The 288,358-nt window shown below is 46.9% G+C and overlaps 2 long non-coding RNA genes and 1 pseudogene across 3 annotated transcripts; 1 reads left to right on the top strand and 2 right to left on the bottom strand.

The window, feature by feature from the left end:
• Window positions 1-94,459: 94,459 nt before the first annotated feature.
• On the bottom strand, window positions 94,460-237,383 carry LOC140218927 (uncharacterized). 2 transcript variants are annotated; one of them, XR_011895070.1, is made up of 6 exons: window positions 233,352-237,383; window positions 232,398-232,509; window positions 232,001-232,215; window positions 193,785-194,043; window positions 105,615-105,759; window positions 94,460-95,489 (listed from the first exon to the last, which is right to left on the bottom strand). It is a non-coding gene; the product is annotated as an uncharacterized lncRNA (long non-coding RNA). The 2 variants fall into 2 exon arrangements; XR_011895071.1 differs by lacking the exon at window positions 105,615-105,759 and having other exon boundaries at window positions 233,352-237,382.
• Window positions 107,380-108,286, bottom strand: LOC126521509 (uncharacterized; annotated as a pseudogene).
• A 34,325-nt stretch (window positions 237,384-271,708) lies between the features above and the next one.
• Window positions 271,709-277,713, top strand: LOC129382188 (uncharacterized). The gene is made up of 3 exons (XR_008610271.1): window positions 271,709-271,746; window positions 271,873-272,015; window positions 277,157-277,713. It is a non-coding gene; the product is annotated as an uncharacterized lncRNA (long non-coding RNA).
• The last annotated feature ends 10,645 nt before the right edge of the window (window positions 277,714-288,358 follow it).

Raw genomic sequence — 288,358 nt, 5'->3', positions numbered from 1 at the left:
GATCTTCAACCTCGAACGGGGTTCTTGAGGGGAGAGACGAATCTATGCTAAGCGCTTGTTTGCAGCTTTCCACGTCGAAATCCATCGGTACTGATGTGAACATTGATTTCACGCCAAAGAAAAACCGACCAGTCTTCGTCATCCAAGTGAATTTACTTCAGAATGTCGACAAAATGTGCCGAATGTGAACATTACGGCATGTGTTTCCGACAACTGGTCGTAGCACCTGATGCAGATAGCTTGATAACTTGTGAAGTGGAGAGAGTGTAACGTCAACAATTGGGCGTAAACGTATGTCGGGCTTGTGTATCCTCGGCCCACCGTATATAGCTGGTGAAGAACCGTTGTGGCACCAGAGGTGAAAATACATGTCTTCTTTTCGGGAGGACGAACTTGAAAACTACAGTAAGCAGCTTTTGAAGCTCGGACTGTACCTTCTTGGTCAGGACCTAGTTCAACTTGACGTAGGTGGCCGTACCTTGAAGCAGAGTTGACATTCTCGTTCTATAGTCTTCCTTGTCCAGCACAATAGTTACATTACTTTAATCTGCGTGCAGGATAACAAGCCTTTCGTTCTGTTGAAGTATTTTTACTGCATGTTTCTCGTGCTATGCGATGCGAACACGCACTTATAAAGCGAGATACTACAAGGAAGAACAAGCATGTGTGACACGTGTACTTCTTTATCTTTTCGGGGTGACCACTTGTCACTGCCTAACAAATGTTATCGCACAGCGCAGGACGCGCCTGCATGTATCGGAAGTGTCTGGAATGTTATCGATGGCATCATCCCCTGTCTGGCACCGAACCTTGTGTAATCTGATTGCATATATGCGCGACGCGAATAGTGTAGAACTTTGTGGAAGACACGCGGGTGCCCACGATTACTCTGGAACATTCAACGACTGGTGTATAAAAGCCGACGCGCTGGACCCGCTGATCAGATTTTCGAGAATCGCTGAATGTGTTCGCCGCTATCGTTGCTCTTTGAGTGTAGCCTGCTTTTGAGGGCACAAGTTCGCCCAATAAAACGCTAGTTTCGTTAATCACAGTTTTGCTGCCTTCTTCACCGTCACTGCTACGTGACACGTGCTTGCCGCAGTAACGCTATAACTTTACCATGCTCCATCGTTTCCCTATACGGCAACGATGAAGCATCTATCTTCCCTTTAGGGAAACGACGAACCATGTTTTATTAGAATGAGAAGATATCTGCCCAGTGGTCGACTTAGGCATCTCTGGCCTCCTCAAGCCTTTGTTTTGAGCGAGAGCAGGGAGAAAGTGAACATGTCCGCAATATAGATTAGTAAGGGGGCGATTGGAAGATTGGTGGAAGAAAAGTAGGGAAACGACAAAAAAAAAGGAGACATACAAAACAAATTTGTCGTTCAGAAAGTTTGGGGATGGGAATTCTTCCTTTTTTTCGTTTTTCTTAAGAAGATAGGTAGGACATTAGGCCATATAATAACAAGAGCTTGGTGGCAGAACCCACGACCCCGTTCCAAAGGATACGCTCATAGCATTCATCCAGCCATCCATCCATCCTTATTCTTGGCCATGGGTTCGGCATTGCGATTGTGTACACCGGAGTGTCTGTATACATGTGTGTTTCTCGAAAATGAAGTTGGAGGTCAGTGCTGGTCTCCATCGTGCCTTTTCGCTTGCTGTCGCGCTGTGCAGATTATGCTGGATTACCAACCATCCCTGTCTTCAACGTAGTCGTGCGCTTTTGCAATGTACACAGAAACACCCAGGATCAGAAAACCATATTTTTTTCACTGATCGATGCGGCTTATAAGCACGGTCCTTTGTTTTCGGGATTTAAATTTATTCAAATTTCAACGGAGAAATATAGGGTGTTATATTTAAAGATAAAAATCGCAGAGAAATCGGGAATTGAGTTATCTGGAAGCCTTACGCAGGTGATTTTTCTTTTGACCATTACAAACAATTACCACAGGCACCACGCATCATTTTGTACCCAGTTCTTTGATTTAAACAAGTGGAATTACTCACATGAACATGTAATGACAATTAGAAGTGCTCATAAATCATCTCGCGAACTCATCTCAAAACATCCTCCTTGTCACACATTATTATTAGTATTAAAGTAAACCACACTGACAAAAGAACAAATAGAGAGGGCTTTGTCGATCCCTACCTCACTTTCTTTAGTGCATTTCTTTACAAAGGAAGAAAGTACTGCACATGGACATGATTCGCATTAGGTGTGATGAAATTCTTTATCTTACAAGCTTTTATCGACCAAGACTACGATACGCATTGGAAGCGTTTCTGTGTCCATCCTAGATCTGGCGGTCCTTTCGTCCGTGTCGTCCTGTTTTAGTGGCTCTAAGCATACGTTATTGCAATAAACTTAATGAAACACCGACTAGAGGAATCAAGTCCCCTTCTGGCAACGAAACGCATCTACTCAACGTAGCAAGCAGCTATTCTTCGAGGTGCAGACCAACGTCAGCGTTTCCAAGCACATTACAGCCGCTTACACACATGCGACACGCGGAGAATGCGATGCAGCGTGCCACTGTAATAGGGAGTTTTAGAATAGGGGCCCCAATATTTTGGGGCCCCAAAGAGCTTTGCGGGTGTTAGCGTTGGGGCACGCAGGAGTGAAGAGTTTTAGAATAGGGCTTTGCGTTTGCAGATAGCGTCTTGCGCTGACAGCGCCACTACGGCGTCTAAGAAAAACGATTAAAAATAATTAAATAAAATATACCATCTTATGATATAAATAGTAATTTTGACTTGCGTGTATTCGCGTTTAATTACAATTTAGAGGTTATTGTTCAAGCAGCAAACAATTAGTTGTGCTTAGTTTGGAGCAACAAAACCAACTTTACGTGCCTTCACCAGCCAAGCTTAGCCGTGTTAGGCCTACGAGCCATAAAATCCACACTCGAATTCGGAATCAGCGGCGTCTAATGAATCAATCTTCATAACACACGCTAGTTGAGAGAAAGCGATAACTGCAGTCACTTCTCCTAGCTTGCGAACTTCACGCATTACCGCGAATCGAACCCAGTTTGGTGCTAGGTTAGAGCCGTCGCTTAGATGGGTGCCGCCATGTTTGTTGACGCAAAGCTTTCGGGAACGCTATTTGAGCGCCCGCTAAATCGGTGAAATAGCGTTCCCAACGCAAAACCCAAACGCAGTTTGCGTCTCGCGCATGCGCAGTGGCTTCGACGCTATTTCTTTGGGGCCCCAAAACGTTCGGGGCCCCTATTCTAAAACTCGCTAATATTCCTGCAAGTGTGACTACTAAAAAGCAACAAGCTTTCGTTCACTTAAGGCCGATAGACGCTGAATATATCATATATATATATATATATATATATATATGCCGATTATGAGAGGGAAAAAGCATCCCACGTGTAATGCGAAGACGTGCGATCGTTCCCCACCTGCGGCAGGTTGCTTTTTCTTCCACTTTCATTTTGATTAATTTATCATTTCTTTAATTCAATTAGTAAGGACAAGTAATTCCCCCGTGTTTAGAATGACAGAAAGCTGAGCTAGTTGGTAAGGATTCATTATGCAAAATAGAAGTGAGGCGTGCAGACAGGACACAAGAGTAGAGAGGTGGAAAACACGAACGCCGACTATCAACTGAAGGGAGCACTGAGGCGAAAAAAGAAAGAAGACACAAAACTCATCTGCGCATGCTCAGGAATGGTAACACCACGTGTTAGTCGGGTCCACGTGCCGGTCTACGTGAGAGATAACTGTTAAGGCACTTAATCTCTTCCTTTTGTAAAGTAATCGAAGGCTGACTCACGCACGCACTTCCACCATTATAAATATGCCATGCCTCTACCATAAGACGCGTATCTTCATTCTTATGCCTGTACAATATCGCGCATTCATCTAACTCTGGCGTGCAGTTACAATGTCGGCAATGTAGCGAAAGATTAGAAGGCGATCCAGCGGTTAACGACCTTTTATGTTCCATTAGCCTCTGATTGATACACAGTCCCGTTTGCCCTACGTAGAACTGGCCACAGCTAAGGGGAATTTTATAAACCACACCCATACGACAGTCAGTAAAACTGTTGTTCTTATTGTGCTTCACTGGACAAATATCTGTTCGTTTTTTGCTTTTTACCCGCTCCTTTTTATTCTGTACGGCAGCGCATATCTTACCTAGCTTATTGGGAGCAGTGAAAGCAACATTAACATCATATGTACTAGCAACTTTACCCGATTGTACCCGATTGTACCCGAGTGTACCCGAGTGTACCCGATTGACACGTGGTGTTACCATTCCTGAGCATGCGCAGATGAGTTTTGTGTCTTCTTTCTTTTTTCGCCTCAGTGCTCCCTTCAGTTGATAGTCGGCGTTCGTGTTGTCCACCTCTCTACTCTTGTGTCCTGTCTGCACGCCTCACTTCTATTTTGCATAATGAATTCTCCCAGTGTTTTCCTTGGTGTCCATGTTCGTTGGCTTCTCATGATATGATCCACCCGTAATGGTGGATCAGATCATGTAGCACCACTTAAGACTCAAGTTATCGCTTTAGCCTTAAGTGAGAAAGAGGCATACACACTATTATTGTATTAATAATCTCAATAATATATGTTGATATGTCTCGCAGAAGGTGGGCAGCGTTGGTTAGTTTTGTAACACCATCAATTATTATGCTTTGCGAAAGGGAAGTTTTCGGGACAAATCGGGTGTAACCCCACTTTCACAAATTTTGTTCGGTGTGCAAAAATCGGACTTTATCGTGTTCTATCAGAGAACGAAGGACCCAGGTCTAAGACGCTGTTTTGAGGGCACTCTCTTGCGGAAATACAGCCCCGCATGCTAGAAATTTTCGATTGCATCCCATAAACCAGTTATACATTGTGTCGACTAGCGTTTGCATAACTTCCGCCACGCAAGAAGTTAATGAGGCTGGGTTTCTAAGAAAGGAAGCGCCAGCAAGGCAGTGGTCCATTATTGTTGCGGGCGAAGCTAAGCCTCCAAGGGGGCAAACTTTTTTCAAAGTGTAAAGGGCTAGAGCAGTAGAGCAGCTGCGCCATTCCCTGGTGTTGAAACTACGCATGCCCCACACTTTAGGCCAAGTGCAGGTTCATCCTAGTGGCGTGGGCATTAACCTTCTCTGAACGCGCACCGTTATCCCCCCTTGCTCCGATCGCTCCCGCTCGTCAAACGCCCGCGCACAGCGCCAGGCGCCGCCCTGAACGTGAGCGCCGCGCGCGCCGGCCGCATTGCTGCTCGCTTCTTTCTCGGCCAACGAACATTCTCGGACAGGAAAGAACGGCGCACGCTTGAACGCAGACAAAATCTGGCGGACCGAATCTCAGCAGGACTGGAAATCGTCTTAGCAATTAAGCATTCTCGCCATCATAATGTCGATGCACGGGCCCGAACGCTCATTAAATCGTTTACGCTGAAGCCTGGCTTTGTGCGGAGTCAGCAGTGCGTCCGTCGAAGCGGGGGTTCAGTCAACTCTCATTAGGGACTGCCACTTCACAAAGATCTGGTGCAGCGTGCGGCAGCTTCCTGAGAATGCATGCGCGTTAAAAATTCAAACTAATTGTTTCCTGCGTTCCTCCCTCCGTCGTTCGGTCCTCGGCCCGCCTGTTCCGTTTAGCATCGTGGCCTTTCCTCCACTCGTTCATATAGGTATAGTAATGAGCACGCGCACACTGTGTGTGTTAATCTGGCTTAGATCGCTCTCGCCATGCCCCCTCTCAGCTCTTCCTTCCCTTAATCAAAATCTGAGGTCCCATTTGTGTTACAGAGACGGAGGCTTAACTGCTGCGCTTTATTTTTTTTCTCCGGCTCGGCTGTTGCAGCAGTTTCGCTGCTTTCCTCGTCGATTCGTCTAAGTTCTATGTCATGTTCGGCGAGGCCGGCGCGTCGCAGCAGCATTCACCACCAGCCATTGCTAATTCCACCTCAAAGTGGCACCCGACGTATCTGACAGGTTGAATCACGCTCGCTCGGTAGACGTGGGGCCCGTCACGTAATCGCGGCCGTTGTACATTAAAGGGTGTAGTAAGGCGAAAGAAACAGGCTGCGCACATCGCTCGCACAACATGAGAAGAACAAATAAAGTAGGGCGGGGAGGCCACGAGACCTTTTCTTTTTCTCAGGCATTTACATTACTGCCATCGCGTGTTGGAACATGCGACTCGTGGCAGTCAAATAACACGGCGTGCCGGTGAGCATGAATCATGCGCCCTCATTCCTTTCGTAAAAGAACGACTCTATATAAAGCTTCACCGCCGACTTCAGGCTGTGCCGCACAATGTCTTCACCAGCTGCGGCACCAAGTATCCTATGCCGGCCGATAGAGCTGCCCCTAACATGCAAGCAGGGGAAAGCAAGCATATAGCGTGCAGTTTATGCGTGCAGTGAGTTCAGCTGATCGAAGATGGCAAGCTATGCGTGAGGAATTCCAGCTGCCGCGCGCAGTTTGCTCGTCACGCTGACTCCACTAGCTGACTACGCATGGTCAGGGAAAAGCAGTCGGGAATGAAGGTATGAAGAGAACGGAGGCTGCGAAAGGAAAAGTATGTTTTCACAGCCTCAGTCCTAGAAACACATCGAAAGACTATCGGTTAAAATTACGGCTGACGACACAGAATATACTAATTTGCGTAAAGCTAAGACAATTGCCAATAATTCCGCCAAGATAGGCGTGAAGTTAGGTAGTCGAATTGAGAAAGACCTATTTAGATATGGTGATACCATGGCCATGGACGCCTGCCTTCTCTTCAGAGTCGGAAGCGTTATTCGCTATCATGGTCTTTGTATCCAGGCGTGTAAGGTGGCTTTCCAGTATAACATTCAAACATTGATGGCGCAAGTGCTTAGCCTTGTTTGGAAAAATATCACCAAATTCAATTTTAGTGACTGGAACAGAGGAACTCAGTAAGGCCATCTCGCATAGGCGAACATTTAATGAGACCAATGGGTTTTGTACGAAAAAAAAAATTGAGGGGAACGTGAGCGATACCATTGATGGTTAAAAAAATGAGGCGGATTCAATAATCAAAAGATATTGTGACCTCCTCTGTTGAGATGCATATATGTTTACTAAAGTTTGTACTGTTAGTACATGGAATCACATGAGAAGAGAAGGCAGGCGTACTTCTTCATATATTATTCGTGACAAATTCAGGAAGCCCAAGACATAAACATAATATCTGTCGTCGTAATAAAATCAAAGGCTGAATTTCGTGTGTAGGTCCGCCAGAAGATAAAACGCAGACGAACTCTGTTATCGGGCTAACATACATGCAATGGATCATAATGAAAGCATACCGGCGCAATCCTGATCGACTGCTGCTAAGTCTACGCAGCATTCCTACCATGCGTGCTCCATTACGTCCTCTATATGCGGACTACAATTAAGCTTTTCGGCGTGTATGACTCTAAAATATTTAAGTGAACTCACCAGCACGATACTCTCATGTCGATAAAAAATCTAAATTGGCACAGGTACGCTTCGAGAGAAAATTAGGATGGAGTTTTTTTCTGGTATTCCGCGAAGGGTTAATGCCATCAAGCCACAATTCAAGGCTGCTCATGTAGGACTGTGGTGTTCGTTACAATGCATGTATATCTACCGATGCAAGAAAAAATGCGATGTCATCGGCGTATACCTACACATGCGCATCCTGTTGCAAAGGTACAGTACTCAGTAAAACATTAAACAGCAATGACGATAGTATTTATCCTTCGGGTGGACCTCTTGACTGCTTATACGTTAATGAATACGATCTACATTGAGAGCAGTAAAATTCCCGGCTGTTTAAGAATTCATAAACTCACGCAACAAAATGATGTGGCAGACCTGTATTTTGAGGTGCGTTCATTAGCCTTAGATGCTCTACACTGTCTACACTTTAGTGATATCAGCAGTATATTTTTTTCTGAGATCAAGCTAGTTGAACTGCACTGTGTAGATTGACATGGGCAAACCAAATCGAGCACCCACGTAACGCAAATATGGTATGGGCGCAAAATCATGTTTTCTGTCAGCGGTCTATCTATGCGGTCATGTAAGATTCTTTCGATGAGTTTTAATAAGGAGATTAGATGTAAGAGATATGGACCTAATGTTATCAAAGACCTAACCAATCATTTTATTCATGCATCAGTGTACATGAAGGGGTGAAAAGAAAATCTCCTGATAAGGAGCTTGACGGGCTCTCACCGCATACGTTTGACCAGCAACCGTTTACGGCAAGCAAAAATTAGTAACAAGGAATAATGCATGGATGTGTGTTGTTTAGTGGCGCAAGGGCCAGTTGTGGCCAAAGAGCGCCATGACTGATAATGATGTGTTAAGCGCTGATTGGTGAGTTACGATGATGGGGTGTAACATCTGTAAAGTGGGCTAAAATTAATCGCTATCGTAGAAGCATAAAACGATATATAGTATAAAATTATGACAGTGATACGTGGAGTGGTCTCTGAGCACGAATGACAAGTGATCATGGGGCTAAAATGCATGAATATGTAAATAGCACCTATGTCTCCTTAAGGCCTTTGAGCCCAAAGGCTGGGAGGCAGGTGCTTTCTTTTAATGCAGCTACCGCAGCAGAAACCTCTGTTAAGATGCCGTGCTACGGATTTCCTGGGGCTATAATATGAAAACTATGTACAGCTTTTAAAAATTGAAACAGGGATTGATGTTTAAAGAGAGGTTACTATTTCGAGAGAGTGTTACTAAATTTTGCCTTAATTGATACTTCTCCTCGTTGTTAGCTTTACGTGCCATTTATCCTCGTTTGAATTGTTGCATGTTATTTTTAAGATTTATTCAATTATTTTTCTTCTTTTTAACTATGATAATATACCTGTGATATTGCTAACAGATTTTTTTCCTATCTTATCGTTTATTTCCGATGTAGAAACTGTATAATATATGACATTGACTCACTGTTTGCCACGATCTTACTATCCCCTTTTCATGTTTTGTTAGGAGGTCCCCCCGACAGTTGTTACTTCGGGACCTTCGAATGTGTACTTATACCCATCTTGTATTTGTTTTGTCAAAAATAAATATTGATTGATTGATTGAAAAAAAAAAAAAAAGGTTGTATGCCTATAATGATTTGAGGATGAAGTGGAATTTGTTGCCGGTGTGGTAATGGAAAATGATTTTTCCTATTAGCGTCTAGTTGAGTGCATTGCAGCAGGATGTGAAGCACGGTAAGTGGCTCACCACATTTATCATACGTGGGTGGATCACCACCGGACAAGAGGTACGCGTGTGTACTGTATGTGTGTCCTATTCTAAGTCTGGAAAGTGTTACTTCCGTGCGGCGACTCTTTGATACTGGCGGCCAGTTGCCAAGAGATGGCTTGATAACATGCAGTTTATTTTCTGTTTCTTTATCCCACAACCGCTGCCAGTAAACCCTGAGCGTTTTCCTTAGGGAGGGCTTAAGGTCCATTACAGGGACAGTCGTGGAAGAGTTGGAAGCGTTCGCGTGGATGGATGTGGCTAGCTGGTCATCCAACACGTTTCCTTCAATCTCGCGGTGCCCCGGCACCCAGCATACTACGATATGCTGCTGGGACGCATAGGTGGTGCGTAATGCTGAATAGAGAGATAGAATTACAGGGTTTTGATATTTCTTGACAGTTTTCAGTGCGTTTACGACGCTCAAAGAGTCTGTGTATATAACCACCTTTGGGATATTCAATTCTTTAATGTGTTTAACGGCGGCCAACATCGCGTAGGTCTCTGCTGTGAAGATACTTGTGCTCGGGTGCAGAACACCGGTATCCGAAAAGAATGGACCGACTGCTGCGTAAGAGACGCGAGAATAACACTTCGCTGCGTCTGTAAACAATTCAGGAGAAGAGTATTTGTGCTGTAATTCGAGGAAGTACATTCGGATATCCGCGACAGGCGCGCGCTTTGTAACAGCTACGAAATATGTATCACAGTGTATAGGTTGCCACTGCCACGGCGGGGGCCATATAGCCGGGGGCATAAGGTGGTATTCAAGCAGTGGAACCCTTGTTTCTTTAGCTGTGTCTCTAACACGCAGTGAAAAAGGTTGTGCCACTGTGGGCCGGTTGCGAAAAAGTTGAGAACTGAACAAATCGTTTATAGTGGAATACGCGGGGTGCTCACTGTTTGCGTTCACTCTCAGAAAATACATGAAAGACGAATATGTTCTCTGCAGATGCAGCGACCACTCATCCGATTCAACGTAAAGGCTTTCGACTGGGCTTGTTCTAAGGCGCCTGCTGGTAGGCGAGTTCCTAAGTGGTGGACAGGGTCTAGCATCTTTAGAGCAGTTGGAGTAGCCGACTGGTAAACTATGGCTCCATACTCTAGTCGTGTGTGTATGAGGCTTTCATACAAGTTCATGAGTCATGTTCTATCACTGCCCCAGGTTGTGCGTTACAGCACCTTTAAGATATTCATTGTTGTCATACATTTGTTTTTAAGATAGTTTATGTGCTGTACAAAGGTTAATTTCGCGTCTAAAATTATGTCTAAAAAATTATGTTCCTTGTTTACAGGCAGACGCTCACCATGCAACACAATTTCAGGATCAGCGTGCAGGCCCATTTTTCTAGAGAAAACGACACAGGTGCTTTTTTGTGGGTTCAGTCTGAACCCGTTCTGTGGGTTCAGTCTGAGCCCGTTTGGAGACCTTGTTAAGGCCAAGCTGGACCTGTCGCTCACAGGTTGCAAGAGAACTTGATTGAAATCCTATCTGCACATCGTCAACATATGTTGAATAGAAGATGTTACGTGGTATGTGTAGATGAAGAGAATTCATTTTTACTATAAAGAGCGTGCAGCTGAGCAAACCACCCTGCGGCACTCCTGTTTCCTTACAAATTTCCGTGACAGAACACTGCCCACTCGAACACAGAATGTGCGATTAGACAGATAACTTTCAATAGCAATAAACATATTACCGTGTATACCTAACTGTGAGAGGTCTCTCAATATCCGAAACCGCCACGTAGTATCATAGGCTTTCTCCATATCTAAGAATACTGGTAAAAAAAACTGCTTATGAACAAAAGCTTTACGGATACGTGCCTCGATACGTATGAGATGGTCACTGGTGGATCGACCCTCCCGAAACCGGCACTGGTACGGGCCGAGGGATTTGCTTGATTCGAGGATATGTAGTAGGCGACAGTTAATAATTTTTTCGAATAATTTGCAGAGGCAACTGTAACTTGATACAGAGGAAGGATCCTTCCCGTGCTTCAGAATTGGAATTATAATAGCCTCCTTCCAAACAGAGGGGATCTCGCCGGAAAACCATATAACGTTGAAAAGGGAAAGGAAGGTTTTCTGTGTTTCGGATGCTAGTTGTTTTAACATCTCATATATTACGCGGTCTGAACCTGGGGCGGATGTATTACAATAGTTCAGTGCTGCCTGCAGTTCTGCTATGCAGAATGGTTCGTTGTACGCCGCACTTATAGCAGATTTTCTTTCTAACTTTTGCTGTTCTATTTGCGTTTTGTACTTTAGGAAGGTTTCGGAGTAGTGTGTGGAGCTCGATATGTATTCAAAATGTGCACCAAGAAAGTTGGCTTGAGCTTCAAGGCATTCTCCGCGGCTATTTACTAGAGGTAAGGAATACGTTTGTTGCCCATTAACTTTCTTCACTCTATTCCAGACTTTTCTCTCATCTGTGTACGAGTTGATGCTTGATATAAACTTTGCCCAACTCTCTCGTCTTGTTTGTCGGCGCGTTATCCTTGCCTGGGATTTGACATGCTTAAAGTTTTCCCAGTTTTCTGCTGTTGGCCAATCTCGGAGCAGCGCCCTCGCTTTGTTCTGGTTCCTCCGTGCTTGCCTAGATGCATCGTTCCACCAGGGAACACGCCGTTTGGAACCCATGACGCTCGCTTGAGTAATACATTTACAGGCGGCATCCAGTATAAAAGCTGTAAAATATGCAACAGCATCATCTATGGTTATACCAGACATCTCAGTCCAAGTCATGTGTGTAAGAGTTCGGTACCGTTCCCAATCTGCTGAGTCAATCTTCCACCGAGGGCCCTGCGGGGAAAGTTGATCTCGTTGCGGCGTAGTTAGGATTATTGGGAAGTGGTCACTCCCATACGGGTTGTTAAGCACATTCCATTTAAAATAGGGCAAAAGCGTCGGCGATAAAGTGCTAAGATCTATGGCAGAGTATGACTTGTTGGCTAGGTTAAAATATGTGGGCTCCTTCGTATTCAAGAGACATGTTCCGGAGGAAAAAAGCACCTGTTCAATGACGCGACCTCGCGCATCACAGCGTGAATCGCCCCACAAACTACTGTGTGCATTAAAGTCACCAAGAATCAAATAGGACTCCGGGAGTTCATCTATTAATGATTCTAAGTCGCGTCTGTGAAGCTGATAATGTGGTGGTATGTACAATGAGCAGATGGTAATTAGTGTAACTAAAAGTACAGCTCGAACGGCCACAGCCTCAAGGCCGTTTGGAGCCTCAAATGCTGACATGCTGCTCTTTTATCAGCAATGATGGCTACACCGCCAGATGATGCGACAGCAACCTCGCGTTCTTTCCGGAAAGTCATGTATTCTCGGAGGAAGTTAGTGTGCTTGGAAGTTAGGTGGTTTTCTTGCACACACAGCACTTTAGGTTTAAACAGAGAATTTCTTGGACGTCTTGAGGAATAATGCATGTACAAGCATTTTGATCAACTAGTGGAGGTATAATAATAATAGAAGTGAGAGACACAAAAAAGAACTTGCATGCTGGCTTATACAAATTTCACGTGAAAGTAATGTGAAAGTTTGTGAGCCATGTTCAACTGTATGGAACGATTACATAGGCAAAGAAAGCAAAACAAGATAAAACGACACAAAGGAACAAACTATAGAAAAACACGCTTTAGTTCTAGTACGGTTACATTTTCTAATACAATACCACGATCATTAACGTAATTTAGAGGTTTGGAATTGTACTTTTGAGCTTCTGCTCTCAGTAATTAGTACAGTTAAGGGGCACATGGCTACTCTCAATTTCTTGCATTATGCAGGGTGTTCAAAATTAAGCTTTCTGGTTTTCATAAAATTAGGCACTGGGAAGCACGCGAAGACCACCTGTACAAATAAGATATGTGGCCAGGGAGACAGCAGCCGAATTAACTAAATTTGAATAATTAACTTTTTCTCGACTGCAGTAAGTTGGTACGTTTGTATTGAAAAGTTAGAGGCAGTCGTGTTCCTACACAGTATCAGTTAAAATAATTTTAATGTGTCTGTGCTTCGAGATATTCGACTCCAAATTTTAAATGTTGTTCGCATGATTATGCACGCAAGAGTGTGAGGATCGGCGCAAAGCTCCTCCCCGATGTGACGTGGCTGTTGCGTGCGGCGTTTATTCTGACAACGGGGCGGAGGCAAAAATGACAACTGTAATCTTTTACCCCTTGCCAAGGTTTCTGAGCGGTGGCGCTGGCTAACACTCCCAAGGTTCTACTAGGAACCACAAATACCCAAGAAAGTGGATGGGGAAACGGTGCCGTGGTAGCTCAATTGGTAGAGCATCGCATGCATTATGCGAAGGTTGTGGGATCGTTACCCACCTGCAGCAAGTTGTTTTTTCATCCACTTTCATTGCCATTAATTTATTACTTCTTTAATACAATTAGAAAGCACAAGTAATTTACCCTATGTTGTCCTTGGTGTCAGTATTTGTTGGCTTTTTATGATATCCCTAACGAAAATCGGGCCCCTCCGTTAACCCCTTTTAATCTCGGTTATTGCCTTTGGATGATTTCCACGGAAGGAATGCGATGACGAACTGCTACACACTGTCGACGATTGTTCAAATTGGATTGAGTAATGTTGTGCGCTGAGCCAAGTATGCCACAGAATTGCTGCTTGCGCAAAATTAGACAGTGATTCAACGAACCAAACGCTTTAGTGAAATCAATAAATATCACTAATTTAAATTTTTACGTTCAATGTTCTCCATCACATAATCTATCTATGTTAGCAGGGCGAGCTCTGTTGACCGGTACTGCCTAAACCCAAATTGTGAGTTCGTTTTAGGTTGTTTGTCTGCGAAAGACGACCAGCAAGAAAGTAAAACTTTTTCTAAAACCTTTGAAAGCACGGACAACATTGATATAGGTCTGTAACTGTTTAAGTTATTCCTATCCGCCTTTTTTTGAAAGACTTCCACCTTGGCGATTTGTATCTGCATTGGAAAAGTAACACTGGAAAAGTACAGTTAAGTTTTTGTGTTCTTTTCTCCTTGAAGTTGACCAAAGTCTCTTCAAGGTGTTTAACGGCGTTGATGAATCAGGAGGCAGGTGGGAGTTAACAAAACTTGAAGATATATTGCAACGGAAATATTTACACAGTCAAATACAGAGTTAGCAAAAGAACACTGATACTAAACACACAAGTAACCAGCGCCTTACTCTTCTACTTTTTCTTAAGTTAGAGCCTAGGACAACTGTCACTACATACGACCAACCGAGTCTCACTGTTCTACCACTAAGTGGTTACGGCCCAGACTAGCGTTGCATCGTACGGAGTCTTACTGTTCTATCAGGTTTAGTGATTACAGCCTAGACTAGCATTGCATCGTACGGAGTCTATGCTGTAATCTAAGACTCCGTACGATGCAACGCTAGTCTGGGCCGTAACCACTTAGTGGTAGAACAGTGAGACTCGGTTGGTCGTATGTAGTGACAGTTGTCCTAGGCTCTAACTTAAGAAAAAGTAGAAGAGTAAGGCGCTGGTTACTTGTGTGTTTTGTATCAGTGTTCTTTTGCTAACTCTGTATTTGACTGTGTAAATATTTCCGTTGCAATATATCTTCAAGTTTTGTTACCTCCAACCTGCCTCCTGCTTCATCAACGCCGATAAACACCTTGAAGAGACTTTGGTCGACTTCAAGGAGAAAAGAACACAAAACTTAACTAGTACCACTGGGAAAACAGAGATTGAAAATGTGTGTGAGCGGTCCCATAATGAGATCTGCAATAAATTTTATTGGTCGGGCCTGCGTGTTATAATAGTCACAGGTATTATTATTTTTCAAGCCTGAAATTAGAGGGAACACCTCGCACTCGGACATGCTGCTTAACAACTCTATCGTAGCGCGATTCTTTCTGACGGCATGTGTTAGCATCCGCGATAGGGGTGTGATCCATATCTACAAGATAATCATTAAAATATTCGCTAGTTCTAAAGTGTTAGCTAAAGTCCCATTAATCTTAAGCTCAAGAGGTTGTTAAGTGCCTTATTGCTACCAAATATTGTATTCGTTTTTTCCATGTAAGTGAAGGGTTGCCAGTAGTTTCGCAAAAGTGCTATTGAAATATGCAGTTCTAGCATTCTGAATTTCCTTATTCAGCTTATTGCGGTATGCTTTATAACTCTTTAACTACTGTGGTCCACGAAAGGCGAAAAAGACCTGAGACATTTTATATTGATCCTTGAGTTTCTTTAAAAAGTCTTATGTGATCCGTGGCTTACGAATTTTTCTAGATGGACGGGATCGCTTGTACGGGAAATGAGAATCGTAAGCCTTCTAGGAGTTCTGTAGAAAAATCTCAAAGGCTTAATCAACATCCTCAGCAGCAAAAATCGCATCCCAAGACGTAAGTGTATATCCGCATGAAAGTTATCTAGATTAAGAGACGTAATGTTTTGTACGAGTGCGTATATTCTCTGTTCTTTGACATGTTATTGATAGCCATAAATATAGGTAAGTGATCACTCAAATCACAAGACATAGCCCCAGATATTACAAGGTTAATTTCAAAGCTCATAAGAAAAGTCGATTAGTGTAGATGAATGAGTGGTTATTCTAGTGTGGGAAATAATTATACTAATTTGCCAAAGCTTTCATATAGCCATACCGATTCACTTGCCGTTGAGCATTTTGTGAGCAAATCAATGTTTATTTTATTTAAACAAGTACATAAATAAAAATAAATAAATAAATGTTGAAATCGCCACTGAACACTATATTAAGTTTATTGGAGTTACCGTAATCAAAAATTCTCGTCAATATGGTTGCAGGACTTAGGACAGCCACTGGGCGGACACAGCCACTGGGTGTCAAGTATGTTAGTGACGACACTAGCATACTTGACACATTATCTTAAGAGCTATCATCAACTCTCAGATGACACTAATACCGATATGGAAATTCTATGGCATAGGTTTAAAAATATTCTATCATATTGCATTACTGATTTCGGTCCTACTAAGACTAAAATAACGCGAAAGAATAATCGTTGGATTACTCGGACTGTAACTCCTGCCAAACGGAAGGTCCGGCGACTGAAAAAAATGCAACGACGCCACCCATCAGAAGGAACAGACGAAAAATTAGCATTAGCCACTAACGATTTAAAATCTAAAATCAAAATAGCTAAAACTTTTTATTTTTCAAATACGCTAACAAATTTCCTAAAGGATTCTCCCCAGAGGTTATGGCGTTACTTAAATCCTAAAGTACATAATGACAGTCATCCGTCCTCGGAGGAAAATCGAAATACTGCAACCACACTGAATAACTACTTTTGTTCCATTTTTACTACAGAGGATGGAAATGCACCCCTAAATAGCCCCTGCACCGGCAAGCAACCAGGGCCCCTTACTGTGACTGAAGCTGGAGTCTTAAACCTACTACTAAATTTAGACACTAAAAAAGGATCGGGGCCTGATAACATTTCTAACACATTTCTGCGCAGATATGCCGAGTGGATTGCGAAGTTTTTAGTAATACTCTTTAACTAATCCCTGTCACCCTGCACCCTTCCTAAAGAATGGAAAACAGCGAAAATAACACTAATGCATAAATCAGGAAGCAAATCAGATCCTTCAAACTTCAGACCAATCTCACTAACCAGCACAATACGCAAGCTACTTGAGCACATCATCGTAAAGCACATAACAACCTATGTAGAAGATAACCAAATTCTAAAACCTTTCCAGCATGGCTTTCGAAAGGGACTTTCTACCGTCACTCAACTAATTGAACTCGTGCATGACGTAACCACCTCTACTGATCACCAGAAACAAATTGACCTTATTTTCCTAGACTTTTCGAAAGCCTTCGACCGTGTGTCACACCCAAAACTTACTAGGAAACTTGAACTAACTTTAGGAACTGGCCCAATTTTAGACTGGATTACTGATTACCGCACTAACCGTACTCAGTTTGTCGAAATTAACAACGAGAAATCCGTAACAGCTGATGTCACATCAGGTGTACCACAAGGAAGCGTCTCAGCCCCAGTGTTATTCCTAATTTTTACAAACGACCTTCCTGCTAACATCTTTAACAACATTAGACTTTTTGCCGATGACTGCGTGCTATATCAGGAAATTAACTCTGTCGTCGACCATATAGCTTTAAATAACGCCGTAGCATCAGTAACCAAATGGTGTCAAGATTGGCAGATGACTATTAACGTTAATAAAACTGTTGTATTATTTGTAACTAGGAAGAAACATAGATCACTCTTTCAGTACACACTAAACAGCATTCCTCTTGCTTCTGTCTGTGAATACAAATACTTAGGCACATTACTAACCTCTGACCTCAGATGGGATGCTCACGTTAACAAAGTCACGGCAACCGCACTAAAACAGTTATTTTTCAGTAATAGACGCCTCAGACTAGCACCATCTGATATAAAGTTACTAGCATATAAAACATTTGTCAGACCGGTACTAGAGTATGCAAATGTAGTTTGGTTTCCTTTCACTAACAAGCTCATTAAAAAACTTGAAGGCGTTCAGAGAAAGGCGCTCAGATACATTTTTAACAAACATAGGCTAGCAGACTCACCGACAGAACTACTCAAACAAGCCGGGATGCTAACCCTCCAAAACAGAGCAAAACTAGCACGCCTTAAAACCATTTACCAACTCATAAATAATCAATTAAATCTGGATACCTCACGATACATAACGAAATCTCAAACGAGGAAAACACGTCATAACCACCCCCACACATTAAATGAGTATTCATTCCGCACTGACACTTTCAGGTATTCATTCTTTCCACAGACTATACGCGATTGGAACACTTTGAACATGGGCTCTGTTAATAGTTCATCACTAACTGCTTTTATCAGGCTTGTTGAAAACGATCTACTTACATCTCAGTAATTATTTTTGTTTACTGTCAGTATCACATTGTTACTACCTTTGTTTTGCATTTTAAACACAGTTTATCTGTCCGACCCAAATTTTGCAGCGTGAACCTGATTATATATTTTTTACTGCTACTGATGTATAAGTTCATTCTGTGTATTAATGTGTATTTCTAAACCGTTATTATTGTCATGTTTGTATGTCAGTGTACTTTTTTGAATGCCCTTTCTGTTACGATCCCTGACGGGATTGACAGTATTGAATAAATAAATAAATAATTTATATAAGTTTGTCGTTCATTAAAATGCTCAATGCTTCACACTGAGCTTCTGAAAAGTAAGGTCGTCAAGTAGCTCACAGTTTAGTGTCTCATTTCACAATATTGATATTCCGCCCCCACGTCGACAAGGACGCCTTATGGAAACACGTCGTAGCAAGTCAAGGTGAAAACGTTGTCGTCAGTGTACCACGGTTCCGTTAGCACGATGACATCAAACAGGAAACCCAGCTGTTGAAATGATATTTCGAAAGACGCGTGCTTATTATTTGCGGATTGTGCGTTCAAATGAAAAAATAAGCTTCAGCCCGTTAGGTAGTCTTTCTTTAAATGGTTTTGTAGGTCATCATGTGTGATCGCCATGATGATAAAGCAACTATTTAACCGTCGTCAGATCGAGCTTAAGCAATACATGCCAGGTCGATCTTAGACCGAACTACGACAGCTCGGTCACCCTCTTTCCGCCTTACAAGTACATTGCCACTGTTGAACCGAACAAAATAAACTTTTTTATGACGAGCCCATTGCCTAGTATACCACAGAAGACATCATGTCTACTTGATTAGATTTTGTTGAACGTAAACCGTAGAGTGTTGTGATTTCAGTTGCCTGCGCCTCCCGAACCACTGATTTCGAAGTGATTGCCGGCAAAAACGAACATTGATGCCTGGTATCCTGTCCGACTTCGCCGGCAAACGGTTCATGGCAGTGACATCAGACTCCTTTAAAAGTGGTAGCTCGAGGGACGAAGCAGCTGCATTGACCTTTTCAAGCAAGACCTTATCATCTTTTTTCGGAATGCCATGAAATTGCAGGTGAATTTTTCTATTCTGCCATTCAAGTTCATGGATATCTCATTTGAAATCTGTTAGCTGTTCATTGCACTGGCATTCTTTAGTTCCTCAACTCGGCACCTAATATCCTATATTTCTTTGTCATTTCGATTCAAACCAGCAAGCACGGTATCCGACGTATCGTATTGTAGGTGTACACTCTTTTCGATAGCAGTGACAGTGTCCTTTGGACCTCTCACTTGAGCCTGAAGTTCTGCAATGGCAACTGCATTCCCATTGTTAGCCGCCATTACCCGCCGTGGTTGCTCAGTGGCTATGGTGTTGGGCTGCTGAGCAGGAGGTCGCGGGATCGAATCCCGGCCACGGCGGCCGCATTTCGATGGGGGCGAAAAACACCCGTGTACTTAGATTTAGGTGCACGTTAAAGAACCCCAGGTGGTCGAACCCCAGGTGCCTCATAATCAGAAAGTGGTTTTGGCACGTAAAACCCCATAATTTAATTTTTTTTAGCCGTCATTATTTTTTCACGCCTCTGCAAAACTGGCATCGCCATTGCTTACGAGCAGCCTCGCCTCGAGACTTGAATGTTTTCTGTGAGACGCCAGAGCAATTTCCCAGGTGGTATGCACATGGTATGCGCAAGCGCAATCAGCGCCAGAGGCGGAGTTAGCTGCGCGTAGTCTGCTACGGTTCCTCACACTTCGCCGCGAGCAGCAAAACCTAGATTACGTGCGCGCTTGAGAGTACACAAACCCTGTAGCAATGGTGCGTCAACGGGTAGTATTCTAAATCAGTTATCAAAGCACGCACGCATGCTGTGCGCCTAAAATTTTAACTGTGCCTTTTACTTCTAAAACGTGCCTTTTGTCACAGAGGGTCGATTTCAGAATTCGCTGGCTAAAAAAGTATAAAATGACACGGCAAACAAGGCATATTTATCAATCTATGCTTCAGATCTATTATATGGTAAATACGAAGAAGCCCAGACCACGGGTGCTGGTGAAGCTTAGATGAAGGTCTCCTTCCTTTCGAGCAACATGGCTACAGTCTTTCGTACCAGACATAGAGTTAGTAGAACAACTCTAGAGGAAAAGCTGGGCCGGAAAAGTGGGAACCTCTAGGGCGCCGCCCTGTTGCTACTGGTCAATGTGGCCAGCGCAATTACTATTGAAAGAGCTGAAAACAAGTACAGGTCACCTTATGCTTTGTCATCTAAAAACGCATAATGATGGCTTGATGAAGGTGGTGCATTAATATTAAGTTTGCAGGAAGCGATCGCTAAGTCCGTAGCTTATGTAAATCACGATGTACGCATTCATGCAATAGAAGGATGACGCGAATTTCGGTTTCGAATCTGTTTTTCTGATGCGTAGTAGTTTCGTACAGTTTAGGTTTGACATGCGATCGCGCGTCGACATCGGACGCTATGGCATACCCATCTCTTATGTGCCACCGAAGCCCCGAAGTGGCCTGGCATATACCTTCACATGTAAGTAAACGAATATATCTCCTTCTTGAGAATATCACGCGAGTAGGCAGATCTAGTGGTGCATCACAATCGTTTGAGAAGCGTCAAAGTAGAGCATTTTTCTACATGCGGAGCGGTGTTTTCATTTGCAGGCTTCCCTTCAGTAGGAAATTGCTGGACAGGCGGACCAGCGCACCGGAATTGTACTGGCGAAGCCACAAGCAACTCACAGAATCTGTTTAATTGCTGCACTTTGAACAATCATGCTTCTACAAAGGCCACAGCAGAAAAACAGCCTGATGCCGAGTATTTCTGTGCCACAAAGTAATCAAGAGGCGAGTGCGTAATGCGGACGCAATCGAGTGCATCGAGACTTAGAACGACATAAAGCTGAGCTAGTTGGTAAGGATTCATTATGCAAAACAGAGGTGAGGCGTGCAGACAGGACACAAGAGTAGAGAAGTAGACGGCGCTCCGTGTTGTCCACTTCTCTACTCTTGTGTCCTGTCTGCACGCCTCACCTTCGGTTTGCGTAACGAGTGCATCAACCCACATATTAATAGCGTAGGCGTTTTATTAACTGTGCAATATTTTCAACACTTCCTTGCATGCCATTTCATGTGGCATATCTTCTCTGGTCACAAATTTGTGCAACGAATCTACTTGCATGATCGACTCCGGGCCTGTGGGACCGTTCACTTGCACTTGATGCTGAGTCTTTTACATGTATCCATAAACTGCAGATATGCACATCGGATCCCTGCGAGCATTTTCCAAATTCAATTATTTTAGACAACAGGCACATATGCAATACTAACCTAATCTCAAATACCACTAAGCAGCTGGGACACATCTTTGTTGACCATACTCGCAGGTAAAATAAGTAGATCACGTGGACCGCTCCAGCTCATTTTCCTTAAATCAATGTGTACAAGGGGTATGCAAAAATAATTTTTTTTTCTCGCGCACCGATTATTTTGCTGTATAAGCAAGAGAACCCACCACGTTAGTGTAACGTATCTTGTACATCACACTAATATGTGCTTTAATTTACCAAGTCAGATGAGTTACCTTTATGGCTCATTCAGTCAAATCACACTGCAAGCTGCATTCGTCAATCTTCAATTGGATTTTGCAAATGTTTAATGAAATATGTATCCCTTTTATGCAGATATGCTATGGCAAGCCCTTCCGTATGTTCCAAAGGTAAAATTTAAGCTCTAAATTAAAGAAGACATTTCTAGTGAGAAACAAGCAGAAATGGTGAATGCAGAGTGTGAGAAGCCCAAGGTGCAGAAATTATGAGAAGTGTCGACTGATGTTAAGGAAAGAGTCGTATTTGAAAATGCAAGACTCTTTAGTGGAGGTCAAGCAAGTCAAAAGAGGTAGAATACTCTGCAAAAATTATGCAAGTGAGGGGATGTCAAACAATGGGTCAGGAAATGCGTTGTTTTCTGTAAAACAAAAGCTGATTGCCATTACATAAGTCACTTTAGCATCATGAGACTGCTGCTTGATAAATTTCAGAAATAAACCAAACAAGACCCGCAAAAATAAAAAAAAAAAAACACTTTATTGTTTCTCCCCCCACAATGGGATAAATAAAAACACATCACTTCTAATGTGGACATATCAGACGCCTTGTGAAACACTAAAGGAAAAATTCAGTTTCGTGGTATGGCACTTGCCGCATAGATGTGGGGGCCTTGCACTAATAGTGGTAGTTACCCATGGTAGAGTGTATAAGCGCGACTGGACGAGGACGAAGAAAGAAACAGATACACAGACACAGCGCTTCACTTTCAACTATAGATTTTATTTTCGCACGCGTCGATAAATATATACCGTGCGAGCGGAAACAAACGTAACAGCAAAAAAAGAACATTGAGTGGTACATTTCGTTGAACCGGACACGTGTGCAAGGCAATGGAAAAAAGAAAAAACATGTAGTACAATCGTCACAGAGACAGACCAAGGAATCGTATCTCCTTCTCCGAAAATGACACCGAAGGCTTGCTTACGCACTTTTGCTTTAATTTTGCTATCTCGTAGGCCTCTACAATCTCCCTCGTCATCCTGCTATGAGCCTTATACAGAACGGAAGTGCTTTCAAACATGGGCTTGCAGGAACAATCTCGGCAGTGAATACCCAAATGGCCCGAGATTACCTTAGTGACGTTGTATTGATGCTCCTTTAATCTCTCGTTGATGCATCTGCCGGTTTGACCAATGTACGTACTTCCGCATGCTAGTGGGATGGCATAGACAACGTTATGAGTACAGGTTACAAATTGTTTGCGATGTTGGGTAGAACATGAGTGCCTTTTGTTATTTTCTCTGTTAACCTGTTTGCACAGCTTCTGTAGACCCTCAGGGGCAGAGAAAACCACGTCCACTCCCGATTTCACTGCTATTCTTCTGAGATTATGTGAAATGCAATGAATGTATGGTACCACAGCAACTTTCTTCGCTCTATTGTTGGTACTGCTTGCATTCGACGCGTTTTTGCACTTTTTGCTTAAGCCCTCCGCGACAGAAGTTAGCATGCCATCGGGTAACCAGAATCTGCCAGGCGCTTGGCCTGCTCTTTGAAACTGGCTTCCATTTTGTGGTCACATGACTTCGTCAAAGAATTGTTCAAACATGATGTCACTACTGCGCGTTTTACAAGTTTTGAATGAGCGGAATGAAATGGTAGGACTGGCTTATTGCCTCTCGGCTGATAACTCCAGCATGTCATTTGTGGATAAAAGTACAATCCCAAGTCTAAAAACCTTATGAAATTGCCTATGGGGATTTCATGTGTCAAAGACAAAGGGGACAACACTTTAGAGAATGAGGTTACGGTTTTTGAAACCAGCGAGTCAAAATTGTCTGATTTGTTATTTAAAATGATTAGAAAATCGTCAACGAATCTAAACACTTTCGCGACATCGGTGTCATTTTTTAGGCGTTCATCAAGAACCTGGGCACGATTGGCTAGAAATAAGTCACTTAAGCAGGGAGCAATACTTGACCCAATGCATATGCCATCTTTTTGTTTGACAACATTTCCTTCCCAAGTCGCGTAAGTGGAATTAACATAAAAACGAAGAAGTTCTAAAAATCTGTCGCTAGTCAAACCACAAGCGTTTTGAAAACGAACCGCTCCAAACTTGTCAATGCAGTCAGACACACATTTCATCATGTCATTCTGTGGGAGGGAATAATACAGATCTTTTAAGTCAATGGAAAAAGCGACCAGATCTCTGTCTTGACAGCCTTTAAAGAATTCCACCACTTGTTCTGACTTGGTTACCAAAAATGGGTCGTCGACTGGTAAGAGCTTTAAGTGCTTTTGTAAGTACGTCGCTACATGTTTCTGCCAAGTAGCATTCTCTGACACTATCACTCTGAGGGGACATTCCGGCTTGTGCGTTTTTGCAGAGAAAAACAGTTCAAGGTCCCCCTTTGTGCTTTCTTCAATAGGCCGAGATAAGCCATCTAGTTTGAAGCTTTTGCATAGCTTCTTTGCTTCATTTTGGACTTTCTTAAGTGTTATGCCCTTCTGGACCCTGAAAGTTGACGAAATGGCTTCACGAGCCTTTGAATTATACAGCGTCCTGTTCATCACCACCAAACCACCCTCCTTATCCGCAGGGATAAGTGTGAGCGCATTGTCTTTCAAGAACTTAACAGTCCTGTTCAAGGAGAACTTTTCGCTAGGGGGACGGGACCGCGTAAGCACATCCACAGCCTCAGATACACACCTTTCCGACTCGGCTTCAGGTACACGCTTTGACACTTGGCGTACCATTGCCAACAGATAGGGAGCAGACTTCTTTGGCTGAGTCGCGAAATTCGGCCCACATTTGAGTACTTGCTGTACCTTGTTTGGCAGCGCCACGTCACCGACGATGTGTACCTGGCTCGTCGATGCTGCAGGCTTCTTCTGTAGTCGCTGTCTCAGGCTTGGAAGAGCATGCTGCCAAAGGAATTCCGTCGTGCGGTCGATGATCCGGGAGAACTGTCGCCAAGAGTTCCCACTTGTTGTAGGTTCCAGAAGTAGCCGCAAGTTTTCTCTGTACATTCGCACTTGTCGCTGCCATTCCGAGCGCATCAGTTTGCAGATTCGAATCCCGTGGTTAGTCGAAGGTTGGCAGCACCCGAATAATGCCAGAATTTTGGGTGGCAGAATCTTGTGTCGGATGTAGAAGCCGAGCATGCGAGCTCTGCAAGTTGCCGAAGCAATCAGTGGGACGATGCGGCACGGTTCAACGAGATGCCACGGTGGAATGCCCGATGTACTAGAAATGAACTTGGTTAAAACACATTGGCGGGCTAGTTGGTTAGAATCCATGGTAGAGTGTATAAGCGCGACTGGACGTGGACGAAGAAAGAAACAGATACACAGACACAGCGCTTCACTTTCAACTATAGATTTTATTTTCACACGCGTCGATAAATATATACCATGCGAGCGGAAACAAACGTAACAGCAAAAAAAGAACCTTGAGTGGTACATTTCGTTGAACCGGACACGTACTTACACGTACGTACGAACCGGACATGTACGTACTTCCGCATGAAAGTGGGTATTCACTGCCGAGATTGTTCCTGCAAGCCCATGTTTGAAAGCACTTCCGTTCTGTATAAGGCTCATAGCAGGATGACGAGGGAGATAGTAGAGGCCTACGAGATAGCAAAATTAGAGCAAAAGTGCGTAAGCAAGCCTTCGGTGTCACTATCGGAAAAGGAGATACGATTCCTTGGTCTGTCTTTGTGACGATTGTACTACATGTTTTTTTCTTTTTTTCCATTGCCTTGCACACGTGCCCGGTTCAACGAAACGTACCACTCAATGTTCTTTTTTTGCTTTTACGTTTGTTTCCGCTCGGACGGTTTATATTTATCGACGCGTGCGAAAATAAGTTGAAAGTGAAGCGCTGTGTCTGTGTATCTGTTTCTTTCTTCGTCCTCGTCCAGTCGCGCTTATACACTCTACCATGGATTCTAACCAACTAGCCCGCCAACGTGTTTTAACCAGGTAGCTACCACTGCATTTAGAAATTGTAAGCATTCATGCCGACAAGGATGATTCTTTATATTTTTGGCTACCACTTCAAATGCCTCCACCAAGTGTTACAATGCTGCACACAGCCATACTAAGGATCTCGCAGCAACACCTGCAGGTAAAAAGCAGAAGCAGTCAGAGTGCTGGTGTGTTCTGGGCGCTACGTTTGAAAACATTTAGGCAAGACGAGTGCAAGAAACAGACATAACGACTGCATTTATTTCCATAATTCCCCATTTGAATGACCTTTTCTTTTTGCTTAGACAATGCCTATGCCTAGCCACAGCAGCTCCCTCATACAGACTCTGCAAGCCAAGAGGCCGTGGAGGCAAATGCAGGTAAGAGGCAAGAAGCAATAGCACTGGTATCGACATTCATCTAATTTCTTTCTTTTTCTTTCGTTTAGGCAGCCAGCACACCTAGAACAGCGACCTTGACTGCGGGTGTGTCACCCTAGTCGCCAAGGAAACATTTGAGGGAAAGCGACAGGCAATGTTAACAGCCACTTCTCCATGTAAACGATACTCTTTCTCTCTGGTGACTCCTACGCCTCGCCACGGCAGCACACTTGTGCACAAAGATGCCGCGGAGGCACGTGCAGGTCAGAGGTAAGAAGCAGTGGCACTGGTGTCAACATTCACCCAATTTCTTTCTTTTTCTTACACTGAGGCAGCCAGCACACCTCGAACAGCCTCCTTGACTGTGGGTGTGTCAGTAGATTCCTGTTGCACATATGCTCATAATAAACTTCAGTAAACTTGAATTTGATAAAAAACTTGAAGGCAAACGGGACATTGATGCATTGTTTTGTCGAACATTTATTGTACACATACAATATATGTTATACTTTGCAGTGCTACAGAGCCTATTTTGAAGCTTCCCCCCTACATTTTGCACCTTTAATTACGTATGTGTTGTGTGGCCCTCAATGCAGTTCATGTTGTAGCAGCTGCTTTGTCTGTGTGTCGCACATTGGCTTAAGCTCGTGATTCCCACATACTACTCTCACATATACAAAATAAAGTTCTACGTAGTCCTCAGTGTTGCAATAAAGAATTAAAGTAAACAATCCGATCGTGGAACTGTGTTTATTACAGTGATTCCTATGACAGTAACTGACAAGTTGACAACTTGAACTGGTCAATCCGTCACGGCAAGGAATTGTATGAATACATACAGAAAAAAAAGGGGGTATGTGTGTGTGTGTTTGTTGTGGGGGGGGGGGGTATAGGATTAGGGCGGTACGAAAAAATGTACCAACACCGTCCTCTAGACCCATTCCGTTAAGATACCGTAACAAAGCGTATTATGCATAAAGTTCATACAACCAACTCAGATATTACTACACACGCCAGGCGACGCGAGCTACATTTGCCATGACGCATTCGCGACTGCACCGGGTGCCCTCCATATTATTCTCGTTAATCGTGCTCATTGCACCGAGGCAAAAGAAAGATCATGGGCGCAGGTGCCTTTAAGGTATCTTGACCTTGCGAGGCACCGATGCGTGTGCCAGGGGAGCTGTCCGTGCTAACACTCCCTGGCACACACCTGCCTCGGCGGCCCCAACCTACGTACCGTTCTGCTTCGAGCTTTGATCCCCCCACTGTCCCTTGGGTGCCCTGGAGTTCCTGCGCCGCCTGCTTTATTATAATCTCAGGTGCTCTCCTGAGACTTCCGTTTGTCGGTTACATGTGCCCTACAGCTGGATCAGTACTTATAATAATAATAAAAAAACGATCTATCGTCGCGACGATAGATCGCGAAAGCGGCTTTTGCAACATACCGCGCCCATGCGAAGAGAATTACGGAACGCCAACGAGGAATCTAAGCACAGCTTCGAGCTCGTAACCTCGTCGAGTGACACTCCTGCAACAGGCGTGACCGCTGAAAACCGCATACCGCCGGAAATTTCAACAGGATCATCCTTCGGTTGCATAACTGCCACCTGCACGGCCAACATGGACCACACGTACCCATCCCGCAACATGGAATAAAGAACCAACTTATAAAGCCCAAAAGCACGGCTGCACGCACACCACATGACGACACTACAAGCGAGACGCCATGCTGCTACTCTGCTACGGTTGCCGGATTAAAACTGACTACTGTCACCAAGTCTAGCAAGCGTCTCAGGAGCTGGCAACCTCAGCGCGTAGCAACATGGCGGCGCTCTTGCGGTTCCCGATTTCAATGCATGGGCCCTGCGGGTAGCTTGTCCTCTAGACTCAGTATAGTAACTCTATGGTACCAGAGCACGTGCGGCGAAGTGGGAGGAACCGCAGCAGACGATGTGCAGCTAACTCCGCCTCTGGCACTGATTGCGCTTGCGCCGCAATACTTCCCGCGGCGCCCGCTTGGTGGCCCGAGGAGCGCGGCCACGCGCGCGGTTTTACCTCTAAAGGCACCTTTTTAAAGGCCGCCCCACATTCAGCGTTTCTACCGGCGTTTTTTGGCGTTGCGTCTCCCGGCGTGGTCGCATGAGCGGCGCCAGAGAGGGCGTCCAGCCACACGAGCGGCACGCGGACCAGCGCCAGCGCAGCGTCACACAATGTGACCAGATTTATTTTACCAGAAACCTCCTAAACGATTCTTGTGTTCCTTGTGTTTGGTCTGCCACAATATCGGCCTTGCTTCTACAATGGCTATAAGAAGCTCGTTATCGATGTTCGCCGGTAGCATGATTGAAGCAACCAAACAAACAGCAATGGCGGCGCGAACTGCGAATCTGCGGAAGTCTCTTGCAAGAGTTGCCAGCAGCGCGCGGCCACGCCCTGCCGCGCGCTGATTGGTCAGCGCTGTCGAGCCGCTTCCGACGGCGGCGGCGAGATCTGGTGTCCCTTGAGCACGACGTTTTGGCTTGGCGCCAGCCTCAGCGTCGACGCCGAGCGACGCCGGGTGACAAAACGCCAGAAAACGCCGGGAAAACGCTGAATGTGGGGCGGCCTTTATAGTCCGACGTTATCGGGGCACGGCCGAGCGTCGTTCGCGGTCAGTCACGCTGCGTCGGCTGCGCTGCGCCAGCCGAGATGCCGTCGCGTCTATACTTCAACGCGCGCGCCGTCGGCTGCTATCTTCGGAGCATGCGCAGAACGTTCGCCAAGTCGCGCGCCGTGCGCAAAAGCAGTCTGCGGAGTTGTGTTGGCGCCTTTTTCTTCGTGCGCAATGCATTGTGGTGCGAGAGTTCCGCCGACTCCGACGCGCGAATGGCTCAGGAGCCATTTCGGCGCCGGGCCCGTCGGGGCGCGTCGGAAGCCGCCGGTTACGTTGGCTGCGCCGGTGCGCCCGACTACAGAGGGGTCGTTTTCGCCGACGTGACGTAGCGTGCGCGCGCGCGAGCGTTACGTCGGACTATAAACGGCCCTTAAGAGTGGCTGCGCCTGTACACTCTTGACATAGTGCGCTATCATCAACCACAGCTGGCCTACCACCGTCAAAACAGCAATCATTCTGATTCAGGCTCATTCTCAGCAACTACAATGAGCAGCAGAGCAGCAGCACAGGGACGAACATATGCTAGACAACAGTGCGCCGGCACGGCAAGGTGCCTCAGGGTTACAGACAGTCCGTGTTGCTGCCGCTGCTGATGGTGCCCAAATGGTCGACGCGTCGAGGAAGTCGGTTTTTATATTGTGGCGAAGGCAGCGCCAGAGTAGGGACCATAGAGAAAGGGATCCCTTTCTCTATGGTAGGACAACGTCCTCACTGCGCAGGGTCGGTGACACGCCAGACCAGCTGATCCTGGCTCTCTGGGGCATGTGGCAGATAGCGCCGCAAGTACTGACAGACGCACCAGTCGCACTTTCTTCTATCCCGGTTTACCTGCGCAGACACGACAAGGGGCCTCAGAGTTACGGCTGCTGCCGCTGCCTTGCTTTTAAATGCGTAGCATTTCTTGGCGAACATTTGCCACTTTGACAGCATCTGTCTAGGCGCGTACGTGTTGGTGCTCTCGTGGCGTTTCGTTAACTTGGGATGTACCAAAATTGGCGTAATATGACAAGAGAGTATGAAGAACATAAATGATCAGTCACGACATGAATGTCATGACATGCGCGTCGTGTAGGTGATGAAATAGCCGCCTACGTCTTGGTGCTTTCATGGTCGGTTCCTCAACATGGTAGGCTCCCCGCATACTGCTTCGCATAACATCAATTCCCACACCTGCTGGCTTTTTTAAACAAGGGGTTTACTTTTGGAAGTCTCCATTCCGGAGGAATGCACGAATTTCTAATAGAATGGTTTACCATGGTAGGCAATGCGTAAAGCGTTATCTCAAATAAAGTGTTTATTATTGACACCGTAAGGCTATCGGACCTGGCGCTGAATTGTGCATCTGGCTTAATACATTTGTGAGCTTTGGAGCTATAAGTTCTTCAATGTATTCACCAAGAGTGGGCGGCGTAGCTTGATAGAGAAAAATTGACTTAAAGTGACTTTCTAGACCTTTGACAATACCTACCAGTAATTTGGCCAATCCTCAGAGCCTTGGAACCATAGAGTCGATGATTATTTGCGCCGGAATGACATATTTATTTCTCAGAAATCAAAGAAAGTGTTTTTCTGTTCGCGGCCTTTAAAAATGTTGAATTGCTTACAATGAAAGCTTTCGCCCACATTTGCAACTCTTTTAAATACAGCTGCCGCGAACTTATAGTCTCTCCAATTGCTAGAAAACTGGTTATGAAGTAGTTCTTGCAAAGCTGCTCTTCTGATGCTGTAATCACGTGAGCACTCTGTCTTCCACCAAGGGTTATAAAACCCACTTGTAGTGGAGTGCACAGTGAACTGAGACCACTTTACAGAATCGTTTAAAACAGAAAATAAATTAATGGCCTTTCTTCTTTATCCCATCGCTGAATGAATGAGGCCGTGCGTAAGGCCTTTTTGAATGGGCTGCAATTCACCTAAGTGTTTGAATGCCTAGTAAATTGAGTCGACGGGTATACAAGCTGAAAACAATATAGGAAGATGGTCACTGCTTGTGCCCGACTTTGTAAGAGACCATGCGGAGGTACAAAAATTAGAGCTAGCAAAAGTAAGGTGTTTCCCAGAATGTAATTGACTACAAACAAATGTGGGTGTTCTGGCGTTATCGCATGATAAATTATTGTTAACTGCCCATTCACCCAAATGTTGCCACTTGAATCGGTCTTAAAAGCCCATGAAGTATGATGGGAGTTAAAGTCCCTGGCAAAAATTATTTCTTTTCTACAGGAGATAACTACTAAATCAATACCCCCAGTATTGTTCTGGTTGTTGTTTTTGTTGCCTCAAAATATGGCTCGTACCGACGGGGCCGATTGGCCACACTGTGTTGATTGAAAAGTACGCCCAACAAAACACTAAAAGGGTAAAGGCAATAATTCAAATCGAAGCATTAGGCAACTAATTGATAAAATAAATTTTGAGAAGGCATGCACATAAACTTAGGGAGAAATAAAAATAAAATAAAGTGTCGCACGGTCGGTACCGTAACAGCGTAACCTTCCGGACGCTTTAATGAACTTGTGTATATATAGCAGTAATCATCGATGATGATGATGATGATCAACTTAATGTTTTTGGCACATATCCACTCACAGGGATTGGCCAAGAGTCGGGCAGATATTATATACATGTTAAATTAATAAATTTAGAAATCTATAATTTTGAATAATAAATTAAAGCAAGCAAAGCCCAAGATGATTCTGTAGACAGTCATTCAATATAAAAAAGTATATATAACTATAAATGAGGCAATAAGGGAGGAATGAAATGAATAGTAAGGTCAACAATGATATCGGTTTCATTCAATAATGATTTTTTCGACGGCGATGCATGCATTCCTGTGTGAGTGCATGTAGATAGACCCTCCGAAAGATAGCAGTGCTGAAGTGTTCAATGGCAGGCCGACCTGTTGCATTGTAACTTATAATGTCCTTTTTCTCAGGAAGGAGAAACGCCGGCCGTCCAGTAAGCAATGTTCAATCATTTCCAATGCGTTGCAGAAATCGCGCAAAGGGGAAATTCCAGTAAGTAATGTTCAATTGTGTCTAATGCGTTGCGGAAATCACACAAAGGGGAAACCGCCGCAACAAATCGGTACATGTATAAGTTTAGGGGCTGGTCTCGACATCGCAGTCTCGTTAATGTCACTTCCGTCTGTCTGGTATCGCAAAATTTTCTGCTCCAAGGGAATTGTAAGCGGTACAGCTCTGAGGATGGTGTTAGCTTTTATTTGGATGTCAAAAGGATGTATCTTCTAAACCAGACATGCACAAAGAAACCTGTCGTTGGAAGAAGGGTAAACACAGGGCCTCTAATAGAAGACTTGGCAAAGCTGCCGCTAAATTCATAAATATACCTTTGTGCTCAGGTACCCGTATTAATCGTAACCTCCACAAATTACTTGGAGCCAGTGAGTACAAAGTCTTTAATGTATGCGACTCCCCGGGAGCAACAGGTGAGGTGCACAACGATAAAAATGGCTGTGGCTTAGCTAAGGTTAAGCCCAGGATGCGAAGCATACTAGCCTTTATTTTAGTTGTTGAACCACTGTTTAGCCTGGTGAACTGCTCTTGCTTGGCTATATTTGGTTCGGCTAGACGAAGAAACAACTCATGCGTTACTATGCTTCGCCTTCAAGAGTGCAACGCGATAGCGTTCCCGTCGACCCGCCAAGGGGTGTAAGACAATGGGCTACGGCGCAGCGACTACGCGCCCCGCATTGGACGCGGTGAGCGTTGTTGGATTCTCACCGCTGGCACGAGTTGTTACAAACTCAGCGCTGACGCCCGTTATTGCAAACGGGTCGCAAGCCCCAAGGGTAGCGTTGGCCTGGCGGCCTGGGGCACTGGAAGCATCCGAAGGTCCCGGCAAAGCATGAGTCGACTGGTAACAGAACAACTGGTTTATTCTAACATCGCAAAAGAGCGGGCGGTCAGGTCGACCGAAGTGAGAGACGGGAGAGCACGTAACTCGACAGAAGAAATCGGAGCCTCTCTCCTGGCGTCCGGGGGCAGCTGCTCTTATACTTTCGCAGTTGAGGGCAAGAAGGAAGACCTCGTGACGAGACCACGTGACGGCGGGTACGGACGAGCTGAGATACATGTTGAGACGAGTGTAGTGACTCAACCGCCGGCCGGGCGCCGGACAGACCTCCTCGCTTCACACTTGGGGAGCTCCTCTCCCCGGCTGCCGCGCTTTGACAAGCGTGGCACACACACACACACGCACACACGAAGACACGTGGCACTGAAACACGCCTGGACGCGCTTGGCGGGGAGGCGTATCGGCGGCGCTGAACGGGCCAAAATGTCCGCCGCTTTGAACGAAGCCCCGGCGTCCGTTGCATCCGCGCCGGCTATACCGCGCGTCGTAGGCGAAACGTAACAGACCGCCCCGCCGGGGGAAGGAGATCCCGATGGTCAGGGGACTGCATCCGCTGTCCGGAGGGATGTCGCTTGATGATGCTCATAACCGAAGTCGGTCGTCCTTCGGCGTTTCTTGAGCGCAGCGCACATAGAAGGCCTCGTTCTCTCGTTCAGGTTCACACAGGACACTGCAAAGTGACTTCGGGAGAGTTGACATTTTTGTTCTCGTTCCCGGCAAGCGTTAGAACTACACCGAAAGTCAACCGCTCAGTCAGCAAGCACGGCACAACCCTCACTAAGCCCTGCCAGGCTCTTTCCCCTTTTATACTACTGCCTAGTTCCTTACAGTAGTTTAGCAGCACTCAGAACACGTCCACAAATTGGAAAATTGCACGAGAAAGCACATCATCACTTTGAAACACTACACAAAAGCAATATGTTAAAAATCCTGCCTCAGGAAGAAAAACATCAGTAACAAACAATTTTGAGGCTGATTCCCACGTTAGGGGCTTCGACTTAAGCCATCGGCGTTACCGTTGAGACTCCCCTTTTTGTAACGCACCTCAAAGGAATATTGTTGCAAAGCGAGGCTCCAGCGCAGGAGGCGGCCATTTGTGGAAGAGATAGTCTGCAGCCATTGGAGAGGGCAGTGATCCGTCTCGAAGCATGCGAAGCGGAGAACGCAGCGAGCGACCGTACACTAGCTCAGCTGGCGTAAACCCCGTAGCCGCATGCGGAGCGGTCTTTAATGCCAACGTCACCCCAGGCAGACACAGCTCCCAGTCAGTTTGTTGTTCAAACCACAATGCTCTCCACACGCGCTTCACGACGGAGTGGAGCTTCTCAACGGAATTCGACTGTGGGTGGTACACTGAGCTGTCTAACAGCTTTACCCCGCACCTTTCGAGAAAGGCTGTCGTCAAAGCGCTAGTAAACACTGTGCCCTGATCTGATTGGATTTCCGCAGGAAAACCAACTCGCGCAAATATGGACAGTAGTGCATTGACTATCTCAACTGAGCTGAGTTCTTTAAGCGGCACTGCTTCAGGGAACTTTGTCGCTGGGCAGATCACAGTCAAAATGTGTCTGTACCCCGTGGTTGTTACCGGCAGAGGTCCCACTGTATCAATAACGAGCCGTCTAAAAGGCTCCGCAATGATAGGCACCAACTTCAACGGCGCCCTCGATTTGTCCCCTGGTTTGCCTACCCGCTGACAGGTGTCACATGTCTTCACAAAGTGGTCTGCGTCCCGAAAACACCCTGGCCAATAGTACTCCTGCAAGAGACGGTCCTTAGTTTTCTTCACTCCTAGGTGTCCGGACCACGAACCCCCATGCGACAAGCGCAACAGATCCTGACGATAGCATTGAGGCACGATCAGCTGATCGAACTCCACTCCCCTGCGGTCTAGATACTTTCGGTACAGGACCCCACCTCTTTCCACAAAGCGAGCATTTTTCTTGGCGATACCTTCCTTGACAATGCAGCGTATGTTTTCTAGGCTGCCATCCTTCTTTTGCTCGGCTATCAAAGCCGACCGGCTGACTTTTAGCAACCTGTTAAGTCCATCTGACGTAGGCGCGATGAGCAAATCTGCAGATAGCTCTTCTAACTTTCCCGTGTCGGGCATTTCCTCTCCAGTATCTGCTGCCTTTAACGCTACAGGCGCAATTTTATTCAGTTCGGGCGTGCTCTGAATATCAGCTTGCTGCACTTCTGACCCTTTCTCATTGTTTGACAACGTCGGCCCCGCAACTACCGCCTTTGCAGCGAGCTCCCGAACCTTCGATCTGGTTAAGGCCTGAACGCTAGCCTCACCAAACAAAAGCCCCTTCTCGCGCAGGAGGTGATCGGACCTGTTCGAAAATAGGTACGGGTACTGGGGGGGCAGCATAGATGACACTGCCGCCTCCGTCTCAAGCGCTCCGAAAGGTCCTTCAATCAGCACTTTTGCTACGGGCAGACACACGCTATGAGCTTCCACGGCTTGCTTGATCCATGCGCACTCGCCCGTGAACATATCGGGTTCTACGTAAGAGGGGTGAACTACATCCATTGTAGCTGCGGAATCGCGAAGCACTCGGCACTCTTTCCCGTTCACGAGGAGGTCTCGCATGTAAGGCTCGAGAAGCTTCATGTTCTCGTCAGTGCTGCACAATGACAAAAACACGACTTTTGTTTTTGTTTCTGGACACTGCGCCGAAAAGTGACCCGGCTTCTGGCACGTATAACAAACGCGCGCTTGCCTCGTCTCGAACCGCTTTCTGCGTTCGGCTTCGGCTGCCGCCGTCTCCTTACGTTCGGTCGGACTGCTTTCACTCGCATCCGCACTACGTGTGTCCCCCTTTGCTCTCATGGGCGTGAACTTCGGCCTCTCAAACTTGGAGCCAAATTCACCCTTTTGACCGTCCTTAGCTCCACGAGCCCGACGCGTCACAAACTCCTCGGCTAGCTCAGCGGCTCTAGCCACCGTACTAACGTCTGGCCTATCCAAGACCCAGTACCGCACGTTCTCAGGTAGCCGACTATAAAACTGTTCCAGCCCAAAACACTGCAGAACTTTCTCGTGGTCACCAAACGCTTTCTCTTCTTTGAGCTACTCCTGCATGTTTGACATAAGCCTGTACGCAAACTCTGTATATGACTCACTTTTGCCTTTCTCATTTTCCCGAAAATTCCGACGGAACGCCTCCGCTGACAGCCTGTACTTTTTTAGCAGACTCGATTTCACTTTGTCGAAATCCTCTGCCTCCTCTCTCTCCAAGCGAGCGACTACGTCGGCCGCCTCGCCGGGTAACAAAGTGAGCAAGCGCTGTGGCCACGTTTCCCGAGAGAACCCCTGCTTCTCGCACGTTCGCTCAAAGTTAACCAGGAACAAACCAATGTCCTCTCCAAGCTTAAAGGGACACTAAAGGTTACCAGAAACTCAAGTTAAAGTGGTAGAGCAATGTTCTAGAACGTCTAAGGCGTCAATTTAATCGCGAACAGAGCTTTAGTAACCGAGAAAGTGAGGTAAATGCATGACACGATTTGAGACCCCCCAGCGACATTCCGGTACTAGCCCGATGACGAAAGGACTCCTCATAATTTGTGTTACTAATACTCAACTACTCGTATTTAAAATATCATTTCATTCGATTATAAGACGGAAAAAAATGCTACTTGTCTACGTCTATTCGACTCTAAGAAAAAATAACATTTTGACGTTACCCTTCAGTAATATGGGTGTTCGAAAGGTTTCGTTTTCACTCGACTCTGCGCGCTCGACTCTGCGCCGCGCACGCTTTGGAGTTTCAGTACTTTCGTTATCGCGTCGTGCTGTGAGGGTTCTGCTGGCTCGCGACACTTTCATTTGGAACAAGCAGCGAGAATGCCACGTCCATGTGATGTCGTGGGAAGCCCTCGTTGCTTTCCCGCTCCGGAGAGCCGGTGTCGAGGCCGCCGTCGTAGTACGCAACGACGCCGGCAGTGCGAGCCCTCAGCAGCAGGTCGCGCTCGTCGGTGCTCAAATCGCTGAAGTTGAGCCCACCATCGCGAGCCAATCTGTCGGTGTCAGGGTCCATTGCGACGAGCGTCGAAGTTTGCGCCATAGAATGAAGTACCAGCTTATGGGCGTCTTGCGCTGGAGTTTGAGGTATAGTAGCGGCGCCTGGTGGCGGTGCGGGAAACGACATCTGGGTCGCGCCAGCTTGGGTCGTATTGAGCCTTGGCTGTGGCAAAGAACGTTTCTAGGCCGAGTTTTGCGTCGATTCGCACTTTTTTATGCCCTGTTGCGAGTGCGAAAAGGCTCGTCACTTGTCACAGATCACGCCGACCACGCTGCGACCTCGCCGCAGCCTATAGTTTAACGAAAACGGACTCTCCGTGTGCCGTGGGACGTAATGTGGGACGTAATTCGTTTCTCCTTCCGCTAGCCACCATACTCCCGCTTTCGCTCTGCTGTCGGCTCTGTCTTGGCTCTGTTTCTGGCCGCGCGTTTGCGTTTTGCGCAGAAAAGCCGTAGCGCCGTCTGCGGACGCCGTTCTACTCACCGTTGGCGCAACGTCACTATGAGACCATGATGTCAGTACTCCTCGATCGGAGGGCGGGCGATTTGAACTGCGCTAGCGGTACGCGGACGCTTCAGAACGCATTTTCTCTTAAAATAAGTCTCTCCTTGGCACGAAACAAGCGTTTCGAGGTTTCTGTGACGGTATTTCAACAGTCCACGTTGACTCAATAGTAACCTTTAGTGTCCCTTTAAACGGCCGCATCAGGTCAGTCATTTTGAACGATACTCGTTCTCCTGCACCGTGTGCCTGACTTCCATTACGAGCGCGTTCCATCTCAACCTCGAGACGCTTCATTTCCAAAGCGTGTTCGCGCTCTTCTTTTTCTTTCTGTTCTTTTCGTTCACGCTCATCTTTCTCTTTCTGTTCTTTAAGTTCACGCTCCTGTCTCTCTTTCTGTTCTTTAAGTTCGCGCTCCTGTCTTTTTGCCGTCTCCCTCTCCTCAATGGTCTCAAGGCATTCCGACAGCTCGTCATCCTCAGCTTCTAACTCAAGAATAGCCCTTAGCAGTTCTGGTTTTCTGAGTTTGTCTGAGACATCCAGACCCAACTCTCTTGCAAGCTCCAGCAATTTCGGTTTGCGCAACGACTTCAAATCCATGGCTGCTCTGAATGCTGCTTCCTCTACTGCCTACTATTGTCTTGCCGCAAACTAACCCGGCAGCAACGACAACCACAATTACCAGCTCTGTTTCTGACACTAACAAAAGCCTGGCAAAACTCAGAAGAAGAAAGTCCCGCACTCACCAAACCTCGCAGCCAAGAATTCAGCGCAGTCGTTCCGCTGCAGGCAACCAGTCATCACACAGGGCTCGTTGCACTGCTCCCGGATGGTCGTTGTGCTGCTCAGCATACAGTCAACCGCATCTCTTCGCTGCTGGCCTCCGTTGTCGCGATCTCACCGCTACCAGCCAGTTGTTGGATTCTCACCGCTGGCACGAGTTGTTACAAACTCAGCGCTGACGCCCGTTATTGCAAACGGGTCGCAAGCCCCAAGGGTAGCGTTGGCCTGGCGGCCTGGGGCACTGGAAGCATCCGAAGGTCCCGGCAAAGCATGAGTCGACTGGTAACAGAACAACTGGTTTATTCTAACATCGCAAAAGAGCGGGCGGTCAGGTCGACCGAAGTGAGAGACGGGAGAGCACGTAACTCGACAGAAGAAATCGGAGCCTCTCTCCTGGCGTCCGGGGGCAGCTGCTCTTATACTTTCGCAGTTGAGGGCAAGAAGGAAGACCTCGTGACGAGACCACGTGACGGCGGGTACGGACGAGCTGAGATACATGTTGAGACGAGTGTAGTGACTCAACCGCCGGCCGGGCGCCGGACAGACCTCCTCGCTTCACACTTGGGGAGCTCCTCTCCCCGGCTGCCGCGCTTTGACAAGCGTGGCACACACACACACACGCACACACGAAGACACGTGGCACTGAAACACGCCTGGACGCGCTTGGCGGGGAGGCGTATCGGCGGCGCTGAACGGGCCAAAATGTCCGCCGCTTTGAACGAAGCCCCGGCGTCCGTTGCATCCGCGCCGGCTATACCGCGCGTCGTAGGCGAAACGTAACAGCGTCGAGCAACGCAGCGTTCGGCGCGGCAACGAAATGTGCGCCTGAGCAAGCGACGCACGCTTGAGCCGAACAGCTCATTTCTAAGGCAACACCGCATTCACTAGAGGCGCTTTTGTACCGCTTTGAAATATCGTACTCGTGGCTCAGTGGTAGCGTCTCCGTCTCACACTCCGGAGACCCTGGTTCGATTCCCACCCAGCCCATCTTGCAAGAGTGGAGCCCGGCTTGCAGCTGTTGTGACGTCAGTGCCCTAGCGGGAGGAGCGGGAGTTAGGCCGCAGTACCATCTGTGCGACCGCAGGCGAGCGCACGAGCTGAGACACGGCTATGTAGCTACGCGGCCGCAAGCGAGCGCACGAGTTGAGCCTCCGCTTTTGCAGCTGTTCAGACGTCATATGGTAGCTACGCGGCCGCGCGCGGCGCAGCAAGGAAGAGCGTGGTTGTGCGGCTAGTATGCTTCGCATAAAAAGTCTGTGATTATTACCGTGGTTGTCCACCCATGGTGGCGGTGTCACTTCTTTGTCCTCTTCTTTTATGCGAAGCATATTACTAGAGCTCAACCCAGCTCCTCAGGCGCGGCGGTGTCGCCTTCAATACCACGTGACACCGTGACGTCACGACAGAGGAGAAACGGGGCTCCAACTCGCGCCGTCGCTCGCGGCGTCGCCTTCAAGGCTGACCACGTGACACCGTGACGTCACGACAGAGGAGAAACGGGGCTCCAACTCGCGGCGTCGCGGCGGTATATAAGCAGCTGCATAAAACATAAAACACTTTGGGGCTACAATAGATACTCGTATGAGGTGGTGTGAGGAATTTGGAAACGAGTAATGGTGAAAGTGCTGACGTCCGCAAATGCTTTCCTTTCGGGGTTCGAAGCTCACCAAAATCGGTAGGCTGGTTGGCCCTGGGGGCCCGCGATACAACCATAAATGGAGCAGTGCAGGGTGACATGGGCTGGGCCTCTCTTAAAGTCAAGAAAGCGCAGAGCAAAATTAGTTTTGAAGAAAGGCTAAACAACGGAAATGAAAAAAGCCAGCCGATCCCAAGCCTTGTGGGAATCGATGTTATGCGAAGCAGTGTGCGGAGAGCCTACGAAGTTAGCGACACGACCACGAGAGCACCAAGACGTAGGCGGCTGTTCCATGACCTACATGGCACGCATGTTATGACATTCATGTCATGACCTATCATTTAAGTTCGTCATACACTCTTGTCGAAATATGCCAATTTTTGTACATACCAAGACGTAGGCGGCTGTTTCAGGACTTACATGACACACATGTAATGACATTCATGTCATCTATTATCATTTATGTTCGTCATACGATCCTGTCACACTATGCCAATTTTGGTACATACCATGGCGTAGCCGGCTGCTTCATGACCTAGATGACACACGTGTCGTGATATTGAGGCCATGAACTCTCATATATGTTCGTCATACACTCTTGTCATACTATGCCAATATTGGTACTTACCAGGTTAGCGAAACAACCATGAGAGTACTAAGACGTAGGCGGCTAGATAGATACTGTCAAAGTGTCAAATGTTCGCCAAGAAATGCTTCGCACTTAAAAGTCACAGGCCTGCGAAGCACAGTCGCAGCGTAATCTGGAGGAGCACCTCCATAAAAGCTCCATTTTCAGCACCACGCACTAGAAGGCTCGTACCTTGCGAGAAGGCGTCATAACATGTACGAAAGAGTAAATACAGGTATGAAGACTACGCAGCGCAATTGTCACAACCCTTAAGCCCTGGTACGATACGATGCTGTTGTTGTTGATGATGAAGATCAGTTATATGCATCCTCTTTGCCACGTGGTCGTGTCACCTAGCCTGTTTCAGTTCACCAAGTCGAGCTAGATGCAACATGCAACTGCTACGTGTGGGGACGCTTGTTGTAGTACCACGCAAATGCAAAGCAAGATTTGCACGTATCGAAGCGACCTGGCGCGAACGTCAAGTTGTGACAAGTGGCTCGATATGCTGCTAATGAAGATGATCATGATGGTGGTGGTGCTGTTTTATTGGCGTCCTATTTAAAACGGTGGAGTGACAGTCACCTGGCCTGCTTGATTGTTCAGGTCTGGTAGGCATGTTTTTTATTCGTGCATTTTCGTATTCATCTCCTTAATCTTCTTTTTTCCTTTTGAAACATTCTCTATGCACATTGTAACGCTATCTATGGATGGATAGATGGATATTATGAGCGTCCCCTTTGGAACGGGGCGGTGGGTTGCGCCACCAAGCTCTTACTACTATACTGCCTAATATCCTACCTAGGTTAAACAATGAAAAAAAAAAGAACCCTCTGAACTACCACGCCCAAATTTTCTGATCCCCTATTGCGAACTGTGCTTTTGTACGTCTCCGTCTTTTGTCGTTTCCCTACTTTTCTTCCACCAATCCTCCAGTCGCCTCATACTAATGTCTATTGCGGACATGTTTGCTTTACTACTGCTCCCTCTGAACCCAAGGGCTTCAAGGAGGCCAGTGGTGCCTAAATCGACAGCTGAGTAGACGTCTTCACATTCTAATAAAACATGCTCCGTAGTTTCCCTAGCTTTACCGCAGCAAGCACATGCTTCTTCTTCCTTCTTATATTTCGCTTTATAGGTGTGTGTTCTAAGGCATCCCGATCTCGCTTCGAAAAGTAATGAGTTTCCCTTAGAGTTATCATAAACGGTTTCTTTCCTGATTTCGTTTTTTCCTCTTAAGTAGTTACTCATGGCAGGTTTCTTTTCCATTGCCGCCACCCATGAGATTAATTCAGCCTCTCTGACTTTCCACTTGACCTTCTTTGTTGCTGTGTTGTCCACCCTACCAGCCGCTACTTGCTTGTAAGCTTCCTAGTTCTTTTCCTCCACTGTGAATAAATGTTTTTCCTGTACAGATACCTGAACACTCTCCCAGCCGGTTCACTTTCTTCCATATTCCTCAGCCGTTCTACATACTCAATTTTACTGCGAGCTTCCCTCACTTCAAAACTAGTCCAGCCCATATCACCCTGCACAGCTTCATTTGTAACATTCCCGTGAGCGCCCAACGCGAGGCGACCCACAGACCGTTGGTTCCCGTCGAGTCCTGATTGTACCCCTGATTTATAGCAAACAACCGCACTTCCAAAACTAAGTGCTGGAACCATTACACCTTTCCACATACCTCGGAGGACCTCGTACCTATTGTATCCTCATAGCACTATGCACTATCCCCCTACCCCCATAGCACTATCCCCCTATGAACTGCTATATGGAGCGCCACCTGGTGTAATAATGTGCAAATGCAATGAAAATTGTGCATACGTTGACTCTACGGTCCGGTCGCATTGAGTGTCATCTCGTGCGCTAGAACGCGTCCGCAGGGCATTTTTCAGCTGCAGGCTACCAAGCGGTGGCGTGGCTCAGTGGTAGAGCCACGCCAGCGCAGCGGGCACGACTTCGATCCTCGTGGGAACTCGGAATATTTTTTATGGGAGGGGCACCGGCGGCGGCGGAAACCATGGCCATCCGAAACGGCTATCAGAATTAGCACATAACAGTTTACACTGTAAAATAGAGTCGCCAGACAAATAAAAAAAAAGAAACAAGCGCTGTTCGCAAAGTGGTATTCACTCTTGATGCGGAGCATTTTGTTTTAGAGAAACGAGATGGCGCTTTCGGCGGCGCGCCACGCGTGGCCTCTGCAACCGCTCACGAATATAAAACCGATAATGCTTCTATCTAGCTTCTTCGTGATCAGCTGTCGAAAATACAACTGATTTTTTACTAACGCACTGTGATCCATTCCCGCTGGATTGAATCGCGTGCTTAGAAGACGTGTGCCATAGTTGACTGCCAAGTAGTGACTGGCATATTAAGGAATGGAATGAATCTGTGTGGGCAAGTTCATGAGCGCTGCCGCAACTGTCCGTACGTGTTTACCGGCACTTCGATATGTCCGGATTTCCTCCAGGTATCGAAATTTGCTCCTCTGCCAGCGTTGTATGCCAAGCTTCAAAGAAAGGACTTCAGCCCCGCTACGTCGGCAAGAGTGAGTCATCATCATCATCATCATATTCAGCCCGGTTACGCCCACTGCAGGGCAAAGGCCTCTCCCATACTTCTCCAACAACCCCGGTCATGTACTAATTGTGGCCATGTCGTCCCTGCAAACTTCTTAATCTCATCCGCCCACCTAACTTTCTGCCGCTCCCTGCTACGCTTCCCTTCCCTTGGAATCCAGTCCGTAACCCTTAATGACCATCTGTTATCTTCCCTCCTCATTACATGTCCTGCCCATGCCCATTTCTTTTTCTTGATTTCAACTAAGATATCATTAACTCGCGTTTGTTCCCTCACCCAATCTGCTTTTTTCTTATCCTTTAACGTTACACCCATCATTCTTCTTTCCACAGCTCGTTGCGTCGTCCTCAATTTGAGTAGAACCCTTTTCGTAAGCCTCCAGGTTTCTGCCCCGTAGGTGAGTACTGGTAAGACACAGCTATTATACACTTTTCTCTTGAGGGATAATGGCAGCCTGCTGTTCATGATCTGAGAATGCCTGCCAAACGCACCCCAGCCCATTCTTATTCTTCTGATTATTTCCGTCTCATGATCCGGATCTGCCGTCACTACCTGCCCTAAGTAGATGTATTCCTTACCACTTCCAGTGCCTCGCTACCTATTGTAAATTGCTGTTCTCTTCCGAGACTGCTAAACATTACTTTAGTTTTCTGCAGATTAATCTTTAGACCCACTCTTCTGCTTTGCCTCTCCAGGTCAGTGAGCATTCATTGCAATTCGTCCCCTGAGTTACTAAGCAAGACAATATCATCAGCGAATCGCAAGTTATTAAGGTATTCTTCATTAACTTTTATCCCCAATTCTTCCCAATCCAGGTCTCTGAATACCTCATGTAAACACGCTGTGAATAGCATTGGAGAGATCGTATCTCCCTGCCTGACACCTTTCTTTATTGGGATTTTGTTGCTTTCTTTATGGAGGACTACGGTGGCTGTGGAGCCGCTATAGATATCTTTCAGTATTTTTGCATACGGCTCGTCTACACCCTGATTCCGTAATGCCTCCATGACTGCTGAGGTTTCGACAGAATCAAACGCTTTCTCATAGAAAATGAAAGCTACATATGGGGGATGGTTATATTCCGCACATTTCTCTATCACCTGATTGATAGTGTGAATATGGTCTATTGTTGAGTACCCTTTACGGAATCCTGCCTGGTCCTTTGCTTGACAGAAGTCTAAAGTGTTCCTGATTCTATTTGCGATTACCTTAGTAAATAGTTTGTAGGCAACTGACAGTAAGCTGATCGGTCTATAATTTTTCAAGTCTTTGGCGTCCCCTTCCTTATGGAATAGGATTATGTTAGCGTTCTTCCAAGGTTCCGGTACGCTCGAGGTCATGAGGCATTGCGTATCAGGGTGGCCAGTTTCTCTAGAACAATCTGCCCACCATCCTTCAAAAAATCTGCTGTTACCTGATCCTCCCCAGCTGCCTTCCCCCTTTCCATATCTAACAAGGCTTTCTTTACTTCTTCCGGCGTTACCTGTGGGATTTCGAATTCCTCTAGACTATTTTCTCTTCCATTATCGTCGTGGGTGCCACAGGTACTGTATAAATCTCTATAGAACTCCTCAGCCACTTGAACTATCTCATCCATATTAGTAATGATATTGCCGGCTTTGTCTCTAACGCATACATCTGATTCTTGCTAATTCCTAGTTTCTTCTTCACTGCTTTTAGGCTTCCTCCGTTACTGATAGCATGTTCAATTCTATCCATATTACAGTTCCTTATGTCAGCTGTCTTACGCTTGCTGATTAACTTCGATAGTTCTGCCAGTTCTATTCTAGTTGTAGGGTTAGAGGCTTTCATACACTGGCGTTTCTTGATCAGATCTTTCGTCTCCTGCGATAGCTTACTGGTCTTCAGTCTAACGGAGTTACCAACGACTTCTATTGCGCACTCCTCAATGATGCCCATAAGATTGTCGTTCATTGCTTCAACACTAAGGTCCTCTTCCTGAGTTAAAGCCGAATACCTGTTCTGTAGCTTGATCCGGAATCCCTCTACTTTCCCTCTTACCGCTAACTCATTGATTGGCTTCTTATGTACCAGTTTCTTCCATTCCCTCCTCAAGTCTAGGCTAATTCGAGTTCTTACCATCTTATGGTCACTGCACCGCATCTTGCCGAGCACGTCTACATCTTATATGATGCCAGGTTTAGCGCAGAGTATGAGGTCGATTTCATTTCTAGTCTCAACATTCGGGCTCCTCCACGTCCACTTTCGGCTAACCCGCTTGCGGAAAAAGGTATTCATTATCCGCATATTATTCTGTTCTGCAAACTCTACTAATAACTCTCCCCTGCTATTCCTAGAGCCTATGCCATACTCCCCCACTGACTTGTCTCCAGCGTGCCTCTTGCCTACCTTGGCATTGAAGTCGCCCATCAGTATAGTGTATTTTGCTTTGACTTTACCCATCGCCGATTCCACGTTTTCATAAAAGCTTTCGACTTCCTCGTCATCATGACTGGATGTAGGGGCGTAGACTTGTGCTACCTTCAATTTGTACCTCTTATTAATTTTCACAGCAAGAACTGCCACCCTCTCGTTAACGCTATAGAATTCCTGTATTTTACCAGCTATATCCTTATGAATCAGGAATCCGACTCCTGGTTCTCGTCTCTCCGCTAAGCCCCGGTAGCAGAGCACGTGCCCGCTTTTTAGCACTGTATATGCTTCTTTTGTCCTCCTAACCTCACTGAGCCCTATTATACCCTTTTACTACCCTCAAATTCCTCCAATTACACTGCTAGATTCGCCTCACTAGATAACGTTCTAACGTTAAACGTTGCCAGGTTCAGATTCCAATGGTGGCCTGTCCGGAGCCAGGGATTCTTAGCACCCTCTGCAGCAGCGTCACAGGTCTGACCGCCGCCGTGGTCAGTTGCTTCGCAGCTGCTGGGGACTGAGGGCCGGGGTTTGATTGTTGTGTTCATATAGGGGGTTGTGGCCAAGTACTGCACCAGGGTGGTCAATCCTGCTCTGGTGAGAGTGCGTTGCCGGTTCTGGTCACCGGGATCATGCCGTACTCCAGGCCTGTTTGTGGAATTTTCTCAGCACACGGTTTTTTTTCGGCAGAGAATTGTGCGGCACCGGAATTCGAACCACGGTCCTCTTGCACGCGAGGCGGATACTCTACCGCCCCCGCAGGAGTTGTACGCCTCATTTAACCTACAGGGGTCCCTTATTTGATCAGTCAAGATGGGCCAATATGAGCTCGGTTATACCGCACGGATGGCACTCAACTAGAGAACCTGGTATTTATAACCTGCACATGTGTGGCCATACATAATAGAGGAGATTGTTCTTTTTTTTCAAAAGGGTCCCCGTACAGTGATAAACTAAAAGAAAAGACATTAAAAACTGGGGAAGAGAAAAGAAAAAAAGAAGGGAAAAAAAGAAGAGAACAGGTGATTGTAACTCTTGACCCTTGGGTGTTGCCCGGAAAGATAGCTCAGTCGGTTGGTCCGTCAGGCCCGAGGTTACTTTGAAGCGCCATAGCTCCTGTCCCTAGCCTCATACTTACGTGGAAAGGGACTGATGTTGTCCGCGATAGTCGATTTTTGCTTCCATGTGGTTGGAAGGCATACTTTCTGGGAAAAATGGCCGCCCGTGGATAAGAGCGAACTCGAGCGGCTTTAGAGACTAGGAAAACTTGATCACGTGATAGGCGAGCGCGGCGCGCTTAGCGTGGGAAGCTAGCCCGAGTAACTATCTCAAGGACTGCTGCTCACGAGGGCGAAATACGTTCGTGTAATTATAATAACCCTAATAAGATTACTTTCGGAAAGAGAACGGCCCAGAGGGCTGTACTACGAGTGCTAGGACTGATAATTTTCTCTCTCTCTCTTTATATATATATATATATATATATATATATATATATATATATATATATTCATCTCATCTATGAGATCGAATGCGAGCGCTGTTGCTTTGTCTCTGCGTGTAGTAGTTAAGAGAACGAGTTTAAGGGAGGAGCAAGAGAAAGGAAAGTTTCTGAAGCATAATTGCAGCGCCATGGTTTTAAAGCGCACCCGAGGTAGAGAAACGGAAGGAGATATGAGCGTGCGTGGCCATGATACGCACACGACAAACTGCCTTAAAATATTTAGAGACTTGAGAGAAAGTTTCGTTAACAACCGATAACAAGCATTTGTCTCGCAAACCATACTAAGTTCAAGGGAATTTTCCACGTCTCAATAATTTCTCTCGTCGTATTCGAGTGCTGATTGCCATGTATATATATATATATATATATATATATATATATATATATATATATATAGAGAGAGAGAGAGAGAGAGAGAGAGAAAATTACCAGTCATAGAACTTGTAGTACAGCCCTCTGGGCCGTTCTCTTTCCGAAAGTAGTCTTATTAGGGTTGCTATAGTTATACGAAGGTATTTCGCCCTCGTGAGCAGCAGTCCTTGAGATCGTTACTCGGGCTAGCTTCCCACGCTAAGCGTGCCGCGCTCGCACCTGTTCAAGCTTTTCCTAGACTCTAGAGCTATACTATGTCCGCGCAGCCTTGAGCGATCGGAACGCACATTTTCTGCGCTTGGCCGGCAGAGAAGGGGGGCTTTGTTCCGGCCACAAAGCGCTCCATGTCTCAGTAAGGTGCCTGGTGTGGTCTCGTGCGGACGCTGTCCTCTCGGTGAGTGCATATTTCCCTCATCTTTTAAAAAGTTCAATACTTACAAGCATTTGTCTCGCAAACCATACTTAGTTAAAGGGAATTTTCCACGTCTCAATAATTTCTCTCGTCGTATTCGAGTGCTGATTGCCATGTATATATATATATATATATATATATATATAGAGAGAGAGAGAGAGAGAGAGAGAGAGAGAAAATTACCAGTCATAGAACTTGTAGTACAGCCCTCTGGGCCGTTCTCTTTCCGAAAGTAGTCTTATTAGGGTTGCTATAGTTATACGAAGGTATTTCGCCCTCGTGAGCAGCAGTCCTTGAGATCGTTACTCGGGCTAGCTTCCCACGCTAAGCGTGCCGCGCTCGCACCTGTTCAAGCTTTTCCTAGACTCTAGAGCTATACTATGTCCGCGCAGCCTTGAGCGATCGGAACGCACATTTTCTGCGCTTGGCCGGCAGAGAAGGGGGGCTTTGTTCCGGCCACAAAGCGCTCCATGTCTCAGTAAGGTGCCTGGTGTGGTCTCGTGCGGACGCTGTCCTCTCGGTGAGTGCATATTTCCCTCATCTTTTAAAAAGTTCAATACTTACAAGCATTTGTCTCGCAAACCATACTTAGTTAAAGGGAATTTTCCACGCCTCAATAATTTCTCTCGTCGTATTCGAGTGCTGATTGCCATGTTATTGCCAAGAGTGAGTACCGCTCGTCAAATAATGACAAGTGCAGATGCGCCCCTTGCTCCCATAGTAAGTTTTGTGCACAGTATCTACGCACATTTAGTTCGTAAGCTTACGGCCACTCTATCACCAAAGTGTCAAGAATAAGTGAGTGGGCGCATGCTTGAATATATGCACACTATATATGAAAAATGTTTGACTCGCTACACCGACAGCGCACGAATTGTCGATGCTGAAGGTTGCGTGACGGCTCACAACAGTAAGCGAGTCAGTAGCGATAATACTTTGGTACCAGGTATTACGATGTACAAAAGAGATACGTTTTAAGCCTTGTGCACAGCAAGACCAAATATATCAGAACTAAGCAAACCCGCAAGCGATTAGGCGGAAAATAATCAGTTAGTGACTGCACTCATGAAACTTACTCAGTCAGAAACGTGACAAGCCGCTGCTGCAAAATGTTCGCCAAATAAAGAACGAAGAGCAAAACACACTGATCCTGATTCAGTTGATGAGAGGAAACTTAGCAAATGCACAATTAACGCCGCTTTTAGAACAAGCACCATATAAGCTGCTCACACCATTTGGACAATTGCTTACTCAATTAGCTCCGAAACCACTTTTGCATGTTCTCTGAAGCTGTGGATAAAGCTCCCTGTCTTCCACCCTGTCACCATCTACGATGTCTCCCGAAACAGAGGTTTCCTAAGCCACACGACGTCATAGATCCCCACGTGATCGAATATGGCAGCGCCCACGGGATCGTTGCGAAAAGTGCAAGTACGCTCTGCGGCTGATATTTCCCGTGTGCCCACAAAGTCACGTAATGACGTAACTGTATAATGCTGAGTCACGTGGTGTCAGCACGCGCATTTTTAGGTAGCGAAATGGGAGTACTCCATCAGCAAGAGGCGCTGTCTTTTACTAACTTTTCGCTGCATTTTTGGAAGTTAAAGGACTCCTTGGCGAGCCTGGCCTTTGTAGCACACATACGTTAAAGATGTACAGTGCACGAGCACAGTTTCGTATGAAGTTCCGCCCTGGGCACCGTGGTTTTGGTGAAGCATATAGCCATGTGTTGAGCAACTATTCGAACTATTTGAAGGCTGCAGCTGAATTGGAGATAAGATGCTCATTGCGTGAGCAAAAGTAACTGATATAATCGCTGCGGAAGAAACTGCTTCGCGCAAGTCAATATAGACGCCATGTTCGCTGCTTGGGTTTCGAAAACTCTAGCGCACTTTTTTCAAAGTTTAACGAGGAGGGATATGTTATGTCTGCAGTCGACAACATGCTGTTTGTTACATGCAAGAGTAGAATGCGAGAGCCACGTTGGGAAGATAGTCCGAGCACAGTTCCCACGCGATGCTGGGCGCTGTTAATTTTCCCGTAACGAGCTCCCCTCGTCAGAGAAGAAGCGCTACAAGCGGAAGAAAGCGATGCCACTCCGGGCGAGGAAGCGACGACGCGAAGGGCTCATGGACCTGGAAGAAAGCCGCAACGAACTGATGCCTGCCCTATAGTGAGAACCAGTTGGGAGTAAAAGATATCTCCTATTCCCACAATTCGCGCCCGATAGAACTTGGTGGGGATCACCTGTCCGGTATTCCGTCAATGTTTGTGCTTCTTCATTGGCTCGTGCATTGAGACCTGTGTGTGATTGGCTGCCGCCAGGAAGGAGGGCTTGAACTGGAGTGTTATAATGAGGGTACCGAGAAAAAAGAAGCTGCTCTGGGCTATAGAAACGAGGCTCATCGAAACGATCATTGCTAAACACTTGATCTTCTTTTGTCTCACCTAATCAACGATGTAAATGAGTTTTGTACAAGTGCCAGTAAACCTGTTGAATTTTGATTTCCCAACTTCTGAGCTTCTTATTTCTTCAACCCGAAACCTCCTCCACGCCACCATATCCAGCCGGATTCGAAATAACCTAGTTGCGCAACAAGTCGTGATTAACGGTGACATCTGAAGCTACAAGTGGCAACAACGGTCGGCTAGCCAGAAACCAGCTGTCTGGAGACATCGATCCCGTGTGGCTGAGTGCTTGGCTTTTTCTTTGATGTGAACCAGGTTCTAACAGCGGGTTACATTTTAGAACTGGTAGATAACCTTGCTGAAATCCTAGAAGTACTAGGTACTTTCGGATTGTTGTTTTGGGAGTAGCCGGCATTCGAAAGGATAATGGACTTGCAGATGCTGCAGAAGCCGTACCTGTTGCTGTTGTGTGAGGAATCGGAGATTCTGGTGGAGGTCAGTGATCCCCGTCCTCACCACGGAACTAAAAGTGGATGAAAAAACAAGTTGCCGCAGGTGGGAACCGAACCCACAACCTTCGCATTTCGCTTTAATTTCCATTAACATATCGTTTCTTTATTTCATTTATTAAGCACAAGTAATTTCCCCTATGTTGTCCTTGGTGTCAGTGTTTGTTGGCTTCTTATGATATGACTAATAAAAATCGGGCCCCTCGGTTAACCCCCTTTCTTCTCCTTCATTACATAACGAGGGTCTCGAATCCGGCTGCATTGATGCCTTCAGGTAGCATATGTGGGTTTATTCACCAGTTGCCTTCACCCAAAAAGATCACGTTCTCGTGACGCCTGCGGCAAAAGAGACGTTCCCCGTCCGCCGCCAAGGTCTGTGAGTGGTGGCGCTGGCTAACACACCCAGGGTTCTACTAGGACACATAAATGCCCAAGAAAGTGGATGGGGAAACAGCGCCGCGGTAGCTTAATTGGTAGAGCATCGCACGCGAAATGCGAAGGTTGTGGGTTCGGTTCCCACCTGCGGCAACTTGTTTTTTCATCCACTTTAATTCCCATTAACATATCGTTTCTTTATTTCATTTATTAAGCACAAGTAATTTCCCCTATGTTGTCCTTGGTGTCAGTGTTTGTTGGCTTCTTATGATATGACTATATATATATATATATATATATATATATATATATATATATATATATATATATATATGTTGTGTGTGTGTGTATATATCATCAGCCTGGTTACGCCCACTGCAGGGCAAAGGCCTCTCCCATCCTTCTCCAACTACCCCGGTCATGTACTAATTGTGGCCATGTTGTCTCTGCAAACTTCTTAATCTCATCCGCCTACCTAACTTTCTGCTGCCCCCTGCTAAGCTTCCCTTTCCTCGGAATCCAATCCGTAACCCTTAATGACCATCGGTTATCTTCCCTCCTCATTACATGTCCTGCCCATGCCCCATTTTTTTTTCTTGATTTCAACTAAGATGTCAATAACTCCCGTTTGTTCCCTTACCCAACCTGCTCTTTTCTTATCCCTTAACGTTACACCCATCATTCTTCTTTCCATAGCGGGTTGCCTCGTCCTCAATTTCAGTACAACCCTATTCGTAAGCCTCCCGGTTTCTGCCCCGTACGTGACTACTGGTAAGACACAGCTGTTATAAACTTTTCTTTTGAGGGATATTGGCAACCTGCTGTTCATGATCTGAGGATGCCTGCCAAACACACCCCAGCCCATTCTTATTCTTCGCATTATTTCCGTCTCATGATCCGGATCCGCAGTCACTACCTGTCCTAAGTAGATGTATTCCCTTACCACTTCCAGTGCCTCGCTACCTATCGTAAACTGCTGTTCTCTTCCGAGACTGTAAAACGTTACTTTAGTTTTCTGCAGATTGATTTTTAGACCCAGCTTCCTGCTTTGCCTCTCCAGGTCAGTGAGCATGCATTGCAGTTGGTCCCCTGAGTTACTACGCAAGGCAATATCAACAGCGAATCGCAAGTTACTAAGGTATTCTCTATTAACTCTTATCCCCAATTCTTCCCAATCCAGGTCTCTGAATGCCTCCTCTAAACACGCTGAGAATATCATTGGAGAGATCGTATCTCCCTGCCTGACACCTTTCTTTATTGGGATTTTGTTGCTTTCTTTATGGAGGACTACGGTGGCTGTGGGGCTGCTATAGATATCATTCAGTATTTTTACATACGGCAAGTCTACACCCTGATTCCGTAATGCCTCCATGACTGCTGAGGTTTCTACTGAATCAAACGCTTTCTCGTAATCAATGAAATCTATATATAAGGATTGGTTACATTCCGCACATTTCTCTATGACCTGATTGATAGTGTGAATATGGTCTATTACTGAGTAGCCTTTACGGAATCCTGCCTAGTCCTTTGGTTGACGGAAGTCTAAGGTGTTCCTAATTTTATTTGCCTTAGTATTTGGCTACAAAATATTTACCTTAGTAAATACTTTGCAGACAACGGACAGTAAGCTGATTGGTCTCATTTTTCAAGTCTTTGGCGTCCCCTTTCTTATGGATTAGGATTATGTTAGAGTTCTTCCAAGATTCCGGTACGCTCGAAGTCATGAGGCATAGTGTGTACAGGGTGGCCAGTTTTTTTCTAGAGCAACCTGCCCACCATGCTCCAACAAATTTGCTGTTACCTGATCTTCCCCAGCTGCCTTCCCCCTTTGCATAGCTCCCTAGGCTTTCTTTACTTCCTTCGGCGTTACTTGTGGGACTTAAACTCCTCTAGGCTATTCTCTCTACCATTATCGTGGTGGGTGCCACTGGTACTGCATAAATCTTTATAGAACTCGTCAGCCACTTGAACGATCTCATCCATATCAGTAATAATATTGCCGGCTTTGTCTCTTAAGGCATACATCTGATTCTTGCTTATTCCTAGTTTCTTCTCCACTGCTTTTACGCTTCCTCCGTTCCTGAGAGCATGTTCAATTCTATCCATATTATACTTCCTTATATCAGCTGTCTTACGCTTGTTGATTAACTTCGAAAGTGCTGCCAGTTCTATTCTAGCTGTTGGGTTAGAGGCTTTCATATATTGGCGTTTACTGATCAGATCTTTCGTCTCCTGCGATAGCTTACTGGCGTCCTGTCTAACGGAGTTACCACCGACTTCTATTGCACATTCCTTAATAATGCCCATAAGAGTGTCGTTCATATCTTCAACACTAAGGTCCTCTTCCTGAGTTAAGGCCGAATACCTGTTCTCTAGCTTGATCCGGCATTCCTCTATTTTCCCTCTTACCTGTAACTCATTGATCGGCTTCTTATGAAGCCGTTACTTGCATTCCCTCCTCAAGTCTAGGCTAATTCGAGTTCTTACCATTCTATGGTCCCTGCAGCGCACCTTGCCGAGCACGTCCACATCTTGTATGATGCCAGGGTTAGCGCAGAGTATAAAGCCTATTTCATTTCTAGTCTCGCCATTCGGAATTCGAATCTGGCAACGTTTAACGCTAGAACGTTATCTAGTGAGGCGAGTCTAGCAGTGCTATTGGAGGAATTAGAGGGCTGTAAATGGGATATAATAGGACTCAGTGAAGTTAGGAGGACGAAAGAGGCATATACAGTGCTGAAAAGCGGGCACGTCCTATGCTATCGGGGCTTAGCGGATAGACGAGAACAAGGAGTCAGATTCCTCATTAATAAGAATATAGCTGTTAACATAGAGGAATTCTATAGCATTAAAGAGAGGGTGACAGGTCTTGTTGTGAAACTTAATAAGAGGTACAAATTGAAGGTAGTACAGGTCTACGCCCCTACATCCAGTCATGATGACCAGGAAGTCGAAAGCTTCTATAAAGACGTGGAATCCGCGATGGGTAAAGTGAAAACAAAATGCACTATAATGATGGGCGACTTCAATGCTAGGGTAGGCAAGAAGCAGGCTGGAGACAAGTCAGTGGAGGAATATGGCATAGGCTCTAGGAATAGCAGGGGAGAGTTATTAGTAGAGTTTGCAGAACATGACGCGACAACGAAACTTGTTTGTTTTGAATACAGCAAACATCGAAGCAATTTATTTTCATTGGGAAAAAAGGCGGTTGCATTCCGCCGCGACGCGCATTTAAGCTATAACAAAATAAAGAGAACTCGCGCGCTGTATAGCATCGATATCGGTGAAAAGCTGGGCCGAATGTTCTGCCTACCCCTTACGGGATAATCAGCGCACAGTTACGCAAAGAAGGGAGCTATTGCGCCGTTCCCCGCTTTTTAGTTGCACCTCTCTCCTTCTCTCTTTCTCTCCCCGATTCCTTTCCCCACGCAGAGTAGCATGTCAGCGATGTCTATACGCCGGGGAAATCTCTGCCTTTCATCAAAGGGTTCTTTCTCTCTCTCTGTCTATCTGGAACAACCGCGCACAACTCTCGCATCGAAATCAGCGCTCGTTGGACAACAGCCTCGCATCAAAGCTCGCACGTGCCACTGAGTTGGTCAGCGGCGTGCGCTCAGAGCATCCAAACGCCAAGAGAAAAAGGTGGTACTTGGTTTCCAACTCCTCGCCCCTTTTCCGCCGCTCATTAGCTTAACGGGCAACAAAACTCGCTCCGTCATGCTGGGCGCAGCTCGCGCGCATAACGGTGCGCACACAGCGAGTCAAACACGTGCTCCTTTCTATTCGCGTTCAATCGCATCTACAGTGCGGCTAGGTGCCCCTTCACTGAGCGCCATCGAAACATGCACCGTTTCTGAAAGCTACTTGGACGCCCGGTTATTTCTTGGCTAGTCTGCTCGCGACTGGTCGGCCGTTTGTCGGCCTCCTTTCCTTGGGTTCAACGTGATTTGATTTTGCCGTCTCTGCGAGAGGCGAAGTATGGCCGCAGACCCCCTGCACGCTTCGCAGCGGCCGCCTCGCTCGACGGGCTGCTCTTGCGGAGGCCTCACCTGATGAAGGGACACAATTGCACACCGAGGCGTCCAGTGGGAGTTTTGTCGCCGACCGCGGATCCAGTTGTGAAGCGAGAAAAATGCGACGCCACCATCCGTACAGCGGAGCGCAGCGCATCGTTCACGAGCCGCGCGTCACGCTATCGAAGAACGAGGCGCGCTGCAGCCACCGAATCTGTAATTAAATCTGTCCGCACAAGCCCACAATGGCGAGGGATCTGCCCACGTGCGCCGCAAGCGAAGCGGCGCTGTTGCACTTTTCGCGCGTTCTTCGTTTACTTTCGTCGAAAGCGGCTGCTTGCTTTTTGAGAAGCGGGGAGGTCGGGGGGGGGGGCAACCGTCGCGAGTTGCACCGCTGTCTTCCGACGCGGCCGCCGCGCTGCGCATGCAGCATCGCGCGCGTAAAGCCCCTTACGCGCGCGGGCAGCCTCTCACTGCGGGGCGGGATTCGATTAGTTCGCGCTCGACTCATCACGGCAGGCTGACTTCATACGTGGAATGAATATGACGTGTTAACGCGCGTTTCATTGCGCGGCAAGACAAACAGCCGCTGGCTGTAGCGCTTAATTGAAACGGCAGCAAACGAGAACAGCCAGAGTGGTATAAGCACTAAAGCGAGAACAATCAACAAAGCAAGCTCCTTTCAGAGGCCCACTCGGCCGGTGGGCACATTCGTCTCTGTGGCAAGCTTTAAACTGAATTCAACCCGTCCGATAGCAACAGCGTGAGGCGAGGCGTTTGTTTTAGCGCTGACTTACCGGACTTATTAGGGTGGCGTCTGCGTTCATCGCTTTGAGATGGAAAAAGAAAGAAGACAGGAAGGAAGTTTACAGCATCAGCAACTTCATTGAGATGTGAGGGCGACACTTTCGGCGGAAGCAGGAGCAGACTTAACGATATCGCCTCGGGCTCGCTGTTCGTCAGTCACTATTCCGGCAAGCCGACGAATTTGCAGGAGGGACTAGTGCACTACTTGGCGTATACGACGAATCTGACGGTGGCTGGAAGGACAAACATACTTGAATCCCGCCTGTAAGGCTCGTTATAAAAGAAAAAAAAAATGATTTCTGTTTTCTTTTTATCTTTCCCTTTGCGCAGTGTGCTTGCACAGTTCAGCCTGTTAATTCCTTTCAGTGCACGAAATAACCGCCGAGCGTTCGACTTAAGACATTGATGGTAGAACGATGCTGTTCAGCTTATGTGTACGCGAAAAGAAGCACCTTTTCCTCGTAGCCTACACTTATGCGTGCAGCGCTAGCATTAGGAAAGATATAGATTCGTGCGACTTTTTGTAGCGCGCTTTTATTGTCACTAAAGTCTAGGCGAGTGAAATTTACCAAATAGTTCTATTGACATCTGCACGGCAGAGCAACAACTTGAAACTGCGTGACAGCTTTAGTCTCTGCCTGCTCGCCGCATACAACAGACAACAACAACGGTGATGCAACGCAGTTTGCGCGCGTTTCCAGCACACCGCCGTGGAAGGGGCAGTTGTGCACAGTCACTGTGGGACAGATGCGCCAAGCGCTCCCCTCCTGACGCCCCTCGGAATTAATGTCCTATTATGCAAATGACACGTTTTAGGTTTCGTACTCTCCCTTCCACGAGAGTAAGAACCCTTTACTTGGGATTCAAACTCCCGGGGAGACAGGATTAGCCGACCCCCTGGCTTTCTTTACGTTCTGGCCGTCAGCGCGTTCCGCCTGGTGGTGCGTCCGAGCGGACACTTTATTTCGCCCGAGGAGGACTTGGACGGCGCTTTGCTGCCCGCGAGAGTTATTCAGATTGCTCTGCTCGTGCCGTTTACGCCCGGGGATGACTCGGCGCGCCGCTCGTGTTTGCGCAATTAAAAGGCCGGACGGCGCCAGAAGAAAAACGGGAGCGAATGAACAAACGAGGAATGCTGCACCTTTTTTTGCTTCCGCCAGAGAAAACTTGTGGGAGGAGAGGGTGCACCGCCATTCGACAAATCGCCGTCACGTGGCCGGAAGGTCTCGCCGAGTCCAATGGGCGCTCGCTCGCCGCACGCACGCACGCTTCTCGCTGCGGCGCTCGAAAAGTGTCGCTGTGCAAAGCTCTCCCCGAAATCTTGGAGCAACGCGGCTACCGGATGAACGCCGAGTATGCAGAACAGCGCGGGACGCCAAGACGAGGGCTTTCTCGGCCGCGCATGTATAAGGCAGCGGTAAATAACTTGAGCCCCGTGCGTGCTCTCCCGCCAGCAGAATTAAAGTGTTTTCGCTAATGGAATTAGGAAGCGCCGCGCTTCCTTCCACTGGCCGCGATAAAAGCGGAGCTCTTGGGGACGCGTGATCATCTTCACCGCCGAGCGAGTGACACGTTCCTAAATGAATCATGCAAATATGCTTCCCTTCTCACACCTAGACGCCGAGCGAGCGCAGCCGGTTTCTTTCTGATGCCAGTCCGCACGCAGTTGAGAATGATTCGCTCTGGCAATTCAATCAATGAGGACATACTGGCAGCCGAACTCGTTTTTGGTAATTACCTTAAACAAGCACGAGTTGAACGACCTGCCTCTGCCGGAACAGATAATTCTCATGCAACAACATTTTGACTCGTTATATCACAAGGCCGTCCAACTGACCTGTTTAACGACCACAGTATTTCTTCTTTCTGGTTTTTTTTTTCGGCCACACATCGCATTTCAAAGGGAAGCCTTTGTGCGAACCATTCCAGACTTTAGTGTGGCTGTCGTCTGTGTTTAGCCGTCGTCTGCCAGTGGCAGACGACGGCTAACGTGCTACTGCAGGAAAGCCGCTGAAATGTTCGTTCGAGCCCTGCGGAGCAGTTTTCGAGGCGAGATTTTGCTTCGTCAGTCGCTAACTGGCCTTAATAATGTCACGTTGGAATTGGGCAAAAAACTAGAGAAAAGGACCATTACCTAAGGCGCACGTTGACAGTTCGTGTTGCTGAAACACGACGCATGCACACGGTGTGCTCAAACACGCGCGTAATGACCTCAGTTTCAGGTTTTGACTGCGTGCAATTATGTGTACGTGGTTTCGTAGGTACATTTATGTACCTGCAGGATACTTTTGTTCGGCCGGCGTGTGAGAGATTCCAACTGTCTGCGGCCAGGAACGCCTAGCAACAGGGTCGCTTCCGCTCCAGGAATTTTACAGATGTGGTAGCTCATGCGCGGGTTGTGGCCGCCATGAGCAACGTTTTCACAAGTAGACAGTATTGATAATTTCAACAACGTACAAGCACGTGAAAATTGTTTTAAATTTATTTATTACAGTGCAACTGGTTGGAATTTGATAGCAAGTCCGACCTTGATGGGACAACTGGACAGAGGTTCCAAAAATAATTGTCCCCCCGCCTGATTAGTACCACTAACAGTTTTGTTGAAGTACTAATTTTGTATCTATATACTACGTGCGTCTGTATTCTTTTGCGTGTAAGTTTTCGCAGGGAGGCAGTGTTGCTTTAACTGGAACGCGCAAGGCACAGAAGATAGGGGAAAAAATTATTCGTGGGTTTTACGTGCCAAAACCACGATCTGGTTATAAGGCACGCCGTAATGGGGGAGTCAGCAATAATTTTGACCAGCTGGGGTTCTTTAACGTGCCCCCCAACGTGCATGGGAAACCGGCGTTTTTGCACATCGCCCCCATCGAAATGCGGCTGATGCTGGCGCGATTCGATCCCGTGACCACCCGCGATCAATGCGTCTGCGCATACTTTGGTCGCACTGGGCCAGCAGTGGCGGTCAGAGCAGGCCGGAAACAAAAAACAAATATACAAAAGCGCGGCGCGTGCTTTGGCCAATGGCCAAAGATTGGCCAATGGGGGAGCAGAGGAGGCTGGGGCGACAGGAGGCGTGGAGGAGGAAACGCCGGGGAGAGCGGGGTGGTAGAAAGATCTAAGAATGGCTCTACTTTTGGAAAATTGAGGGGTTTTACGTGGATATATGTTATGAGCGTCCCCTTTGGAACGGGGTGGTGGGTTGCGCCACCAAGCTTTTGCTGTTATACTGCCTAATGTCCTATCTAGGTTAAAAAAGAAAAAAAGGGGGAAGAACACGATGAATTCCCATAACCAAATTGTCTGACCCCCTATTGTGAACTTTGTTTTTGTAGGTCTCCGCTTTTTGTCGTTTCCCTACTTTTCTTCCACCAATCTTCCATCTTGTGGATGGATGGATGGATGGAAGGTATATGGGAGCGTCCCCTTTGAAGCGGGGTGATGGCAGTTGCCACCATGCACAGCTTTTTATTTTTGTTTAACTGTTTTCTAAGTTATTAAAATTCGCCATTTTCTTTGAATACGTCTTCCTACACTTTTAACCTTATGTCACCTCTCTGTTTTTGAGCCACCAATCTTCCACTCCCTTTTTGCTAATTTCCACCGCATAATTATTTACATTACTACTGTTATCTCTAAACCCAAGGGCCTCAGGAAGCGTGAATGTGCCCGCATCGACATCGGGATGGATACCATCACATTTTAGTTTGAGGTGTTCTATTGTTTCTACAGATTTGCCACACAGAGTACGCGTTTATTCTTCGTCTTCTTAAATTTAAATTTTTAGTAGCTGCGTGTTCAAAGACATCCTGACCTGGATTCAAAGAGTAGGGCACTGCCTCTTGACTTATCATAAAACGCTTCCTTCCTGATCTACCTGTTTCCAGTATCGATATAGTTCAACAATATGCTTCTTTTCCATTCAATTTATTCAATTTTTACATTCCGCGTTTTTAAGCTGTCGTTTAATGCTCTGTCTTTCTCCGTCCTCGTGTCTGGCATACTTACTGGTTAGCTTCCTAGTTCTTTTCCGCCATTGTGAGTCAATGCTCTTTCTGTATAGGTATTTAAATGCCTTAGCGATCCACCTGTTATCGGCCAATTTCCTCAGGCGTCTTTCGTATAGGATTTTACTCTGAGCTTCCCGTGCGTCGAACGATGCCCAGCCCATCTGGACTGCGCCGAAGTGAGGCCACCCTGCTTTATCGCTTATGGCTAGGGGTGGCCTTCACGAAATCTTACTCGTTTCGCATTGGAATGGCCGACAACGCTCTCTGCAATGCCTGTCTTTGCGAGGAGACGCTGGAACCCATTCTGTGTGACTGTCCTGAATATAATGTTCAGAGACAGTCCATGGCGTCTGTTCTAGCGTACCTTGACAATAGACCATTGTCAGTTGCAGCCATTTTCACATATCGCCGACAGAAGATATCGCAGCTGAAGGCGACGAAGGGACTACTTCGGTTTATGAAGGAGACGGGCTTGGACAAGCGGCTGTGACAGTGATGTCACGTACCGTGCAAGAGTGACAGATTGTAACCAACGATGTGTGTGCCGTGTTATGTGCTCTCTATCTCTTCTCCCCATCTTTTATCCCCCCCTCCCGCTCCCATGTGTAGGGTAGCAAACCGGTTAGGCTAAACTGGTTAACCTCCCTGCCTGCCTTCTCCACTTTTTCCTTCCTTCGTTTGTGGTTTTCCCGCGGGCACCTAGTGCTAATCTTCCAACAGCTCTCTGATTCACTTCTAGTCTCGACTGAACTTCTGCCCTTAAGCACAGGACCACATTCCCGAAATTAAGCCACGGCACCATTATTCCTTTCCAAATACCTCTCAGTACTTCATACCTGTTGTACCCCCACAATGCCCTATGTTTCATTATCCCGGCATCTCTTCGCCCTTTCGCTATGAGAGACTGTTCGTGCTTTTGCGTGTACATCTGCCCTTTGTTTTTCCATACCCCGAGATATCTGTATTCGGCCACTCGTGGTATTTCATGGCCTTGTATTGTAAGCTTCTGATCAGTTGTATCGTGAAAAAACATCCCACCGGACTTAGCTGCGCCAGAACTGAAACCTAGACTGTCTCCTTCGTCTCTACAATAATCAACCAGAGTTTGCAAATCTTCCTGGCTATCTGCTAGCAGTACAATATCGTCCGCATACATTAAATTCTGTAGTCGTTGCTCAATAACCTTTCCGCCTAATTTGTACGAGAAATTATACCCTAGATTGCTTCCTTGTAGCCTTCTTTCCATACTTATCATATAAAGCATGAACAGCAGCGGTGCTACCCATGACTGCAACTTTGCCTTAATCCTTTGTGTACCTCGAGAGTTGTCGTACTGTTAATTTCTTCCCATGTTATTTCAACATTATTTTCTCTATATATTTTCTCGAGTGGGCTCGGTGACAGCAGTGCCGGCATCACCCGCACATTTTTCTTCGTGCAGCTTCTCGGCTGCCTGGCTGTTCCCGTTGAGTGCTATGCTGCTCCCTTTGGCTGCAACATTTCTTGGCCACCAGGTCGGCACGTGCAGTGCACTGACGATGCGCGTCTGAACTCTGTGTGATAGCCCTGGCCCGTTCATCGGCGTATCTGGCGACCCCCTGCACGCCTTTGCCTACGCCTCGCTGGATCAGCCGGCCATCAGCGGTCTCCGCGCTGCTGTCACGTTGCCCCCAGCGCCCTTCTACAGTGGGCTAGGTGACAGCAGTGCCGGTAATATGCTCACCCGAATATTTTTCTTCGTGCAGGTACGTTACCGAAAAGGCGCTCATGGTATAAGATCCGACGATAGATTTCTTCTGCTGTTCCCATGCCCACATGATGTTGTTTCCTATTCTTTACAAATTATGTATTGCTTGAGTCGCCTTCTGTTGAGCGGTGACGTGGAAATGAACCCCGGCCCTCCAAAAAAAAATCCTCGTCATCACCCTTCCCCCAAAATTCAAATGGCTTCGAGTAGCCTTACGAGTTCCGCCGCAGTCGCTGTTTCCACGTCACACGCCGACACTATGGCCGTTGATGCTGATGACACTATGTTGCCAAAATGCTATCTGAACTGTTAGATGGGCAGAAGCGATTAGCTCGTGAGATATCCAACAAAAAATCATTCCAGAAAACTGTCGACGAGCGTTTCGAACGTCTCGATTCTCGTGTGACTGCGCTTGAGTCTTCACCGCCGGAAAAGTACGACATCTTACATGCTCAACTTGATTCCTTGACTGTTGCTGTGGCGCAGCTGAGTAAGAAAAATGACGACCTGGAAAATAGATCTCGTCGCAATAAATTAATATTATATGGCATCCCAGAAGGCCCAAATGAAGATGGGGAGCACTTAATAAACAAGGTGTCAAATGTCATTTCAGGGAAATTGTCGATCCAATGTGCAAGAATCGAACGCTGTCATAGGCTTGGTAGGGTACGCGAGGACCGTCCACATCCTGTTATTCTGAGAATTTTGAACTACTCCGAGAAAATAACCATAATAAAGAACGTACAAAAATTTAAAGACACTGACTAGCATGCAACCGATGACTTCACCTTTAAAATTCCTCCACTCCGAAAAAAACATTGGGAAGCGTCTCAGGTATATCGCAACAATGGCTCTGAGGTGAAGCTTCGTTTCAACTACATTCTCATCGATAAATCCCGGTACGTCTGGAACGCTGATAAGGATGCCCTTGAGAAGGACCACAAGCAGTCTCCCAAACGCACAGCCCGACATTCTACTACGTCTTCTGTTTGACCTCCTAAGCACAGGCATGAAAGCTCTCGATTATGAATATTAACACTAGAAGTATTATAAACAAATTTCCTGACTTCTTGTCTCTTGGGTGTTCGCACTCCCCACATATTGTGGGCATTACGAAAACGTGGCTTCACAATGGCGTCCATGATTCACAATTCACTCCCCCAGGCTACGTGGCGATACGAGCGGATCGACAGGATAGCAAAGGCGGAGGGGTCGCTCTTATCGTTCGATCTGACATTAAGTTCTCCGTTATGCAGGCGCCAGTAGAAACTGAATCTGTCCGGTGTAAAATTTTTCTTAATGAACAGTCCATTGTAATCGACATTCTTTATCGACCGCCAGGTTCATCTGTCGATGTACTGCACATCCTTAATGATTATTTGAGCATAGAAACATTCAAACTGTGTAATCTTATTTTCATGGACAATTTCAACGCTCCAGGTATCTATTGGCCATCATTTACGTTTTCTGGTCGGGATACATCCATCTGTAAAGAATTGTTGAACATTTCCTTGTTCTTCGATCTAAAGCAAATTGTTAACCAAGCAACCAGAGGTGACTCGCTGCTTCACTTGGTCTTTCTCGGTTCAAATATTTATCAGTGTGGTTTTGAATGTGATATTGTTGATGGAATTTCGGACCACAACGCTGTAGCAGTTACTATTAACTGTCCTGTTTTCACGCCGTTGTCGACTTTCACCACGTTTCCTGATTTCGCTCGCGCTGACGATATTGCTATCACTGACTTTCTTGCTTCTTCTTTTGATGCATCTCACACAATTAGTCACATGGGTGACATCAACGAACTAGTCAGCAAATTTGAAACTATTGTCAGTGACTGTATGCAACGTTTTGTTCCGCTAAAAACAACGAAAAAGAACCTCAAAGTACCCTGGATGACTCGTGATAACCTTCACGTATCAGGCCGCGTAGGACGCCTCAGGCGCATGGAGCGTTCGTCAGACCCTGATAGTGCTATCAAGTTTCGTAGGGCAAAGGAAGAACTGCGAGTAATTACGGAATCGGCAAAAGATCGTTTTTTTCAGTGTCGAGTTAGGAAAGCTGTTAAAAACTAATCCTCGCAAATTTTGGCGCTCTGCCTTGCCAAAAGAGTCTACATCGGCGTCTATAATCGTCGATGATGAAACAGCTAATGATCCGTCAATAATAGCTGATGCTTTTAATGCCTACTTTAAATCTGTGTTTTCATCAGATGCCCACGAAGTTCTATCCTTTGACCCTCCTAAAGTGGCAACCCCGATTACTGATATCACGATTAATGAGCATGGTGTACTGAACCTAATGCTAAAGCTAGACATTAAAAAATTGACCGGTCCTGATGGTATACCCAATTCTTTTCTCGTTCGTTATTCATTGTGGTCTGCTCGCTATCTGACCATCATATTTCAAGAATCCCTCAATACCGGCATTGTTCCATCCTCATGGAAGCTGGCCAAAGTACATCCATTATTCAAATCTGGTAATAATCAGCTCTTATCTAATTATAGACCTATTTCATTAACATCATATTCATGCAAGATGCTGGAGCACATAATTAACAAACATATAATGGAATTTCTGGAATCTAATAACATGCTTTCTAACTTCCAGCACGGTTTTAGAAAAGGTTTCAGCACTTTAACACAACTAGTTGAATTCTCACACGACATCCTCTGCGCCCTTGATATTGGCACCAAGGTCGACACTATACTTATAGATTTTTCCAAGGCTTTCGATACTGTACTGCATTCGAATCTCTTAATAAAGCTTATCATGATCTTGAAAAATGCCCACTTGGTTAGCTGGATTGCCAGTTTCCTTTCTCATCGGCCACAATTCGTATGTTATAATTCAACTAATTCTTCTTCTGTTGACACGTCATGTGGTGCAACCCAAGGCTTGGCTCTTGGTCCTTTACTATTTCTACTATACATTAGTGACTTACCTCGAAACATCACTTGACACATACGCCTTTATGCAGACGACTGTGTTTTGTATCGCGTGATTAACATACCATAAGATCACCTTGAACTAAATTCCTCATTTGTCAGCTTCTGTACCTGGTGCAACACCTGGCAAATGAAAATAAGTTTTACTAAAACTGTGATGATATCATTTTCTAAAAGTGCCTCTCCTTCATTGATCAATTATACTTTCAATGACTTATCCTTGCACAGGGTCTCGGAATACAACCAACTATCTTGGCCTCATATTTACCACTAACATGTCCTGGTCAATGGCGGCCGGACAGGCCGCCATTGGAATATGAACCTGGCAACGTTTAATGCTGGAACGTTATCTAGTGAGGCGAGTCTAGCAGTGCTATTGGAGGAATTAGAGGGCAGAAAATGGAATATAATAGGGCTCAGTGAAGTTAGGAGGCCAAAAGAAGCATATACAGTGCTAAAAAGCGGGCACGTCCTGTGCTACCGGGGCTTAGCGGAGAGACTAGAACGAGGAGTCGGATTCCTGATTAATAAGAATATAGCTGGTAACATACAGGAATTCTATAGCATTAATGAGAGGGTGGCATGTCTTGTTGTAAAACTTAATAAGAGGTACAAAATGAAGGTTGTACAGGTCTACGCCCCTACATCTAGTCATGATGACCAGGAAGTCGAAAGCTTCTATGAAGACGTGCAATCGGTGATGGGTAAAGTCAAAACAAAATACACCATACTGATGGGCTACTTCAATGCCAAGGTAGGCAAGAAGCAGGCTGGAGACAAGGCAGTGGGGGAATATGGCATAGGCACTAGGAATAGCAGGGGAGAGTTATTAGTAGAGTTTGCGGAACAGAATAATATGCGGATAGTGAATACCTTCTTCCACAAGCGAGATAGTCGAAAGTGGACGTGGAGGAGCCCGAACAGCGAGACTAGAAATGAAATAGACTTCATACTCTGCGCTAACCCTGGCATCATACAAGATGTGGACGTGCTCAGCAAGTTGCGCTGTAGTGACCATAGGATGGTAAGAACTCGAATTAACCTAGACCTGAGGAGGGAACGGAAGCAACTGGTACATAAAAAGTCGATCAATGAGTTAGCGGTAAGACGAAAAATAGAGAAATTCCAGATCAAGCTACAGAACAGGTATTTGGCTTTAACTCAGGAAGAGGACCTTAGTGTTGAAGCAATGAACCAGAATCTTGTGGGAATCATTAAGGAGTGTGCAATAGAAGTCGGTGGTAACTCCGTTAGACAGGATACCAGTAAGCTATCGCAGGAGACGAAAGATCTGATCAAGAAACGCCAATGTATGAAAGCCTCTAGCCCTACAGCTAGAATAGAACTGGCAGAACTTTCGAAGTTAATCACCAATCGTAAGACAGCTGACATAAAGAAGTATAATATGGATAAAATTGAACATGCTCTCAGGAACGGAGGACGCCCAAAAGCAGTGAAGAAGAAACAAGGAATTGGCAAGAATCAGATGTATGCGTTAAGAGACAAACCCGGCAATATCATTACTAATATGGATGAGATAGTTCAAGTGGTTGAGGAGTTCTATAGAGATTTATACAGTACCAGTGGAACCCACGACGATAATGGAAGAGAGAATAGTCTAGAGGATTTCGAAATCCCACAGGTAACGCCGGAAGAAGTAAAGAAAGCCTTGGGAGCTATGCAAAGGGGGAAGGCAGCTGGGGAGGATCAGTTAACAGCAGATTTGTTGAAGGATGGTGGGCAGATTGTTCTAGAGAAACTGGCCACCCTGTATATGCAATGCTTCATGACTTCCAGCGTACCGGAATCTTGGAAAAACGTTAACATAATCCTAATACATAAGAAAGGGGACGCCAAAGACTTGAAAAATTATAGACCGATCAGTTTACTGTCCGTTGCCTACAAAGTATTTACTAAGGTAATTGCAAATAGAATCAGGAACACCTTAGACTTCCGTCAACCAAAGGAACAGGCAGGATTCCGTAAAGGCTACTCAACAATAGACCATAATCACACTATCAATCAGGTGATAGAAAAATGTGCGGAATATAACCAACCTTTATATATAGGTTTCATTGACTAGGAGAAAGCGTTTGATTCAGTCGAAACCTCAGCAGTCATGGAGGCATTGCGGAATCAGGGTGTAGACGAGCCGTATGTAAAAATACTGAGAGATATCTATAGCGGCTCCACAGCCACTGTAGTCCTCCATAATGAAAGCAACAAAATCCCAATAAAGAAAGGCGTCAGGCAGGGAAATGCGATCTCTCCAATGCTATTCACAGCGTGTTTACAGGAGGTATTCAGAGACCTGGATTGGGAAGAATTGGGGATAAGTGTTAATGGAGAATACCTTAGTAACTTGCGATTCGCTGATGATATTGCCTTGCTTAGTAACTCAGGGGACCAACTGCAATGCATGCTCACTGACCTGGAGAGGCAAAGCCGAAGGGTGGGTGTAAAAATTAATCTGCGGAAAACTAAAGTAATGTTTAACAGTCTCGGAAGAGAACAGCAGTTTACAATAGGTAGTGAGCCACTGGAAGTGGTAAGGGAATATATCTACTTAGGACAGGTAGTGACTGCGGATCCGGATCATGAGACTGAAATAATCAGAAGAATAAGAATGGGCTGGGGTTGCGTTTGGAAGGCTTTCTCAGATCATGAATAGCAGGCTGCCATTATCCCTCAAGAGAAAAGTTTATAACAGCTGTGTCTTACCAGTACTCACGTACGGGGCAGAAACCTGGAGGCTTACTAAAAGGGTTCTACTTAAATTGAGGACGACGCAACGATCTATGGAAAGACGAATGATAGGTGTAACGTTAAGGGATAAGAAAAGAGCAGATTGGGTGAGGGAACAAACGCGAGTTAATGATATCTTAGCTGAAATCAAGAAAAAGAAATGAGCATGGGCAGGGCACGTAATGAGGAGGGAAGATAACCGATGGTCATTAAGAGTTACGGAATGGATTCCAAGGGAAGGGAAGCGTAGCAGAGGGCGGCAGAAAGTTAGGTGGGCGGATGAGATTAAGAAGTTTGCAGGGAAAACTTGGCTACAATGAGTACGTGAACGGGGTAGATGGAGAAGCATGGGAGAGGCCTTGGGAGAGTATACTGTTACTTTCTACCAATGACTGCATTTTTAATTTCACCGCCTGCATCGCCAGGCTATACATAACTGATGTTATCGTAATTGGTCATAATGATTTTATGTTCGTCTTATCGCCTTTCGCTTTATAAATCAAATTTATTTTACTCTGTTTCCAGCTGTGCGGAATTTGCTTATTTGTTATGACTGCCTCCATTGCTTTTATCAGCGTTTCCTAGCTTCTTGGGCCAAGTTCATTAATTAACTTCATTGGAATTTAGTCTATCCCTGCGGATGTGCATTTTGGAACATTTGCTTCCGCCTTTTTCCAGTTGAGATTTATCAGTTCTAAGCTGTTTTCCATTGTGCTATTCTCTGTGGCTCCCTCATTTGGGGCGATTACCCCATTGTCTTTCCTAAATGACTCAGCTATAACTGACCCGCAATGTGCTTCACAGCGTCATCTCCCTCTAAACGATTTCCCTCGGCATCGTGAATCTGTTCCTGCTTTCGTGATTCGCTTTACACAGCCAGCTTATATGGTTCCAGAATTTTCTTGACCCCCCTTTAGATGCATCGCGAACTCCATCCAGCCAGCGATCAGAGGACTGTTTTATTTTAGCATGGACGAGGACCTGCACTTGTTGTTTCTTTTGTCGATAAGATTCCCATTTTCGGCCTATTTCCTCTTCAGATAACTGCGCCCTCTTTGCGTCTCTGTGTTCCCGTGATGATAACCGTCTTGCTCGATGGCCTCCCTAATTTCCTTATTCCACCAACTTCATGGCTTCCTCTTTCCTCTCCAGCGGTTTACTCCTTTTGCTTCTTTTATTTTTGTGCTAATGAGTAGTTCCAACTGATTATAATCCCACTTTTCCATGTGATGTTTCTCTATCGCTTCCTCTGTGCCGGCCGCTATTTGCTCTATTTGTTCGTCATGTGAGCAGGGCTCCCAGCTGTAGACTAATACGCTTATGATCACTTCCGAGGCTGTACTACCCTCCTCGTCTATGTCCATTTATGCGAGCATGCTATACATCCCCTGCGACATTAAGCAGTAGTCAATCGTTGTTTGCCTGTTACGGGATTACCACGTGATTTGTCCCTGACACTTGGTTTGTCTATTTACTATAACTAGTCTAGCATCAACTTCCCGTTACAATCTGTGTATGCACCCAGATCCTCGATGTGACCATTCATGTCACCCAGCAGAATAATATCGGCACCTTCTCTAAACAGCTTTATATTGTCATTGAGACACTTCACTAGATCCTTGTTCTCTTGCCTGCTTATTTCCCCTGTGCCTAAATAAACTACTCCTAGCCATGTCTTTTTACCGGCAATTGTACCTGATACCCAGACATGCTCCTTGCAAGTTGACTTTATTCTTTGCCAATTTGTTCCTTGATGTATCAGCATACCTACCTCTCCTCCCTTCCTCTCCGTTGTTGTTCTGTTGCTCCCTTCCCAGACGTAGCCCTCAATAAACGGTGGGTCTTCTAGATCCCTGAGATGTGTTTCGCATAGCCCGTATACACCTACTTCGTCCTTTAACTGATGTTCTATTTCTAACCCCTTCGCTGTCTTTCTACCGCCTTGCATGTTTATGTACCTGATCGTGGTGTTAAATTTCTTTTTTGTAGTTTTCTTCCTGGACCTCCTAGTGGCCATTTTATTGGCGTCAGCCTCTATTTTTGCACTTTCTACACTGTTTCTACCTACCCCTACGCCCTGAGGCGCAGTGGACCCCCTAAAAAAGCTGCTGCCTGACCTGCCAGGCGCCAGCCGATCTCGGCTCCTAGCCTTCCATTAAAGTGGATGCCATCTCATGTAAAGCCTCCGCCAAAGCCTGCTCTATGCACTTTTCTGTTTACGTCTGCCACTTCAAAGCTTTTCTCCTGGCTTAGCTTTCTTATCTCCCGATTAACAGCCACAACGTCCTTGGTAATATCTCCGTTCCGCCCTTGCACCTCCGGCACTGTGCAAAGCACGATCTGGACTTGCTGTGCTATCGCCCTTAAATCGTCAACTCCCTCCGCTAATCTTTCCACTACTTTTGCGGCTTCACCCTTCAGGACATAATTTAGCCCGCCGCTACCACTACCGAATTGCGCTCTGCAAGATTCTCAGAAAGTTCGCTTATTTTCACTCTCAGAACTTCTTCCATTGTCCTGCCTGGTAACGCCCCGAATGCTACCCGCTTGTCACCCTTTACACGCTCCCTTATAGTTCCTTTGCACCTACACATATTTGAGTCACCAGCGATAAGCACTAGGGTATTCCCTTCCTCCCTCCTAACTTCTAGATTATGTTGCCTCTTATCATTGACTGTGACCTCATTCCTTGGGGATAGTTTGTTCCCCTCCTCTCCGTCGTCTCCTGACTTCCTAGTTGCCACGTGTGCGTAGCTATTTCTGTCTGAACCTGGCTGGCCTTTCCTATCGCTGTCCATGCCAGTGCAGGCCCCACCTACGTGGCTGGCGCTGGAGAGTCCGCCAATGTGACTTCGCATGGCGGTGTCAGCAATTTTTTCGTCCAACAATTCCCTAAGCTGCTCTTGGAGTTTGCGCTTCTCTGCCCTCTCTACCTGTAGCTCCTTTTCTAGAGCATCCATACGTAACACTAGGCTGGTGTTAGCTTCGTCAGCCCTGTCCAAGCGTGCACTTAATAATGTCGCAGCCTAGTAGGAGACGGGAAAGCCGGCGTAGAGGACGTATGAAAGCACATTATCAGAGCAGCCAACGCGACGTCGTGTCGTCTCTGTTTTTCCACTCGCGCGCTACTTCAGCGTCGTTCTCATCGCCTGGCACATACCCGCGGCGACCGTATTGGATGTGGCATTTGCCCCCCCCCCACCCCTTTGAAAGAAAAAGGGGATCATCCCGATGCACCAACCGCCGAAGGCTGTGCGCAAACGGTGCAAATTTGAGGTCATGAGGAAATGTATGGCTTCATACGAAGCACGTGCACAACCTCAGGCAGATGCCGCCGGCGTTTGGAGCAGTTATGGCTGTCGGGGACAACTTCATAATTCACATCGCTGATGCGGCGCAGAACTGTGTACGGGCCGAAGTATCTGCGCAGGAGCTTCTCAGACAGCTCCCGCCAACGAATCGGAGTCCAGACCCACACCTGGTCACCGACGTTGTATGTGACGGGTCTGTGCCGAAGATTGTAGTGTCGGGCATCGTATTCCTGTTGCTCTTGGATTCGCAAACGCGCAAGCTGCCTGGCTTCCTCTGCGCGTTGTGTAAACTCTTCGGCACCAGTCTCGTTGTCACCGCACTCGTGTGGCAGCATTGCGTCCAACATTGTTTTCACTTCGCGTCCGTAAACGAGGTTGAAAGGCGTCACGCGTGTTGTCTCTTGGCGAGCCGTGTTATACGCAAATGTAACATATGGTAAAATCTTGTCCCAGTTCTTGTGGTCGACGTCGATGTACATACTCATCATGTCTGCCAGAGTCTTATTCAAACGTTCTGTCAGCCCATTGGTTTGGGGATGATAAGCCGTGGTCTTTCGGTGAGTGGTACCACTTAGTCGCAACATGGTAACCAGAAGCGCAGCCGTGAACGCAGATCCTCTGTCTGTTACGACCACTGCGGGAGCGCCATGCCTTAGAACGACGGCTTCGACGAAAAAATCGCGCTGCTTCGGCTGCTGTTCCACGTTGGATAGCACCGGTTTCGGCGTATCGAGTAAGATAATCTGTGACGACGATTATCCATCTATTTCCGGAAGTAGACAGTGGAAACGGACCTAAAAGGTCCATGCCAATTTGTTCGAAGGGCGCTTGCCGTATCTGAACAGGATGCAGCAGTCCAACTGGCTTGCCGTGTAGGGCTTTGCGGCACTGGCAATCCAGGCATGTCTGTGTGTAACGTTTCACGATCGACGCAAGTATTTGCTAATAGTACTTTAGCCTAATTCTTGCCAATTTGTGGGTGTGTCCCAAGTGACCAGCGGTCGGCTCGTTGTGACAGGCATGTAGGACTTCGTCGCGAAGAGATGCGGGAATGACAAGTAGCTGCTGCCACTAGGTGAAAAGTTTTTATAGAGAACGTCGTGGCGTAAGCAAAACGAAGGCAGCCCTCTCGCGAATAATCTCGGCACGCTGCTTGTTTTTCCCTCTGAGTAATCGAAAAGAGGAACCAGTTTTGCGTCCTCGCGTTGGTGGCGTGAAACGTCGACAGTATATAGCACGCCTAGAAAACCCGCGTCATCATCGTCGTGGACTGCAGTCTCGCCAGGAGACCGAGAGAGACAGTCGGCGTCGGTATGTCATTTCCCTGATTTGTACACAACCGTGAATTCGAACTCTTGGAGCCGAAGACTCCAGCGCGCAAGCCGACCAGCTGGATCTTTTATATTAGCCAGCCAGCAAAGTGCATGATGATCACTGGCAACGGTGAAACTCCGACCATACAAATATGGCCGAAATTTCAGGACGGCCCACACCAGTGCGAGACCAGTGCGAGTTGTTAGCCTCAGTCCTTGATAGCGTCCTGCTGGCGTAAGCAATCACTCTTTCGGTGCCGTCCTGCCGCTGTACAAGCACTGTACCAAGGCCAACATTACTAGCGTCGGTATGAAGAATCGTAGGAGCGTCGTCATCAAAGTGTGCGAGCACGGGAGGCGTCTGCAGCCGTTGCCGTAGGTCGTGAAATGCCCGTTGCTGGTCCTCACCCCACACGAAGGGGACATCTTCACTGGTTAGATTCGTTAATGGCCATGCGATGCGCGAAAATTGCGCAATAAACGGTCGGTAGTAGGCGCAAAGGCCCAGAAAACGTCGCACGGCCTTTTTATCTGATGGCGTTGGGAAATTAGCAACGGCAGAGATTTTATCAGGGTCAGGTCGGACACCTTCACGACTAACAACGTGACCGAGAAATTGAAGTTCTTCAAAGCCAAAATGGCACTTTCCAAGTTTTAAAGTTAGACCGGCTGAGCGTATTGCTTCAAACACCGCCTTTAGTCTACGTAAGTGTTCCTCGAACGTGACGGAGAAAACAATCACGTCGTCGAGGTACACCAGACAGGTTTACCATTTGAGGCCTGAGAGTACCGTGCCCATTAGTCGCTGAAACGTTACTGGCGCAGAACACAAACCGAAGGGGAGCACATGGAATTCATAAAGTCCGTCGGGCGTCACAAAAGTGGTCTTCTCACGGTCTCTCTCATCAACTTCTATTTGCCAGTAGCCGCTTTTCAAGTCCATCGACGAAAAGTAACGTGCGTTTCGTAGCCTGTCCAGTGAGTCGTCCATACGCGGCAGCGGATAAACGTCTTTCTTTGTGATCTGGTTGAGTTTTCGGTAGTCGACGCAGAAGCGCAGGCTACCATCCTTCTTTATCACCAATACGACAGGCGATGCTCAAGGACTCTTAGATGGCCGAATAATGCCGTCCTGAAGCATCGTCTTCACTTTTGTTTGTATTGCCTCACGCTCTTTCGGTGCTACACGATAAGGATTCTGCCGAATTGGTCTGACGTCGGCTTCGGTGACAATACGGTGCTTAGTGAGCGGCGTCTGGCTAACTCGTGACGTGGATGAGAAGCAGCTCTTAAACTCATCGATGAGCTCAAGAAGGCTGCTGCGTTCGACGGGCGATAAGGTGGGATTGGTATCAACCACGGGGGCAAGCATAGCCACGGTGAACGTCGCGTGCTCCACTGAGAGGCAGTCCTGTATTGAGGTAAATTCGTCGAAGTAAGCAACAGCCGTGCCTTTAACAATGTGTCGACGTTCCCTGGTAAAATTCGTCAGCAGGGGTTCAGCACGTCCGTAGTGTACGTTAATTACGGCCCTGGCGATGGAAACGCCTTGACTCAGTACCATTGCGTCGATGTGTTCAGCGACGCCAGTCCCAGTGTTCGAGTTGTCCCAGATTACACGCACGAGCGCGGCGGAAGCGTGACGTCGTCGTCGGCGATACGTAAGCGGGGTCGCTGGTGTTCCGCGGGGTCGACGTCGTTTTAACTCGTAGAAAATGTGATGACGAGGTCACGGAGATTAATCACTGCACCATACTCTCTCAAAAAATCCATCCCCACTATAAGTTCTTCACAACACTCAAAGAGAATCACGAGAGTGGCGACGAAGGTTGCACCGGTGATTACTATTCTGGCTGTGCACATTCTAATCGGCGTCATCAACTGGCCGCCGGCAGTTCTGATGTTGGGCCCGGTCCACGGCGTCTTCACTTTTCGCAGCCTGTCGGCCAGCTTTTGACTGATTATCGAAAAATGGGAACCAGTATCGACAAGAGCGGCCACTTGGTGGCCGTCAATGCAAACGACAAGATCGGCGCTGACGTCGTCGGTTACAGGGGGTGTGGTTGGAGTTGTCGGAATTTTACAGTCGTCGGTCGTCGATGATCGGGGCTTTCGGAAAGCTGGACGGTTTGCAACCTCACCCCCGAAGGTCGCTGCCTCTAGTTTCCCCGGCGCGGGCTAGGGGACCTGCCCCTAGAGGCGTCAGAAAAATCGCGATGGGTCGGTGGGGTGTAACGAGCCGGAGAAGGGGAACGCGATCGAGGCGTCGCTTAACCTTCCGGCCAAAGGTTTACAGAATTTTCGTCGCAGGTACGTGTAGCATCAAACAAAAGGTAATTGCAATTGGGAAAGCTTGGATACGCAGCTGCGCGGTAGTGGCACGCGCGGTAAACATGTCCTGCTTCGCCGCAATGAAAGCATAGCGGCGGACGGTCAGCGGTGCGCCACAAATCGGTCTTTCGAATCGGGTAGCCGGCAGGGAATTCGCCGTAAGACCGAGGCGGAGTGATCGGCTGGAGGCGATACGGCGTAGCTGGCGGCGGCTGTGACTGTCTAAAATAGGGCGTCGGGGGTGGCGGTGATGGCTGCGTCGTACTGGTTGACGGTGTCAAGCAGCATCGAAGTGGCGGGAGGTGGACGACAGACAGCTTCCGCGTAGGTCAATCGTCGCGGCACCGCCTGCTGGTCGGGCGACGAAAAGGCCTGTCGAACTTCCTCCCGAACGATATCGGCGACAGAAGCCACCGCTGGTGCCATAGGAGAAATCCCGAGCTGCCGGATCTCCTCTCGCACAGTCTCTCGGATGGCTTGACGCAGAGACGAGCCGCAGCTGTCAAGTAGAATTGAAGCATTCACCGGTGAGTTCTTCCGATTATATTGGCGGTACCGTTGCTGTAGTGCCCGTTCTATAGAGGTAGCCTCCTTGGTAAATTCGGCCACTGTCTTCGTTGGTGGGTTCCTCACGAGCCCGGCAAACAGTTCCTCCTTCACTCCGCGCAAGAGATAGCGTAACTTTTTTCTTCGGCCATCTCAGGGTCTGCTCTGCGGAAAAGGTGGGTCATATCTTCTGCAAACATGGCGACGCTCTCGTTTGGTTTTTGAATACGGGATTCGAGTAGGCGCTGCGCGTTGTCTCTGCTGTCGCTACTAGCGAATGTGTCTAGCAGCTGGGTGCGGAAGGCATCCCATGTGGTCAAACTTCTCTCCCGGTTCACAAACCACGTCCGTGCACTGTCTTGAAGGGCAAAATAGACAGACAGCTTTTGCTGGGAGCCCCAGTCATTATAACTGGCGACACGCTCAAATTGGTCCAGCCAATCTTGGACATCTTCAAAAGCGTCGCCATGGAATCTTTCTGGGATCTTAGGATTCTGCAGCGTCACCTGCGATGGAGTTGCAGTACCCATGGCGGAAGTAGGTAGACGCGTTCCAGCAGGGTCCTGCAAAGGGTTGAACTCGGGCGTCAGGCCTAGCAGGTGGCGACTGTACCGGTGAACAGGAGTTTCAACGAACGAAGGTGATTCCGCTTTCGAGGTATGGCTCCGCGAAGGGGTGCCGAGCATGAGGCAATCCTACCCAGCCCCTCCACCAGTGTCGCAGCCTAGTAGGAGACGGGAAAGCCGGCGCAGAGGACGTATGAAAGCACTTTATCAGAGCAGTCAACGCGACGTCGTTGTCGTCTCTGTTTTTCCACTCGCGCGCTACTTCAGCGTCGTTCTCATCGCCTGGCACATACCCGCGGCGACCATATAGGATGTGGCAATATGCAGCATTTGCACATAAAATCCGCGTCTTCGCCCCCTCTACACATACGAACCGTGTTTCCTTCCAATTCACCGACACCTCACACTCTTTGCATTTAACCTTCAATTGCTTGACCATCTTAGCAGCACTCTATTATCGCTACCACAAAGCTAAAGAAAAAACACTTGCAACCACGTGCTCAAATTATATTCTTCCTACCGCAAAAAGCCGATCACCTAGAAAAGAAATACTAACTACTTGTCTAAACTAGTTAACTCATAATTGAGCCATACAAATCTATAGCTGTTTGCCAGAAAAGACCCGGCCGTTAGGTCACTGATCTGCTCTTTTGCGAGCACTTCAGCTGACTAGCCTAGATCCAAAAACTAGTCTAAATCTAAATTCTCAAAATATTACAGGAAATAACTCATCTATTTGTCGTAGTTGCCGCGCTCTCGCAGTCGTCCGTCCGTCTGGTCCCGGTCACCACGCGTAATCCGCAGAGCACCGAAACGTGCGTCCCCACCGCACAACTGCCAGCTGCCAACCTTAAATTTCGTAGCTCCGCGCTTTAGAGAAACAACGCGCTCAGCGCCACCTGGAGGTACTTCAAACCCCAAAGAAGGCGCTAAAAGCTGTCTAAAAAGGTTGAAAAGCCGACGTTCCATTTTGCACTTTCAGTACGGCAAAGTCACAACAGAGCAAGGCACAACACTTTCACGCACATAACATGCACAACAGAGCAACAAGGAGCACTTTGGCACATACTATATATAAACAACAGAGCAACCACAACATATAAATGCACGCACATACACAAACACTGCTCTGGCTGCCTACATCCATATGATTTGGAACCGTCTTGTATATCCATAATGTGTCGGCCTGCATTGTAGTGCCAGTGAGTGACTCTGCGTTATACGTAATTCAGCAATAAATTTCGGAAGAATACTTATTTGGGTATATTCATCTGACAGGCACGGTAAATACACACAGACTTGTTGAGAGGAAGCTTTAGCTCGGCCTCATCTCCAACGCCGATGTAAAACGCAGAAACGGTTTTCTGAGATAACCCCTGTACTGATTTTAATGAACTTTGCTGCATTTAAGAGAGAAAGGTAAATTCTAGTGATTGTTGGAAGCGGAATTGCGATTTATGGCCTTAATCTTGTTAAACGAATTTTCGAAAGTTCGAAAGAAAGCAGAAGCACGAAGTTCACAAATTAATAGCTCTGCATCAAGAACAGATATTGCGTTTCTGTAAACCGCATTCATTAGATAATTCAAAGCGCACAAATTCAATGTCGCTTTATATCCTGCGTGAATTCGTTACCTCCTGTTACTACCTTACTACATTTTTGAGATTCATGTGTAACATATCAATTTTGTCCGCTTTAGATGTACTATTACATCCAATTCACAAATTGCGATGTCATTTTTCATTGCTGAGTTATATAGTTGTAAGCTGCATAGTTTCGTTCTCTGAGAATTTGCGATTCTTGCCAATTTCTAATAAAAAATTTAAGACCTAAATCAAAAATTTGAAACGAGCAGTCTGGAAACAATTTGAAACGAATTTTAAGTTTTTCTTTTAATTGCAAACAAACCTCGTCAAACTTCGTGCAGTGGTTGCCGAGAAATACGAATTCTCCTTTTACATGTACTTAGATTCGAGCACCCGAGCTAAACCTTCCTCTAAATATTGTCACGTAGTAGTGACGGGGAAGAAAGCAGCAAAACTGGGAATGACGAAAGTATCGTTTTATTTGGTGAACTTGTGCCCTCAAAAACAGGTTGCACTGAAAAAACGGCGGCAGCGGCGAACACAGTTGCCGTTCGTCGAAAATCTGATCAGCGGGTCAAGCGCGTCGGCTTTTATACATCCGCCATCGAAGGTTCCAGACTAATCGCTGGTCCCCGCGTGTCTCCCAGAAAGTTGTACACCATTCGAGTCGCGCATACATGAAATCAGATTACAAAAGATTCGGTGACAACAGACAGCAAAAAGATCCATCGTTAATATTCGAGAAACTCCCGATACGTGCGGCCACGTCCCGCGCTGAGCTATAATATTTCATCGGCGATCAAAAGCGGTCGCAAAAAAAAAAAAAACAGGTACACGTGTCAATATAAAACCGCATTATTTGACGTAGTAGTTCTGCGGAAACCCGCAAGGTGGAGAGAAGTAATGAATAAAGGGAAAATCAGACATCCACCCGTTCGTAGCAATTGCTACACAGGAAACCCATATGGGTTCCTCGAAAGAAAGGCCTCATAGTTGAAAAAAAATTCGTCCTGGTCCGGGACTCGAACCCGGGACCACCGCCTTTCCGGGGCAGCCGCTCTACCATCTAGGCTAACCAGGCGGCTAGCAGATGACAGGGCGAAGTCGAATTTGTCGACAACACGAAGCAAAGACAAGAGTTTCACGTAGCAATTGTAGCAATTGCTACGAACAGTGGATGTTTGATTTTCCCGTTATTCAAAACCGCATTATACTGACTGCTTTTGACTAACGACTTTCATTTATCAACAGGGTGGCGACGCCGATCTAAGCCTTTCACTTCGAAGCCGTAGCGTATGGCGCTTCAAGAACCGCTGACGTTTGCAAAATGCATTCTGTTAAGATCGCTTCTATGTTTTCTCGCCTAATTCCATACAGAAACGGCCATCTGCTGTTCTCGGCGTCCGTACCCCGCTGCAAAGCGGGTACGTGCGAGCCGCCGCGCGGTGTGCCGGCGGCCGGCTTTGACGCTCGGCGCATAGTGCAGGGATGAATCTGACCGGGCGCTCAAGCCACCGCTTTCGAGCAAGCCCTCGAAATCATGCTTCGCCTTCCTGTCCACGGACCAAACGTATTCGGCTACTTCGAGGGTGTCGTTCGTTGCTACACGCCGAGCACAGGGCTCCAAGAAGCAGTGACCCTAACATTATCGTATCTGCGGGCCTCAGCATTTCGACCGAGAAGTGCACCTTAGCCGCTTTTACCCACAAGCCCATGACCTGGTACCCTATTTCAATTCATTGCCATACAATTTCTTACGCAAAATCTCACCGACCGATTTCTAGGCGTTATTATCGACAGAGACCTTTCACGGAGCCCCCGCATCTCATACTTGAAGAAGAGGCTTACCTCTATCAGCCATATACTAAGGTTTGTTGCCCGTAAAACCTCGGGCACATCCATGGCATCTATGCTTCAACTATACAGGACGCTCTTTTTAGGACACTTGCGATATAGCACACGAGTGCTGTCCAATGCTACCGAAACTAACATCGATGTTCTATAGAGCATTCAAGGCCGAGCCCTTCGAGCATGTCTGGGGTTACCTCGAAGTGCTTCGACCGTAGCACCAATGTCACTGCGATAGACGACCCAATAATGACCTATAAGCTATCGACGCACTCCGGGCGCATGTTCGCCATATATTTAGAGTCCCTAACCACCATCTCGCTCACCTGCCTGAGAAAAGACCCAAGGCAGCGTTTTTCAGATCAGTTGCGACTAACCAGCCTTCTTTGTCTTTGAGGTACTCGCCCACAACAAGAACGCCGTTCCCTCTGTGGTACTTGAAAAAGCCTCCTGTGTACCTTGCTGTTCCAGGGATAGTGAAAAAAGCTAGTCTCACCACTCAAACAGATCACATTGGAACTTTTGCATTGTTCGTACGCCAACCAAATCGATGTTTACCCGGACGGTGCGGTCTCGGAAAATTATACGGCCACAATTTTTATACCATCTCAATCGGTCGTCATCAAGTTTAAGACTTCACAGGTAACGACATCTACAGGTTCCGAACTGGTCGCTCTTCGCGCTGCTGTCAAATACATTGAAAAAGAACCGTCTAGCAAATGGGCAATATTTTGTGATTCGAAAGTAGCCCACCAGAGCTTGCGAGGTTTACGATGTGGCAATTATGAACAGCTGGTGTCCCAAATCAACGAAATTTGCCATTGCGCTTCTGGATGAAGACACGATATAATATTTCAGTGGCTGCCGGGACATTGCGGCATCGTTGGTAATCACCTCGCCGATGACGCTGCCCGACGTGCCCAGGCTGGAGCACCGACAGTAGGCGCTGCAGGAGAGCTTCGCAGTCTAGCTCGTACCATCACGTTAAGCTACTGGCATACACCACAGAACTCTAACTGTCGCTTATACAGCCTCGACCCATCACTGAAACTGAAATTACCAGCAAACTTTTCACGACGTGATGCAACACTGCTGTGTCGGCTGTGGGTAGGAGTACCACTCACTAACTACTGCAGCTATCGTATTGGAATGGCGGACTCACCAATGTGAACTATGTGCAAGTGTGAAAAGACCATCGATCATCTTTTGTGCCACTGTTCTCGCTTTGATAACCAACGTCAGACTCTCCAGTTGCCTTGAATAGACTGGACGATAGGTCATTTACAAAAGCAGAGATCTTGGGAGCCTGGCCTCACAGTTCATTAGGCCAGAAGGCAGTTCGAGCGCTTCATACTTGAGTGCCCGGCTATAGACATCCTGCACCTAACTTAGTGCATGTGAAATTGCGATAGTCTCACGTTTTCTCTATCTCTCTCTGTTTCACTCCCCATCTTCCTCCCCACGTGTAGGGTAGCAAACAGAGATTAGATGTAGGGTAGCAAACAGAGTCTGGTTAACCTCTCTGCCCTTTCCTTCCTCCCTTCTCTCTCTCTACACGTTGCAGAGCAGCTGCGTGTGATTTGTATGGATATAGGTTGAGAACGGAATGGAAATACTAGCATAACATCCAAGCAGGCTATCATTCAAGTTACTCGCCGCGATGTCAGTGCACCCCTTCATACGAGAGCTAAACATTACTCACCGCGATTGGCGTGGCTGGCCCCGCTCACCGTTGACGATATCAGAAGGCTAACTGCTGGTGTCTGTTGTGTTATATCCATCCCCAGGAAACTCGTGGTAACGAAGATTGTTGCGATACAGTCTACTAGGCTACAACTACTATAACCATAGCGTAAATGCAGTGGCGCAAGCGTAACCCTCGCGACAAGTGACCAGGAAGGATAGCTCCGATTATGGACTATGCCGTCTCTCTCCGAGCGCCTCTACTGCAAAACCGCGTCTACGCCATGTTAGCTGTGCTTTCTGCTATAGAGAGGATGGTTTTGCTCCGTTACCGACGTTCGAGTTCGACAGCGCACCGCAGCTTTCTAGAATCCCGGAACTCGAAACAGTACAGAATGGTGCCATCACCATGTGTGTCCCATTAGCCTGGTCTCCCGTTCACGTCTGGGCATATCCGTTAGTCCTGTACCCTTGTGCCTTTCATTAGGCTTTACGTAATTTGTAGTTTCAATTGTCAGTCTACATGTTATCTCCGAGAGTGTCTCCTTTTATTCACAGACGCCGACAGCTGTATATGCAACGTTGCCACGGGAAAGCCAGTAAAAGCTTTTTTTTTAAAGTTTATTTCCTGGATACTTTTTGTTTGTACGTTTGCTTTTACCGCGCCTTTTAGGAAATATACCTTCTATTGTAGGTCAGCGCTTCCCGTCTCTGTAGTGTCGTGCGCGCTACACGATGCTTCACGGAGAAGCCGCCGCTGGCGCAGACGAAACGCAGACGAACTGGCACGCAAGTGACGCTGGATGTACAACTGTATGTCTGTTTGCATGGTACGCTCACGCGCCTCCTTGATCTGGCGGCAGGGTTAGTGCTCCATCTGCGGATTTAGTGGCGTAGCTTGCAGCGGTGATGCGCTCACACCGCTCGGCTTCGTGACGACGGCGCCAGCAAACGTATTTTGGAGCCTTATAACGTAAAAATATTCCACTATGTTTTTATTCCAATCTCCTTACGTCAAATTTGCGTAACCGCCGACCATCGGGCGGTCACCCGCACGGTTGTCTCAACAGACCAATCAAACGCTCTCCTCGTTCATAGTAGGCCACTTTTGTTTGCTTGGGAAACGAATAACATTGCCTACACTGAGCAGCTTGTTTTATCTAATTTGCTCACAAGAGGCGAGGAGCATGCTCAAGTGGAGAGGGATTCGATGGGGCCGAGCCACTGCACTGAATATCGCTAACCGGATTAAGAAGGTGGTGCCGGCGTCTGCGATTGGTCCGCTTTCTCTTACATAGCTTGCGGTGGCTCGTCGACGATCGCGGCGGCAAGCAACGGAAGCTTAAGAATGGCGCTGAAACGGATCATCAGCAAAGAAGAGTTGGAAAAACGAGGTCATAGACGTGCCGAAAGTTCTCGAAAACGTTACACGGCCACGCAAAAATTTTATTGCACGCAAATAAACCCATGCTCTCCGGCAGGGGCGAGTAGCCAGTGCCAGAGCGATCGGCGGCAGCCATCTTTTATTCCTTTCGGAATGGGGCAGCCTGCGGCTATTCAGAAGAAAATTCAGTTTTGTTTGGCATATCAATGCATCTTCAACGCGTACGCGTCACTTTGACGGGGTAAGTTTTTGCGGTTTTGTGACGTCGCGTGAGAGGCAGGTGAAGTGGCTGCAGCCCGAAAACTTTTGACCAATAGCCGAGGGCCAATGGCAAAAAAGACGTCGAATGAAAAATAAGTATCTGTTTTGTTCGGTAAAATTATGCGAAATCAGTGCGTAGACGTCATATCTGATGGGGAGCTATCGCGGTTTTCGTGATGTCGCGGGACAGACAGGTGAAGTGGGGTGGTCCAAAAAAGTTTTGGCCAATCACTGTGGGCTGATTGCAGAATTAGAATAGAAAAGATTGGAATAGTTTTAAGCTTTAGCGCCCTTGCTTTCGCTTCAAAGCCGTCGAGGATGGCGATTCAAAATGACCACAAATGCATACTTATGATATAACTTAACATTCACCTCATCTAATTTCACGCATCAACACAAGAAAGGCTGGCTGATATTGGCGGCGTCTTGGCCGAGATGTACGGCCTCATCTCGCTGTGCGTCAGCAGCCGGACGCTGCTTTCGAGCTGAACTATTCTCGCGTCGCAGCTCCTATTCGAGCTAGATGTTTGACACTGAATGTCGCTTGTCATGAAAGGTTTAGACCTCAGGTTATGCTAGTTAGCATTACTTGCCGTCGAGAAGAACTTATTGTAGTCGATGTTCGGGTCGCCAGCGGCGGCGACGCAAGATACGCAAGAAAGGGAGAAACGTTCCTCCCCGTTTGATTACCGTGAGAGGGCGGGACGATTGAAGTGCGTATAAAGGAGGAACTCACCGCCCTAACGGAGGAAAGCGCCTTTTTCGCTCCCTTATTTTTAAAAGTGTTCCTCCCGTAAACCATCTTGAACAGCCTCATGTGCATTGTTTCTTGCAGCGACGTGTTGTAAGCGATAGTTACGTATACGTAAGGACGGTGTCCGAGGTCTTGTGTTCCACGTCGACGTACATTAGCAACGCGTCGGCGACGGTCTTATTTAGGCATTCTGTAACAATTTGTTTGCGGATGGCAGGCGGTTCTCCTGCGGTGACTGGTCTGATAGAATCGCCGGACGCCTTCAGTGAGCTCCGTTCGTCTGTCCGTGATCAGGAGGTCTGCAGCACCATGTCGTAGCAGGATGTTCTCGACGAAGAATGTCGCCACTTTGACCCCAACACCTTTAGGACAGGACTTTCGTTTTGGCGAAGCGGGTAAGGTAGTCGGTAGCCACACCGATCTACTTATTCCCAGAAGCTGACGTGGGAAAAGGCCCCGATAAGTCCATGCCAATAAGCTGGAATGGCCGGCAAGGAGGCTCGATTTGCTGCTGCAATCCCGCTGCCTTTGTTGGTGTCTTGCTCCGGTGACAGCCTCGGCACGTCTTCACGTAATGGGCGACGTCGGTGGTCGCGGTCATTAGTACTAAACCTTGTATCCTCGCGAGCGTACGGGAAAATCCGAGGTGACCTGCAGTTGGACCATTATGTATTGCATGCAGAACTTCTGCTCTCAGGGATGAGGGCACAACCAGAAGGTAGTTGGCGCAGACTGGGGAGAAATTCTTTAAAGGTACTTTATTGGGCTGGCAAAACGAAGACTATCCTCGCCTAAACACCCCAGGCACGACGTCGGTCATTCCTTTTAAATACCCGTCGAGGCTTTTAAGTTCTGGGTGACTTCGTTGCTATTAAGCGTAGACGTCTGCGTTCATTGTTCTTATGAAGTTGTCCTCGTCTTGGTCATCGAGCTGCGGTGAGTCAATTGGGTCACGAGACAAGCAGTCGGCATCAGAGTGTTTTCGTCCTGACTTGCAGGTCACGGTGATGTCGAACTCTTGCAGTCTGAGGATCCGCCATGAAAGGTTGCCTGAGATTTGCCTTCAGGTATTCCATTCACCACAAGGCATGGTGGATGCTTGCGACTTCCTTTGTGGAATAATTGTCTTCATGCTTTCGTTAGCGGTCGATTAGCGTAAACTATGACCCTTTCAAGTCCATGTTCTCTCTGAAGAAGCATGACCCCAAGTCCTACTCGCGTCAATGGGAATTTTAGCATCGGCATGATTGTAGGCGTCATGTGGGATCTTGGAATGCTTCGATTTGTGGCGTTTGCCACTTGAATTCAAGGTCGAATTTCGTAAGATGGGTTTGGCGATATTTTTCACGGTCTTTTGAAACCCATGTAGTTCCCTGGCTTGTTGCAGTATGATGGCTGCAGGCGATGCTCTGTCATGGTGGAAATCGACTTGACCACCATCTTCTCTGCTTGTCTTAGGTAAGTCGGTGCTTTGGGGGCAGATTTTGTAACCTGCGACTTACTCGATAGTGCGGAGCGACGTTTGACGGGGGCGTCCGATACATGAACACAAGACACCTCCACCAGATGCCACGTTCTAGTGAAGATTAAGAACGATTCAGTGTCAAAACTGTGAGTTGCGAATTTAACTTGCGGAGCGTGGAAGGAAGCACGACCGACATATAAGCGGCTGAGCTGGTCGTTGGAGCCAACGCCCCATTACCGCTTTATTTCCTTCGTTGTTCCTCTGTGAGCGCCCTTGGCATCGTAAAATATGCAGGCGCTACAAATTATTTATTGGTGAATTTGTGCCCTGCTAACACTCAAGCACGGCACAAGGGGCGAGCAAAGTCGGCGATCACCGAAAATCTGATATGCGGGTCAAGCGCGTCGGCTTTTCTACACGACTCGCCGAAGGTTCCAGCGCAGTCACTGGTGCTCGCATACTTTCCAGGAAGTACAGCCTTATTCTCATCGCGCATACAACCTGCTTAAACAAGTTACGGCAGGTACGTAGGCTACAGATAAAATCAGCTTTAACATTCGAGTAAGTTCAAAATCACGCACGCGTGTTTTTCGCCGAGCGATAACCTTAGGGTGTTAGCGAGTGAAACCCGGTTCCTGCAAAAAGAATAAGTGCACATGTCGATATGATGTCGGGAACATGGCGTGTAGGAGTGTTTCGTGCGGGAATAAGCTCGTTTGGTGTCTTCCCACTGTTACGGTATCTTCTATTGTTACCCTTCGGTGAGGTAGGTGGGTACAATCTTAAACGATGATCGTTTCTGCATCTTTGTTCTATACTCCTTCACCCGGATCCTCCGGAGGGCGGGTTAGCCCAGGGAACGTGATCTCGGGTGACAGCCTCACCGCCAGATTGCCTGCCAGGGGCCGTGGAGCCCAGGCGATATGGATGTATGCTTATATGTGCGCTTGTTTCTACAGTTCGTCCAGGGCGGGCCTGGATATTCTGACCGCCTCGTCAAGTCTACATACCTCTTGTGACCCTGTAATGACCATCCCTTGTGCGTGCCCGCACATGTGGCTGCTAGGGCTATCGCCGTCTCTTCTGCCACTTCCATTAGACACGGACACTGATGTCGCCTCGCTACTGTCTTTACAGATTATGCTCGCGACGTGTGCTCTTCTGTGCGCATAGTTAGCCGCTTCCGCGTACCTGAATGCTTCGTCATTGCCGGCTTTGTTTGCCACGCTAAACACACCTATTGCTGTAACCCACCACTACATACTTCATCATCTCTTTTTCACGCTACCTGTTATGTATAGCACAGGACTTCTATCCTGGCTTTTCTTCTTGTGTTAAATACCGGAGGCATATTTCAGGAGATGCTCGCCACTGTGATTCTTGCTCGTAGTATAATGAAATGGGCCAATTTACAGCGTTTGATTAACCGATTCAGATAGATTTCAAGATGTGCGCTGGATTTGCATAATTTTTCTAGCGCAGTCAACCCTAGTCACGTGCAGGCTAGCAAGCCGGAGTGAATGGGAAAGCTAGGCAGGTTAACCAGGTTGCTACTAGTTCACTGCACTCTACACCGTGCATATGATTAGATGGTTAGAAAACGAATCAAGCTAATGTGCCCGCGTAGTCACCAGCGTTCACTGTGGATTCGAAACTAACCGCTAACCTCGCACGTTGTTAACCCTCCTGCCTTTCTACATCTACAGCTCCACACGACCGGCGATTGCCTGAAGACGTCCTGGAGGCTGTCAGTGCCACCTATTGATAAGAGGTCTGCAGCATTTTAACGCGACAGCGTTAAGGAGCTCGTGTCGCAGAAAAGCCGGTGTCGTCGGTGTCGGCGTCCGCGGCGTTGGCCGTGAGCGAAAAATCCCAGCAGGAAATTTATAAATAAAAACATCTTGCAACATGGGCTGCGTGGGAATCGAACCAGGGTCTCCGGAGTGTGAGGCGGAGACGCTACCACTGAGAGTTCGATGCTTCAAAGCGGTACAAAAGCGCCTCTAGTGAATGCGGTGTTGTCTTAGAAACGTGCCGTAGAAAGTTATACTGCGGTGTATATCGGTAATTATGAGCATGTAACTTACAGAAGTTGCAGTTACACGAGTAGCGAAGTACGTTTCCGCTAGATTTCTTCTGCGCTTTCCGCACATGCAGAGCCATCTTGCGGCAAACACAGAAGACCCCCTCCTCTCAATGTACGGCGCTGCCCCGACAGGTGGCGCGCCACGCGGGCATTGGGGCTGTGCGGGGAACGGTGCGAGGCGCGTCGCGGCCCCGACTCCCTCTCCCCTGACGACGCTTCGCCGTGCTCTCTCACGGGTTGCGGAATCAAGGGTCCTTCCTTTCTTTAGATCACTATCTATATATCTGTCTGCCCGTGCCGATACCGACGTTTGGCTGGCGTAGATTGTTTCCCCCTCCGAGACACCAAGTTCTTTGGTTCGTTCCGATTGCTCAGGCGCACGTTTCGTTGCCGCGCCGAACGCTGCGTTGCTCGGCGCTTACCACGTGTCTTTCTGTGACTCAAGAGCATGCCGAGCGAATGAGTGGGCGGTGCGAATGGGGTGTGATAACGCTGTCGCGTTCCACTCTTGAAGGCGAAGCTTAAGCGTCCTCCAATTTTTTCGTACTGCGTTTTCAGTTCCTCGAGTACTTTTTTAAGCGACAGAGTGAGAGCGGTTTGGATCAGAGAGCAAACGGGTATAGATGATGTTCTAATACATATTAAGAGAAAGATTTGTCGCTGGGCAGGTCGTGTAATGCGCAGTTTAGATAACCGTTGGGCCATTAGGGTGGCAGAATGGGTACCAACAGAAGGGAAGTGCAGTAGAGGACGGCAGAAGACTAGATGGTGCGACGAAATTAGGAAACTTGCGGGTGGTAGTTGGAATCGGTTAGTGCAGGACAGGGGTAATTGGAGATCGCAGGGAGAGGCCTTCCTCCTGCAGTGCACATAAAATAGGCTCATGATGATCATGATGATGATGAGTACTTTCTCGACAATTGAAGGCGTTTATTGAATCAGGAACTAGCCTGGCGAAACGCTTCGCCATTAGGCTTTTTTATCAGGAAGCTCAACCTTTTCCTTGCATCATGTGGAATACCGAGCCCGCACGGGGTCCTGGAGCACCAGCGCCTGCGCGCTTCTGCATCAGCAGCTCGGAGTAGGAGACGCTCTAAATTGTAAAAAAAAATCCAGACTTACGCCTTCCTGCACTTGGGACTGTGGCACGCAAGTGTGGCATGTCGGTCAATGTCTCTGGTGCAGGGGCCGGCCGTCTCTTCCCCACATTACGTGGAACTCTATATATAGACCACCGAACATAAACTCGCTCCCTATACTGACCTCACTCGGGTACACTTGGGAGGCCGTCTTCGCTCGAGCTGCCTTGGAGAGCCCAAAGGGTCGCTTAGACCAGACTGAGCGTACAGTAGCGGCCACTGGAGTCCTGGACTAGCGACCCACCCCTCCTTCTCCCTTGCATTTCCTATTTATAAAATTCAGTTTGTAAATCAGTCAATCAATCAAACAATCAATCAATGTGGAATATCGCGTAGCGTAAGATTCGTTAAGCTATCAAATTAACGAAGACAAGGCCCTTATTTGACTTCTGTGGCTGGGTATACGCAGAATGACGACCGAAGCCACCACGCATTACAATAATTTTTGGTAAGTTAAAACCAGACTACATAAGGTCGACATAGGCTTAAACGCAAGAACTTCTTATCGTGTTAAGTCACTATGCGTGGCTCACGCACCTGTCACCATCTCTTCACAAATAGGCCTGAGAAATTTCCCGCGTTCCCGGATCGTGATGGCGATCGTGACTTGGAATGTCTAGAGGTAAAATGAAGAATGCTCTTAATTACGCCTCCAGTGCCCCCTTTTTTAACCCGGCTTATGCGCACACAGTTTTCTCGGCGCCACGAAGGTTGGCTGGACTGTGCCCGCGGATAAGCCGCTGAATGTGCGCGGAGGTTTGCGTGATGGCAATTAGCTGCCTCCTCGGCAGAGTGTAGACTGAGGCAGTAAGAGTGGGTCGGAGAGAATTGCGACGCGTGAGCGCGATTCATGGCAGCCGCTGCAGTCAGACCTCCGAGACTGCGCCACCTCGCAACGTCATCGTCGCACCCTCCCCCCTCCTCCACTTTCCGCCTCATGGCACCACTGCCCCTCCTCTTCCGCTTTCCTCTTCGCGTCTTTCATGCCCCGCGTTCGATCTGTCATCCTTCACTGGGCTCGTTCGCTCCGTTACGCCGACGGCGCCCCTCGCCGCAGGAACGGGCGCCTAAGAGCAGCGCTCTAAAAGAGTAACGCGTGCTTTACACGACCTTGACCTAGCCAGAACCTGCACCCAAGTGAATCCGAGCTCACATCTGCATGGTGATGACGTTTTTCTGTTAAAACCGAATTTTACTAAAAAGTGGCGCACCTTCCAACGTTTACTATTTTTTTGTCAGTTTAAGCTAAAAGTTTTAAACTCTAGGCATAAGTACGCCACACAATGTAGAAATTTGGTTTTGCCCCATCCACAACATGCTGATCTACTTCATGCAAATTTAATCAACGTCACTTGATGAATGCGCCGTGTAGACCGCGAAACCAACTATATGCATCGTATATCACATAAGGATAAAGGAAAAAATTGTATTCGCTTATTATTTTTAAAGATCACAATTAAGCTACAGACGTAAAACATTTAGTACCCGTCACATGGCAACCATCCTATTTAGGCGTTCGGCTTACCCTATTATATATATTTTTTATTTTTTTGTGTACATACTGTTGACCATGCTTACGTCCAGGCAGGAAGGGCACAGTTATACATAGGGAAATTCACAGCAAGAAAATAATAAGATAATATAGTAACAATATAACAACAAAGATATGTAGCAATACTGTAATATAACAGGGAATTATACGATATAGTAATATGGAAAGATTGTAAAAACAGGTTACATAAACATAAACCTAGGTTAGATTCAATGGGGTAGGCTAAATGCGGTTAATGTATTCCATTCATTTATGGTGCGTGGAAATAAGGTAAATTTGTACAGATCGGTCCGTGCAAAAAGCGGTGATAATAAATATTTGTGATAGAATCGTGTATGTCCGGCTGGCATTGGGGAAAGGTACTGTGAAGGGTCCACTCTGAGTTTATTGTTGCGATGTAATCAAAGAAAATCTAAACGAGCATTTTGCCTTCTCAACTGAAGTTGATCAATGCCGTGGGCGCGCATAAATTCTGACGGGGAGTCATTAGGTCTAATTCAAGAATATATAAATCGCACTGCTTTTCATTGTATGTTTTCGAGCTTCTTTATATTAGATTCGGTAAGCGGGGCCCAAATTATGCAAACGTATACGAGCTTCTGCCTAATAAGAGTATTATAGTTTAATAGCTTAACGTTAGCGGAGGCGTTACGAAGGTTATGCCTGAGATAACGCAGCCTGCGGAACACGAGTGAACAGATGGCTATGTGAGTTTTCCAAGTGAGGTTTTTACAAACTGTTACGCTTAAGTACTTTACGGATGTTACTTGTTGTAATAGCGATGAGTCGAATTGATACGCATACTCTAGTGGGTTTTTCTTGTTAGTTACCCGAAGAAAAAAATTTTTCTCCGAATTCAAAGTCATCTCCCACTGCTTGCACCATTGTCTAATATTAGTAAGACTATTTTGTATGTCACATTGATCGTTAACTTCACGGAATAAAACACAATTATATGCGTACAATAGGATTCGTGCACCCGGGCAAATTTCCGCAGTAATGTCTTTGATAAGTACTAGAAACAGCAGTGGCCCCAGAACGCTGCCTTGTGGCACACCTGATGACACTGGAAGGCAACCCGACAGGTGCAGAGCAAGCGCAACGTATTGTTTGCGGTTAGTCAAATAACCTTGCACCCAAGAAATGAAAATGGTCGGAAGGCCAGTGGATTTTAGTTTTTGACTTAGGCTGTGGTGAGGAACTTTGTCAAATGCTTTACTGAAGTCCGGAAAGATTGCATCGACCTGGCCGTTAGCGTCAAGTATTGTTTCAAAAGGGTGGACAACTGAAAGAAGTTGAGTTACTGTGGAAAATCCTTTACAAAAGCCACGTTGTAAATTTGTCAAAATGTTGTTGCGATCTAAAAATTCATTGGTACTACTTACGATAACATGTTCCATTAATTTGCAGCAACATGATGTTAAAGATATAGGTCAGTAGTTTTCTACCTGAAAGCAATAACATTTTTTTTTTTAAACAGGCCCAACTCAAAGGCCCCCTTCCCATCACTAGGTTCCCTACCGGTGAACAAAGAGGCACGAAATATAATAACCAAATATCTGACCAGTGATTCGGCGTACCTCCGAAGAAACACATTGGGGATATCGTCAGGTCCTGGGCTAGGGATGATTTGGTCTTCGAGCTTAGTAACACGAAAACGACGCCGTCATACAAGAGTAAGTTAACTTGCGATTGGTGGGCCCGTGTTGAGCATGGCACATCACACGGTTTTGATTGGAAAAACATGCTATGAAAGTAACTGCTAAAAATCTGAGCCACAGAAGTCTGATTGGTAATAGTTGTACTGTCTACTGTTATTTCAGATAAAAGTGCTTTTGATTCGTTAATGTGGCACCAGATTTACTAGGGACAATTTTTATGAAGTTTGGTAACGTTGCTTTGAAATAATAATCCTTTGATTGGCGATGGATGGTGCTTCTGTGTACGCGTTGTTTTTTTTTTTTTAAGCCTTTTTAGGCAGCGTTTGAGATGGATGATATTGCGATTCATCCAAGGCGCCTGCTTTCACATGGTTTTTTGTATTTTGTAGGCATAAAGTTATTTACTCAATAGTGACACATTTCATTAGTCTGATTCCAGAGTGCGCAGGCGTCATTGCCTTCAAATTCAACGACGTAGGCTTCAAGATGATCAATAATTGATGCGTCATCGGCATGTGTGAAGTCAAGGATACAACGTGCTTCACACTTTTTTGGATAGGCAAGAGGGTTTGTGGGTATTGAAACGCTGAGAAGATAATGATCTGAAAGTCCTCTCTCGACCGATACCAAGCATACATGGAAGTCCCAAGGAACGAATACTAGATCTAACACTGAACTATTGGTACGAGATACGCGTGTAGGTTCACGAACCACTTGACACAAGTCGTGTGTAAAGATTATGTCGAAGACAACATCTACGTGTGTGCTGTACTGTGAACACGGCTGCAGTCATTTCCAGTCAACGCCAGGTAAGTTGCAGTCATCAACCAATATCTCGTACTTTCTGTATTTCGACATATGAAGTTGTAACCTAGGTAAATTATCACGCACGACGTTGGGTGGCCTATAAACAGCGTATAAAATGGCGAGGTCGCCTGCAAGAAAGTTTCAAACAAAGGCACTCAGGATCAGATAGGTCTTCGAGCAGAACAGCGTGTGTTTGGTTTTAACTATCACGGCCACTCCTCCACCCCTCGAGGGCCTATATTTACGAAATATTCTTATGACAGGGCAAAGATAAGAACACCAGGAATCTCGTTGTGAAGCCACATTTCGGTTACATTTGTTACGTGAGGGTCATGTTGAAGGAGAAGAGCTTCAAGCTGATCAGACCTATTAGTAATGCTTCTGGCGTTAGCTTTAATTATTCGGAGCTGTTGGTCCTTTAAAGCACTTCAATTGTCAGCTCAAGTACATTTATTTTGGGGCAATCTGCATTCAAAAGGACAAACATGCTGTTTGCTTATATGATTATCCTCTATGGTGTTGATTGCATTTGTAACGATGTATTGGGTTGCGCCTGCGTTTAGGGGTAGGTTTTTCTTTTGCAATGATACCTTATCGTTCTTCACATCGTCCCAGACTTAGGCTTTGTTGTTGATAAAATGTTTGTAAAATTCCAATGAAACGTTATCCTTCTTATCACGGTTCGACTTGGCACTGTTCCAGAACTTCTTCCTTATGTCCCTTATTTATCGGGAATAGCCTTCACCGATCGATAGGCCACTATTTCTTGGTTTACGTCCATGTTTTAGAATTTCTGTTTCTTGACAGAAGTGCAGTAGTTTGAATATGAATGGCCTAATTTCGTTTTCTGCGTGTTTATCTAAACAGCGGATTCATCATCATCATCATCATCATCATCATCCTATTTTATGTCCACTGCCGGAGTAAGGCCTCTCCCTGTGATCTCCAATTACCCCTTTGTTGTGCCAACCGATTCTAGTGCTAAATGCTAGCGCCTGCGAATTTTTTAACTTCATCAGCCCACTTAGCCTTCTGCCATCCTCGACTACGTTTCCCTTCTCTTGGTACCCAATTCTGTAACCCGAATGGTCCGCCGGTTATCTAACCTACGCATATCGTGACTTGCCCAGCCCCATTTCTTTCCTAATGTCAATTAGAATATTCGCTATCCTTGTTTGCTCTCTCATCCACGCCGCTCTCTTCCTGGCTCTTAGCGTCACGCCTATCAGTCTTCGTTCCATCGCTCTTTGCGTGGTCCGTAACTTGGTTTCGAGCTTGTCAGTCTCCAAGTTTCTGCCCCATATGTCAGCAGCGGTAGAAGGCACTGATTGTACACCTTTCTTTTTAGTGATAATGGTAAGCTTCCAGTCAGAATCTGACTATGTCTGCCGAATGCGTTCCAACCTATTTTTATTCTTTTGCGAGTTTCCTGCTCATGATCAGGGTCCCTTGTGAGTAATTGACTTACTGTAGAGGCTGACTGCCAATACTGCACTCTTGTTCCCTTGCTCGGCTATTGATCATTCTTTGTCTTCTGCATATTAATCTTCAACACCACTCTTCTACTCTGTTAAGGCCCTCAATCATTTGTTGTAACTCGTCTACAGTGTTGCTGAACAGGACAATGTTATCTGCAAATCGAAGGCTGCTGAGATATTTGCTGTTGATTCTTTCTCCTAAGCCTTCCCATTTTAATAGCTTGAATACTTCTAAGCACACAGTGAATAGCATTGGAGAGATTGTGTCTCTTTGCCTGACCCCTTTCTTTAAGGGTATCTTCCTGCTTTTCTTGTGGACAATTAAGGTAGCTGTGGAATCTCTGTAGATAAGTTCCAAGATATTTACGTAAGCGTACTGTGCTCCTTGATTACACAATGTCTCTATGACTGCTCGCATCTCTTCTGAATCAAATAGCTGCCTTTTCGTAATCTACGAGTCATATAGAGAGGCTTATTGTACTCTGCGGATCTCTGGATAACCTGATTGGTGACATGGATGTGATCGATTGTAGAGTATCCCTTCCTGAAACCTGCCTGTTCCCTTGGTTGACTAAAGTCCAGTGTCTTTACTCCTAAGCCTACCCAGTTTAGTAGCTTGAATATTTCTTCTAAGCACGCAGTGAATAGCATTGGAGAGATTGTGTCTCCCTGTCTGACCCCTTTCTGTATAGGTATCTTGCTGTTTTTCTTATGTAAAATTAAGGTAGCCGTAGAACTTCTGTAGATATTTTCCAAGGTATTTACGTAAGCGTTCTGTACTCCTTGATTAAGTAACGCCTCTATGACTGCTGGTATCTCTACTGAATAAAATGCCTTTTCGTAATCCATGAAAGCCATATGGAGAGGCTTATTACACTCTGCAGATTTCTCGATTGCCTGATTGATGACAATCATGGGATCCATTGTAGAGTATCCCTTCCTGAAACCTGCCTGTTCCCTTGGTTGACATATCCAGTGTCCAGTGTTGCGCTTATTCTCTTGGAGATTATCTTGGTGAATATTTTATATGTTTGGGAAGTAAGCTAATGGGACTATAATTTTTCCATTATTTAATGTCTCCCTTTTTGTGGATTAGTGTAGTGTTGCCATTCTTCCAGTTCTCTGGGACCCTTGAAGTTGATAGACAGTTTGTATAAAGGGCCGCTAGGTTTTCAAGCATTATGTAGCCACCATATTTGATCGAATCGACTGGTAGTCCATCTTCTCCTGCCGCTTCTTTCCATTTCATGTCTTGCAAGGCCCTTCTATCTTCATCGCTAGTTACAGAAGGGTCCTCTGTAGCCTGCTCATTACTAGTTCAAATGGAGGTATCGTGGCTGTTTTGGGTACTGTACAGGTCACTAGAGAATTATTCCGCTGCTTTTACTATATCTTGGAGATGGCTCACATTATTTCGACTATCTTTGAGTGCATACATCTTGGTTTGTCTGATGCCTAGATTATTTTTCACTATCTTAAGACGGCGTCCATTTTTTACTGCTTCGTCAGTCTTTCTCACGTTATAATTTCGAATATACCGTATTTTCTCCTGGCTGACTAGTTTTGACAGTTCCGATAATTCTATCTGGTCTCATGATTTGTACACTTTCATTCTTTCTTTTCCTTATTAGGTCCTTTGTTACTTTGGAGAGCTTACCTACTGGCTGCCCTTAGTGCTTTACTTCCCACTTCAGTTGCTGCTTCTGAAGCAAACCTAGTGAGGTTTTGTTCATTGCCTCTACGTCAGCTTCATCTCTCTGTTCTAAGGCTGCATAGTTGTTTGAAAGTGCCAAACTCAATCGGTCTGCTTTTACCCTTGCTAAGTCTAGGTTGGCCTGTTTCATCTTGACCAATTTTGCTATTGCTATCTTGAAATTGAGGTGAATCATAGCCCTCACTAACCTAGAATCACTGCACTTTACGCTACATAAACCTTCCATATCCTGCATTATGCTCAATACTAACTGGCAGTAGTTCACGTATGTCAGTTATGTTTTTTTTGTTCACGGTACCCTTCAGAGACTCGGAGGTCTCGTCTTCTTTTAAGCCATAAACGATTAAGTTTTATCTACGGGTGTGGTTTTCCAAGTAATCTATTGTGTTTTTTCCAGGATTTCAATAATGCGTGTAATTGATGCTAGCTGGTTTTGACAGGTGACCATCTTGGCCTCCAGTCCACATATTGCGTCCAGTTTAGTGTTTATGTCATTTGATGGTTCTTCATTTATCTCTTCAATATGTGCCGCAATTTGTTTAAGGTGTTTTGAAAGTCGGGCAACATTGGGACCAGGATTTGACTGAATATTGCCACTCAGCAACACCAATACTTTCAGGTACAGAGGAACGCGACACAATAGGCAATGCATCCGTGAGCGCGGCAGCACAAATAGGAAGGGATCACTAGAACGGACACAGTTTCCATATTGTTTCCTAACTAGCGGTATGAAGAAAAACGAATTAGGTGAGCCCATCCTTGAAATGCTACCGCGCCCAGTGGACGCGCAGGTCCCGAGAGGATCATTTATAGGCGGTTGGTGTGGGGATGCTGTCCCTTGGACATGCGTGGTGGCACAGGCGCGTGTTGTCTCTGATTTAGTAGTCGCGGGATCCAAAGGAGTCGGGCACAGGATCCACGTGGAAGGTGGTGTTATTCAAGATCGTGTAGTCATCTTCAAGCAGCGGCGGTCCGGCGAGGCTGCAGACGGTAGTCAACAGCTCGGCGATCCACAACTGCGGTATGAAGACAAACGGTAAGCCCATCTGTATCGAGCGGATCAGTCAACGACACATCATGTGTCACTTGCTGGCCAAAAGTGGCCCAGCATTTATTCAGCACTGGTTTCATACAAGATATGCAGACGAGGGGGACGCCCTTTCCACATGGGGGTGTATCTTGCCACGAACACAGCGCGCGCCACAAGCAGTGCTGATAGTGACACAGACTACGATACATCCCCCTCTGTAAACAAAAAAAATTGCATGACAAGGACAGCTTTTTAGCTTTGGAAAACAGAAAAAGAGACAGTGAAATCAAAACAGATGTGGGCATCAAAACTACATCAAAGATCAGAGCACTGAGTCACGGCACTTGTTCAAAGCCCTCGTCATGCATTAAGGGACGAGGTGGTCGACGTTGTCTTGCAGTCCTTCTTGGAGCTACCGCCTGCTGCGGACGTATCGGCATAGTGCTCGCTGTGCAGTCTTGATTTTGCGCCGCATCTGGGTCGCGCTGCGTGCACATAGGGGCAGCGCATTCCTCAAAATAGTCTTCGTCGTCCTGGTGGGGACCGCGTAGGCGGAAAAACTCTCTAGTTGGCAATAGATGCTCGCGATTGCGTCGCAAGAGTTGGCCATCTTCAGCAGTCATGACTACATATGACCTTGGTTGACCAGACGAACGGAGAACCTGCGCCTTTTTTTTTTTTTTACCATGCGCTGTCTTTTATTCTGACTGTGTCGCCGTCGTTGAGTGGCCCTCCTGAGTAGACCTTTTGCTGGTGTTTGTCAAACCGCTGGCTTTGTCCGACCTGAAAAGCTGGGAGTGTTGTTCGCAGCGGACGTCCTTGTAACATTTCGGTTGGTCCCCGGCCGCAGTCTAGTGGAGGTGATCTGTAGGCGAGAAGGTCAAGCCAAAAGTCTTGTTTAGCTTCACTCGTTGTCTTCGAGATTCTGTTGACTACTTGTACCCCTGTTTCGACGAGCCCGTTGGAGCGGGGAAAATACGGGCTGGAAGTTACGTGCTTGAAATCGTAGACCTCTGAAAAGATCGCAAATTCTCTACTAGAAAACTGAGGTCCGTTGTCAGTGCCTACCTCTACAGGTATGCCATATCTCGAAAATATGACACTTGCTGCATCCACAATAGTTTTTGCTGAAGTATCTGCGAGCTGTTGGACTTTGGGAAATATTGTAGGGCATCGTAAATGCATAAATATGACCGACCAGCGTGGCTGAAAATGTCGATGCCGATGCGGTACCATGGTTGGTCTGGAACCGGTCGCATAATCAAAGGCTCCTGTGGCAACTTGTATGCATACTTTTTACACACAGGTCATGCTTGTACAAACATCTCGATATATGTGTTCATACCATGGCCAGAAGACCAGGCGCCGTGCCCTTTCTTTGCCTTTGTTAATTCCCATGTGGCCTTGATGAATTCTTGCCAGTATATCGCGCCTCATACTGGCCGGAATGACAACTTGCACCCTTTCATGAGGACCTCTTTTACTTCCGATAGCTCAGTAGCAGAAGACTTCAGCGGCCCTTCAAATGTTTCCCCGTTCTGCAGGTGCTCTATAACAGCGGGTAGCTGCGCGTCGTTCCGTGTCTGGGAAGCCAGTTTTGCCCACGTGGTTTGTCCACGGCAGCAAAAGCTGCTTTCCTGGAACATAGCGTATGGAAATGCCATAGCGTAACAGACGCAAAAAAAAAAATCGCTCTAATCTGGGTGGCATGTCACCGATCGCCTTTTGGGAGACAGAGGTCAACGGACGATGGTCTGTCTAAACGACAATCTGCCACCCATACACGAAATGGTTAAATCTTTCGCAGCCGAAAACGATGGCCATTGCTTCCTTTTCAATTTGTGAATAGCCTTGCTGCGTCTATGTAAGCACTCGGGAGGCGTAAGCAACCGGTTTCCTTGTACCGCTGTGATGCTGCAGCAGGGCAGCACCAATTCCGTTTTTTTATGCATCGCAATATACCTTGGTTTCTTTATCAGGGTCAAACACTGATAGCAAGGGCTGCCTGCTAAGGTAGTCGCACAGCACTCTTCATTCTTTTTCGCGGTTTGCTGACCATTCGAAAACGGTGTCTTTTTTTAGCAAGCTTCTAAGAAGCGTTGTCCTTTCCGCGAGCGCTGGCCGAAACTTTCCAAAATAGTTCACGACACCCAGCATCCATTTAAGAGCTAGTTTATCACTTGGTGGAGGCATGTTCAGCATGCACTCGACAAGGGACGAGCTTGGACGGATTCCCGCTTCGTTTATCACGTCACCGAGGAACTGAATTTGTTGAACGCCAAATGCACATTTTGCTGGATTGAACGTTCACCCCGCACGTTCTGCCGCTTCTAGCACTATGGCACGTTGGTCGTGCTCTTGCCGGGATTTGCCCACACGAGTATGTCATCGACCCTAACGCCAGGAAGCGCATCAAAAATGTCGCTTAGGGTTTGCTGGAATACTTCGGACGGTGACGATATTTCAAATGGGAGTCGCAAAAACGATAACGGCCGAAGGGCGTTGCGAAAGTGCATATCTTAGAAGTTTCCTCATCTAAGGGAATTTGGTGAAATCCTGCGTTTGCGTCTAGGCGAGTGCATACCTTTGCGCCGGTCAGCTCGGCCTCTATGTCTTCTAGCCTCGGCATTGCGTAGTGCTCGCGCTTGAGGCACTTATTTATCTTCCTGGGGTCCATGCATACTAGCTCGCCGCTTCCCGTCCTTCTTTCGTACGATAAGAATGGGACTAACTCAGTCTGTTGGCTCGGTCACTTTCGCAATTATTCCCGCTTGCTGCATGCGTGCCAACTCGTCTCGAAGTGGCTCCTCTAAGGCCAGGTGTACTCGGCGTGGTCTCTGAACCATTGCCACGGCGTCCTTGCAAATCACCATGTGGTAGACGCGTTTTACGCAGCCGGTGCCAGTGAACAGGTGACGAAAGTTGGAGACCACTCCTTCAGAGCTGTTCGCGACACGCTCTTCACGTGTGAAATCAGCCCCAGGTGTTCACTCGCCTCAAGACCTAGGATGGCTTGGCGACCTTTTCGTGCCACGAAAAAGCTAAGCAAGGCAACGCGATCGTTTATAACGACTTTGACACGCATGATGCCAATGTGCTTGCTTACGTCTCCGCCGTAGGAGCGTAGAATCGCACTGCTAGGGTAGAGGGGTGGCTGTGGGTTCATTTCGCTGTGTATTCCATAAGGCAGCAAATTTGCTTGCCATCCGGTGTCAACTTTTAACTGCCAAGTTCTTGATTAGGACTTGCCCCATCCAGTCATGCTTGCTTGACACGTTTCTTGCTGATACGTCGAGTATCTCGAAATCGTCTTCGCCATTTTGTATCTCGCCAACTAGTGCCGTCGCTTTACAACAGCTGACATCTGCGGCATGTTCGGCCAAATGCCGGGCAGTTTCTTGGGTTATTTTTGTGAATATGTACCGCTCGTGCACCTCATTGGCCTGTGCAATGCGATACTCATCAAATTTTTTCACCAGCGTGGGATAGTCGTCGTTCTTCTCGCCTTCTGCAAACGTGAAGGTGTTAAATACTTCAATAGCCTCTGCGCCGGCGACGCTAAAAAGCAGCGCTGTTTTCTTAGACTCAGGTCGTGGCTTTCCGGCAACTTCTGAAGCACTCAAGAAGATTTCAAACCTTTGTTTGAAGAGCTGCCAGTTCTTTCGCAGGTCGCCTGCTGTGCAAAGCGGATCCGGTGGCTTGAAGAAATCCATTTCGCTCGACAGCATCCTTCGTCTTCACGCGTCGTGCAGGCAGTGCATTGCCATGCTAACCACATCCGTGGCCGGTATTTTGTAGCGATGCCTTTCCGATTCTATGCTTTTTCCGGTTTTCGCGCTTGGCCAGTGGTCAGAGCGATGGTCTGCCCACATTATCAACGGGATCAGGCGGCCGTGTGAGGTGGATGACATGACGTTTATTTGTTTGCATCAGTACATGACGCGAGGGGCATGCAGAAAAAGCTGCCACATGGACAGCTTGACGAAGCCACAGGCCCTCACATTGGCGTTTGCGCGCACAAAGGTAGTATATCATTGTTTTACAAATGTCCTTTACACAATTTTGAGCATCGCGAACCATGCGAAGCAAATGAAGAAAAAAAAAAGATGTGCTCTAACAGGTCATAGTAAAAAACATATCTAACTAATAAGGATAAAAACAATGATAGGCACAACGGTATCAACTGTTCAAAAAAATAGCACGAGGGTGAGAGAGATATAATCATAACACAAGCTGTAACAATAACATTTCTCATACAAACTAAACAAGTGAAAAACCAAGAATATAAGCCATACAATGGGACTAGTTGGTTTCGATAAGGAAAAATTTGCGAACGCCAGGGAAACAATCTATTGCAGGCTGAAATAACTATACAGAGCTTTAAAAGAGGTATTTTCCAATCCGGTGGTTTCGTTGTGTAATTTATTCAGTAACCTTGGCAGGTTGTTACGAATAGTTTGTTGTCCGTATGTCGTTCTGATGGTTTCTACTTTCCAAAACTCTCTGGACCTTGTCGTATGTTCTGTAATGTTGATTTTTAAATCCGCTAGTGTTCTTAGAAAGCTGGCTCCATTTTTTATTTCTTGTTTGTACGCTCTACAGAGTCGATAATCGTACATACTGGCAATTGGCATTACATTGTATTTTATAAAAAATTCACGTGTATGAACATATTTTGGAACATTTTCTACGACTCGTAGGAATTTTTTTTTTGCAGTACATAAAGTTTTTCCAAATTTCCCTGTGTGGTAGTAGCCCAAAATAAGTGACAGTAGTTTAGACTAGAAAGAAACAGTGTGTTGAAAATCAGCATCATTATTTTTGTTGGCAGTATATGACGGTTACGGTAAAGAAGCCCGATTGTTTGAGATAATTTTGTCGCCAAGGAATTTACATGCATATCCCAAGATAAGTTTCCTTGAAAGATAACACCTAAAGTTTTAAAGCACGGAACTATATTGATAGGCGTTGAATTTAGCAATATAGGCGTATTAATTATTACGCTTTTATTTTTGCTTCGAAAAATATTCGTTTTGTTTTGTTTGTGTTTATTTTAAGACAATTTTTACGTGTCCATTCATGCAATTTTTGAAGAATTAGGTTTGCTTCCTCAACTAATTGATCTGCCGACTTTCTTATCAGGAAGATGCTAGTATCATCGGCGTAAATTATATAGTTTGCCTTGATATTCATACTAATGATATCATTAATATATAAATTAAAGAGGAAAAGGCCCAAAATACTGCCTTGTGGCACGCCACAAGAAACGGGCAGTGGACTAGAGAGTTCATCATTAATACCGACCCTTTGCTTGCGGTGTTCTAGATAACATGTGATGAGGGATGCAGCCTTCCCGCGGTAACCATAACGTAAGAGTTTCCTAATAAAAAGTGAATGATTGACACAATGAAATGCTTTTGTAAAATCTACAAACAACCCCAGAACCAGTTTTCCGTCATTAATTGCCCTTGAAATTAACTCTTTCTGAGCAAGTAAGGCACACTCCGTGCTGAGGCCTTTGCGAAAGCCAAATTGGCATTGATTTAGAAGTTTATGTTCTTGCTCAAAATCCATAAGCCGATTTAAAATTATTTTTTCAAGTACCTTCGAGAACATAGGAAGAATTGATATTGGACGATAGCTGCTCATGTCATTTTTGTCACCTTTTTTATATAGGACACTAATGCGTGCTTCTTGCATTTTACTGGGAAAAATAGCTGAGTGAGACAAAGGTTGAAAATATATGCAATGCATGGAGCCATCGAATTTGGCATCGCACGCACGAAGATGAGCTCAGCAGTTGGGATTCACTTAAGACACAGCTTCGAGACTTGTTCGGCAACCCCTACGGTCACCAACTTGCCGCGCAGAAGGCGCTTTCCGGCCGTGTGCAGACGTCAACAGAGCCCTATGTCACGTACATTCAGGACGTCTTGGCTCTGTGCCGCAAAGTTGACACCCACATGACTGAGTCAGACAAGGTTGCCCACATCCTCAAAGGCATTGCCGATGACGCCTTCAACTTGCTCCTTTGCAACAACGTAGCGCCGGTGGATGCTGCTATAAAAGAGTGCCGCCGCCTGGAACTCGCAAAAGCCGACGTATTGACCAGCAGTTTGCCCGTCTGCCTAACACCCCAGCGACATCTTCCTGTGCCGACACTCCTCGTCCCAACAACACTGCCGATGTTACCAGGATCGTCCGGCCTGAGATCGAGGCCGCCTATCCGGCTGCCTTCGACTCCAGTCCCACCAACACATCTGCAGTCACGGCCTCACTGATCCAGGCAGTTGTCCGCCGAGAGTTCGAAAACATGGGTCTTCGCACCATCTGCTCGGCCCATCGTCCTGATACCCGCCTGGCTTCTTCGATTTTACCCCGTCCCGCATCTTCTTATCCACCACGTTTCCGCAACCCATCTGAATGGCGCACTGCTGACGACAAGCCCATTTGTTTCCACTGCCATCGAATCGGGCACATTTCTCGGCACTGTCGCAGTCGCTGGAGTTCCCTGACCCGGTCTGCTTATACTGCCTACTCTCGGCCCCCAGGTGGCCTTTCTCGTCCCTATGCCGCACGCTTCGATAACGCCGCCGCTGATTCTCCTGCACCGAACCGCTCTTATTCTCGATCGCCTTCGCCCCAACGACGACAATCTCGCTCTCCCCAGCCCCGTCGCTCCTATTCGCCGACTCCCTTCGGCCGCCGCTCCCAGCCGGAAAACTAGACGATGCAGCGCCTCGAGGTGACGCTGCATTGCTCCCTACGCCGCCAAATCCTCCACTGACGTTGCCCACTCATCTAAACCTTCTTGACGTGCAAGTCGACGGTGTTTCTGTGTCTGCACTCATAGACACTGGGGCGCATTTGTTCGTAATGTGCGCTGACCTTCGTAACCGGCTCAAGAAAATTATCACGCCTGCCACGACGCCTGTTGTCCGTGTCGCCGATGGCGGAACAGCCCTCGTAATTGGTATATGTACGGCCCGCGTCTCCTTCGCCGATCGCTCAACAATCGTGCTATTCACTGTCATCGCCCACTGTCCCCACGACATCATCCTCCGCTTAGACTTCCTTTCCGCACATTCTGCTCTCATCGATTGTTCCGCCAGTACTCTCCGCCTTGACCTGCCTGTTCTGGATCCTGCTGAACCACACCCCAGTCGCCTCAGTTCCGTCGACTTCGTTCGCTTGCCTCCTTCGGCACTGACCTACGTTGACCTAGTGTCATCCCCACCAGTCCCCGACGGTCACTACATCGCGGCTCCTATGCACGCACGGGATCACAGTACCTCATACAGTTTTATCTATTACGGCGAATTGCGTCTGCCTGCCAGTGGTCAACTTTGGCTTGACGACACAAGTGCTGCCACGCGGGATGTCTCTGGCCCAGCTTTGCTCATTCGAGGATCACTCAGTAGCATCCATTGCAGTAGACAATTCAGCTGATCCTCCTCTACCATCGCAGTCGGCAATTTGTACCATCGCTGACCTACAGAAAATGATTGCGCCCGACTTGCCTTCCGAGCACGCTCGTGAACTCTACCGCGTTCTGTTTTCCTACCACGATATTTTTGACTTTAACGATCGTCCTTTGGCCCAAACTACAGCTGTCAAACATCGCATTAATACCGGCGATGCCCCTCCTATTCATCGCCGCCCGCATCGAGTGTCACCAGCTGAGCGTCAATTTATTCACGCAGAAGTTCGCAAAATGCTTGCCAAGAACATTATTGAACCATCATATAGTCCATGGGCGTCACCAGTTGTACTGGTCAAAAAGAAGGATGGCTCATGGAGCTTTTCCGTGGACTATCGGCACCTTAACAGGGTTACCAAAAAGGACGTGTATCCCCTACCTCGGATTGATGGCGCCCTTGACTGCCTCCACGGTGCTCGCTATTTCTCCTCTATTGACCTTCGCTCTGGCTACTGGCAGATTGCCGTGGACGATCTCGACCGCGAAAAGACTGCTTTTGTAACACCCGACGGTCTTTATCGATTCAAAGTGATGCCGTTCGGTCTGTGTAACGCCCCTGCCACTTTTGAACGCATGATGGACTCCCTCCTTCACGATTTCAGATGGTCCACGTGCATGTGCTACTTGGATGACGTTATCATATTCTCCCCAACGTTCGCTACGCACCTCGAGCGCCTCTCAGCAGTCCTGGACGTTTTTCGTCGAGCCGCTCTGCAACTCAACGCATGGAAGTGTCAATTCGGCCGTCGCCAGATTACCGTCCTTGGACATCTCGTTGACGCGAACGGAGTGCAACAGGACCCAGGCAAGATCCATGCTGTTGCGCACTTCCCTGTTCCGAAGTGTGTCAAGGTTGTGCGCAGCTTCATCGGCCTTTGTTCGTACTTCCGCCGTTTCGTGAGAAATTTCGCTGCCATAGCACGACCACTAACCGGGCTTTTGAAAAAAGACGCCCCTTTCCAGTGGGGCGATAACGAGGCCTCTGCATTCTCACATCTAATCGACATTCTCACAACGCCTCCCGTTCTGGCCCATTTCGATCCTTCTGCGCCTACCGAAGTCCGTACTGATGCCAGCGGTCACGGAATTGGCGCAGTACTGGCACAACGCCAGCATGGCCACGACCGTGTTATCGCTTACGCCAGCAGGCTCCTCTCACTCGCGGAGCGCAGCTATTCCATCACTGAGCGTGAGTGTCTGGCCCTAGTTTGGGCCGTTGCGAAATTCCGCCCATACTTATATGGCCGACCCTTTTCCGTTGTCACAGACCATCACGCGCTTTGCTGGTTATGCTCACTGAAAGATCCTACAGGAAGACTTGGTCGCTGGGCCTTACGCCTCCAAGAATATTCGTATACTGTCACCTATAAATCTGGCCATCTACACAAGGACGCTGATTGCCTGTCTCGCTACCCGGTCGACGAGCCTGACGACGCCGACAGTAGTAGCGCCAACGGCATTTTCTCTGTGTCTGCCTTCGCTAACATCGCCGATGAGCAGTACCGAGACCTATCGCTGCGAGCACTTATCGAGCGTCTGCGCTCAACACCTACCGACGCATCCGTTCGCCGATATGTCCTCCAGGGCGGCATTCTGTATCGAAGGAACTTCCTCCCTGACGGCTCCGATCTTCTCCTTGTCGTGCCAAAACAGCTACGACAGACAGTGCTCTTTGAGATGCATGACGCACCCACTGCAGGACATCTTGGGGTAACCCGCACGCACGACCGCGTCCGCCGCCGCTTCTATTGGCCTGGTCTCGCTCGCTCCGTTCGACGCTATGTTGCTGCCTGTGATCCCTGCCAGCGTCGGAAAACACCTCAGGTGCTACCTGCCGGACATCTCCAGCCGATCTCCGTCCCTGTGGAACCGTTCTTTCGTGTTGGATTAGACCTGCTCGGTCCCTTTCCCACGTCATCCTCGGGGAACAAATGGGTAGCCGTCGCGACTGATTACGCCACGCTATACGCTATCACTCGGGCTCTCCCTACCAGTTGCGCCACTGACGTCGCGGACTTTCTCTTGCGTGACATTATCTTGCTTCATGGCGCCCCGCGACAGCTGCTTACTGACCGTGGTCGAAACTTCCTCTCGAAAGTTATCGCTGACATTGTGCGTTCCTGCTCCATTCAACACAAACTGACTACCTCATACCATCCTCAAACCAATGGCCTGACAGAGCGGTTAAACCGTACTCTTACCGATATGCTGTCCAAGTACGTTTGCATAGACCACCACGACTGGGACATTGCCTTTCCTTAAGTAACATTTGCGTACAATTCTTCCCGGCACGACACCGCCGGATTTTCTCCGTTTTATCTAGTGTACGGTCGCGAACCTACCTTGCCCCTAGACACGGCACTTCCTCCTGCTGCGATCTCAACAAGCGAGTAAGCGCGCGACGCCATCGCCCTCGCCGACCATGCACGCCAGCTTGTCCGTGCTCGACTGACGGCCTCACAAACCACTCAGCAGCGTCAGTACAACGCCCGCCATCATGACGTACAGTTTTCGCCTGGTGCGCTCGTGCTCCTGTGGTCGACCTCTGGTCACGTCGGACTTTCAGAGAAGCTCCTTTCGCGATACACAGGGCCCTACCGGGTGCTGCGCCAGGTGACGCCTGTGACTTACCAAATTGCTCCTGTGGGTTCAACCTCGTCCTCTCCTCTGGCATCTAGTGATGTCGTGCATGTCAGTAGGCTCAAGGCCTACTACACTGCTTCCGAGTCCGATCTTTAGTCGCTCCGGGACGGCGCTTTTGCAGCCGGGGGTAGTGCTACGGAACAATATGTGAGATCACGAAAAGGCGAGCAGTGTGAAGACGACGACGATGATTAGAAGCTAGCGCGGGCTGTTGCCTCTTTGCCAAGCGCAGCGTACGTTCTTGTAAATATACTTGTACATAGCTTTTCGTCTGCGTCTTCCTACGTAACAATATCAACAACGTATTTTAAAGGTTTTATCTGTAACCCGTCAATATCTTTCGCACTGCTGCTGTTTAGATTTTTAACTATGTGGCTTACTTCGTTTTCATCTACAGGTTTAAGGAAAATGGTGTTGCTATTAACCGGAATATTACTAAGATCATTTGGTAGCATAGGCGTATTACTTGCACTTGCGAAATATGTATTAAATGTATCTGCAAGCCGCTTCCCAGATAATTCTATACCATTAATATCTAATTTAAGAACTTTACTGATAGGCGGATGATGCCTTAATACAGAGCTGAGCCTTTCCCACATAATCACAGAGCATCCAGCAGCAGTTGCAAAGAAATTTGCAAGATATTCTCGCCTAGCCTTTTTTATATCTTTATCGAGGCGATTATGGCACACTTTAAATTGGCGGAATAACTCGATATCTTTAGTTGAGATAAACTTGCCATAGAGAACAGTTTTATGCGCGATTCGTCTGAGAAGCTCAGAGTTAATCCATGGTTTCCGAATTTATTTGCTTGGCTTAACGCGCACTGAGGGAAAGCTAGATTCATATATCGATTTGACAATGTGAAGAAATTTTTCATAGGCCCCATTTGCTTCGTTGGATTTATATACATCTTCCCAACAGGCATATTCTATTTGTTCCCGAAATATAGACAAATTGCACGAGGTTATTTTTTGCATCTGGTGCATTGGCTGCGTTACCTTCACCCGAACGTGCCCTTTGGCGCAAATAAATATAAGCAAGTGGTCACTGAGGTCATAGGCAAATACACCCGCCTTAACTTTTTCAGGGATGATATTTGTGAAAAAAATATCAATTAAAGATGCTGAATATTCAGTAACTCTAGTGGGCAAGTCTATTACATTTATTAAACCATTCATTTTCTGTAAAATATCTAATTTTAAAGTTTGGGAATCGTTTTTCAGCATATTAATATTTATGTCCCCGCCGAAAATTAAATCAAGCCGATTTTTATTGACAAACTCAAAGATTTCTTCTATTTTATCAAAAAAAAATTGCTAGCGCTGCCATTGGGAGGGCGATAACACACTATAATAATGCTGTTATGCATTTTTATTGCTAGGATTTCATAGTCAGTTGTTGTTGCGGAAAGTTCGGGCAGTAAGTCACACTCGAATACTTTCTTTACCAGGATGCAAACTCCGCCTCCTCGAGCGTATGACCGATTTAAGTAGAAGGTACTATAATTTGGGACGCGGAAAATATCCGCATCGTTCATTGACCATGTTTCTGTTAACGGCATCGTATCAAACGATTGCCCTAGCTGTTCAAAAAACAAGGAGAGGTCGTTTTTCTTATTAGAAACGGAGCGGATGCTTAGATGAAAGCATTTAAAGGATTGCTGAAATTTTTTGCCCAATTGCTGACTGAATACTTGTGGCAATATGCAAGTCTCCCCACTTGCACAAGCTATCGTTATCAAGAACTGTTTTTAAGCGAGTTTATCAAGATCCCTCTCGGTAGAAACAGCTACTGCGCGTTCACCGTAGGCTTTTCGGAAAAGAACGCGGCCGTTGCTATGCCACACATATTTGGGGTTTGCTCGCTTCGCCCATATCTTTGTCTGAAAGAGCAAATCGCGGGTCCTTTTCGTAACATTTTCAAGCAGGAATACATCGTCTTTCGATTCACGCAACTTCTTTCTGCTTTTCCACCAGTGATCCCTATCTGCTTGTTTCGCGAAGAGACAGATTATACCCGGTATCTTTTCTTTATTTGACGGCAGCCGCTGAACTGAAACAACGTCATTTTCTGAGAGCCGTGGAAGTTCGAGCTGCACGGCTACTTCGTTTAGCTTTTCGAGCAGGTTTTCTTTTTCAGAGTGTTGAATCCCATGAAATTCCAGGTTTAAGCGGCGGCTGCTCCATTCAGGTTGGTCAATTTCAGCGTGAAGCTGATTGACGTCGCTCTCGTTTCCTTCAAGTCTTTCGGTTCTGCGTTTTAGATCCTTGATCTCATTTTCATTTCGCTCCGTTCGTTGTTGCAGTTCATCGTACTGTTCGCTCAGAAATTGTAAAGTGTCTTCAATGCCCTCACCTACCTCTCGGAGTGGCAACAGCTGCTCAAGCTTTCCGTTAGTGGTCATTAACAACTGCCGCACGTCTTGCGCATGAGAATCATCCCTAGATTTGTTAGCTTGCACACGTAATTTCTGCCGTCTACAGGACGTGCAGCGCCAAGCCAGGCGGTACGCATCTCCCTTCGACCTAATTGTCGAGTCCCGAGATTCCCGAGCATTTCCCGGTGTGAAATTTAGAAGTACAGTCTCTACATTCAATGATAGAGTCTGAAACAGTAAGCGTTAGCTCACAAGTGGCGCATATCACATTGCAGGACATAGTCACAATTTGGCAGCAGCAGCATCAGCAATAGGGGAAAAAAGTACTAAGTATAGAAATACTATCCTGCGAAAAGGCAGGTTGTTACTTTGACGATGCTTCTTCGATGCTGCCGCTGCCGCCAATGTCAGAATAGCATAGAATAAGGGATAAGGCATCGCTACAAAATAGCGGCCCATGTATCGAGCAGTCACATCATGTGTCAATTGCTGGCCAAAATTGGTCCAGCGTTTATTCAGCACTGGTTTTATAAAAGATATGCAGAGGAGGGGGACGCCCTTTCCACATGGGGGCGTATCTTGCCACGAACACAGCGCGCGCCACAGGTAGCGCTGATAGTGATAGAGATTACGATACACCCATCGTCGAAATGCCACCGCGCCCAGTATCGTTGGGCCAATGGGCACACGGCCCTTTTGAGCCAGTCCGTCGGGACGGCAATGAGCCACATTTGCTCGCATACGTGTCGCCATCCCTTGGGCACACAAGTCTCTTAGCGCTACACCCTCGACAAAGATCAACATCGCCTGCGTACTCGCGGCATGTCCACTTATCAAAGTGCAAATACGCCTGAACTGCTGTTTGCATCTTGACAGCGCTTCAGAACGATGCACATAACTATAAATTTTGCATGACGTTTATTTTGTGACATGTGGAACATATGAACACGAACATATTACATGAGGTTACATGCTGGATGGTATGGAAATAAATAAATTTGTACGGATCGCAGTTAGTTGTATAGCGTTTTGTTAACAGCCCCAATAAAGCTTCGCTCCTCGTTGAGTTCAACACGTGTGCTGGAACTGCATGTTTTTTTATTTATTTTCGCCCTGACGCTCGAAAGCTTTTATTACGCTAGACGCACTAGAACAGATATCAACCAAAATACCGCACTCACAATATGCAGACAACAGCCGGTCTCATGTCCACCGAAAGTTACGGTGAGCAAACCACTCGGTTAAGTACTTTCACTTATTGTCAGTTAATGTTTCGAGAGTGCCTGCACATCCGCACGTGCCTAAACGCGAGTGGATGCAGCGATCGCCTTTCCCGAGCGGTGTGCGCGTGACGCATGCTGGCCGGCGGCGCCGTTTTCGGGGCAGAGCGATTCCTCTCCGCGCGCACCCAGTTTCCTTGACGACTCGTGGCCGTGCGAAGAGCAGCTCCTGGACAACGACAGCTTGACAGATCACCGGCCTGGCTATGGCGGGGAACGCGGAAGTTTTCTGCGATTCATGCCCGAAAGGAGGCGCGGTTCCCGACACGTCGGTGGCGGGTGTTTATTTTTATTATTTCTTGTTCCACATTTTATCCTCGTGAAAAAATATTCGTGCTGTGCGAAGAGCCAGAGTGTCACTCTAACTTTGGGTGCATCTTGGCGCGTCCTGAAGCGGGAACTATCATCTCTTGTGTGTCACGAGAGGTCACTTCCGGCTTGATTAATAAACTCACCGAAGCACATATTCGCAACAATATGAGGAACGTGTCTGCTGCAGCAAAAATCTAGACACCACTCAGCGCATCCCATTGGAATGCAAAGGTGTTCACCCAGTGAAACCCATAGGTAACAACGCACACCTTTGGGAAGCACTTGCGCTCTTTTTCAAAATCGTAGTATCACGAACCATAGCTTTGCACTTGCATATTTTACAAATTGAGCCAAATGGGAGCCTATAGCCTGTCGGTATTTATGGCTCATGTTCTCTAAGGCTCTCCTTAACACAGCGGTCTGAGTGCACTACACACACTTTGCCACATGAAAACGCAATCTTATATGCCACACCAACGCTGCAGTCTACAATCTTCGCGTTGTAGATTACAGTGTCGGTGTGGTATATAAGATTGCATAGGATTTGCACAAATGCATATTTTGTCTGGCTTCATTGTAGAGCGTTAATCAATACTACATACGCCAAAAGCAATAAGAGTTAAGGGCGCAGCTACGAATAACCAGATGAGTGCGCTCATGAATATGTTTATCTGCAAAAAAATTGATGCCCCAGCACAGAATTACACACGCACACCTTACATCTGTATTACATTTTGCGAGTGCGACCGAAGCTAGACGCCACGGCCCGAGCCAGAGATATTGAGAGCGCTTAAAAAGTGACCGTGAACTGCTCTCAATTTGTAATCAGTTGCGTCAATCGTTACATTTAACACAGCGCTCTCTGTAAAAGGCTGAAAACACGGGACACTTACCTGAGGCTAGGCATCGCAGTGTGACCTGCAGCCGTGTTTCTGCTGATATAGATCGCCGCATCACGGTATTTTCCTTTCCTACGCGGTGTCCGACGCCCAAAAGCAGTCGGTGAAAGCGTTCTCTGCTGACCCACCTCCGGTATTCGTCGAGGTCGGTGTCCAGGAGCTCTTTGTACAGCAGCTTTAGGTTTCCCATCTATTTTCCTCTCATCCTGTCTTTCTGTCAACAAGACTCTTCTCGCGGAAACAAGTAATCGTCCTCGTCAATTTCCGATAACACCACAGCCATCACGGCCAAACGCCATTTCGTGTCAACCTCCATCCTGTCGAGTGCTCCCAAACCAGTTTGTTGGTAGCGGCTGCACGCGCTGCGGTCGAGAGTGAAGTCCGCTGAAGCATTGGCTAGGGCCGCCTCCATCTAGTGGATTTGCACACATCCGGGCGGTAAGCGGAATATTCACCCGCGTCCGCGAGAAATACGGGTTCGGTCCGCTGTCTGGATACACTATCAGCGAAACCGGGTGGTAATTCACGGCGGATATTTTGTTACCAGACTTATGCGATAAAACCACTTCCCCGTTCTCCATTGTGCAGGCAGAGTTAGTTTATTGACTGCTGGAAAATATTAGCCAGTATTGCAAATTGAATGCCCTAGTGCTTTTTAAAAGAAAATTGCTATAATACTATCAAAACCAGGCCCTGAGTTTAAAGGCAAAGGATCAATGAGCTTAGCAACAGCAGAGGAATGCGCAGTTATGAAATGCACAATGAGATAGTTGTAGTACTCCGCGTATGGTAGATGAATGTTCGATTAAGCTTTAAAAAAATATTTACAAATTATTCGTTAGGAGCTTTTGCCAAAGCTTAAGTTGGAATTGCGTCACCTGACCCATCTTTCAAGGTGATAAAGCTATCACAAAACAGGTTAGCAATAATAAAATTATCACAATTTCGCCATACGGGCGAAGCAATGAATGCCATAGCAAGCTGTTTGAACATTACACGAAGTGTAAGGCTCGTAACTGTAGTGGCGGTATGAATTGAAGTAAACGTAAGCTGAGGAAGTAAAAACGAGCTGTTGTGCCAGGGGTCCTCTGTTTGGATCATGTCATCGGACAATTTCAGTTATGCTTAGCAACTAAAACGAGTGTCTTAATTTCTTATCGAATTTACCACCAGTTTTTTGTATAGGGTATCTTTGAAACTTCTCTCGTGGGCCGATCCCGGAGGTCGTGCACAGCCGCGTCAAGAAAATTGCACCATTTTAAGGATTGAGCTCAGTTATTGTTTCGCACGTTTAATAAATGTCTAAGAAGGTTTCAGATGAAGCGCCTGCGCTGTCGGTGTTTTGTGCCACGCGTTGCCACTGAGTACGCTCGTGTAGTGGCGCGTCAAGTCGCCCGATCTCTTATATTAGCCTCGCAGCAACTGCAAAAAGAGCGTTACGACCGGTGCCAACGCGATCTTCAGTTCACCCCAGGTGCTTGAGTGCTGCTTGGTCACCATGTCGTCAGGTCGGCCTCTCCCAGAAGCTTCTCTCTAGCTACACAGGGCCTTATGAAGTCCTACGTCAAGTTAACGATGGCGAGGGCAATTACGAGATCGCGCCGTTACAGTTACGTCCCTCCTTTAGTCCACCGCCTGTTGACTTCGTGCGCGTTTCGCGGCTGAAGTCATACTTGGCCCGCAGTTCTTCGCCTATCATGCGCCGAGACGGCACTTCAGAACCCGGGGGTCCTCTTACGGAATGATAAAAGAAGAGCGAGGAAGAAGTTCGCGAGACGCTGGCGGCTGCGCGTTGTTACTAGTCAACCATTTTAACCCAATTGACTCTGCTTGTATATACATTGTCAATACAGTCTGTCTATACCCCCAACATCCCCGTAACAATATTTTCATGAATGTAAGAACTGGTATGAGCAACTTTAGCGATAGAATGGTGTGGCAAAATGACCCGCTTATACTACATGTAATAAAGCAGAGCGTAGCATATAGCATACATATACCTAAATATATGCGAAACCTCACGGCGACGGCGACGACGAGAATTCGCTTGAAGTGTCCATATAATTGCTATCGCAATGGGATAAGTTCTATAAACGGAGTTGGTACCATTCCTATAGCCCCCAGTTGCTACAAGCTCACAGCCATTCCACGCTCGAGTCTCACCCTAAACCATCAATGTCGGAGTCCCTTTCCAACATGCCGAAATTATTGTGTTTGTGCGCGAAAGTACTGCTCTGTCGCTATGGTACCGAGCTTCAAAAGTAATCAAAACTAATTTGAACCTCTTTTCGCTGAATACACGACAGCATATGAAGTGGACAGCCAAACATTGTATTGTGAACTCCAGATCAGATGACCATTCCTTCCCACCCCGGAATGTTTGTAAGGTAGGATTAACTCGCGCCGTTGAACAGGGCATCAATGTTGCTTGGGCCATGGAGTAACGTGTCATTAAGCGGTTTACTCTGAAAGCCCTTATACACTTATATAACAGGCTGTCATTTAAATACATGAAAGACACGTGAAATACATTTAAAATAGAATGGAACATGCTAAATGTTAGTAGACAATTATTACATAGATACTCATGCTACATTTATGTATGTACACTGAGCACGTTCTTGTGATTTCTTTATTTTTTAGTAATAAATTTAGTTCATTGATTGGTTTGTTTTAAATCACAGGGGCTGCATAACTTCTCCTAGAATGCGTCAATTCACAACAATTTCTGTGAAATACCTTGGCGACACAAAAAAAAAAAAGAAATATGAGGACACCTAAGCACTTGCCGGCTGTAAACTTCTCTAACATGTGATACTTACAAATCTCGTTAACTTTCTTGGCTCAAACTGCTTTTTCACCTAAGGTCCACCACAGCAAAACATTCTCACGTGAAACCCAGCTAATATATTTTACTGAAAGATTACACTGTATCTTGCAACGTGTTCTTGTGCTGACTTTGTGTTGCCACCAACCACTGTTGAATTTCAAGTGGAGTCTTTTAAACCTTGACAGTAACGTGCTGAAATATATTGAATGTTTTCTTACCAACCGTTATATGTTACTGCGAATAATTACGACTCATCATTGACTGAGGTTCACGCTGGTGTACCTCAGGGATCGGTACTAGGGACCCTACTTTTTCTTATTTGTATAATGACCTAACTACTTTGTTGACGTCTAGCACTGCTTAGTTGACGTAACTACTTCGTCTACGTAACTACTTCGTTGACGTCTTGCCGATGACTGTGTGATATAGATCGTGAAATATATACTAACGACTACACTAATGCTCTACAATCTGACTTGCACTATGTCATTGATTGGTGTAACAGCTGACTAATACAACTCAATATTGTAAGCACTATTAACGTACTTCGTCATTTTCATTTGTACATAGCCATCATCATCTTCCCTGTTTTCCTTCTTCGTGCGTGAGCTGGCGCGTTGCCTTTTTTGGAATAAACAGCGCTGGACAACTTGATCGGTCTCGGTATTATAAAGTGGTGGAGGTAGGTCAAGACCCCGACGTCCTCTGGCGTTCCCGTCCTCCCTGGAGCTCCATACCGGTCGCCGCCAGCGCCCAGCTACCCATACAACGATGGACACTTCCAACCCCGGCTCTTCCGGCACCTATAACCCTACCCCACAGACGACCCCGCCTGCGGCGCCCTCTTGGACTGTGACGAGCCCTCAGCGCGATCCCCCTGTCTTTGCGGGACTCCGCGGTAATGACGTCGACGATTGGATCGACCACTACGACCACGTGAGTTCTTGCAATAGGTGGAACACCCAGAAATTGAGGCACGTCGCCTTCTACTTGACCGGTGTTGCAAAGACGTGGTATTTTAACCACGAATCCGACATCGCGGATTGGTCCACGTTTACCTCCAAGCTGCGGCAAATCTTCGATTCCTCGTCTGGCTGTGCAGAAGTCGCCAAGCAGAAGCTGGGAACGCGCCGCCAACTTCCACAAGAGTCTTACACCTCATACATAGAAGATGTCTTGGCTCTGTGCCGCCGTGCGAATCCTAGCATGACGGAAGCCGAACGCGTTCGCCACATCTTAAAAGGCATTGGGTCAGTCGCGTTCAACGCCTTAATCGTGCAAAATCCGGCTTCTGTCCAAGACATCACTTCAACGTGTCAACGCCTGGACGAGCTGCAGTCTATTCGTCTTCCACATGACAGCAGCGATCCTGAGGTTCCCCATTCTCCAGATCTACGTGCTCTTATCCGCACCATCATCCGCGAAGCGCTTCAACTACAGCACCTGAGGCGTCCACCTGCTGCCTGCGCACCAACCCCCACCTTCGACTTGCGCGAGGTCGTAAAGCAAGAGTTGACAGCGATGACTACGCCCACGACGCATCTTGCTGCGCTAGCGCGCCCCACACCTACCTACGCGGATGTTGTTTCGCTACCCACCCCTACTGTGACTTCCGTGCCTACTGGCGTTTCCTATGACCATTTGGCTTCGATGGGAACCAGAGCACTTGCTGCGCCATCGTACCCTCAGTGGCGTCCACCTCGTTCGGTTTGTTTTTACTGTGGTATACGCGGCCATATATCTGGCTTCTGCCGCCGTCGCCAGCAGGATGAAAGACGAGGCTATGCTGAGCACGAGAGAGACCACACTCGCCGATCAGATGCTTACTATCCCGGATCGTACTCGTTCCCTCAACAGCGTTCTCCGTCTCCTCCAGCTGCTGCCAATCTGCCTCATAGTTCCCGTTCGGCCAGACGTCGTTCTCCATCGCCTTACCGGCGCTCTACATCACCGCTTCGCCCCACTTCCCATCTTGTCGACCAGCACTCGGAAAACTAACTGTTGCAGTTTTGGAGGGGAAACTGCTTCTTATCGGTCTTCAAAAATTCCTCCTGTTCGCCCGGCCAACATGCTTTCTGTGACTGTCGAAGGTGTTCCCGCGTCAGCTCTCATCGATACCGGTGCCGCCGTTTCTGTTCTTCGGAGTGATCTGTGTTCCCGCCTCTGTAAAGTAAAAACGCCTTATCTTGGTCCTGTTTTGCGTGGTGCTAATAATGCATTCATTCACCCCGACGGACAGTGTACTGCTCGTGTTCTCATCGCCGGAATACGCCACCACATTGAGTTTATCATCCTTCCAAAGTGTATCCATGAAGTTATACTTGGCTGGGACTTCCTACATTCTGCTTCAGCCGTCATTTCATGTAGAGAGGAAGTTGTCCACATCACGGATACAGAGCTTGCACCTGTTACGGACTCTTCACTTTCATGCGTGAACTTGGCCATCGCTGAAGACTACGTCCTGTGCCCTGGTCACGAAGACGTTGTAGCTGTAACATCCAGTCAGATCGCCGAAGCAGACGCCCTATAGTCGCCCCTTCTTCCCGCTGTACTTCTCGTGGAATTCTCATTCCCACCTGTCTCGTCCGGTTTTCACTTGGCCGCGCCCTTCTGTCTGCTTGCAACAGGACCCCAGATCCTGTGATGCTGCCCAAAGGGATGACTGTGGCAACCCTCGCCGACACTCAACCTATCTCTATAGTCACGCTTTGCCCTTCTTCATCGCCAGCACCAACTTCAGGTTTGGATGATTCTTTCCCTCCTCCAGCCGTTCTAGGTTCTGACTTAACAGCCGCGCAGTCCGAAGCCTTAATGGTGGTCTTGGCAAAACACAAAGCCTGTTTCGATAGCTGTTCCGCTGTGTTGAGCCAAACTTCTGCGGCTACACACCGCATCGAAACCGATGGTTCCGCTATAATACGACGACTCCCCTATCGTGTATCACCGTCCAAATGAAAGGTCATTGAACAACAGGTGGCTGACATGCTTGCGCGGAAGATAATACGACCTTCATCTAGCCCATGGGCTTCTCCCGTGGTCCTGGTAAAGAAAAAAGACGGCTCCGTTCGCTTTTGCGTCGATTATCGCGCGCTCAATAAGATCACATGCAAGGACCCATATCCAATACCTCGAATGGACGACGCTTGGGACGCACTACAATGACTTCAGCCAACATCTTCATGTATTAGACGAAGTTCTCAAGTGCCTTGCAAATCATCATCATCATCATCATCATCATCACCCTGGTTACGCCCACTGCAGAGCAAAGGCCTCTCCCATACTTCACGAACAACCCCGGTCATGTACTAATTCTGGCCATGTCGTCCCTGCAAACTTCTTAATCTCATCCGCCCACCTAACTTTCTGCCGCCCCCTGCTACGCTTCCCTTCCCTTGGAATCCAGTCCGTAACTCTTAATGACCTGAAGCATAACTGCGAGTCGGCCTAGTTGGAACATATTCATATTTATACTTTCTGTGCGCAAACAAACCGGGACGAAGAATAGGGGCAACACAAGGACGAGCGCTCGTCCTTGTGTTGACCCTATTCTTCGTCCCTGTTTGTTTGCGCACAAAAAGTATAAATCTTAAGGACCATCGGTTATCTTCCCTCCTCATTACATGTCCTGCCCATGCCGATTTCTTTTTCTTGATTTCAATTAAGATGTCATTAACTCGCGTTTGTTCCCTCACCCAATTTGCTCTTTTCTTATCCCTTAACGTTACACCCACCATTCTTCTTTCCATAGCTCGTTGCGTCGTCCTCAATTTGAGTAGAACCCTTATCGTAAGCCTGCAGGTTTCTGCCCCGTAGGTGAGTACTGGTAAGACACAGCCATTATATACTTTTCTCTTGAGGGATAACGGCAACCTGCTGTTCATGATCTGAGATAGCCCGCCAAACGCACCCTAGCCCATTCTTATTCTTCTGATTATTTCCGTCTCATGATCCGGATCCGCCGTTACTACTTGCCCTAAGTAGATGTATTCCCTTACCACTTCCAGTGCCTCGCTACCTATTGTAAATTGCTGTTCTCTTCCGAGACTGTTAAACATTACTTTAGTTTTCTGCAGATTAATTTTTAGACCCACTCTTCTGCTTTGCCTCTCCAGGTCAGTGAGCATGCATTGCCATTGGTCCCCTGAGTTACTAAGCAAGGCAATATCATCTGCGAATCGCAAGTTACTAAGGTATTCTCCATTAACTTTTATCCCCAATTCTTCCCAATCCAGGGCTCTGCATACCTCCTGTAAACACGCTCTGAATAGCATTGGAGAGATCGTATCTCCCTGCCTGACGCCTTTATTTATTGGGGTTTTGTTGCTTTGCTTATGGAGGACTATGGTGGCTGTGGAGCCGCTATAGATATCTTTCAGTATTTTTACATACGGCTCGTCTACACCCTGATTCCGTAATGCCTCCATGACTGCTGAGGTTTCGACAGAATCAAACGCTTTCTCGTAATCAATGAAAGCTATATATAAGGGTTGGTTATGTTCCGCACATTTCTCTATCACCTGATTGATAGTGTGAATATGGTCTATTGTAGAGTAGCCTTTACGGAATCCTGCCTGGTCCTTTGCTTGACAGAAGCCTAAGGTGTTCCTGATTCTATTTGCGATTACCTTAGTAAATAGTTTGCAGGCAACTTACAGTAAGCTGATCGGTCTATAATTTTTCAAGTCTTGGGCGTCCCCTTTCTTATGGATTAGGATTATGTTAGCGTTCTTCCAAGATTCCGGTACGCTCGAGGTCATGAGGCATTGCGTATACAGAGTGGCCAGGTTCTCTAGAACAATCTGTCCACCATCCTTCAACAAATCTGCTGTTACCTGATCCTCCCCAGCTGCCTTCCCCCTTTGCATATCTCCCAAGGCTTTCTTTACTTCTTCCGGTGTTAGCCGTGGGATTTCGAATTCCTCTAGACTATTTTCTCTTCTATTATTGTCGCGGGTAGCACTGGTACTGTATAAATCTCTATAGAACTCCTCAGCCACTTGAACTATCTGATCCATATTAGCAATGATATTGCCGGCTTTGTCTCTTAATGCATACATCTGATTCTTGCCAATCCCTAGTTTCTTCTTCACTGCTTTTAGGCTTCCTCCCTTCCTGAGGGCATGTTCAATTCTATCCATATTATACTTCCTGGAGACCAGCCTTGCAAATGCTGGTCTCGAGATCAATAAAAAAAATGCAAATTTGCAAGCAAGCCGATAAAAATATTGGGTCACGTTGTCTCAAAAGATGGCATCCAGCCATACCCCGAAAAGATTAGTGCCGCTCTCCAGTTTCCTCGCCCCCAGCAACAGAAAGATCTACGTATTTTTCTCGGCTTGACGTCATATTTTCGTAGATTTATACGCAACTTCGCAGCAATAGCAGCTCCTCTACACAAGCTACTGGTTACCGGTGCCTCTTTCACGTGGACTAACGACTGCGAGTGGGCTTTTCAAGCTCTTAAGCGGCATCTTACTTCCGGACCAGTGCTTCGCCACTTCGATAATCGAGCCCCCACCATACTCCATACTGACGCAAGCGCACAAGGTATTAGCGCAGTACTTCTGCAACGTAATAAAGCCTCTAAAGAGCAACTCATAGCATTTGCCAGCCGAACACTTTCTCCAGCTGAGCGGAACTACACCATTACAAAGCAAGAGTGCCTTGCTATCGTTTGGTCGATTCAGAAATTTCGCCGATACCTTTACGGCCGCCACTTCACCATCGTCACCGACCATCATGCTCTGTGTTGGCTGTCATCAATGAAAAACATGTCAGGACGCTTAGGACGCTGGATACTCCGCTTGCAGGAATATGACTTTACTATAACGTACAAGTCTGGAAAAAGTCATCATGATGCAGACGCCTTGTCTGGCTGCCCACTTTCGCTCACTCCCGGTAACGCGCCGTCGTCTTCCCTACCACGTCGTTCCGATGCTACGCCTGCCCCACACCAGCTCTCGATAACGCCCCTGGACCAAGTTACGCTTTTTTTATTTACTCATACTGTTGGCCTGTCGGCCGTTACAGGGTGGGTCAAAGCAGCATTTCAACAATTAGTAGAATACATGTTATTACAATAATACATATAGCACAAAAACAAAACAAGTCAATAGCAGTATTTCTGGAATTAGTACAGTACATGACTAAGGCAGTACATGAATATTGTTTTAATAGGGGAACATAAGGGAAAAAAGAAGATACATAAGCGAAATATTCTGCAGATACTCCGATCAATATGACTATAAATGCAGTGTTAATAAAAGAGGTTATATACCCCCCTCAAAAAAAAAAAGGGGGGGGGGGTGAGCAAGTATGCCTGCGTACATCTTTCAACGTTGCTTTAAGTTTTTCTCAATTTCTTCCGCACTAATGCTTTCTCGCGTTAACACCGGTAATTAATTCCATTCTTTAATGGTTCTTGGTAAGAAGGAAAATGCGTAAGCGTTAATGTGCATCTGAGGTATTTGAAAAGTATTATATTTGCTTTTCCATAGTGTTCTACTTTGTCTTGCTATCAAATACTGTTCGCTGTCGATGTTGAATGTGTTTTTTGTGAGAAGAAAAAAGAACTTTAACCGAGCTATGCGCCTGCGTTCAGCGAGCGTAGGCAAGTTCAGCAAACCGAGCATTTCGGAGACTGAATCTGTGCGAGAATAACGCGACAGAATAAAGCTTGCTGCTCGACGTTGAACTCTTTCCAGTCTCTCAATTAACCTGACTGATAAGGGTCCCAGATTATGCTGGCATATTCTAACGTGGGTCGAACGTACGTTAACTAAGCTGTTAGTTTTACTGACTGTGAGGCTAACTGCAATTTCCGTCGCAAGAACCAAAGCTTTTTTTCCGCAGTTTGGCATATTTTTGTAACGTGGTTCGACCAGCTTAAATTCGCAGATATATGTATGCCTAAGTATTTCAGCACGTCAACCGTGGAAAGCACCGAAGAATTCACTGTGTAATTAAAGTCAAAAATATGATTTATTTTGTTCGTTATGCGCAATACAACAGTTTTACTCTCATTTATTTTCATTTTCCATGTGTCACACCATTTTTCTATAGCCCTAAGAGCGTCGCTGAGCAATTTCTGATCTTCAGTGCTATTAATTTCTTTGTATAGTAAGCAATCATCGGCGAAAAGTCGCACCGTGATTCCTTCGTCAACTGCAGAGGAAATGTCATTAATATATACTAAAAATAGTACAGGACCTAAGACCATATTCCCATATTAGTCAGTTTCACAATCAATTCTGCATGTACCACTCTGTTGAATGCTTTCGACAGAATGAAGAGCGCTTTCGAAGAGCGCTTTCGTCACGCTCTGATTTCGTCTCGCTTCAGCGGGCCGACTCCTACTGTCGAGCTCTCATGGATCCCCTTAGTGGGTTCGCCGAACCACCCAACATCCGCTTGCGACGCCAACTACGACAATTCCGCCTTCAAGGTGGCGTGCTTCACCGCTACGTTTACCATCCAACAGGTCACCGGTGGGTCCCAGTTCTACCTCGCTGCCTTCGCCTGTGGGTATTAGAGGCACTTCACGACGACGTATCGTATGGCCACTTAGGTTTCCACAAGACTTACGACCGCATAAAGACCCGCTGCTTCTGGCCTGGCCTATCCACAACAGTGGTCAAATACATTGCCTCTTGTGCGTCATGTCAGCACCGCAAACGCTCGACATCCCCTCCTGCCGGTTTACTACAACCTCTCCCTTGCCCTGACGCACCTTTTGAATTTGTTGGTATTGATGTATATGGTCCCTTGCCGTTGACACCCTCCGGTCATCGTTGGATAGTCACTTCGGTCGACCATTTAACAAGATATGCCGAGACTGCCCCTCTGCGATCCGGCACCGCTTCTGAGGTCGCCGACTTTTTCTTGCGCGCCATCGTCTTGCGCCACGGGGCTCCTCGCGTTCTTCTCAGTGACCGTGGCAAGGCGTTCATTTCACAAGTTCTCGAGGAAGTTCTTCGAGCCACTAATACCGTCCACAAATCTACTTCTACTTATCATCCGCAAACCAATGGCCTTACTGAGCGCTTCCACCGTACGCTGTCTGACATGATTGCCATGTACATCCGTCCTGATTACACTGACTGGGATAAAATTCTTCCTTTTGTGACATTCGCATATAATACTGCTATTCAACGGACTACCGGCTACAGCCCTTTCTTCCTTGTGTATGGACGATCTCCTTCCACCATATTCGACAGAGAACTATTTTTCGCACCTTCTTCGCCTGACGCGTCGCTTCCAGAAGATTTTGCTGCCCGAGTTGCACATTGCCGTCAAATCGCCCGGCAAAGCACAGAAGCTACCCAAGCTGAGCGCAAGCGTTACTGCGACAACAAACGCCGTGACCTACGTTTTCACCCAGGAGACCAAGTCCTGCTTTGGACTCCAGTCCGCACCCCAGGCCTCTGTGAGAAGTTCCTTCCACGCTACATTGGCCCATACACCGTTGTGCAGCAAACATCTGCAGTGAACTATCTCGTCCGCCCAGTACACTCCGTCACTGACCGGCGCCGCCGGAATGCCGAAATTGTTCACGTCTCGCGGGTGAAGCCCTTAACGCCCCGTTTAGATCATCTCTAATCTGCGGCCAGGCTGGCCGCTTTCATGACGGGGGGAAGTTAGTGTAAGCACTATTAACGTACTTCGTCGTTTTCATTTGTACATAGCCATCATCATCTTCCCTGTTCTACTTCTTCGCGCGTGAGCTGGCGCGTTGCCCTTTTTGGAATAAACAACGCTGGACAACTTGATCGGTCTCGGTATTAAAATATCAATAATTGTAAAGTCATGCGTGCGCACAGAAACACCAGTACTCTTCCTGCTTACTTCCTGGATAGAATTCATCTAGAACCCGCTAACGCGTACGAATAATTTGGTGTTCACATAACTGAAAATCCAACCTAGAATCTTCACACTGAGCACACAATAAATCAAGCTACTAACATGCTTCTCTGTCTAGGTCAAAATATTTCTAAAGCACGATCATCTTCAAAACTACTACATTACAAATCATTAGTGCGTCCTAAGTGTGCATCCGCTGCAGCTGTATGGAACCCATATATCCCGAAAACCTTATATTTTTTCATTGGAGCTTGGTCAAAATAATTCAGTATGATTCATGTTTTCAAATTAGAACCGGACCGCTAGCATAACATCAATAAAAGACAAGCTATTTTTTCCATCACATGCATTTCATAAAACAATAGCACATATTTCACAAATTTCGATCCCCATTCTTCCCTTCACAGTGACTTGATTTTTTCAGTGTCATTGCCTGTCAAGCCGTATCGGTCATGGCCATAAGGACGGAAAGAGGCAACGCTTGCGGTCAGTCCCTAAGATTATCGCAGCAATAGAACCACCTTCACGGTGAAATTTCCGCCATTGTCTATAACAAACTCTTCAGTACGATATTAGCTGACATTGTATAATTAGGGATCTTTAACATGCTTTTTCGTTTATTTACTGCCCTTGCAAATGATTACGGAAGACATTAGCTAACGTTATATTAACAGGAATTATCAAGATGTTATTGCGCTTACATTACTTGTCGTAGTTGCAAAGTGTTCGGCAATACATTACCTTATACGTTGTATAATTATGAATTTCTAATATCTTACACTCTTCATTTTATTTACGTATTTTATTGATATGCTTCCCATTTTACCACTCCCCTCTGTAATGCCCTCGGGCCTTTAGGGCAACATAAGTAAGTAGGTAAATAAATAAATAAATAAATCCGAGGACACCTACACACTAATGCGTTCTGAATGCGAAAACATTAGTGTCCAATTGAACGCCCCTGAGTGGGCCTTCCAATTTTGCGCTGAGAGTAATGTACCATAGCGGCACGTGCTGCCAGAGACAGCAGCCTGCGGTGCCAACGCGGCATGGCACCGACGCACTGCGCGATGGGAGACCGAGGAAGCAGCCGCAGCCACCAAGGCCGCCGGCGCGAGCGGTGTAGGGGGTGAGAGGGAGATACGGGGGACGGCCTCCGAAAGCGAGGATGACGTGGCGTTGTGGCCTTCTCCCCTCACGCAAAACGTGGCGCGGTAACCCGTGTTCCCAGCAAATGGGAATTTACTTGCAGTTTCGCTACTACAGACGACGAACCCCTGTTTTTTCGCTCACTGAGCCATTGGATGCTTTCGTAGCCATAAATTGTTCTTCGATCAATGTGAAGGGTGGTCATTCCTGTCTATAGGTCTCACTGAGGGAATTGATTATTAATGGTTGAACCGTCAACTAAGCACGGAACTCGAGGAGTAATACAAATATTTCGCTATGCTTGCCTCTGTGTACCTCGCAACCATTAACTTAGCCGACTCGCCCAGATTCCAATTCTGGCTCACGGCTAAAAAGTTAAGCGAAGGCGAAGCGCGAAATCATTTAATAAGACCACCATTACTACCCAGAGTGACCATACAGCGGAGTATAAGTGTTTGCCAGTGTCCCTATATCCAAAGCTAGCCCACTGAACGGCTTATTTCTTAACGAAAAGAATAAGTCCTCACTGCGCTATCCCCCTGCACTACGCCATGCAGCATCAGGTCAACCGTGAGTGCAAAAGCGGGAGTTCGCGCCAACGCTTCAAGTAATATCCCCGAACAGTAAACACTTGAAAGAAAAATATTGTTGGGCCTCTTCAGAGAACCGCATGGGAAAACTTCCTGTTTGCCTTTCCATAGGTGCCAATTACGGGGGGGAGGAGGGGAGGAGTTGGTGAAACTATCTCTAGATTGCGAGTTCCATATTCGCGAAACTTAAGAGGAAGCTTTAGCTCAGGCCCAACTCCAACGCGGCCTATTCAAATACATGTAAAACGCAAAAAACGTTTTTCTGAGATAACCCCTGGACCTATTTTAATGAAATTTGTTGCATTTGAGAGAGAAAGTTAAATTCTAGTGACTCTTGCAAGCGTAATTTCGATTTTGGGCCTGTATTTTGTTACAAAAATTTTCAAAAATTCGGAAGTCTGGAAAAAATAGAAACATGAAATTTACAAATTCAGAGCTCTGCATCAAGAACAGATATCGCGGTTCTGTAAACGGCATCCATTAGATAATTCAAAGCGGACCAATTCAAAATGTCAATTTACATGTTACGTGAATTTGTTACGTTGGTTACATGGGTTCTGCAAAAGCTGTATTTGCGTATTACAATTTTTTTTTATATTCAAGTGTAACATATCAATTTTGTCCGCTTAGATGTACTATTAAATGCAATTGACAGAATTGTATCATCATTTTTCGTTGTTGAGTTACAGAATTGTAAACTTAATAGTTTCGTTTTCTGAAAATGTTTGATTTTTGCCAATTTTTTATATTACGACCTAACTCCAAAATTCGAAACCAACAGTCACTAGATTTTAAGTTTTTCTTTTAAATGCAACCAACCTCGTCAAATTTGAGGCATTGGTTGCCGAGAAAAACGAATTCTCCTTTTACATGCATTTGAATAGGAGCGCCCGAGCTAAAGCTTCCTCTTAAGAGTATTTCATGTGCATTGTAGGGGTTACTCGGGAAGAATAAATGTTGGAAGTAGCTCTGTGAGACATAATTAGGCTGCTCACGCGAACGGCAGAGCCGGTGCGCCCAACGAGCTGTTTGTGACTCTACGCTGGTTCTCGCCTCCGCTTCCTCGAAACGTTATTCGGAGCCTCGCAGGCGACGGATCCAGCACTGACAGTGACGGACTCCTTTCTCAATGACGAGTGACAGAGAAAGTAGAACGTCGTCCTCGTTTGTTTCTCGCGCTTCCGGAGTTAGTCGAGAAATCCGCTCTTCTCGGAAAAGCCTCTCACGGTGGACAAACCCCGCGCGCCACACTCCGGCCTTGTACATATATATAGGTGAGCCCCCTGTGCCCTTCGCTGTTCGCTTGAGTGATGGGACCCGTAGGCCTGCCCCTAAACGCGCCGCAGAATGCTTGCATTTCACTAAAGTGTTTTGTGTGGCCATTTGCTGAATTCTTTGTACTTAGCGAGAAAAGGAGACGGTCTGGCGAACTGCCAAAAAAACAGCATACAAACAAGGATGCAATAGAAGTTGCGTTCTATACCATCGAAAAAAATCACAGTTTCACCATACGGGCGAAGCAATCAATAAGATAGCAACTTACAAGAGGTGTAAAACCCGTAATTGTAGTGGCAGTATGAATTTAAGTAAACGTAAGTTCAGTAAATAAAAACTAGCTGTTGTGCCAGGGGTCCTCTGTTTGAGACATGTAATCGGACAATTTCATTTATGTTTATAAATATAACGCAACACCTTCCTTAGCAAATTTACCACCCCTTTTCCATATCGGGTATGTTTGAAACCTCTTTTGTGGGCCGATCCTGTAGGTAGTGCATAGCCGCGCCAAGGAAATTACGTCATTTTAATGTTTTACTTCAGTTATTTCGCGCTTTCAATGTAAGTCTGAGAAGACTTAAGATGATAGGCATGCGCTGTCGGTGTTTTGTTTCACGAATATTTTTTGTGGGCTGCCATTGTCAAAATTCTGAGGAATAATATTTTCAAGAATGTAAGACCTGATATGAGCAACTTTAGCAATACAATGCTGTGGCAATACGTACCCGCATATACCGCATGTGTCCTTTTGTGTTTCGCTCTCTTATATTTGTAGCATCGGGACGATGCTTTTTTTTTAAGAGGGGGGTATTGACACGTTTACTTATCTTTATCGGGCAACCACGTTTCGCCGCCTAACAAATGTAATCGCACAGCATGGGACGCGCCTGCATGTATCCGAAGTTTCTGGAAAATTATCGATGCTTCTATCCGCTGTCTGTTGTCGCCGAGACTTATGTTATCTGATTTCATCACCTGACGCGAATGGTGTAGAACTTTGTGGAAGGCACGCGGGTGCGAACGATTAGTCTGGAACATTCGACGACTGCTCTATAAAAGCCGACCCGCTTGACCCGCAGATGAGATTTTCGACGATCGCCGACTGTGTTCGCCGCTTTCGTTGTGCTATAAGTGTAGCCTGTATTGTGGGCACAGGTTCGCCCAATAAAAGCTAGTTTTGTATTCCACCGTACTGCTTCTTTCTTCACCGTCACTACCACGTGACAATATAGTGGGGCGTGGCATATAGCATAGATATACCTAAATATATGCGGAACTTCACGGCGACGGCTAACAAAAATTCGCCTGGGGTGCCCATATTATTGCTACCGCAATAAAAGCGAAATAAAAACTAAGGGCGGGAGAACGTAAGACTAATTCCAAACTGAAATTATTCCAAAGTACGGACGTCAAAATGACGTGCCTATTTATGCTGATGGGGGCGGAAACCCACGACGTTTTTCAGTCAGCCCAATCAGCAGCTTTCATCTTTGGCGGAAGCATCTATTGCTTGTTTTTTCACTCCTAGACTTCTAGACACGCACGCCCGGCATTGCATTGAAGACAATCGTTAGCGAGCGTGGAGCGTGGCAGGTTCAAGTTAGCTGCTTCATTTTGAAGACGCTTGTTATATCCGGCCCTTTCGTTACAACAAAGCTCTGACGAGGTTGTTGATTTTATATGGGCTAACCAGAACATTGGTCGGGCTTTTTCGGTAGATGTTGATCTTTTCTACTCCGTTCCTCACAAAGGTCTGTTTGTTGCTGTGAAGACGTGTACTGAAGCAAATGGCACTATTCCCTTCCGGAGCGCAGCTGGTATCTCGGTGGGAGAATTTTTAATGCTTTTAGAAACCTACCTTAATCGCACTTCGATCAGTTTTGACAAACACTTCTTTCTGCAGAAACATGGCTTTTGTACAAAAATGTTTTAGCTGCCAGAGGCACAGCGCTTGATGGGGCGTTTGGGGATGCGTATGTAAACATTTTGAAAGTATTTAGATAAACGGATGTCTTGTTTATTATTTTTAAGTGCAATAAAGTTAGACTACTTGCGACAGCATTCCAGCCATTTTTAGACAACTCGGTAAAGGGCTTTCTTATACTCACGAGCTTCCACTCGAAAGTTCCCTGCGTTTTTAGACCTATGTATTTCCTATGCTAAACGCCAGGCGTGCTGGCAGTACTTCCCTCGGGCACGGGAGGGTTTGGTGCCATATGACTCCTCCCAGTCAAAGATTGTAAAACGAGGAGTAGTGATGCTCTGCTTAGAATCGGATCTCCGCAAGTAGTGTGTGCACAGGATGCAGCTTGCCTTTGACAATCAGATTTCCCGTCTTAAGACCACAGGGTTCCCTGAATCGATGGTGACGCCACTGGTGGAAACCCTCCTGCAGAAGGTAAAATGATCTAGGAGCAAAGCAAGGGTGAGGGCGACTAATATGGCTGTAAGAGCTGACGTAGTACCGTATGTTCACAGGGTCACTCACAACCTTTGGAAGGTGGCAGGTAGGTTTGGAGTCCTCTTTGTCATTTCAGCCCCTTTCAAGCTGGAGCGCCTCCGCACCTCCGCCCTCGCACCTCGGGTGATCCTAAAGGGAAGCGAGGCTGTGGCAAGAACCATACCAAGCTGTATGCAAAATGCAATGTAGGAGTTGTGTACGAAATCTCCCTGGCGTGTGGCAAGTCTTACATAGAGTCAGGGAACATGAACAAAAGTTAACGAAAGATTAATGGGCGCACTTGCATGGCGCACTGCAATGCCTGCCCCTGTGAACCACTTTTCAAGGAGATAAAGATTCTGGGGAGAACCAAGGACCTGACTGCGCGCGAACTGATGGAGGCATATCACATAAAAAAAAGGAAAAGACTGTGTTAGTGATACTTCCATTAGTTTGTTTCAATCGGAGATAGATTTCTTGCTTTGATAATTGGTTGTCCCGCTAGGCTTATGTGTGTTCTTGTTGCTGCATTCTTTGCATGCTCTATTCGTCTATATATTGCCACGGGTTGCCGTGAATAAACCCGATGAAAGTTACCGCCCGTGTCGTTTTTGTGTTCTCTTCCACTGCCCCGCGTTCATTTGCTGTGAATATGATATGTAGTAAACGCCAACTAGGCCAAACTGAAATTCTTCTGAAGCAGAGGTAATTGGAGATCGCAGGGAGAGGCTCTCGTCCTGCAGTGGACATAAGATAGGCTGATGATGATAATGATGATGATGCACCGTGAATTGCGTCATAGGTGTAGTTGTCCTTTCAACAAACTGCTGCGTTTATGGAAGGGCGCAGCGTGCGCGCGGGTGAAGTCGTCTGCCCCACTCAGTGCGCACCCTCCGGCAACAATGGTCACCCGAGAAAAAAAATTGGGTTGCGCAGGGGATCACGGTTTTCGGGCCGGCGAGGGGAGTGACGCGCGATCCGAGAGATTTCCAGGAACTCCCCAGGAACGCCCCATGTACCACGTTTTTGCGGCTATAGTTAGCACGCCGGTCAGAGAACGAGGGGGCGGAGAACCGCTCAGATAGCGAGGCGTGTTCATAAAAAGGCAGTACTGAGCACGGGACAACGGATAAGATGTGCGGAAGTCATTTCGATAAAATAATTCGCAAGATGTTATTATGCTTGCCAACAAACAGATAAATAATAATAATAATAAAATTTCACGTTCGTGTCTCTGGGCGCTTACATATAAGCCGTATTTGGGAGCGAGTTGTGCATGTAGACACTTATTGCATTTGCGATTCACAAATGTGCGTGCCCCATGTGAAAGCCGTCCCAGGATTTTATCCGCAGCAGCGAGGCCAAGCACATGAGTGCAAAGCCAGAACTGCGGTACACGCGAACGAAAAATTGCATCCGCGCGCGGTCGGGCGCCGGCCTATTACGCGATTTCACTTGTTCCGCACTCGGCGAGCACCGGTCCTCCAGAGCGGTCGCATTCCTCACTGCCGAGTGGCGCAGAGAAGAGGCTCAGCATTTCGAAGAATGCCTCGGGAGAAATTGGAAACGTCTCGTTGCGCGTCAGCGCACGAGGGCTTGCTCTCGCACGAGGCGCGCTTGGCGTTTTTGCTTTCATATGTGATTCTGCATGAGATTTAATGTCGCCGTACTGAAGGAATCATTTCTGGGGTTCTTTAAAGCGCGCATTTACGCCGTGGTTGCTTAGTGTCTATGGTGTTGGGCTGCTAAGCACGAGGTCACGGGATCGAATCTCGGCCACGGCGGCCGCATTTCAATGGGGGCGAAAACACCCGCGTACTTAGGTTTAGGTGCACGTTAAAGAACCACAGGTGACCCGAATTTACGGAGTCCCCCACTATACGGCGTGCCTCGTAATCAGATCGTGGTTTTGGGACGTGAAACCCCATAGTGAAATTAAAAACGTGCACCAACCTGGACGTTGTTGCGTTTCGCCCTCGTATTCGGCAGCCGCTGTCGTCCCCGATGTCGAGTCACCGAGTGTCGAGTCAGGCTTGCCGGGGATAAGCAGTGTGGCGTGGCGGTTTCCTTATTTTATTTCCCTTTCCTGCAGTTACAGCAGACTTGACGAACCTGATTTCGCACTCGATGCAGCTGATAATGGCATTCATTCTTTCAATGCAGAAGCTGCTTTCGTCCAGTCTGCGCCGCAGACTTCCGCTGGCGATGTAACGGAAATTATGTCATCGCCTGACATGACGCCACTGGGCCTGCCTAGGTCCACCCGCTTCAGGCCCACGTTACGTCTCAACACGGCCAAGGGCATTAATTTGACCCCCATTCATCAGCGCCTATCCAGAATCAACGCAGCGTTGACGCCCACTGTTGATGGGTCACCAAAAGGCGCCTCTACCTGACAAGCTCAACTAATGGATGAAAGGGGCCCAAGTCGACGGCTACCACGGGAGCGGCCTCGAATTCCCTGATTGCTGTACGCGCTTGCGCCGTATGCGGGGACCAAAGCGCAACACGGTAGGCGGAACGGTGCGATGTCATGGACGGGATTTTGCGACTGATTTGGCGATTGTGATTCGCCGCGATACACTCATCATATTCTCTAGCCTAGGCGCCTAGGACGAAAAGCGGAGACCTTTCGTGCAGTGGTGCTGCTGACGTGTCCTAATGTGAACCCAGACGTATAGTATGCTCCTACATGGAGTGGGCTTCCGTATCTCGAGCCAGTGTGAATAATGCAAAATAAACCCTTTTTCTTACTACCGGACGTACTCGTCGATGGGCTTGGTGGTTCCTGGCCCAAACGCCACCTCGAGCCGCCATTCCGAGCGGCTGAGCCTTCCGTTTTTACCCCTCTCGGGAATTGAATGTTGCAGAATTTCTCTTAAATTTTAGCGGTCTTCTTGAATTTGTTTCTCGATATCAAGGCCTAGCCTTTGGTCACACACGGGCAGCTCGCGATGTCATTGCAGCGGGCGCCGTCTGTCACCGCGAATCACGGCAACGCACGCCACGCGTTGGCGCAACTACTCCCTTGCAAAGAAATCGGCATCTCTTGAACACGCACCTGCCATGGCCTTGTTGCATTGGCATTGCTTCTAGCAACATGCACCAGTGTACAGGGTGTCGCAAATACCATGCACCAAAATTTTAATATATGCAAATGCCACGTAGCTGGACAGAACCAAGGGAACGATGTTCGCCGTCGCTTGGCGACACTCGGATTTTTTTTTTTAATTCCGCCTAATTACCATTATTAGACTGAATTCATAAACCAACTTGTCAATTACTATAATTAGATGAAAAGTGCCAATGAGAAAATTGAAGAGTAACATGAAAAACTCCCGACAGAGCTTTCTCTTGCGCAATACGTGCCACATAAATGTGTTTTTCCGATCGTGAAAGAAGCCCGCGAATACAGGCAAAGTGCCGAAGACCTGTATTATTCCTTGCCGCATGACGGGTTGCTAAATTCCGTAAATGAGTGCATTAAAGAACAAGTGCAAGAGTCAGCTTTTATTGACAGATGCGGTGTTTCCACGGGACTTTTTCTAGAAATTCTTTCAATGTACTTGAAGTCGACACTGATTGGGTGCAGAGATGACGTTTTTCTGCAGAAATCAGGCATTTGTATTGGCTCAAAGGTTGCCCCTATTCTTAGCAACATTTACCTCAGTAAGGTTGATAACTGCTTAGAGAAAACCTTAGGTGATAGCGTTATCAAGATATTTCATTACGTTGATGATTACTTGATTTTCTGCAATAGGGAAGAATTCGATTCCGCTGCTACCTCAGTAAGTGAGCAATTTAAACTTTATGGGGGAGGAATAAAGTTTACCAAGGAATTTCCTCAGCGACGCGTAAATCAGTTTCTTGACATTTCCTTGATCTTCGAACAAAATCATGTTTGTTGGCAGTACTCCCCAAGATCTTCGAAGCCGTTGCTAAACTTTCAATCCAAGCATTCCAAAGTAGTAAAAAACGGAATTGCCATGTCGTGCCTTAAATCTTCCCTCACCAGATCTTGCATGCACAAAATGAGCGCCACTTTTAATGCGCAGGTCCAGCGCCTATTAGAAGCAGGTTATCCTAGTGTAGCAGTGGCCACTGTGGCTGAGCGCGTAAAGAAGTCGGTTTCGAGAGGGACGGACGTGATTACAGAAGGTAGTAATAGCAAAAAAAAAAGTTGTGGCTATTCCGTATATTCATTCAGTGTCGCACAGGCTTAAAAAAAAGTTGCAAGTAGATATGATGTTAATGTTGCTTTCACTGCTCCCTATAAGCTAGGTAAGATATGCGCTGCCGTATAGAATAAAATGGAGCGGGTAAAAGGCAAAAAACGAACAGATATTTGTCCAGCGAAGCACAATAAGAACAACAGTTTTACTGACTGTGGTGTGGGTGTGGTTTATAAAATTCCCCTTAGCTGTGGCCAGTTCTACGTAGGGCAAACGGGACGGTGTATCAATCAGAGGCTTATGGAACATAAAAGGTCGTTAACTGGTGGATCGCCTTCTAATCTTTCGCTACATTGCCGAGATTGTAACTGCACGCCAGAGTTAGATGAATGCGCGATTTTGTACAGGCATAAAAATGAAGATACGCGTCTTATGGTCCCAGGTAGCACACAAAGTCTTGAAAACGTCGTATTAAGGGATTCAACGTTTGAAACGCATTTTTGACCAAAATTGACGCATCAAAGACGTTCCAAACAAGACAGCTTAAAAACGAGGGGTGAATACATTTTGAAGACGTTGAAAGCCAAACAACTTAAAAAAGAGGGGTGAATACGTTTTGAAAACGACTTCACATAACTCGCTCTATCTGTTTACTTATCAAGCGCACCGGGTACGTTTTCGACAGCGCCGTTTTTGGCGGGAGAATTCCTCGCTTGTCAAACAGCACTCGTCGTGTCAATTGCTCCTCTATTCGACCTACATCAGAATGGGTCCGGCAAGAAAAAGAAATTCTTTTGTGACGTTAACCTCACGTCAGAAGAGATGAAGGATTGCAAATGAACGTGGCATCCCAAGGGGAAGTGTTTTGCGCCAGGAGAAAGTGGAGCGCGAGTACAGAAACATCAAAGCCGCCCTTACGGCAATGGTAGCCGGCCGAGCCATCAAGAAAAAGAAAGATCTGTATGACTACCCGGTTCCTTCCAGTGTGTTTGGCATATGAAAGGTGTCATCACTACATGTGACAACGAGCTCCTGTAAAATGAGCAGCGTCGCATGCAAATGCTTCAAAATTCCCGCTGGAGAAGGCAGCTTTGCCGTGTTTCCTCTTATTCACAATGCAGTGATGTGAATACCTTACCGCTGAACGGCTCAATGTTTTTTTACTGCTGAGCCACGAGTGTTGCACAGTTTTCGTGCGTATAAAGGTAACATCGTCTGAATAATGAAAACTGTGGTTTTAATATAAACAGTCCGAGCACATGGATATATATATATATATATATATATATATATATATATATATATATATATATATATATATATATATATATATATATATGTATATGTATTGACACGTGTGCTTATCTTTATCTGGCGACCACGTTTCGCCGCCTACCAAATGTAATCGCACAGCGCGGGACGCGCCTGCATGTATCCGAAGTTTCTGGAAAGTTAGCGATGCTTCTATCCGCTGTCTGTTGTCGGCGAACCTTGTGTTATCTGATTTCATCGCGTGACGCGAATGGTGTAGAACTTTGTGGAAGGCACGCGGGTCCCAACGATTTGTCTGGAACGTTCGATGACTGCTGTATAAAAGCCGACGCGCTGGACCCGCTGATCAGTTTTTCAACGATCGCCGACTGTGTTAGCCGCTATCGTTGTGCTATAAGTGTAGCCTGTTTTGTGGGCACAGGTTCGCCCAATAAAATTTAGTTTTGTCGTTCACAGTATTGCTACTGTGTTCTTCAACGTCACCGCCACGTGACAATATATATATATATATATATATATATATATATATATATTGTGGGAGATACGGGGTTCTCCTCCGTACTCTTGGGACAAAGGAACGACAACACAGTAGTGCAAACAGTCACAAGGGCATTTATTGCACCTTTCATAGATCCATGCCTGCTAGCCGAGTTGCTATCCCCAAAACATGCCGATGGGCGCGCGACAAATCTAGAAGTTCGACTTACCGCGACCGCATTGCGAGCGAATATGTTCGCCCCATGTTGGATCCCAACGCCTGGTCGTTCGCGTGTTCGGTCACGCCAACGGTCGTGCGTTCGAAGGCGGCCACGCGAGGCGGTCTCGTAGAAGCATGGTCGCAGCGCGCGCGGAACGTCCGGCGCTGTTCGCCGACCCGCCGGGAAAAAAAGCAAGCGCCTGTCCCTCGGCGCCCGAGTAACCCCGCCGCGACGGTGGCGCCATCTCTCACACCGCGCTTGTACCACTCCGAGCGCCGCGGGCGCCAGGCCACGCGAGCCGTGCGGGAAAAACAGCATATCAGGGGATGCGCTATGCGGGAAAACATCAGGGGAGGCGCGAGGGTCGCGCATCCCCACAATATATATATATATATATATATATATATATATATATATATATATATATATATATATATATATATATATATATATATATATATAGATATAATGTGTGTGTTTAACTCCATATGAAATTTTAGGTGATATCTTATGCATATGCAATACAGTGAGCGTACCTTATTCATCAAACAACGCGCTTCCCCGTGAGACCCATGAACCACTTGGAGCTTGGCTCCACAGCGCTAAATCATGCAAGTCCCATGCAGCATAAATAAAAGTATCGAGTTAATAAGCGAACATCACTTTTGGTGCCAACGGAGGGTCACATCGGTACAGTCGTTTCTGGTAACGGTGCTTCGTAGGAAGTGTGGCAACGAATTCTATACTGTGAGCACGATGTACATCAAAAAATTTGCAGAAACCATCGTCGATGATTCGTAATGCAAGCGATTAGTCCCAACGAGCGAGCGAACAAAAGAACGCTATATATAGAGAAAGCGAGCGAGAGAGCAAAATATAGTTAGCGTGAGAGCGAACGAACGAACGCGCGAGCGTTTTCCTTGCAGATCCACAGTCCGACGACCGACCACCGACGACTGAACTACGAAAACATATGACGGAGAGGGCACTGAAAGCTACTCGCTTTAATATTTCTGAAACTCGTCGTTATAGGCTCGCCACGCTTGGGCGCAGAGGATGGTGTGATCCCACCTATATAGAAGCGGAGATTGTTTTTTAACATCCTGTAACCACAACGACGTGGCACTGAAAGCGGAAAGCGTCCGAAATGAGAGAGGAAACTGAAAGGCCTTGCGGAACACCCAGTGGCAACTTCCAGCTCGCAACTCTTGCTGCATATGAGTGGCTAAAGAACAATGAAAGAGCGCGCGGCGTCTGGCGCTGCGCAACATGATTCACGGATCGAGAACTACAAAAGCGTAATGCGCACGACACGCAAGACGCGCACACCAAGGCGCCACACCACGGCGCGTCAGCCTCTTTAGCGGCTTGTACAATATTCAACAACCCATCAACGCGATCCAACCTTGCGCAAGGTGGCGATACCGTCGTCACATCATGTGACCAAGGCGGCCACGTGATTCGTGAGGCCGGACATAGTTGCGTATGGTTGCGTCACCGCACTCGCATTTCGCTGTGGTGTGTTTGCGGCTGTTCTGAATGTGCTGCCGCAGCCCTTTGTCATGTAAGTGTTGCAGTGTTTTGCTGTGAAGAAAACGACATTCTGTGATTAGTTTTGTTGTGCGATCTGTTTGTGTGGTTTTAATGTGGAAATCGGTAGTGTTTTCATTTGGCATGGGACCAAGGCGGCCACGTTATTTGTGAAGCCGGGCATAGTTGCGTTATCGCACTCGCATGGCGTTGTGGTCTGTTTGCAGCTGTTCTGAATGTGCTACCACTGCCCTTTGTCATATAAGTGTTGCAGTGTTTTGCTGTCAAGAAAACGATATTCTGTAATTAGTTTGGGTTGCGCGATCTGTTTGAGCCGGGCATAATAGCGTTATCGCACTCGCATTGCGCTGTGGTATGTTTGCGGCTGTTCTGAATGTGCTGCCGCTGCTCTTTGTCATGTAAGTGTTGCAGTGTTTTGCTGTCAAGAAAACGATATTCTGTAATTAGTTTGGGTTGCGCGATCTGTTTGAGCCGGGCATAATAGCGTTATCGCACTCGCATTGCGCTGTGGTATGTTTGCGGCTGTTCTGAATGTGCTGCCGCTGCTCTTTGTCATGTAAGTGTTGCAGTGTTTTGCTGTCAAGAAAATGATATTCTGTAATTAGTTTGGGTTGCGCGATCTGTTTGAGCCGGGCATAATAGCGTTATCGCACTCGCATTGCGCTGTGGTATGTTTGCGGCTGTTCTAATGTGCTGCCGCTGCTCTTTGTCATGTAAGTGTTGCAGTGTTTTGCTGTCAAGAAAATGATATTCTGTAATTAGTTTGGGTTGCGCGATCTGTTTGAGCCGGGCATAATAGCGTTATCGCACTCGCATTGCGCTGTGGTATGTTTGCGGCTGTTCTGAATGTGCTGCCGCTGCTCTTTGTCATGTAAGTGTTGCAGTGTTTTGCTGTCAAGAAAACGATATTCTGTAATTAGTTTGGGTTGCGCGATCTATTTGAGCCGGGCATAATAGCGTTATCGCACTCGCATTGCGCTGTGGTATGTTTGCGGCTGTTCTGAATGTGCTGCCGCTGCTCTTTGTCATGTAAGTGTTGCAGTGTTTTGCTGTCAAGAAAATGATATTCTGTAATTAGTTTGGGTTGCGCGATCTGTTTGAGCCGGGCATAATAGCGTTATCGCACTCGCATTGCGCTGTGGTATGTTTGCGGCTGTTCTAATGTGCTGCCGCTGCTCTTTGTCATGTAAGTGTTGCAGTGTTTTGCTGTCAAGAAAACGATATTCTGTAATTAGTTTGGGTTGCGCGATCTGTTTGAGCCGGGCATAACAGCGTTATCGCACTCGCATTGCGCTGTGGTATGTTTGCGGCTGTTCTGAATGTGCTGCCCCTGCTCTTTGTCATGTAAGTGTTGCAGTGTTTTGCTGTCAAGAAAACGATATTCTGTAATTAGTTTGGGTTGCGCGATCTGTTTGAGCCGGGCATAATAGCGTTATCGCACTCGCATTGCGCTGTGGTATGTTTGCGGTTGTTCTGAATGTGCTGCCGCTGCTCTTTGTCATGTAAGTGTTGCAGTGTTTTGCTGTCAAGAAAATGATATTCTGTAATTAGTTTGGGTTGCGCGATCTGTTTGAGCCGGGCATAATAGCGTTATCGCACTCGCATTGCGCTGTGGTATGTTTGCGGCTGTTCTAATGTGCTGCCGCTGCTCTTTGTCATGTAAGTGTTGCAGTGTTTTGCTGTCAAGAAAACGATATTCTGTAATTAGTTTGGGTTGCGCGATCTGTTTGAGCCGGGCATAACAGCGTTATCGCACTCGCATTGCGCTGTGGTATGTTTGCGGCTGTTCTAATGTGCTGCCGCTGCTCTTTGTCATGTGAGTGTTGCAGTGTTTTGCCGTCGAGAAAACGACATTCTGTGATTAGTTTGGGTTGTGCGATCTGTTTGTGTGGTTATCATTTGGAAATCAGTAGTGTTTTCAAGTGGAGGGCACTAATCAGCTCTTCAAGTTCATTTTTATGTTATGTGAGGCGCCTGTTCGATAACGCTGTAATTAAGGAGTTAAGGGCAGCATAAGGACGTAAGTTAGAGGGACGAAATCGTGCTTGTGTGTTCCTAGCGTCGGGATCGGCCGCTATGCGTGATCCTAACAAGAAAGTCGCATTTTGCAGAATGCGAAGAAAGGCGGCAAAATTGCTGTCTGCGCACCTGTATGCCGATCTCCGCAATAGAGCCATAATCGCGGTATTTTAGTCTCCCGTTTAGCAAGAGTGTTGCAGACAAGAGAACTTGCATAAACGGGCTTTCTTTAATGATTGAGTACTAGTACGGTATCCCAAGAGGTAAGGTCAAGTGGCCGCCCTATTCCCTCGCGCTTCAGCGCACTGACAGAATTTTGCGCGCACCATATATACCGTGCTTTTATCGTTTGCGCTTCAGGTTCTCGATTGTGTTTTCGCTCCCTTTAACCACGTGATGGGCATTTCATGGTCTTACGGGGAACTTGTGTCCAATATATGAAACGGCCATATTCAATTTTGCTTGACGCCTGAAATAATAGTAATATATTGAGCCCCTTGTAGCTTTGTGCTTGTTATCAATTTTTCTACTTGGCGAATGGATACAGCATGTACGCTGCATAACTCGCTTGTGGATACTGCGTGCGTGAGTCGGGTATGCCCTTGGTATAAAATAACTTGCATGCTCCAGGTAGTACGATTGTTTGCAGTTTGGGACATGTGTCGGACTGTACGCTGTGCGCCCTCCGCGCTTTACTTAGTCGGCCGCCTGCCAAGTTCGTGCGGGTGCCATGTGTGCGCATGGAGTTTGCGAAGAGCTCGCGCGGTTTTTTTTTTTCGATTTGTCTTCTGTTCGCGCGCTTCGCACAACAGGGCATGCCGCAGTTCTTTGTCCTTGTGCAAAACATTTTCCTAGCGTACGTCTGTGCATTATTTGGTACCGGTTTCACACGGGGCCCTTTTGACCGCGATCCAGTCCGTTACAAATTGAATTTCTCGGTAGTGATTGGCTCCTTTGCGCAAGCTGCGCGGGTGAGCGAATTGCATCGATAATTTCGATCCGGATCGGGCTTGATCGCGATCAAGAGTGGTTGTGTGACACCGGTATTACACATGGCTCCCACATAGGGAACACTTTAAGTTCCATGCTACTGAATGAAGAGCAAGTGCATATATATGCAAGCGGTGGTATGTGGGCAAGTCTTTCTGGTGAAGACAATGCTTGTGCATTCAAAGCATTTCAGCTACCAGCGTAGTGCATCAATGTCTACTTCGACAAAATGGAGCACCAGTGCATATATCTGGGCCTGCCTGTCCAAGGCAGCAAGTGTGGCTACATTGAAACCACTACCAGCATGTGCGGCTGTTCTATTTCCAGCGGGACTGCAGAATATTCAGTAGTGTGCTCTCAAGCTGTTCATCGATGAAGCTCTGCCTGGACTGTGTGCCAAATATTTTTGGACGTGAAAGGGGGGGGTGAACTGGCTAAGAATTGGCTCTGGACTACATGTGTTCAACCTTTTTCTCATTCAGAGTGCTTTTATTATTTATTTTATTTTATTTTATTCTTTATTTTAGGAGACTGGAGATGTGCGCAAAGTGTGACATGTCAGTGGGCTAATTAATGTATTTGCTGGTTTGCAAATTATTCATTGCAACTTTGTTTTTGCCAGAGTGGTAAAAATTTGCCTCTTGTATGGGGCTTTTTAGATAAACCAATTACTATTTATTATGACCATTGCTTCCTTTGTTACACAAATGCAGCTTCCAGTGCATTCTAGTTTATTTCCATGTTTATGTAAGTTTCTCATATGAGGCTTGCATATTCATTTCTCATGTTCTGGAGTGGCAAGATGCAGCATTATTCAGTTTCATCGTTCACCGTACTACAGTAGTGCTTACTTGTTACACTGACTCCCCCGTTTAAGTATTCTGTACTAGTTTTTTCACTTTATTGTTTCTTTTGTTGTATAGTTCTTTTTCTAGCCATTACCGTCTGTTATATATCCTAAAGGCAATATTTCTAATTTTGTATTGTTCTCATTGTTTGATTTCTGTCACAGGATTGTTTTATGATGGTATGCGGTGGTATTTCTTATTGTGCTCTTTTCAAGCTTCTAGCTGATTGGTAACATTGCTTGGAGGCAGTTACCATCCGATTCAAGCTCTTGCATTTTTCAGTCTACTTCTTCCATTCGCTCCGATGTCACTTCTGGATAACTCTAGTCCATCTAATAGCACGTGCTCTTTACTACGATAAATGAGAAACTTTAGTACACCATGTTTTTCTTTTCATTTTTGTAAGTGTACTTGGAATTTTGTTTTTGTACTAGTGAATGCTCACTTTCGAGTTCATTACAAATCCTTTCTGAGATTTTTGTCATTGTTGATGTACTTTTACTTCTATTTGCATTCGTCACACATTTTGTTTGAACCTTGCATAAGCATTACATTTTAATAAAGTGTTTTTGCTTGGTCACAATGTTCTCATTTCATGCACTCTTGGCATGAATGCCTTGGTCAGGCCGCCTGCCAAGACGTGACCATTTGTTCTTTGCAGGATGTCATTTCCATTTCGGTTGTAAGCATCGTAGCTTACTAAAGGCGGTATTAAGGATTCATTATTCCTAACAGGTTCATTTTCATGTGACTTGATAGAGGATGCGCCGGCCATGCGGGCAACAGTGCTTGGCACTGCGCCATGGCTCTTACAGTCATCACCGACGCTTCTACTCATCCAGGGCGCAATTGGAGATCGTTGTTGGAAACGCCCGTTCAGTTTCACCTCACGCGATTGGCCTAGGCCGTGCCAACGGGTGCGGCTAACGACGTCGGCGCGGCATAGGCCAGTCGCGTGAGTCGAAACTGAACGCGCGTTTTGAACAACAATGTCCGATCGCGCCCCTGGCACCCGCGAAAAATCGCTTCAGATTATCGTAAACCTTTGAAGACCACTTCTAGACCAGCTTTTTGATAACGTCCTAAAAACGTTTAGAAATTGGTTACGAATAGTTTTGGCTAAGACATTATTTGTGTCTTTCCCAATTATATTTCTAGACCAGCTTTTCGAATATGTTTTGCAGACCAGTTCTAGATTGTCTCAAGAGAGTAATTAAGCCGGACATTAGCAGACATATACGACGTTTTCCCAACGAAGTTCTCTCATTCGTGTCTTCTTTAACCCGTTTTTATCGTCTTGGATAAACGCTACGAAAACGTTACGTATCTCTTTTGTGCTACCTGAGGTAGAGGGATGGCATATCTATAATGGTGGAAGTACGTGCGTGAGTCGGCCTTCGATTAGTTTACATAAGGAAGAGATTAAGTGCTTTAACAGTTATCTCTCACATAGACCAGCACGTGTACCCGACTGACACGTGGCGTTACCATTCCTGAGCATGCGCAGATGAGTTTTGTGTCTTCTTTCTTTTTTCGCCTCAGTGCTCCCTTCAGTTGATAGTCGGCGTTCGTGTTGTCCACTTCTCTACTCTTGTGTCCTGTCTGCACGCCTCATTTCTTTTTCGCATAATGACCTAGTAAGTTCGTTTCTCAGGAGTTAATTTCTGAAACAGCCTGATAAACGGAGGAATGAGCACGTTCGCATGCGTTTCGAAAAACGAGTCTCCTGCTTTGCTACTCAGATATTAAACAAGTCTTCCTAAATGGATTAGTTCGTGATCGCTTCAAAAGACAATGACGCTCGAGAAAACACATGGTAAATTATTTGTTACGCTTAATTGAAATGGACAAATTACTACAAAGACCTAAATGCAGGAAGACATCGTCCCGCAAGCCGTAATCCAAGCACACGTTTGCACATGTGCGGTGCTTTGCCAACTAAGCTGCCACAGCGGCCATCCACACTCGTCGGGGCACAGGGTTACATTCATGTCTGCAGGGCCTGCGCCGGATCTGAAACGAAGGATTTTGCACGATGCAAAAGGTCCCGGTAGCGCGTGCCTGATGCCCCCTTCTTAAGGGCCCCCCGGCGAATACAAAACGCTCAGCTTACCCATAATTTATTTCTTGTGTAGTTCTAGCGAAAAGAATGATTGGTTTCGATCCAACACAGGGGGATTCCAGCGCTTCTGAAAAAGCTTGCACAAAGCGACACCGGTGCATTGGCCAGGAAGCGGCACCCGCTTCGCTGCAAAAAGGATCAGAAACGTCGATCTGCAGGTCGCCTTTCGGACAACGTTCTAACTTTCGTGCCCGTTTCTTTCTTGTCCATATATTCCCTTCTGTTTCGCTGGGGTCCATATACCAGAGCATTTTCAAACCCGCACTTCTCCAGCCATGACATCTTCAATCCGTGGTCGTTACGCGTGCGCCGCTGTGTACGCCAAGGAAGCGCAGTGACGCGAGATAGAGGAAACCGCGACGGCCGGCCATACCGACGTCGAGGGGAATCCCCGAATCGTAAATTTGAGGTTCGCCGCTGAGTGGCGACACGCGGGCAACGATTTCCGAGAAATGCGTTTGGCTTTGGACACCGTTCGGACCAAGCGGGCTGTGGTACGTGGCGAAACATATCTGCCCCCACACATTAAATAATAAAAAAAGAAGCCGTGCTCTTCCTCTTGGGGCATTCGTAGAAACTAGGGATGCAACCATTTCGAAAATTTGCAGCGGGTAGAAAAAAAAACTTTTTTCTCTTTCTTTTCAGGAATTTCTAGGAATGTTGAGAAAAATTGAAACTCCTTTAAAGGTAGCGCACATTTATTATTCCAACAATCAAAAATACTTATACTTAAATACACGCGATAATTACATAGTAACGCGAAGACGTTGGAGTTAGCACCTTGCTCTCATCTACGAAACATTGCTAACCTGATAACTAAGAAGAATGTCACTCAGTGCTCGAGTCACTCTCGCTAGATACACGCGCATTCCAATCGATCGCAGCTGTTTCCGCATTCAAATTTGATTGTACATAAGACGAGATTTCGAACATGTTTACTTGTGAGCCTGTTGCGAAGGTTGTTATGAACATTTGCAAACAAAGACCGGTTTCGTTCACAAGTGGCTGATGGCGCGCGCAGGTATCTGCAGAAGTGACAGGCTGAGTAGTGCACGCGCCACACCCCTCCGCGTGCTTCGTGGAGTCCCAGACAACAGTCCTGGACCAGAGGGCGTCCCGAATTCTCCTACGTTTGAAAGGAACGCCCCCCTGGGGGGCGTTCCAGACGAAGATGCAGCCTCGAACCGACCGCGCTGGAAGCTAGACTACGTTGCTCAGTACTGCCCTCAAAGACCAACCGAGGGCCGTCCAGCGGGTCATGGAAGCTGCTAGAGCTCCCATGGTCCTAGAATCCCTTGGCCAGAGAGATTAATCCAAATTGAAGCTCATTCCAGATACATGGCTCTCCACAGTGCCCTTGCAATTTGTACTTTGTTCGTGTTTGTTCAAGTTTAGCGCGTCGTTATCATTGTGACACAGCATTCTCGACAGGAAAGTAGCGAGCGCAGTATATTCAGGAAAGCAAACGCAAGCAACGCAGGTGAGAAATATCGCTGTGGGACAAAACGAAACTGAAAACATATAATCAGGGCACTTGAAAACTGTGCTGCCATTTTCTTCTCGTCGTCGTCCCTACTGGAAGCGTATGGTGCGCAGCAGACAATGGCAAATCTAATTGCATGCAGAAAGTTTAACGGTTTGTTCCCCCCTTTCTCCTTGCTGAAAAATAACGAAAACACTTTTTTTTAACTTTCATCGTTTACACATTTAGTTCCATCACGGAAGGTTTTACACACAGTTATAGAACTGCTCTTCCAAGAATTGAAGATATCGCGTGTAGACATGCTGCTGAAGTATGCGACTGTCGAGCAGCTGTGTAATTGCGCTGTTGGAATAGCGGGCATGATTCATGTCCGCGTGGACTTGTTTCTGTTGAAACTCAAATCCTCGTCTATTTAGTCGAGGCTCACACAAGAAAACAAAAATGATGCAGATCCCACGCACTGTGGGAATCGATGTAAGCAAAGCTTTCCATGCCGGATGCTTTGACTGACGATAATGGGCGGTGGTGGTTAACGCTTAATTTCTTCAACGTTTAGTCTAACACGAGAGTGCGGAGTTTATGTTAACCGTTAACTTGCGTGCACTTCTGTTTGTCTGCTTATGAACAAAGGCATCACATTAACTTTTCTTATTTCTTTGTTTCTGTCAGTTCTTGGGCCGCCTTTTTTTTCTTTTAAGCTTTACACGTAAGCTCTCAGCTACCGCCTTAAGCACTAGTGCTGGAAAACCCGCTGCACTTAGCCTCTGAATTTCATGGTCAAGGCTTTCCTGTAATACGTAACAACAGCTTTTCTGTAGGGCACACCGGAAACATAACGTGGCTATACTTCTTTTTACCAACTTATGATGGCTCGATTCACACAGAAGCACAGCCTTCTCAGTCCTGGGTCAGTAAATCCAGCTAACGTGGCTGTCGTCTCGAGAAGTTAGTATTATGCCTAAATACCTAATACTTCTTTCGTTGGGAAGTTCAAACGTTAAATTCAAAGTGTCCGAACACTCTTTGAAGGACGCTAAAATGTTTTCAGCCACAGATTTCAAGCAGTCCGAGGATTCTAACTTTAAAAATATCAAAAAATCGTGTACGTATCGGAACGCGTGAAGAACTCTATCGTTGTTGGCTGTCACCTCCATTAGTCTTTTGTCAAACTTAGACAGAAAAATCTTGAACAACACAGGCGCCACATTGGAACTTGTACAGATGCCTAGATTCTGGATAAAGTGGCGATCTCTAAATCGAACTATAGTCGACGATAAATACATAGTTAGCAACTCAAGCAACGCTTCGGCGTTGACATCAGACTCGTTCTTAAATTTGACTACACCTATCTCGTCAATAAATTCTCGAATGGCAATGAACAGTTGTGTCGTTGAGCACCGAATAGTATAAGTGGGCGATGGCAATTGGGTTTCGTTAAAAACATGATAGAACAAAACAAAAAAAAAAAACAGTGACACTACAGCTTCAAGAGAGCCCTTGAGTAGAAGGGCTTTTAGTCGTGTGCTAAAAATGACCTGTCCAAATGATTTTCGGAGTATCTGTTTGCGCTAAAATCTCTAAGGCTAATTTCCGGTTAAAAAGCGGTTCATCTCTAAGAAAAAAATGCAGGGTGAAGAGGTATATTTTCACGACATACAGAAGAGAAATACTTCTTTGTGTTTCTATTGCAGGACACTGAATAAGACCATGGAGTACTGTCAGGCTATTGCCACACTTACTACAAGCCGGAGGATCGCCCCCAGTCAAGATATTAGAAAGTACGGTAAGTATGTCCTATTCTTAATCGGCAAGGAAGTGTTTCCTTGTACGGTGCTGTTTTCTCACTTATCCAATTTCCTAGTTTTGGTTTTATAAAGTGTAGCTTATTCAATGTTTGTGTATCCTACTCTCCTTGCCAATGATTCCTCAGTTTACGACGTAGGAAAGACTTTAGGTCTGTGGCAGGTATGGATACATTACCATCTGTGTCGGTAAAACTCACTGACGTAGCGTTTTCGTCAGCAGCTACGTTGCCTTTTATATCTTTATGGCCCTGTACCCAGCATAAGACAATCGCTTGGTTGCACATATATGCGGAGCACAAGAAGCTATACAGCTCATTTAAAACGGAATTCTTATGTTTTCGTAAACTAATTAGGGCTCTCACGACACTTAATGAGTCTGTGAAGAGAACAGCCTCAGCGACATTTGTGAGCCTTATGTGTTTAATAGGCGAGAGTATAGCGCATGCTTCCGCTGTAAAGAGGCTTGTGTGTGGGTTTAGTGCCCCAGATGTTGAAAATAAGGGTCCGAGAGTTGCGTAAGCAACACCACCAGGAGACATCGAAGCATCTGTATAAAGTTCAGCACAAAAATAGTTCTCTATAAGTTCAAAAAAATGTGATTGTATGTGAGCCTCAGGTGCTCGTTTCGATATTTCAAAGAAAGATGAAACATTGGATAGCTTGCCACTCCCAAGGCAGCGGAAGCCGAGCAGGAGCCATTAGGACGTTCTCTAAAAGAGGGACACCTATTTCTTCTGACAGTGCTTCCAATCGCAGGAACAGAGGAGGCCTGGTGGCTGGGCGGTTACGGAATAGCCTGGAAGTGGGCAAGTCGCGAATTGTAAAATGACATGGATGATGAATATCTGATTTAACTTTCAGTGCGTAAGAGAAAGTTAAATATGTTCTTTGTAGATGTAGAGACCGTTCGTTAGATCAAACGTACAGGCTCTCTACAGGACTAGTCCACAAAGCACCAGTAGCAAGACAGATACCCAAGTGGTGAATCGAATCTAGCATCTTCAAGGTACTAGGCGTAGCAGAGCTATACACTATAGCACCGTAGTCAAGGCGTGACCTTATCAGACTTCTATACAAGCTCAAAAGGCGCCTACTGTCGCTTCCCCAGAATGTACAGGACAAGAGCTTCAGAAGATTTATTGTCTTCATGCACTTCGCCTTCAGATATTTCAAGTGGGGGATAAATGGTAATTTACAGTCTCAAATGATGCCCAAAAATTTATGTTCATGGCTCACAGGGAGCTGTTGTCATCATCATCATCATCATCATCATCAGCCTGGTTACGCCCACTGCAGGGCAAAGGCCTCTCCCATACTTCTCCAACAACCCCGGTCATGTACTAATTGCGGCCATGCTGTCCCTGCAAACTTCTTAATCTCATCAGCCCACCTAACTTTCTGCCGCCCCCTGCTACGCTTCCCTTCCCTTGGGATCCAGTCCGTAACCCTTAATGACCATCGGTTATCATCCCTCCTCATTACATGTCCTGCCCATGCCCATTTCTTTTTCTTGATTTCAACTAAGATGTCATTAACTCGCGTTTGTTCCCTCACCCAATCTGCTCTTTTCTTATCCCTTAACGTTACACCTATCATTCTTCTTTCCATAGCTCGTTGCGTCGTCCTCAATTTGAGTAGAACCCTTTTCGTAAGCCTCCAGGTTTCTGCCCCGTAGGTGAGTACTGGTAAGACACAGCAATTATACACTTTTCTCTTGAGGGATAATGGCAACCTGCTGTTCATGATCTGAGAAACCCGCCGTGGTTGCTCAGTGGCTATGGTGTTAGGCTGCTGAGCACGAGGTCGCGGGATCGAATCCCGGCCACGGCGGCCGCATTTCGATGGGGGCGAAATGCGAAAACACCCGTGTACTTAGATTTAGGTGCACGTTAAAGAACCCCTGGTGGTCGAAATTTCCGGAGTCCCCCACTACGGCGTGCCTCATAATCAGAAAGTGGTTTTGGCACGTAAAACCCCACAATTTAATTTAATGATCTGAGAATGCCTGCCAAACACACCCCAGCCCATTCTTATTCTTCTGATTATTTCCGTCTCATGATCCGGATCCGCCGTCACTACCTGCCCTAAGTAGATGTATTCCCTTACGACTTCCAGTGCCTCGCTGCCTATTGTAAATTGCTGTTCTCTTCCGAGACTGTTAAACATTACTTTAGTTTTCTGCAGATTAATTTTGAGACCCACTCTTCTGCTTTGCCTCTCCAGGTCAGTGAGCATGCATTGCAATTGGTCCCCTGAGTTACTAAGCAAGGCAATATCATCAGCGAATCGCAAGTTACTAAGGTATTCTCCATTAATTTTTATCCCCAATTCTTCCCAATCCAGGTCTCTGAATACCTCCTGTAAACACGCTGTGAATAGCATCGGAGAGATCGTATCTCCCTGCCTGACGCCTTTCTTTATTGGGATTTTGTTGCTTTCTTTATGGAGGACTACGGTGGCTGTGGAGCCGCTATAGATATCATTCAGTATTTTTACATATGGCTCGTCTACACCCTGATTCCGTAATGCCTCCATGACTGCTGAGGTTTCGACAGAATCAAACGCTTTCTCGTAATCAATGAAAGCTATATATAGGGGTTGGTTATATTCCGCACATTTCTCTATAACCTGATTGATAGTGTGAATATGATCTATTGTTGAGTAGCCTTTACGGAATCCTGCCTGGTCCTTTGCTTGACAGAAGTCTAAGGTGTTCCTGATTCTATTTGCGATTACCTTAGTAAATATTTTGTAGGCAACGGACAGTAAGCTGATCGGTCTATAATTTTTCAAGTTTTTGGCGTCCCCTTTCTTATGGATTAGGATTATGTTAGCGTTCTTCCAAGATTCCGGTACGCTCGACGTCATGAGGCATTGCGTATACAGGGTGGCCAGTTTCTCTAGAACAATCTGCCCACCATCCTTCAACAAATCTGCTGTTACCTGATCCTCCCCAGCTGCCTTCCCCCTTTGCATATCTCCCAAGGCTTTCTTTACTTCTTCCGGCGTTACCTTTGGGACTTCGAATTCCTCTAGACTACTTTCTCTTCCATTATCGTCGTGGGTGCCACTGGCGCTATATAAATCTCTATAGAACTCCTCAGCCACTTGAACTATCTCATCCATATTAGTAATGATATTGCCGGCTTTGTCTCTTAACGCATACATCTGATTCTTGCCAATTCCTAGTTTCTTCTTCACTGTTTTTAGGCTTCCGCCGTTCCTGAGAGCATGTTCAATTCTATCCATATTATACTTCCTTATGTCAGCTGTCTTACGCTTGTTGATTAACTTCGAAAGTTCTGCCAGTTCTATTCTAGCTGTAGGGTTAGAGGCCTTCATACATTGGCGTTTCTTCATCAGATCTTTCGTCTCCTGCGATAGTTTACTGGTATCCTGCCTAACCGAGTTACCACCGACTTCCATTGCACACTTCTTAATGATGCCCACAAGATTGTCGTTCATTGCTTCAACACTAAGGTCCTCTTCCTGAGTTAAAGCCGAATACCTGTTCTGTAGTTTGATCTGGAATTCCTCTATTTTCCCTCTTACCACTAACTCATTGATCGGCTTCTTATGTACCATTTTCTTCCGTTCCCTCCTCAGGTCTAGGCTAATTCGAGTTCTTACCATCCTGTGGTCACTGCAGCGCACCTTGCCGAGCACGTCCACATCTTGTATGATGCCAGGGCTCGCGCAGAGTATAAAGTCGATTTCATTTCTAGTCTCGCCGTTCGGGCTCCTCCACGTCCACTTTCGGTTATCCCGCTTGCGGAAGAAAGTATTCATTATCCTCATATTATTCTGTTCCGCAAACTCTACTAATAACTCCCCCCTGCTATTCCTAGTGCCTATGCCATATTCCCCCACTGCCTTGTCTCCAGCCTGCTTCTTGCCTACCTTGGCATTAAAGTCGCCCATTAGTATAGTGTATTTAGTTTTCACTCTACCGATCGCCGATTCCACGTCTTCATAGAAGCTTTCGACTTCCTGGTCATTATGACTGGATGTAGGGGCGTAGACCTGTACAACCTTCATTTTGTACCTCTTATTAAGTTTCACAACAAGACCTGCCACCCTCTCGTTAATGCTATAGAATTCCTGTATGTTACCAGCTATGTTCTTATTAATCAGGAATCCGACTCCCAGTTGTTGTCAATTAAGCTAAATAGGGGGATCAGGTAATATACCTCTCTTGTTCGAGAACAGAACACACCTGGTTTTTTGAGGGTTTAACTTAAACCCATTCTCGTCAGCCCACTTTGACAATTTGTTTAGCCCCAGTTGCACATGTCACTCACAGATGGTAATACTACATGATTTAAAACCTATTTGTACGTCATCCACATAGACAGAATAAAACATTGCACGTGGTATGATAATATAAAGCGAGTTCATTTTTACAACAAATAGAGAGCAGCTAAGCCCACCACCTTGTGGTACACCCGTTTCCTGTGTAAATAGACGAGATAGCACATTACTAACTCTGACACGGAACGTGTGATTAGATAACTTCGGATGAAATTGACTCGCGCTCCCATTTCAGCCAGGTCACGGAGAATTCCGAAACACCACGTGGTGTCATAGGCCTTCTCCATGTCAATCACATAGTGACAAAAAGAACTGCGTATGCACAAAAGCATCGCGAATATTCGTCTCGATGCGGACAAGGTGATCAGTTGTGGATCTACCTTCCCTGAAACCAGACTGTAGCGGATCTAATAGTTTGTTACTTTCAAGAAAATGAAGGGGACGCCGGTTAACCATTTTCTCAAACATTTTACATAGGCAACTTGTCAAGGCTATAGGCCTATAGCTGTTGACCGAAGTAGTGTCTGTGATGTTATTGGGGCCGGATCACCCCAATAAGAGGCAGACGCAGCGCGCAGAAGCACAAACACACATCAGACTTGTATTGACGTACATAACACAGATAACGGCACACACACGTGACAGTTGCCCAAATACCCCATAGATGACATGCGGCTATAGCTATGTATCGGTGACTTATAATTAGCCTATAGTTCAGGCGGAAGCGCGTGTCGCCGTGTCGGAGACCTCGTGGAACAGATGTCGGCCGGCGGGTCGGACAGCCATGTAGGACGGCCGGGTCGGACAGCCGGGTTGGACGGCTGGGCCGGACCGCTGGGTCGGATCGCTGGGTCGGACCGCCGGGTCGGACCGCCGGGTCGGACCGCCGGGTCGGACCGCCGGGTCGGACCGCCGGGTCGGACCGCCGGGTCAGACGGCCGGGTCAGACGGCCTTGTCGGACGGCCGGGTCGGACCGCCTCGCGGGGCTCAGGTGGCCGGCCGCAGTCACCGGGTCGCGTCCACAGCTGGCTGGGTAGCCCTGTGGCCGCTCACCCGAACGCTGGACCACCCCGGTTCAGGACCGCCAGCCCTCCTGGACCAGTGCCCAGCGGAAGAGCGGGGCGAGGTCACCTCCCAGCGGGCGACAGCGTTGTTGCGGCGTATGGGCGCGGGTGGCGATAGCTCCTATGGGCCAGACCCCAGCGAGGAAGCTGTTTTCCGTCGACCGCCGAACCTCGCGCACTGCTCACGCCACGGGCCACACTCTTGCGCCACGCTTTTTGAGGCGCCACTGCCGACGCTCCCAAGTCGGCGTCGATGATGATGATGGCTCTCTCGCGGGTATTTGCAAAGAGTCGGTGTCCTCTTCGCCCCCGCACGGCGCACTGCCTTCCTATGTTTATACTTTCCACTCCCGCGTACCATATATTATGACAGTGTCCTTGCTGTCTTTAAGTATTGCAATGATTATTGCTTCCTTCCAGGCAGATGGAATGCAGCCAGCAGAGAACACAGAGTTGAAAAGTGACAGTAGTGTTTTGTGGCTTTCAGGGTGCAGGTGTTTGATCATTTCATACAATACTCTGTCACTTCCTGGAGCGGACTTGTTACAGCCATTTAGTGCATCCTCAAATTCCGCCATGTTAAATGGACGGTTGTAAGCTTGATTACTATTTCCTTTCCGACCCAGAAGCAGTCGTTCCGCTTGTTGCCGGTACCTCAGAAATGTATCTGAGTAGTGGGATGAACTAGAAATCTTTTCAAAATGTACCTCTAGAGAATCAGCTTGGTCAATAAGTGTGTCTCCTAGTGTATTTACCAATGGTAGAGGATGAGTTTCGCGGCCTTTTATTTTGTTTACCCTGTTCCAGGCTTTTCTTCCATCTGTATACGAATTAATAATAGAGATGTATTTACGCCAGCTTTCCCTATTGGCATGGCGGCGCGTTCCTCTACCTTCAGACTTTCTTTTCTTGAAGCTGATCAAGTTCTCGGTAATTGCAGAGTCGCGAAGGCGACTCCAAGTCTTATTTTGCTCTTTGCGGGCTTCCTTACGCTGCTCATTCGACCAAGGAAGACGTCGTTTAGAGGGCGATCCATTCGTTTCAGGGATACATATTGATGCAGCATCAGTTATAAATGCCGTCAAATATGACACTGCATTATTGATTGAGAGAGTACAGATGTTATCCCAGGTCAAATTTGTCGGCTCTCTGTATCGTTTCCAGTCAGCACAGTGGACCTTCCAACGGGGCAGATGTGGAGAACACTTATCGCCTTTTGTTAATTTTAAGACAATTGGGAAATGGCCACTCCCATATGGATTTTTAATCTCGTTCCACTTCAGGTATGGCACCAGCGTACTCGACGTTACACTTAAGTCCATAGATGAGAAGGTTTTGTTTGCCATACTGTAGAATGTCGATTTTCCTTGTTTAGTAAGCATGCAGTTGTGGATAAAAGCAAGTTTTCTAATAAGCGCCATCTCGTATCACAATGAGAATCTCCCCAGAGGGTATTATGTTCATTTAAATCGCCTACTACAATGTAAGGTTCGGGGGGTTCTGCGATAAAGCTCTGGAATTCTGTTCTGGAAAGTTGATGGCTGGGAGGGATATACAAAGAGCTAACTGTGACTAGCTTATTAAACAGCACGGCTCTGATTGGCACTGCCTGAAGGGGCGTTTGCAGATGTAAATGCTGGCAGGCGATACCCTTATCAACCATTATAGCAACACCGCCTGACAAGGCAAAAGCGCCACTGCACTCTTTGGGGTAAATGGCCTATTATCTGAGAAAGTTAGCGTGTGAAGGATTCAGGTGTGTCTCTTGCACACACAGCACCCTTGGATTAAACTTGTGAAGGAGTTCCTTGATGTCATCCAGACTGTGTATTAGACCTCTCACATTCCAATGCATTACGTGTGTGGCCATATTAGAAGTGTTTTGTGGTATGTGTTAAGAGAAATTACTTAGGTTAGCACACGAGACCTTTCTAGGCCCCGTGATACGGGATTTTTCTTTCTGTTGGCGTGCTGCACGGAGCTACGCCGCTTTCCTTCGGCCTCTGAGACGCCGGAGCAGTGCTTGTTACATCCGTCGCCTCTTCAGAGGCGCTGAACGACGCCCGCTCAGCGGACACGCTCGGGGGTTTTTCGGGCCTGACTGCACGAGCCCCTGGGACGGCAAGCCCGGAGGTGTGCTGGCCCTTCGTGGTAGGGGGCGGAACAGCAGTGGCTGTTCCTGCCAGGGGGCTGTAAGCGCGTGACTCGCGTGGCCGCCGGAGCAGGTGGCACTGCCCCCGGGTGCGTCACATCACTGTAGGACGGATTGATTGTGAACAGAAAAACACTTGCGTGCTTCTGGGATGTTTAGTTTGACCTTCAGTTCGATTATTTCTTTTTCTTTCTTCCATGACGGGCACGATCGCGAATAGGCGGGGCGGTCTCCGTCACAGTTAGCGCAGTGGGTTGTGGAAGAACAGTTGTCTGAGGTGTGGTCTTTAGATGCACATTTTGCATAAGTAGCACGCCCTCGGCAACTCTGAGACCCATGTCCAAAACGCTGATACTTCAAGCATCGGCGCGGATTGGGAATGTACAGTCGTACGTGAAATTTACAATATCCGGTCTCTATTTAATCAGACAGTTCACTTGTTCCAAATGTTATTATTACATGCTTTGTTGGAATTTCCTTGTCATCGCGCCTTGACTTAATTCGTTGCACCATTACCACGTTTTGGTCTCGCCATCCATCCAACAGCTCGCTTTCACTGAGTTCCAGGAGGTCGTCAGCAGAAATGACACCACGCACAGTGTTCACAGATCAGTGGGCGCCTACAGAGCCAGTAATGTCACCAAATGCAACAAGTTTTGTCAGTTCGCTGTATTGATGCTTGTCACGCACTTCCAGAAGAAGGTCACCGCCGACTGCACGCGACCTGCGGCGCTGCATGCTCCGGCATGCTACGGCATACGACGATTCAGGGCACGTGCATCCAAACGAGCAAGCGGCGCGTAAGCTCCGCCCAGATCCTGCGCACCAGCTTGCACGTTCGAGCAAGACTGCACATCCACGTCCAGAAACGCAATATAAACAGCTCTGCACAACACTGCTTCGCGTTACGTGAGCACTGTAAATAAAATTACGCCTCTTCGAGTGAGAAAACACTTTACAATGGTGCGTTGTCCACTGACGGCCGCTGGCAGGCAGTGATAGGGCCGCAAGGCCTAGCTCGGCGGACGCCACACCCGATGGCGCTTGCGATCCAGGTCGAGTTCGTGGATGAACGCTTATTTTTGCCAACACTATTAAAACTCTGCACATAGGTCGCTCGTAATTAAATACAATTAGTTTACTCGACGCAGTCGTTGCGAAGGCCAAACGTGTAAGCCATGCGAGCAGCTTCGCTCAGCCTGTCAGTGTGTGCGAAATGCCCCCGCATCGCGGCTCCCGATCTCGCTAGTAACTTAGTGGTAGTGCACTAGGCGCTGCTTTGCACAACAGGCACGTGTTCGAGATTAGCCTACCGAACAGCGACTGGTAGCCAACTGTAGCCGGCAAGAAAAAAAAAAATGGACGCCTGGAAACCAGCGCCGTCAGAGAACGCCACATGACAGCCGCGCTGTCACTGGCTGCGGCCAGACGACGGTGCGGTTGTCGGACGCGTCGGAGGATGAAAGCCGACCCTGTTGCGGCACGCCGGGCGTCAGAGCCGGCGCTTCGGCACGGCACAAGAGCGTCGGACAACGAATCCGACCGTGTGTCTCCCGCTTAATTTGGAGCCCTGCACTATGGCGTCCCTGTCCAGTGTGGAGGCACCTTTAAGCACGTATCCTTGCGTAAACTTGCACGAGTCGTCTACGAAAGCACACAACCTGCCATAGAAAATAAGCGTGCTTTAAGGATAGAGAGAGAGAAAGTTTGCATAAAGAATATTTAGCATACTAACTTTAATCAGCATCGCATTTCATAAAGCCAGATGGTGATAGTGGTCTCTCGCCGACCCACTCGTCATTCGCCATTAGCAGAAAAGGGTCCACGGAGTGGCATCGATTGCTCGTTCGATCGAGAGATCAAACACTATTGCACAAGGAAGAAGGGCATTTGTGCGACGTAATGTACCAGCACCCGTCGTAAAAAAAGATGTTGCAATAATGGGTGAGCACATGGAACAAGAAATTCAGCTTGTACCGGACTAAGCCTTACACGACTTTCCCCGTGAACGACGATGAGTGACAGCTCTGGCGCATGACACTGTTAGTCGCCTGCGCCAGCTCTTGTTGCATTATGAAAACAATTTGAGTGCACAAACACACGAGAAAGAAGAATATGCACACTAATGAGCAAACGCTCGTATAGAGCGACTTAACCTGGCATTTATGGTGTCACTATAAATGGGACAAATAGTCGAGTGCACAGCGCAGCATTGACCGCTCCTATGCGCCAAGCCTAAATGCCCGAATACAACACGCAAGCTCATTTCTTAAGTACGACTAAGAACGACGGCGCTCTACGTCGGCCGGCCGTCTCCTGCTACATCAATCGATCAATGAACTGGACACTCAAGCTAGAATTTCAAGACTGCATTGTTGCACAACAGCTCCCGTAATCCCGCTCGACTGGGAAATCATTTTAGTCTGAACACATAGACACCATCTACTCTAATGCTTCACGTACGTACCCTTAAATATTTAAACCGTAACATGAAAACCGCATCACCTGCAATAAAAAACAATATAGTATAACATCTGCAGCTGGAATATGAGTCACCTATGTGCCACCTTTCCCTATCATGCTTCCGTTGTGCCATAGAAGCAATACAAAATCGCGCTAATTGGTTTATAACTTCCCAACGCTGTCGCAGAATCAACATAAACGCATTGAAACGCACACTTAAAGTACCATCGCTTGCCATTTGCCGGATCATCTCTCGTGTCTGCTTGCTTCGCTCCTTTTATCAGCATCCTCGCTCCAGACATTTCCCGTTAAATCCAGCTTTCCGTGCACTTTTTCGCTTAAATCACAGTCGTCCTGTAGTGCGCATTATCACTCGGACATTTGCCATGGACACTTCCTTCTTCGCAGACGCAGTAAGCCGTTGGAACAGCCTCCGCGAAAACAGTCTCATGCACTCATTGAAAATAATTCCGAGAAATGTTCACTTATCATGTTGCGTAATCTTTCGATCATACTCATCCCCTACTCCAACCTTACCCTACCGCCACATTGTAGCCCCTGTTGAGGTAGATATTTTACTTTGATTTTTTCTCGTTCAACTTTTCTTGTTCTGTTCGTTTGATCTAACATTGTCACACGGAATGAGGCCCAGCCTTATGTTATGCCTCCGGGCCATTAAGGCGAAAATAACTGAAAATGAAAAAGTGCTAGAAAATGACAAGCCGCAGGCACGATAAACTTATGTTGCCACGGGCACTTACACGAGCTTTCTGGCGGCTTCATTCAAAGACTGATGGAAAGAAATGAAATAACATCGTTCAACATAGCGAAATAACTAACAGCGACGATGAAACGACCCCGACGGCATCACAAGCACACACCGACACACTAAGGAGAAATAATCCCAGATGAGAGTAAATGCCGCGTCAGCTGCGAATTTCAGAAGGAGAGCTTGATATAGTCCGTTTATATGGACTTAATCTTAACTGCATCTCTCACAATAGTTACTATAGTGCTCAAATAGGAGTGAATATTACTTCATTTCCGCAAAGCTTTTCTCGACAACTTGCTACATTATTTATACTGCTTTGCCTCCAATATATATATATATATATATATATATATATATATATATATATATTAATCATATCATAAGAAGTTAACAAAGGCACCAAGAAAACGACAGGAGAAATTACTTGTACTTATTAATTAGAATAAATGAATTATAAGTTAATGGAATTGACGATTCCGCGAAAGGTCAGGGGGCATATTTATGGCCCGCCTCTACCCCGCAACATGGACCCCGAGTTCCATCAGGGCCGTCAGAAGGCCCGTAGTGAAGCCATCAGGCGACGCTACGGCTCGCAAGATGGAGTGGTATACACCGACGCAGCGAGACACCCTCACGGTGACCTCATGGCCGCGGTGGTAGCGGATCACAACGCAGGATTGATAGAACACACAACAATCACGGCTGGCCGAGTGGTGGAAGCGGACGACACCGTGATTGTCATGGCTATGCATGCGGAAGCGAATACCGTCATCAGCGATAGCAAGCAGGCCACCGGCAATTTCGTCATGTCCTCACGTCATGTCCTCATGTCCTCACCATGTCCTCACGTGACGCCCCCTAAGCAGCTTGAAATGTGGACTCACTCCCACGCGCCCGACAACGCGTCGGCTCATAGTTTGGCTCGAGATCTCGTGCGCCGAGCCTCGTCCGCGGATGCGGATGGCGTGCATGAGGAGGCAAGACACGAGAAATCCTGCGAGACTTATCAGGAAATATCCCATAGGCATCGCTTGAGGCGTCGCGCGCTCCCACCACCGGCCAAGCAACTCGATAAAACGCAAGCAGTCCCGTTTAGGCGGCTCCAGAGAAACACATACCCCCACCCAAAGTACATGAACAAAATCACAAGGGGCAAGGAAAGCGACATATGTAGGCTCTGTTCACAAATAGGGACACTCACACACATAATGTGAGAATGCACTTCGCTCCCGTTTTCTCATCCCCCCGTCAGCAGCGAGACTGACTGGACAGCCTGGCTCAGTTCCGGGGACGTCGACCGACTGCTTGAACTGGTGGACTGGGCGGAGAAGGCCAAGCAGGCCCAGGGTCTTACTTGAGCCTGATCCCTCAGCCACCTCCCCCTTTCCCCTGCCCCCTTTCAATAAAGTTTAGCACCACCACCAATGGAATTGAAAGTGGATGAAAAAATAATTTGCCGCAGGTGGGGAACGATTCCACCTCTTCGCATTACGCGTGCGATGCTCCACCGATTGAGCTGCCCCGGCGCCGTCTTCCCAACCACTTTCTGGGGTGTTTATGTGTTACTACTTGAACTAACCATGGCAGTGTTAGCCGTCGCCACCATTCCCAAACTTTGGCGGCGGATGTGAAGCATCCTTTCTGTCGCAGGCGACACGCGTACGTAATTTTTTTAGTGAAGGCAACTGGTCAATAAACCCACAAGTGCTACCTGAAAGCATCAGTGTTGCCGGATTCGAGATCCTCGTTATGTAATGAACGAGAATAGACAGGGTTAAGCGAGGGGCCCGATTTTTATTCATCATATCATAGGAAGCCTTTTTTCACCCGCTTCCCATTCCATTATTTATAATTTCTTTATATCAATTAGTAAGTACAAGTAATTACCCCTGTGTTTTTGTTGTCTTTGTTGGCGTCTTATGATGTTGTCGCGCGCCTGTTGTCCCTCCTGTAGCGACCCAACGAAACCAATCGATAGGTATGCGGAAGATATGACCCGTCTATTTCGCCGAGCTGACCCCGATATGACTGAGCCAAAGAAAGCTCGTCATCTGATGCGGGGAGTTAAGGAACCCCTCTTTGCCGGTCTTGTCCGAAACCCACCAACACTGGTCGACGAATTCATCATGGAAGCGACTGTCATCGAGCGGGTGCTTCAGCGAGGTTGCCACTACTTCGACCATCAGCCCGACAACACGCCAATCAGCTCCGCAGTTGTAGCAAGCCTTCTCCTCACCAGCCCCATGTCCAGAAACACGTCCGCCGACCTACGCCGACGCGGTCCGACGTCCTCCCCCTTCGCCGCCGGTAACGCCATTCCAGCCACGGCTCGTTCCCGTGCCGTGGTGGCAATGGGAGTCTGTGAGACGACCCACAGTTCACCGTACCCCCTTGTGGCGCGCGGCCGACCGTCAACCACTCTGCTTCCATTGCGGCGAACCAGGTCACATTGGCCGTTACTGCCCCCATCCAGATGCTGGAGCCGTCTCCTTTTCGCCTGCCCCTTCTCTGCACTTCAACGACCGTCGCGCCCGGAACAGTTATCAGCTGTCACTCGCCAAGCAGCTTCACTTCGTCGCTGGCAGCTCCCATCACCTGTGCATTAGACTTCCCCAAACCGCCAGACTTTCACTGCTAACGTCGGAAGCGGTATTCGCTCCCCTAGTCCGCACCGGGGAAACTAACGGCAGCGACCTTCGGGGGGAAGGTTGCCTAGTATAGAGACGCCAAAAATATCCCCCACGTTCCCTACGAAGACGATATTGTCACGTGGTAGTGACGGTGAAGAAAGAAGCAGTACGGTGGAATACAAAACTAGCTTTTATTGGGCGAACCTGTGCCCACAAAACAGGCTACACTTATAGCACAACGAAAGCGGCGAACACAGTCGGCGATCGTCGAAAATCTGATCTGCGGGTCAAGCGGGTCGGCTTTTATAGAGCAGTCGTCGAATGTTCCAGACGAATCGTTCGGACCCGCGTGCCTTCCACAAAGTTCTACACCATTCGCGTCAGGTGATGAAATAAGATAACATAAGTCTCGGCGACAACAGACAGCGGACAGAAGCATCGATAACTTTCCAGAAACTTCGGGTACATGCAGGCGCGTCCCATGCTGTGCGATTACATTTGTTAGGCGGCGAAACGTGGTTGCCCGATAAAGATAAGTACACGTGTCAATACCCCCCTCTTAAAAAAGCATCGTCCCGATGCTACAAATATAAGAGAGCGAAACACAAAAGGACACTTCTTAAACATAAGTAACAAAAAAGAAATAAAGTCCAAAGGTCAGTTACGCGAAGCCACAAAGTTCGTTAACGCTGGTAGTAAGGCTTGAGTCGCACAACGTGGACTATTTCAGGTCGCGAGCGGCGCCGCTGTGATAGCGAAATACCGTCTGGCACGACCTCATAGTCCAGTGCGCCAATACGTCGGATGATCTTGTACGGTCCGAAATAGCGACGCAAAAGCTTCTCGCTCAGTCCTCGTCGGCGTATAGGGGTCCAAACCCAAACACGGTCACCGGGCTGGTACTCCACGAAGCGTCGTCGGAGGTTGTAGTGTCGGCTGTCGGTCCTCTGCTGGTTCTTGATTCGCAGGCGGGCGAGCTGTCGGGCTTCTTCGGCGCACTGGAGGTAGGTACGGACATCAAGGTTCTCCTCGTCCGTGACGTGAGGCAGCATGGCGTCGAGCGTCGTCGTCGGGTTCCTGCCGTAGACCAGCTTGAACGGCGTGATCTGTGTTGTTTCTTGTACCGCCGTGTTATAAGCAAATGTTACGTACGGCAGGACGGCATCCCAGGTCTTGTGTTCGACGTCGACGTACATCGCTAGCATGTCGGCGAGGGTCTTATTCAGCCGCTCCGTAAGCCCATTCGTCTGCGGGTGGTAAGCCGTTGTCCTCCTGTGCCTTGTCTGACTGTATTTCAGAATGGCTTGGGTGAGCTCCGCTGTAAAGGCCGTTCCTCGGTCGGTGATGAGGACTTCTGGGGTGCCATGTCGCAGCAGAATGTTTTCGACAAAGAATTTCGCCACTTCGGCTGCGCTACCTTTCGGCAGTGCTTTTGTTTCAGCGAAGCGGGTGAGGTAGTCCGTCGCCACGACTATCCACTTATTGCCGGTTATTGACGTCGGAAAGGGTCCCAACAAGTCCATCCCGATCTGCTGGAATGGTCGGCAAGGAGGCTCGATTGGCTGTAGTAATCCGGCTGGCCTTGTCGGCGGTGTCTTGCGTCGCTGACAGTCTCGGCATGTTCTGACATAACGGGTGACGTCGGCGGTCAGGCGCGGCCAATAATACTTTTCTTGTATCCTCGATAGTGTCCGGGAAAATCCGAGGTGTCCAGCGGTCGGATCGTCATGTAGGGCGTGCAATACTTCTGGACGAAGTCCTGACGGGACAACAAGAAGGTAATTGGCGCGGACTGGTGAGAAGTTCTTCTTCACGAGTAGACTGTCTTGAAGCGTGAAGGAAGATAATCCGCGCTTAAATGCCCTGGGAACAACGTCGGTGTGCCCTTCCAAATAATCGACGAGGCCTTTAAGTTCCGGGTCCGCTCGTTGTTGTTCGGCGAAGTCTTCCGCGCTTATTATTCCAAGGAAGGCGTCGTCATCCTCGTCATCTTGCGGCGGCGGGTCAATGGGGGCGCGTGATAGGCAATCGGCGTCTGAGTGTTTTCGTCCGGACTTGTATGTTACAGTGATGTCGTATTCTTGTAGTCTCAGGCTCCACCGTGCCAGCCGTCCTGAGGGATCCTTTAAATTCGCTAGCCAACACAAGGCGTGATGGTCGCTGACGACTTTAAATGGCCTGCCATATAGGTAAGGGCGAAATTTCGCTGTAGCCCAAACGATGGCGAGGCATTCCTTTTCCGTTGTAGAATAATTGCCTTCCGCTTTTGACAACGACCGGCTAGCGTAAGATATCACGTGTTCATGTCCATCTTTTCTCTGGACCAGGACGGCGCCGAGGCCTAGGCTACTGGCGTCAGTGTGGATTTCGGTATCGGCGTGCTCGTCGAAGTGCGCAAGTACGGGCGGCGACTGCATGCGTCGTTTGAGTTCTTGAAATGCGTCGGCCTGCGGCGTTTCCCACTTGAACTCGACGTCACATTTAGTTAGCTGCGTCAGCGGCTCAGCGATGCGTGAAAAGTTCTTGACAAATCGCCTGTAGTAGGCACACATGCCAAGAAATCTACGCACTGCCTTCTTGTCGATGGGCTGTGGGAACTTTGCTATGGCAGCTGTCTTCTGCGGGTCGGGGCGGACTCCAGATTTGCTGATGACGTGGCCTAAAAATAGAAGCTCCTCGTAAGCGAAGCGGCACTTTTCCGGCTTCAGAGTAAGTCCTGATGACCTGATGGCCTCTAGTACTGTTGCCAGCCGCCTAAGGTGAACGTCGAAATTTCCGGCGAAGACGACGACGTCATCCAAGTATACGAGACAGGTCTGCCACTTCAATCCTGCTAAAACCGTGTCCATCACGCGCTGGAACGTTGCAGGCGCCGAGCACAGTCCGAATGGCATAACCTTGAACTCGTAGAGGCCGTCTGGAGTGATGAAGGCGGTCTTTTCGCGATCTCTTTCGTCGACTTCTATTTGCCAATAGCCAGACTTGAGGTCCATGGACGAGAAGTATTTAGCGTTGCAGAGCCGATCCAATGCGTCGTCTATCCGTGGGAGGGGGTATACGTCCTTCTTCGTGATCTGGTTCAGACGACGATAATCGACGCAGAAACGTAGGGTTCCATCCTTTTTCTTTACCAGAACAACAGGGGATGCCCACGGGCTTTTCGACGGCTGGATGATGTCGTCGCGCAACATTTCGTCGACTTGTTCTCTTATAGCTAAGGTTGGTGGGTCCCGAGGTTGCTGTAGGATAACGGGGGACACTGGGGCAGCCATTTGGTTTGTCTTGACCACGGCGATCTTCTTTGTCGTTTCAGGCAGAAGTCCGTGCTCTGGGGGCAGTCTTTGCAGTCTGCGGCTAGCACGCTGGTCTTGGGCGATGTCGGTTTTGTCCTCGGGCTTCGGGCTTGGATCGCGGCTTTGCGGGGGCGTTCGGTACATGAACGCACAAGCACCTCCACCAGATGTCACGTGGTAGTGACGGTGAAGAAAGAAGCAGTACGGTGGAATACAAAACTAGCTTTTATTGGGCGAACCTGTGCCCACAAAACAGGCTACACTTATAGCACAACGAAAGCGGCGAACACAGTCGGCGATCGTCGAAAATCTGATCTGCGGGTCAAGCGGGTCTGCTTTTATAGAGCAGTCGTCGAATGTTCCAGACGAATCGTTCGGACCCGCGTGCCTTCCACAAAGTTCTACACCATTCGCGTCAGGTGATGAAATAAGATAACATAAGTCTCGGCGACAACAGACAGCGGACAGAAGCATCGATAACTTTCCAGAAACTTCGGATACATGCAGGCGCGTCCCATGCTGTGCGATTACATTTGTTAGGCGGCGAAACGTGGTTGCCCGATAAAGATAAGTACACGTGTCAATATGACGACGACGAATGCTAACGCTAGTAAAGACGACATGACGACGACGAATACTCCGTGCTGTGCCCGTGCCGATCTCAGCATTCTGGTGGATGGACATCATGCCACCGCACTTGTTGACACTGGCGCAAACTTCTCGGTTATGCAGCAGGAGCTGGCCAACCGCATTAGGAAAGTGAAGAGGCCGTGGACAGGGCCCCCCATAAGAAGTGCCGACGGTCAAACAAACACCACTGACCAAGCACGGTATCATCACAGATGATACTACGTGGCCGATTCGACAAAATCCCTTCCGTGTAGCTCCAAACGAACGTGAAGAGATTCAAAAACAAGTGAAGAAGATGCTCGAGGATGCTGTGATACGGCCTTCGAAAAGTCCCTGGGGCACCCAGGGACTTTTCTGTCCAAAGGAAAGACGGAAGTTTACCATTCTGCATCGATTACGGCAAATTACACCAGGTCACGAAGAAAGATGTCTATCCACTGCCACGCATCGGCGATTCGCTATACAGGCTGCGGCATGCATGTTATTTTTCATCAATGGACCTACGAAGCGGGTACTGGCAGATCGAGGTCAATGAGAGAGATCGTGAGAAAACTGCCTTCGTGACCCCCCGACGGTCTTTACAAACTTAAGGTCCTTCCTTTCGGTTTGGGCTCAGCGCCTGCCACTTTTCAGCGTCTAATGGACACCGTACTATCAGGTCTGAAGTGGCAAACATGCTTGCTCTATCTAGACGACGTCATAGTGTTCTCAGCTACATTTGAGGAGCACGTAAGCCTGTTACCACTGTTCTCCAAGCCATACGCTCGGCTGGCCTGACCTTAAAGCCCCAGAAATGTCATTTTGCTTTCAGTGAACTGTGCTTCCTCGGCCACGTCGTCAGTCACGAGCGTGTACGACCTGATCTAGCTAAAACAGACGCTGTGACCAAGTTCCCCACACTGTCCGATAAGAAAGCCGTAAGGTGCTTCTTGGGGCTGTGGGCGTATACCGACACTTTATTGCGAATTTTTATTGTATTGCGGCGCCGTTAACACGATTGACACGCGACAATGTTCCTTTTCTGTGGGGTGAAAATGAGTGAATAGCATTTAGCGAACTACGCCAACGCTTGCAAACGCCTCCTGTTCTTGCGAACTTCGACCAGCATGCTCCTACAGCACTTCACGCTGATGCGAGCAATGTTGGTCTGGGTTCAGTACTATGATGCGTGGGCAGGTTGGCTCCGAAAAAGTAATCGCCTCCGCTAGCCGATCTCTCCCTCGTACGGAGGTAAACTATTGGACTACCGAGAAGGAATGCCTCGCCATGGTGTGGGCGGTCATCAAATTTTGCCCGTATTTGTACGGCCGTTCATTCAAGGTTGTCAGCGATCATCATTCTCTTTGTTGGCTGACTAACCTGAAAGATCGATCTGGCCGTCTGGCGCGCTGGAGTTTTAGGCTTCAGGCGTTCGACATGATCATAATTTACAAATCAGGGAAGAGGAACACTGACGCCGACTGCCTCTCGCGATCACCCGTCGAGTCCGATGGCAGATACCGATGACGTGGTGGTGAACGCTGCATTTTTGGGCGTCGTCGACGCCGTCACCATTTCACAGAAGCAGCACCACGACCCAGAGTTGCTCCCACTAATTAATTTCTTGGACGGCCGAAGTAAAAACGTCCCGCGACCATATGTCAGAAGACTGCCGTCGTTTTGTCTCCGGAACGATGTTCTCCATCAGAACTTTTCCGCCAGTGGCAGCTCGTACAGGTTTGTCGTACCGGCATCACTTCGAAAAGAACTACTAAACGCATGCCACGATGAAACCACCGCTGGTCATCTAGGCTACATGATAACATTGTCCCGACTCTCGAAGGTACCCGCTGCAGTGAAGCATCACGTGCAAACATGTGTGGACTGCCAAAGATGCAAAGCGCCTCCCGGCAAGCCCGCAGGTCTCTTACATCCATTCGAGGTACCAGGCCAGCCACTCACCCAAGTTGGAATGGATTTCCTGGACCCATTTCAAACTTCTGCAGCTGGACACAGATGGATCATTGTTGTCACCGATTACCTGGCGGGCTATGCGGAGACGAAAGCTACACAGCGGTGCACAGCAGCCGAAGCAGCTCATTTTTTCGTTGAAAACACCGGGCACCGCGCCCAGAAGTAGTCATCACAGACAGGGGAACTGCCTTGACTGCCAACTTCTTGACTTGCTTCTCGGGCTCAGTGGTGCAAGCCACCGGAAAACGACCGTTTATCATCCCTAGACGAACCGACTATCCGAGCGTCTTAGCAATACTTCTCGCAGACATGCTATGCATGTATGTTGACGTAGAACATAAGAACTGGGATCCGATTTTGCCTTGCGTAACAGTCGCCTACAATACCGCTCTGCAGGAAACTACCGGAACGACACCGTTCAGCTTGGTCCACGGTCGCGAAGCCACGATAACGCTGGATGCCATGCTGCAGCACGAGTTTGACGACCTACCTACCGAAGTTGACGAACTTACTCAGCGCGCCGAAGAAGCCAGAGAGCTTGCCCGCGTACGTATCTGCGTTCAGCAAGGCCAATATGCGAAACGGCACGATCTTCGACACAGGTCCGTTTTCTGCACTCCCGCTGACAAAGTATGGGTCTGGATACCCATACGCCGTCGTGGACTCTTCGAAAAGCTCCTAAGACGGTACTTTGGGCCGCACAGAGTGATCCGCCGACTGAGCGACGTGAATTACGAGGTCATTCCCGACAGTGACAATAGTGACAGTGACACCGCAGGCACTTACCCGAAGTGGTGCGTGTGGTACGGATAAAGCAGTACCTGTCAAGCTAACTTTTGCTTTCTTTAGTCGTCGTTTTTTGAATGTGTGTGTGCGCCAATGTTCTGTTGTACTCTGTCCGATTGTCCCATTGTCCCGATTGCACTGCGTATTGGGACGATGCTTCCTTCGGAGGGACGCAAATGCCGCGCCAGTACTCCATGAAGAAGAGGACAACACGAGTAGGCATGAGCGTTTTGTCAAGGCACATTGAAGAAGTCGCAGTTACGCTCGGTATTAAATAGGCGACCCGCCACTGTGCCTCCTGAATAGCCCTCTACGACCCCTGTTTTTGACTTTGCGACAATATGTATAACAAAAATCATGCCCCTTTGTTACGCCTCTTTATTCCCGTTCGTTACATAACGATGGTCTCGAATACGGCAACATTGATGCCTTCAGGTAGCACGCGTAGATTTGTTGACCAGATGCCTTCACCCAAGAAGATCACGTACTCATGACGCCTGCGGCAGAAAGAATGTTCCATAGCCGCCGCCAACGTTTGCGAGTGGTGGCGATGGGTAACACTCCCAGGGTTAGTTCTAGTACTAACACATAAATGCCCCAGAAAGTGGATCAGAAGACGGCGCCGCGGTAGCGTAGTTGGTAGAGCATCGCACGCGTACTAGGAAGACATGGGATCGTTCCCCACCTGCGGCAAGTTGTTTTTTCATCCACTTTCAATTCCATTAATTTATAATTTCTTTATTTGAATTAGTAAGCACAAGTAATTTCCCCTGTCATTCTTGGTGTCTTTGTTGGCTGCTTATGATGTGACCAATAGGAATCGGGCCCCTCGGGCCCGATTCCTATTGATATTCCTATATTCCTATTCCTATTATTGATATTCCTATATATATATATATATATTCTAAAGGTGTTTATTTGGCACAGTTCGGAGCAGCGCCACGTCGACGGGCAGGGAAGTCAAAGCTTCCAAGCACGAGAGCCGTTGCTGAGCAGGAGCGCTCGACCCGCTAGCGTCTCTCTTCGCTACAAACACCCCCCGGGAGCGAGAAGGGAGCCGTCCGGCGACCTAACAGCTCGTCACAATGAGCGGGTCGTAGTAACGCTTTAAACGGTCGACATGGACAATGTCTCGTCCACGGCGGCGCATGTCTGAAGATGGCTCAATTGGTTCTATGACACAGTTCACAGGAGATGCGCGTTCGAGAACACGATAAGGGCCTTCATACATGGGGACCAGTTATGATGAGAGCCCAGGGGCAGTTAAACGAACTGAGAGCCACACGAGCACTCCCGGATCGAAGGTGACCGTGGCAGTGGCGTCACCGCGAGTGCTCCTCTGGCGCTCTTGATCAGCGGAAGTAAAGGCCCGTGCGAGGTCGCGGCACTCTTCTGCATGTCTGACCGTGGCAGAAATAGGCACGCATTCGGATGCATCCTGCCGGTACGGAAGAGTGGTGTCGATGGTGTGCGAAGGGTGTCGACCATACAGCAAGAAATAGGGTAAAAATCCAGTGGTGCTCTGTTTAGCGGTATTATACGCGTAGGTGACGAATGGCAGAACGGCGTCCCAGTTCGTGTGGTCGGAGGCAACGTACATTGAAAGCATGTCGCCGAGCGTAGGGTTGAAGCGTTCTGTGAGGCCATTCGTTTGAGGGTGGTACGCCGTAGTCGTACGATGAACAACGTGGCACTCTTTGAGAATCGCTTCAACTAATTCCGACAGGAAGACGCGTCCGCGATCGCTGAGCAGTTCTTGAGGTGGACCATGCCGCAGGATGAATCGGCGAAGCAGAAATGATGCAACATCGCGCGCTGTAGCTGCTGGCAGAGCGGCGGTTTCAGCGTATCATGTAAGGTGATCTACTGCCACAATTGCCCAGCGGTTACCAGCCGATGTCAGGGGGAGTGGCCCATACAAATTGATTCCAACGCGCCCGAACGGCCGGGTAGGGTAGGGTAGAGGCTGCAGACCAGCTGGCGAGTGGTGGGGTGAAGATTTTCGGCGCTGGCAGTCGGGGCATGAGCGCACAAACTTTTGAATGTAGTTGTACATTACTCGCCAGTAGTAGCGTCGTCGGAGGCGCTGGTAGGTATTGAAAAGTCCCGAGTGAGCACACTGTAGATCAGAGTAGAACGATGCGCAGATTTCAGAACTCAGGCTTCGAGGTACAACTAATAACCACTGGGGGCCGTCAGAGGTGTAATTTGCGTCGGTGAAGCAGGTCGTCGCGAATGGTGAAATGGCGAGCTTGACGGCGCAATGCACGAGTGGTTGGCTGCGATGACGGATCAGCAAGGCAGTCTATGATGGAGGCAATGCAGGGGTCCTTGCGCTGCTCAGAAGCGATGGTCCCAATGTCGACGGAAGAAACGTCAAGCTGGGATATTGCGCAGCAGGCACTGTCATCTGGCAAAGGGAAAACGTGAGAGGGCGTCAGCAACAGCATGCTGGCGTCCGTTGCGGTACAGTACGCGGATATCGTAATCCTGTAAGCGAAGCGCCCAGCGGGCGAGACGGCCTGAGGGATCCTTCAATGACGACAGCCAGCATAGTGCATGGTGGTCCGTGACGACATCAAATTGTAGACCATACAAATAGGGCCGGAACTTGGTAAGCGCCCAGATGATCGCCCGGCATTCTTTTTCCGTGACGGTGTAATTGGTCTCTGCTTTAGTAAGCATACGGCTTACATATGCCACAACATTTTCAGGAAACCATTCTTTGCGCTGCGCTAGGACAGCGCCGAGGCCAACACCGCTGGCATCTGTGTGTTCCTCAATAGGTGCCGTTGGGTCGTAGTGGCGCAAAATGGGAGGAGACGTCAGCAAACGACGGAGCTTAGTGAATGCCTCGTCGCACTCGGACGACCACAAATGGAGAGGTCCGTTGCTGCCAAGGAGCTTCGTCAGGGGCGATATGATGGCGGCGAAATTGCGAATGAAGCGCCTGAAGTAGGAACACAAACCTACAAAACTGCGCAGTTCTTTGACGGACGTCGGTTTAGGAAATTCAGCTACGGCACGAAGTTTGTCTGGATCGGGGAGGATTCCATCCTTCGAGACGACGTAACCTAGTATCGTGAGCTAGCTGCCGCGCTGCAAATCGGCACTTCTTTAGGTTCAGTTGGAGGCCAGCGTTTGCTAAGCACGTCAAAACACGCCGTAGGCGTTGAAGGTGCGTGGTGAAGTCAGAGGCAAAAACAACAACCTCGTCGAGATAACATAAGTACGTATGCCACTTCAAACCGCGGAGAACTGTGTCCATCATGCGTTCAAAGGTTGCTGGCGCATTACAAAGTCCAAACGGCATCACGTTAAATTCGTATAAGCCGTCAGGTGTGACAAAGGCTGTCTTCGGCCTATCGACGTCAGCCATGGGTACTTGCCAATAGCCGGAGCGTAAATCTAGAGATGAAAAGAATTCTGCTCCTTGTAGGCTATCGACGGCGTCATCGATTCGCGGCAGCGCGTATACATCTTTGCGAGTGATCTTGTTCAGGCGCCGATAGTCTATACAGCACCGTACCGAGCCGTCTTTTTTCGTAACAAGGACGACAGGGGATGCCCATGGACTGTTCGAGGGTCGGATCACTTCGCGGCGAAGCATATCGTCCACTTGCTCATTAATCACACGACGTTCTGTGGCAGAGACGCGATATGGTCGTTGCCGCAATGGCGGTTGGGAGCCAGTGTCAATATGGTGCGTGACAGCAGACGCCCGGCCCAGGGAAGATTGCCCGACATCAAAAGAAGAACGAAATTCTTCTAAGATGCGCAGAAGCTGCGAACGCTGAGGTGGGGTGAGGCCATCGGCAATAGATGAATCGAACCCACCTGTCGGCAAAGGGTCCGACGTAGAGAACCGAGCGTGTTGTAAATGGCGCAGGACGTGTCTTCGGGAACATCCGTAATTTGTACGGCGTCGATCACTTCCACGTGGCCAAGACATTCGCCTTGAAGCAGCATCACAAGGTATGAGAAGGGGTTACAGACAAAAATAGCTGTGGAGCCCTGTTTGACGTTCACAGTCGCAAAAGGCAGCAGCAGACCTTTTCGAGTATAAAAGTGGCCCGACGGAGAAAGTGGTGCGATGGCGTCAGAGAGGCTGCTGCAATGCATTGATACAATCACTGACGAGTTGGGGTTAACGTTTGTGTCCTGCCTAACGAGTAGTTTGTTCGCAAAAGAAGCATCATCGGCAAGCGTCATATCTGAGATCGGCGAAAGTTCTAGTTCGGCCCGTGCGCAATGAATGACGGTATCGTGGCGGGCGAGAAAGTCCCGGCCCAGGATAACTTCGTGGGAGCACGAGGAAATCACAATAAATTCGACGGCCTATACAACGTCCTCGATGAAAATACGAGCGGTGCACGCCGCAATCGGGTGAATACGCTGTGCGCCTGCTGTTCGGAGGGCGAGTCCAGCAATGGGCGTCGTAACCTTTCGAAGGAAGCCACAAAGCTTTGCGTCCATAACTGATACAGCGGCTCCGGTATCCACGAGGGTATATGTGCGCACACCGTCGACTAACACGTCTATCACATTGGTCGGGCTACGTTGAGGACTTCCGCGTTTCGATGGGGTCGCAGCCCTTGCCTCATGGACTGCGACGATTAGTTTTCCTCATCCCGAGCTTCGGGACGAGGCCGCATCGGTGATGGGGAGCGTCGGCGTGGAGAAGTTGAGCGGCGGATGTTGGCGGACCGGCGGAATGGTGGTGACGCAGCCCGAGGTTCGTCGTCGCAATAAGGGCGCGGAGAACCCGCCATAGAACTTGGCCCACATGGTGTAGCGCTAGGCGACTGCACGCGACTACAGTGGCGTGCGACGTGGCCTGCATAGCCGCACGCAAAACATATCGGTCGATTGTCCGCTGTACGCCACCGAGTCGTTGCGACAGGTCCCATCCACGTGGAAAGACGCTTTGGACGTGGCGGCTGGTAAAGTGATTGCATAGCAGGCTGTTGTCGGGGCATAGCGAGGACTTCGGCGTACGTGAGAGGTCCCTGTTGAGGGAGTTGTTGAGGCTGGGTGTCGACTTCCGCGTAGCTGAGTGGCACAGCTGTCGGGATCTGTTGGGACCTGGCCATGACTTCGGCGTAGCTGTGAGGCGCAGCCGCAGGAACACGCTGGTGGTGCTCAGGCAAAACCTCGTGCAGTTCTTGCGCTATGACGCGGCGAAGCGGAGGCGCAAAACTTGGCGTAGGCGCGTGTACCGACTGTGGTTGTGCAAAATCCATCAACGAGAGTTGCCGGGAAACTTCCTCGCGGACGAACGTCTTCATTTCTGCGAGCAACGCTGCCTGGTTGGACATGGCAGCCAAACCAGCGAGGTGTTCGTCACGCGGTAGAGATCGACGGGTCAGTGACCGCTGCCTGCGGAGTTCTTCATAGCTCTGACACAGTGTGACAATTTCAGCCGCAGAGCGTGGACTTTTGGCCAGCGACATGTTAAAGGCGTCGTCTTCTATGCCCTTCAGCATGTTTCGGATTCGATCAGACTCCGCCATGGTCGAATCGGCTATCCTGCATAGGTCCAGGACATCTTCGATATAGCTGGTGAATGCTTCGCCTGGCTGTTTAGCTCGTTCTCGCAAACCTTGCTCGGCACGCAGCTTGCGAACAGCAGGGCGACCAAATACATCGGCGAGGGAAGTCTTAAATTCCGACCATGTCTGGAATTCTGCTTGATGGTTGTTATACCACAGGCTGGCCACTCCAGCGAGGTAGAACAGAACATGGCTCAATTTGGCTGCTTCATCCCACTTGTTATGGTCGCCTACCCTGTCGTACGCCGTGAGCCATTCGTCCACGTCAGTGTCGTCCGCTCCAGTGTAGATAGGAGGGTTGCGATGACGAGGCACCCCGGGACACGCAGTGGGTGCAGGAGGAGGCGTTTGCTGGGAGACGTCTTGGGACATGGTAGATGGTAGGGTACGGGACCGAGTTCCAGGATGATCGTCTGAGGGTACCCCGCACACTCCACCAATTCTAAAGGTGTTTTTGGCACAGCTCGGAGCAGCGCCACGTCGACGGGCAGGGCAGTCACAACGTCCAAGCACGAGAGCCGTTGCTGAGCAGGAGCGCTCGACCCACTAGCGTCTCTCTTCGCTACAATATATATATATATATATATATATATATATATATATATATATATATAATCAACGAGAAGAAAGGGTGTTAACCGAGGGGCCTGATATTTATTAGCCATATCATCATCATCATCATCAGCCTGGTTACGCCCACTGCAGGGCAAAGGCCTCTCCCATACTTCTCCAACTGCCCCGGTCATGTGCTAATTGTGGCCATGTTGACCCTCCAAACTTCCTAATCTCATCTGCCCACCTAACTTTCTGTCGCCCCCTGCTACGCTTCCCTTCCCTCGGAATCCAGTCCGTAACCCTTAATGACCATCGGTTATCTTCCCTCCTCATTACATGTCCTGCCCATGCCCATTTCTTTTTCTTGATTTCAACTAAGATGTCATTAACGCGCGTTTGTTCCCTCACCCAATCTGCTCTTTTCTTATCGCTTAATGTTACACCTATCATTCTTCTTTCCATAGCCCGTTGCGTCGTCCTCAATTTAAGTAGAACCCTTTTCGTAAGCCTCCAGGTTTCTGCCCCGTACGTGAGTACTGGTAAGACACAGCTGTTATAAACTTATAAACTGTCATATCATAAGAAGCCAACAAACACTGACACCAAGGACAACATAGGGGAAATTACTTGTGCTTAATAAATGAAATAAAGAAACGATAAATTATAGGACATTAAAGTGGATGAAAAAACAACTTGCCGCAGGTGGGAACCGAACCCACAACCTTCGCATTTCGCGTGGGATGCTCTACCAATTGAGCTACCGCGGCACCGTATTCCCATCCACTTTTTTCGGGTATTTATGTGTCCTAGTAGAATCCTGGAAGTGTTAGCCACTTTAATTTCCTATAATTTATCGTTTCATTATTTAATTTATTAAGCACAAGTAGTTTCCCCTATGTTGCCCTTGGTGTCAGTGTTTGTTGGCTGCTTATGAGATATATATATATATATATATATATATATATATATATATATATATATATATATATATATATATATATATATATATAGTAGGTAAAGAGGAATTCTTCAGGCTACCTTTCAAACGTAAAGAACTTGAGTGGTGCTACAAAGAAAACAGAACAAGTATTTTATTTCAACAGTTTCGATCGGTGGACGGATCTCCATCAGGGTTTACAAAAAAAAATGGCAGTTCGGCCCTGGTAGTGAAGACACCAGACTGGGAGCCCGGTCGTTTTCTAAAATTGAGACGCTGGCTATTCACTGCTTGCTCATCCTTTCGCATGCGCCTCAAGGGGGCGAGCGAAAAACCAATAAATTCAGTTTCCTGCACCCTGCCACTGAAGTGGTCATTCTGAGTGACCTATTGCCCTTCTTGGAATACGCACGAGCTGACTTGATGTCAGTTGTCGGTTAAAGGTTCAAAAACTAGACCACAAGGAGGCTATTTAAATCGGCTCCCTAAATCTAAGCCCAGGGGCGCACTTGCTTGGCGAATTCCACGCACATATTCTTTTTAGAACTATATATTTCTTTCGCACCGTAGCTGGACCACAGAGTTGCCGGAACGGGCCGTGCCTTGTGTATGTGCACGGTGACACTGTGTTTCTTTCCACAAGTTGTCGCTCTTCTGTCTTCCTTCTGGGCCCCTTCTCTTTTGGGCCCCCCGCCGGCCGATTCAACTTGCCCTCTCTCCCGCTACAACGGCAGCACGCGCACTGGTGCTGCGGAGCGACCGTTTTCTCCCTCCTTGCCTCGGGTGCACGGGAACCTAGCTGCCGCTACTTCCCGCCCCCCCTCACTCTCCGACTTGCGTCTCCCTCCTCCTTTGTGCTTTTTTCTTTTTCTTTCCTTTCTTTTTCTTTCTTCTTTTCTTTTCTTTTTTTTTTCACTGACCTCCTTGCTCTACATACATGGGACTCCGCCTTCCCCTCGCCCTGCATAGCTGCCAAAGACAGCTCTAAATCTGCCAAAGCGCCGAAAATCAATCACTGTCACAACTGTCCCTCTCGGTTTGATGTATCTGAGAACGACCGGGCACCCGGTCTGGTGTCTTCACTATCAGGGCCGAACTGCCATTTTTTTGGAAACCCTGATGAAGATCGGTCCACCGATCGAAACTGTTGAAATGAAATACTTGTTCTGTTTACCTTGTAGCGCCACTCAAGTTCCTTATATATATATATATATATATATATAGTAAAGGCAATGTTCGGGCGACCATGTTTGTCCGCAACCGCCTGCTCGTCATATATAAATATACAGGGTCTGTCCTAAAAAGAATGTCAGTAAGACCATTAAGAATCATTTATTGAATTTATCGTTACAAGCGTTTAAAATTCTTCAGAATACTCTCCTTTTGCGTCGACACAACGGCTGCAACGAGACTTCCAGCTCTAGAATGCGTTGCGGTAGTCCTCCTCCGGAATGGCCTTTAGTGCTGCGGTGCGAGCTGCTTTGATCCCGTCCACTGTCCCAAAATGCTTACCTTTCAGGGGTGTTTCGAGGCGTGGAAACAGAAAAAAGTCGGGGAGAGCCGAGCACACACACGCACGCGCGCACACACACGTGTGTATGTATGAATGAATGAATGAATGAATGAATGTATGTTGTGAGCGCGACCCATGACTGACTTTTCTTCATCTCTACACATCATCATCGCTTGTGCAAATTTCTCATCTGTAATTATCATCATCAGCCGCATAGCTTTTTCTTCGTCGTAGTTCGAGCTCGGCTGGATTAAACGGTTCTTTACACGCGGTAGACGGTGCTTCTCGCTCCCCGCGATCTCTCGCCCTTCTCACTGCAGCTCCGCTCGGGTCGCCGCACGCCACATTTTACCATGTTTGCTCAAGACAATCCGAGCACGTCCGATACTACCATCCCAGCACAGCCTTCGCCATTCGTCGTGGCCATGCGCAACCGCCACCGTGACCCGCCAGTCTTCACTGGTTTGCGGGGAGATGACGTCGAGGAACGGCTCTGAAACTACAACCTGGCAAGCGATTTCAATAAGTGGGATAACTCGAAGAAGTTGAACAATGTTCCCTTCTACCTCACCGATGTCGCGAAAAGCTAGATTTGGAACCATCAGCCTGATCACCCCCACCGGGACCCGTTCACGTGGCAACTTGGTCAGATCTTCGCCGCTTCGCCTGTCCGCACTGAGGTCGCGAAGAAGCTCGGTGAGCGCGTCCAGGGGAGATCATACACATCCTACATTGAGGATGTGCTAGCTTTGTGAAACGTGTCAACGCCACCATGTCCCAGATCGACCACATACGGCATATTATTAAAAGCATAAACACCATCGCCTTTAGCGCACTCACCACACAAAATCGTGCCACCATCTAAGATGTAATAGCCACTTGTCAGCGCCTATAGGGACTTCAATATCTACGGCTATGCAGGGATAATACAGACCTTCGTTTGCCTTCAGCAATACAATTGCGCACGATCATACTTGTCCGGACAGGCCGCCATTGGAGTATGAACCTGGCAACGTTTAACGCTAGAACGTTATCAAGTGAGGCGAGTCTAGCAGTGCTATTGGAGGAATTAGAGGGCAGTAAATGGGATATAATAGGGCTCAGTGAAGTTAGGAGGCCAAAAGAAGCATATACAGTGCTAAGAAGCGGGCACGTCCTGTGCTACCAGGGCTTAGCGGAGAGACGAGAACTAGGAGTCGGATTCCTGATTAATAAGAATATAGCTGGTAACATACAGGAATTCTATAGCATTAATTAGAGGGTGGCATGTCTTGTGAAACTCAATAAGAGGTACAAAATGAAGGTTGCACAGGGCGCCCCTACATCCAGTCATGATGACCAGGAAGTTGAAAGCTTCTATGAAGACGTGGAATCGGCGATGGGTACAGTGAAAACAAAATACACTATACTGATGGGCGATTTCAATGCCAAGGTAGGCAAGAAGAAGGCTGGAGACAAGGCAGTGGGGGAATATGGCACAGGCACTAGGAATAGCAGGGGAGAGTTATTAGTAGAGTTTGCTGAACAGAATAATATGCGGATAATGAATACATTCTTCCGCAAGCGAGATAGACGAAAGTGGACGTCGAGGAGCCCGAACGGCGAGACTAGAAATGAAATAGACTTCATACTCTGCGCTAACCCTGGCATCATACAAGATGTGGACGTGCTCGGTAAGGTGCGCTGCAGTGACCACAGGATGGTAAGAACTCGAATTAGCCTAGACCTGAGGAGGGAACGGAAGAAACTGGTACATAAGAAGCCGAACAATGACTTAGCGCTAAGAGGGAAAATAGAGGAATTCCAGATCAAGCTACAGAGCAGTTATTCGGCTTTAACTCAGGAAGAGGACCTTAGTGTTGAAGCAATGAACGACAATCTTGTGGGCATCATTAAGGAGTGTGCAATAGAAGTCGGCGGTAACTCCGTTAGACAGGATACCAGTAAGCTATCGCAGGAGACGAAAGATCTGATCAAGAAACGCCAATGTATGAAAGCCTTTAACCCTACAGCTAGAATAGAACTGGCAGTACTTTCGAAGTTAATCAACAAGCGTAAGACAGCTGACATAAGGAAGTATAATAATGATAGAATTGAACAAGCTCTCAGGAACGGAGGAAGCCTAAAAGCAGTGAAGAAGAAACTAGGAATTGGCAAGAATCAGATGTATGCGTTAAGAGACAAAGCCGGCAATATAATTACTAATATGGATGAGATAGTTCAAGTGGCTGAGGAGTTCTAAAGAGATTTATACAGTACGAGTGGCACACACGATGATAATGGGAGAGAGAGTAGTCTAGTGGAATTCGGAATCCCACAAGTAACACCGGAAGAAGTAAGGAAAGCCTTGGGAGCTATGCATAGGGGGAAGGCAGCTGGAGAGGATCAGGTAAGAACAGATTTGTTGAAGGATGGTGGGCAGGTTCTAGAAAAACTGGCCACCCTGTATACACTATGCCTCATGACCTCGAGCGTACCGGAATCTTGGAAGAACGCTAACATAATCCTAATCCATAAGAAAGGGGACGCCAAAGACTTGAAAAATTATAGACCGATCAGCTTACTGTCCGTTCCCTACAAAGTATATACTAAGGTAATTGCAAATAGAATCAGGAACACCTTAGACTTCCGTCAACCAAAGGACCAGGCAGGATTCCGTAATGGCTACTCAACAATAGATCACATTCACACTATCAATCAGGTGATAGAGAAATGTGCGGAATATAACCAACCATTATATATAGCTTTCATTGATTACGAGAAAACGTTTGATTCAGTCGAAACCTCAGCAGTCATGGAGGCATTGCGGAATCAGGGTGTAGACGAGCCGTATGTAAAAATACTGAGAGATATCTATAGCGGCTCCACAGCCACTGTAGTCCTCCATAAAGAACGCAACAAAATCCCAATAAAGAAAGGCGTCAGGCAGGGAGATACGATCTCTCCAATGCTATTCACAGCGTGTTTACAGGAGGTATTCAGAGACCTGGATTGGGAAGAATTGGGGATAAGAGTAAATGGAGAATACCTTAGTAACTTGCGATTCGCAAATCTCTCCATTCTTTCCTTGCAAAATAAAATATTTGTAAAAGACGATATTCGTACTATCGATCTACCCATATGATTTGGTATGTTTGTGACAATGTTTTTGTTGTTGATCAAGCTTTAATAGCAGCAATGTGTCGGAAAAGCGCTTTTTGTGATGTAACTATTTTATTTATGTTAGTTCGCGTTGTGGCTGCCCATACTAAACTGCAATAAATAAATTCCGAGGTGAACAATGCATGATAAATTTGTAGCTTGGCTTTTGTCGGCATGTAAGCTCTACAGCGGGATGGTACACCGGCGTCTGCAGAAAACTTGTTTCGAAGGTTATTAAAATGAGCATGCCAACTGAAATGACATGAAAATATTACTCCAAGTATTATGAAAATATTGCTCCAAGTATTTTGTGTTCATTAACTAGTTCTATGTGTTTGCCTAAGTAAGTGATTGAATGTTCCAACTGAAAGGTTTGTTTCTGGCTTTGAAAAGAATAGTTTTCGTTTTAGTGGGGTTAATTCTGATCACATTTGAATGTGACCATTCAGATAGTTTCATTAGCAATGCATTACACCTGATAATTAGTTAGTTTGCGTCTTTTCCACAGAAGAGTGTAGTGCTATCATCCGCATATATAAAGAAATCAACTGTATGATCTGTACGTACTAAGTCATTAATATATAAGTTAAATAATAGTGGGCCCAAAACACACCCTTGCGGCACTCCATTTTTAAGTTTTAAGAAAGAAGATAGGATGTTGTTAATACATACACACTGAGTTCTATTTCTGAGATATGATTCCATTAAAGTGAGTGGATGCCCGCGTACTCCATACATTGATAATTTATATTTAAGCATGTCATGACTGATGCAATCAAATGCCTTGCTAAAATCAATGAAGAGCCCGAGGGCGAATTCTCCGTTGTCTATGCTTTGCACAATACTTTCTTTCAAGGATAAAAGGGCGGCTTCCATAGATCTACCTTTTCTAAACCTAAACTGTGAGTTTATAACTACATCATGTCTGTCTAGAAACTTTGTTAGGCGCGTAGCAATAATTTTTTCTAGCCCTTTGGAAAAAATGGGTAGGACAGATATTGGTCTATAATTAGAAACATTATTTATATCGCCATTTTTGTATAGCACAGATACTTTAGCTCTATTTATGTCATCTGGGAAAGTCGCCGACTCTATTGCTAAATTCAATATATGGACCAACGAGCGGATAAATGGCAAGTGATGTAAGACATATTTAATTGGCTTAATTTGTAAATGTCAATGTCCAATGCATTGCTGTTATTAAGATTTTTTATTGTTGTAAACACCTCGTGTTCGTCAGTTGGCTCCATGAATATAGTTTCTGAAACACATTTATCTAGTGAATACATGACTTGGGAGTCATGGGTGTGCGTAACGCTTGCATTCTCAAAATGAGTATTGAAATGATTTGCTAGTGCTTTACTGACCAATTCGCAATTTGCGTAGCTTATCGACTTGGGTACACTACTTTTAGTTTGACGACCTAAAACGTTATTTATTATTTTCCAAACCGCATCCGGATGTTTCTTGTTGATTTCAAAAAAAACAGACGGTGATAGTAATCTATTTTTGCTTGCCTTAGTATTGTATTCAGTTTATTGACGCGATAGCGTTAAGGAGCTCGTGTCGCAGAAAAGCCGGTGTCAGCGTCGGCGGCGTTGTCCGTGAGCGATTTTTCTCTATCTTTGATCTATTTCAACGTTACTTCCGTCTCCCCTTCAAAGCATCTACTGTCGATGAGTGAAGAAGCTGGTTGGGGAGTCAAGCCATTTGTTCCGGCATCTTATCAAATTCTGGGGTTTCACGAACCAAAATCACGATTTGATTATGAAGCACGCCGCAGTGGGGGACTCCGGAATAATTTGGACCACCAGAAGTTCTTTAACGTGCACGTAAATATAAGTACATGGGCGTTATCACATTTCGCCCCCATCAAAATGCGGCCGCCGTGGCCGGGATTCAATCCCACGACCTTGTGCTTCACATCGCAACACCTTATCCACTAAGCAACCTCGGCAGTATATTATACAAAAAAATCTCTGCAAGATGCGCCATTTCCTAGTTCAATATACGGACGAAGAACTGGCTGATTGCCTGAAAGATGTTGGCGTCACGTCATTACCTGTAATTTCTTACAGGTAATGAGGCCTCTTGGGCATGCTAACAGGTTTCCAAGTTAGGTATACCACATGATTACCCGAAATACCACACGAGCACTTTGTGTCATGGCACGACAGATATGCACCTCCTAGGAAACAGAACTGATAGTATAGTTCGAATGAACTCTATCACAGTAAATTATTTAAGGTGCTTTGAAAGATGAAAATTTTTTCTAGGCTATCGAGGTTCAGGACGTTTAGTTAACGCAAAAAAAAACATATTGAGTAAGAAATGCCTCGTCAGTATGCTTGACTTTATTTCTTTTTTCAATAAATGGAACCAATTTCCCTCAATTTTTATGAAGGGAAACGTTTTAAAAATATATTTAATACAGAGATTCTCTAGAAACTTGGTATGACATATAACAAGACAGCATACCTATGTGGCTATATTAAAATTTCCCGATCTTTTTCCAAGCCTTCCCTGGCTGCTTTCATGAAAATTTTCTGGCAATCTATGACGCCTGCAGCTTAAGTGCAATAAAAAAATAGTGGTTTAATGCTTGCCAAGTACTGCCAGTCCACAATATTTAGATAAAACGAATAACACGTCAGTCACTTGACATGTAGTATTAGATGCAACTGACTTGAATCCCTTGTTTAATAAAGCTGACAAGGGCTTCGGCAAGTTCGTAATTGATGGCCACACGAGTACAGCACGGAAGACACAGAGACACACGTAAAACAAACGCAACAATGTGAGGGAAAACTATACAATGAGTTATTTTTACGGTTCAATAGTAGTTTTCCATATAATTTTCTCTCATCACTTATGCCTCTAGTTAACTTTGTTTACCTCTGACTAAAGACTACATCGCAATATTAATCAGTACCATTATGATGTTTCGTTATATTACAGTATGATAAGCAGTTAGCCAACCGTAATGGTCACCGGTGCCAGCAACTGTACGTTTCCTTTCAAGACAGGTTCATGTGACACACAGTGTACTTATAAAAATAAAAGAAATGCGAGAATCCCAAACGATTCCTATAATAATAATTGTTGAAACAAAGCTACCCGGCTGGACTGTGCACATTTTTTCAGGTGTTAATGCAATATGCCCGTACCGAACGAACATGCTCAGCATACTGACTGCAGTTTTGAACAATCACGTTAACATTTGCAATTTATTTCCGCTTAGAACAGTCTGCAATGTCTCTTTTCTCATACTTGGAGATGAATACATTTGCCACACTTTCAGTAGAATGCACATGAATGGGGGCGTACTGATCAGGTTACTTATCAACTAAAACATGTTACGATCTCTTAGGTGTGTTGACAAGGGTAGAACAAATGCAATGTCCACTGAATTATTTGAATACTCTGTGCGTTATCTACTAAGAAAACACCACCAAATTGATAATCTGGCTCCTTTTTCTTTTGTACAGCGCATACAGTATGCAGTCTGTCCAAGACGACGGCACTACATGCAACAGTAATGAAAACCGGACCACTTATTACGCACGACAAGGGCTTCATACCATGCACGACTGGCACAATGCGAATCTGCTCCAGCAGCTGCCTAGTGATCAAGAGCACGTAAACTACATTACGACGAAGCATCGAAAGGCGCTTAACGCTTTTCATATAGCTCGAAAGATAACTTCTGCCGCTAAACTGTTTAAAGAAGAGACAAAAAACAAATCTTCCAACTACCGTCAAACGCAATGCCTTCAGTTTGGAACGTGTAAAGGTGCTTTCCGGAGCGACTAATTTATTGTTCTCCAATTTTTTCGGCTACCCGCCGTGGTTGCTCAGTGGCTATGGTGTTAGGCTGCTGAGCACGAGGTCGCGGGATCGAATCCCGGCCACGGCGGCCGCATTTCGATGGGGGCGAAATGCGAAAACACCCGTGTACTTAGATTTAGGTGCACGTTAAAGAACCCCAGGTGGTCAAAATTTCCGGAGTCCCCCACTGCGGCGTGCCTCATAATCAGAAAGTGGTTTTGGCACGTAAAACCCCATAATTTAATTTTTTTTTTATTTTTTCGGCTAAGTTGCGAAGGTGCGAGTGACTGAGCTTATCGCAGGTTTCATGCTCCAAAAGCGTTTGTGGTTGCATATAAATAGATTGGGTGAATTTAGAGATTTCTGCTAGATATTTCTTCAAGTCTCGTGTTTTGCTTGCGGTAACTTCCTAAAATTATTTAGTGTGGTTGCCAGGAACCCTAAATATACTGCTACTTTTAAACAATGCGAAAACCGCAGCGCACACACTGCTGATGCATGCCCCGCAAACACGGCCTTTCATCCGAGTACGCTAGCAGTTATTCAACTATACGTGTCTGTCTGAACATTCTTGATGCTAACACAATTTGGAGATGTATGCGTAAAGCGTGTCACGAGAATTTCACTACACATGCGGCGCAGCATTCATCGCGGCTAGATCAAGCGCCACGAAATGAGATCTACCGCACTGGCTGCCCAACGTAAACAATCAGCTCAGTGGTAGCTCAGTATCAAGTTAAAACATGGTGTACTTCCTTCTTTACGCACCTAAACTATAATGCTAAAATCAACAAGCCCGAGTGATCGCTCGCCGTAAAACATTTCCTATGCGCGCCGTGCACGCCGACGGACGCGCCACTGGTGGCGGCCTTGCGCAGAAGAGGAGCCTGGCGCGCGCCGTAGTTTGTTGCGTCGCTGGTCGTGCTTCTCCGTCTTATTCACGTTTTGAGAGCAATATAGGCAACACCATTCGCACGTGTGGGGTGGCCAAAGCTTCAGGGAATGTCGAAGAAACATTGTTGCAGGGTGGGGGGCTCAAATACCGGTGAAAACGTGCCGGCGATACGGTTCTAATCATTCCCGGCAAAGCCTCATCAGCGGGAGCAACGGGAGCAAAAATGGATCGTCGCTTCGAAGGGAAATTTTTTCTCATCCTTTCCTTTGTCTCGTCGGTGTTTTTTTCTACTCGATCATAGTTAGACGCGTGAGCGACGAAGTTCGTCTGCAGTGCAGAATGAGGTTTAAAAGCATTTCGCTAAAGTTCGGAATGCTGCTTGCCGCTTATATTGTTTTCCGCTTTTTTACCGCGTTGCGCTAGCTAGGCAGCATGACTACACGAGCGCATTGCGTTGTATGTTAAAGCTACTGAAGTTTGCAAGAACTGAAATTGTTGGTTTCATGTGGCGCGGTAAATCTTCGCACCAGCTGTTGCGCACTTCATGTTTTTACATCTATTTTATGCGTGGCTTCGCACATGTTTAACTGTTGCTAGTTGCTCCATGTATAACTCTTGTCGATTCTTTTGAGCTGCGAAGTTTTCACCCGGCCTTGTTTGTAAAGGGTTAAATCACGCTGTGTCTTATCGGAATGATACCAAGGAAGTGCTTCTTTAACAGCTTTATTCTTTTCGCCCGAGGGCATCTTAGATATTGTTCGCGTTTTTGGAAATGTGTTTAGAAAATAGGTAGTTCAGGGCGAGAATTGCTAATAGCTGCTGCATATGGTATTTTTGTTCCATTTCTCGCTGAAAAGTTCGCGTCCCGTTTGGGAAGTCATCACACCTCGATGCTGCCTGAGCAAACTTAAGACGCCGAGTGATTTGTTTGTTTCACAACGTAGTCCCTTCTTGCATGTGAGTTTTGTACTCAACTGACTTCTTTCTTATACTTACGCTGCAGACGACTAAACCGAGGCTTGCCGCCAGCGCTCATCTACTTTGACTGGCGCTGCTCTGCTATTAAATATATCATGTGGCACCTCTCTCTAGTAATATAAAAAAATACTGAAAGGTTAGTCAGTCTTTAGCTTTGTACGTTTCCAAGCAGCTCTCTTGGGGAATTTAAAATTGCACAAACTGCAGCGGGAACGGTAGTTCATCGGCGTATGCAGCAGAAATGCATCGGCGGAACAGCACTAACACGCGCTTTTATTAACCCGTGTGTTTGGTGACTTCGTTGGCTAGTGTACGCGTTTCCATCAATAAATTGGCAATTACTCTTCTTGAGGCGACTTCGACTGCAGTTATTCGGCGATGTCACATGTATTCATCGGCAGAAAAATCACAACGGCATATGCAGAGATTGCACCGTGCGGATTTGTTTGATATAAGTCTGCACTAACGACGGGTGCTTATTATTCAGGTACAGAAGCAGCATTGCGGCAAGGGTAGAATTAAAAAAAACCATCGAGAGATCGCATCACTCAACAAAATTTATCGCCTAGTCAACATGAGCTCCACGTCATGTAAATGGGGTTCATGGCGTTTGTTTGTCTGCGGGGCACACCTTGCACGTATGTGGACCATGTTATCCCAAACACCGGTAACATCGTGATCATACCCGATCGCACAGAGGTCAGCATCTTCCCTACAGCTGTCACCGCAGAAGAAGCAGCCTGGCACCCGAAGAAAGGAGAAATCGCAGTCACGAACTTCAACCATCCTTGCTGCAAAGGGTTGTCGTCTGCTACTGCTCCCGCGTGTACTGTTGGCAGCGTCCGCTAGGTGGCTTTCAGTGGCGCCTCTGTAGGCGGTGCACGAGGCGTATAGTAGAAGCGAGAACAAGAGCGCGTTATCAAACCATGTCAACGACAAACCGACACTATACCCGAGTCGCCTGCGCTACATGCAGCCGCTTCGGGCTACGAAATGCGCTCACATAATCATGAGCTATTGACGCAAGACATCTTTGCTAAAGCTTACCGTTCAGTGTAGTTGACGTGTGATACCACAAAAAAGACACGCATGCACAGACACCAACTTTCAGGCAGACACCGCACACCGGTACCACCGTTTACGTGCCTGGCGCACTCGTTGAGGCGGCGCACCGCCGCGCATGCGCCAGAGCTCCGAGCATGCGCAGGAGCTCCGCGCGCGGGGGCGTGCGCGCTCGGAGGAGTGTGAGCGCCTCTTCCTCCATTTTTTTTGTCGCTTTCTCTCTCTGCGCGCCGGAACGGGTGGCTTTTCTTTTCCATTATTCATCTTTTTTCATGGACGAAGGAAATGCGCTGGCAGATTGTATGACAAACGCTGTGGGCTATCGTATAAGACTGGAACGCTAACATGAATGCGCTGTTTGTAAAAGCCGTTACAGGGCCCTTCAGACGTTTAAGACGCATTATTGCCAGCGTCGATGAGTAATACAGCGTATTTGTAGCATATCTTCCAGCGTGCCGCCAAATGTGATGCCCGCACGTATGTTAGTGCTAATTTTCTGTTCCGATGATAGGAGGTCAAAGCAATCAGTACAGCATTGAGGTACTCATATGCGTGGCTGCGCAGGCATACCGCCGGCGAGATACTGGGTGGGCTCAGAGAATTTCGCACCTATTTTAAGTGAATGAGAAACTTTGATGGGTTTATAGTGCAGGATATCAGTCAACAAAAAACCGCCCGATGTTAGGGACGCAGCCGAGATATGAAGACAATATGAAAAGTATCCGAGAATCGGATGACACACAGCGCGAACACCACATGCGCGACATCGGTTCATCGCACATTCACAAAGCCCGCGTTGTCAGCTACAAACATTACGAGTGTCTTTGCTGTTAGCTTGATGCCTGTTTGGAATCCACTTGTAGCTGAAGCTGGCGTTCATAACATCTATTATAACAATTGGATCGGCGTTTTGCTTTCTTTATTCTACTGCTTTATCCTACTAAAAGTGATGCGACAACTGTGAAGACTGTCTTGGGATTGCCGAGAGCGACTACGTAGATCATATCATGTGGTCAACAAATGCGGAGGTATACACTATGTGTATACTAAAGTCTACAAATAGGCTCTACAGCAATCTCAGCAGTATACAACTTCAGTGGCTTATATCAAACGCAGCTACGTATTATCCACCGGTACCTGCACTTGGTTACAGCGCACACGGGTTGGGCCCAGATTAACGATGTTTGTCTATTGTTAATCTATAGACATGCAAGACTACAACTCAGAGGCAGACCAGGTGGTGAATTCACCACCTGGTCTGCCAGCTTTCGCCACTTATTCACCACCTTTGCCACATCATCACCATCTGACCTTCACCACCTGGTCTTCGCGAAGTGTACGTCCGGGAAGCAGTCAGGTTTAGGGCCTTCGGGTGCCTCGAAGACCTTGGTGACTTGGACGGTGCCTGCTCCGCCGCGATCCTCGCTCGGTGCAGCTGCACCGTACGCAGACTAGCAGTGTGCACGGTTTGCCCGTTGCGCCGGGGTTGCGGTGCCGTCGTGCATAAACCAGTGCCATATCATATCGCGTTCGCAGAGGGCGGGGGGTATGGGAACTCGGAATTACATATTATCGACTTTCTTCTATGGACATTCAATACACCGGGAGTAGAGAAAAGGAAATAGAAACCTTGTCGACTATTGTCCATAATATAGAGAGTCTATAGACAAAGTAAGGACAAAAATAGAAACTGTATCGGATTTCGTCTACAGGAAGTTCATATAGAGGGGAAATAGACAAAGAAGAAACAAACACCTCATCGAATTTTTTCTATAGACCGTCTATAGACTGCGAGTAGACAAAAAGAAATTGAAATCTTATCGACTTTCGTCTATAGAAAGTCTATAGACAAAGTATGGACAAAAATAGATAGAGACTGTATCCACTTTCGTCTATAGGTAGTCCATAGAGGGGAAGTAGGCAAAAAAGAAACAAACACCTTATCGACTTTTTCTATAGACCGTCTATAGACTGCGAGTAGACAAAAAGAAATAGAAACCTTATCAACTTTCGTCTATAGAAAGTCTATAGACAAAGTATGGACAAAATGGATAGAAACTGTATCGACTTTCGTCTATAGGTAGTCCATAGAGGGGAAGTAGGCAAAAAAGAAACAAACACCTTATCGACTTTTTCTATAGACCATCTATAGACTGCGAGTAGACAAAAATAAATAGAAACCTTATCGACTTTCGTCTACAGATAGTCTATAGACAAAGTATGGACAAAATGGATAGAAACAGTATCGACTTTGGTCATAGGTAGTCCATAGAGGGGAAGTAGACAAAAAAGAAACAAACACCTTATCGACTTTTTTCTATAGACCATCTATAGACTGCGAGTAGACAAACGAAATAGAAACCCTATCGACTTTCGTCTATAGAAAGTCTATAGACAAAGTATCGAAAAAAATAGATAGAGACTGTGTCGACTTTCGTCTGTAGGTATTCCATAGAGGGGAATCAGACAAAAAGGAAACAAACACCTTATCAACTTCTTTCTATAGACCGTCTATAGACTGCGAATAGACAAAAAAAATAGAAACTTTATCGACTTTCGTCTATAGACCGTCTATAGACTTTGTATCAACAAAAGTCCAAATCTATAGAAAGGAAAGGTCGTCTATGAAAAGTCTATAGACTTTCTACAGACAGTCTAAAGTCATTTTTGTAAGGGCGAAGCAACTTGCACGCGAAAGTAAAGCACGGCAAAACACGGACAGAAACCTAACGCACAAAAAGAAATATATACTACTGGGAGAAGCGTAAAAAAGCACTCCTAAAGCATGCTCACCACGCGAAGCTCGCAAAGGCGAAAATAATGTGAAAGAATGGTTAAACAAACGATTTAGAATGTAGACTGCTTGCGAAGTTTGACTTTCATGGTGTAACACTCGGTGTAACGTGCACAGCTTCGCTGATCGACCATCTTCACGGACTGGAAGGGACGGCGATTTTTTAAATAAAGATGCACGAGTCTCTCATACGCAAAGACAGGCGTACTTCCTTTCACTAGGCTGTAGCTGAATAATTTCATACATACGCTTGAAAGGCAAACTTTGATGTTCGTGAAAGAGCATGCATTTCTCGACGTTATTCTTGACCGCCAGAAGTCACGGGCATCACAAGTCCGCGCAATTGAAAAGCCAGGCCAATATTATAATAAACGTACTTCGCCGACTCACTGGCTCAGCACGGAAGGGGAGGGGAGTTCAGTCCCCTCATTATTAGAACTTCATAACACACTCATAAAGCAAAGTATTGCTTATTAGGTGCCTATTCTACATGGTTTATCGCATGTTTCTGAGGAGGAATGCCTACTGGAAAGGCACCCGAGAGTGTGTCTTCGGATCTCGCATGCAGGCTACCTCGAGTAATTGCTGAAGCTCGTCACCCGTCATTTTCAGCCATGCGAACGCTTGAAACGTGCCGACACGTTTATCGCATCTTAACTCAACAAGGTAAGCATCCATTAAACCTCGCGCTTGGGGAATGAAGCAAAATCAATATTGGCGATGTTGTTCAAGAACATAAATCAGTATTACCAAGCTCTGAATTATGCGAAGTGGATTTTAGTTACCCTCCTTGGATCCTAAGATATTAGTATCGGTCGAGGGGATTATTTGTCTAAGAAAGACGCGTGACAGCAGCACGGCAACTGCTACTATTCCAAATTTGCTAATTATAACCGCAGTACATCCACGTGTATAAAGGCGGTTCATGTCATAAAAATTTCTCTGCTTCAGCATTCGTCATTCCACACCTGGCGCTAGAGCAAACATTTAAATTATCCCGAGAGACATCTTGCAGCCTAACATAGACAACTGTTTGCAATCCGGCGTGCTTTGAACGTCATAAAATGAGTAAAAAATGCGCGAGAATGGGTTATTTTTAGCGCTTCACAAGCCGCTCTTGCATTACTACAAAGGAATAAGAAAAATTATTCCAACACTTTACTAGTGTATGAGACGCTCAATGAACGCACTAAAGAAAGCGTAATTAACCACGTGATCGCATTTCAGTCGATACCCGGACGCTGCAATATTCCTGGTAACCCTGCAGTGGACACGGGTACAAATCGGCCGCACAACAACGCAGAGGCAATTAATCTTCCTCTTTCGCGCAAAGCAATCCGTCTGCTCTTGAGACATATCCTGTCATCCCAGCAATACCTCCTATGTTGATCAGCAATCTAAAAACTCGGAATTAGGCTTTATCGACCCATGTACAAACCTATTACTTCCATCAAATCTGGCAGAAAACAGAAAATTCGAAACATTAGTGCACCGCCTTAGCTTGGTACTTAATTTATACGTACCGGTACCACTTATAGAGTGCATTTATACTGTGCACTTTATATACAGGGTAAAACGTGGCTCTATAGTCCGCAGTGCTCTTGTGGCTATCAGACGAAAGTGTGCATCAACTCCTCCTCTAGTGCACAAAATATGATTCACCACGAAGCTTATTGCAAGCAAATTTGTGGCTTTTAGATGGAACACTATTCACTCTAAAAAAGATACTTGGTCCATGGCCAATAGCGGTTTTTCAGAAAAACACACTTCTTTGGCGCTGTAACGTAAAACTATTCGAAACTTTTCTATTGCAATTCTGTAATCAGCCCTCCGCATTGGTAAAAACTTTTGTTACCCCACCGCCACTTCACCTGCCTGTCATGCGACGTCATGAAAACCGCGATAGCTTCCCATCTGATACGACGTATACACGATGATTTTGCATGACTCGACTGAACAAATGGAAAATAGTTATTTCTGATTCGACGCCTTTTTGCCATTGGCCCTCGGCTATTGTTCAAAAGTTTTCGGGCTGCACCCACTTCGCGACGTCACAAATCCGCAAAAACTCACCTCGTCAAAGTGACGTGTACGCATTAAAGGTGATTAAAATGCTGAACAAAACTCAATTTTCTTCTGAATAGCCGCAGCCTTCCCCGTTCCGAAAAGCATAAAAATGGTTGCCACCGATCGCTGAGGTACTGGCTACTTGCACCTGCCGGAGAGCATAGGTTTATTTGCGCATACTAAAACTTTCCGCGTAGTCGTGTAACGTTTTCGAGCACTTTCGGAGCGTTTAAGACCGTGTTCTGCCAACTCTTCTTTGCTGAGGATCCGTTTTAGTGTCATTCTTAAGCTTCCGTTGCATGCCGCCGCGATTTTTGATCAGCCACCCCAAGCTAAGTAAGCGAAACTGGACCAATCGCAGACGCCAGCACCACCCTCTTCATCCGGTTATGGATATTCAGTGCAGTGGCTTGGCCCCATCGAATACCTTTCCATTTGAGCGTGCTCCTCGCCTCTTGTGAGCCAATTAGATGAGACAAGTCGCTCAGTATAGGCAATGTTATTTGTTTTCAAGCAAACAAAAGTGGCCTCCTATGAGCAAGCAGAGTGTTTGATTGGTCTGTTCAGACAAGCCTGCGGGTGACCGCCCGATGCTTGCCCCGGCGGTTACGCAAATTTGACGTCAGGAGATTGGAATAAAAACACATTGGAATCGTTTTACGTTATATGGCCCCTTGACAAAGACATTTTGGGGGAGTCTTAAATTTCAGTCTATCCTAATCAGTTGAGTGTTAAAAATGATTTATGTGGTGATCGTGTTTTTTACGCTAAGTGTAATTGTGTTCTGTGCATTGGCCATTCAAAATATTTGACTTTATAGATGCACACGTATACTGAACTCGTGCACAATGCCTTGTAATTCGTGTACTGTTGGACTGTATTGTGTTTGTACATCTGGTGTTGAATCGAGAGCCATAATTTGTGACATTATTCGCTCTTTTCGCGCATATTTCCTTCATTTGCTAAGTGACGAGAGCAACCGGTGCCGCCATAAAGGCGCCAACCTCTCCAGTTTATAATTTCAATAGAAAGAAAGTCCCACAATGAGTGTTACAGATAATAAATAAATGTGACTCGTGTCTCACTGCATTGCTTCGATGCTAATCACATTACCGTGGAAGACATCGTCAGATGGGCTGTGCCGTAATTTGTTTTTCGTTTCTCTCATGTATTTATGCAGGGTACAGTAATAATGTGACGAGCAAGAGAATTACGCATAGCCGTGTGCAGCTTGGCGAGGAGACGTGCACAACAGACGCAGAGCGGCGCGCGCACTCCTTCCGTAGGGGGCCGCATCTCGCATGTCACGCGGTGATCGGCATCGCTTTGCCACACGCCTCTTGTGTGCAGTGCGTAAGACGCTTCTCGGTACATAAAGGGACGCCCCATGAAGAACCCGAGCTGATTCGACGCGGCCAGCAGAGGCTTCGTCATACCCCGCTGAGCTGCGCCCACGTCTTCTGCGAGGATTTTAATGAGCGTCCGAAGCCTCGCAAGGAAGAACGCTTCCCCGTGGCTTCTGCCGCGAAAGCCCGCGCCATTCGGCTGGGCATGTTCACCGAAGCACGTGACTGCGCTCACTTCTAGCCTCACGCGTGCGTCTCCAAACGCGGCAAAAGCACGCAAAGATTGCTGACGCATCTAAATGGAGACTCGTCGGTGTCGCGCCGTACACTCTGAGTAGCTGGCAACACTGTGCATGACCCTAACTCCGGCTCATCAGGTACGTATGTTGCATTTTGAGGAGGAGCTGGGCAGGAGCACTAAGTATGTTTAAACAATCCAGCCTGTTTCATGGTGCTGGTGGGTTTATTTATTTATTTATTTATTTATTCAGGTTTCCTTACAGGTTCCGTCAGGAACATTGAGTAAGAGTAACGATTGTATCAAACTCAAGTTTAACAGAAGCAACGCAGTATCACTCAATACAATGTGGTTACATAGTACAAATAAAATAAAGGTTAACATGACACAAGTACACTATAGTTACAAAAAGGTTATCGTTTGCAAAGGAGCGATAACGCAAGAATGTAAAATAGACAAGGGGTGGAGAGAACATGTTCAATGCGCAGGCAATAAGCGCACGGCAACAACTGTTACGGTAAGAAAAAGAACAAAATGGCGACAATACACCCCCACGTTTTCACATTGAAACATAGTTACAGTATTTAAGTCGTATAAAGCTTATACGCTTGGTTGCAGAACGATGCGTGATCGGTTGCTGAAACGATTTCGTTGGGAAGATCATTTCATTCATTCCATAAGGTTATTGCTGTGGGCAGTGTCGATGAGTTGAATGCTTGCGTGTGGCCGTAGATGCGTTTGAAAGAGCGATGGTTGTTTAATTGATTGAACATGCGCACGGGGGATTTGAGTGGTAGAGGTGAAAGATAAGCGCAATTTATATACTTGTGTAGCAAGCAAACAATAGCGACTGAACGACAGGTGTATAAGGATTCGAGAGTATTATCAGTTTTTATTTGAGTTATGCTGGGATGACAGCTGTATTTTTGAGAGATGAAATGAGCAGCACGGTTTTGTATCGCTTCGATCATTGAAAGTAGGTATTTTTGATGAGGAGACCAGATTGATCACGCAAACTGGAGCTGGTCGTGTATTAGGTAGGCACGTTTACGGACATTGGTCGGGCAGTTTCGTAAATTACGCCGTAAGTAAGTTCTGGAAGGCTTGGCGCAAATGGTGGTGATGTGCAAGGCCCAGGCAAGATCATGTGTTAGATGCACACCCAGGCACTTATATGATGGAACATGGGATACAGGTATAGTACCTAAGACATATGTAAAGTTAGAATTATTGCGTTTGCGACTGAAGGTTATGAGCCTGCATTTGGATAGGTTAAGGGACATAAGCTAGCTTTTGCACCAATGGGAAATAATGTTAAGGTCATTTTGCAGAGGGATGTGGTCTTTGACATCCGTAATTGTACGATATATGATACAATCATCCGCCAATAAGCGGATGCATGAGAGTTAAGTGGTAGGTCATTAATATAGATCAAAAATAAAAGGGGCCCTAGAACACTTTCCTGAGGAACACCGGAAGATACATGGCAACGGGGGGAGGAAAAGTTATTAACCACTGTGAAGTAGTGACGAAAAAAAAGGAAATTGCGGATCCAAGTTAATGTAGGTGAGTGTAGTCTAAGGGCTGATAATTTGGATATTAGTCGACTGTGAGCTACGCGACCAAAGACTTTTGAAAAAGCAAGGAACATGCAATCAGTTTGCTTATTGGCATCCATGCTAAAGCGTAAGTCGGTGGTAAATTCCAATAATTGCATGTAGCAAGCAAAATATTTTCTGAATCCGTGTGTTGATTAGAGAAGAAAAGTTGTTTGATTCTAGGCGACTGACAACATGAGACGAGATAATATGTTCCAGCAGCTTGCAACAAATCCACGTGAGCGCGATCGGACGATAATTACCGGGTGAATAGCTGTTGCCACTTTTGAACACAGAGACGATTTTCGACACCTGCCAGTCAGCTGGTATCTTTCCTGACGCTAAGGATTGGTTGAATAAATAGGATAATATCGGAACAGAAATTGACGAGGTATTTTGTAGTATTTTAGAATTGATGTTATCTATACCGGAAGATGTAGACACCTTTAGGTTAGCAATGAGACGTGAAATGCCATCAGCAGTAATGGCAATGGGTTCCATAAAGCACTAGTCATATTCAGGTACAAATGATATGTTGGAATGATCATCCCGTGTAAACACTGAAGAGAAAAAAAAACTTCAATATGAGCGGGCATTCGCTGTCCGACAGTGGTGCTCTGTTAGCATCGTGCAATGAAGTATGATTCCAGTCGTTGTCAGGGGACACAGTTCGCCAGAACTTTTTAGGATTGTTTTGAATGAGGGAGGGCAGGTCGTTGCAGTAACACTTGTTTGTAGCATTGCAAATTGCTTTGGTATACGTTTTAAGGAATTCTTTATATTGTTTGAACGCCGAAAGATCACACCCATGTATTGTGGTGCGGTACAAGCGCTTTTTTGTGACTCGTAGTCTACGTAGCGATTGATTGAACCAAGGATTTTTCCTGTCGTTAGTAAGCTGTTCTTAATGGAACGTGGAGATCAATCATAGCTGACATTTGGTGTCTATACAGTGCCCAGTTTTCTTCGGTTGTGCGATCAGTAAAGTCAGGTAAAAGTGTCTCATTAAAAAAGTGTTCCAGATAAGAATTCATATCAACGTAATTAGCCCTGCTGAAGTCACGAATGTTTTTGGTGATTGATCCTGTATGGGCTAGTGCGACGTGAAGTATTATCTGAAGCAATTTGTGATCACTGAAGCCATCTAGGTGAGATATTGTTTCTACGGTTTCGGGGTTCTGGTTAATACAATATCAAGTATATTTGATTCTCGAGTGGGCTTGCTTACAACCTGAAACAAATTGAAATCTAAAGTAAGGTTGAGAAAATCTCGAGTGGAGGCATCATGAAGGCAAGGAAAGCCAGTCTATTTGCGGAAAGTTAAAATCACCGAGAAGGTATGCGTGATCTGAAGCGAAGCTGTCCATAGCATGAAACAATATTTTCTTTGTTGGGGTCAAGCATGCTGCCCAGACAATCTCACGAGATGAGTTTGTAGGGATGGAAAACGAAGTAAGAGATTTCTTAATGACTATCAGCACACCGTCTCCCCGTCGTACCACACGATCTTGACGATAAACGTTGAAGTTGTCGTAGCCTGTAAAAATTTCCCTATCGTGCGTGTCGGGGTGTGGCCAGGTTTCTGTCAAAATGACAACATCCTAGTCATTGTTTTCAAGAAAAGAACAAAAGTATTCCCGTTTTGACATCAAACTGCGGATGTTAAATAGCGTTATTAAGAGGCGTGAAGTTGATGCAGTGGGGGAGGGTTGAGCGTGATCTTGCAGATAGTTTTGTGGCTATCTTTCATACTCTACGACAGAATCTGTAACATGGTCATAAATATAGGTTGTTTTCCCTATGTGCAGCTTATCGACAGAAAGTTTGAATGGCTTTTTGAGCGCTCGTGCGAAGTCTAACAGCTTCTTCCGTGCTTGCCGCGTACGCAGCGAAAAGTCTTCCCCGATTGCGTATCTCGTATCTTCGAGCTTAGTTGCAGAGGACAAAACTAACTGTTTGTCTTTGAATGCACCCAGTTTAGCTATTATCGGTCTGGTTTTCTTATCCGAGAACCTACCGAGACGATGCACAGGCACGAACTTATCACTAGTAAGTGATACTCCGAGGTGCTCACAGCAGAAACCAATCACCTTTTCCTCGGACGCCGCCCAATCTTCCGTTTCATCGCTCACTAAGCCAAAGATTAAAAGATTTGACCGTCTATGCCTGTCTTCTGTATCTTCGCATCTGGCCGATATATTCCGCAATTGGCCCGCCACATCTCAAACAGCATTCACTGAAGTAGAAGTTGCAGCAGGTTCGGCGTCACTGAGAGACGCAATGGTTGTTTCTAACTTTACAACCCTCGTAGTTAGTTCTTTGGTTTCACGGTCAGCTGCTTCCTGTTTTTCTTTACTCCTCTAAATTTACTCAACATCGTCGCCTGCCCAGCCTCAAGTCTACGCATGGATTCTAGAAGTAAAGTCATCATTTCCTCCTGCGGGGCCGGATTCTCTTCCGCATCACCGGAAAGTAACAACAGCAGTCTGAATAAATGAACACACACACATGATGACTGCAACAAAAACCGCTAGGCCTTAACGTTAATTTCTAAGGGGCACGACACTGCAAATAAACAGTAGTTATACTGCTCCTCACGCAGGTAGCATGGCTCAGGTAACTAACCTGGAGAAGTGATGAGTGTTGCATTCTTGCAGCAGCGTCGTGCCCGAATGCGAAGTCCACTGGTGGGAATTTAAATAGGCCGCTTTGTGAGGCAGATAGCCGTATCTTCCTGCGATTACCCGGGTTGCCAGATGATTAATCCAGTTGACCCCAAACATGGCCAGTCGGTAGACAGTGAAGACGAATTCGGATGCAAACCCTCGGGAACGGGAGGCCACCAAGTGGGGAGCCAGGTGACGCAACCCCAGAGGAACGCGGCCTGGAAAAAGCGAAGTGATGAACGTTGCATTCTTGCAGCAGCGTCGTACGAGGAGCAAGCACTTTTACAGTACAAAATATTTAAACTAAACACTGGCACAATGCTCAAGTCTGGCTTATAGCTCTACTATTAGGTACTTTCACGTGCAAGCATCTGCTTTATTTGGAGCGTCCGTGACACTAAGTCCCACGTGCCATGGAATCAGCGGACGAGACGCGTGTGTCAACGCTTGAATGCGACAACGGGCATTGGCATGTGCGCAGTGGCGCACATGCCATCTCTCTCTCTCTCTCTCTCTCTCTATGTATGTATATATATATATATATATATATATATATATATATATATATAGTATTAGTACGCTATCATCGAGCGATGCTCAAGAGACGAGCCGCCGCGAGAACGACGATGTCGGTGCCCAATTCAAGTATCATTCTCCGAGAATTTCATTCATTCATTCCCCAACATTTACGCCTCATCCACCTGGTATGGGTGCCAGGGCACGTGGGGCTCACTTTAAATGAGTCAGCAGACGCACTAGCAGCGGCATCTCTTAAGGACCCGGTACTGAGGATCCTAAAACCTTTGGCATACGTCACTACTGCAAGATTTAAAAAATTTTCCATTCAAGAAGAACATACGAAATTATGTGTATTAAATAACGCCGATTTTCAGCACCTTAGATTTCCTTGGCACAGCGGATGGTGCGCAACAAGAAAATTTGAAGTTTCATTTACGCGCATGCATTGCCGAATACCACGGCTTAATTTCTATTCCCATAGGTCTGGTTTGGCACCTTCTCCTAAATGTGTTTACTGCAATGAACCCGAAACTATGGATCATTTCTTTATAGAGTGTCGTAGGTTCAACGTGCATAGAAAACGACTTCTAGAAGGTCCCTTCCGCCAACTTGGATTAGTCATTACACTACCTATCATTCTGTCTCTGGGGGGTCGGCACTAGGACACTCTAATAGGAACGTATGTGATGCCATATATAATTTTATAATGGAAACAAGGAGACTTCCATGCTAATTTTATTGTTTTATTGTCGACAACAAGAAACCAAAAATATTAACTTCTAATTTTAAGAAACTATAGCATAAAAATTATTATTAACGATTAGAATTCATTTAATATCTCATTTTCAGTTAAAAAAATCCTATTTAGGTATTTATTTTTTTTCAACCCACTGCCGCCCGATTCATGGCCAATCCCCCGTAGTGGGTTGTGCTATAACTACAGGCACCAAACCAAACCGAACCTGGCTCCAGAGTATATAGCCTGTATATAGCCTCTTCTGTCTGTGTCTTTCCTCACGCAACAATATTTATACATATATATATATATATATATATATATATATATATATATATATAAGGAGAGATGTCAGGGACGACAGCCGGATCGCAGCCGAAACACCGGAAAAAAGGTAGGTGGACACTTAAGCTGCGCCTTTAAGGGTATGACGCGGTAGCTTAATTGTTCCCTTCAGTGGTTTCTTGACGAAGCGTATCTCAAACATGTAGTTTGCGGCCGCACACCGCCTTGTATGCTGCTCCATTACAGTGGCCCTGTTCCCAGCTCGTTGTTCAGCTTCAGCCGCTTGGCCTCCGCTTGTTGTTCTTGCAACGCAGGGTCCTCTTGACGCCACAGTGGCTTCCTCCACTTGTAGCGCCAGGCGCGCCGGGCGTTCGCTATTGAGTGCGTGCCAGTCGCCATCCAAATCCGTGCTATGCAATGCGAGGCTTCGCTTCTGGCCTGTCGCCGCAGCTTCCCGCGCATCGCCTACAACGTTGGTGTTCTGCGCGCTGAGCATTGGTTTGCGCTTTCTCCGCACCTGCCTTCCGCGGTCTCCCTGGATGCCGAGGCGATGGTATCATAGAGTTTCTCACTGCATTACCTAGAGGGAAATCTGGCGCTGCTGCGCTGTGGCATGCATGGGAATGCCGCTATATTGTGACTTCGGATTGGCATCATTCTCGGAGAGCCAGTCAAGCACCGTTCCATGTGTCACAATGATTCATTTCCTACTGAAACAGCAAGTAAAATGCTGTTTTATCTTTATGATTACACAAAAACATGTTTTGTTTAACTTTGAGAACTTGTTGTGGCATGTACAATTATATGAAACGTAAAATGTATCCGCGGGCCGCTAAAGTTGGTGGACAAACGGCAAGATTCCTGCTCGCTCTGGAACAATTTGTCATCTGTTCTTGGTTTTCTTCGCTTGGTTATGCATTGTAGGTGAGTAAACCTCATTGGAAGGTGTATGCGTCAATGGAAACATTTTATGAAGATTTTACTTTAACAACGCGTTATTTGTGTAGCCATATCCACGTTTTAGACGAAGAATCTTACAACACCAGCCAACACAAGCCTCGCAGACACATATACCGTCATTCCCATGATGGCACCCCACTCCTTAGGAAACTCCCATAGACGGTGGCGCCAGATTTCCCTCTAGGTGTTATAGTGAGAAACTGTGTTGGGGGTACAGCTATATGGGCCAGCACGTATACATTATCCATTGGAGAACTGACTGCAGCACGCTGGACGCTGAAGACAGAAATGAGGAACGAAGCTTGCATGAGCTCGTGCGCCATCTGCTGGATAGCCGTGTATAGAGCGCGCGGGAGGGGGAGGGAATTGCCGCTGCCCCATGGTGGCACAAAAATTTTGTAGCCCAAGCGATGTGGTTTCTTTGGGCTATACCGCTACATGCTAATTCAGCCTTTAAGAGCACAAATTTGTTCGTCCACGGAGAGATTTTCCTCAAATGGAACTGAGAGACGGCACTCTCTAATAGTAGTAAACAAGGGCTGGATCTTGTGCTGTCTGTCGTAACCGTCCTGTCCTTTCAGAACCGCAGTGGTACTGTCAGAAAAGTGAAGAAATGGCTTGAGCTCTTCCCATTTATTCACTAGCATCAGGCTTGCAACTTGAGGCGCGTAATATTTCGGGTTCCAGTACATCCGGGAACTCGGCAGATGAATCAGGGACATCCAGAGTAGCGATCTCAGGAACATCTCTATTTTCTTTCCGTAAGTGAACGGGGCTTTTAAGGCCGTGACTGCGTGGAATACAGACGTGTCTGTTCCGTCATGGTGTAAATCAAGTCTGGTGTCAATATATGCCGGAAAAAGTCATAGGGTGTTTCCAGCGCCAGTACTGAAGTAGGGTCATAGCTGTTCCCTCTAAATTCCAATGCTACATGTAGCATTGGAATTTAGACGGAACAGCTATTACCCATCGTTCAAGGTCATGTGCCTCTGCTTCCAAATTGATCTACAAGCTTTCCTTTCATTTCTCTTAGTCGCCACTTTAGGGGCCATATCTGAGTCGGAATCGCAATCTTCGCTCTCTGTGTTCGAATGCTTTTGTGCCACTGAACAAATGGCAGCTCGTTACCATTTATTGTCTTTCAAGTTCATACTGTGCCAAATATGGCACACATCGATTTGGGGTTCTCTGCTGTAGTTGCGGACGAAATTGAGAAAACTAATAACGGGTTTGAATTGATGAGACCATGAAATATGAAAAAATAATTTTTCTATGTTTCTGCGGTGAAAATGTTCAGAGAAAAAAAACCAATTGCTCGTGTTTTCCCCCTCCGAGTTTCACGTTGCTTCCCAAAATCCACTTCACCTCTGTTTTGCGTATTGCTCAAGAGATCGCAGCACTTGCCCATAGTAAGTGAGCATAACTATGAGAATTGCTCTGAGGGTATCACATTCTCGACCGTGCATCTCACACACGCAAAAAAAAATGGTAACCGGTATGTGCCAAATATGGGACGCCATGCAATAGAGGGATAAAGGGCAAGTGCGGGGAGAGCGCTCTGTGCGAGAAAAAGAAGGCGAGGGCGAGCCGCGAAGGACAGTGGCTGGATGTTCGAGGTCACGTGATCGAGTAAGCACTGCGCGGAAAGAAAGCGCGCGCATTTATTTCGACGGCATATGCATATATATATGGCACATGCGCACATCCCTGCGAATAGTGTGAACGAGGCAGATTTAGAGATGACAGCCTAGAAATTCACATTTTCGTGGAGGTATAGAGATCGTACCTTTTTCGTAAAAATAATCCCCGCCAATTCTCGTGCAATCATGCTTGGGCTCCTTTCAAGACGTGGCTTCTTTTAGAAGAGGCTTACACACAAACAGCATCCCTTGCAGTGATACGCTCAATGGGATCTATAATTCCACTCTGCACGTAGACAACGCTCTATCATTTACGCGCATCTACTACCGCTCTTGCCCATGTTAGTTGCAAAAATGTAGCACTCTGCCTGTCTTTCTTTCGAATTTAATTTTCGCGCTACTTTCGGCATGCCTGTTGAACAGCGAACAGAAATAATAATTCTGCATCCGTCTCGCAGTTGGAGCATTCTTAACGTTGATTTCGCTATACGTGGCAGGGGAGGGGGGGGGGGGGGGGGGCTCACGTTACAGCCTGCCTCCTCCTTGCAGAATTTAAAGGTTCAAATAAATTAATAATAACTGCATTACCGTTGCCAAAGATGCTGCAAACGAATTCTTGAACGCTACGCACTGTCAAACAAGTAAAATATGTATTTTTAATAAAATGATATACTAGTATGTCTCAAAAATTGTGCTCGAAATAAGTGACACAATGCTTCCACGTTTTCTGTATATTTAACAAGTACAGAAAGTATCACACGAACTTTACAACTATATCAGTTTGAAACGAGAAAAGCAGTACATGCCGCTCATATGAAAAATGAAAAGGTCATGAACTGAACAAGTTGAGGACAAATAATTTATTGAAACTTTGTTAAGCTCCCAGCCTTTCTCTCATTTGCATCTCTCTCTCTATCATTCAAGAACCTTATTTACATTTTTGTACATAAGCAACAACTAGGGAAAAATCTCAATGACGCTGTCTTTTCCCGTGCAAAAAAAAAATAATTGAGAAAGCATTGAAATATCGTTGGTCAATGTTGAGTTTTTTATAGAGGAATTATTGAAAGTTTGTTGGAGAATTGTTGGGTTGTGTTGAGGGCTCTTGAATATTGGCCACTGAAACTTAATTGAAACACTGTTGGGTATCTCAATGTTGAATAATTGTTAAGTTACCATTGAAAGTACATTGTGCTTAGACGGCTCGTTGTGTTCGTTTTTTTGAATGGTTGTTGAGTTACCATTGATTCTGCGTTGAACTGACGTTGTGGTAGTTCTGTTGACCTTTGGTTGAGTTATTATTGCCGCAGCACTGAAAAGTACGTTGTGGCCCAGTTACGATGGCATTGAGATTTCAGAAGTCGCCATTGAAATATGATTGACGTTTCGTTGGGCTAGTGGATTTTTATTCATATATTGAAATTGCTTTGCTGTTCGCACTTGCATGCCCCGGTGCCTGCTCATAACTTTCCCAAACACAAACAAAAGCAAAGGAGATACTGATCAATTTGAAGTACCTTTATTTACACTAAAGACGCGTGCACATGAAACAATATTACAGTACATAAGGCACCACTGTATTGAACCTGGAGACATAGGCTAGTACCTACAGCACTCGCACCGGTTTTTATGTACGGGGGTGCGCCCCTCCGTCAAGCCAGTCATAGGCTTTTTGGGTGCACCCCTAACATCCCTGATGTTGAAATAAAGGTATTTGTATTTGTAAATACATCTGTAAAAACCTATACATAGGAATTCAATCAAAACGATCATTGTGGTCTTCACATTCGAATTATGTTTATGACTAGAAGGCAAAGCGACTCAAAAGGCAGGGCTTAAGCATACCCTTGTAACAACTAACTTTGAACACATGGACACTTGAAGCTGCTGGCATGTGAATACACAGAAGACATCTGAATATGTTACATTAAAATGTTTCGCACACTAACACATCACAGGAAGAGCTACGGCTGACTGTGAAAAGGCAAAATAAGACTTGAAACAAATGACTTCACGTAAATATATACAAGCTTAAACACGTCTTTCACAGCGATTAAAATTTACTGAACTACCAAAGTAGACTTGCCTGAGCTTTTTGTCTTCGAGATATATGTATTTTCATGTTGCCCAATTATTTTATAAAATAACATAACTCAACTTAGCTATTAATTGACGAGACATCATTTAGGAAGTTGTTGGGCATGGTGAACACCTGAATCCTGTTTCTGACGAGCCAGGTTTGCTTTCTTCGGAAATGAACTTGTAAAACTTTTGTGTAATGAATGCGGCTTAACCCCTGGCACAAGTTAAGAACAAACAGTACACCATTTGATTATGTTAATTTGGGTTACAGAAGAGTTTGTTGGTGGCATTTCCTCAATTTAGTGAGCTCATTTCCAGGTAATATTTCTGGACTTGCACAAAGCTAATTAGAGCACTTTCTGAGGCCTTTTTCCCTATACCTAGCAACTAAGTGGTATCTCAGTCAATAAAGAGATAAGGCAAGGCTAATACCTTGAACGATAAGAGAACAAATAATTAATTAGCACCGAAAATTGGTAGTAACACACATATAACACAATTCCAAACAGCCAAATAAATAATCACCTGCACTTGCAGTATCAAGTACCCCAGAAATAGTACGGATGAGAGAGAAAAGGATAACAAAAGGATGAGAAAAGGTTCCAATGACTGGACAGCCAGATTGCTGGGACAGTGAAAAACGCTAATAAATGCGTATACGAAACACCATTGACCTCAATTGCGCAGGTAAAATGGTATTAAAGTGCTACCAGAATTTTATTGCATAGCATAGATAAAAGTTGCATAAAAATTGGGACAAGCAGTAACAAAGACGGAGGGAGATACAGCACCCGTGTTGAAAAAAAATTACAAGTGATATACATGCATATTTAAGCTGACGGCAATTTTTTCTTCAATATATACAAAAAGAACACATGCACTTACAGCATAAAAAAGGCGCATGCGCCTGGAGCATGCAGCACAGTACAAAGCAGCGTCATGAGAACCGAAAAGTAGAGCTTAGTATGTTTAAAAACTACGAATGCTTGTATACCTACAAAGAGGTATGTGACATGTCATGCCTTGAATGGATGAAATTCATAAATCTTACACACAAAGGAAGTTACCATCACTCTTATTGGCTTCCTCAGGGGACTCCTTGAAGCTGAACTAGAAAAATGTACATCAGTGTTAAAAACAAAGAAGATAATACCCTATAGCGTTCTTCCTGAAATAAGCAGCGTAAATAACTTCATGTGTCAGTTCTATGGGCACTTCGCCAATTCGGTGTACATCTATATCTGACAACCACTCAAACCGAGACGGGACGGATAAATTAAGGTAGGAACACGCATGATCGCTGACTCAACCAGAAGTTTATTCGTGAAGATAAAGATTTTAAACACACTGGTCAACTTCACAAAGAAAAAGCCATGGATGTGCAGCAGAAACAGCCCGGCACAACAAAAAGGACCGAAAGACGTCCTCTAGAATAAACATGTGCGTCAAAAACTAACAAAAACATGACAACTGAAAGGTTTGTCCTGTAAGTGATATTAACGAGAAGTACTGCAGCAACTCTTTCCCACTAACGGCCACAGAAATCTTGCTTATGTATTTTTCTTGTTGATCAATCAATAATGCTTGCATAAGTCCTCTTGTGTTCTGGTCTTTGTGATGAAACAATCGTTCTTTCAGCTCTATACCGCAACACCAGAGGAGTTCCAGAAGCAATATTTATTGATCACAAACGAAACAAATGCATAACCAAGTTATCTGTTGTCCTTAGTGGGGAAAAGTTGCAGTTCTCAAAAGAGTATTTCTCGTTGGGTAGTATCACTTATCGGACAAATCTTTCGCTTTTTCGTAAGATTTGTCCGATAGTTCTCGTTTTTCACGCACGTTTATTCTACATGACATGTCCTTTTCATATTTTTTTTCTTGTCGCGCGTGACTGTTTCTGCCACGCATGCACGACTTTTAACCTTTGTCAAGTTGACCAGTGTCTTTAATACCGCTGTCATCATAAGCAAACGTTTAGTTGAGCTTGCGCTCGTGCGTGCTCCTACCTATTTCGTCGTCCGCCTCTGTTCGTGCTGCTGTTTACAGTACGCACGTATCACTTGGTTAGGCTGTTAAACATTCTCACAAACAAAAGTAAATGTCTCCCCTCAAAAGATAGCCCATCCTTTACTACTAAATGCCAGAGCAAATCGAAAGTAAGCTTTCACAGCGTCCATGCGGCAGCTAGTACACCACAGAGCAGCACAAAAAATAGTTGAAATCCCACTTGATGGAGAGTGGCAACAGAGATGCGAGCTTGCTAGCGAATCAGCCACATATTAACGGGTGCCTCTTGCACGACGCCAAGGTGCTCTTGAAGTAGAACACTGCAGCACCTGGGAATTTGCTGCATGCGCAACCTGAGAGAAGGGAATGCGGACAGATAATGAGAATATGCGGATTAAGAATATGCCACACACTGCACATAACTACGCACGAAATAGAAGTACACACTACACTGGCAAGTAAAAACTTACGACTCTTTACGAGTGCCGTCGAGAAAAGGAAGAAATGGGTTGCTACGGTAAATGTTAGCTAAAACACGCACAGCGATGTTTCACAGCGGGGAAAAATATTCCCGGCTATCTCGCACGACCAAAGACCACGCGACAGTGCATAGCCGATACCAAACAGATATCGAATCTTTGGGTAGAAGTCCAGCAGAAGGAATTACCTAAAGATACGCCGAGAACGATGCGAGCGTGAGCGTGCCTGTACGAGTGAGAACATGTACCGCTTCTTTGAAGCTAGCCGCTCCGGCGTGGCTCCCATCATCCCACGCGATTTGTGTGCAGAACGTCGCGTTCACGCCCTTGCGCGTTTTGTGCGGTAGTATCTGCGCAGTGAGCTAGCTTCATGCACGCGTCATTCTTCGCCGCGCAAATGGTGCTCGAGTGCGACGCTTAGCTCGAGGCGACAATGCGCCGATTGGCGCTCCTTTCGCTTCTGCAAGCAACGCACATTCGGATCGGTCCAACTCAAAGAGGCAGCAGAGAACGGTGGCATGCTTCGGTTATCGCCTATTAAAACTGTACAGTACACCTTCAACGGCAACCCGCCGCGCTAGATAAAGATGCTTACTGCGGCAGATTTGGCGGTGATAGGCAGTAAGGTGAGCCCGTCGGCGACTCTTCTTTGCTGACGTCGTCACCACACCTCTGTTCAATAGCGCTGTGTATCCGTGTACAGTCACCGCGCGGAAGCTGCGACTAATCGGCTGGCCGTTCTCCGCAGATCCCAAAGAGGCGAAATATATTTTGCGGTGCGCCGCATCATTAGCCGCAACCTAAATCGAGGCGCACTTTACCGTTACGGCACAAAATGTGATCACACTAACCGTGTGGTATACGATGAGCCACTACGGATTAAAAAAAACAATTCTGATGTCCTACGTGCCAAACCAACGATCTGATTATGAGGCAGGTCGTAGTTGGGGACTCCGTATTAATTTTGACTTCCTGGAAATATTTACGCGCATGCAACGCACAGTGCACGAGCGTTTTTGCATTCCGCTCCTTTGGAATGCAGCCGCTGCAGGGACCGTATCCACGACCTCGAGCCCCAAATTGCCACGGCGGCCTCCATAGTTACGAAATGCGTAAGCGTGAAGTGCAACACTGCTTCCGGTGCGAGTGTGGTACAAGCGTAGCACAGCTGCACAACTGCAGCACAATTATTTGTCGCGGTTCTCCTAAGCTCGTAGTGCCTGCCTAAATACCTTGAAAGGCAGCGCGCCTCTCACGTATCGGAACGCGACAACAAGCGCTTAGACAGCCCACGTGAGCCCCTATGAAAGATGACGTGGCCACTGTAAAAATTATCACTGCGCAGAGAAACCGAGGCTTACGTTGCAATTGTGTTCTCTCATACAAATAAGAAAACGTTATTAAACAGGAACAAATGAAGCAATGCAATTTTACGCACGTGGAGCGCCGCTGCCTTTTCACCTACTATTGCTTCAAACGAAGTGACCGCGGCAGCGAGAGTTACTATCGCGCGCTTTTGCTCCGGGGCAAGCGGTTTGCTTGAAGAAAGTGAACGGTGTGCTTAACATCTCACGCTTGTCAATGTCAAAATAGAAAAAAAAAGGCTACGTGCCCAAGAAAACGAGATTGCTTACCTATCTGCAGAAATTCGGCTGCGACTGTTTCGGGGTGCCTTCTCTCCAACAGGCATCATGACCTCTGCCGCGCAGCTCATCAAAACAGCCAGGCTCGCACATCAGTCGAAGACTAGTAGCTGGGTCAGCCAACGACTTCAACGGATAAACTTCCCACTTATCGTCGTTAAAGCATTTCACTAAAATTTGCGGCACGATGTCCAAAAAGAAAAAAATATTTTCATCAAAAAGCACGAGGCGTGATTCACTACACAACGGCAACCAACTAACTGAGTCCGAAAGCCGTTCACAGCTTCACTATCGTATGGAGCTATAAAAATCTTTCAAACATAAAATAACGGCACTGAAAAACCACTGATTAATCAGCAATAATTTTTCATCTACTAACCTTCATAAAACTTTTTGTAGCGTAAACAATAAATACCACGACCAATAAATGCGACTATGAAACTAGCGGTGACCATGTGTACTGTTGCAAAAGTGTGCGCAAAACGAAGCTACAACGGTTGCAACCGCGTGCGCGCGCACACACACACACACACGCACACACACACACACCCGAACGCTACCTTGACGTTTGTAGCGCCACCTAGAAATGAAAATTACCACTAATTTTGCCATTTTTACAAAAGTAACGCTTCTAAAATAGTTTGTAGCGCCTTTGCTGATGACAAGGTAACAAGTAAGGTATGATAAGAGTCCGTTACCTGTATTTCTTTCATTTCCCTTTGGTGTTCTATTTGGCTGAACATACGAGACCTGCAGGCTTGGGAGATGAGAGGACGAGAGTTCGGCGAGGCTCAAATAAATCGCGTGCTTCTTGCAAGGCAAGAGTCGGAAGCAGCCGCAGATACAGCGATTAGCTGTGATACTGTTGTGGCTGTTGCTGAATCCGAAGCTCTTTGAAATCAATGGTTAAAGCGGCTGCGCGCTGCGATCTCAAAGCGTGTTCGTTCTTTGATCTCTAGTACTACGGACATTCTACCACTGAACCCTCTGGGCCCTCTGGGCCGTTTCCTTTTTTTTCTTCTTCTTTCGAAAGTAGTCCTATTAGGGTTATTCTAATTACACGAAGGTATTTCGCTCTCGTCCGCAGCACTCCTTGAGATAGTTATTCTGGCGGTTAGCTTCCCACGCTATGCGTGCCGCCCTCGCACCTGGTGAAGCTGTTCCTAACGCTAGAGTTATACTATGTCCGCGCAACCTTGAGCGATCGGAAAGCGCGTTTTCCCCTCTTGGCCGGCGGAGAAGGGAGGCTTTGTTTCCGGCCGCAGAGCCCTCCACGTCTCAGTAAGGTGCCTGGTGGTGGTCTCGTGCGGACGATGCCCTCTCGGTGAGCGCATATTCCCCCCTCATCTTTTAAGAGGTTCAATACTTACAAGCATTTGTCTCGCAATCCATATTTATTTCAAGGGAGTTTTCCACGTCTCAATGATTTCTCTCGTCGTATTCGAGTGCTGATTGCCGTGTTACAGTTTGTAAACGAAGCTTTCCCTCAAGTCTAAATATTTTAAGGCAGTTTTCCTAGTCTCTAAAGCCGCTCGAGTTCGCTCTTCTCCTCGGGAGGCCATTTTTCCAAGAAAGTATGCCTTCCAACCACATGGAAGCAAAAACCGACTATCGCGGAAAACATCAGTCCCTTTCCACGTAAGTATGAGGTTCGGAGCAGGAGCTATGGCACTTGAAAGTAACCTGGGGCCTGACGAACCAACCGACTGGGCTATCTTTCCGGGCAACATCCAACGGTCACGAGTTCAAATCACCTGTTATGCTCCTTTTTTCCACCTTTTTCTTTCTTTTTTTCTTTCTTTTTAATGTCTTTTCCTTTATTTTATCACTGTACGGGAACCCTCCTAAAAAAAAAGAAAGAAAGATATATATCTTCAATTATGTATGGCCACACATGTGCAGGTCATAAATACCAGGTTGTCTAGCCGAGTGCCATCCGTGCGGTATAACCGAGCTCAGATTGGTCCACCTTGACTGATCAAACAGGGCACCACTGTAGGTTAAATGAGGCGTACAACTCCTGCGGGACCCGCCGTGGTTACTCAGTGGCAATGGTGTTAGACTGCTGAGCACGAGGTCGCGGGATCGGATCCCGGCCACGGCGGCCGCATTTCGATGGGGGGCGAAATGCGAAAACACCCGTGCACTTAGATTTAGGCGCACGTTAAAGAACCCCAGGTGGTCGACATTTCCAGAGTTCTCCACTACGGCGTGCCTCATAATCAGAAAGTGGTTTTGTCACGTAAAACCCCCTAATTTAATTTTTAATTTACCTCCTGCGGGGACGGTAGAGTATCCGCCTCCCGTGCAAGAGGTCCGTGATTCAAATCCCGGTGCCGCACAATTCTCCACCGGAAAATACCAAAAAAAAAACCGTGTGTTGAGAAAATTGCACAAACAGGCCTGGAGTGCGGCCTGATCCCGGTGACCAGAACCGGTAACGCACTCCCTCACCAGAGCAGGATTGGCCACCCTGGTTAAGTACTTGGCCACAACCTCCTATATGAACACAACAATCAAACCCCGGCCCTCAGTCCCCAGCAGCTGTGAAGCAACTGACCACGGCGGCGGTCAGACCTGCGACGCTGCAGAGGGTGCTAAGAGTCCCTGGCTCCGGACAGGCCGCCATTGGAATATGAACCTGGCAACGTTTAACGCTAGAACGTTATCTAATGAGGCGAGTCTAGCAGTGCTATTGGAGGAATTAGAGGGCAGTAAATGGGATATAATAGGGCTCAGTGAAGTAAGGAGGTCAAAAGAAGCATATACAGTGCTAAATAGCGGCCACGTCCTGTGCTACCGGGGCTTAGCAGAGAGACGAGAACTAGGAGTCGGATTCCTGATTAATAAAAACATAGCTGGTAACATACAGGAATTCTATAGCATTAACGAGAGGGTGGCATGTCTTGCTGTGAAACTTAATAAGAGGTACAAAATGAAGGTTGTACAGGTCTACGCCCCTACATCTAGTCATGATGACCAGGAAGTCGAAAGCTTCTATGAAGACGTGGAATCGGCGATGGGTAAAGTCAAAACAAAATACAGTATACTGATGGGCGATTTCAATGCCAGGGTAGGCAAGAAGCAGGCCGGAGACAAGTCAGTGGGGGAATATGGCATAGGCTCTAGGAATAGCAGAGGAGAGTTATTAGTAGAGTTTGCAGAACAGAATAATATGCGGATAATGAATACCTTTTTCCTCAAGCCGGTTAGCCGAAAGTGGACGTGGAGGAGCCCGAATGGTGAGACTAGAAATGAAATCGACTTCATACTCTGCGCGAACCCTGGCATCATACAATATGTAGACGTGCTCGGCAACGTGCGCTGCAGTGACCATAGGATGGTAAGAACTCGAATTAGCCTTGACTTGAGGAGGGAACGGAAGAAACTGATACATAAGAAGCCAATCAATGAGTTAGCGGTAAGAGGGAAACTAGAGGAATTCCGGATCAAGCTACAGAACAGGTATTCGGCTTTAACCCAGGAAGAGGACCATAGTGTTGAAGCAATGAACAACAACGTTATGGGCAATATTAAGGAGTGCGCAATAGAAGTCGGTGGTAACGCCGTTAAACAGGAAACCAGTAAGCTATCGCAGGAGACGAAAGATCTGATCAAGAAACGCCAATGTATGAAAGCCTCTAACCCTACAGCTAGAATAGAACTGGCAGAACTTTCGAAGTTAATCAACAAGCGTAAGACAGCGGACATAAGGAACTATAATATGGATAGAATTGAACAGGCCCTCAGGAACGGAGGAAGCCTAAAAGCAGTGAAGAAGAAACTAGGAATAGGCAAGAATGAGATGTGTGCGTTAAGAGACAAAGCCGGCAATATCGTTACTAATATGGATGAGATAGTTCAAGTGGCTGAAGAGTTTTATAGAGATTTATACAGTACCAGTAACACCCACGACGATAAGGTGAGAGAGAATAGGCTAGAGGAACTTGAAATCCCACAAGTAACACCGGAAGAGGTAAAGAACGCCTTGGGAGCTATGCAAAGGGGGAAGGCAGCTGGGGAAGATCAGGTAACAGCAGATTTGTTGAAGGTTGGTGGGAACACTGTCCTAAAAGGATTGGCCGCCCTATATACATAATGCCTCATGACCTCGAGCGTACCGGAATCTTGGAAGAACGCTAACATAATCCTAATCCATAAGAAAGGGGACGCCAAAGACTTGAAAAATTATAGACCGATCAGCTTACTGTCCGTTGCCTACAAAGTATTTACTAAGGTAATCGCAAATAGAATCAGTAATACCTTAGACTTCTGTCAACCAAAGGACCAGGCAGGATTCCGTAAAGGCTACTCAACAATAGACCATATTCACACTATCAATCAGGTGATAGAGAAATGTGCGGAATATAACCAACCATTATATATAGCTTTCATTGATTACGAGAAAGCGTTTGATTCAGTCGAAACCTCAGCAGTCATGAAGGCACTACGGAATCAGGGTGTAGATGAGCCATATGTAAAGATACTGGAAGATATCTATAGCGGTTCCACAGCCACCGTAATCCTCCACAAAGAAAGCAACAAAATTCCAATAAAGGCGTCAGACAGGGAGATACGATATCTCCAATGCTATTCACAGCATGTTTACAGGAGGTATTCAGAGACCTGGAGTGGGAAGTATTGGGGATAAAAGATTATGGCGAATACCTTAGCAACTTGCGATTCGCTGATGATATTGCCTTGCTTAGTAACTCAGGAGACCAATTGCAATGCATGCTCACTCACCTGGAAAGGCAAAGCAGAAGGGTGGGTCTGAAAATTAATCTACAGAAAACTAAAGTAATGTTTAACAGTCTCGGAAGAGAACAGCAGTTTACGATAGGTAGCGAGGCACTGGAAGTGGTAAGGGATTGCATCTACTTAGGGCAGGTAGTGACCACGGATCCGGATCATGAGACTGAAATAAACAGAAGAATAAGAATGGGCTGGGGTGTGTTTGGCAGGCATTCTCGAATCATCAACAGCAGGTTGCCACTATCCCTCAAGAGGAAAGTGTATAACAGCTGTGTCTTACCAGTACTCACCTACGGGGCAGAAACCTGGAGGCTTACGAAAAGGGTTCTGCGGAAATTGAGGACGACGCAACGAGCTATGGAAAGAAGAATGATGGGTGTAACGTAAAGGGATAAGAAAAGAGCACATTGGGTGAGGGAACAAACGCAAGTTAATGACATATTTGTTGAAATCAAGAAAAAGAAATGGGCATGGGCAGGACATGTAATGAGGAGGGAAGATAACCGATGGTCATTAAGGGTTACGGACTGGATTCCAAGGGAAGGAAAGCGTAACAGGGGGCGGCAGAAAGTTAGGTGGGCGGATGACATTAAGACGTTTGCAGGGACAACATGGCCACAATTAGTACATGACCGGGGTAGTTGAAGTATGGGAGAGGCCTTTGCCCTGCTGTGGTCGTAACTAGGCTGATGATGATGATGATGATGATGATGATGACTACGGACATTGTAAGAAACTACATGTGCTTTACGGACAGAGGGTACGTCGCAGGAAATTCGAAGACCTCACACGTGTGTGTTTATAGTGTGTGCGCGCTTGCATCCTACGGTTCCCACAGCGTGTCCGATGCTCGAAGGTAGCTTCATCACGTGTCGTCGCCTGTCTTATCGGCGGTCGCGCTGCCGCCGTGTCTACTGTAGGGGAACTCCACATGCACGTAGTCACCTTGTCTGCAAGTGAATTTCGCATTCTTCTGTTCCCCGAAACGTGCCCATTTTGGATCGTACCAATGGCGATGTCATCTAGTGTATGTTAAAACGACGATGGCATTTGTACACCGGCGAAGAAATAAATCGTTAAGAACTTGGGTGGTCATGAATCTAGTCTAGCGTTGCAGTTTTCACGTAGCGAAAACGGCTACGAAAGTGGGGCTGTCCCGGGATAGGCGCTTCAAAGCGCCAGCTGTAGCGACAGCATCAGGAAGTGGCACGCGGCGCACGCGCCAAGCATTTACGGGCTTACTGGATTTCGAATGAGAAGAGTATGCGCGCGCACGTGGCCTATTGGTTAGAGTACCGGGCTCGACGGCCGACGTTCGATTCCACCCCATCGGTCACACATTATTTTCTTTTAGCGAGGCGAAAGAAGAACCTACCTGCCACAAAGTGACAGGAATGAGGTTGGAACGCGTCGCAATAAATTTTTGGAATGTCTTCATATGCGAGCCCTAATTACAGTATACTGGACTCAACTGCTACACAACAACAAAAAAAAACAACTAGAAAAATCAACACAAAAAACCCAATAAATTGTTTATTGAGAACACTCAACGGTAATATTGTTGTGCAAGGGTTGAGTGAACTCAATTGCTCTTGAAAATTTGTTGAAGTCCGTTGTTTCAACAATTGCCCAACAATATATCTATGGTTAATCAACAGTTACTTTTGTGCGGGTTGTTACAATGTATTCCGCAGGAGCAGTTGTCCCCGGTCGTGTATTGTGAGTAATTGCACCGAAATTACAGTTGCAACAGAGAGCACATAAAAAAGCAGGAGTTTCGCACAATATACCAGGGCGAGTCAAATGATAGTGAGTCAATGCGAATATATGACAAACGGGCTGCGTCATTTAAATGTAGTCTCTATAGGCATTTAGACATTTGTCCCTCTGACTAAGGAGTCGCGTGATTCCCGTATGATAAAACTCCTTGGGTTGCTTCTTCAAAAAGTCTTAACTGACTCTTTCACGTCATCGTGTGACACAAATCTGGTTCCCTTGAGCTGTTTCTTTAAATGCTCCAAAATGTGGAAGTCGCAAGGCGACAGGTCTGGGCTGTATGGCGGATGTTGCAACGTTTCCCACTTGAACTTTGCTAGTTTTGTGTTAATCACATCAGTGACGTGGGGACGGGCATTGTCGTGGGGCAAGACGATCCCATTCCTCAATTTTCCACATCGTTTGTTTTTGATTGCGACACACAGCCAATCCGACGTTTCGTAATATCGCAAACGATTCATAGTTTCTCCAGGTTTAGCAAATGCGATCGATAATGGCCCCTGACGATCGAAAAAGAAGTCGACAACACCTTCCCGGCAGAAACGATGGCCTTTGCTTTCCTTGCGGTGGTGAATTCAAATGTTTCCACTGTAAGCTTAGCCGTTGTGTTTCAGGCTCGTATTAGCGGCACTGGTTCGTCCCCGGTCACAATTGCAGACAAAATCCGTCACCCTCATTGTGATACCGAATTATATTAGTCAAGGCAGGGCCGGACCTCTCCGTCTTCTGGCGGTGGTTCAATATCTTGGGCATTGATTGCGCACACAAGAGCCGATAACCGAGATGTTCATGAATTATGGTGTGACCCGAACCGTGACTGATGGTCACACACCATGCCAATTCATCGATGCTTATCCTCCGTTCTCGTCTAATCATTCTTTGCAGTTGTGTTGGGGGTGATTTCACGACGGCGTTGGCCCGGTCTAGGATCGTCTTTGCAACTTTCACGTCCTTTGAACAGTTTCCTCTAACCCGTCACAGTGGCAAATGAGATGCAACGTTCAACGCACACGGCAGCCATACGACGACTAATTTTTTTTTGGGAAGCATCTTAAGCAGTCAAAAACCTCACGACACCACGCAGTTCATCTTTTGGAGCGTCCATTATTCCTCGCAACCATGTTCAACCCAGTGTATGAGAGCATTAAAGGACATTTATCCTCACACTTTTGTAAATGGGATTGCTATGTGTTACGCGCATACCTCGCAGATAATAAACCGAACCTATATTGCGCGGGATGGGTTGGCTCACTTTCATTTGATTTGCCCTCGTACATTAGGAATGCGAAGATGCAATGGAATCTACAAATGCGAAGATACAGCTTTATAAATGGGGAAGAAAACTAACTGGAAAGAAAGTTCACTGCACGTATACACAAAACTTCCCAACATTGTATTTATATATACGTACAAGTCTTCAATAAATCTGCTTATCAAAGAAAAGTCACCGTTTGTAACCCGTCGAACAAGGCAAATAAACATGTTGCGCAAACACAGATTCACAGATCACAGCCCTCACTTCCCTCTCTTCACTCCCCTGATGTATCGCGCGCTGCAGGAGGCGGCGCCCTTTATCCTCGCTTTTCTCCCTTGCGCACGCAAGACTGAGCCACCATTGTCGGCTCACCCATGCCCCACCCCTTTACGCTTTCACTCGTACATGCAGCATGCGGGGCACGGTCACGCTGTTATCGCCCTTGGACTTTATAGGGAACATGAGGGGGACGGCGACGGCTGGAATGCGCCTGGAGTGTCCATATAATTGCTATCGCAATAATATAGTAAGAGTATCCGGCAACTGAAGCGGCCTATTACTTTCCGTAAAAGAAGTAACAAAATTGAACTTTCACCATGCGGCAATTCGCTCCCCCGCAACAGTGTCTTTCTTTCATATTTTTTTGGGGGGGAGGGGGGACGCGGGGGCACCGAAATGAAAAAAAATGGCAGTGGCGTAACTCGGTTATGCCAGGATATACGTAGCGAAAGCTAAGGCATAGCATGGTTAGCCTTGGCTAATCTTTATTGCAAGTCTTGGTTAGTCTGGTTGTCTAGCTGGGTTGCTGAGTTTCTGGGTTGCGGCGATTCGTTTCCACTTTATCTCGTTCCGATGTCGATTCCAGGCCTCCTCCTGGTTATCAGAATTATCGCCGTCCATACTGCCGCCTCAGATGTGGTTGCGGCGCAAGCGAGCTCTCCTTTTAAATCATCCGACATGTTATCAGGCATTCGACGCAGCTAGTGAAGCGAGCGGAGGCGAGCGCAACGACAAGGAACGCTGTGTGACGTCATACCAAACGGCGGTGCGGAAAGGCGCCGCGCTGCGCAGCGGCGGAACACCTGTGATTCGGTGCTACTAGTGGCGTATGTGCAGTAGTGACAAGGGAGCAAGTGAGAGAGAAATAACCGCGGCGAGACGCGCGTTGTGATGTCATGTGCCTCCTCGGAGCACCGCCACGACGAAATCGCAAGTTCGCGGCCAGTAAAGCTTTCGCTTTAAAAAAAACGCAAAGGAAAGCATGTTGGCCACAATGGAATGCCTACATTGAGCACCTGATGTGGCTACCGAAGGGATGTCGAAGAAAATGTGATACGCTTGGTCCATAGAGAACCATACGCATACTGCTCGGTATACTATACCGGCGAGACAAGACTTTCCAGTCCGTCGAGTCCCCGCAATGATGGCTGCGAGCGACATTATTGTTTCTTTTTCTTGTCTTCTAGCCAGACAGCGTCCAAAACTCTGCCAGGCGAAGATCCACTCTTCCAGAGAAAGACGAACGCGCATCGAAGTGCGCCGCGCGGTGGTCGGGGCAACACGAGAAAAACGCATGCACTCTGGCTGGTTCCGGCAGCCCGCGGGTAGCGAGAAACAAAAAATTAGGAGGCTCAATGTGTCCTCCCGAATAAAAGTCAAAGTTGAAAAATAAATAAGGCTGTAGTTACCTTTGCTGGCTTTAGTGTCTTGACATGGATGCTAAGGTGAAGGTGAAAAAAAATGTCGACATTCTTTTCTGTGACACGACGGCACAAATGAAACAACACAACACTTCGTCTCATCACACCTCGCCGCCTTCTTTGTCAGCTTGTCTGATAGCGTGTTGATTTCGCTTGTCTCGATGTATGGTGCGATGTATGACTTTACGTCAAATGTTTATAGCAACATTAAACCCCCAATGTTCCTGAACTGAAAATCTAAAGCACGACTTTGGAAATGTCAGTGCACCTTTCACATCAAACGTTTATGAGGACTTTACACCCATGAAGTTTCAGAATTGAAATCATGTGCTCCGTAGATATGGCGGCCTCCGCGAGATGCCGCGACGAGCCCGCTCGCCATGAAAACCCCCTTGAAACTGTGCTCGGGTGGGGCTCTTGCTTTACGATATGCGACTCCCGGTGCATGGGCGTTGCCGCGAAATCCAGCCTGATTTCGCCATGTTGGCGTTGAAGTGTCTTTTGGAGCACGAAAAGCACATTCTAGACAAAAGCCAGCATGATTTCTGGCGCCGGGAGTTGTCTTGGTCGGCAGCGCATGACAGCACGAAACATTTCGGGGAGGGGGGGCCATAAGCACTCCCCCCGGCTACGTCCCTGGTGGGTGAATGTGCGCGTCCAACGCTCAGCCTGCGCGGGGGCAAAGGAGAACCCCGTGTACGCCGTTTGAGCAAACCGTTGCCACATTTCATGCATGCATGCAGTCGTCTTAATGGAAAGCTGTTGATCAGCACAGCATGCACGAGTCCTTGCACTGCGAGATTAGCTACGCCGTGCACAGGTGCCGCTCGCTTCCCTTTGACCACTTACGGGGCCCCGTCGGGGAGGAGCCCCGCTCGGATAATTTCCGAACCGGAGGGCCCAGCGGCTCCCAGCTGCGAAAGAAAAACAGCTCGATTGAGCGCCGTCGCACCTGGAGCCAAATGCGCGCTCTCGTTATCGAGCACCCCTTCAGCGCCGCTCGTGGTAAAAAATGCGGCTGGCAGTGCGCTGTGGGCGCGTGTTGTGTGACAGGTCCAATCCAATTTCAAGCGCCATTCTTCAAAGTTTGCGAACTTAGTCGCCTCGGCGCAGATAGGGCGCTCGCATGCGAGTTGACGCCAGGTTACACCGCGTCGAGGGCCACCGTTTTTCTTTTTTTGTCCAGCGTTCCTCAATCACTGGCAAACCACGTGAACGAACGCGCCAACAGCTTTTCCCGTTAGCCACTGTTATCGAGATCGAAAGGGGCCACCAAGGAAAAGAAAATGACGCTTTTTGCATTACCAAAAGACGGGAAGAGAGAGAACGCCCAAGGACGACCACTGAGTGATTCGCAGCGAAGAGGAAGCGTTGTCCGTCGTTCGACGAGCCGGTAATTGAACGAGCAGTGTTGCGCAGACGCTTCGCTAAACAAATTCAAAAGAAGAGCACCCAACTCTGACCCTCCGGCGCCGTAAGAAACGTCGTGACGTAAGGACTGCGCGACCTTTGTGTACTATCGACATTTGCGAAAACGCTAACAAATTAGGGCAAACCAAAACTCATACTTTAACTCCCATGTCTGAAGTCATAGTGACCAGCAATGCAGCGCTGCGTAGTTCCAATACGCGCACACGTCTTCATGCTTGCCTTTCAAATTGTGCTGACAGCTCGTGCCTACCCGTATTAACACTGGCTAGGAGCTGCTGGATATACCAAGTGTTGGCCCCTCTATGCAGGCATATAGTAATGCGCCGGTATCTCTGTCAGCTATCGGTACAATGTCGCTGGGGTTGCTACCTACTACGGGCAAAGCGGGCGTTGTCCTGCGGCTTTGGGAACTCAAATTGGCGAACCGTGGCGAAGCGCCGATATACTTTGAATTTTCCGAACTATTTCGAATACTCTGAAGCTTAGAATCACACAGTAGATTACGAAATGTGCGCATTATTTGCTTAGATCAAACGGCAATAAATCAGATGACATGCAAATTTTTCTTTGTTTTTACCCTGTAGACAAATGAATCGTCGCCTTGAATAATTGAAGACATCGAGCAAGGTGAACCAAATGTTTTTAAAGAATAACTTTTCAGCTCGAAGACGAGCTTGTTGATAAATCAGCCGTGTCAAAAACATTCCTCGAAACTCGCAGTGCGATGCGTTAGACTACAGGGAAATTTTTGCTACGATTTTATGGCCTTTCCACAAGTCACTGGGCTGGAAGCACGGGTTTGGATATGCGTTTTGACGTCGTATGCACGCACCTCCTCCTCATATCATCATCATCATCGCCATCATCATCCAGGACCCCCTTTCCTGCCTGTTCCTTTTTCCCGGGTGTGGAGTAGCAGGCCAGAGCAAGTTGTAGGTCAGGTCAGCCTCTCTGCCTTTCAGTAAATAAAATTCTCTCTCTCTCTGCTCCAATAGCAGCATATATGACCGCACTCCTCTGTGCGGACGAAAATGTCATGCTGTTCATTACTTTTTTCCCGGGCGCATTTGTCCATTTTACTTTCGTCAGTGAATCTCAGAGGCTGCTGAAATAATAAAAAAATTACAGGAAAGTAGTGCCATTTAGCATGTGCGCCTAAGCACTTGATATCGCAATGCTCTTTTGAACGTACTAACTTTTGCGACTTTTTCCCCCTGCTTGATACTGTAAGTTATGACTCGTACTTAATGGTTAATTGTGCTCTCAACCAACTTTAGAGGACTAACTGCTCGAGACGTTCTCCATTTTTTTTTAATATGAGCGGCCCTTTCCCAATCTTCAGCAGCGACTGTACTTGGGGTTTTTTTCTGCTCGTCTGTCAGCGTGTCACACACCGGCTTTTGCCTTCAGTTTCCGTTTCCTTAAACGACTGCGTAAAATCTGCTGACATGCATCCCCGTTCAATTCCAGATGTGGTATCATGCGCGCAGTCACACGGCGATTCTAATGCCGCGACAGGCTCGCACCTTCCACATCTGGTGCGCGACATGCAGGAAGGCGGCCTCGCATCGAACCTCTTCCCGTCCAGAAATCCCATCCAAGGACACGGATTATCGACGGTGCTTCGTCACCGCGCACTTGCGGAGTCACGTGCTCGCGAGAGGGCTTTCCGAACAGAACGAAGAACTTAAGGTTCATTCTCTGTTCGGAATTTGTGTGCTGCACGTGGCTCGTGTATCGTCCAACTAAATGCGTTGACATTAAGCCGAACAGTCGGTCAGCTCTGCCGTCTAGTGAATTTGCACGGAACCCTTTTCAAGGCTGCTTACTCTGACCACATAGACAGCGACACAATAACACCAATTTCATATCTTTCAATATCATATATTAAAGCAAATGAAGAAAAATATCCTTGGAACATTTATGATAAAGGTGGTCAAATAACACGGATTACTTCATTAAACAGGACATGCTGTCCAACAGCGACATTTATCGACCTAATTTGATTTTCTCTGATTCGGTCATTAGACCTGACGTGTGTCAGTGGGTATGCGCTCCTGGATGTTCGGCCATTCTCAACCATTTTTCCGGAATGGATATGTGCCTTCGTGATACAAGAGGTATAGAATGCATGAACGTACTTACATAAATGTCGCACATCTTTGTGCGTACACCTGTCATCGCCATTCTTCTCTTGAAAGGCATCACATCGAAGACCTGAGATGGCACTGCGCATCCGCTTAAAGAGAAAGACTACTACTAAGTCGACGTGGACTGTTTAAATACCATTCCAGAAACTTGGCAGCTCTTGTTTCGTGCCAAGAAAAGACTTAGTTTAGGAGAAAATTGCGCCTGAAGGGTCCACCTTTTTCGCAATTCAAATCTCCCGCCACCCAACCGGGGGAGTGGTGACGTTGCATACGCCATCACCGCCTTTTGTTGCCGTCGGCGAGTAAAACGGCTCAGACGGCGGCACCGAGCAAAGACAGATAAAGTCAGGGCGGTGGATTTGCCGCTACAGTTGCTTTTTGGCCAAGTGGCGTAGGCCGTTCGGGCATCCGGTGACATCACATGGAAGTTGAATTCCCTGCCACTTGCATTTTGTGCGAGTTTCGCGAGCAAGCAAAAACAGCGCAGCACTACGCGGTAACTACTGAAACGCGAAAGCGTAGGCGTCGCGGAGTCGAGAAAAAACGAAACCGTTCGGCTGCCCGCGTAGTTGTCAATTCATTGAGTTCTCTTGTCTAAACATGATATAGAACTGGACAACTAGCATTTTATTTCGCCTTATGATACAATGCAAGGATGTTTTTAGTGATAGAACTTAACTGAGGAGTGCTTTCGTCATCGGGCAAGTACTTGAATTTGCCTAGAGAGTCTCTAGTCATGTCCTGCATTTACCTCGATTTCTCCATTATTAAGGCTCTGTTCGCGTTAATATTGACGCCTTACAGATTCCTGAACACTAATCTATGACTTTAGCTTGACTTAATACTTGCCTTTAGTGTCCCTTTAACATGGCAGTCAGCAGAGCTCGTGAATCGTGTAGCGCATGAATGACAATATTGCTCTCGCTTAAAGCTGTCCATAAACGCAAACGTTGTATGACGTTACACGCTGCACACAATGACACTAAGCACAGATTGACGCATCGCCAATAATTGTGTAGCATGTATCATCCGCTTCACTAAAGCGTCTCTTCACCACACAAGTGTGTGCGTCGGACCCCTGCGCGTTTGGATCTCCCTTTTTAACCGGGTAGCCAATCACGTGCAGGGAGTATAAGCGTCACTGCGCGGAGCAGCAAGCAAGCCAGCGGCAAGTACTCTTGGCCCAGTTGCACAGCACTCGATCCAGTAAACGTGACCGCGCCCGACTGCAGCAGCAATTAACTGTTCGCAGCAGCGAGAAAGTGGGCTGCTCGACTACGCCGTTCTTCTGACGTAGACGGGCTCGATGTTTACAGCGGAGCTGTATATGGCTAAGGCTCCATAGAATTTTAGTGTCCGCGCACAAAAAACTATCACCATCAGCACCCCCGTGAGCACTCACACGGCCGTAAGCCAGTAAAGATGACTCATAGCCCTTCAAGGCAGAGGCTACAAGCACTCAGCAAATTGAAGCGAACAGTGCTCACATTCCCTCGAATCACGGATACAACATACAGAGCAGCATGTCAAAAAAAATCATCATCAATGACTCGTATGCCCGTGAGCAATAGCTCATACCCTAGTAAGGAAGCATTAATGCAATGGCGCCCATAGCCCCGTAAGGTTCGTGGCTACACACTTCGCGTAGGTTAGTTGCGATGACACTTCCCCTGTGGTCGGTGATTTCGATGCGTCGGGACCGAAAAGATTACGATTTTTATGTCGCAGGCACATGGCTCGCAATGATCCGGCCCAGCCGACCATCCAGCGACGTACGGGCATCGATTTGACATCATCAAAGAATGTGTCTGCAGTTGTGAGTGTGCCGATCAATGTATGTCATAGCGACCACAACGCGATTTTGACCGTCGTTGTGAAGTGAGAATGACTGATGCAATGAAGTCTTTACCACAAGTTTTCTTCCCATGATGTTCACAGCTCTGCTGGTCATTCGCCTTCGCAGGGCGGAATGGCCTTAATTTGTTTGTTAGTCACAACCATGAGTGGTATGCCACTAAGAAACCATTCAGCTCCTAGGATCTCCTTATCATTTTCGCTCATTGCATAGCGACTACCGAGGCCAGAAATTTGGCCAAATTGATGTCATGTGGTAGCATACGACGGTTTATTGCCTCGTGGCCTGCTTCTAAGCTCACTTACTACGTGAAGCCAACGATCAGCAAGGTGTCCCAAGTCTGCCGCCTTGGACGTCAGGGGCACTGCCTCACACACATCCCCAGCGATGCTAATCTCCCAGGAAAGTTGGTGGGAGGATGGCTGAGCGCCTTTCTTTTTCAGAAAATAAAAGAAAGAGATGCAGTCACCCTGTAATGGTGGCGGCTACTCTCCTTTTCACATTGCAGCAATAACAATATATACTGTTACGCCCACAAAAGGCGTTACATTGAAGCCGGGTAGAGTTAGATGCGATGGCCTTGATCAGCTGAGCGCCTGTCGAGATTCAGCTATGGTATGGTATGGCATGGTAAGACGCGCTTCAACAAGCGACCGACGTCGTCCAGCAATATGCAAAAACAAGTGGTCTCCGGTGCTCCCCCGAGAAGTCAGAACTATTAGTCGTTCGACAGAAATCACGAACACCTAATATACAAGCGCTAATAACTACTGTTATTCGAAGCAAGTTATGGTAACATCGTGTGACTGTTCAGCGTGATATCGAGTCGTAGTACTTGGTAAGGATGCCTGTCTCTTCGTAAAGATGTTCGCGTGCATTCAATGCTTTTCGCTGTGCTATTTTCGATAGCCATAGGCCCAGCAATTTAACGAGGAGAAAGGTCGACGAAGATCAATCGAGTGAAGCTCTTGTTCTAGCTGCCGTCTTTGTATCGCCTATACGGGGCATTCGAGGTGTAGATGGCCAATATACTCATCGTCGTTGCTACAGCAGGAAGCCGGGGAAGAAGCCCATTTTATGCAACATAGAGAAGGTTTGGTGTATGCTGTCCCAAGGCACAGTCGATGGATCAGTGTCTCGGTACCTTTCCAAATGCACGCCTAATTTGGGTGTGCCTCCCGCCATCGGAGAGTTCTCTCTTCGTTCACTATCAGTCATTTTTACGTTATTACATTTACATTTCAATTAAAAATAACAATAACCTTCCCCCATGCTTTTCGTCGCTTCATTGTTGGTTTGTTTGTATGGCTCTGAGATGAGCATCGCAAGTCGTTCATTTCACTTCCGTCAATAAGAGTTGAGCTTTGGCGCAGCTCAGAATCAAATGAATGCTGTGGCCATCGACACACGACTGGTCAACGCTCGACCGACGAGCACGTATTTCGTGCAGGAAACGCAGCAGCCGACCGTGCGTTGACCGGGAGGTCACTGAAAAAAAGATTTCCGTGCAGAAGAGCAGCCGTTGAAGTCAACACAGCGGCGGCATAAGCGGCTGAGTTGAGAGTCTCGCCCGAATGAACGTAGATTATGGCAACATAAGCCACTATGCTAGGGGGCCTTATATAAACTGTACATGCTACCACGCTTCAGTGAACCACAAGGCATCTGCCGACGCTGTGGTTCGAGCTGATGGAAAATACATAAGCGTGTATCAGAGTACTACGCTCACCGTTTCTGACTGGCTGGAAAGTTGCACAAGAATGCTCGCGACTTTCAAAGAAAACGGAAGTGGCAGGCCCATGCGTTCTGCCTTTGTTACGCTGCACGCAACCTCTCGGATTCCGCTCAACAGAGCGCTCCTGTAAACTCGGACACCGTCGTCCGTGGCGCGGTCCGGAAGAAGCGGCGGGGAGGAGGAGGCCCTTCCTCATCCGAGGATTTTTCCCGGGAATTCGGCGCCGCATCGAGAGCAGCCCAGTTCCTGGAAGTCCGACCCTGGAGCCGAACGACCGGCAGCGTTGAAATCGTTAGATGGGTTCTCGGAACCGGCGGGTTCTCGCCGCAGCGAGAAAGGGGCGGGTCCTCGCTGTGCTTCCTCAGTCTAGCTTCGGAAGCTTCGCGGGCCGTTGGTGCTGTCAACGCAACTCTGCAGGCGTCTCTCAGCAGATCGACCTTGCGCCGCACACGCTCGGCTACTGTGGGCTCGCATAAAATAAACAAGTACAACGATCCAACGCACATGTTGGGATCTACGTGAAGCGGTTAACTAACAGCTTGTACCACCAACGGCGATGTGCACAAGTCGTCCTGTGCAACGCGTAAACCCACGCTATGTTTTTGTATATCCTGAACAAATGTCTCAGCTTTAATGTAATGCACTTCTCATGTCTGTGCACTACAGCGCTCGCATGCAATACCAAAAGACTAAATCGGTCGGATGCACAGTGTGGTACGGCGGATCAACGACGATGGAACGGCCAAGACGACATGACAAGGGCGACACGATCACGAAAAGATTACGACCTGTTGGAAGACGACGAAATGACGATGACATCGTAAATATGGAATACGGCAACTCTATAAAGACGAAATGAAATTGGCACAATAATTACGCAATATTGATGATGACATGACGACAATGCGACAGGACGATAGTAGAACGACAAAGCCGTCACGAAGAAAGAATAACGATGATGGAATTACGACGATGCTATCAGATGCCGGCATGACGACAATGAGATGACGCTATAATGACGACTATGCAACAACAATGGGATGGCGATGCTCGAATGACGACGGCCCAATAAAGATGACGCCGACGGCATGACGACGACGGAATGACAACGACTGTTGATTACGATGGTGTGACGTATGCGGCATGATGACGAAGGAATGACGAGGACTAAATGACAACGACAGGTTGATGCCTCTGAGACGATGACAACGCCATCAGAACTAAGGAATGATCACAGCGGAATGTAGGCGATGAAATGACGATGACGGAACGACGACGATGTTGCGCCATACGTCCGCGTATATGGATATCATCTGCTGCCACAGGGCTACTTCAGTTTGCATTGTCACAGACCACACTATGATCGGTACTGGCCAATCATGCCAAACAGCACCTTCGTTATATATACCCGTGGAGGTACCCACCAACTCAGCAGTAGCCAGCCATGCCAAACGCGGCAAAGAAACCTTTGCTTTAACGGGAATTACGGGTAGGGTCAGCTCCTGTTTACTTATTTAAACACGCATGTAACGCACAAATTATTGCGCGGCACCATCGCTGCACTAATTTTAATGATATTTGTTACTTCCCAGCGACTGTAGGAAGCGTAACTTTTTTCGGTGGTTTGAAATGTTTTCCAGCATTTAACAAAAAATGGTTAGCTTAAAAAAAGAAGCACGAGGTTTACAACTATGCAAATCTGCAGCAAAAACAGAAATAGCAGTTCTGTAAGAGCGATCCGCTACAGCATCTAAAGTGTACAAGTTTCACGTATGAACTTGCGTGGAATTGCTTCAATCTTTAAGGGCTTGTTGCGAAAGTCTTGCTCGCAAATTGGCTGTATATTTTTCAGAGTGGTGTTTAATACATAAATTTTACCCGACTTAGCCATATTATTAGGTGCAGTTCACAGAATGGCGCTATCGTTTTTCATTGCTGAGTTCTAGAGCTGTAAACTTGACAAATGAGTTCATTGAAAATTGCGCAATTTTCAGGAATTGCACGAAAATGTTGACGGCCTAAATATAAAACCTGCTTCCTACAGTCACTTCTCCTACAAGAAAGCGGTTAAAACTTGATTGTCATGTAGGCAGCTTTCGTAGTCGATGTTGCAGTGTTATGGAACGCATACAAAGGCGGTTTGAAGCCAAATGCGCGAGAAGTGGCCACCACCTACGCAGCTCTTTGCGACAACGTAATTTTGTTTCTGCTGCAGTGACTTCTGCCGCAAGGAGTATACGATGCGCCGCGAAACGTTATGATATTGGACTAACCATGGAGCTAATAAAATTACGTGCAGGGTTCTCCATACCAAAACGACGATTTGATTATGAGGCACGGCATGGTGGGGGAGTAATTTCGAACCCCTGGGCTTCTTGTGACGTGCACCCAATGCAGTGCACGCGGCCGTTTTCGCCTATCACCCTCGTAGAAATGCAGAAGCCGTGGTTGGGATCTGATCCAGCGATATATTGCATATTGTCTCTTACCAATTCATTGAATTAAAAGAATAATAAACTGAAACTGAAGCCTAGTGCTTAGCAGCGCAACGCCATAACCACTATGCAACCCCTGTGGTTAACGGCGTAGGTCGCCAAGTTATGCATGAGATGAAAAAGCTCAAGTGCGCAGCTGGGCAACTTACTATGTAAGTCGGTTATCTATGATCGCAAGGCAATAGCTGTCTTGGGCAATCTTAATGTGTTACTCTATTCTGGATTTCAGATTTTATGTTTCTCAATTAAGGTTTTTTTATTTATTACTCGGTTGCAGTGGGGTGCTTTGTCTGAAATGTTTGCGTTATGATCTCATACCGAGGTAGTGGTTACAGCAATAAGACCAAGTACGAACATGAACACTTAATTTTGCTTTACCTAATCTACCTGGATGTCTCGACAAGAAGCATGCTGGTCGCAGACACTGATGTGCAGCGTGAAATTTCTGAGCGTTTCTTGCTTCTGAAACGCCCATACACACAAAGCTCTGCTGTTGCTACTTGAGGCACATCTGAGGAAATGTAAATTTTTGGTAGTCACGCTGCAGATTTGGAGAATGCGTTCGCTGACACGAGTGTTCCAGCCCCGTCCTCAATCTGCTGCCCACCTTCCGATGTCTATGCTTTCTCGCCTTTGCGAATTGACCAACGGCATTGTTACTAGCAGGGCGTACACTGGACAACTGAGATGCGTAAATGAACGGCGAGCAGTTATTCCCCTCCCTAAAAGTTTTCCTCCGAGAAGACCGTTGGTAGAGCGTTTGGCCAGTCGCGGTAGAGACGTACAAGAAAAGACAAAGGCAGATAAGTGAACAAGGACGCGAAAGCCAATTTGCTACCCTCGTGAACAAGGGGGTAGATGCCTGGTCTACCCGTGTCTTTTCCAACTGGCACTACATGACTTTTGTCGAACACAACGTTATTATCAAGCTCCACTTATCAGACCGCAAAATGAGGCTCAACCACTGCGCTACATTGCCTGACTATGTTCGTTTTAATGATGGCCGTAGTCACCATTAACTTTCCCCGTTTGTATTTATACAGTTCTTTTTCTAATATCTTGTTTCCTCTCCATCCTTTGTCACTTGAACTTTCAATGCGCAAAGAGATGCACATATGCGTTGTGCGTTAAAAGTATGCCATTTAATTTCGGGTCGCTGAAAGAAGGTCAAACGCAGCACTAGCACACCACCACGAATGTAAAAACTAAACAGGCGCTACTAAACACTTCTTTATTCCTGTGCAAGTCTCTGGCTTATTTTAGTGAAGCCTTATTTACACATGCATTAAATTTTTCTTTGATATTAAACACTTCCAGATGTTCACGTGGCGCTTTATCCTTATTTCTTCCTAACAACACGAAATCTCGGCCGGGTAGTGCCGAAATTTAAGTGAGCTAGAAGAAACGCCTTCACATCTTTCACGTTATTGGAATGCCCGCAGATTCGGTAGTTAGCGCAGCGGCCTCCTTGCCCTTCACGAAAATTTCAAGAAATCAAAGAAATTTATTTCACCACCCTAGCGTCTCAATGAATGTAAGACTCAGCCGAGTGCTTCACTTGGCAGTCTATCTTAGAGGCGCCCGGAGACAAAGTTTGACCCTGTTACGATAGGCGTGTAATACCCCGGGCAAAAAGGATGCTCAAAGACCAGGCCTAAACGACACGGAGGATGGATTCCTAAGTTGCAATGGTTGTCTCGAGTGGTTACGGGTCTGGCGGCCGCCTCGCAATGATCTTGGGCCCCTTTGTGTGTGTGCGACCAAGGGGCGAACCCTTTCCGCGAACTGTCCAACTCTAGGGGAGAACGCGTTCCGCAAACGAAACAGGACCCGCGGGTTGCCGCCAGAGGAAGCAAGCATGCGCAAACGTCACCTGGGAGAAGGGATCAGCCGCCTATCCCCAACCAGACTCAGTGCATGTCACGCGACGTTGACGTTAGCAAGATCCCGCCTATGATTTTAGTGGGCCTATTTAAGGGGCCCCGCAAGGTACTTTTTCAATTCTTTCGTTCTCTTCTTATCCTTCACCAACCATTGAATAAACATTGCTAGTTTCGCACTAGAAATTGTCTCGTCCCTTCCTGGTCGCGATGGTCCACCAGACGCCTGCAGTCCGCCGACAACGCCACGCTACTCACTAGTAACGACAGTCGAGGTTCGAGAAGCAGGTGCCGCAACAACTTGTTGGCAGCGATGGGATACGCTACCCTGGAGACCCCAACCTTGGACGACATCTAAGAGATCATCTCCTCTTCGTCCTGGTGACAACATTCGCAAGGAATATGTCAGGATGTCAGGACTGCGTATGGTGAGCGCACGGCTTTTCTCCGTGAACACCGCTCGGCACACCATGCTTATCCACGTATCGTTCCAGGTACTGCTATGCCTTGTCTTCCCGTGCACATTACCGTACCCGTTACGATTGCCGACACCACCTACTGTCAATGCAACTGAACCCGTCACCACCAACCAACCCTTCTTCGCCACCTTTCCTTCTGGAAATCCAGTTCCAGCGCGCACGGAAGTGCCCGTCTGGCAACACCACGCCTCGCCTACGTCACTTGTCACAGGACCGCACCAAGCACTACTTAACTGGGAATTGAATGGCGCCTGAGTGGGGCACGACACCGCTGGGCACGCCATGCTGATCCGCGTATCGTTCCAGGTGCTACTATGATAGCCCCTTGTCTTCCCTTGCACATTACCGGACCCGTTACGGTTGCCGACGCCATCTACTGTCAACGCAACTGAACCCGTCACCACCAACCAAATATATATAGTAGGAGTGGCTCACCAGCTTCAGACCGCAGTCTGACGGCCCCAACCAGTCGCCAACGCCCTTCACCGTCACCACGGCGACGTGCTACGTCACCACCGACCTCAAGGAAACTAGCCTCGGGAAACTAGCCGCCGCGGCGGATGGAGGTAAGGTCGCCGGACAGTCTGCGTCTATGCGAAATACTCCTCTGCCTATTATGATGGTGAAGAACAAAGTGCGTGTGTTAATTGATAGTATACCTGCAACAGCATTAGTGGATACTGGTGCTACCGTTTCCGTCATGAGTGTGACTTTCAGAGAGAGGTTGGGTCGGAAAGTTATGTTCCCGTGGAATGATGGTGTGACGTTTCGTGGTGCCAGTGGAGAGTGCCTAGTTCCCCTTGGTATTTGTGTTGCAAGTGTTTTATTCGGAGGAGAAGATCTTAAAACAGAGTTTCTCGTACTAGGGCGGTGCACTCATGATGTGATTCTCGGGATTGACTTTCTTCAGGATTGTGGTGCATTCGTTAACTGTGGCACAGGCGAAATTACTTTGAATAGCGCGCTTCTTGCCACCCTTGCCGCCACATCCTTACCAGAGAAAAACTATTGTGTTGTTCCGAACGATTTGCTGCTACCGCCTTGGTCGCTGTCACGTATCCCTGTCAATTTCACTGCTGCCGACCTTTCATTGTTTGACGCGCAAGTCCAGCCACTTACGTCGAGCTGCGCAAAGAAAGATGTACTTGTACCACGCTCTGTCGTGAGAATAGTGAATGGCGCCTCAAATTTGTGGGCTTTCAATTGTTCTTGCGTCCCTGCCGTTCTCCCGCGTGATATGAAGCTCGCTGAATTTGATGAGATTATTTACAGCTCCATTACAGTTCTAAGCGAGGAGGAGCAGTCTCATACCAGCGATCCCCACCGAAGCAATTCTGAAGACCAGATCCTACGGATGATCAACAAGGCGCTGCCTTCACGTGAGCGCCACGCTCTCGCACAAGTTTTGTGGGTACATTTTTCTGTGTTCGATTTCACACAAGGCGACAAGAAGGCTTCACTCCCGCGTTCTCGTGCTCGCCACAGAATTGACACCGGATCTGCGCACCCCATTCGTCAAAAGCGTTACCGCGTTATTTCAACAGAGAGGGCAGTTATCGCTGAACAGGTGAAAGAAATTCTACGGAAAAGTGTTGTTCAAGAGTCCTCTAGTCCGTGGGCAGCACCAGTAATCTTAGTAAAGAAGAAGGCTGGATCGTGGCGGTTCTGCGTTGACTACAGGAAACTGAATGCGGTCACCAAAAAGGATGTCTATACGCTTCCTAGAATTGATGATGTCATCGATTGTCTACATTCCGCTGCCTGCTTTTCATCCCTGGATTTCCGATCGGCGTATCGGCAGATACCCATGCACCCAGACGATAAGGAGAAAACGGCCTTCGTGACACCAGACGGTCTTTATGAATTTACCATTATGCCGTTCGGCCTTTGTAACGCGCCAGCAACATTCGAACGATTCATGGATACTATCCTCCGAGGACTTAAATGGGAAATTTGTTTGTGCTACCTCGATGATGTGGTGATTTTTGGCAGCACATTGAGTGAGCATAACAACCGTCTCAGTCTTGTTCTGGATTGTGTCAAACAAGCCGGCTTGATCCTAAATTCCAAGAAATGTCGTTTCGGGGAAACCGAGACGTTAGTATTTGGGCATCTGGTCGACAAAAACGGTGTGACGCCAGATCCACGGAAGATTGAGGCAGTGAGCTCCTTCGAAGCACCGAAGTCGGTGCGGGAGTTGAGGAGTTTCTTGGGCCTGTGCTCGGATATTCGTCGCTTCGTCACAAGATTCGCCGACGTGGTGTACACCCTAACATGCCTTCTCCAAAAAGCGGTCCCTTGCAACTGGACATCGCCTTGCGACGACGCTTTCCGCCAGCTAAAATTTCTACTAACGTCAGGGCCCATATTGCGTCACTTCGATGCATCCTCACCTACGGAGGTGCACGCTGATGCCAGTGGCATCGGCATTGGTGCCGTACTAGTGCAACGTCATGAAGGAGCTGAACACATTGTGGCTTATGCTAGTCGTTCTTTGACTAACGCGGAACGCAATTACACTGTGACTGAGCAAGAATGCTTGGCAGCTGTTTTCGCTGTCCACAAATTTTGGCCCTTTATCTACGGATGCCCGTTCACTATCGTTACTGACCACCACGCGTTATGCTGGTTGGTGAATCTCCGCGACCCGAGTGGACGACTGGCACGTTGGGCTCTTCGACTGCAGGAGTACCACTTCGTTATTTCCTACAAGTCTGGGCGTCGTCACGCAGATGCGGACTGTCTTTCCCGCCTGCCTCCGACGACGACGGAGTGTGACAAAGACAATTTTGACGACTGTTTTGCTCCTATTTCTTCTACATTCCCGGACTCGATGACTTTCAAAGCAGAGCAGGAAAATGATATTAGTTTGGAACCTCTATTTGTAGCCGCATCGCGTCCTGGAGCTACCGGTCGATTTTGTGTCCGTGACGGCCTGCTTTACAAGACCAATTATTCTGCTAAAGGCGCACGCTTCCTTCTGGTGGTGCCGCAGAGTCTGCGAGCGGGCATACTGAAAGCCATGCACGACAATGTGACCTCTGGCCATCTAGGATTCATCAGAACTTTGAACCGTGCAAAGGAGCGTTTTACTGGCCCAGAATGCGGGACACAGTCAAGCACCAGGTCGTCAGTTGCGAACAATGTCAATGCTACAAGCGCCCTACGACCGCTCCGCCAGGTCTTCTCCAACCTCTGCTGCCGCCTCGCCTGCCATCTGAAAAAGTGGGTATCGATCTTCTGGGTCTATTTGCCCGATGATCTAACGACAACCGATGGGTGATCATATGTGTCGACCATCTGACTCGTTCGGCGGAAACGGCGCCCGTACCACCTTCAACAGCTGCGTCCGTTGCAACGTTTTGCTTCGATTCATTATTCTTCAGTTGCTCGGCATCGGAAGTGATGCGTCGGTGTCGTGCGGGAGCATAGCGTCGAGCGTGGTCTGGACCTCGCGCCTAAGACAAGACGGAACGGTGTGAATCGTGTGGTTTACTGAATGGCGGTGTTCGCGAATGTAACGTAACGCAGGACTTGATCGCATGTTTTATGCTGGACGTCCACATACATAGACAGCATGTCAGCAATGGTTTTGTTTAGCCGTTCCGTCAGTCCGTTGGTATGCGGATGATAGGCAGTCGCCTTGCGATGCTGCGTACAGTTCAGCCCGAATATGTCCTCTATCAGTTGGGCTGTAAAGGCAGTGCCTCTGTCTGTGATGACATGTGATGGGGCACCATGTCTGAGGACTATGTAATCGATAAAGAACTGGGCAACTTCGTAGGCCGTGGCACGTTGTACAGCTTTGGTCTCGGCGTATCGTGTTAGATCAAATGTGGCGACTATAATCCACTTGTTTCCGCTGGCTGACAAGGGAAAGGGTCCCAGAAGATCCGTGCCGATTTGATCAAACGGCACGCTAGGTGGTGCGATGGGTTGGAGTAACCCTCCGGGCTTCAGGGACGGCGATTTCCTGGGTTGCCATTCACGGCAGCTTTGCCCGTAACGCTTCACCGTGGTAGAAAGTCTGGGCCAGTACTACGTCTGGCGTACTCTTGCAAGGTGCGTGAAAATCCCAAGTGCCCAGACGTGGGCTCATCATGGCAGGCTAGGAGAATGTCATCACGGAGGGCGGCAGGTACGACTAATAGATACTCTTTGTCGCTGGCACTTGAGCTTTTCTTGTAGAGGGCACCCTTTCGGAGGCAGAAGGTCGAGAGACTGCGAGAAATGTGTCGTGGGATCGTAGCATTCTTGCCTACTAGATAATCGATGAGAGGGCGTATTTAGGCATCCTCGCGCTGCCGTATGATAAAGTCAGATGCGGTGAGGGCCCCAAAGAATGCGCCGTCTTCGTCCATGTCGTTATCGCAAGTTTGATGGGAGCGCGTGACAACGCGTCCGCATCTTCGTGTTTGCGGCCCGATTTGCAGACGATGGCAACATCGAACTCCTGCAGACGGAGACTCCATCGAGCAAGTCACCCGGACGGGTCTCGTAAGTTGGCTAACCAACACAGGGAATGGTGGTCTGTCACCACCTTGAAAGGGCGACCGTAGAGATAAGGCCGAAATTTCATGATGGCCCACACAACCGCTAGACACTCTTTCTCGAAGGTGGAGTAGTTGATTTCGGCGCGTGAAAGGGTGAGACTGGCGTAAGCGATGACTCGCTCGACGCCATCCTGGTGTTGAACGAGTACAGCACCAAGACCGATGTTGCTTGCATCGGTATGCACCTCGGTGTCAGCGTCCTCGGCCTTTCCATCCAACTTCATACACGTCCGACCATGTAAGCACTTATGCTGATCTCCGTTCATGCCTAATCGCGGCCGAGAAAGCCCAGAGGCACAATTTGCCCATGGCTGCAGCAGGAAAGGGTGAACGGGGAGCACGAATCACGGTGTGCGTAAATTGGGAGTCTATGTCGCTGTGCAGACTGCAGGATCAAATTCTTGCTTCGAGAGGCTGCTTCCCAGTGCAACCGACCAGGCCACAATATTCGAAAAACATAACACTGCGACCATAACCAAGTGGCATAACAGCAAAATTAAACAGCAATCAGTAACCGCATGAGGTTCAGACAATACATTATACATTGGCTACGAACCATCTTACAGGCATAATGCTTGCCTTTGTCACATGTGGTGGTCTGGTAACGAGCGACAACCTGCGGTACAAATAGATTGGACAGAGCCTCGCACCTGTTTGAACCAACAGTTGCCGTTGAAGATGAGCAACTTCCATTGCGAAGCAATCAGGTGACGCAGGCATCTGCTGCCGCAACCAACACAGCGACATGGACTACCCGGCATTTTAGCGTTAACTCCTTTCCAACCTGCACATTTATTTTCTTTCGGGGGCCGCTATGTGTGGCTCACACTTTCTGTCCCACTTTGTCGCTCTTGTGGGCATCACCTTCGCCAGCCATTCTTGCGGGCCTTTCCACCCATACGGCTATCAACTTCATACACTTCGAACCATGTAAGCACATAATGCTGGTCTCCGTTTTGAGCAAATCATGGCCGAGGTAGGCCACAAGCACAATTTGCCCATGGCTGCAGCAGGCCAGAACGAACGGGGCGCACCAGTTACGGTGTGTGTATACTGGGAGTCTATGTCGCTTTGTGGACTGCAGGAGCAAATGCTTACCTCGAGGGACTGCTTACCAATGCAACTGACCAGGCCTCCACATCTGAGAAACGTAACACAGTTACCACAACCAAGTGTGGCAGCAAAACCAGATTCTGCAATCAATCACTTCACTGTAGCTTGCACAAAGACCCAGGCTATCAAGGAAGAGGAGCAATCATCAACGAGACTAGGAATATGGAAAATGAGAAAGCTTGCATTCAAGAGAGAAGCCACTCTGCTCTGCAAGCATTGAAGGCTAAAAACATCAAGAAAAGTAAAATGTTGCATAGCACATGTGCATAGGTTAATGCAAGACGCATGCCGATGCTGCATCCGCTATTTCAGGAGAGGAATTGCGCATGACAACATACACTAGAAGATACTGCTACAGATATGTTAGGCTGCTAGACAGTGACTGGTATTAAGTATCAGCGAAGAATCGGTTGACCTTTATATTTGGATGAGGATGAATGACCTCTAACAAAAATGGGCAATGAGAAAGCTTGCATTTATAGAAGAAAAATTACACTTGGCACAAACGGAATTAACATGGCTAGGAAGCTGATTAAGGGCAAACTGATAGAACTCAATCTTTTGGCCAGCGTCGTCCGTGCTTGGTCAGATGTTACAGGTGCATCTGAAGACGAAGAATTCCTAGAAAGTCCTTTTTGAGTTACCTGGATGACTCAGCCAAATGTCCGTGCTGGTGGAATGGTGGCTGAAGCTCTTTTCAGTCTTGACACAGTCCTCTGCAGACTTCATATCTCATTAATATTCTTCTGCATGTGCGTCTTTGTTCTTGGTGTAAAACCCTTGCAAATTCGGCTCCAGCCCCTTCCTGTTGGCGCAGATAGGAGCTCCTGTGATGACCAAGGTGTGCTTGGCATAGGCTCTGTTGGGGCAAAACGGTGACACATGAGATACAGCACAGATTAGCCAAATTTATATGTGTTTTATATGTTCGAACCAATTATACTGAACCATAAGTATGAAAAAACATTCATATCTGCTGCAAACAGCAAGCCAATACAGCATATATCAAACATATTTATTTCTGAACCATGTGTTGTTTACCTTGTAGTAGTAGCCAATGTCCGCACAATGACCTTGTTGTAGCAGGCAGCAGCTTCTGTTTAGTGCGTGGACTGTGTTGCTTTATACTGGTGCCGTCCTCATTACTGCATGTCTGGAACAGAAATATTGACTGAATCAGAAATTAAAAATGCAAAGTTTTGCAATATGAAATGCAAAAAGGTGTGACATATATGTTGTAATGATTTGCGACTACAGAACACATGCAAATGTACACTGTCTGTTCTAGGGTGCTTAAGCAGCATGTTAAATAAATATTGCTATTGTCCATAAAATTGATGTCTGCCTAACTACAATGCATGTCAACAGCGCAAGTACTATTAAGATCACAAATGAGAACATTTGTGGGTTCATTTATACACTAGAAGTGATCACACTGCTAGTTCCACAAGCAAATGCATGAAAGTCATGAAGCTATTAGAACTGATGCATTATTTTTCTGCACGAACGTGATGCACCGCTTCACTACTGCAAAAATAAATGCCCTACGGTAAACCAATCTGAACAGCAAGAACATTTGGAACCAACAAGTACGAAATATGGGTGAATTATCATGCTTGCAACTGTTTAATACTAAAAATTCTGTACTTTCACTTCATTTTACCAAAGGATTATTCGGTTTTGTGGACGAAAGACTTTGCCGGCCGACTCGAAAAAAAAGTTTAATATGTATATTGATAAGGCTACTCAGTCACCTACAACCACGGCTACAATAACATGAAAAATGAGACGCGCGTTCCGATATCGCTCTTTCTTTCCTGGTTGTGTGTGTAAACCAAACGACAGCCTCGCAAGTAAAGGTTTATTTAGGAAACAGCAACTCAGATCCTCACTGCCCATATGTAATGCAGGATCTAGTTCGTTAACTTGTGCTCGCCTGGAAGGTAATGAGACAATATTATATAACGACTCAAGCAGCGGTGTTAAACGACTCACCGTTATTGCCGTTGTCAGCCGCAGCAAAATCCAGCTCCCGTTTTGATGCAGACCTGTTCCGAATGGCTCACGACAGAAACCCAACCGCCGGGCTTACATGTCCGCTTGCAAACACGTAACTTCACCCCAAGTTAAATAACGCGAGGCATCGAAGCGCAAGAAACTAGTTTTAGAAACAAAGAAGCAACCAGTCTTGAGTGTACGAACGAATGAATCCGTGCCGCCGTGCACTCGGAAATACCGGTAAAAATTTTAAATCCAGGCCAGAGGTCACGTGAAAGATCGATGATGCTGAACGCTATTTGCGTTTATAATGGCGAAGAAACAATAAACTTACTAACAAAGAGTACAATATCTAATTAGCAATGATAATTTTGCCCTGTTTTTATGTAAAAGAAAATGCTTCGGTAATTGTAAGAGAAAGTTTGTAAGATAAAATTGCGCTTATTACGACGCCTCTACCGGGAAATGTTGGAACTAACGAACGCATCCCGAAGTCATGCTACTACGTCGGCTTTCTTAGCAGCGGCGCGCGGTCGATTTTTTCGCCCCCTGTGGCCATTTGTGTTACTTGAGAGTGTGCTACCCCTGAGCTCGGCGCAAACTTGGCTCCGGCTCCATTCGCGCGCCGGCGCCGCCAACCGCGTCGACCCACAATGCATTGCGCGCGAAGAAAAAGGCGCCAACACAACTCCGCTGGCGGCTTTTGAGGACGGCGCGCGACTTGGCGAACGCTCTGCGCATGCTCCGAAGATAGCAGCCGACGGCGCGCGCGTTGAAGTATAGAGGGGATGGCATCTCGGCTGGCGCAGCGCAACCGACGTAGCGTGACAGACCGCGAACGACGCTCGGTCGCGCGCCGATAACGTCGGACTATAAACGGGCCTTAACCGTATGGTATACGATGAGCCACTACGGATTAAAAAAAATAATTATGATGTCCTACGTGCGAAACCAAATATCTGATTATGAGGCAGGTGGTAGTTGGGGACTCCGTATTAATTTTGACTTCCTGGAAATTTTTACGTGCCTACAATGCACAATGCACGAGCGTTTTTGCATTCCGCTCCTTTGGAATGCGGCCGCTGCAGGGATCATATCCACGACCTCGAGCCCTAAACTGCCACGGCGGCCGCCATAGTCACGAAATGCGTAAGCGTGAAGTGCAACACTGCTTCCGGTACGAGTGTGGTACAAGCGTAGCACAGCTGCACAACTGCTGCACAATTATTTGTCGCGGTTCTCCTAAGCTCGTATTGTCTGCCTAAATACCTTGAAAGGCAGCGCGCCTCTCACGTATCGGAACGCGACAACAAGCGCTTAGACAGCCTACATGAGCCCCTATGAAAGATGGCGTGACCACTGTAAAAAATTATCACTGCGCAAAGAAGCCGATCCTTAAGTTCCAATTGTGTTCTCTCAAACAAATTAAGGAAAGGTCATTAGACAGGAACAAATGAAGCAATGCAATTTTACGCACGTGGGGCGCCGCTGCCTTTTCGCCTACTATTGCTTCAAACGAAGTGACGGCGGCAGCGAGCGTTAGTATCGCACGCTTTAGCTCCGGGGCATACGGTTTGCTTGAAGAAAGTGAACGGTGTGCTTAACATCTCACGCTTGTCAATGTCAAAATAGAAAAAAAGGCTACGTGCCCAAGAAAACGAGATTGCTTACCTATCTGCAGAAATTCGGCTGCGACTGTTTCGGGGTGCCTTCTCTCCAACAGGCATCATGACCTCTGCCGCGCAGCTCATCAAAACAGCCAGGCTCGCACATCAGTCGAAGACTAGTAGCTGGGTCAGCCAACGACTTCAACGGATAAACTTCCCACTTATCGTCGTTAAAGCATTTCACTAAAATGTGCGGCACGATGTCCGAAAAGAAAAAAATATTTTCATCAAAAAGCACGAGGCGTGATTCACTACACAACGGCAACCAACTAACTGAGTCCGAAAGCCGTTCACAGCTTCACTACCGTATGGAGTTATAAAAACCTTTCAAAAACAAAGTAAGCGCAGGGAAAAACCACTAATAATTGGTAATAATTTTTCATCCACTAACCTTTATAAAGTTTTAAGAACAACCTAATTTGTAGCGTAGACAATAAATACTACGACCAAAATATGCAACTACGAAACTAGCGGTAACGATGTGTACTGTTGCAAAAGCGTGCTCAAAACGAAGCTACAACAGTTACAACCGCGTGCGCACACACACACACACACACACACACACACCCGAACGCTACCTTGACGTTGGTAGCGCCACCTAGAAGTAAAAATTACTACTAATTTTATTATCTTTACAAAAGTAACGCTATTAGAATAGCTTATCGCACCTTTGCAGATGACGAGGTGACAAGTAAGGTATGATAAGAGTCCGCTACCTGTATTTCTTTCATTTCCCTTTGGTGTTCTTCTATTTAACTGAACATACGGGACCTGTCCTGCAGGCTTGGAAGACGAGAGGACGACAGTTCGGCGAGGCTCAAATAAATCGCATGCTTCTTGCAAGACGAGAGTCGGGAGCAGCCGCAGATACAGCAATCAGCTGCGATACTGTTGCGGCTGTTTCTGAATCAGAAGCTCTTTGAAGTCAATGGTTATAGCGGCTGCGCGCTGCGATCTCAAAGCGTGTTCGTTGTTTGATCTCTGGTACCACGGCCGTTGGATAAAAAAAGCTATATTTACTTTCCAGGCGGAGGGTGCGTCGCAGGAAATTAGAAGATCTCTCACGTGCATGTTTGCAGCATGTGCGCCGCTTGGAAAATATGGTTCCCACAGCGCGTCGGATGCTCGAAGGTAGCGTCGTCGCGTGTCGGCGCCTGTCTTATCGCCGGCCGCGCTGCCGCCGTGTCTACTTTTGGGGAACTCCACGTGCGCGTAGTCACCGTGTTTGCGGATGAACTTCGCATTCTTCTGCTCCCCGAAACGTGCTCATTTTGGATCGTACCAATTGCTATGTCATCTAGTGTATGCTAAAACGACGATGGCATTTGTACACCGGCGAAGAAATAAATCGTTATGAACTTGGGTGGTCATGAAGCTAGTCTAACGCTGAAGTTTTTACAGAGCGAAAACGGCTACGAAAGTGGGGCGGTCCCGGAGATAGGCGCTTGAAAGCTCCAGCTGTAGCGACTGCGCGAGGAAGTGGCACGCTGCGCACGCGCCAAGCATTTCAGAACATACTGGCTTTCGAACGATAGGAGCATGCGCGCGTTCGTGGCCTAATGGTTAGAGCACCGGGCTCGACGGCCGACGTTCAATGCCGCCCCATCGGTCACACATTATTTTCTTTTTATGAAAACGAGGTGAAAGAAGAACCTACCTGCCGCAAAGTGACAGGAATGAGGTTGGAACGCTTCGCATTAAATTTTTGGAATGTCTTCATATGCGAGTCCTAATTATTGTATACTGGACTCAACTGCTACACAACAAAAAAACAACTACAAAAATCAACACAAATTACCCAATAAATTGTTTATTGAGAACACTCAACAGTAATATTGTTGTGCAAGTGTTGAGTGAACTCAATTGCTTTTGAAAGTTTGTTGCAGTCCGTTGTTTCAACAATTCCCCAACAATACATCAATGGTTAATCAACAGTCATTTTTGTACGGGTACAGAAGCTTGAAGGCGCGTTGCGAACCGGCTCTCCAATCCTTTAGCCAATAGCTCTAAGGACTCCTGCATTTCCTGTGAGGTATAGACGATTGAGTCTACATTAACGCTCATTGGGAGTCTGCTTCTAAACCGAAGGTAATTAAATAAAGCACGTTTGTTTTTGGATTTAGATGGATAATCGAAATGGTTTTTATCGTACTCATCTTTTGCGTGTTTAATAGCACGTTTGAATGTTGCCGAATTAAATTGATAATCTTTCCAATTTTGTGGGCTCTGATTATGTAGAAGTTTTTTCCAAGCAGCTTTCCTTCTTCGATAAACTCGTGTGCACTCACTGTTCCACCAAGGACTAGATGGGGAACGCTTAGCGGTCTGAATTACAAATTCAGACTTTTTTCGGGACATCTGTAACGCTGAACAAATATTCAAGCTAATTTCTTCGTTATTACTATTAGTTAATGATGCAATGGTGGAGCGCAAGCAGTCTTTAAATTTTTTGCAATTCACAAATATTCTGCCGTGTCGATCAACTGATGTTAAAGGGCATGCGATTTCAAAGTATAGCGGAAGATGATCACTGTTTGTACCGAAATCAATCGTAGTCCAAGATGTCACGACGACGCTTGTGCTAGGAAACGTCAAATCTAACACTGAGCGAGATTGCCCACGGATAAAAGTAGGTCGTCTGACATTAAGGCATGAAAGATTGTTCTCTATGGTCCAGTCCCACAGACGTGTCCCACATGCATCTGTTTTGTAACCCCATGACACGTGATGCGAGTTGAAGTCACCAGTAAGGACGACTTCATTTTTGCAGCTGGCAAGCGCACTATCCAATTGGTATGTACTGTGTACGCCCGTAGGGAAATAAGCATCTATAATAGAAAATGAACGGTAGCCTGGGATGCTAAGGTGTACTGCCAAAATTTCACATTCTGGAGACATTAACCTGGAAGCTATTTTTGCCTTATGACAGAATTCAGATAACAAAATCATTAAACCACCTCCTAGTGAAAGGCGATCTAATCGAAAAGATCGAAAATCTTTAAAATGAAAATTTTTCTCATGAGTAAGCCAGGTTTCTTGTAAGATTATGACGTCAGGATTAAGTTCAGTTGTTAAGTAATTTAAGTCTGTTGAAGCAGAGAACAAGGAACGACAGTTCCACTGTAGCACTTTTAAAAAAGCTATGGTGATGATCTAATTGATATTCAGCGACTACCGTCGCGATGAACTTTCTTGGATGCCAGAATGAGAAATAGGATTACCCTTTTTGTTTTTGGTATAAGGACAAGAAGTAGTTACTGGAGACCCAGTTCGCTTTTGCGGCCTGATATCATGACCCGTTTCCATGTCGACCTGCGAGTCTGACTGACGCGAAGAACAAGGATAGGATCCTACAAATGTTGGATTCGATGTGGTACTCGACGCTAGGACTGAACTGGCTACCTGTTCTGCAGCACAAACAATCGATTTGGTGATTGGTGTGGCAGCTGTTTGCAACAGCTGTGTCATCTGCGCAGTAAACACTTGTGAAATACATTCGGTAACACTTGTGACAATATGTTGCATAGCCTTTGTCATTGCTTTTTCTACTGCTGATTCAATAAGTCTAGGCAAGTTGTCTTCATGAAAAGTAGATTGCCTCGCAGTGCCGCCAGCGTATCCAAAGGCTCTTTCCTTGACGACTACAATAGCTTCTCGCCGCGAACATCGTCGCCTGTCAATTATCTCTAGTAACTGTATTTCGTTAGCTCTAGCCGAGCACCTTCCATAGTCAGCCGCATGGTTTCCTCCACATAGGCAGCACGTCTCGGTTTCAGCTGTGCATTCATTGGGGGAATGATTGGCACCACAGGTGCGACAGCTTCCATTTGATTTCCAGCCTCCTGCACTATGGCCAAAACGCCAACAGTTCCGACACTGAAGTGGACGGGAAGCGAGAGGTTCCACTCTAAAAATAAGTGGCCACACTTTTAGTTCAGATGGGCAGGACATGCCAGCAAACGTAGCAATAACCGATTCTGTGGCAACTTTTTCCCCGTTTACGAGTCGGTTACATCGGTATACAGCTATGACGCCAGCATCAGACAGTTTCTCCAGAGTCTCAGTTGGGCTCAATCGAGAGTCTACGCCCCGGACAATGCCTTTAGTGCATGCTAGATGAGGAGAAATAAACGCACTCACCGGGACAGATGCGAAAGTCTTACACTTTAAGAAGTCTGCAACACAGGTCGAATCTGATGACCTACAAACTATCCCACCTCTTCCAAATTGCCGGACATCGCTTATCATCTGGAAATGATGCGTCATGGCTTGGAGCTCGGCCTGAACAGCTTGTGGGTTGTTCCACCGTTCGAGGGCACCAGCGCGACAGGGATGCTGCTAACACCACTGCGGAAGAAAGATTGCAAAGGCAAATCATCTTGAGAAAGGGAGGCTGACCAAGGGCTGGGCCCTTGCCCAGGAAAGTCTTTAGACATCAGTGCTGATTCAATCACGAAATAAGTCCTACAAAAATTAGATAAATGAGATAACTAGGTCAAATCCACCCAAAACGCAGCCAAACCACCAAGCAAGTTCCAGCTTGGGCACACCGGGGCGGAGAACTGAACGAGTCCGCGGGGCTTGTCACAGGCACCAGGAAGGAACCGGCGTACTCAGCTTCTACTTCTTCTTCAGCGCCCGCCTCTTGCCGAGCGCGCGTTCCAGTTCCCACTTCTTTCTCAGCGCTGGCTCGGGAAACCTAGTGGCAATATATATATATATATATATATATATATATATATATATATATATATATATATATATATATATATATATATATATTGAAACGCACAGTTAAGGGAATCCAGATAGAACTCTTTATTGTGGGCGAACTTGTGCCCTGGGGGTAAATAAAAAAGCACTGCCGCGTTCTAAACGGGAGATCAGGAAGGCCTTCTTCTCTCTCGAGCGTCGCTTCACTTCGTCTTCTTCTTGTAGACGCCGACAACGGCCACCTGCCATGCGAGTGCGTGCGGCGAACACATGTGCCATTATTTCGTCGTCTTTTCCTCGAATACGCCGTTGTCGTCTTGACGGGGCGCACGAACATGCGCGCGTTGTTTAAATGCTTCTGCCTTGTATCAATATATATATATATATATATATATATATATATATATATATATATATATATATATATATATATATATATATATATAAGAGCGCGGTTAATGGTTGTGTGAGATCTTTTTTTCTTGTAGTTGTATTGGTGTATTGGGGGGGCGCAAAATTAGCCAATAGTACATGCACGTATGGGTTCAATTTAAATGTCACTGGAGCGTATGCCGCGCTTTGAAAGCATGACGTAATTTCCAAGCTTGTCGTCGTTTACGCGCTATGCAGGTTGATTGTTTACATTTATTTCTGTCACGGCGGGCAAGAAACACACAAACACAGTATTTCTCTGCGCAGTCTTTGCTTGTGGCTCTAAATAACGCACACGTTTAAAACATAACCTGTTGCAGGCCAATGGTTTACAATGGCTAAAATTTGAGTTGTAAGTTAAATTAAATTAAATTCCGCGGTTTTAAGAAGCAGAACCACGAGGTGGGGCCTATGGATTAAATTTGGCAACCTGGGGTTCTTTAACATGCACGAAGTGTATGGTACACGAGCATTCTTTGTTTTTTTGTAGGATGTACAGAGGGTGAACCATTGCCTGACGAAAATTGCTGAAAAAGCTGGAGTTGGCTTTGTTTTCTTCCGCACCGAAAAAGCCGTAGGCGCGTTGTGCACTAAAGTAAACCGCATCAAGTCGAGAAACGAAGTTCGCGGCAAGGATCACGCGAAGCAGTTTGTAGCCTGTGCGCTCGGGTTGCTCGATGCGTTGGCCATGTGGCGTCGCAATGAACAAATTTTAATGATTTGCGCATTGTAGTTTAGTACGAACGCTCCTTCATATTAAAAGCTGGTTAGTAGTCGGTGGGCTTCAGTTGTTCCGTCATTTAGCACTTCTTCGGATAAACGTACAAAGAGGCTCCGTGTCCAGCCATTTTGCATTTCACTGCAATCGAAATGCGGCCGCCGCACCCTCGGATTTAGCAGTGCAATGCCAAGTTGTTTTTTCGCGCTGCGTTCTCCTCAGTAAAGACTTTGTTACGCTATTTGCATCATTTCAAGAAATATAATTGGCTTCTCTCTGGCTGGAAGAACTTGGCGTCATACTTTTAAAAGATTGCGAACAATACTTTGAAGTCTTTTCTGAGAGTATTTTGTAATGTTTACATCTCGACGACATTATTGTGTTCTCAAAAACATAAGTCTAAGCCGACATGACATCACTATACTTCTCGGTTTTCATTCGCCATTACAATGTGTGCATTAAAGTTAGTAAGCTAAAATTTATTTAGCAGATTTAGGTCAAGTAGTGAAATTGGGTTTGAAAATTTTCTTCCTGCTAATGTACGTCTAGCCTGTCACTACGGAGAGCAGAGGCCTAGGTATGACAGCGTTTGCTTTCAAATGTCTGGCACGGAAAGAAACACTTGGTCCGGCGAAGAAACGATGGCGAACACTGCGGGCAGCGGCATTAGAAATGTTCCGGCTTTCGAGTGAACGCAGGCCGCCTTACGTACCACGCACAACCGTGCCAACCCGCGGGCTACCAGCCGAGATCGCCCCCTGAAGACAAGCTTGGCGCTCGGGCCAGCGCGCCACTGGACATGACCCGTCCTCATACTTCGCTACGTGACCCAACATCAGGCACGCTCCTGACGCACACGGGTGCAGTTTTAGGACAAAAATGATTTGAGACACTTTTTTCCAACGCACTTTAAACACATGCTTTTGATTCGTTTTATCCCATTTTCATTTTGAGCCTTTTGATCCGATTTGTTATGCATGAGCTCGCTTTTAGCTACAAGCATCAAACTGGCATTAGCGTGCTAACGCTCATAAGTAAAGAAAGCTAATTAGCGAACATTTATGAGGTAAGGGAGTTCTTTCTGTACAGTATTATCGCGAATCTTGTCAAGCAAAAACTACGACTGCGTCTCGAATCCCCTGGTTTTAATTAGCAGAAGCAGTCGTCGCGAAAACGCACTGTAAATAACATATAAGCGCGAAGATGAAGTTCATTGTTTCCGCGGAAAACCTTCAGCAATGTCAAAGAAAAAAAAAGAAAAAGAAGAGGACAAGACGGCACTGCAAATTGGGCATGGTTTCACGACTTACGTACAGGCATATTCATCACATGAAAGTCATGTAGGCTCCTGAGTACTGGGTTTTGCTGCGAAGCGCTGCCCTAAACGGCATCATTTCGCGCGAACTTTCTTAGACGCACAAAGAAGCAATTCTTTCTGAAATTGGCTACGCAAAGCCACGTACAAGCAATATTTCGTTTAATCATTGCGTTTGGCGCTGTACATATACATATTGAACTGCTCACTGCCCTAGGGTCAGCCACTCTTCTTACTTATACTACTCGAAAGAGTTTAGCATGGACATTGATCTCCTCGCACGATCTAAACTCGACTTGAGGCAAGGAAACGTAGGCGTTCCAGCTTGCTTTATGTCAAAGGACGAGCAGAGGATATAGGCGAAACCATGCGTTTGTTATACGTCAGTGCCCGCGAATCAATAAGTGCTTATTTAGCTAAATGCACCTTGCGTTTTCTTTTTGTCATTTAGCTTTTAACACGAAAGTGTTTTAAGCCGGGGTCCACGCTTGACTTCCTGTAACGGATGAGACGTCGGCGCCAAGGAGTAATATAGCTGGCTGGTTGCAGCACTGTGGAAGCTATTCTTAGCCAATAGGAAGGCCGAATGCCCCTCGAGATATGCTCATCCACGCCGCGCCGTCTGCTCATCATCTGCTTGACATCTTGTTATCTGCTCTATCAGTAGCGTAGCCAGAAATTTCGTTCGGGGGGGCTCACGTTGCAGCTTGGCCTCCTCCTTAAGAGGAAGCTTTAGCTCGGGTGCTCCTATCTACGTAAATACATGTAGAAGGGGAATTCATTTTTCTAAGCAACCACTGCACCAAATTTGACGAATTTGTTGTCTTTAAAAGAAAAACTTAAGCTCTACTGACTTCTGGTCTCGAATTTATCATTTAGTTGTCAATCTTTATTAAAAATTGAAAGAAACCGCAAATTTTCGGGAAACGAAACTATTATGTTCAAACCACTGTAACTCAACAATAAAAAATAATATCACAATTCTGTGAATCGCATCTAATAGTCCACCTACAGCGGACAAAATCGATATGTTACTAATGAATCTAAAACAAGTTTGGTATTATCGACATACGGCTTTTGATGATGATGATGTGTGATGTTTTGTGGCGCAAGGGCCAGGTTTGGCCAAAGAGCGCCATGAAAAGTGGTAATGTTGAAGATGTATTATGGAAGATGTGACTTGGCTGTAAAGTGGCCTAAAAATAGTCGCTGTAAAGTGCGTAAAATCTACGTGCTATAAAATTATGGCGATGATTAATGTCGAATACTATGAACATTAAAATCCATCGTAAGAGAATGATGCAAAATAGAAAATATATGAGATGGTAAAAATACCTGGAGCAATGCTGCCTCGCCAGAGCCCTTGAAACACAAGGGTCTAGAGGCACGTGCTATACCAAAGAACTATCACAGCGCCATCCTCTGAATAGAGGAGACGCTACGAACATGTTGGACTAACAACATGCAACACAACATCTTTCAGATAACTTATGACTGCGCTGGTGTCAAATAGCGGTTCTGGGCCGAGTAACATTAATGGATGTAGGGGAATGCGCTGTCGGTATGCTAATGAAAAATGTCTCTTTCTCTCAGATTCGGCTTCCCGACACTCCAGGAGGACGTGGAGTACGGTCAGCCTCTCCCCGCATCTACCGCAGGTTGGAGGCTCACTTCCGGTGAGTAGAAAATTATGGGTGCCAAACGTGTGTCCTATTCTGAGACGACAAAATAGGACATCTGTTCGGCGCTATTTTGTAGTAGAGGGCCAAAATCCTAACTTTGGTTTTATCAGGTGGAGCTTATTATCCGTTTCCGCGTCCCACATGCGTTGCCAGTGGTCTCGCAATCTCCTTCGCAAGAAAGGCCTCAGATCTGTGACAGGCACCGCAGCGGTAGGGTTAACAGCATGCGATGCGATTGACGTGGCCATCTCGTCCGCCAGAACGTTACCCTCGATGCTCCTATGGCCAGGCACCCAGCATATAATGATATGCTGGTTAGATATGTACGCTTTACACAAGACGGAATATAGTTGATTAAGTACTGGATTTTTGTGTGTATAGAGTGACATCAGTGCCTTCACGACACTTAGGGAGTCTGTATATATCGCTGACTTCTGAAGTTTTGATTTTCTTATATGCTTCACAGCAGACAGACATACGGCTTTTGCAGAACCCCTGTACACCATGTAACCAATTCACGTAAGGTACAAATTGACGTACCAAATTTGTCCACTTCGATTCTTATAATAGATGCCGTTTGAAGAATTGCGATGTCTCCTCTTGGTGCAGAGCTATAAGTTTGTAAACGTCGTGCTTCTATTTTTTTTTTCGCACTTTCGAAATTTTCAAAATCATTAAAAAAAATACTGGCCCTAAATCGAAATTACGTTTCCAACAGATACTAGAATTTAACTTTCTCTCTCAACTGCAAAAAATTTCATTAAAAGCGATCCAGGGGTTATCTCAGAAAAGCATTTCTATGTTTTACATGTATTTGAATAGGCCGCGTTGGAGTTGGGCCCGAGCTAAAGCTTCCTCTTAAACAACTTCTCGGGGGATCAAATACATTATTAACTCCATTGCCATTGAAAAAGATGCTGCAAACGAATTCTTGAACGCTACGCACTGTCAAAACAAGTTATTATGCATTTTTTAAGAAAAACATATACTTGTATGTGCCAAACATTGTGCCCAATATAGCTGATATCAATGCTTCCATGTCTTTGTCTATTTATTAAGTAAAGAAAATATCGCACGATCTTTAGAATTATATCAGTTCGAAACCAGCAAGCGAGTGCATGCCACTGATATGAAAAATGTAACAGCCATAAAATTAACAAGTTGAGGGCAAATATGTTAATGAAACTTTGTCATTCAAGAACCTTGTTTACATTTTTGTACATATGCAACGGCCAGTGAAAAATCTCAATGACGCCTTCATTTATTCCAATGTATTATGCAGGAGCGGTCGTGTATCGGGAATAGTTGCATCGAAATTATTGTCCCAACAGAGAACATGTATCTGCAGCCGTTCTGCAAGTATACCAGGGCGAGTCGAATGAAAGTGAAGCAATGCGAATATGTGACAAACTAGGTACTGGATTTAACACTAGTCTCCATAAGCATTTCGACATTTGTCCCATTGACTAACGAGTCTGGTGATTCCCGTCTCATAAAACTGCTTGGATTGCTGCTTCAAAAAATCTGCAACTGACTCTTTCACGTCATCGTCCGACACGAATCTGTTTCCCTCGAGCTGTTTTTTCATTTGCCCCAAAATGTGGAAGTTGCAAGGCGACAGGTCTCAGCCGTGTGGCGGATGTTGCACCGTTCCCCACTTGAACTTTACCAGCTTTGTAATAACCACATCAACGGGCATTGTCGTGGAACAACTAAAAATTAAATTATGGGGTTTTACGTGCCAAAACCAGTTTCTGATTGAGGCACGCCGTAGTGGAGGACTCCGGAAATTTCGGCCACCTGGGGTTCTTTAACATGCACTTAAATCTCAGTACACGGGTGTTTTCGCATTTCGCTCGCATTGAAATGCGGCCGCCGTGGCCGGGATTCGATTCCGCGACCTCATGTTCAGTAGCCCAACACCACAGTCAATTTTCCCCGTCGTTTGTTCTTGATTGCGGCACGCAGCCGATCCGGCGTTTCACATTATCGGAAACGATTGATAGTCTCTCCGACTTTAGCAAATTCCATCAGTAATGGCCCCTGACGATCGAAAAATAAATTCAACAACACCTTTCCGGTGGAAATGACGGCCTATGCTTTCTTTGGGGGTGGTGAATTCAAATGTTTCCGTTGTAAGCTTTGCTGTCGTGTTTCAGGCTCGTAGTAGTGTCACCATGGTTCGTCCTCGATGACAATTGCAGACAAAAGGTCGTCACCCTCATTGTGATACCAGATCAGATGAGTCAAGGCAGCGCAAAACCTTCTTCTGGGGGTGGTTGAAAATCTTGGGCATCCATTGCGCACACAAGAGCCGATAACCGAGATGTTAATGAATTATGGCGCGAACCGAACCGTGACTGATCTTCACACGCTCTGCCAGTTCATCTATTCTTTTCCTCCGTTCTTGTCTCATCAGCTCATCAACCTTTGCAATTTTGTTGGGGGCGATTCCACGGTGGCTTTGGCCCGGTCTTGGATCGTCTTTGCAACTTTCCAGTTCTTCTTTCAACCGTTTGCTACAACGCTGGCCAATGAGATGCAATGTTCAGCGTACACGGCAGCCATACGGCGACTAGTTTCATTTTTGGGAAACACCTTCAGCTGTCAAAAACCTCACGGCACTACGCTGCTCAACTTCTGAAGCGTCCATTACGTCACGCGACCATGTATTACCCAGTGTATGAGAGCATTAAAGAACACTAACTCTTACACCTGCGTGGTACTTCTGTAAATGAAAGATGCCTGTGTGCTACGCGCATGCCTCGCAGGTAATGAACCGAACCATTATTGCGCGAGGTGGCGAGGCTCACTTTCATTTAATTCGCCCTCGTTCATTAGGAATCCGAAGATACAATGGAATATAAAAATCCTTGATAGAGGGCCAAAAAAGTGTCACTGGAAAGAAAGTTCACTGCACGTATGCACAAAACCTTGCAACAAGATATTTAAATATACGTATAAGTCTCCAATAAATTTACGTATCTAATAAAAAGTCACTGTATATAATGTGCCAAACAAGGGAAACAAACATGTTGCCCAATCAGATTCACAGAATCATAGATCCCACCCCTATTCCATCCACTCCATCCGATGTATCGCGTGCGACGGAAGGCGGCGCGCTTGCTCCCGCTTTTCTCCGTTGAGCACACAAGACTGAGCCAGCATCATCGGCTCACCCATTCCACCCGCCCCCCTATTCTTTCACTTGCACATACAGCATGCGGCGCGCGGATCCGTCGTTATCGCCCTTAGTCTTCATACGAAACATAAGGGGGACGGCGACAGCAGGAATGCGCCTGGAGTGTTCATATAATTGCTATCACAATAATATCATAATAGTATCCGGCAACCGGAGCGTGCCGTGGCCGATTACTTCCTGCAAAAGAAGAAGTAACAAACTGTCACCATGCGACAATTCGCCGCGCCGCAACAATGTATTCTTGTTTTCATTTGTGGGGCGAGGGCACCGAAATGAAAAAAAAAACGCTAAGGAGAATACGTTCGCCACAATACAATGCCTACTTTGGGCACCTAATGTGGGTACCGAATGAATATCGGAGAAAACGTGAGACGCTTGGTCCACCGAGAACCATACGCATACTGCTCGGTATTTTACACCGGCGAGACAAGACTTTTCGAAAAGGTTGCGCTCAAGCGAACACGGTGTAATCCATCAAGTCTTCACAGTGATGGCGGTGAGCGACCATTGTTTCTTTTTCTCGTCTGCTAGCCAGAAGGCCAGAGAAAACCAAACGCGCACCGAAGTGCGCCGCGCGGTGGTCGGGGCAACACGATAAAAACGCATGCGTTCTGCCCGGCCCTGGCAGCCTGCGGGTAGGGTAGTGAGTACAAAAAAAAAAATTAAGAGGCTCAATGTGTCCTCACGAATAAAAGTCAAAGTAGAAAAAATAAATAACGTAGTTACCTTGGCTGGCTTCAGTGTATTGACTTGGATACTATGGCGAGGTGAAAAACAAAATGTTGATATTTTTTGTGCGACATGACGGTACAAGTTAACCACCACAACGCTTCGTCTCATCGGATCTCGCTACGTATTTTGTAAACTTGTCTGATAGTGTGTTGATTTGGCTTGCCTCGTTGTATGTTCCGATCTAAGACTTTAGAAAAGTCAATGCACCTTTGGCGTCAAATGTTTATAACAGTAAACCTACTAACTTTCGTACTTGAATATATGAAGCACAACTTTGGAAATGTCAATGCACGTTTCGTATAAAAAAGTTATGAGAACTTTATGCCCATAAAGTTTCGGAATTTAAATCCATGCGCTCCGTAGATTCCGCGGCGAGCCCGTTCGCCATCAAAACTTCTTTGAAAATGTGTGCTCGGATGGGCTCCTGGCGTTATGTGACTCGCGGGGCGTGGGTGTTGCCGTGAAACCCAGCCCTAGTTCGCAATGTTGGCGGCGAAATGTCTTGTCCAGCGTGAAAAAGACATTCAAGACAAAATCCAGAATTATTTCCGGTGCCGGGGGTTCTTTGGTCGATGGTGCATGGACAGCACGAAAAAATTTCGGGGGGGGGGGGCTGAAGCCCCATAAGCCCCCCCCCTGGCTACGCCCCTGTGCTCTATGGTTGGTGGACTGATCCAAAAGATGTTTATAACCCCCAGCTGCGTTCACATGCATTCGACAGCGGGGCTTCGCTTGAGCTGTACGCCTTCCATGCAGTCGCCTTGCAGCCTTTGTAGCAAGGAGTACCGAAGAATGCCCCTACAAATGTTCACCTGTTAAGTACTTCGAGCGCCAGTCGCGCGGCAATGTTGCGTGTATTCGCGGGCTTCTTTTGCGCTCCGAAAAACACCTTTATGTAGCAGGCATTTGGAAACAGAAAGCTGTATCGGGAGTTTTTATGTGGCTCCGCATTTTCTTATTGGCACTTTTTATCTAAGTATATTTGAGAAGTTGAATAATTGATTATTATCTCCAAGGAACGGCAAATACTACCTTAGTTCTGTGCAGCTACATGACATTTGCACATTTTTACATCTTGGTGCATGATAGGGCACCATGTATCTTGAAGCGTTATTGTCAGCGAAGTCAACTCAATGACACAATTCAATTGTTTAAACCTGGTTTATTGGCACAAAAACGATTTAGGCTATGCTGCGCCAGCCATAACGTGTCATCAATGCCGCAATTAAGCCAACTAGATTGGTACAGAACGATCATCATCATCATCATCATATTCATGTCCACTGCAGGACGAAGGCCTCTCCCTGCGATTTCCAATTACCCCTGTCCTGCGCCAACCGATTCCAACTAGCCCCCACAAATTTCCTAATTTCGTCGCACCATCTAGTCTTCTGCCGTTCTCTACTGCGGTTCCCTTCTCTTGGTACCCATTCTGTCACCCTGATCGTCCAACGGTTATCTAGTCTGCGCATTACCTGACCTGCCCAGTGCCATTTTTTCTGTTAATGTCTATTAGAGTATCGTATATACCCGTTTACTCTCTGATCCAAACCGCCCCTTTCTGTCTCCTAAAGTTATGCATCTCCTTCTTCGTTCCATTGCTCTTTGCGCGGTCCGTAACTTGTTCTCAAGCTTTCTTTTTTCAGCCTCCAGATCACTGTGCCGTATGTCAGCCCCGGTAAAATTCACTGATTGTATACTTTCCTTTTCAATGATAACAGTAAGCTCCCAGTCAGGAGCTCACGATGTCTGCCGTATGCAATCTAACCCATTTTTATTCTTCTGGGAATTTCCTTCTCATGGTCAGGATTTCCTGTAATTAGTTGACCTAGGTAAACATACCCCTCCACAGACTCTAGAGGCTGACTTGCGATCTTGAACTCTTGTTATCTTGCCAGGTTATTTGTCATTATCTATGTCTTCTGCATATTAATCTTCAGCCCCACTCTTACACTCTCCCTGTTGGGCTCCTCAATCATTTGTTGCAACTCGTCTGCATTGTTGCTGAATAGAACAACGTCATCGGCAAACCGAAGGTTGTTGAGGTATTCGCCGTCGATCTTTACTCCTAAGCCTTCCCCGTTTAATACCTTGAATACTTCTTCCAAGCACGCAATGAATAGCATTGAAGAGATAGTGTCTCCTTGTCTGACCCCTTTCTTTATAGGTATCTTCCTAATTTTCTTCTGTAGTATTAATGTGGCTGTGGAATCTGTAGATATTTTCGATGGTATTTACGTAAAGGGTCTGTACTCCTTGATTACGCAATGCCCCTACGACTGCCGGTATCTCTACTGAATCAAATGCTTTTTCGTAATCTATGACAGCCATATAGAGAGGCTTATTGTACTCTGCGAATTTCTCGATAACCTGGTTAATGACATGGATGTGATCTAGCGTAACCTTTCCTGAAGCCAGCCTGTTCCCTTGGTTGACGAAATTCCAGTGTTGCCCTTATTCTATTGGAGATTATTTTAGTAAATACTGTATATAATATTGGGAGTACGCTAATGGGCCTAGAATTTTTTAGTTCTTTAACGTCACCCGTTTTGTGGATTCGTATAATGTTTGCCTTCTTCCGGTGTTCTGGGAACCTTGCAGTCGCTAGGCACTTCCTATAGAGAGCCACCAGTTTTCCTACCATTATGCCTCCTCCATCTTTGAATAAATCGACTGTTATTCCATCCTCTCCTGCTGCTTTTCCCCGTTTCATGCCTTGCAAGGCCTTTCCGACCTCATCTTAGTTATAGGAGGAATTTCTGTATATTGTTCATTATTGTTTAGAATAGAGTGCTCCTGAGTCCTCTGGGTACTGTAAAGGTCAGTATAGAATTCTTCCACTGCTTTTATGATACCTTCGAGATTGCTGATGATATTACGCTGCTTATCTTTCAGTGCATATATCTTGGTTTGTTCTATGCCAAGTTTCCTTCACTGTGATTTCAGGCTGCGTCCATTTTTAGCAGCTTCTTCAGTCTTTCTCACGTTATAATTTTTAATATCACTTATTTTCGCTTTGTTGAGCAGTTTTGACAGTTTGGTGAATGCTATCTTGTCTCTTGAGTTTGACACTTTCATTCTTTGTCGTTTCTTTATTAGGTCCTTTGTTCCTTGGAAGAGCTTGCCTACTGGTTGCCTTGGTACCTTGCCTCCCACTTCGATTGCTGCGTCTGAAGCCAGCCTCGTTACGGTTTCATTCTTTACCTCTATGATATCATCATCATCGCTTTTTGCTAAGGCTGCATATTTGTTTGCAAGTACCAGCCTAAATTTGTCTCCTTTTACCTAAGTTGACCTATTTTTTTTTGACCAATTTTACTCTTTCTCTTTTCAAATTGAGGTAAATCCTAGCCCTCACTAACCTATGATCACTACACCTTAATCCTACCTATTACTTCTACGCCCTGCGATTGGCAGAAAGTGTGAAATCAATTTCATTTCTTGTTTAACCATCAGGGCTTTTCCAGGTCAATTTTCTGCTGCTACGTTTCCTGAAAAAAGTGTTCATTATTCTCAGATTATTCCTTTCTGCGAATTCTACCGGCATCTAACTCTCGCGTTTCTAGAATTGACACCGTAGTTGCCAATTGCCTGTTCACCGGCCTGCTCCCCCGCCCCCCCTTTTGCATTGAAGTCTCGCATTACTGCTGTATACCGCGTTTGCACTTTTCTCGTCCCTAATTCAACATCTTGATAAAACTGATCTACTTCCTCATCGTCATGACTGGACGTTGGAGCGTAGGTTTGTACTACCTTTAACCTATACCTCTTATTGAGTTTGATTACGGCTACTGCTACCCTCTCGTTGATGCTGTAGAATTCGTCAATGTTTCTCGCTATATATTTATCGATTAGGAATCCTACCCCGTATTGCTTCTTATCCGGGAGACCTCTATAGCAGAGGACATGGCCGTTATTCAGCAATGTGTAAGCCTCACCAGTTCTTCTAATATCCCTAAGGCCGATCATATCCCAAACTATGTCTGATAGTTCTTCGAAGAGCCCTGCTAAGCTAGCCTCACTCGAGAGGGTTCGGGTGTTAAACGTTGCAAGTGTCAGTCTCCATTGGCGGCCTGTCCGGATCCAGGTATTCTTAGCACCCTCTGATGCGTTGCAAGTCTGACCACCGCCTTGGTGAGGTGCTCCACAGCCGCTGGGGACTGAGGGCCATTGGTTCATTGAGGAGATCATTAGGGTAGTTGTGGCCGAATACTGCACCAGGGAGGCCAATTCCTGTTCTGGAGAGGGAGTGTCTTTGTTCAAGCTTAGTGGGCCTTCCTAATTTGGTTGTGCCTGGATTAGTATAGCGCCACTCGCCCTCGGCATCTTTCGCCGGTGTCAGGCGCCACTCCGAGCCTGCAGATGTAGTGCACTGGAGGATGTCATACGCAGATACACCATAGTTAAATAAAGAGGGGGGGGGGGGATTTGAATGTCCGACTATTGCAACCGAGCATAAGACATAGCTGAGTAAGATAATCCCGCAGGTGGCTAGGCCACCTTGTCGCCGATAAGTACGGCCCAGAGGCCCAACATGCGTAAGAGATCGGCTAATTTGTCCACCCTTTGTGGGTTTTTGCTCATCGGCATAGGTTACACGACATAGCGTCAATTCTCGGTTGCCCTAGCCTCTTGTTCCCCGCATCTTATGCATGCACGTGGTCTTGAGCGCGCCTAGGTACACGATATATCTTTGCTGAATTTGAACAGCGCTTAACACTTGTGCGTAAAAATAAAAAAGGGAAAAGGTTTTCAGCACTTACCGAGAGGCCCCGAGTGTCGAATGATCTGCTCGTCGCAGCTGCTTGTCTCTTGTCGTCCGAAAACTCGCGTTCCCTGGTGGCTATTCAGAATGTTCAGTCGCACCACCGTGTCACTACCGCGCTGAGATTCGCACAAAGCAGGCGACCTTGACGGCTCTCAGTAGTGTCTTCATCCTTTCTACAGCTTTGGGCAGTGATTATTCTAGAGCAAATGAGAAGGAGGAAATGGGGGGGGGGGAGGTAACTGACCTCGTAGTTTTTCTGGGAACGCAGAGAGCCTAAGCACTAGGGAGACGGGAGTTGTATGCCTTATTTAACCTACGCTGGTGCCTTTTTCGATCAGTCATACATGGTTTGAAGATTTCGCGCTTGTAAGAAATTCGCAGCTCTGCTACCGCCGCGGTGGCAATACCTCGGGAATAAGAACGAAAGTAAGCAAGAAAGAATAATTCAGATGTAGACGAAAGGGATGGACTCTATACAGAACGCCCACTAACCTTTAATTGCATCAACCTTGTATTGTCAACAGACTAACAGATATGGATCGACATAGTGATTGAAGTGCACGAATTCAGGTGCTAGATATACAGGAGACTCCAACCATCACCAATGGCGGAAATGCAGATCGATAGGAAAAAAACGCTGCTGCTGCAACCCGCAAAAGTCCGGTGCGCGTGCACTTAACATAAACGGATAAAAAAGGTGGTCACTTCGAACGGGTTCATTTCTGTCGAGCAGCGGATTCACCCGTGTAGCTGGCGATTATAAATGCGGGCTTGCTCATTCTCTATGTCGAGTTTCTTTTTTTTTTTTCTTTATTGTGAGTGCATCTTAAAATAATGCACCCGATTTTATTCATGCCATAGGAAACAGGACCTCGGAAGAGACTTTCTTGTACACTGCTTGATGCAGGTAAACTCAGTATGCATCGCACATTTTTTTTCTTACAACGAAAGGCGGCAGAGGGCCCTCCAGCTTCAAGTTTCCGCAAATGTCCGTGAAATTAGCTCTAAAAGCTGCCATCCCTTTTATCCACCGGTACAATGACGGCGCCGTTGGCGCGGCTATAACGTATACGAACATCGTAGGCGAAACTACGCTAAACTTTATGCCCACGAACTATTTCAAAAGTTTTGTGTTTGACAGCGCAAGAAAACTGTCTCGAGGCGCACGGCGAAACCTGCGCGTAGTGACGACAGCGGTGCTATCCGAGCTGCCATTGAGCTGTGCGCCTCGGCTGTCCTCCCCAGGATTGGCGGAGAAAAGGCGGACATGCAAATTTCGCGCCGTGCCGATGAGTTTCTGGCTCCCCGCCGGGTTTGGGCGAGCTGCTCGTGCACGCCCCTCGTTAGAGCCAAGTGCAACAACTGCTTGGCTCGTGGGGCTCGGCCTCCGGGGAGCTTTCTTTCTGCCCAGGTCTCATCAAAGGAGGCTCTTTCTTTTGCCCCGCTCTTTTCCAGACGTTATGGCGTTAACAAGTTTCGGGACTGCTACACTTTGTTCGCTGAGTAGTTGCTCCAGCCGACTTCTTCGTAACACCGAAGTAGGTTCGCGTAATGCAGACCATAACGTTTGCGCCGAGCAATCAGCAAAGGCGATATGTTGAAGGTGAGTCTAACTCGAGAAAAAGCAAAGTGGCAGGCAGCTTTTCAACGAATGTGTGGTCAATCACCGTATCTTGTATTTCTTCAAGTTTCATCATGTGGCAAACAAGTTGATGGAGTAGCTGACTCTTCCACAACTGCCTGTGTCGCAAATAGTCATTGACAAGTAAGGATTTGTACGCCTGCGGAATTCGTCGCAGTCACGTGGGAACACTCATGAGACTTACTGAAGAGTTCCCTAACTGCTGCACTCAGAATTCTTCATACATGCCCAAGCATACTGCGAGCGGTGGAGAATGAACGTGGTTTTGTGGACTCGTGCTCGACACCCTGCTCGGTTAATTGCAGGGGCGTAAACAGGGGGGGGGGGGGGGGGGTCTTATGGGGCTTCAGACGCCCCCCTCCCTCCCAGAAATTTTTTCGTGCTGCTGTTATGCACCGCTGACCAAAACAATCCCCGAGGCCGGAAATCATGCTTGATGTTGTCTAGAATGTCCTTTTCATGCTCTAAACGACATTTTAGCGCGAATATTGCGAAATCGGGCTGGATTTCGCGGTACGCCCATGCACCGGGAGTCGCATATCGTTACGCAAGGAGCTCCATCCGAGCACGAAGTTTCAAAGGCTTTTGGATGGTGAGTGGGCTCGTCGCGGCATCTTGCGGAGGCCGCGGAATCTGGGGAGCGTTTGGATTTCAATTCTGAAACTTTATGGGTATAAAGTTCTCATGAACTTTTGATGCGAAAGGTGCATTGACATTTCCAAAGTCGTGCTTTAGATTTTCAATGCCAAAATGACGTGGGTTTAATGTTGTTATAAGCATTTGAGGCCAAAGGTGCGTTGACTTTTCTGAAGACGTACATCGCACCATACAACGAGAGAAGCGAAATCAACACGCTATCAGACAAGTTGACAAAGCACGCAGCGAGTTCCGATGAGACGAAGCGTTGTGGTGGTTCATTTGTGCCGTCATGCAGAGAAAAGAATATCAACATTTTTTTTTATCCTGCGCAAAAGCATCCATGTCAAGATACTAAAGCCAGCAAATGTAACTACGTTCTTATTTTTTTTACTTGGACTTCTATTCACGAGGTTGCATTGAGCCCCTTCTCTCTATTTTTTTTTTTTTTTGTTCTTGCTACTTGGGGGCTGCCGAACCAGCCAGAGCACATGCGTTTTTCTCGGGCTGTATCGACCACCGCGCAGCGCACTTTAATGCGCGTTTGTTTTTCTCTGACCGAGTGGCTTTTCGCCTGGCAGAGTTTTGTACGCTTTCTGACTAGCAGACGAGAAAAATAAACAATGCATGGTCGCTCGCCGCCATCACTACGGGTACTCAACGGATTGCAACGCGTTCACTTGAGCGCAACCTCCCGGCAAAATTTTGTCTCGCCGGTGTAGGATACCGAGCAGTAGCGTACGGTTGTCTGCGGACCATGCATCTAACCTTTTCTTCAATATTCCTTCAGTAGCCACACTAGGTGCCCAAAGTAGGCATTCGATTGTAGCCAACATGCTTTCCTTTGCGCTATTTCATTTTGGCGCCCCCCGCGCCACAAAATAAAAAGAAAGACTGTCGCGGCGCACCGAATTGTCGCAGGGTGAAAGTTCAATTTTATTACTTGTTTTGCGGCAAGTAATGGGCCACGGGACGATTCAGTTGCCGGATGCTCTTATTATGTTACTGCGATTGGAGTTATATGGACATTCCAGGCGCATTCCTGCCGTCGCCCTCATGTTCCAAGTCCAGAGGCGGTAACATCGTGACCGCGCGCCGCATGCTGTATGTGCGAGTGAAAGCGTAAGAGGTGGGGGCATAGGTGAACCGACGATGGTGGCTCAGTCGTGTGTGCGCAAGGGAGAAAAGCCACGAGAAAGCGCGCCGCCTTCCGTTGCGCGCGATACATCAAGGGAAGTGGAGGGAGGGGGGGGGGGGGCTGTGATCTCTGAATCTGTGGTTGTGGAACATGTTTATTTGCCTTGTTTGACGCATCATATATAGTGGCTTTTTCTTAGATACGTAGATTTATTGCGTATACGTATATTTAAATATCCTGTTGCGATGTTTTGTGTATATGTGCAGTGAACTTTGTTTCCAGTGTCACATTTTTGCCCTTTAGCATCTGTATCTTGGCATTTGTACATTCCATTGTATCTTCGCATTTCTAATCTACGAAGGCGAGTCAAATGAATGTGAGCCAACCCACCCTGCGCAATAATGGTTCGGTTCATTATATGCGAGGCATTAACGTGGCACAGAGGCATCTCTCATTTACAAAAGTGACACGCAGGTGTTAGGATCAAGGTTCTTTAATTCTCGCATACACTGGGTTGAACATGGTTGTGTGGCATAATGGACACTCCAAAAGTTAAACAGCGTTGTGCGTGAGGTTTTTTACAGATGAAGACGTTTCCCAAAAAGAAATGAGTCGCCGTATGGCTGCCGTGTACGTTGAACATTGCATTTCAATGGCCACGATGAAGCGTTGGGGCAAACGGTTCAAAGAAGGACGTGAAAGTTGCAAAGACGATCCAAGACCGGGCGAAAGCCACCGTGCAATCACCCCCAACACAATGGCAAAGGCTGGTTAGACAAGAACGGAGGATAAGCACCAACGAATTGGCAGGGCATGTGGACATCAATCACAGTTCGGGTCACACCATAATTCATGAATATCTCGACTTTCAACTCTTGTGCGCGCAATGGATGCCCAAGATTTTGAACCGCCGCCAGAAGACGGAGAGGTTCGATGCTGCCTTGACTCATCTAATTCGGTATCACGATGAGGGTGAGGAATTTTCGTCTGCACTTGTGACGGGGGACGAATAATGGTGCCACTATTATGAGCCTGAAACACGACGGAAAAGCTTACAGTGGAAACATTTGAATTCGCAGCCCCAAGTAAAGTAAAGGTCGTCATTACTGCTGGAAAGGTGTTGACGTTTTTTTCGATCGTCAGGGGCCATTATTGAGCGATTTTGCTAAACCTAGAGAGACTATCAATTGTTTGCGATATTGTGGAACGTCGGATCGGCTGCGTGTCGCAATCAAGTACAAACGACGTGGAAAATTGAGGAATGGGGTCATCTTGCTCCACGAGAATGCCCGTCCCCGCATCGCTGATGTGGTTAATACAAAACTGGCAAAGTTCAGTGGGATACACTGCAACATCCGGCATACAGCCCAGACCTGTCGCCTTGCGAGTTCCACATTTTGAAGCATTTGAAAAAAACAGCTCAAGGGAACCAGATTCGTGTCGGACGATAACGTGAAAGAATCAGCTACAGACTTTTTGAAGTAGCAACCCAAGGAGTTGTATGAGACGGGAATCACGCGACTCGTTGAGTCAATGGCACAAATGTGTAAATGCTCATGGAGACTACATTTAAATAAAGTGCCCCGTTTGTCATACATTCGCATTGGCTGTTTAATTTGATTCTCCCTTGTATATTTTGCAGAACTCTTGCTCTTTATATGTGCTCTCTGTTGCGACTATATTTTGGGAGCAATTAAAATACACGACCGGTGACAGCTGCTCCTGCGCAATACATTCTAGCAAAGGGCAGCGTCATTGTGATTTTTCCCTGGTCGTTGCATATGTACAAAAATATAAACAAGGTTCTTGAATGACACACACAGAGCGAGAGAGAGAGAGAGAGAGAGAAAGTGCTGCAAATGAGAGAAAGGCAGACAGGCTAACAAAGTTTTATTAAAATCGTCATCATCAGCCTGGTTACGCCCACTGCAGGGCAAAGGCCTCTCCCATACTTCTCCAACTACCCCAGCCATGCACTTATTAAAAATTTATTAAAATATTAATTTTATTTTATTAATAAGTATTATTACATTACTAGTCCCCAACTTGTTCATTTCATGGCCTTTGTATTTTTTTCATTGTAGCGGCATGCACTGTCTTGCTGGTTTGAAAGTGATACAGTTCTAAAATTCGTGTGATATTTGCTTTACTTGTCAAATATACAGAAAACATAGAAATATTGATATCAGTTATTTCGGGCACAATTTTTGAGACATACGAGTATATTCTTTTATGACAAAGTACATATTTTACTTGTCTTGACAGTGCGTAGCGTTCAAGAATTCGTTTGCAGCATCTTTGTCAATGGCAACGTAGGTAATAATAATGTTTAATGCATTTGATCTCTCGACAATTTCTATAAGGAAGAGGCCGAGCTGCAAATTTAGCCCCCCCCCCCCCCCCACTCCAAACGAAATTTCTGGCTACGGCACTGGTTGATTGTGCACATTTGCTGTCCCTGTTCGGCATGGCAGAATAGGATGCCCGTGCTCGAACCGACGTCCCTGCCTCTTCTGCATGCATATATATATATATATATATATATATATATATATATATATATATATATATATATATTGTAACGAACAATTAAGGGAGTCCAGAAACAACTATTTATTGTGGGCTAACTTGTGGCCTGGGGGTAAATAAAAAGGACTGCCGCGTTCTGAAGAGGAGATCAAGAATGCCTTCTTCTTCTCTCTCGAGCGTCGCTTCACCTCTTCTTCTTGTAGACGCTGACAACGGCCATCTACGATGCAAGTGCGTGCGGCGAAAACACGTGCCATCATTTCGTCTTCTTTTTCTCCAATACGCCGTTGTCCTCTTGAGGGGTGCATGAACCTGCGCGCGTTGTTTAAATATGTTTCTGCCTTGTGTCATTATCCCCCCTCCAAAACGCATCGTCCCGATGCGTACAGCGACTAAATTGTTCACAAGCTGTTGTTCATACTAAAGTGGTATATGGCACAGAATAGATGTTTGGTCGAACATTCACTGCCTGTCATAATATGGCTTCAGTCTGACCACATGTACAGTTTCCGTGCGACGCCGGCATCGTGATGAGCTCACTTGTCCTTCTGGCGTAACTTCGTAGTTCAGGGGACTGATGCGGCGAAGTACTCGGTAAGGGCCGAAATAACGGCGCAAGAGCTTTTCGGACAGGCCGCGCGTCCGCACGGGAGTCCACACCCATACTCTGTCGCCTGGGGCATACTCGACTTCCCTTCGCCGCAGGTGGTATCGGTCCGCGTCGATGCGCTGCCTTTGTTGAATGCGATGTCGCGCCAGCTGACGTGCTTCTTCGGCCCTCTCTGTAAAGTCGCTGGTGTCAGGGTTCTGTTCTGTACTGTCGCTGACAGGGAGCATTGCATCCAAGGGTGTGGTAACTGTTCGACCAAAAACAAGCTGGAATGGCGTTACCTGAGTGGTCTCCTGCAATGCGGTATTGTAGGCGAATGTTGCATAGGGCAGTATCTTGTCCCATGTACGGTGCTCTAAGTCTACGTAAATTGACAACATATCGGTCAGCGTCCTGTTCAATCCCTCGGTTAGCCCATTTGTTTGAGGGTGATAGGCAGTTGTTTTCCTGTGGCTGGTATGAGTCAGTTTCATAATGGATTGCGTCAAATCGGCTGTGAACGAAGTTCCTCGGTCCGTGATAATAATTGCAGGGGCACCGTGTCGTAATACTATCTTGGTCACAAAGAATTCAGCCACTTCGACAGCCGTTGCACTGATGAGAAAGGATGTCTCGGCATATCGGGTTAGGTAATCCGTGGCCACTACAATCCATCGTTTCCCTGAAGACGATGTCGGAAAGGGACAGAGCAAGTACATTCCTACTTGTTCGAACGGCGCTCCTGGGGGTTCTATTGGTTGAAGGAGGCCTGCGGGTTTAAATGGAGGCGTTTTGCGCCTTTGGCAATCCCGACATGTTCGTACATAATGCTGTACTGAAGTCAATAGCTTTGGCCAGTAGTACTTAGCATAAATTCGGGCGAACGTTCTGCTCACTCCGAGGTGTCCTGCTGATGGGTCATCGTGACAGGCTTCCTAGATTTCGGATCGCAAAGCTGAAGGAACGACGAGTAGAAATTTCTCTGTGCTGTGCTCAAAATTTCTTTTGTACAAGACACCATTTCTCATCACATACGATGACAATCCCGGGCAGAAAACTCGCGGAACATGGACGGGGTGTCCCTCGAGGTGCCTGATGAGTAGAGAGCAACTCAGCGTCAGACTGTTGGTGTTCGGCCATCTCAGATGTGGTCACGGCTCCAAGCAACGGAAAGTCGTGTCCATCTTTCACAGGAGCAGATTCGACCGGCGCACGTGATAAACAATCCGCGTCACTGTGCTTGCGACCTGACTTGTACACGACCGTTATGTCGTATTCCTGCAGCCTCAGACTCCATCTAGCAAGTCGTCCAGAAGGATCTTTCAGGTTTGCAAGCCAGCACAATGAGTGATGGTCGCTGATTGCTCGGAACGGTCTACCGTATAAGTATGGCCGGAATTTTCCTACGGCCCATATTACTGCGAGGCATTCTTTTTCGGTGGCTGAATAGTTGATTTCAGCCCTCGAAAGAGTGCGGCTGGCGTATGCAATCACTCTTTCCTCTCCGTTTTGCCATTGAACGAGGACGGCACCGAGTCCTAAATTGCTGGCGTCTGTGTGGATGTCTGTTACCGCTTCCTCATCAAAGTGCGCAAGGACCGGGTGGTTTTGAAGTCGCCGTCGTAGCTCATTGAATGCATCTTCTTGTTCACTTTGCCAGACGAAAGGCATATCTTCTTTCGTTAATCGCGTTAATGGCTCGGCAATCTTTGAAAAATTTTTGACGAAACGCCTGTAGTAGGCACAAAGTCCTAGGAATCGCCTAACGGCCTTTTTATCAGTTGGTCTAGGAAAATTTTCTACTGCTGCGGTCCTCTCAGGGTCAGGACGGATGCCTTCGGAGCTAATCACATGGCCGAGCAAAAGGAGCTCATGGAAGCCGAAGTGACATTTTTGTGGCTTTATCGTCAGCCCTGCTGAACTAATAGTTTTGAGCACAGTCCTTAGTCGTTCCACATGCTGAACAAAGGTGGTAGAAAAAATCACGACGTCGTCAAGGTAAACCAGACAGGACTGCCACTTTAACCCGGAGAGCACAGTGTCCATCATCCGCTGAAAGGTGGCAGGTGCGGAACAGAGGCTGAACGGAAGTACCTTAAATTCGTATAGTCCGTCAGGTGTGACGAATGCTGTCTTCTCACGATCTCGTTCGTCCACTTCTATTTGCCAGTATCCGCTTTTGAGGTAGAGAGAGGCAAAGAATTTCGCATCACGTAGTCTATCGAGGTTGTCATCGATCCTCGGAAGGGGATAGACATCCCGCTTTGTGACGACGTTTAGCTTCCGATAATCAACGCAGAAGCGCAAGGCCTGATCCTTTTTCTTTACCAACACCACAGGCGAAGCCCACGGGCTGGTCGATAGTTGAATTACGTCGTCTCTAAGCATTTCTTCGACTTGTTTGTTTATGATCTCTCTCTCCTTCGGTGACACTCGGTAGGGATGCTGGCAAATAGGCCTCACAGCTTCGTCGACAATGATACGGTGTTTGGTGATGGATGTTCTCTGGACTTTCGATGTCGTTGAGAAACACGAGGCGAATTCTCGTACAAAGTTTTCTATTTGCTGCTTCTGGCTCGGTGATAGTGCTGCTTCGATGTTGACAGATGCGAGTATGGAGTTTACGTTGTCAGAATCCAGTAGTGCAGCATCGGAAGGGCTCAAATCCGTAATCTGATCATAAGCATTAGGTTGGGCAATGACAGTTCCCTTCGCAACATGCTGGACTTCATTTCCAAAATTAGTCAGGAAGACATTCGAGCACCCGTCACGCAGCTGAACCAGACCCCTTGCCATACAGATCCCTTTTACGAGGAGCCCAGTGTTACTGTCTGCTATTCCTTCATAGTCGCTGAATACGGTGCTTCTTACGGCGACAGCTATGCTGGATCTTGGGGGTATCGTGACGTCGTCGTCTATAATCTGAAGAGCATCAAATTGTTCTTCACACTCGAATGTCGCGATGGCGTGCTTCGTGGAGAACGACACACAGGATTCCTGCAAGTTGATAACTGCACCATTCGCCTGCAAAAAGTCCATTCCAATAATTAAATCCCTTCAACATTCTGACAGGACAATGAAACTGCCGACGTATGTAAAGCCGCGTATTCCGATTCTAGAAGTGCACCTGCCCACCGGGTTGATAAGGTGTCCTCCGGCGGTTCGAATTTGCGGTCCCCTCCAAGGAGTCAGCACTTTTTTCAGTCTTCTGGCAAGCACTTTACTCATAACGGAATGGTCTGCGCCTGTGTCTACTAAAGCAGTAATTTCGCAGCCGTCTATAAACACACATAAATCTGAAGCAACGTCACTTTTTCCGCAACTGCTCTCGCGTCCGTCGTTCAGCGCTGGAGGCTCTGTTCTTGCGTCGACAGCGGCCTCACCTCCACAGGTCGCCGGTATTAGTTTTCCCGACGTGGGCTTCGGGGGCGTCGCCTTGGAGAGCTTGAGGATGGACGCGGGCTCGGTGATCGATACCTCAGCGGCACTGTTGACCGAGGTTGATGTTGCTGTGAAGTCTGCGGGCTTTGGCGCGTTGACAAATACTCCTGGATCTCGAAAGGGCGTTCACCGTTTCTTGGGCAAGGAGCATTTACGGAAAACCCCCGAAGTCCCGCTCTGCGGTATTCGCACATCCTGTAGAGATGACCAGCTTCGCCGCAGTGGTAGCACAGTGGGATTCTATCGGGAGTGCGCCATATGTCGGCCTTCCGGAATCTCGTCTCCGGCGGAGACGGCAAGAACCGAGGTTCGGGTACATGCGCAGTTGCCGCTATGAAAGTACGTCCTGGAGATCCTCTGAGTACCTCGGCGTACGATACCGTCGGCCGTACCGGTGACGACGCTTGCGGCTCTGCTGGCGGGTGCTGTTCGCGTACTGCTTGTCTCACTTCTTCGCGAACCACTTCTGCTAAAGAAGAGACCGCTGTGGGGCCGTTGTTCAGCTGTTGTCTCTGGAGCTCTTCTCGAACCACAGATCTTATGAGTTCTCGTAAGACCTCGCCGCTGTTCCCGAACATTGCCGACATCGCATCCATGGAGGCGACGTTCATCTCGCGGTTGTAGAGTCTCGCACGCTGTTGAAGAGTCCTTTCCATAGTTGTCGCCTCGGAGCGGAATTCGGTGACGGTGCGTGGAGGGCTCCGAACCAAACCGGCAAAAAGCTCCTGCTTCACACCGCGCATCAGGTGCCGAAGCTTCTTGTCCTCGCTCATGCTCGGATCGGCCCGGCGGAATAAGCGGGACATATCTTCGATATACATTGCCACGCTTTCGTTGTTTCGTTGGCTTCTTGCTTGCAAAGCGGCTTCAGCTTTTTCCCGGCGGTCTGTGCTCGGATACGTGGCCAACAGCTCCCGTCGGAAGTCATCCCACGACCGGAGGACAGCTTCGTGGTTTTCAAACCACGTTCGCGCACAGTCTTGCAACGCGAAGTAAACGTTGCGGAGCCTCCGGTTTTCGTCCCATCCATTGTAGTCAGCGACGCGCTCAAAGCCTTCCAACCAGTCCTCGGCGTCTTCGAAGGTATCGCCGTGAAAAGGCTCCGGCGTCCGCGGCTGATCGACGACGATGCGGGTTGAGGCTGTCTGGGATGTCATTTCAGGATTGTCTGCTGCTGCTATTATAGTTTGCTCCGGCAAAAGAGGAAACTCAGGCGGCTCACCACGTAGGCGACGGCTCGTGCGCCGGTGGACAGGCGTGAACTCGTTGGGTCTGAGATGGCGTGGTTCCGGGCTGCTTTCTCCAACTCGAATTGGGCTGAAAGTCATTACCCAGCGCCTCCACCAGAATTGTAACGAACAATTAAGGGAGTCCAGAAACAACTATTTATTGTGGGCTAACTTGTGCCCTGGGGGTAAATAAAAAGGACTGCCGCGTTCTGAAGAGGAGATCAAGAATGCCTTCTCCTTCTCTCTCGAGCGTCGCTTCACCTCTTCTTCTTGTAGACGCTGACAACGGCCATCTACGATGCAAGTGCGTGCGGCGAAAACACGTGCCATCATTTCGTCTTCTTTTTCTCCAATACGCCGTAGTCCTCTTAAGGGGTGCATGAACCTGCGCGCGTTGCTTAAATATGTTTCTGCCTTGTGTCATTATATATATATATATATATATATATATATATATATATATATATATATATATATATATATATACACTCCGCGCTGTCCAGAGCAAAAGCGATGAGGATTGTGTCTTGCACTGCATTCTAATATCCAGGTTCGCCACTATTGACACCACAGATGGGTTGCATCGATAATATTCCTAATACACCACCGTAGCAAGCTCATGCTAGAAGGCAAAGTGCGCATATATAACGAGCGTTACATGGTGCCACGCTCAACTAGTGGTAGCAGACGAGGGCAAAGTGACCGATTTCCCATTTTTTCTCACGGCAATGTAGTCTCTGCAAAGTGTGTGTGTTTGCTCCAGAAATTCATCGAGATGACTGACTGCTTGCTCATAACCCAGGAAACAATATAACAATATGCAAATGTCACACGCGTGGCGACGTCTGTCTCGGAAAAAAACTTTATTTATGCATTATCCAAAATTGTTTCATTGAGATAGCAAGCCACAACCTATGCAAAATATCCTGAGAATGTATTTTCGCCAATGCGTTTGCATTTTAAGATTGCAAATTTACTGAGTTACTTAATGCTTCTAGTTGAAATAATGCCTCAAGGCTGTGAACGAAAAAAGCAGGGAAGGCACGAAACCATGCGACACAACTAATAATATGAACGAAGAAGGAACGAAAACAAAGGCGCCTTGCATCGCATTGAATGAATCGTCGCGCAGGTTGCTTTCTAGGAATTAAGTGCGCCCTCCCCCGGAGTTTGTCTTGCCTGTTTGAGCAGCTGAGGGAGGAGGGGTGCACAAGGGGCGCCATTCGCTCTGGCGGCGCTGCTCGGAACCGCTGATAGTATAGCCACGGGGAGGTAACGAGACAATGCGGAAACAGGTAGCCGCTTACCACTATGCCCTAGTTTCAGAAAGGGTTTATGAATAGCTATGCCAAATGACGACAGAGCAACGAGGAAAATATAGCTTGGGCGGATAACCTTGAAGGCCTAAAGCTTGGGAGAGATGCCGACGCAGGGCAGGAAGGAATAGAGAATAAAATAAAGGAGTTCAGATGATAAGGAGCTTGTAGACAGCTCGCTGTAGGAGTTGAGACAAGCACGGCTTGAAGAACATTTTGAGTGTAAAGAGGAGATCACGAAAGTGATGAAACAACGAAATAAAGCAAGCTGTAGGAGAGCATAAGCTGGCGTCTAGGGATGATCGAGAACCCAAATGTCGGGATTACGCGGTAAAGAAGTACTCCATAGACGGAACAAGTGCTGAAAAAAGAAGTGGGTGGTGGTTGAGCTCCAGCAAGAAAAATATTAGTGTACAAGTGAACATTGGGTGCATGACATTCGCAAAAGAGACAAAGGCGCACCAAAAATCTGCTTGAACCGTATAAGCGCACAAGGAATCCCAACTAAACACCCACGAACGGCTATAAGGGATAAGGGAAAATTCCGCTGTGAAGAAAAGCGGAAGGAAAAGCCCTCAGGGACACGGCAGCATGACCCGATTGCAGTGCAGGTGATGAAACAGCTGCGTCCAAAGAGCTGAGAAACTCCATCGAGCAAGTGAATCAAACAATGAGGATGGGTGGCGTGAAGGTACGATGAGTGTATTCTACAGAGGACATGACGACAAGCTGAGCTCGTTAGAGTAACCGGTTACATAATGACGACGATAAATACAATGTCAATGCCAGCCAATGGGTGCAGAAAAATGGAAGACTGAGAAGTACAGAATGGTTTCAAATGTGCGTGCGCGTGAAGGTGCGCTGTTCGCGGTGCACTATGGACCCAAGAACAAAGCTGCAAGATGGCATTGCCTAGTGATGTGCTTAGATATGTGATAGCAACGGGGTCGTCGGCAGAGAGGCTCAGCACGCAGTGAGGGAGACGTGGCGACCCAACATTGCGTTTATCTGCCGTAGTACAGTAGGGTGCGAATGGCAGTTGTCAGCACACAATACACCAGAACACCTAGACAAACTTAAAAGTGCCTTTGCGACGCGTCTCTAATGATCCGTGGCTGCCAAGTAGAGTTCGTTAGCTTCAGGCGTCCGTTGTCACTCCGCCGGCAACTCACCTACCCGTAATACCACGGCGAGGTTTCGCGGTTGGCTGAACGACCGCGGTTGTGATGGCAGGTGAAGCTGCCGCGCCCAGTCACCAGGCAAGGAAGAGACGCCCGCCGTTCAGGAGTCGCGGTGCTTGACCTTGGCGGCGAGTTCCGCTGGCCCCGGCAAGGGCCGTCAGCACGGCTGGCATCCGCGCGAGCTGCAGCGCTGTGTGGCTGCAGGCGGTAGGCTTCAGGGTGGGACCGCAGGCACGGCCAGCAGGGTGCACAAGGGCAGCGGATTGGGCGAGTTGGTGTTCCATGGTAACAATAAAATTCAAACAGCGCTAGACGACAGGACCAGAAAGAGGAGGAGACAAACACGGCGCTGAACTTACAACTGATTTATTTGAAGTAAGAAGTGAATTTATACGTACAAAAGCTGGGCACGCATGCGCCCGGTCATACATCGAAGATCAGATACAAATTCCGGACAGCCAACATACGCACGCGAAGTACCTGCCTTGCAATCTACCCTTTATGCAGCAATGTCATTTCTTTAGCTGACAAGATTAAAGATGTTTTGCTTACGCAACTATTAAATTTTCTGATGATATGAAAAGCTTCAGCGACTTATCTGGTAGTCTTGTCACTATGAAAAAATAACAATTGTGTGTTGTCAAAGAAAGGTACGCATCTACAAGAACTGCAGTGCTTTGCCAGGTTAGTGTCTTTTCTGTCCAATGAATTGGCATGCTCCATTAGTCTAATATTGATGCAACGGCCTGTCTGGCCTATGTAAGTTTGGCCACAAGATAAAGGAATTTGGTAGACAGCGCCCTTCTTGCAGCTGATGTACTTATTGACATAATTTACTTTGCATGCCGCATTCCGTTTGAAGGCTTCCTGCTTCCTCTGAACCGCTGCCCCTAATTTACCCAGCTTCATCGGAGCAGAAAAAACGACCCTCACACCATACTTGGCCCCTACCCTCTTAAAACGATGTGACAACGCGTGCTCATAAGGCATGACTACAACTTTTTTCCCCACAACATTTTCTTTTTGCTGTTCCGAACATTTCAGCGCTTTTATAATCTTATTAGCACCAGTCACAATTATAGAATCTGGAAAACCAGCCTCTCTGCATCTCCGGGCTTGGACCATCAGGCTACTGGACATTTGATGAGTACACATTTTTTGACAGCCATACCAATAGATCCTGTTACAATTCCGAATTTAACAAGCTTAGAGTGACAAGACGCGTAGTTTACAAGAGGTTTTTCACTCCTGGGAGCGTATCGCCAGCATACATGGTTAGACAAAAAGGTCCAATCCAGATCTAAGAACTGCAGGACGTTCCTCTGTGGGATCTCATGTGTGAAGCTCAGTCCAGAACCATGCTTGGAAAAAACATCGAGTAAATCAGGCACACATTCAGCACCCTTAGACCTAACTAAAATTAGGAAATCATCCACGTATCGAAAAATTCGAATATACCTTCCATTTAAGTTCTTCTCTACTTTCCTGTCAACATAACTTAGAAAAATGTTACTAAGTATTGGGGCAATTTTGGCACCAATACACACCCCCGACTTTTGCTTGAAAACTTTATCTTCCCACATTACATAGGTATGCTCTAAATAAAAGGATAAAAGTTCCATGAAACACCCACTCGAAATGCCACACTTATTTTGGAATGCTCACTCATCGTTTTGGTCTGAGATGCAATTCTGAACACATTGCAGAAGTTGATTATGGGGAAGAGAATAGAATAAATCGACCACATCTATGCTAAAACCAAAGCACGAACCCGGGTTCTCCTTCAAGAGAAACATTACAACTGCCTCCGAGTTAGGCACGACAAACGGGTCAGCCACGGAAAGTGCTGACAAATGCTTATTGAGGTAAGATGATACCACTAATTGCCAAGTTAGGCGTTCAGAGACTATTGCTCGAAAAGGAATGCTGGGCTTATGTGTTTTTGCCGAGAAGAAAATTTCAAGCAAAAAGTGCTCTGCGTCCTTAACCTTATTTGCCAAACTTAGACCTTATTTGCCAAACAGTTGTAAGTTCAGCGCCGTGTTTGTCTCCTCCTCTTTCTGGTCCTGTCGTCTAGCGCTGTTTGAATTTTATTGTTACTAACAGGGTGGACCATCGGCCGCCGGAGCCGATGGTTCCCGGACGGCTGCCCGAGCGGACTGTTAGGGCCGATTTACGCTCGAGCCGCCCATCGCCGCAAGCCGCACCGCACGCTTGCGGTCGCGCGAAAGATTGCACGTATCAAACACTTATGCACTAATTTCGGTTTACAATATGTAAGGTATACACTGTGCACACAGTGTAAATGGTAATTTGTGCGCAAGTGCTGGATACGTGCAATTTTTCGCGCGACCGCAAGCGTGCGGTGCGGCTTGCGGCGATGGGCGGCTCGAGCGTAAATCGGCCCGCTCGTGCGTGAACTGACCCGGCTGTGTCCGTGAACAGGCAGGCGCCGAGAGGCAGCCGCATCGATCACCCCCGCAGGAACATGTTCTGCCAGGTCCGAGCTCCTTCTGTCCGCAATCAAATCCCGGCACGCGCTACGCTCGCGTGCCACGTCGCCGCGAGCACTCGTCGTCCACTCGTCCCGCGCAATCGCTCCACTCGTCATAGATATGAAACCCTAAGAGATTAAACGTACTGTAGCTTGCATTCATCAACTTTGACCGCGGAGTATTTCATTATAATTACTTCATATATCACGTTTATTCCAAAGTGAACAACCCCAGACATGAGAGCCCGCCTACCAGGAAGCAGTCGTCATGTTTCGTAACCCACAAACTATATGTATTAAATGACCGACCGACGTCGCCATGGCACTGCATTCTTTTCCTCATTCGTGAATCGCGAATCGCGCTCTGCGTCGCGAGCCGGAATTATCACCCTAGTGATCATCTTTGCGTTTGCTTAGCTCTTACGCAAAATTATGGAACAATTAACAGGCATGACTTCATAATTAACCTGGCGCGATAAATTATGCGGTGTTCGGTGATTTACGTAGAGGACTCGTGCGGCGTTACGTGCCAATGTTCCTACTGTATTGGCTTTGACATCTTCATTAGGCGTTGCCCGTTACAGGGGAAAAAATTAACAGCCCTTCCACTACCGGCAAATGGGGGTAGCGAGGCTTGTCGTGCGTGCGCCTGACCTATTAAGTAACGGTGCCGGATTTCTCCTGCCTCCCACTCCCTTAGCTCGGGATCTTCGCGTTGTTGTCGGATTGCCTGGGCTCCGGCGGCTCTAACGGCTAGATCGGAGCGCCGCCGGCGAACGCTTTGACGGGCGAGCTCGCGCCGCGGTTCGTCGAAGGCTGCCTGTTTCTCCGGGGAACGCACAACGAGTGGTCGTCCCAACCCTTTTCCGGGGATAATCTGGACGCAAACGAAGCTGGGGCAACGCGCGCGAGACGGTTTCTTGCCCTTTCCCTCCCCGGCGGAGGCGAAACGGCTCTGATTGGTTGCGCGCGTGGCGTGAGCGCGCAACCAGTGAAACCACCCTATTATTGCGCTTTCCCTCAGCTGCTGTGCTCTGGGAGCAACTGTGTCATTTTTGCGCGGCTACGTAGCCACCGAAAGTTGTCAGCCAATACAAGCTTCGCTTGAAAAGGCCTTTAGGTAAAATGTTGATGCGTTCTTTTTGGTGGCGCAAAAACCCAGATATGGCCAGAGAGTGCCATGCACGTGTCGAAGAATAGTCAATGAATAGCCAATTAAATTTAGAAATGAATCGCAAATGTAAATATAACACGGTTGTAAAAATGTCTAGAATCACTCCCTGTGAATTTCGTAAGAGATATACGTATTACAATAATGACAATGATTAGTAATGTGTACTATCACTGTAAAAATATTACGATGAAAGGATAAATATTGAGACATATGCGTGGCAATAAAGTGGAAATTTGGGCGAGTTGGTATACATTCATAATGGTAACAGCGCGAACAAAACGACGACGGAGTGAAAGGACACAGGACAAGCGCTGACTCACAACTAAGTTTACTGAAACACACATTAGGCATATAAGCGACACAGGCGATCGCATGGTCAATCGAGAAACACACAACCGGGCCACGTGTATACAGGGCATCTGTTACCATCTATCTAGGCAAGCTTATTCCTGCTGAGAAAGCGCGATGGAAAGATGGCTAATGCACCACGTGCCCTTTCGCTCAATGTGGGCTGCTTCCGCGACTAATCTGGTGGATGCATCAGTATGCTAAAACAAAATTGTTGTCTCTTTGAGCAGAGGGTGACACTTACGTTGCCGGCAATGGACAGACACATGCGCATAATCATTCATGTTCAAGGACAATTCAGGCTCCCTAAGTCTTACATTGATGCACCGGCCGGTTTACCCTATGTACACTCGCCCACACTTGAGCGGCAAAGAGTACACCCCATTGGTAGTGCAGCCTACATTATTAACATTATTCACTTTGTATTTTAGATTAGAATTGCGTTCTGCTCCACTTTCTCGCCTTTCGACTGCCGGACAAACAGCGCTCAATTTTCCAGCAGCCGAAAAGACAACCAGCACCACGTACGACCTGCAACCTTTTCCAGGCCATGACACAAGCGGTGTGCATAGGGTACAACAACCACGTTTTTCTTCCTGCTTTTTTCTTAGGCTTCCTGCCTCCTCGAGTTTTTTATCCATTTAACTTCTCACAGCTGCCCGTTATTAAGTTACCCGGATACCCAGCATCCTCCAGCCTGACTATCTAATGCGCGAAGGCATCAGCCAATGCACGCCCACATGTTTTTACCAGGGTGTCCCGAAGTACGGAGATGAAAATAGCATTTTTTACTACTTTGGAATGACCTGAGAAGAAGTTAAACAGAGGCTTGGCAGAACGGGGAAAGTATTCCCAACAGACATGGTCGTCTAAATACGTAGTCTAAGGTCAACGTATTGTAGTTCATCCTGTTTTGGTTGCTCCAAGGTGAACCTCAAATCCTGAACAAGCTCACTGAAAAGACCCATTATTTCGTCCACCTTGTAGGTGCAGCCGTCTCTGTCAATTAGAACCAAAAAATCTTCAACATATCTGAACGTGAGTGAGGCAATAGCGGTGCGGGCACCATGCTGATCCGCTGTCTCTTCATCACGCAGTTCGCCGGCTACCTTGCTGCCTCCATGTTTGAGAATGCTGTGCATGTCCCTGACGTCGCGCTGCGCTTGGCGTTATCATCGTTCCCTCGCCGTGTCATGCATGTGCCGCGCGGTCAACGGGTGGCCGACCCTATCTTCCTTGCGGATAACAACGGCAGATTGCTCTTCGCTTCATCGGTCCATATCCCGCATGCTTCGCTGGTGAAGATTAACGTCCCAATTCACTGGCCAATCATCGACAGACCAGGTTCCACGACGATATAGTCTACGGTTATAAAAGCGTCCCTGGCAGTTCCCTTCTTCAGAGGGAGCGGGCACCATGTTGATCAGCTGTCTATTCATTACGCAGGTATGTTTCCTTGCCAATTCTCGGTGCATCCGTTCTCATGACCGATATATTCTGCTGTTTCATCGCCCACATGACTGTAACCATGGTGTTGTCTTATTTCTTTGTATTCTGCTCTGTTAAATGCAGCCCGCAAGCTTTTATTGAGCGGCGATGTGATAGTTAACCCTGGTCCCAACGCAAGTTCTCAGCGCTGTCCTGCCTCCCAAGCCCGGTTGACAGATGTTCATAAACAACCCGAAGTAGCGGAAATTCTCTCCGAACTCCTAGTTGTAAGTCGTACGTTACAAATTTTCTGACGCATTTTACTTGCAGAAATTCAATTAGTTCAATAACGCACTTGCGCTAGGCGGAGGGCCTACAAAAGTGATGACACATGCTGCGCTAATAGTACCGCCACCTAGCGGCCGCGGCCACTCAAACGGACCTCAAGCTGTAGCTGAGAGAGGAGAGGCCTTTCAGTTTCTGCGTAACATATTTACGTTTTATCGTATATTGGAATAACAATGTAAAGCTATCATGTCTGCAGCTTGTAAATCATACGTTACACATTTTCTGACGGAATCTACAATTCAACGTTGATTTAGTCAATAAAGCGCTTGCGTTAGGCCTAGAAGATTGAGGATGTGTGCTGCACTTACGCGCGTGTGACGTGCGGCGGTGGTGCTTGTGTGACGTCGGCAGCAGCTTCGTTCTACGTCAACTCTCAAAGGCTGACAAGGAAGCAGATTTTAAGAAATTAAAAAGCGATTCATGGCTCGGAAAAAAGTCCCCGACGATTACGATACACACTAATGCGAAATTTGAGTGCAGCTGCATACGTGTTTTCATTTTGCAATATATAGTGTATCGTATCGACCAGCGCACTGACTGACAGAGCCACGACGCTCCGCACTATATACAGACCGGCCACACAATTGTCGCTTCCCGGCAACTGCAGCTAATGTAACCGTAACTTTTAAAAATGCTTGCGGCGTACGCTATGCGCGATCTGAAGTGAAGGCGCGATAACGACGGTGGACGAAGAAGGAACACACACAAACAGGGCGCCGCTTTGAACAATGTTTATTCAGAACAAAACGCCACTATTTTATACAGGCAGAGCAATCACAGTTTCCCAGTGCGCGTTAGCCTTCAGGTAAAGCAGTTCTTTGCGTGATAGTGATATGGATGCAATACTGGATACTGGATGCAATACAATGGATACGCACTTATCACCATGCCTCAATGATCATTTTGGTCTCAATTATTAATCGAACCCATTTGTCATGGCTTCTGGCAACCAAAGCGCAGGCGTAGAAGTCTGGCTTACATTTGCAATTTCTACAATGAATTGCCAGGGGGCCCTCCCTCCTCATGTTGACCTTGTTATCATACTGCCTCAGCCTGTTATTCAGGCACTGCTCTGCTTACCCCACGTCCTTTCTACCACAATCTAAAGGAATCTCATAAACGACTCCTGTCTGACGATCTACATATTTGTTTTCGTGTTTTGTGACACAGGCCGGTGGCTTGTGGAAAGAAGGGTTAGGTCATTCAGCAGAGCTTAGAGAGCTTGCATGGGGCAGAAAGCACGACATTTACGTTAGCTCGCTTGGCAATCTTTTTCAAATTATGCGACATGTGGTGGTGGTGCAGTGTGACAGCTACATTTTCTTTTTCGCGAGGTGGCTCCTGGTCCAGTTCGCGAGTTCGCGACTTCTTCAGGATTGTTTTCGCTACGGAAACTAGGACAGGTTGCGGGTAGCCTGCCTCTTCTAGTCGGTCAATCTGCTTTAGAAAACTCACCGCAGCTCGATGTGGACAGGACTTCTCAGAACATTCAGCAGGCACATGTAAGCAATGCTGCGCTTAACTAGCTTAGTCGGAGGAACTAAAATGTAGCAGAGGTCTATAAACCGAAGGTTCATACTGCCAACAGGCGTGGTTACTTGCTAAAACAATCTAAGGTCTAAAAACCTGATGGAGAAATCTACCGAAAGTTCGTGGGTCACTTCAATGGGAGATAGAATCTGCCTGAAGGTTGTCTACGAAAATATCTACGAAAATTGGGAAGTCGTCAACGAATCTAAAAACTGACAACGCCGCTACCCTCGAGACTGCTAGACATGGTTCTGCCAGCACGAGCTAAAAATAAGTCGCTCAAGATCGGAGCTAAACATCTCTACAGAAGAGGCCTCTAATTCTATTACTGGCTGCCTTGACAAGTATTCAACTACTTGTGCAGAATCCTTTACCAGGTAAGGGTCGCCTACTGTTAGAAGCTTCAGCCTTTCTAACAGAAACACAGCTAAACACTTTTGAGTCGTATTGCCTTCCGACACAATAACTCTTGAAAGGCAGTTATCTTTATGGGTCTTGGCGCTGAGGAAGACCTCGAGAGTGCGCACTTTACTATTTCTAATGTCCCTAGCTAATTTTGACAGGTTCATGTTGTCGCACAGCTTCTTCGCTTCACATTGACTGTACTTATCGGTTCGCTCTCGCGATGACTGCGTTGACTCGTTGCTGTGCTACCGACGATTTCATCCGTTCCGGGCCAAGGCTGCCGCCGCTTTCCTTTCCGTGGCTGTCGACCGCCGGTCGTCTATGATACTGCTTCCGTATTGAGCTAGTGGAAGCGGACACACCCCATCCTCGTCGCCAGTGCAATAAAGCAGACAGGCAGCATTCCAACAAGCAAAAGGGTGACCGTTTATTTCACAGTGCACTTATATAGGCAACGTATCACGTGATCCATACAAAAGGCATACGCGCACTGGCTGCGCAGTGATATGCGACTTCACGCTATAACACACGGCTTGATGCGAGAAGATGGAGCGACGCGGGCCTTCTGAACTTTTAATCGTCTCGCAAACCAGACGACCGAGCTCCTCTGGCAGAGTACCCTGTCTCACCTACATGGCCCTCCTCGTCCAACGAAGAAAAAACAATGCCGTGGGAGCACAATTTTCACCGAAGGAAACGTCACGCTACCGGAAGACCTCAAGAACTCTCTCGCTTCAGGGCCGAAGTTTGCCGTGAAGCCGCCGATCGCAGCTTCGGAAAAGCTTTCCCTGGTGCGAAAAGTGTACAGTTGGGCTCCCGCGAGTGAAATGCATCGGTGCGTTTCAAGTGGTGTGGACGTTCTTCTACGGGACTAGTTTGAGCCCGGTCACCCCGCAATAATTCCCCTGGCGTCTTATTCGAAGACAAACGCCTACTGCATACTCCCATCGGACAAAGTAGGCGGCTTTGCCGTCTTTCCACGAGAGATATATAAGGTGAAGGCGTTGGAAGCCTTAGGTTCTGTTTTTCATTGCCACCATAATGTATCGCTCAATAATTAGAAATGTGAAGCGAAGAAGCTGTACAAAAGAATGAACCTGTGAAAATTAGCTACGGACATCAGAAATAGTAAAGTGCGCACTCTCGAGGTCTTCCTCAGCGCCAAGACCCATAAAGATAACTGCCCTTCAAGAGTAATTGTGTCGGAGGGCAATACGTGGCGTAAGTGTTTAGCTGCGTTTCTGTTAGAAAGGCTGAAGCTTCTACCAGTAGAGGACGCTTACCTGGTAAAGGATTCGGCACAAGTAGTTGAGTACTTGTCAAGGCAGCCAGTAATAGAATTAGACGCGTTACCGATTTCTTTCTACAGAAAAATTTTTTACACCATGGCGCTCCGCGCATTCTCCTTGGTGACCGCGGCAGAGTCTTCCTCTCTTCTATCGTTATCAAAGTTCTGCGCGACTGTAACACAATTCACAGTACGACTTTCAGTTACCATCCTCAGACCAACGACTTGGTGGAGCGCTTTCATCGTACCCTCTCCGACATGATAGCGATGTACATCCGCCCCGACCACACAAACTGGGATGCAATCATGCCGTTCGTCACATTTGCCTATAACACGGCTACGCAATGTACCACCGGTTTTTCACCTTTTTTCACATCGTCTATGGCCGTTCACCAAGTTTCGTCCTTGATGTATCCTTCCTTTCGACTCCTGTGCCCCCAGAAGCTTCTTTCTCGGAACAGTTTCTGCCGGACCTCGCGGACTGTCGTCGCCTCGCCCGCCGTACCACCGGCATCTTGCAGGACGCTCGCAAGTTTCGTTACGACGCGACCCACCGTGCTGTGACTTTTTATCCTGGGGACGAAGTTCTTCTTTGGACTCCTATGCGCGTTCCCGGCTTATGCGAAAATTTTCTCACGCGTTTTATTGGACCTTACACGGCCATTGAGCAGACATCACCTTGTCAATTACCGCGTCTCGCCCCTTAGAACGCCGTCCAATTCCCGTTGCCATGGGGCAGAAATAGTGCATGCCTCTCGCTTAAAACGCTATACTCGTTGCACATCATAATACTTCCGCACGGCCAGGCGGCCGCTTCCACAGCGAGATGGAATTAGTCTGAGCGCAATAGATGCCTGACTTTCAACTTCATCATCTCCACATATCATCATCCATTGCACGTCATCTTCATCTGTATATATCATCGCCAGCAGCACAGCTTCGTGGTAGTAGCATGAACTCGACTGGAATAAAGCAGTTCCTTACGATATAATATTGGAATTAAGCTAATGGGCCTATAATTTTTCAATTCTTCAACGTCTCCTTTTTTTTGTGGATTAGTATAATGTTGGCACTCTTCCAGTTTTCTGGCACACTTGAAGTCGATAGACAGTTCGTATAAAGGGCCGCCACTTTTTCAAGCATGATGTCTCCACCATCTTCGATTAAATCGACTGGTAGTCCCTCTTCTGCCGCTTTTCCCCGTTTCATGCCTTTCAAGGCCCTTCTAACTTCATCGTTAGTTATAGGAGGAGCCAGTGTAGCGTGCATAACGAGTTGAATTGAACGAATAATTCTACATCCGTTATTTCAATCTAAGTAGCCAATTGAAAGTGGAAACACAGGACGACACTTTTATGATGATTCCCTTCCACTTTCTAATACAAAAAAAGAAGTCGTAAAGTGTGTAATCAAGAAGTTATTCGTGAAATTAGTTTGATAAGTAAACTGAGTCCTTTGATCTCTCAAGCAAATATTGTCCGCTTCGGGCCACCGCCTTATCTCCAGCTACACTATACGGGTGAAGTTGTAGTCTTAAACAGAATTATTCAGGGAAAACAAGAACCAAACAAAAAGCACTTGATACATTTATATAGCAGCGACCTTTTTTTGACAACACAATCCGCCAAACGCAACTAAGCTTACAAAACAAATAACTAATCTTCATGCAAACTCGCGACATTTCAAATTTAGAGCATTGAAAGATGGTTTTAGTTTATTAATGAACATTACACGTTTTTTTTTTTTCTCGCGTCGCTGAGAAAGAACGTTCGATAATCTTACGTTAGTTTGTATGAGCGGTATTGCGGCTAGCGTAGCGTACACAACAAGTATGCCTTTCTCACACTCCTTCTCCAGGAAGATCTGCTACAAGAGCTGCGTCAATGGACTCTGTGGCAGTGTAACCACGCACGCGTCGGAGTCTTTTGCGCAGTTCACCGAGCTTCAGCCGGGGCCTGCGAAGCGTGCCACGTGGACATTATGCGCCGCATCAGTGGAGGAACTGTCTTGTGTTCTTGCGGCACTTGCGACGATGTGCGAGATGACGCCCGGGCAGTTTCGTGCTTCACCGCAATGCTACGAGCGAAGAACTAAAGTGGTATCCTTCACGGGAACGCGCAATGACGAAAAAAAGAACTGTAGGGCGTGCCAAAGTATTTCCATTTTTCATCCGCTCAGTCTTAATGGCCAACGACAACAAAATTGTGGGCCAAGTGAGAATGCCTAGCTCGAGATAATGTAGCTAAAAAGCAGCCTTGTTTCGCAATTTCTGCATTCGGAGTACGAACGGTTGAGTCACAAGAAATTCCCAAATTAGATGTTTTTGTTAACGAAACTGAAAAAATAACACCACCATTAGCGCTCGCTGGAAGTGATGCGTTTCCCAGAACGTCCTTCTACTGAACGTGGCCTGCAGCGCCTAGATGATGATGATGATGACGGTAACATTATTATTACTAATATTCTGATAGGAATTATATGGGCACCCCAAGCGCATATTTTGCCGGCGCCGTTGTCGTGATGTTCCGTATAAAGCCCAAGGGCAATGTCACCGTCGCCGCTCGTCGCATACTGTGTGCGCGAGTGGAAGCACGGTAAGGAAACTGACGATCGCGGCTCAATCTGGCGCGCGCGAACAAAGAAAGCGGAGCGCAAACGTGCCGTCTTCCGTCGCGCAAAAGTTCGCGAGGCGATGGGTGGGGGGAGGGGGATCAGCGTTGTGCTCCGACAGCAACTCCCCATATCGCGATCGGGGGCAAGGGGAACTGACGATCGCGGCGCGATCTCGCGCTCCATATATGGAGGCAAGCGGGGAGGCAGCGCGAAAGGGTGGAGGACGGCTTCAACTCCACCAGCAAGTGCGTTCTCTGTATGGCCGCGCGGGGTCAAGCGTGCTGTACCTTTAAAGTGATCTGCAGATGACTCATACATTTGTGCGCGCTCTGTTCTCGCCGCTCTTGCGTTGAAGCCATAGACCGCGCTAAGATCACTTCGCTCGCGCCTGCTGTCGCGCTTGCTCACACCAGCGTTTTCACAGCGAGTGCCCGCGCTCATCGAGTGTGATTTATATATATATATATATATATATATATATATATATATATATATATATATATATAAATTATTTATTTCGAAAATGACATACAAATACGAGCCTGCCCAAGCCAACAATGGGCTTGCTCGCGTGCGCTGACACCAGGCTTGTTAATTCAGTTATTAAGCGAACGCCTCGAAGTTTATACGGCCGATAAAACTACTATTCTGGCTTCGTTGAGGCGCCTTGCACGGCGAAACTGCGACTTTATTATTATTATTATTATTATTATTATTATTATTATTATTATTATTATTATTATTATTATTATTATTATTATTCACGTTGTTGTTGTTACGGGAAGGAAGCCAGCGTCTATTTATAGATGGCTTTTAATGGCTGAGCCAACAAGCATAGAGCAGCGATAATACTAAACTCTTCTTCGTTGTCTCCAAGGCCACCATCAGCGTCCTCTTCTTTCCACATTACCGACTGTAACATCACCCTCGTCAGAAAAAGCACCTATTGCGCGTGCCGAGAAGACGCAGGTGACCCGAGGAATGCAGTCACCCGACTCCAGCGTATGTACCAGCGTCGCCAGCACCCTCGGAAGAGGTCGCTCCAGGACGCCATCTACGCGGTGGCGCGACGCCAAGCGGAGCCGCTCCCGTTCCAGAGGGCGCTCGGCGTCTCGAACGAGATTTCAGGAGGAGCTCACCTGGGCGGATCGAGTGGCGAAGACGCCCAAACCCAGAAAGGTAACGTGGTCGGTATCGCCAGAGCATAGTGCAGAGCGGGAAATTCAACTACTACGTCAGGAGATTGCTAGTCTCAAAGAAGAGCTATGCAAGCAGAAAGTTGCGCAGGCCATTCAAAGCAGGGTCGAGGGTGCGAAAGCGGCGGATAATGCCGTGCAGAAAAGCACGCAGGAAGGCAAAGTCGAGGTCAGCAAAGCCAAACGTAAGGCCCCCCCTCCACTTGAGGACGACTTGGAGATGAGCGAGTCGGAGATGGCCGGGGCGGAAAGCTCGCAGAACAAAATGCTCCAAGAGTTACTTAGGATTTCCAAAGAAAATCAGGCAAGCATTAACCAGCTCGCGCAGCGCATGGGAACACTTGAGAGTAAAGTAGGAGCTATAGAGAATAAAGTACTAGCAGTTGAAAACAAGATGACGATAAAGGCCAATTCAAAGGTTCGTAGGCAAGCTGCAGCTAATGACGGTACTGGGACGGCCCCGAAGGGTCATCAAAATCTAAACTAGCAAAATGGCGGGCACTCAAAAGGATCTAGTAATTTGGCAGTGGAATTGTGCTAGCTTTCAAAGGCGCAAGACTTCGCTGCAACAGTACATTACAGCTGAGGCCAAAAGGCCGCTAGTAATTTTGCTACAGGAGACACTGTGTGTTACACCCACCCTCGCAGGCTACAAATCGGTGGCGGCAAGGGGGGAATCCAAGAGAGGTATAGCTACGCTAGTGAGCAAAAAGCTCGCATACGTTGAACATGACATTCAGACAGGTCGCGGTAGAATGGAGGCGCTTCTGGTTGAGGTTATCCCCAACAGCTGGCTTAAACAAAGCGTGTTCATCCTCAATGTTTACAGCCCACCATCCGATCAGAGACAGTCTTTCCACTCCCTGTTTATGAAGGCGGCTTCGCTCGCTAGAGAGTCACCGTTAGTAATCGCGGGAGACTTCAACGCCCCACACAACGCATGGGAGTACATCAGGCAGACAGCTAAGGGCACCAATCTAGTGCGGGCCGTCGATGACCTAGCGCTAACAGTCATCACCGATCCCCGTTTCCCCACGAGACTGGGCACGTCGGTGGCTAGAGACACAACCCCCGATCTTGCCCTTATCAGAAATGTAGAGCAAACAACATGGGATAACAAGCAAGAAAACCTTGGCAGCGATCACTTCATCATTAGTGTTACCCTTCAGGTCAGAGCCCCCCAGGCCAGGGAATTTAAAGTGACGGACTGGGATGCTTTCCGCAAGCTCAGAAAGGAGGACACTGGCGAATACGCCAGCTTCAGCGAACTCATCGAGACACTCAGAGCAGATGTTGAAAAGGCTACAAAAACTATTCAAACCGAGCTCGAGGTTTCCAGGATGGACCCGCACCTCGCACATCTCTTGGAAGCTAAAGCCTCTATTTTGAGGCGATGGAAAACACAAAGGCTTAACCGGAGTTTGCGAAAGAGGGCTGCCGCACTTAACAGGGAGATTGAACAGTACTGCACCGAGTTAGCTAGGCTACAATGGGATGAAATCTGTTCAGCAGTCGATGGGCGCATGCGCACAGGCGGAAAATGGAATCTCCTTAAACACATGCTAGATGACACGCAAACCAAAAGCAATCAAAAACAGACATTGTGCCGCCTCATTCACAGGCACAAACAAGAAGGAGGAACCGAACAAACGCTCTTAGACGAGGTAGCCAATAGATATCTCCCGCTAGGCGCAGGACATTCAGAGGAATATCCCAACATCGAATGTGACACGGTAAAAGAGCTCGATGACCCCTTCACGGAGTCCGAAATCAGAGCAGTACTTCACAACTTAAATAGCAGGTCGGCCTCAGGTCCGGACGGCATCTCAAACAGACTGCTAAGGAACCTGGATGATAGATCAATTGAGCTGCTAACGAAAGAGGTCAACAAAACTTGGGAGAACGGGTGCGTCCCGGATGAGTGGAAAGCGGCCTCGGTTGTGCTTATCCCGAAACCGGGTAAGCCCCTAAACCTTGACAACCTAAGGCCGATATCGCTAACCTCTTGCGTAGGCAAGGTAGCGGAGCATGCGATCCTGCACAGGATATCGGATTACATAGAACGCAACGAACTGTTCCCGCACAACATGGTCGGCTTCAGGCCCGGCCTTTCCACACAGGATGTAATGCTACTCCTTAAGAAGCACATTTTCGATAACAGCACTAGGGATGTTAGGGGCATCTTAGGCCTTGACCTGACCAAGGCCTTTGACACTGTATCTCATCGATTTGTCCTGCAGGCCACGGCCAGCCTACTTCAGGGTCAATGGTGGCCACCGCCGGGCGTCGCGCGAAGGCCCGAAACCTACGTTAATATGCTTCGCATAAAAGAGCTGTGCGTTGCATATAGAAGCTTAAACGAAGTGACCACACAGCACCTGACTTTTCCAAGCTAAAACTACTCAGAATAGTTCATCTGTTCCAATTAAGGCTTCCTATGTATACACATAGAGAAATTCTGCATTACCCAAATACCCTGTCCACATCTTCATCTGACAACTCATAATATTTCCTTAGGCATAACCTACTTAGAACACCTGTGTTTAGAACCAAATATGGTACTCAGACACTCGAGTACCTATACCTCATTTCTTAAATAATAATAGACAAATCGCCAATATGATTCAGGAATTCAGGTCTGCTTACAGTCTCAAGAAAAAGGTTAGGAATTATCTTTTCCTAAGCAGCTAACACTCCTGTACGGCATTTAGCTCTCCTGGTGGTCTCGAAAAGATTTCTTTCTTTAGCCTTTTTTCTTTCCCTTAATTTTTTTTCTGCTATTTACTGTATAATGTTTTGCACATTCATCAGTATTATTTGCTTGTTTAAATATTTCCTTGTTCTCTCGCATTACTTATGCTACACTATGTATAAGGTGCAACAGTCTTACCTTTTGTGTATGTTTGGTTGCCTGCCGCATACATTTTGTTCCTCCTTTTCTTGTTTCTACATTGTTGCACTGTCTTCTCGTAATGTACCACCCCTTGAGCAATGTATGGGTAGGGGGGCCTTTGTCAGGCAGTTTCAGCTGTCTTCAACCCCTACACCCTAGACAATGTATTGTCTAAATAAAGCATTCAAACAGCGAGTGATCAGAAGGAAGAAAATTTCGCTTGGATGGCGGGAAAGCAAGATGAACCTCATCTACAAATGCAAAGCTGATAAGAATGAGACGCGCTCGTACAGACCAGTTACAGCAATGACGGTGATGAATACCGGGTGTTTCAGGGAGCACTTCTAAAGTTTTATAAAATTACCTGTGGTAGATGGCGCAACTATAGTGCATGAGCTGGTCTACTCAAAGAGGCGGACATTATCTGAAAAAAAAATGTTGATGCATAATTGGCCAAATAGCAAAAATAACTAATTATTTTTTGACTAATCACTTTGACACATATTGCAATTTACAAATGCTAGACTTCCCAAGGCGGGTCCGCCTTGGAACAAGTTCTCAGGATGACGCCTGAGAATTTATTCTCGAACATTACGGAAAAATCCATCGGCGTTCCATTTGCTTTTCATTTCATTTCATTTATTTTACCCTCAAGGTACATAGTACATTATAGAGGGGAGGGGCTAAGAGAGTACAAAGTAAACATCGGTAAAAGTAACTCAAACAAAATAAATAACAGCAGTAACAATTCCAAATTTGAGTTGACATCCGATGATAACAAACAGAGGTACAAAATATACAAATACAAATGTGATGTATACAATGGTAAAGAGGTTCGAAAAACATATTATGTGCAGTAGATTTACAAAATGCATTGTTAACTTTTTGATCATGATGCTGATGAAAACGCTGCAATAGAAAAAGGTACATACACATAGGCAAGACAAATGGTAAGTATATTAGAAAAGTTCCTTTTCAAGTGCGTTTCTAAACATTAGTGGATTAATTATACCTGTTAATGAAGGCGATAAGTTGTTCCAGTCTTTGCTAGTCATTGGTCAGAATGAATTCGCGCCCATGATAGTATTGAAATGCGATATGCTTACTTTCTGATTATGATCACGACGAGAAGAAATGAAAGGTGCTGGCCTGATCCAAAGAAAGTGTAAAAAGGTGTTATGATAATAGATTTCGTGAAAAAGAGAAATGCATGAGTGTTTTCGGCGGTCGGATAAGAGAGGCAGGTTTAATAAACATTTCATGTGTGTTACGCTTGCTGTCCGATTGAAGTTATTTAAAATGAAACGGGCTGAGCGGTTTCGTATAGCTTCCAGCGTATGTATTAGTGTTGAATGCCAGGGATCCCATATTGATGAAGCATATTCAAGTTGCGAACGAACGTAAGTGGTATACAGTAATCGTTTTCATGATGATGGTGCATGAGAAAAATTTCAGCGCAGGTACCCCAAAGTGCGGTTAGCTTTGGACACTATAATATCTATATGCGATTTCCAAGACAAATTAACGATACGAGGTCACACAATCGAGTGATATATTAGTGAGAGAGTAATTAGGAGAACTAGAGTTAGTACGAGAAGCCCTCATAGTTTTGCACTTCTTAATGTTAAGTTGCATTTTCCACGTGCTGCACCAATCAGTTATTTTAAAGTCAGTTTGCAGAGCTGTTACATAACAGTCATTGGAAATTTTGCGGTATATCACACAATCATCTGCGAATAAACATATATTTGATGAAATATTAGTAGGCAAGTCATTAATGTATATAAGAAATAAAACTGGGCCCAGCACAGATCCTTGAGGGATGCCTGGGCCGACAGAGGCTAAAGAGGAATTAGATTCATTAGCAGAAACAAACCGAACGCGCGATGTATGAAAGCTACAGATCCAATTAAGTAGTGTAGGGTCCATGTTTAAAATGCTTAGTTTGTGTAAGAGAAGAGCATGACACACCTTGTCGAATGCCTTAGCGAAATCCAAAAATATGCAGTCCGTCGTGAAGCCTGCGTCAAGGTTAGAGTGTAAATCGTTTGTAAATGTTAGAAGCTGTGCTTCACAAGAGAAGTTTTTTCTAAACCCTGCTGGTGAGGAGTAAAGAAATTAATATCGTCAAGGAAGTTAATGAGATGCGTGTAAATTACATGTTCCATAATTTTACAGAGTACTGAGGTAAGAGAAATTGGTCTATAATTAAAAGGATTATGAGTGTCACCTGATTTGTGTATGGGAATGATTTTTCCTGTTTTCCCATCAAGCGGAAGCATTGCAGAGTTATATGATTGCGAGAATAGCTATTGCAATATGATAGACGAATATTCAACTGTGCTAATTAAGAATTTGGTGGTGATTTCATCGACACCGCAGGAAGAAGTAATTTTCAAATTTTCTATTATTTTTTTAACTCCTGTTGCATCAAATATAATAGGGTCCATAGGAGGAAAGTTACAGCCCTATAGGAGGAAAGTTACAGCCCTGTAGGACGGGACGTTCGTTGTTAGGCGCGGGAGACGAAAATGATTGCACAAACGCGCTGTTCAAGACGTCTGCGCGAAGATAGCTGGAAACCTGACTACCAGACTGTTAATGCAATATTATTTTCACGTTTGCATTTTACTACGCTCCAAAAGCTCTTTGGATTGGTTTTTAGTAGTAATGGCAGGGTTTTGCTAAAAAATGTGTGCTTGGTATTTTTAGCAGTAATTGAGTAGTCAGTGGCAGCGCTTTTATATGCAAGCCAATGTGCAGGCTTTTTCGTCCGTTTAGCGTTGCGAAAAAGGCGTCTCTTCCTATTTGAGAGCATATTAAGGAACCTGTTATACCAGGGGGCTTGATTATGGGAATGAATGCGCTGGAGTAGAACATGCTGACGCATTAATTCTAAAATATTATTCTTGAACATACACCAATTTCTTTCAACTGGTCGTTCAAAAAACTGCGCTAAGAAGTCGTCAAGAAATGAACATAGGCTTGAGTTTATGGCAGAAAAATTGGCTCTTTTGAACTTTTTGATTGTCTAGTTGTTTACATTGATACTGCTCGGGGAATGTTAGCGTGAAGCGCAAAATTTCGTGATCACTAAGTCCAGGTAAGTGAGTTATCGATGATACGTTGTCAGGTGAAGATATGACCACCAGATCAAGTAGTGAGGTTGAGTGCCGAGTTATTCGCGTTGGTGACATGACCAGTTGTGAGAAACCGAAGTCAGAACAAAGTGTAATGAACTCATTACATTCAGTAGATGAGGGGTCAGAAAACGGATTGATGTGGGACCATACGATGTTTGGAAAATTAAAGTCGCTTTTGTGCTTCTATGTTTAAAATGTCGTTTTGCTAAAAAAGGAAGTGGAACGACAATGCATATTTACTGCAAGTTTAACACGCATATCTCGGAAATGGCGTCGTCCACACAATTCTTTGTAAATTGCAATATGTTCCGTAAGGTAACGAGTTAAAAACGTAATTATTGGATTTTTTAAATTATACGATTATTCATTTAAATTTCCCGTGCAAATAATATGCGCCTCTTCGTATAGTCCAGTTCATGGCCTAGACTTGTGCTCTCTGCAAAGGGTAAGATTTAAATGTTTAGCTAGTGTTCGCCGAAACACCTTGTAGAATTGCAATGAGAGCCATAAAATTAGAACTATCGAAGTGGGAGGAGAAAAATGGCTGTGGCTTAGCTAAGGTTAAGCCCAGGATGTGAAGCATACTAGCCTTTATTTTAATTGTTGTACCACTGTTTAGCTTGTGAACTGCTGTTGCTAGGCTATATTTGGTTCGGCTAGACGAAGAAACAACTCATGCGTTACTCTGCTTCGCCTTCAAGAGTGGAACGCGACAGCGTTCCCGTCGACCCGCCAAGGGGTGAAAGACAATGGGCTACGGCGCAGCGACTACGCGCCCCGCATTGGACGCGGTGAGCGTCGAGCAACGCAGCGTTTGGCGCGGCAACGAAATGTGCGCCTGAGCAAGCGACGCACGCCTGAGCCTTAGAAACAGCTCGTTTCTAAGGCAACACCGCATTCACTAGAGGCGCTTTTGTACCGCTTTGAAGCATCGTACTCGTGGCTCAGTGGTAGCGCCTTCGTCTCACACTCCGGAGACCCTGGTTCGATTCCCACCCAGCCCATCTTGCAAGAGTTGAGCCCGGCTTGCGGCTGTTGTGACGTCAGTGCCCTAGCGGGAGGAGCGGGAGTTAGGCCGCAGTACCATCTGTGCGACCGCAGGCGAGCGCACGAGCTGAGACCCGGCTATGTAGCTACGCGGCCGCAAGCCACGGACCCATCTGCAGCCGGTGTGACGTCATCACATGACGTCACATCATGTGATCTCATTTGAGGGTCAATGGCGGCCACCGCCGGGAGGCGACCGACGGCGCGATATGAGGCCCCATCTGCAGCCGGTGTGAAGTCATCACGTGACGTCATGTCACGTGACCTACTTGAAGGTCACTTGAAGGTCAATGGTGGCCACCGCCGGGCGTCGCGCGAAGGCCCGAAACCTACGTTAATATGCTTCGCATAAAACACGTGGTGCGCTTACTTTGTGTACGAGTGGGAAGCGGAAAGTCTCGTTGAAACAGCCAAGGAGGAAGGAGCCCCAGCGGTAACATAACGACTTCGGTGTTCGCGTGCATAGTATAATCACCGATATTTTATCACGTCGACAGGCAACGAAACCAAGGAAAGTATAGGGGTAATAAGCTGCGGTTGAAACTGAAGTGTACAAAAACCTCATCGTTCCTACATTTCAATTTCAGCCATACCTATGGTATTCCGGGCTTCACTGGGCGTCGGCTGTATGTGTTCGTGCTTAGGAAAATTGGAGCCCCTCAGTTTCCCTTCTCCTCGATGATTACCGAGAGCTTCTGATTCCGCTTCTGTATACGAGACGAGTGTCGCTGATGTCCCGAAACCAACGATCTTACCAAACTCGCGGTAGATAGATTGATAGATAAACTTTATTAAAAGAATAATCAGAAAAACCGCTAATGGTCGAGGCCCTTAGTCCAGGGCTCCGCTGGCTCTTGCCATCTTCTCAGCTCTCTTTATCAGCTTGAGCTAGTCGTCGAGGGCCGAGCTGGAAAGCAGTGCCTCCCATTGCTCCCTCGTTCTGTTCGTGTCTGGGTGTTCTATGTTGTGTAGTGTGCACTCCCACGTAATGTGGTATAGGGTTGGTGTGGCTCCACACCATGGGCATTCGTCCCTGTAGGCTGTGGGGTGTATCCGATGTAATATGTGTAGGCTCGTGTAAGTGCCTGTCTGTAGCCTACGCCAGGTAGCGGCATCTTCTGTCTTTAGGTTTCGATGGGGTGGTGGATATCGCAAGCGACGCCCTCTGTGGTAGTTCACGATGGCTGAATACTCGAGGTCGACAGGGTCCAGGTCTTCTGCAGCCGGCGTGATGAGTGCTCGGTTATGTACGAATCCTCGAGCTGCTCTGTCGGCTTGCAGGTTGCCCGTGATGCCAGTGTGGCCCAGTATCCAGATGATGGTTTGGGTGGTGAAGTCCTCAGAGTGCTCCTTAAGTATTCCGGCTAGGACTTGTGCAGCAGGTCTGCCAATTCTACGCTGTAGGAAGGTACAGCGATGATCGGCAGCCCTGAAAATTTTCGTAAAATGCTCGACAACAATTTCAGCGGCACGCAGCAATTATCTTATGCCAATGAATATACGGAAGCAGAGTCAGAGTGCTTTACGTAAAGGATTGTCGCACTTTTTATCAAGACCATCAATGTATCGAAGCCCAACACTATTGCCTTTACCCAAACGGTGCCTCAGGTGAACTTTGTCGCTGCAATAACCTCCCGTCGCGAACATCACAGTCGGGCAATTCCTGTCACTGCTGGGGGACGTTTTGAAAGACGACTGAAAGAGAACACACCTCGCAGAACAAGTATACTTGGACGTTCTATCGCTTAAGCTGCGAGAGCACCACCATTTGTGCGAAAGCCCGAAATGCACGGTCTCCTACGACATCAATTTATGCGTCTGATCGAGATGCACATTCGTGCCTCCTTTGGCCGGTCACCCTGGTTGGAAAAAGACTGCCGCACTACGTATTCCTCATCACCGCGCATGCTCACTTTCTCTCTTTTTAACATTCTTACGCATAACGACTCGCCGTATACCGATAAGATTTATGAAGCAGAACCTGACGTGCTTTCTCCATGAGCGGCTAAAAAAGCAAGGAAATGCGCCTTGTCACGAGAAAGTGCCCGATAACGGCCTCGACAGCGCTACACTCAGGCTAACCTAATCTTCTTGCGCGTCAAATTCATGCCTAGAAAAGTAAAAATAAACGAGAAATCTCGACGGACAGCAAAGATCGCTATTTTCA

The sequence above is a fragment of the Dermacentor andersoni genome, chromosome 6 (assembly GCF_023375885.2).
Source record: "Dermacentor andersoni chromosome 6, qqDerAnde1_hic_scaffold, whole genome shotgun sequence".
Lineage (NCBI taxonomy): Eukaryota > Metazoa > Arthropoda > Arachnida > Ixodida > Ixodidae > Dermacentor > Dermacentor andersoni.
Note: the sequence above shows the minus strand (reverse complement) of the source record. Positions and strands in the feature narration are given on the sequence as shown.